The 288358-nt window shown below is 41.6% G+C and overlaps 3 protein-coding genes across 4 annotated transcripts; 1 reads left to right on the forward strand and 2 right to left on the reverse strand.

The window, feature by feature from the left end:
• The first annotated feature begins 8223 nt into the window (after positions 1 to 8223).
• Positions 8224 to 121158, forward strand: VGLL4 (vestigial like family member 4). 2 transcript variants are annotated; one of them, XM_056863194.1, is made up of 6 exons: positions 8224 to 8251; positions 16294 to 16370; positions 81076 to 81265; positions 112141 to 112363; positions 119156 to 119279; positions 120693 to 121158. In XM_056863194.1, exons 2-6 carry the CDS (start codon positions 16307 to 16309, stop codon positions 120959 to 120961), a joined length of 870 nt encoding a protein of 289 aa, XP_056719172.1. In that variant the 5' UTR covers positions 8224 to 8251; positions 16294 to 16306; the 3' UTR covers positions 120962 to 121158. The 2 variants fall into 2 exon arrangements, with proteins under 2 accessions (XP_056719172.1, XP_056719163.1); XM_056863185.1 differs by lacking the exons at positions 8224 to 8251; positions 16294 to 16370 and adding an exon at positions 52484 to 52608.
• A 20146-nt stretch (positions 121159 to 141304) lies between these two features.
• ATG7 (autophagy related 7) lies at positions 141305 to 239464 on the reverse strand. The gene is made up of 18 exons (XM_056866520.1): positions 239290 to 239464; positions 234221 to 234275; positions 232920 to 233037; positions 230611 to 230688; positions 229261 to 229377; positions 225992 to 226141; positions 225223 to 225311; positions 224048 to 224169; positions 222564 to 222654; positions 220694 to 220838; positions 219521 to 219679; positions 214939 to 215133; positions 213220 to 213423; positions 212965 to 213080; positions 210194 to 210269; positions 206750 to 206830; positions 187992 to 188114; positions 141305 to 141567 (listed from the first exon to the last, which is right to left on the reverse strand). The coding sequence occupies exons 1-18, from the start codon at positions 239462 to 239464 to the stop codon at positions 141535 to 141537; spliced, it is 2127 nt and encodes a 708-aa protein (XP_056722498.1). The 3' UTR covers positions 141305 to 141534.
• Positions 239465 to 251693: 12229 nt separating this feature from the next.
• Positions 251694 to 253146, reverse strand: HRH1 (histamine receptor H1). The gene has a single exon (XM_056866541.1). It carries the CDS (start codon positions 253137 to 253139, stop codon positions 251694 to 251696), a length of 1446 nt encoding a protein of 481 aa, XP_056722519.1. The 5' UTR covers positions 253140 to 253146.
• Positions 253147 to 288358: the final 35212 nt, after the last annotated feature.

Consider the following 288358-nt stretch of genomic DNA (forward strand, 5'->3'; position numbering starts at 1 on the left):
TTTTGCAGTTGAGCTTCAAGTAAAGTAATTAAATCCTGAATGAAGATTTGATTCCTCTTTCTCCAGACAAGTTACCTCAGCAGGTTCAGGGCTGTTCTTTTACCACACCGAGCTCCTTTCCACAGAACCTACACACATAAGAATGACAGGATGTTTATTTGTCATACTAAAACAAGCTTTCTTCCCCAACCCTAAGAGCCAAATAAAAGCCTAAACTGCTGTTCCTTTCCAGAGAAACAAAATCCCTGTCCGAAGGAGGGGATGGGGGGGGGGGTTCTCTTCACCCCACTTAAGCTGAGACTGGCTCACCCCCTCCCACCTAGTGGAGTTTCGTGGGCTCTGACTGACTGACAATCACTTGGATTTGCATGATGTCTAAATCACAAGGATTGGTTCAGAGCTAGGGAAATAGAAGAAGAGTTGGTTTTTATACCCCCCCCATTTTCTCTGCCTTTGAGGAGTCTCAAAGTGGCTTACAATCACCTTCCCTTTCTCTCCCCATAACAGGCACCTTGTGAGGTAGGTGGGGCTGAGAGAGTTCGGGGAGAACTGTTAACTAGCCAACGTCATCCAGCAGGCTTCATGTGGAGGAGTGGGGAAACAAACCTGATCCACCAGATTAGAATCCACCACTCCTAACTAGGGTTGTGCATATCAATATAACCAAACCGAAAACAAACCCGAAATTGGCTGTTTCGGCAATAAAGCCGAAATACCCCTTTACTGGTATGGGTATTCGGCTTATTCCGGGTTTACCCAAAAACAATTGGGCCCAGTAAGCCTGAAATGTACTGAATTTTTTTTTGCACAACCTTACTAACCACTACACCACACTGGCTCTCTGGAGATTTTGGGGGTGGAGCCTGGGGAGGGACTCATTGGTATATAATGCCTTAGAGCAGGGGTGTCAAACTCCATTGTTATGAGGGCCAGATATGACATAAATGTCACTTGTTCGGGCCAGGCCATGCCTCGCCAGCCCAGATTGAGAGTGGGGGAGTGGCTGCCTTGGCTGTCTCATGGGCCAGGAAAGAGCTCTCAATGGGCCGAATCCGGCCAATGGGCCTTATGTTTGACACCACTGCCTTACAGACCACCCTCCAAAGCAGCCATTTTCTCTAGGGGAACTGATCTTGGTTGTCTGGAGATCAAATGTAACAGCAGGAGACCTCCAGATGCCACCTGGAGGTTGGCAATCCTATTCAGAGCCCTGGAATAGAGGCAGGACCTTTGAGGATAATTGCCACTCTCCACCATTCCCAGAACCTTCTGTTCTGTCTGGCAACAACTGGCCATGGCATAGTGGATTAGCAGCATCATGGGTCGGATGGATCAAACAATTCTTATGTTAATTTTCCATTATATTTGCTGTTTCCATTCAGATATTTCCTAATAATTCGTGACACCTGCCCTTTTCACTGCCTCAGCATACTAAGGTAATGTCTTTTGTTAACAACAAATTCAGAACACATCAGGCAGTCCAAATGTCCCCCAGGTATTAATTCCCCATCACGATACCTGTTGACTGTCAGCCTGACGAATCTTCCTGTTCTGCACAATACAGAGCAACCAGCTCCCTCATTCAAGTCCTTTTTGAAACACCTCGTTTTCTAAGTGGGCAGGGTGGAGGGATAAAGCCATCTGTGACCGAGACTCTTTGAAATGTTTGTCTAGACGTTATGATATACTCATCATAGTGCTATGAGAGCCCAAGTTCATGCTAGGTCAGATCTTTTAAAAACTATCTTCATAATATAATTAGTGTGAGAGGCAGTGAGGTGCACTGGGCAAACTGTTGTGCTTGGGCCACGGGAGCCTAGCTTCGGCTTCAAATCCCTACGAAGCTATGAAACACTGAGTGGCCGCATCTTGTGTCTGCTGTCCTGAGTTGCTAGAAGTTTGTGAGCGATATCTATGATAATAAGCCTTCCTCATTTTCATGAGAACCACTCTTGTGCATGAGTGACTTGTTTTATTTTTAAAAGCTTGCATGATGTCCTAGAATGTGGGACATTTTTGGAGGGAGGCTTATGGTTTCTTTCCCATGAAACTGACAATTGCCCATAAAGAGATCCATTTTAATCTTTACATGTACACTTAATACCACTCTTTTCATGGTTGCCATGACAGTGATAGACATTTATACAACTGCTTCTGTCCGCATGGTTCCTCTAACTGCATACTTACTGTTCTATATCTAAAGAATCATCTTCAATGTGGCAAAATAAGCATGCTGTTAGGAATCACAAGAATGGAAGCTTTACATGGCATGGGAGAAACCACAGTGGTGACAGCCACTTGGGATATATACTCAAAGGGATTGCCTGTTAAACTCATGCATCCACAGACTTGTTAAGCAAGTCTATCAATTCAGTAAAACTTACTTCATAGTGTACATTAAACAGGACTAGTATATTGGATCCAAAAAGACCATGAAATTCATATTCTGCTGATATCATGAGCTTGACTTGGGCTTCGAGTACTTCTCTTTTAACATTATTGGGAACTAGAGGTAAATGTGTTATTCTTTTAACTAACAGGCCACTTTGTGAGGTATTTTTTCATACTAAGTTGCAAAAGGAAGTATTTTGTGGGTAGAAGGAGCATGTAGATAGACTTAGATATAAATCTCCCTGATTTCAGTGACCAGCTTGCACCCTCTAGGCTGAATCTGATGGCACCCTTCCACTAAGCGAGGCCTTTCGCTTAATCAAGGACTCATTGGATCCAAACGATTATTTAAGATTGGTGAATTTTTTTTGCGCCATCAAGTCGCAGCCAACATATAGCGACCCCATAGGGTTTTCAAGGTAAGAGACATTCAGAGGTGGTTTGCCATTGCCTGCCTCCGTGTGGCAACCCTAGACTATGCCCATAGTAAATAAATTTGTAGTCTGATTGAACTCCATATCTTACTATATCAAAAGACTACTTTGTCATGGGATCTGGAGTTATAATAATTATGGCTTGTCTGAACCATACTACCCGTTTAAAATGTTCTCTCTTACATTGATGTTTGAATGTCATATGCATGTGATGGGGTTTTTTAAACATTTTACAAAGGCAACATCTGGATTTTTGTTAAGTCTGCAGGCTTTTTTCATGAAAACAATTATTTGTAATGGCTGGAGCCCAAAAAAGACAAAGAAGAATAGTTGTTTTTTATACCCTACTTTTCTTTACCTTAAGGTGGCTTACAATCATAATCCCTTCCCCTTCCCACAACAAGCACCCAGTGAGGTAGGTGGGGCTGAGAGGGTTCTGAGAGGACTGCGACTGGCCCAAGACCACCCAGCAGGCTTCATGTGGAGCGGGGAATCAAACCCGGTTCTCCAGATTAGAGTCCACCACTCTTAACCACTATACTATGCTGGTTAGTTTAGGCCAGCCCATGGGCTTACAATAACCCAGTGGGATACAACACATCCCCATCACGTGGTAGGATTAACCAGGAAAGCACAACGTTCCTCAGTTTCAAGACTTGGTACATGTATGCAGGGATGCTATTTAAGAAGCAGAAGCTGAACACACACTTTGATGCATGGGACTAGTTGAATGGGTGTTTTGATCTTGTTCAATGCCTAAATATAGATCAAAAATTGCCCTCAGGATGTGAAGACTTGGATAATAAACTTCAACAATATTTCGCTATTCTTTTGCAAATGGCTGCTTCTTTCTTGTTAGTTTATTTATTTGATACTTACATATGGCTTTTCCATATTGCTCACAGGTTACATTCCCTTCCAGGTGTAAGAAGGATCTTCTAATATTACCATGAGAACGGCAAAGGATATCTGATACAAATTAATTACAGCCATTTGTTGTGATAACTATTATTGTTACCAAATATAACAAAGTTTGGGGCATCTTCTCGTCTCTCTGAAATTAGTTCAGTTTGACACAACTTGAAGCTGGCATTACCGAAATCTTTCTGTCAAACAACTTTTGAAAAGTATTCCTAAGTATTCCCATATGGACAACAGTGTCATTACTGAGGAGCATTTCTGATATAGTTTGACTCTATGTTGTCATTTGAGTGTGTCTGGATGTCAGGTTGTGTGAAGTGGGAGCTTTACCACTGAACAATGCTGAAATGTTTGCTCAAATTATTTGCATATGGAGTGAAGTGACTTGTTTTAGATTAAGGTTTCCTTGAAGTACATTTTACAAAGCTGATGTCAGTTGTTAACTGTGACCAATAACTTTATTAAGGCAAGATGTGAATGGAGTTGAAAGTCTCCAAGAATCAACTGCGCTGAGAGAATATTGTAAAAATCCCAGGTGTACTAATGTTGACCTTTACTGACACTAAGCTTACTAAGATTTTGTGATAGCCTGAAAAAAATCTGGTGAGCAGTATAAATTATTATTGATATTTATAGTTACATGTGCCTCTTGAGAGCCAGTTTTGTGTGTTTCTGTTCCAGCATATGCTGGCTATATAAGTTCTCTGGCATCAATATTTTCCAGGAAAACACCCTCTGATGTCATCAGCAGTAGTAAACATGCAATAATATCAGATGGAAGGCTAAAGCCCCTTGAACTTGGACTATGCATCTCAGGCTAGACAGAATACCGATGGATTTATTCTCACATGCTGCGTTATTTTCCCCCCTACATTTCTTTTCAATTAGGATGGTTTTCCACTGGAAAAACGTCCAGGGCAGCTGATTCACTCATCTTATTTTAGCAAACAATTTTATTCATACATCCATTTGTTTGTGCCTGTGCTGTTAACTGATGTGATCCATTTTTCAGCAAAGCAACTGCATCCAAAAAGAAAAACTGCTGATGTCCTAGAAGGATGCCCCTTTAATATGACAACATAGATTTTTAATTTCCCTTTTACCTAGGCATTTCTGCTGGGTTTTCCGGCATAATTCTTGACTTTACCCACTTTCACAAATTTGTGAACAACCTATATCTATAACCATAAGATGCTTACCATGAGGGCAGCATGGATATTATACTTTAGTGGTCTGTTATAATCCTGTCCTTCTCACCATGGGGTATTATCTACTTTAATCTAGGTCAGGTGCTTCTATGTGAACATAAAGCATACCCCGAAATAGAGAGGAAGAGAAAATGGCATTCCATCCAATTGACCGGCATAGTTCTCTAGGAAGTGTATGGTAATCTGACCAAAGATGCATATCTTAAGACAGATATTTCTTAGGAAATAACTATGCATGTCCACTGGATACCTAAATTTGAATTGAAAATGTATATGGTCTTATCATTCTATGTGGCTTTTAATGTCAGCTAAGACAAATGACCACATCAGATGACAACCAGGAGTCCATAAAGACAACAGATAAGAATATGATTGGCGATAGAGATTGAAATAAAGAGAACGACAAGTATAGCTATCCTGCAGAAACCGAGGTTCTAGCAAAGGGCTTCTAATACCCAACCTTCCTGAATCCCCTCTTTTTAAAAGTCCAGTGCAGACCAAACTGGAACCGTGGACTCTCTGGTTCACTGGCCCTGTGCTGCCATGGCATGCAGCAGGTCAAAAGGGGTGGGAGTTGTGGAAAGTGGTGTGAGATCCCCCTGGTTGACAGTCAATGCTGTAGGCATAATTGCCCAGAGTCCTTCTGCTTGCTGTCCCTTTACTGCTAGAGCACAACAGGTACTCTGGCTTAAGGCAGGAACCTAATATCTCAAGAGTAAAACACACAGTATGTGCTAGTAATATGTAGCAGTTTCCTGATGCCTTACTCTAAAACACAAAGCCAATTGGAAAAGGGGAAGTTTAAGGTGAAAAAAGTGGCTGCAGAAGGTGTTTTCACTCACTCTATGCCCCACCTATTATTATCTGCTGCAAAATCCCACTCCCCTTCGAGTTCAAAATACATGGTTGTTTCAAACTCCATGGGAATTTGGGGAGGATGGACAGAACCAGCAGAGAGGAAAATAATTAAGCTACCCTTTCTCCTTGCCACATATCTTCTCTCAATTTCTTTCTTCTGATTATAAAGCACTGGGTTGCTAAAACAAGTACCGGTAGTTGTATTAATATACAGCACAAAAGGGAAAGGGTTAGGGACAAGGAAAATATGCAAACTCAGGATGCCAGAGGGAAATGAGGCCTTTGATTTTAGTGTTGCAATGAGAGAAGGTGTGAGTTTGTGTGCGTGTTCCGGACAGCATTCTGCATTTCAAGGACCAAAGCCCAGCTCAGTCCCCCCGCCCAATTTCAAAGAGGAGGAAAAGGCAAATAAATACATAAATAAAAATTGCTATGCAACATCTGACATGACAGTCTGTTTTCTATTTCTTTCCATTGCTTTCAATTGTAATCATACTTGTTTTATTCATTTTCTCTTATGAACTGGGATGAAATTGTAAGGGACTATACCCCTTCTTACCACATTTCGGACAAGATAGGAAAAAGTTCCTATTTTATAGGCAATTAAAATTATCACTTGTGGGCAGCTGCAGACACTCAGCTCTTCCAGGTATGACACAGATAGCTGCATTCTGCACTACCAGAAGTTTCAAGGGCAGCCCCACTAGGAGTACATGAGAGTGATAAAGCATGGAAGTTAACAGTAGCGTGGATTAACGTAACAAGACTGGATTATGTAGACGATATGAGAGCCTAGACACAAAAGGAACTCCTAGCAACATCCAACATGTTTTCAGAAGTAGACTCGGGTCCAGGAGCACCCCAAGGCATTAGTTCCAGAGACAGACAGCCACTCCTGGGTGCTTAATGAGGGAGAGCTGGGCGTATTCAGTATATTGATGGCACCCAACCCTGAAGCTATAGATTATCTCACTCAGCACTTCCATGCAGATGTTAAAGCAACACTAGCAATAGCACTTACCTCTGTGGCGCGCCATATGACGGATGCTGACTGCAGCATCCCTGCTGACAATTCTTTGATTCTTATCAGACAAAAAGACCATAACCTTTAGAGAACCCATTTCAAGCCGCATTCCAGTGTAACGTTTGCATAGAAATGTTCACAACGGAATCATCAACTATCAAAAGCTACAAAAACGTTCAACAGACTGAGCATGGAGGAAAACTCCTTGCTACTAGGCAGCCGAAGACCATCCGCTGGGGTCATTAGTGCCACAGTCAGGCCTTAAAGCAGACTGCAAGGGTCCGGAAGAGATATCTCAGTCTATAGGTGTAGGTCAACCTTTTCAAAGGGTATTTTTTGGGCCTCGGGAGCTTTTACTGGTGGCTTGTCCAAAGGCTTATGCTTTTGTTAGGTGTCAGGGCTTCCCATGGAAATCCCTCCTGCGTGTAAGTGCAAGCCTTTGAAATCCTGAGCGCATTAACAGCGTATCACAGCATAGTAAGTAACAGACCCCTCGTCCTCTTCCTGAGAACGTGTACCGGCACCCAAAACAAGAAAGCAGCAAAACCGAGGAACAGTACTGTACAGAAACCAGTCAGCTATTTTACTTTGTCCCTCGGTCATGATGCACCTCCCCCCAAAACACACACACTCCACATGCAGGAGAGTATGGCCTGAAACCGGCTGCAACACAGGCGTCCAGGAGACGGGAGGCTTCACCTATCGTCAAAACAAAAGTAGACTGGACTGGACTGGCCCAGCCCGACCCGGCCCGGCCCCTTTGCTCCCCGGAACCCCAACGTGTTCTCCCGAGAACCCCGCTGGGACCAGCTCCACGTTCCCCAACAAGCCAGCCTGCTTTGCAGCAAAGCCCCAGTTAGAAGGGGCGCGCTGCTAGCTGCCACCCAGCTCGGTGGAGAAGGGACCTAAGGTCAGCTCAGCCGAGTGAGACCTTCCTCTTCTTGGCGCCTCCCTCCCACCTCTGCGGTAGAGGTATTTATGCCCACCCCGTGCAATTTCTACCTGCTGAGGCTGTGATGTCAGGGCCCCATTAGGCTAATGTATGCTGATCTCATGGGCCGCGCAGCCAATGGGGCGGCCGGGCTCTCCCCACCTGCTAGGAAGCGAATTCCGTCATTCCTGGGATTCTTCCCTCGGCCGGTGCACGGCGGCGCCGCGCGCGGGGGGTTTTCGAGCGCCGCTGCTGGCTCGGCGAGGCTCGCATTGTTTGGGGACCAGACGAGCGGCCAGCCAATCACCGAGCAGGGCGCTCCCCGGCCAGAGAGCCCGCGCAGCCCAGCCCAGCCCGGCCGCCGGAGCGGGCGAGCGGCACTTGCTGCAGCGGCGGCGGCGGGGAGCGCGTTGTTCGCCGCCTCCCTCCCGGCCCGGCCCCGCAGGAGGGGAGCGACCCTGCAGCGGGGAGCTCCTGCAAACTGGTAAGCGAGGGGGGGGGGGCAGAGGGACGCACCGGGAGCCTTTGGGGAGGAAAAAGCGGCGTGGTGGTGGTGGGGGGGGACGGCGGAAACGCGGTGCAACTTGGTCGGAGGGAGTTGGGAGCGCGGGGCGGGCGGGCAGGCCGGTGCCTCTCGCTCCCCGGATGCTGAGGAGCGGCGGGGCGGCCCCCTGCAGGAGCGCAGGGAGAATGGGGGACGGGGCCCGCCCGGCCTGGCCTCGTTTCAGGCTGGGGTTAGGGCGAGGGCGGCTGCCCCTCCCCCACCCCCGGTCTAACGGATGCCCTGATCGTGTCAGAACCGGACCCAGTCTGTGGCAGTCCTCTCTGGCTCTGAATGAAGTTCTCTGGACCTTTACCTCGAACCTTTAAACCTTTACCTCGAACTGGCTCCTTTATATAGTGATAATTCCCAGTGGGTCGCCGTGTTAGTCTGTCTGCAGGAGTAGAAAAGGGCCAGAGTCCAGGAGCACCTTAAAGACTTAACAAAAATATTTTCTGGCAGGGTCTGAGCTTTCGGGAGCCACAGCTCACTTCTTCAGATACAGCTAAAAAGTGAATCCATCTGTCTTTAAGTAGCAAAGCCCTTTAAATCCATCTGTCTTGTCTGAATTCACTCTCCTCTACTTAAAGACAGATGGATTCACATTCTAAGCTGTATCTGAAGAAGTGAGCTGTGGCTCACGAAAGCTCCGACCCCGCCAGAAAATATTTTTGTGAGTCTTTAAGGTGCTACTGGGCTCTTGCCCTTTTCGACTACTTTATATAGTGTTGTGATCTAAATGCTCCCATGCCTGCAGAGAGGGAGACGATAAGGGGGTGAGCTACGCTGTCGAGCGTGGCCCGCTCTTCAGACATGTCCTGTTCTGAGGGTTTACCTTATCTTTTACTTGAGGATATTCTAGACCCAAAGAAGTCCGGAGGGGAGTATGTGATGAAACCAGCTCTGACTCACGAATCTCTCTCATTCTGAGGGAACCTGCTGGAGCCAGGTTTTATGATTTAGACAGCCCTCCTGCATAATTTTCTAAGGATGAAAGGTTGCCTGGTTTCCATGTGATGTGCGCTCTTGCTTTCTCAAGCAGAGTCCTCAGCTTTCTCCTTTACAGTGCCTCGCCCACTTTTGCGGCAGACTACCTCTACTTATCGAGCGTGAGCACATTGGCACGTTAGACGAGGCTGAAGTTGGTTCCCTGTTCCTTATTTGGCTTGTCGCCAAGAACCCTGTACTACAAAGATGATTTGAATCAGGAACTGGAAGGGCTGCATGCCCCTTGCACCCCAAAACAAGGTTGGGACCGCCACATATCATACACCCCCACGTTCAGGGGACTCTACTTTCCAAGGGGACATATGCTGTTTCCTGGTCCAAAGCTCATTTCTTGTGCCAGCTGCTCCAAAGTGGGGTGCCCCCTGGACAAATGGACATGCAGGCACTGAGGGGAAGCTGCACTCCAAAACAATCTTTGGACCACCCCGAATCACAAGTCCACACTTGCAGATACTGTCCCCTGCAAGAAGACATACAGCTTTGCCTAATCCAAACACTGGTTCTGGCACCACAAACTTCTATTTGGGTTTCCACCAAGAAGCCTGTATTATGAAGAAGATTTGAATAAGGAACTGGAATGGTTGCACTCCCTCTGCACCCCAGAATAAGGTTTGGACCACTACATATAATATAGCCCCACATTCGGATTACTCTTCCCTGCAAGGAGGTTTCCTACTCCAAAGTCCAGTTCTTGTACCAACTGTTCCAAAGTGGGGTGCCCCCTGCCGCTACATACCTGAAATGTGTCGGGGCCAAGTACAGCTTCTGGTACCAACGGCTCATATCAGAACCACCTTGATCCATACTTTTTCTTGCCCTAGGTATCCTTGGTCCAGCCTCTCAATCATAATTACATGAAATTTATATATTCTATGCAAAACCCTCTGCTACTTGGAAACCTATTTGTCTATTTTATTTATTTACAGTTTTCTGTGATGCCTAACCAATCTCATCTTTATGTAGCAAAGGATAGTATTCTATGAATTCACTTATGATTTTTACCTCAAAGGCAGGATCATAGTGACTGGTTTTCCAAGGCATTTAGTAAGATTAAAAGGATGACAGAATGATGTGAAGAGCTAACTCCACATATGTGAAGATGCACATTTACTAAACTGCTGACATAGCTTTGAAAATGTAATCCTAGTACGACTAACAGTGCAATCCTATGCAGAGTTACTCAAGTCTGAGCCCATTGAAATGAATTGTTAGTTTTTGAGACTCAAAGTATCCCATGGAGACTTGCACAAGTCACATGGGGGTAACTACCCAATCATAGCTCATTTTGTGCACAATATAACATTAACTTTTTTAAAAATGAAAAGGGCTTAGAATCATAACTTTCAAGATAGCAGAGGGTTTTGCAAAGTCCAATACATAATTGTAATATTATGCAGAAGGATGTAAGCCACAGGAATAGACAGTTTTAAAAGAGGGTTAGATTCATTGATGATAGGTCTAGCAGTAGTTGCTAGCCATGGTGACTGAAGGAACTTCCACGTTTAGAGACAGTGAACCTCTGAATACCAGTGCCAGGAGGCAACATCAGGGGCATGCTTTAGCCACTATGCCCTATTGTTGGACCTCCAGAGCATCTTGTTGGCTACTATGTGAGACAGGATGCTGAACTAGATAGACCACTGCTCTGATTCTGCAGGGCTTTTCTTTTGTTCTCATGTAGAATGCAGAAGTAAAACATCCCAACCTGGTTGTACAAAACAGACATCTTATGAGGAGAGGTGAGGAGATAGTAAAAGAGTGGGATTGGGAGAGGACAAAGTGGCAGAAGTGGTGCAGACAAGTGAATTTCTGTATTGTTTCTGCCATCACTTTCCTTCCACCACTCCTACTCTATGTGCCTAAACTTGCCACATGCCCTTAGACCTAAAGATTGGCAGAACTCTCTGGTCCACAGGTTTCTGTAATGGGTAAAGTCTGGCTTGCTAGATCTTGTAGCGACAGCTTGATAGTTTTACCTCTGTTCCTGGATTGTGCATTCCTTGTGGTCCTTTCTGACTCTTCAAGTCCAGAACAGCTTCTGCTGTTAATGAGCTGTTTGCTTTACCCACTGCTTGGCTGCTTTTCTTTTTATAGTTTCACACCAACGAGAGCCTTTTCAATAAGTTGCCACCTTTTGACTAGTTGGAAACGAACAAACGGGCGTCTTCTAGGTTGGTTTGGTTCCTTAACAATTGATGTAGTAATGCTGCCTGCACCCCCATGGATGCTGTTTGTGCTGTTCTTAGGTACATCATTCCTCAACAGTTGTGATGTCACTTGGTTTACATTCAGGACACATTCAGACTGACGAGGCATGGGGAAGCTTCTTAAAGCAAAATGTCATCTGAGTTGCAAGTCAATAAGGATAGCAGCTGAAGTGTTGCTTTTCTTGCTCAGTCTAAAACTTCCTCTTCATGTTTTCCCACACAAAGCAATTTCAGCAGACTCCTCCAACAGGGTGAGTTGGCAACTTGATGGAATGTTGCGTCCTCAGGAAAGAAAACTAAAATAACCGGCTTAGTTTTGAAACTGAATCACTGTGGATTTTTTTTTCCAGGACAGTTAACAACTGCCGCTAGTTTACAGTCACAGTTAAGTAGTTTTGTAGAAGCGGAAGTACCTTTAACTTTCCCACAGGAACATAGCCCATTCTAATTAACCTTTCAAACACATTAGCCACATTTAATAGCAAATTTTAACTTGCTATTCTAATTAAGACAGAGTTATAACGAAACCAAATGGTGATTCCTGTTATGTATGGTTCCATATGGGGCTTTTTTCTGGGACAGGGTGAAAACGCTTGCTAAAAAGCCCAATTTGTTGTTAAAATATGCCTTTTAATTATACTTGCTATTAGTAGTTATAAAACCTGAAATCCTTCTAGTCTGCCTCCTTCCCCTGAGGCAGGATCTTCTCCTATCAAACCACTCTAGCAGATCATATCTAAATTATAGCTTGGTATAATCTAAGAGCAGGTGAGACTAAGATGCTGGAAGAACTTGTGAGGTAGCTCTAATGCAGATTTTTACATGCACTTCATTGAACGTCTTCTATAATTTTAAACTTCTGCTCTTCTCTGCTTGCTGCGGTTCTGTTGAGACTATTGAGGCTGTGAAAATGTGTGTAAAGCATTGGCTGAAGTGACAAGGAGCTGTTATCGTTGTTGTTTTTTTAAAAAAAGATTTTATTTATATAATTGAAGGGGTACAGGAAAAAAAGCGGGAGGGATAAAACGTTATAAATATAAAAACAATACAATATTGGAAAATAAGTTCATTTATATAATGTGAAACATTTTGTACACAAAAAAAATTATTACAAGGTGTCATTCAATTATTCTACTTATATTGATTTTCTATTATATGAAAGTCTAGAGTTTACTTAACAGTTAGTTAAAACAAGTTAAATAGTACATAGCCAGCATAATTCATTCAGTTAGCTGCAGTTCATATAGGTATAGAATGACGCCCACTTATCGTCAAATTGCTCTATAGATTCACTGGATTTTAAGTTTATCTCGAAAGTCATCTTGGCCATACTGGCATATTCCAACAGTTTTTCTTTCCAGTCTTCTATTTCGGGTATGTGAGTTTGTTTCCAAGTTCTTGCCAGAACCGTTCTGGCTGCGGTTGTTGCATATTTAAAAACGTCCTGAAGTTTCAAAGGCAAGTTTGGTGGCACTATACTAAGTAAGTAAAATTTAGGATCAAATGTTAACTTAGTATTTAACATCAACTGAAGTTCTTGATGAATTCTTTTCCAATATGTTTGTAACTTTGGACATGTCCACCAAACATGAAAATAGGAACCGTCCGTATCTTGACATTTCCAACAGGCGCCTCTTTTTCCGGGAGTAGTCATCTGGGAAAGCATATTAGGAGTCAAATACCATCTATAAAATGTTTTATACCAATTTTCTTTCACTTCTTGGGACACAGTATATTTCATTTCAGAGGTACAAAGTTTTTCCCATAAATCCATATTAATAATTTCTCCAAAGTTTTGCATCCATTTTATCATATTGATTTTCGCTTGTTCCTCTTATGTTTCGTATTTCAAGAGGAGCTTGTTATCGTTTTTTGTAGAAAAAAGGGATGCAGCCTTTTTTGCAAGCAGAGTCAGCAGAGGTTCTTGAGCAATGCCAGTTTATGACTCTTTCTGTCGAACACTCTTTGGCTAGTCACATTTCAGTTCGGATTAGACTAGAATGGTGGGTAGGTGGGGGGAGGTCAGGCTTTTAAAAACAGCCCTTGTGGTTTGTTTCAGGTCTCCAATTGATATTTTATGAACTGATAAGGCAGGAAGATAAAGGACCTCTCCTGAATTGGAAGGAATGATCCTTTCCCAAACCCATAGGCTGCATTCTGACATTATGAGCATGAATCTGGTTTTGTTCCTGGACTCACGTGCTCCTTCACTCTCCTGTCCTCACACAAAGGTCCAAGCTTGAAGGCTTCTTGTTTTCCATCTAATTCTAGTTTATTGTGATGTCCAAATGTGAGAGCTAGCTTGGTGTAGTTAAGAGCGATGGTTTGGAGCGGTGGACTCTGATCTGGAGAACCAGGTTTGAGTCCCCACTCCTCCACATGAGCGGTGTATGCTAATCGGGTGAACTGGATTTGTTTCCCTACTCCTACACATGAAGCCAGCTGGGTGATCTTGGGCTAGTCACACTCTCTCAGCCCCACCTACCACACAGGGTGTCTGTTGTGGGGAGGGGAAGGTAGGTGATTGTAAGCCGGTTTGGTTCTTCCTTAAGTGGTAGAGAAAGTTGGCATATAAAAACCAACTCTTCTTCTTCTGTTACTTTCTGAATACTGGGTGATGTAAATCACAGTTTAATTCTGGTTTAGACTCCTGGTTATTTGGAAAGAAACATTCTCCAGTTTGTGAAAAACACCCATGTTTGGAAGTCATAACAAACTGGAGTTGGATCAAAGACCAAGATCTCAAACAAGGAAGATTGAAATCACAGCTTTACGTACAAGAGGAGGAGAAAAAGGAAGGGAGTGTGCAAGCCCAAGAATATGGGGGCATGTGCTCACTGTGAATGAACTCTGATTTGTTTGTGATGTGTGAAGAGAGCCATAAATTTTAGTCATGTAGAGGCAGGCAGACACAGCAGTAGTCCAAGCCGATGTGGTCCATATTGGAGCTGCAAGTGGGCTGGGAATGAATGAGTCAGTCTGCCATCCTGCTGTGGAACCTGGCAGGCAGCCAACACCAAGGTCAGAAGGTAAGCAGCAGGGCTAGTAGTAAGGCCATGGATGTGAGTTAAGCTGTTGTGTCTGAGCAGATTTGCCTAGGTGTCTATAAAGTTCCTAAAGAGCTGACAAATCTATTTGGCATTAGCATTAGCTTTGCTTTTTTTAACCATGTTTTGTGCCTGTCTCTCTTTTATCTTTGTTTTATTATTGGTCTCTGTATAGTTGTAAAAAAAAAAAGAGAGAGAGTGATGGATTTTTATGTGCTCTTGGAAGCACTGGGAACATGTTTCAAATTCCTAGGCACTAGTACCACATTTTAAGGCAACCAGGACTTTTCCAGGGTTGTTTCATGGATTTTAAACTAAATGTTCTGGATTGTGCGTTGCATAGCAATGATGGCGTGGCTTGTTAGGCATGCAGTGCTCTGGGAATGCCAGTTGTCTTACAAAATAATAAATGGAGAGATTTCCCTTCTGTCCTGTTTAGCGTAATGAAAGCAGTGGATAGGTGGGCAGGGTAACCAAGACAATCTGTATACATGCAGCAATCCTATAGACCCTGTGGGTAACTGAAAAATGAGCAAGGGATGTTGAATGGGTTGGGGGGCTGAACTCCCACCCCATGGACATCCCTTTCTTCTCTGAGTTGGAAAACACACCCATCATTTTTCTTCATGTTTAACTGGCACCTTCCATTGTTTGTAGAAAAAAAGCAAGACAGGATGGCAGGTTGGGATCTTCCCATATTCTGGGTTCTTAGAGGGGCAGAGCAAATCTGAGTGGGGGGGGGGTAGATAGACCATGGCCAGGGATGGCACAGCCATGCCACCTCCTGAGAGGCTTCCCAGCCAAATAAATAAATAAATGATTTTAAAAAAAAGCACAGTGAAACTCCTCCATGGGGTTTCATGGGGCTTCGCACCTGTTTTGCAGGTGTAACTCTACTCCTCAAAGTGGTGCATTCCAGGGGTGAAAGGGCTTTGGAAACTGCCTAAAGGCAGCTCTGCTCCCAGGAACGCCCCCCTGGATGCTGGTGTGGGCACTTGTGCCAGAAAAATGCCACCAAGGAGTCAGTGCCGGTGCATGAGGCTCACACTGCTGTGTCGCTCCCCAGAGTCGCCCTGCACTGGCGTATGTGCCACTTTGCATGGTGCAAGTGGCATGGATGCCGGCGGTGGGGTCACACCGGCCTGAGCAGCTCCAGGCTCCCCTTCAGGCTTGCACAGTTAGTCATCCAGCACAACCATCATGATAAATGCTTTTTAAGTTCCCTTTTCATAAGAGGTTTTTAAACTCACTTTGGCTTCTGAAGGCAAAATGATTAAAAAAAAAAAAGGTTCACACACCTTAAGGGTAAAACATTGTCCTCCTGCAGTTAATGAAGCCTTTATCTGGATTTTTCCAAAACTTGTTTTGATATTTTTTGGCACACTTCATCTTCTAGGTGTGTGAAACCTTAAAAAATCCTTTACCTGTAGAAGCCATGGATTTAAAAAGCCCATATGAAAGACCTTAAGTCTGATGTTGGCATTAGTTAACCATGGGGAAGCTTATCTGCACATCATACTTACTTGATTTGGTAAAAATTAGTTAAAGTTGGACTTAAAACAATTTTGTGCCAAATACTATGTGATGTATTTTTTCAAGGCTTTACTAACGAAGCCCCTATATTACAATTATCTACTGGTTATTGGATGGAAGAGGCATTTCTCTCTTTTTTGTTGTTGTTAATTCTTCAGACAGTAATATTATATTATCCTCTTCCATTCAGGATCCTGCCAGGAATGGAGACTCCATTGGATGTTTTGTCGAGAGCAGCATCCCTAGTGCATGCTGATGATGAAAAACGTAAGTCTGAAATAGAACCGTTGGCTTCACTATGAGTCTTGGTATAGTACAGGCACTACATACTTGGCTTAAATTCTGCCCTGTCAGCCTTCCAGTTCCTGGATAAATGAAAAATGGTTTAAGAATTATTTTAGTGTATAAGTGACTTCTAAATGGATTCACTCTGTGCTGTATACTATGTATATACTATGGTCTTTCTCATAGAGTTTTGCATGCATGTGACAGAGAATAATTGTGGACATTCTGTTAATTTAAAAAGCATTATGCAGGGTTTTTTTGCCTTTAAGTCACAGCTGACTTATGGTGACCCTGTGGGGTTTTCAAGGTAAGAGACGTTCAGAGGTGGTTTGCCATTGCCTGCCTCTGCGTCATAACCCTGTACATCCTTGGAGGTCTCCAATCCAGATACTAGCCAGCTTAGCTTCCGAGATCTGATGAGATCAGGCTCACCTGGGCTATCCAGGTCAGGGCATTGTATAGGTTCCAAGGTAAAATTATTAATAATTCCTCCAAAGTAGATCAGTTGTAAACTAAGTGATAATGATACCAATGAAGATTCAGAAAACTAGCATTTGTATTTTCAGGATGAAGTGAAAACACCAGCAACGGCCATTGCCTATCGTTCTTCTGTTAAAATCCCATTTTGAGATTACCCCTGCCTTTTCATAGCCCGTTGACATTAGACGCACATAAGACCCACACCTTTGCTACTGCATTGTCAAAAGATACTATAATTTAATGTAAGTCCTGGTGCAAAGGTCAGAATTGCAATATTGGTATGAGGGGTTAATCAAGGGTTATAGCAAGGAGGTGATTGGATCACCTGCCATTATTAGTTGAAGATTAGGGGTGATTTTTAAAGTTATTTTCCTAGGTTCTGTTTTGGGATGCATCCAGTTGCAGTGTATAAACTATACCACCACAAACTTTGCTAAATGCTAGTGAAAAAGAAACTATGTGCCAAAAAAAGTGAAGCTGGAAGAATTCCCATATAAACTATTTCAAACACTGCTGTTGACACTGACTGTGATTGTTTGTTTCTAACACTCAGTGGGCACTGTACAAATAATTGCCAACCCATAGCGATGGTTATTTGCCTATTTTGTTGACTTAGGTTATTCAGCACTTGATTAATCAATATTCTTATGTGTGAACTGAACAGTTTTGTAATTCTTCTGTAGGCTTTACGCTGTGTACCCTAAGCCTGTTTTGTATTTTATAATTCTTCTGTGGGCTTTGCCCTCTGTTCCCATCTATGTACTTTATATGAAGAATCTGCATAAAGCATTTGATAAATAGTATATGTGCACTGACAATGTGCTATTGCTGCATCTCCATTAGTGCATGTGTGTACATGTGTTTTAGGTAGGCCTTGTACATGCATTTTTTTGTGCATTTTTAAAAACGTGATCATGTATGGAATTGCAACAGCCTTCTTTCTGGGTAATGCAAAGGTCCTGGCTTGTCAAGTCATATACTAGGGTGGATCCTAATATTCCCCATTCATTTGAAAAATATAAAGAATTTTGTATTCTTTTCTTAAAAACAGGAAATGTGAGCATCTTCTCTTTTGAGAGCCAGTGTGGTGTAGTGGTTAGGAGCGATGGACTCTAATCTGGAGAACTGGGTTTGATTCCCCACTCCTCCACATGAGCGGCGGACCCTAATCTGGCGAACCAGGTTGGTTTCCCCACTCCTACACATGTAGCCTGCTGGGTGACCTTGGGCTAGTCACCATTCTCTTAGAGCTCTCTCAGCCCCACCTACCTCACAAGGTGTTTGTTGTGGGGAGAGAAAGGGAAGGAGATTGTAAGCTGGTTTGATTCTCCTTAAAAGGTAGAGAAAATTGGCATGTTAAAAAGAAGAGTTGGTTTTTATAAGAAAAGAAATAGACTGTTAGGGGAATGGAGAGAAAGGCATGGCTTACTTGTGGATGGTGCCCCATTTAAATCCTGATTTATTATTGTTTTTGTGCTCTAATTCCTCACACTTTGGGTTGTGGCAGTTCTCCTGGTCTACAGGATCAGAATCTCTGAAAAAGCTCCTTTTGCCTTCCTTAGTGGAAAAAAACCTCATTTAGACTTTCTTCACTGTATCAAACACATGAAAAAAATTCAAATGAAAAAATGTTTGACTAGAAATGTAACATCTGGCTTGTAGTTGGTACATAATCACTGCTACAGCTTGCTTGGTGGGAGCACATAAAGCAGCTTAGTGGAATAGTGGTTTAGTTTTTTTCCAGGAATTCAAATGGATTTAGAAAGAAAGGACAATAACAATAACTTGCTCAGGAAGAACCAAGAGTATAGCTGGGAAGGTATGATTTGCCAAGGTGGGGGAGAAATCTAGGTCTACGTATTTAGTCTGTTTACTCTTCCCAGTTACAATAGAGACCAAGCTTATAAACCCTATTCTACAAAAGAATGCCATAGAAAATGCAAATACGTTTTTATATGTTACTACTTCATGCACAGCTGCCTATGTTTCATCACAAAAATGTTAAATAGTTAACAATTGTGTCACAACCTCAAAGTAGATTAACTTCTACAAATAATCTTCGAATATCAGACAGATTTTGTTATTTACAGTTGTTCTAACAGTATGACACAGAAAGACTGAAAACAGACTTTCTTTTCTATGAACAACAGGAACTGTAAACTGCCACACTGCTGAATTGGTATGGTTAAGACAGGAAAACTTGGTATCCTTAAAAAAGCAGTGTCTTCACAAGTCAGTTGAACCTCTTATGAGCATCTTTCAAAACAAATGTGAAAAATGTTTCTCCATCTCTCACCGTTTATGAAAATTATACATCAACTAGTGATTGTGCTAATGAGCACCGAGCTGCATAATATACATCAACTAGTGATTGTGCTAATGAGCACCAAGCTGCATAGTAATGCTTTTAAAAGCCAAGCACCAAAGCAGACAATTACTCCATTTTCCAGTCTATTTAACAAGTTGAAAACTGTCTATATAAACTTCCTTGCAACCACATAACGCCATACTGTTAACACACCTGCCTTTCCTGGAAAAAAGAGTAGGAATAAGAGTTTGCACAGCTCAAATTAAATATTGTGTGTGTGTGTGTATAAAGTGCTGTAAAGTCGCAGCCGACTTATGGCGACCCCTTTTGGGGTTTTCATGGCAAGAGACTAACAGAGGTGGTTTGCCAGTGCCTTCCTCTGCACAGCAACCTTGGTATTCCTTGGTGGTCTCCCATCCCAATACTACCAGGGCTGACCCTGCTTAGCTTCTGAGATCTGACGAAATCAGGCTAGCCTGGACCATACAGGTCAGGGCAAATTGAATATTACTGCCAAAAAATTTAAAATAAATTTCTAGATTCTTCATTTTAATAAAAATCTGGATAGTGGACTAACTTTTTCCCAGCCATTACATTTAATAGTAACCCCCGAACAGCTTAACCACTGTGGTTACTTCCATGCAGTCTTAAATGATACGTAATTTCACTGAGCTTCAAAGAATTGCAGTTTCAAAAGTCTGATTGCCATATTGGACCAGCCACAGCCTTGTGCAGTTCCCTCCACTGTATAGACCTTGCACAAACAGAGAGACCTAGTGTGGTGATTAGATCTGAGAAGGTCTAGGAGAGAGCACAAACAATAGGGTACCCGAGACAGTGGGAAGAGCATAAGTTACTCCATGGTCTAAGAGATGCAATGTTTTATTTTATTATATAACATGCAAATTTAGGGCATGTCTCCTACACACCTTCATGCCTGTTGGATTCTGTGATAATTTGGTCAAGCCTCCCACATCTGATTGCCCAACTAACCCCTCCCTTAACCTTCCCCATCCCTTGCATGCTCATCAAATGGTTGTTTGTTTTTGAGCCCAGTTCCAAGGTGCTGGTTATGACTGTTGAAAGTCCTTTATAGCCTAGGACCCGCATACCTAATGGATCATCTCTTCCCATATATCCCTGTGTGCCATCTATGGTCCTTAGGCTGCCACTTCAGGTAACCTATCTGGACCAACCAGAGCCCCTGCCTTCTCCATGGTAGCTCCTACTTTGTGGAGCAGACTTCCTGAGGAGGTGAGAGAGGGCACCATCTTTAGATATTTTCTAGAGACATTGCAAGGCTATCTTATTTGCCAGGGCTTTTAATGGGTATAGACTGCAAGAATCTTTTTTTTGGGGGGGGGGGAGTTTCTGGGTTTTTATTTGGTATTGTTTAAATTACGATGTTTTCCATTGTGATTTGTAAGCTGTTTTTAGCCAGGAGGAAAGGTGGGTTTATTTATTTTCATAAATAAAATATTGGCCTCCTGTTTTTTTGCTAAACACCCAATAATACTTCTGCCATGTTCCAATTTAAAATTGTCTACTCTTAACAAATGGATAGCAGAAATCACTTCAGAATTGTTGGCTGCATGCTGATTGGATCATAGTGATATCCTTTGATTGTTGTCTTGTCAAGTTAAATAAAGCTCTTTAGGGTACAGTTGATGAGCAGAAGATGAGCCTTCATCCTTGGCATAGTTGCTCCTGCATTTAGGAGATTCTCTGCTTATAATAGAACAGTCACTTGATTTAGCTACTAGTATCTTATTTTATTCTTTGCCACCTTAAAATAGACCTTAAATGGTTAGCATTTGCTTAGGTCACAGTGGCAGCACTGAGAAATACAAATGTATTCTGTCCATGTATCTGTTCCTGTTTCATGGTTTTCATGATGTGATTATTAAGCAAATATGCTTAGCGGACATGCCTTGATAACAAATAGTATTTTTCTTTTCAGCATAGCACTGGTAAACTAGCTGCGCATATCAAATGTAATCATAAAAGGATATCCACTTGAAAGAGGGACAAGCAAAGCACAGTGCAAACATATATCTGCAAAGTTCAAATCTGTTGGCATCTAAAATGTAAATTTTGTTTAGGGAAATGGAAAACGGATTTGGGGAGTGTAACCAACTAGATCTGTGTTGGTGAACCCATGGCACGTGTGCCAGAGTGGGCACTCAGAGCCCTCTCTGTGGGGACGCGCAGGTAACTTGAGGAGCTGTCGTGTCTGCCTTGGTTTGGAGAATGAAGTGGCTCCAATGCTCCCCCAATGGCCAGCCTCTTCCTGGCCTCTGCGCTCCCGCGGGCTTATCTGGGCCAGGCCCCTCCCAGCTCCGCCCCCTCCTGAGCCTCCTATCCTGCACTTCTGGGGCTCCAAAAGGCCTCCCCGGTCGGCATCTGGGCCTTTCCCTCTCTCTGCTGAGCTGCGGCCGCGGCTCAGCTGTTCGTCGGCTCCCGCTCGCCTCTCGCCTCTCCACCTCAGACGGGTGAGGCTGTGGCCGAGAGCCTTGCCGGGGCGCGGTCCCTGGCGGCGGCGTCTCTCGGGCTCCGCCGCCCCTGTGCCGGGTTGCCGCCGCCCCTGTGCCGGGTTGCGTCTGGCTCTTCCCTTCCTGGCCGTGACGTCAGGTCCTCCTGGGCTGCCGCGGTCGGCGGGGCATTCGGCTTTGTCCCTTTGGCCAGTGAGAGGACAGGTGTCCCCCCCCCCCAGCGACCAGCTGGAGATGGCAGGGTAGGGTTGCCAGATCCAGGTTGGGAAACTCCTGGAGACAACACAAAATGCTACAGCACTGTTTCCCTTCCATCTCCTTCATAGCTATCTACTACATTTTTATGCCATCCTTCCTCCAAAGGTATTAGGGCGGCATTCATTGTTCTCCCTTTTTATCCTCGTAAACAACCCTGTGGGGCAGGAGAGGCTGAGAAAAAAGTAATCGGTCCCAAAGTCACCTAGCAAGTTTTCATAGATGAGGGGGGATTTGAACTCAGGTGTCAGTCTAAGATCAAGGAGACTCAGACCTCTATACAACACTGCCATGTATCCAACCAGCCAGGCAGGGACATTTCTCCATGTTCTTCTCTGTTCCTGCATCCCCTTTCGACCCCTGGAATGATCATTCCTCGGGTCACAGGATCCATGCAGAGGAACAACCATGCACCTTAGATGGGACGGAGGAACAAGGGGAACAAATTGACCCCAGAGTGCAGAAGAGGAAGGAGGAATAATTTCACCCCTCTTTTTTCATTCTTAACTCCAGCCACCTAAAACTGTATCTTGCTCCTGTGGGTCCTGCAGCTCTGGGATTGATTTTTCTGGGGGAACAGAAAGGGCTGCAGTAACAGAGAGGACTGCTGGAAACTACCACCTGTGCACCATTTACTCTTATTATGACTGCTGCCTATCCAGGCATTAAATGTTCCTGAATGTATGGCAGCAGCTAGTCCATAAAGAGTATGACTAGTAAGAATGATTGTGTGAGTAAATGTTCTATTTAATATTCTTTAGCAATAAGTAGTGAGTGAAGTAGATTCCTTTGAAATGTGGTGTTGGAGGAGAGTGCTATGGATACCGTGGAATGCCAAAAAAAACAAACCAGTGGGTTATAGATCAAATCAAGACTGAACTGACCTCAGTTTCCAAGATCTGAGCAAGGCTGTCAAAAATAGGACATTTTGGAGGACTTTGATTCATAAGTTGATTTTTCTAAACTAAAACCTCAGTATTCAGGTTAAATTGCCGTGTTGGCACTTTGCGATAAATAAGTGGGTTTTGGGTTGCAGTTTGGGCTCTCGGTCTCTAAAAGGTTCGCCATCACTGAACTAGCTGCAGGGAGGGACTTTTTCAAATGAAGTTATTATAAAGATTCTATATTCTGTTTCAGGTGGAAACAGTAGAATATGTGTGGGTATATAGTGGAGGTGTTAACTGTCAAAAGCATAAAGGGACTTTGTAACAGTGAAAACCAGAGATTCTTCAGTGTTGCATTGGACAGGTTAGTCTCTTCATCATAGCACTCTTGCATGAAGATAATAACTAGCCAGGATTTTGTGGTGGAAAGATTCAATCACAATTATATGGCTGTAATAGCATGCATGGTAGTGTCAGCCAGTTATATGGTGTGTTGAGAGGCAGAAGGCCACTGTCGGGAAACAGAAATGTGTTCTGTCCTGCAGGAGACTCAAGGTATTAATGGAAGTAGATGGGGGCCTGGAGTCAGCAATGTGCTGCTGTTGACAGACCACGAGTCAGTCTGCAGTAGGCACTAACATTATGGCTTCCCTACTTCCTCTGCAGCTGTACCTCTTTGGCTGGAAAGTCCTCTACAGCTGAACAGCAGCTGCTGTTCAGCTGTAGAGGACTCTTCCTGCTTCCCAACGTCAGAACTCATTGACCGCTGCCAAGTTATGGTATTGTCCTGAATGTTGGCAGACCTGAAGGTCAGAGGCAGGTAGTGTAGTCAAATAGCAGTCCAAGGATCAATACCGGGCTGTTCCAGGTCTGGGTCCAAAGTCAGTATTACAAGCAAAGTCCACGTCCATTCCAAAGTCCAAGCCTTGAGAGTCTTAGTGTCAGAACCAAAGTCAAGGCCACCAGAGCATTCAGCAATATCAGAGTCCAAAGAGCACATTGGGTGGTAGTAACAAGTTGTTCCCACACTGGCCAAGATGCAAGTGCCTGCTTAAATAGGCCTAGGGTGAACCAGCTGTTGCTTGTTTCTCTGACTCAGCATTCCTTGCTGGGTGCAGCTCATTAGCCTCATCACAGTCTGCAGGGAGTGCTCTTAGCTGGGCCTACAGTCTAGCACTCATCCTACGCTCGTGTAGGATTGCTCTGAACCTTTGGCTCCTCTGTTCCAGTGGCTTCGGGGGGCTCTCTGGTGACACTGCCTGCGGCTGGCCCTCTGACAGGCCCTGCTCTGGACGGTTGTACCCATGGGGGGGGGGAACTCATCTGTCTGTGACTGCTCAGCCTGCTGCTGTTTCTCCCACTGCTGCTTCAAGGTCCTCCTCATCTGAGGAAGCCTCAGCAGGCTGCCCCATGACAGGTATTCGGTTTCATTCTGTGCTTAGATACCCCTTAATAAAAACTTGTAACAACAGAACATACTGTTTGTTATTCTCTCAAACACCCTGCATTTATTATACTAGCACATAATAGAACTTAAATGCAATAAATTTATGTGTATCTTTATGTATGTTTTACCTATTTGTTTCTTTGGTCCCTTTTTTGTATCAAACAGATTTTATTGTTGTTGCCCACCTTGGTGGCTTATCCAGCTATAGACTGAGAGATGTCCTAAGAAGTTGACAGACATTTTAGATTCTAGATAAAACCTTTGTCCTTCAATATTGCTTTAGATGTCTAGCCATGTGGTGAAAGTACAGTAATGGATAGCTGATTGTTGCATAAGTAAACAACAACAAAAAACAGTAATTAGAGGCAATTCATAAATGTAGCTCAGACTTTACTAATGTTAGCTCAGGGGTAATTAACTGATTGTATACACTGAACTGTGATTTGCAGCTATAAATATGCCCAGGTCTCTAGTAAGATTCCACGAGCTTTGAGCCGGCAGAAATTCTTTCACAGGTTCATTTCAAAAGAGCCAGCTGTTAGTGAGCAATCATTATCCTTGTCATCCAGGTTAATCAATGCAATATTTTAAATGCTTGTAAGTGAAACATAGTTATTGGGTGTGCTTAACACTGCCTTGAATAAAATACAAAATTGATCTACTGGTTTGCTTGTGTTTGCTGCTCAATTTTTTTGAATCCAGAAGCCTGATAATCTTAGTAATTTGTAAATTCATTAGTGGAGGCCATCTAGTCAATCTTTTTTTAAATAAAATTTTTATATATAGGGGTACAGAAAACAAGGGGGAAAAGAATGGGGGGAAATCGAAAAAATATATATATCTGTGCCCAAGCTTCAATATAATAGTACACACATGCACCCTTCATCAACTTTAAACTTAAATTATTGGTTTCTTATCCTAGTTAATAATTTGTCGTTCTTCTAGATTACGCAATGAAGAGCAAAAAATTGGAAGCACTTAATTAGTAATGATCAAGTAATTGCTATTACGATAGAAGATAGTCAATCTTAAAAGATTGTATAAGAAAGTACAACTGAGAAGGCTCTAGGAAGTATGGTTCTTTGTTAGTTATGTATTCATTTAAATATTATATCCCAACTCTCCAAAGGAGCACAATGGCTCAGTGTAGTTTACAACAGGCAATTAAAAATCAAACAGTTAATTAAAATACACCAACTGTTACCTCACACTTAACTAATATGTGCACTATTCTTTATCTGTCAAACGCTTGCCTGAAAATGACAGCCTTGCATTTAACATGTTATATTTCTATTTCTGATTAGATAACCCCTTGGCGCATGTTATATGAGGTGGTATGGCAGCATTCAAGCCTCAGTAGTGTGTCTGTTAAACATATAAATATATTTGAAGCAGGATGGTGTACTTCCCTAGTAACTGCACGAACCCCCAAAAGGCCTTGTTCAAGTAGTTGATTGTAGCAACTCTCTACACATTGCTTTGATTGTGTGTGTAGCTCTGGACAAGCCTCACTGACACTGCAGCAATGATAACTGTTGAACTATTTACCTCACAGAAAAGGGTAATGGCTGTTTATAAACATGTCTTAGGAAATGCATGCAGGCTGAGCTAAGTTCTTCTTTATTTGCCTTACGGTTTCTTGGTCTCGAGTCTACGAAACTAAATTCCAGCAATAGAAATGTAGATGTTCTGAAATTGGGAACAACAACAGCGTTTCGTGGCATTTTCAAGCCTAACAAATTCATTGTTGTGAGCTAGACTCTATATACCTGTATCTGCCCAAGTTTTTTTTGAGGTTGTTCCAATTTTGCTAGCTCTGCTGTATGAAGCCAGCTGGGTAACCTCAGGTTAGTCACACTCTCTCAGCCCCACCTACCTCACAGGGTGTCTGTTGTGGGGAGGGGAAGGGAACGCGAATGTAAGCCAGTTTGATTCTTCCTTAAGTAGTAGAAAAAGTTGACATATAAAAACTGACTCTTCTATAAAAATGTGTTTTTCCCTCTTAGACAACAGTTCACAATGAAGGACATAAATTCTTACTCCAGGAAGTAATTTATGCTATTGTGAACATGTATGCTGTATTTAAGTTTAATTGTCTGACATAAACAATGAGGTTAAACATTAGATAAGTCTTCATAATTCTCCTTATTGTTTGCACACTAGTCTGCATCCTGCTCAAATTGCAAGGATAACGAAATCTTCCTGTAGCGTTTTCTTCATCTCTCCCCACCCCCCGGTTTTGAACGAATTCTTATCGAAGTCTGCACAAATGTTACTTTTGAAATACAAGGTGGATCAGGTGCATGCAGGAAAAATCCTTCTGTAGCCCTGATTTCTTCAATCTGCAAATGTAATATGTTTTGTAAAGATGGCATAGCTTAGGCAAGAAACAATAAGACATGTGAAGTGCAGTTGTTACTGGTTGGGATCTGGAAGTCCTATGGGCATACATTCTTGTGCATCAGGATTCTCCCCCCCCCACCCCCCCACCCCCGAATACAGCTTTGTGTGCAGCATAAGATGCTGTTCAAAAGTTTCCTATGATTTTAGACACTGGCTTAGCTACTTCTAGAAGGGGATTTTTTGGTTTATATTATTTATAGTCCACCTCTCTCCAAAACTGTATGCGAGGACTCCTCAGAAGCGCCACTTGGTGTTCTCCAGTCCTCCCCACCGTAGCGCTGTTGCCACTGTGTTCTCCTTGCCCTGATCACCACTGTCACCGCTGAGGCTCCAGGAAGGAGCCTTGGCATACATTGTGGTCAAGGTTGCCAGGTCTTCCATTGTGGCAGGAGACCTCCTGCCAGCAATCTGATCTGAGTGGTGGTGGGGGGGAAAATACACACACACACACCAAATTCCCAGTTTGGCCACAGTTGGTTTTACCATAGAGTTTCCAGCAATTCCTAGAGTGGAGTAACATCACTTCTGAGTTTTCCCTGGAAGTGATGTCGTGCCATTACTGACAGTGCTCCCATGTACTCCCTCTGAAATTCTGCCAGTTGCAACCCAAATAGTGGTTGTTACAGCACCCCAGAGTGGTAACCAAGCTCTTACCAAGATGTTTTAAAAAATGTTTACAACTGGGTAGAAAGCATAGCAAAAATCCTTTTTTTGGGGGGGGGTTTCCCCCCCACAATTTTAGTTTCAGCAATTTACACACACACACACACACACACACACACACACACACGTGATTTGGAGGTAAACCAGATGTTGGGTGTTTCTATTCAGACAAATTTAACTGTTTGGGGAACATGTATTTGTTAAAGTTACAGAGAGTTTTGTGTGTGTGCAAGAAACAACTACATTTTTCAATCTAGCAAGAATAATGGCTTATACAGTATCTTTTGGTAATACAAAAGAGTAGGGTTAGCTGCAGAAAACTACAGCTAGCAAGGGGGATATAAATAAATAAACAAACCTGTCAGTTCTGGTGAACTTTCCATGACTCTCTTGGATGTTTTGCTTTTCAAGGTCAATTTAACATGCCTTTCCTTTAAGTGGCATGTCATAGTAGTTAAAAATTTGGATGTAACTGTTCAACATCAGAAACATATTTTTAAACTAATGATTTACCCACTTGCAACACATCTGAGTGTGTTTATAAAAAAACAGAACTTTTACCTGTAAGGAGTCCTCACTTTTATGCAGTTTCTCAAGCATGTTACTATGGAGTTCAGTGATATTCAGTGATTACATTTGCATGTAAATTCCTCCATAAAGTTGGAAACTGTATTTCAAATGTAGGGCTTGTTCAGCCTTCTCATGCAACATGAACATCTTTGCACCTGCAGGAAGGGTTTTAATGGCAGAACCGAAAGGACAGAATAAACGGTGATAGATTAAAAGTAACGTTAAAACAAAAATGACCAGTAAGATTTAAAAATATGTCCATACTAGTTACAGTTTGTACAAGATAGCTTCAGACATTGTAACTGTACAAATCTCTTTTTCCCTGCTAGGTAAATGTATAGCAAACTGAATTGCTAGTTTTTCATTTTTAATTATTTTGTGTGAGGCTTGTATAGGCTAGGACATCTATGGTTAAACAGTAATGAAGTTATGGTTTTATAGAATGATACTGACTGAATGATGTTTACATACAACAGAAGTCGGGTTAAAATATTTTAATCTGGTAAGATTATTTGACAATAGACTTTTTCTACTTGTAAACAACATGTCATTGTATTTGTGTGAGGTGCTCTACTGACCTAAATGCAAACAAGATGACATCTGCTATGAACTGTATTAAATAAAATTTCAAATCTGATGCTATGCTGATGCATCTTTCTGTTTAGAGACGGGCTTACTTTGCTATTAGTTTCTGCTTGGTTCTGTTGTGAAATGAGCAGCTGCTATTCTTCATAGAAGCAAAACATCCTTGCAGTGTGATTATTTGTTGGTGATGTTAATACTATTATTGAGAACATAGAATAAAATCTCAAGGGTTCATCTGAAGAAACCCAAGCCCTTTATCCAAAGTTGGAGTTCTACATACGTTAGGGCTCCACATGGAAATTTAATAAATGTAATCAAAACTGTTAACGTGACAAACAATTCTAGTAATAGAACCCAGTCACAAGGAGCAGCTTTCAGATGATGTGCAAAGGACAGGGACAGGTAGGAAAGATATGTTCGGCTATTAGAATCTGCCCTTGTTTCAGTGCAGCCTTTTAGGCTGCATTTAGTTTAGTGGGTTGCAACTTGTCTGGGCCTGTCAGGCTGTATTTAAGAAGAAGTAGAAGAGTTGGTTTTTATACCTTGCTTTTCTCTACCTTTAAGAAGTCTCAAACAGTTTACAATCACATTCCCTCCCCCTCCCCACAACAGATTCCCTGTGAGGTATGGGGCTGAGAAAGCTCGAAGAGACCTGTGAGTAGCCCAAGGTCACCCAGTAGGCTTCGTGTGGGGAAACCAACCTGGTCCACCAGATTAGAGTCCACAGCTCTTAACCACTACCCACAGCAATAAATCTGCATTGAAGAGTGCTTGAACATGGCACACTGCTTTTTGAAATGCCTATGAGAAGACAAGTGTCAATGAAAAAGACAATGCTTTGAAAAACTGAAGGCAGCAGGAAAAGAGGAAGATGGATTGACTCAATCGAGGAAGCCACAGCTCTCAGTTTGCAAGACCTGAGCAAGGCTGTTAATGATAGGACTCTTGGGAGGTCATTAATTCATAGGGTCACCTTGAATTGACTGCACTTAACACACACACCTCAGACTTTAGTCATGTGTTAGCACAGCTATATGTGTGTGTGTTTCTGGGCTTCTGAATATAACTTGGATAGCATAACATGTTATCTAAAATTATTAGGTTTAAGAAGGGGAAAGTGAGCAAAGTTCAAGTGTTAAGCTACTTGGTTTATATTTTGCTATAGTAAATTGAATAAAGGGGAGGTTTAAAAGAAGAATTTAAAGTGAATGGCTTCCAGATTAAAAGTGTGATTTATATGATGGAATAAATTTCAAAAACGTGTTGAATTCCTGCAGATCTCTATCAGTTAGCTTTGAATGGGTTGTCCCAGTTTTTTAAAAAGTTCAGTAGTAGGAATAGACTCTAAAGGCAACTTCTTCTTGCAGATTACTTGCAGTTGCTTTGAATTATTCATGCATTTTTATAGCCACCTGTTGCTTTTCATCAGGTACTAAGATTATAAGATATATGGAAGAGGAATTGATTTTTGGTGTAATTACAAATGAATTACAAGTATTTGTATATCCTACCAAGGAAAGGGAGGTATGAAGTTCTAGAAAATGATAGCACAATTAAAGTGGCAGCATTAGCTTCGATGTTTGATTTTATTCATCAGTTACTTAAAATTTTGATAACTATTTTAGAAACAATAGAGTTGTGGTGGACCACTTAGTGTCCTTTATTTTTCACCAAAATATTTATATAGCCCTTTTTAGTGTTCAAAAAACTTAGCATACTACATTTCTGCAATTCTTGAAACTGAGTCCTTCCCCAAAAGTACTGGCTTTGTTCTCTGGCTGAACAGTATTAATAATTATCTGGTGGTTTGGAGAAGCCCACTAAACAAAGCTGGAAAAATAAGAGACAAGTTTGAAATTGTTGCTGATTCTTAGGGAGAGTTGGAAATAGGCATGCCCCTCGCCATGTCAATTGACTATTAAGTGGTAAAACTATATGCTATTTTAGAACATTCAGGCAGATGATTATACTAAATGGTTGCATATGGGTAGCTCTATCTAATGCTGAGGCAAAACAAATCCCTACTCATCAGCAATTTTGCCTTGCAGCAGTTCATGTTTCTGCAGAGAAAAAAGATGGAAATTAATGCTGCTTTATTTGCCTCGTTCTTTTTTGATTTCCCCCCCCTGATGCTGGTTTTGTTAATGCACTATAATAGTTTGCACTATAATAGTTTACACGAGGAGGTATGTCAGTGAAGGTGCATTTTTTACTTTTAAATATATTTGATAGTGGTGTTGATGCATTTAACTGTTGTCCAATGCGACACAAGTCCAGTAATGGTTTGATTTACGTCCTCAGTTCAGAATTGCGTGACCTGAAATACTGTCCTGTGTGACCTGTTAGTGGAAACAAAAATAGTAATATCTAGTGTCCAGAGCACCTCTGCTCCTCCCTGCACTTACTGAACCAAGAGAAGGTGTGGCGAGCCTTCCCTCACCTTTCTTCACCTGTGGGCAGTGACGATTGACCCCGACAGGAAAGGGAACCCTTGGGGAGCCCGATGGAACAAGTGGCGGCAGTGGAGGGGCCAATGGAACAAGTGGTGGCAGCAGAGAAGTGGCCAAGCACAGTCTGAGACCTGCCTAATGACCCACCAAGAAAAAGGAACCCTGGCAGGCCTCAGAACCCACCAAACGCTGACAGTCTGGGGAGTTTTCATGATGGAAACTAGATAAGAGCTTCGGTTTCAGTGCTCCGTACGTTCTGACTCCCCCCCCCCACTGCTGTTATCCAGCTGGCTCAGTTGATGAATACTGGAGTTTTACCGCCTTATAATAGCAGCTTTGAAGATAAAGTGGGTCAAGGTTGGTAAATTCCATGGATTGGAAGGGTTTAAAATCTCACTGAGTTCAAATGGGAGCTGCAAAACGGCCACGGGACTTGGGGGAAGCAATTTCTCCCCCGGCTAGCAAACAGATGAAAATAGCCGACACCTATGGGAATGCTTGGATTGGGGAGAGGGAATGGGCAGTGCAGGCATTAAGATTGTGGGGAAGCTGCAGCTGCCTGTTTTTAGAAATACACCCAGTTTTTAAATGGGGTTCCCCCCCACCACCACCTATTTTTCACCAAGTAGTGAAGGGAGGCATGGGTGGTGAGGCTACTGCTCCCAGGGAAATGGAATGGTTATCCCCTCCCCAGCTGGCCCTGTCCAGTGGGGGTCATTCTGTAATTATGTGTGATGATATGTCATGACGTTCAGAACTGCATCAAAGCCCCACATGGAAGTTTGGTGCAGTAGAGCTCTTAACGAGAAACTCCAAATTCTTTGGCTGGGCAAATTAGACCTTCTTGGTGGTTGCTGGGACCTGAACACTCACAGTGGCCCCACTGCAAACACTGCATCTGGGAGCTTGAATTGTACCCATTTACTTGCCCCTTTCATTTTTGTGGTCTGCGTCCTCCTTTGGCTTGCTCTACTGACTTATAGTTCAATCCCTACTGACCAGTGGCATACCAGAACCCCTTGTGGAATGCATGGGAATGGGTCAGAGACCCTGGCTCTTGGGTAGGTTCCTTTTTAAACACCTTCTCATCAATCATTCAACAGCTGGGCAACCACTTGGCCAGGCAGCACGTGCCAAACTGAGGCAAGGAGGGGGGACAGGCACAGGCACATTTGAAACTGACATAAGCAGCAACTAGCGACTGCTGTACCATGTGTCAGTCTCTTCCTCAGGAAACATAGGAATTCAGGGGAAGGAGAAACAAAACTAGCCACTCTTGTCAACTCCCAAGGCTGCCTGATAAATCCTGATATTTCTGATTGTCTCTGGAGACCACATTAGCGCCCTCCATAGAACTGCCAGATATATTCGGGTCTGCAGCAATTATGTGGAGAACAACTCCCAGGTGTTTCCCCCAAACAGGTCTGGTGGGTCCTCAACCAAACACGCTTGCTTCACACTAACAGAGAAACAGTTCTGGTGCAAAACAAAACTTTATTGATTGGCAAATGGGAGAAGGGGCTGAGGACTCCAGAGGTCATCTGTGACGAGCCACAGGGAAACGGACTGTTACTTTCCTGGGGTGAGGCAAGTATCCAGGTGGGGCAGAGCTGCAGATGGAGCAGCAGACTGACAACAGCAGTCAACTTCAGAAGGCAGGCTGGGACAACAGCCTGAGCAGTGTGTGTGTGTGTTTGGGGGGGTACTGGCCTGTGCCAGATTTTGCCCTGTTGGACCATCACCTGAAGAAAAGCAAAACAGACATGTGAAGTGACAGGTCGCAGCCATGTTCATTGAGGCCCACCAGGGACTTCATTCTTTGGCCCATGGGGCAGGACTCTGTCGCAAAGTGCCTTGCCACTCACTCTAACTCTGCACATCAAGGAGTTGTCAGAGTCCTGAGCTTTCGCACCTTACCACTTGAGTTTTTGAGTGACCATGGTAGAGAAATCTCCTCTCTTTCCCTGGCTCCATTTTGCAGTTTTTGATCCACGCTCGATGTCCTGGTTTGTAATTAGATATATGCTATATTGCTGTAGTGTCCTAACACTATAGTGATATGTGTACTACTGATACAAAACAAAAGGCAAAGAGCTCACTAATGGGCATGAGAAAATCGCACAGAAGCAAATGCTTCATTGCTGCTACGAATGCCTCTGCTTTCAATGAGAGCGGAACTGGGAATTATCTCTGTGTAGTGGCAACACAAGACCAAAGTGAACTGATTTTTATCTGGATTATACTTGCTGACTTACATTTTAATATTTTTGGATGGTATTTACACATTACTTTCAAATATAATTGTTTATGAATCCAAAATAATTGAATTTTGGAAGGCTTAGGAACAAATAATTAATTTCCTCTAAAGATATATTTGTCTTCAGTGCAACAGGATTCAACCAGGAAAGCTAGAACTGGCTATGGTTTATATAAATATGACTGTCATAGATAAAAGGTTACATTTGGCCTTTGATTTGTGTCATTGGGTCCTGAATCATTGTTTAAAAATCAACATACACAAATTGAAAGTCCCACACCTATATTTATTTAAGAATAAATTGGTGCCAATTTTTTTAAAAAAAGGATTTGCTAACTTATGATAATAGCAGCTGTCAGACCATTTGTGTTCACTTAATACTGAAGACGTAAAAGGGAAGAGAAGTGATACTTTGTTTTTGGTTATAGGAAGGAATTTTCTGCCCTTCCTCACCTACCATACACTGAGAGAATGGTTGAGAATCAACTTTTTTCAGTCTCTGACCTGAAAAAGAAGCTGCTATAATTTCTTGTGGTGTCCTCACCAGTAATCAGCTGATGCAGCCTTCTGTGACCCTCCAGTGACTCTAAGGTGGGGTAACCTCCCAGAGTCCTGTTACAGAAAAAGGAATATGGTAGTAGAGAATTGCATAGTAGAGAATGTCCCTATTAAAAATGTGTCTGTTAGGGCATATTAGTGCTTTACATATAGTTTGCCTCAGAGTATTGACTGCATAACACACTAGTTTTCTTTCAGTTTTGAGCCACTGATAAAAGAGAATGTGGTCATGGTAACCGATCTCTGACACAGGCTGTTACCGCACTTGTATTCCCAGCGATGTATTAAGAGTTTGAAAAGTTATAAAAAATACTGTTCGCACTTTGTTTGGCCCCTTTAGCTGTGAAGATGTCTTCCAACCATTTATAAGCCGTGGTATCCAAAAACCCTTTTAAAGCGATGTTTTTAATAACATTTTCAAACTCTTAATACATCGCTGGGAATACAAAGTGCAGTAACCCCCACATGCTCCTAATGTATTCATCCACAGAGTTCACATGGGTAATGGGGTGCGGGGAGACAAACAGTTGGGTAGCATTACTTGCTGTTTCACAAATCTCTCAAGTTCAATGTTCTTTTTAGGGGTGTGTGCCATTTTGTTTGTATTTCTTGGGTTTGGGTTTATTAAACATAAACATTTTTGGGGAAATATGGGTTTTTGGTTAATTAACCAAAACCCAAAAAATATCCAAACTCGAAAACGGGATCTTTCAGATCCATGTCCCCCACTTCTCTGGAAGAAATCCGTGCCGCCTACCTTCTCCAGAGAATCCATGCCGCCTGCCTTCTCCAGGTGCAGATCTGCGACACATCTACACCGCCTGCCTTCTCCAGACTCCGGAGAAGAGGGGCAGTGTGGATCTGCAGCCTGGCACTTAGCTCTTCCTCCCCTGTGTCAGTGCAACCTTACGTTCTCTCCCCCCCCCTGCCAAACGCCATGTGGTGTTTGGCTGGGATGGGGATGAAAACCTGAGGATTGCTAGGAGACAGTGCAATCTTCAGGTTTTCATTCCCACCACAGCCAAACTCCACATGAAGATCGCCGGGAGACAGTGTGATCTTCAGTTCAATTCGACATTATTCAGGGATCTGCTTTTAGGCTCCCTTTCATTGCTGGCATTTTTGTACTGGTAACCCCCCACCCCAAAATACTGAAAAGGTATTTTCCAGTTTTTTTCCGGTTTGTCATATTGATATGCACACCCCTAGTTCTTATCAGTAAAGATTTGCAACTTTGCAAAGTACAATACTGAGTTCAACACACACACTTATTCCATCTGTCGCCCTCTGTGAATACAACAGTATCACCCTTGAGATCAGTAAGTCAGACATACAAACTGTACTGAAATGCTGCAGGTGTATGCATGTCGTGACTTGGCCCCAAAGTGTGCATCTGCACTGAAATGAAATACATAGAAATTGTAAAAGACATAGTCTGATAACTTGCTTGTAGCAGATGTTCTGGTATGTGCTGTCTGAATGAAATTTTTTAAGAGACTGCATTTTTAGTAAGGGAGTGAAATATGAGAATGCTTGATCTCTCACCACAAGGATTTATCTAGTCTAGTACAGAAAAATGTACATTCTGACTCATGACTAAAAGGTTTCTACTGTGAAAGCCATGTGTGCCACAGATGGGTTTTCTAGCTCTATTCCTACTATTTTATTGATATGTCCAACTATGTTGAAGCCAGCAGAATTACTCAGTGGAAAAGTATGCAAAAGGGAGGAATAGTTATTTCTGCTTGTGGGTATATTTGAACATGACAGGTGTACAAGACTTTAAAATATGGCGGCCATTACTCTTCATCATTGAATTTACTTTGTTTGAAATATGGACAACAGTAGGAAAACCTTCTGAGGTAGCAGTTAACAATCTGATCATTATTGGTGAGCTGGCATTATGGTAATTTCCAGAGGTGTTATCTCTCTGACATGGAACTACTGCATTTGTACCTTGTGTGAAGGCACAATGATCACTTTGCTACTTCATGGGAAGGGTTTGCAGAGAAGTGGACAACGGCACTATAAGGATATAAGAAAAAAAAACTGTGCTGAAAGCGGATTAGGAACAAACTGATCTTAGGTACAAATGATACTATTGCTTAAATGACAGATTTAAGCTCTAACATATTAACCTACATTTTTATTACCAAAAAACTAGGATTATAAGGGACTTTTCAAGTTGTCCATTTAGTCTAGCATCCTGTTTCACACAGCAGCCAGTTAGTTGACCTGGAGGGCCAACAAACAGGGCAACACTATCATTTTGCTGTCCTTCATTTTCTGTGATGCAAAAGAAATACAAGAAAAACACAACCCTCAGTATCTTTATTCTGTTCAGTATCTGTAATTTATGCAGAATATGTTAGCATTGTGGTAGGCTGTGAAAAAAAATCCCATTAAGTAGTACTGTGCTTGTAGGTTGGGTACTGAAGTATTCCACTTGTTTAAAAGCCGAAGAGTCTCATAATCCTGCAGTTTTACAGTACTAAAAGTAACAGTTGAAATGTTAGGTGTTAAATCTGTCATGTAAGCAGTGTTCTTATTCATACCTAAATTCAGTGAGTTCCTAATCTACCCTCCCTTCTCAGAAAAAACACCACCACCAAGCATTGCTTGCAGGTCTACAGAGGTTGTATGGAAGACATCTGCATGCTGAGCTGACCTATCTTTAAATTACCCAGTTTGACGTATTTGTCCCCAGAGAGTTTTATAGAGATGCTTGTTGTTGTTCCATCTCCAGAGCTAAACAGTTCTGGGCTTGGCTAGGACTACGATGGGCAATCTTGTGAGGCGTTTAAGTAGTGTTGTATATTGTTATGAACATGACATACACACTTTAATATTAGAAAAAAGCAAGAGTCCAGTAGCACCTTAAAGACTAACAAAATTTCTGGCAGAGTATGAGCTTTCGTGAGCCACAGCTCACTTCTTCGTGAAAGCTCATACCTTGCTAGAAATTTTGTTAGTCTTTAAAGTGCTACTGGACTCTTGCTTTTTTATACTGCTAGTGACAGACTAACACAGCTACCCATCGTGATCTATCTCCGTGGAAGGCACCACACTTTAATATTGGGGCCCAAAATATCAGTGGAGAGAGAAATCAGTTGAAAATACAGGTACATACATGTGAAACTTGTTATTCGTCTTCGGTCTTCTGTGCAGTCCCACATTGGGACTGCGCACGCGCAGGCCAGCCATCGGAAGATTCTCATAGCTTCTTAGGTCAACGATAGGGGGCGCCGACCGCTCCGCGCATGCGCACGCTTTCCCGCCAAAGCGACGCCACGTCGGAGGTCGGCGCCCCCTATCCCTCAGTTCTTTCTTTGCCGCCTGTAAGGAAGGTTCTTCAAAGCTTCGCTCTTCATTTCATTACCTAGTGAAATCGTGAGTCTTTTCGACTTTAATTATTCTTGCCGCGGCTGCGGTAATGGCGCAAACCGCCTTGTTTAAGAGATGCTCTCAATGCAACTCAAAGATGTCTAAGACTGATGACCATACCCTGTGTGTCCTGTGTCTGGGGGAAGGACACAAGGTGGGCTCCTGCAAGATTTGCGTGCAGTTCACACCAACGGCTCGTTCAAATAGAGCGGCACGTCTGCAGGCTGCATTGTATAAAAAAGCCCTTACCTGCTCTGATTTGCCGGCTACGCCTCAATCGGCCGCGCGAGAGCACTCAGCCAGGACCGAGTCGGTCGGTTCCGTCCGTTCGGTTCCGACCTCGGGCTCGAAGAGGAAATCGTCTCGGTCCCCTGAAGCTAAGCAGAAGAGGTCGGCATCGGAACCGACACATAAGAAGGCTTCATCGGAACCGGTGCATAAAAAAGCAACAGCTAAGACCAAGCACTTGGAAGGTCATAGCGGGGAGGGACGCGGTCCCAAGATTTCCCAATCCTCGGCTCCGAAGTCCTCGGTTTCGACAATGGCTGCATCGGTTTTGATGGAAGGACTCGCGACGCCTCCGCCTCCTCGGACACCCTCGCCCATCGTGGGGCTCGATTCCGAGTCGGAACTAGACCTCCCAGACCTCTCCATTGGAGACGCCCTTCAAATCGGGGGGACAGATCCTCTGGCTCCGACGCAAGTGGCATCAGCTTCGGTTCCGGGTCCTTCGGTCCCGACGCAACAACCTCCACAGCCTTGGTGGCCTCCACAATGGCCGTCTCAACAACCCCAGTGGCCTGCTGCGGTATCACAGCAACAGTGGCCGACTTATGGGATGTACCCGCAGTGGTTCCCTCCTCAGTATCCGGCGGGCCCATGGCCTCCAGCGCCTACCCAGCCCCCTGCTCAGCCCTCTGCTCCTCGGAGAGAGCCGCAGTTTTCAGGTCACGACAGTGACACCGACTCAGAGCAAGGATCGAGGTCATATTACTCGGAGTTAGGCTCTGACACTTACTCCAGTCATTCCCCGCTAGATGATATGGTGGGAGAGGCCTCTACATCCTCACCCACGGATGATGCCCGGTCATTCTCTGACCAGATGCTGAGAATGGCTAATGCGCTGGAGATCACTATCCGCCCTTCCATTCCCAAGCCAAAGGAGAAGATCCTCTCGGCATTGTATTCGGAGTCCCCTACAACAGTTGCTTTTCCGATACTCTCGGACTTCATGGATATGGCGAAAAAGATCTGGGAAAAGCCGTCATCCATTCCGTGTACTGCTCGCAAGGTGGAGAACCTATATAGGGTTCAGCCTGAGAACTGTGAGTTTTTGTTTTCTCACCCTGCACCTTCCTCCTTGATTACAGCAGAGGTGCAATCCAAACACCGTCAGGGAGGGCAATCATCACCTGTCGACAAGGATAGTCGTAAGATCGATGCTCTCAGCAGGAAGGCTTACTCGGCCGATGCCTTAATTTTTCGAATCAGCAACTACCAAGCGGTGATGGCTGCTTACCATCTTTTTCTGTGGAACAGGATGTGTACTTTCATTGATCACTTACCTGAAGAAGAGAAATCTTTAGCGAGGATAGTGGCGTCGGAAGGGTCCAAACTTGCCAAACACCAGATGAATGCTGGAAGGCACACTGCAGATTGCTCGGCAAGGAGTATGGCAGCGTCGATTGCCCTTCGGCGTTTCTCCTGGCTGCGCTCCACGAATTTAGCTCCTGACACAAGGAATAGAATCGAGGACTTACCATTTGACGGGTTAACTCTCTTCTCCACTGCCACTGATGAAACCTTAGAGAATCTGAAGAAGCAAAAACAAACGGCAAGGTACATGGGTGTAACTGCTCCTCCCTCTGTGCCTTATTACAGACAGCGCTTCCCTTATAGGGATAATTTTCGCCGTAACCGCTTCCAGAGGCAAGCTCCCGCGGGGTCTTACGGCCAGCAGCAGCACCAACAACAGGGTCGCACCTACCAGGGATACCAACATGCCAATAGGCGCAGGTCTGGCAGGAATCGGGCCTATCAACAGCGCTCACAATCACCGCAGAAACAGGGCCCTAAGCCAGCTTTCTGACTGAGGGAGAATGACCAGGCTAATGTGGTTAGGTTCGGGGATAGGTTGGTCCCTTACTTACTTGCCTGGGAGAGTATTACCACTGATACATGGGTCCTCTCCATTATTCAGTACGGTTATCGCTTAGAGTTTAGGTTCATTCCCAGTTTAGGTCCTCCCCCTAGAACATCTGCGTCGGTACACCCCAGTTTGGTTTCGTCACTCACCGACCTGGTCCAGAAGGGTGCGGTTGATCGGTTCCCCATGGACACTGTTGGACCTGGTTTCTACTCTAGACTTTTTGCAATCCCCAAGAAGGATGGTGGTCTTAGACCTATTTTAGACCTCCGTCAGTTAAATAAGTTCCTAGTTAAACAAAAGTTCCGCATGCTTACCCTTGTTAATGTATTAACCTTATTAAAACCTGGTTGGTGTTTTATTGTTATTGATCTCAAGGATGCTTATTTTCACTTATCAATTTACCCTGAGCATAGAAAGTTCCTTCGTTTTGTGGCCGGAGATGCGGTTTATCAATACCGAGTCCTCCCGTTTGGGTTATCCACAGCCCCTAGGGTGTTCACCAAATGCATGGCGGTGGTGGTATCTTACCTCCGTACCCAGGGCTGTACCGTGTTTCCTTATCTGGATGACTGGCTCCTTACTGCCCCTACGGAGGAAGAGCTGGTAAGGAACAGGGACCTAACTCTCAGCCTTTTGGTGAGTCTGGGGTTGATGTTAAATGTGCAGAAATCAGTCTTAACCCCCTCTTATTCGGTCCAGTTTATTGGAATGCGGTTACATTCCCGGCAAGGTAAGGCTTTTTTGCCGGACGATCGGCTAATACAACTCAGGTGCTTGGTAACTGCAGCACAATCAAAACGTTTGCGTTCTGCCCATTTTATCCAGACACTCTTGGGCAAGATGGCTTCTACGACTGCAGTGGTACCCTTTGCCAAATTGAACATGAGACCCCTTCAGAATTGGTTTGTGCGGGTATTCGACCCCCGAGCTGACTCTCAGTTTATGAAGTTGTCTATACCAAGGTCTCTGTTACGATCCCTCAATTGGTGGGATTCACGACATAATCTGAGTCAGGGCATGCCCTTTGGAATTCCCTCACACACTAAGGTGGTAACAACTGATGCATCTAATTCGGGTTGGGGGGCCCATTGTGACGGCACTTCCGCACAAGGAGTCTGGTCCTCTGCTGAAACGTCTTTCCATATTAATTTGTTGGAACTGAGGGCAATTCGCTATGCTCTTATGTCATTTGCAGATCTGCTCCGCAACGAAAGTGTGCTTGTACAGACAGACAACACAACTGCAATGCACTACTTGAACAGGCAGGGAGGCACGGTCTCTGTGTCTCTCTGCCGGGAAGCAGCCAGAGTATGGAAATGGGCTATAGCCAACAAGGTGTCTCTTCGGGCTATTCACATAGCAGGCGTCTGCAACTCTCTGGCCGATACGTTGAGCAGGGTTTTCGTACCACGGTACGAGTGGTCCCTCAATTGGACGTACCTGCATCCAATTTTTCAACAGTGGGGTTTTCCTGTGCTAGACTTATTCGCAACATCGGACAATGCCAAAGCCCCTCTTTTCTGTTCAAGAGCGGGGATCGATCCCGCCTCTCTGGGGGATGCTTTCCTACTTCCTTGGGACAAGGGCCTTCACTACGCTTTCCCGCCACTACCTTTGATGGTGAAGGTCCTGGACAAAATACAAAAGTCTCAGACCCACTGCATCCTTATTGCCCCGTTTTGGCCAAGACAAGTCTGGTTCTCCCTATTGTATCGGATGTCGGAGGGCAGGATGGTCCAATTACCGCCTGCCAAGGACCTATTGCTAGCCGGGATGGTTCCTCACCCAGAACCACACAGAATGTGCCTGACAGCTTGGCTCCTGTTCCCCCCGAGTTAAGTCTGTCTGATAGAGTACTGGCAGTGGTCCTGAATTGTAGGAAACCATCCACTAGGGCCTCCTACTCTTCTAAGTGGGAGCGTTTCTCCAAATGGTCCCTAGATAAGGGTTTTTCACCTCACTCATGTCCTTTGCCTACTGTTTTGGAATATTTACTTTCGCTGAAGGATGATGGCCTCAGCGTATCCTCTGTTAAGGTTCATTTGGCGGCCTTATCGGCCTTTCACGTCTGGATTGATGGTGTCTCTTTGTTTTCACATCATACATCCAAGATGTTTATGAAGGGGTTATGTAATTTATTTCCCCCTGTAGTTAGGCCTGTGTCTCAATGGTCCTTATCCCTTGTTTTGTCCCAGTTAATGTTACCCCCGTTTGAGCCCTTGCATTCTGCATCTTTGGCTCATTTATCACAGAAGGTGTGTTTTCTAGTTGCAATCACGTCTGCTAGAAGGGTGGGGGAACTGGCAGCGTTGAGTTCAGTGCCTCCATTTTTACAGTTTTACCCAAATAGAGTGGTCCTTAGACCTAGTTTGAGCTTTAAGCCTAAGGTGGTGTCCAAGTTTCACTTGTCCCAGTCTGTTTCCTTACCTGTGTTTTTTCCTAACCCAATCTCTGAGGCTGAGAGAGCCCTCCACTCCTTGGATTTAAAGAGAGCTCTTCTTTATTATTTACAACGTACAAAAGAAATTAGGAAGTGTAAAGCTTTATTTATTTGTTTCGCTGGACCCAAGGTGGGTCTACAGGTTTCTTCTCAGTCTATTTCCAGATGGATTGTCCAGACGATTAAAGGTTGTTACCGTCAGGCCGGAGTCCGTTGTCCTGGTTCCCTTCGTGCCCACTCTACCAGAGCGCATTCAACTTCGACGGCGCTTCGAGGAGGTGTCCCCTTGTCTGACATCTGTAAAGCTGCGACGTGGTCGTCACCGGACACGTTCATCCGTCATTATGCGGTGGATGCTGAATCTAGAAAAGATGCAGATGTGGGGAGAGCGGTCTTACATTCCTTGTTTGACTAGTAGCTCATACCCTCCTCCATAACAGTGAGTAGCTAATCAGTCTCCCAATGTGGGACTGCACAGAAGACCGAAGACGAAAACAAGGTTTCACTTACCTGTAACCTTTGTTCGTCGAGTTGTCTTCTGTGCAGGCACACATCCCACCCTCCTGCCCCGCTATGAGCTTTTTAATGTGTTCTGTCTTTTCCCTTTAGAAGTTCATGCGGCTGGCAAATTTCAAGAACTGAGGGATAGGGGGCGCCGACCTCCGACGTGGCGTCGCTTTGGCGGGAAAGCGTGCGCATGCGCGGAGCGGTCGGCGCCCCCTATCGTTGACCTAAGAAGCTATGAGAATCTTCCGATGGCTGGCCTGCGCGTGCGCAGTCCCAATGTGTGCCTGCACAGAAGACAACTCGACGAACAAAGGTTACAGGTAAGTGAAACCTTGTTTAAAGTTTTTGAAATAATCTCATTCTATATCTACATCCTAGTTAGCCCCAACAAGAATTCTGACTTGGCAACTTCCTTGTGGGAGGAGTTACTTCCATAAAGCTTTCCCCATGTCCACCCAAATGCCTTAGGCTGCTAAGTCAGAACCCGGTTATATCTTATTATTATTTCTGATGGACATTTTCACCCTGCCACTTTATTTCTGCAAGCTGCATCTGCAAATTCAGGCACAATTTGCTGTGCAGTAGGAGAGCAAAGGAGGGGAATATAATTGGGGGAAGCACTTGCCTGCTCTTGCATCTCAGTAGCACCGCCTTTAATTACGTAGACAGACATGTAGTAACACCGTTGTAAAGGTGTACTCAACTCAATGTCTTTAGGCTTTTTCACTTCATAGTAGTTCAACAGGTCTGACAGGTTCTGTGTGAAAGCGCTCCAGAATGACTAAACAACGTTAAATGGAGAGGGTGCGGTATTGAGCAAAAGATGATGCGCTAGGAAATGGCTTCCTCAGGCCATTCATAGTGATTATATTTCCTCACTTTACCATCTGCAGAACAGGTAGTATTGTGAATGATAATGCTATGCTAGATATTGCACACACAAAATGCAAGTAGTATTCTAATGTTGGCAATAGTTTTGATTTTTCTGACAAAGTCTCCTATTATAGGATGTTTCTGTCATATTCTGGTTTTTCTAATGATTTCTGACTGTGAATCTTTCATTGGGGTGTATCAATATACCAAAACTTCATATCTCAACCTCTAGCTCTGCATCTCAGGTAAATGATCCAGTCTATAGATCAGTAATAACCTGAGCCTACCACTTCAGTGTATTATTAGCCTTCCTTTTATGCGGCCATAGAACAAACTGGAAAATGCGTAGTAGCTACAATAAGAAGGCTATTCCTTTCTTTTCAATTATGCAGAACCCAGCTTGTTAATTTAAAAGACTTAAGAAAACCACGGCTATGGTGTTTTCCTGGATTTTGCATCAGAACCTACATAGTCCTCAAAATATGGTCTTAACACAGGGATCCCCAGCCTTTTTGAGCCTGTGGGCACCTTTAGAATTCTGGCACAGCGTGGTGGGTACAGCCACAAAATGCCTGCCAAAAATGGCTGCCTCAGCAGGTGGAGCCAGCCACAAAATGGCTACTGCAGCTTACTTTCAGTCACACAGTGAAGATCTTTCTGCTGTGGTGGCAGCTACCGCCAAAGCAACATGCTTAAAAATGGAGAGTTTGTCTGTATCAAAGAGGAGAAAAGGGTTGGAGGCAGCTGTTCTCATGATGACTTTCTAGAAGGAAAGAGGTAGAAAGCAATAGATTTTGCTGGAGAGGAACTCATTATGTATTCTCTGGTTATAATTTGCTGGGATTTTAATCTGTGGTAGAAGACATGCCATTATTCAGGTATCCCCAGTCTTTTTGAGCCTGCAGACACCTTTGGAATTTTGAGAGGGGATGTTGAGTGCCACCCCAAATGGCTGCTGCAGGAGGTAGAGCCAAATGCAATACCTAATTAGGGTTGCCAGGTGCTCACTGGCAACCGGTGTGGGGGAGGATTTACCTGGGATTTACCATGAGCAAAAAGAGGCCTAGGCAGCAACATCACTTCTGGCACTCACTAGAAATGACGTCATCACCCTGCTGCAGGGACGTAGTACTTGGGCAAAAACTCTATGGTAGAAGTTGTTCTTTATGTGTGTGTGTGTAAAGTGCCTTCAAGTCGCAGCCGACTTATGGCGATCCCTTTTGGGGTTTTCCTGGCAAGAGACTAACAGAGGTGGTTAGAAGTTCTTTACCATAGAGTTTTGTCCAAATACCAGAGCATCCCTGTGTCAGCAGCTACATGATGATGTCACTTCTGGTGCATGCTGGAAGTGATGTTGCTGTGTTGCCGGTAATGCTGGTGTAGGCCTGCTTGTGTTTCTGGTAAAACCCCCCCCCCTTGGCCAACTGATTGGCATTGAGGGGGAGGGGCCCCAGGGGCAGGGGTTCCCCATCCCTGTCGGGTGCCTGACAACCCTAAATACCTTTCTCTTCTCAGAATTGCATGGTAACCACATAGAACACATGAAGCTGCCTTATTCAGAGTCTATTCTGTCAAGGTTAGTATTATCTTTACTTTGGATTGAATCATGGTCGAGACACTGGGAGCATAGCAAACCTGGACAAGGAAGGGGCGGGTTCTACTCCTGAACGCCTCGTGTAACAGCCCAGTTCCCTAGACTAAGACTAGAACAGAGCTCCCTCTCTGCTTTGCAAAACAAACCATCGGCAACAGTTGGTCAGGCTGGAAGGAAGAACAGAATCGCACTAAGGAAAACCTGGGGGCTTTCTAGTCCTCCAGGGGCTGTCGCTGCTATTACAGCTGTGGAAATCCCTCTCATTTGAATGAGGGTAGCCAGTGCCAAGCCCTCCCTTACAACGGTGCTGCCCACTTTCTGAAAAGCTCGTTCTTGAACCCGGGTGTAAACTTTATTTTAAGTGTGGGGAGGTAGAAGGCTACGATTGCCTAGCGTGAATGGGAAATACCCTTGATTGATCTTGGACGAGTCACTTATTGTTCTACCTAAACGGGAAATAAAATAGAACCTGTATCCTCTAAATGGTATAAATAAAATATAGTACATTGAATTTTTATACCAGTTAGAAAATATTGGTTCCATTTTACTCAGAAACTAACGTGCTGTGTAGCTTGTGGCCTGCCTTACTGATTTTGCCATCTGTTGTATACACTTTTATTTCCTGCTTCTGGCACAATTTAATCTGTATTTGCCTTTCAGGCTGCCAGGCTTTGTTCCTAGTTCTATCCATGCACACACAGGAGTATCCCTATTTTCATCTGTGAAGTGATTCACTATGATTCAGCAGTTTTGTGAAACTGAAGAATGTGCAGTTTTCACATTTGCATGTAGGGGACAGTGTTGTGCTAAAAATATATCTGAAAAAAATTGTTGGGTAATTCCTAGTAGCATGTGTTTGTTGCAGCAAAAATATCTTGTGGTACCTTAAAGACTGTAGCATAAGCTACAATGCCAGTTAAAGCTAACTAGTTAGCATGAGAAGAGCAAGAGAAGTGACATGTGACTCACAAAAACTCATACCCTGCCAATTTTGTTAGTCTTTAAGGTGCTACTGGACTCTTGCTCTTTTTTTTACTGCTACAAACAGACTTAACACGGCTATCCATCGCGATCTAGCTAACTTGAGAGAGAGATTCTCTGCTTCGGAACTGAATAGACTCTGTGTATGTCTACTAAAAGGTGTACCCAAACACCTCTTTGCCTAATATTATTAGTTGCCTTTTATTGATTATACTGTGCATCTGATGAAACAAGTTAATGCTATGGTAAATCTATTAGTCTTTAAGGTGCCACAACATGTAAAATGTTGGAAATGGTGCAGTAGTACAAAATCCCATAGGAAAATACCATATGAAGTATTCAATGATGCCTAATATGAATGAATGTTAAGGCTTAGTTTAGCAGAAGGCGATGCTTGCCTTTGTCACATATAGGGCATTTTCTGTGATGGCACTTTCTTAGGCTTGGCAGGTCTCCTCCAACAACCCATGCTTCCTGCCACCATTCCTTCAAGCCGCAGGAGAAAAATAAAAAGATTGCTCTGGCTGTTGCATGGGACATCACTTCCAGGGAAAACATGGACATGATATCATGTCTCTCTAGGAATTGTTCGAGACTCTATGATAAAAGAATAGAGTTTCCAGCAATTTCTAGAGTGATATGACATCTGGTCCCCCCTGAAAGTGACTTCACGTTGTGTACAGTGGTGGTGACTCCCCCCGAAATGTCTCACTGAGTTAAATGTATACATTCCTACTAAATCGTTTTATAAGACCAGTGAGAATTTATTATTTGGAAAATTAAGTACTTTTTCATAATTTAAAGTATAGCTCTTGGAGGGAATTTATAACTTCTTTGCAATAACATTTATTGGTGTTCGTATGTGTGTTCTCACATGTGCCCATGAATGGTGGTGGGTAAGTCACTGTGTTACTTATGTCTTTCAATACTATTTCAGTTTGAATAAAAGTTTACAAAGTACATCAAAAGTGACTAGTTTTATCAATTACCTTGATGTAGTTCTGTCGTAGAGGTGGGGGGAAAATGTTTGAGGTACTTATTAAAATACACAACAAAACATTGAAAACAAAAAATGTTGGCAGTTAGAAAGAAAGCAGTTTTTTAAAAGACAGTGTTCATTCTTTTATTGTATTAATTCCTGAGAAAGTTGCAACATTAACATTTTTGGGAGTATATGATACAAATGTCTTGAATAAATAATAGTCCTTTTATGCTCAGATGCCAAGTGATTTGGTTGAATGAATAGGTGTTTAAAATGTGTGTTCTGGAGTTATGCCTGCTAGATGGTTAGATTTGTACTAAGTTTTGTAGGTTGGTGGAATGAGAAGAGCTGCCAGAGTTGCCTTGGGTGACAATGGTGTTTTATGCATGGTCGTTTAACCCTCCTTTATTCCCTGTTTCAGCCAGGTTCATTTTTTTTGGAATGCATGTTACCTCATTCCTTGGAAGCTCAACGCTGCTTCAACGCAAAATGAACCTGGCTTTTCCCATTCCTCTTCTTGCCCGAGTCAAATAATCTTTCCTGGCTCATATCAGATTCAAAGGGCGAGCATACACCTTCCTCGTGTTGAGCTTCCTCCCCCCCCCTTTCCAAATCCCTCTTCTGTTCTGTTTGCTGATAGCCATACAGGGGAAACACCGAAGATTGGCTTCTCTCACAGCCAATCACGAAGAAGTGTGTAAAGAGGCAGGGATTCAAGTGCTTCCTGCTTTCTGGGAGCTCTTTCTGAGAGAAATAAAGGCTTTTTTAAAACGAGGCTTCGATTTCACCCCCCCCCTTCTTTCAAATGGCTCCATTTTTTGTTTTTTTGTTCTTAAAATGCTTTTTTATGCGGCAGTTGGGTCTGGGGGGAAGGAAATGTTCTCTCATGAGGTGAGCCAATCACAGAGCAGCAATTAAAGGGGTGGGACTTGATTTGAACTTGGGAGACTTCTTTTCTGTATTCATGCCCCAGATTTGCAGACAGTTTATTCCCTGATCATTCAAGCCAATGCATACAGTTTTCCCCAACCCAGGTTGCTTTGATCCTGGCTGAAACGGGGAATAAAGAAGGGTAAAGTGAGCATGTATAAAACACCAATGTATCCCTAATACCAGCAAGATAAAGACATCATAAGGAAAAAACTGGAGGGTTGGGTGTAGTACATGGAGGAGTGAAACATGGTTCAAATCCTATGTTTGATCAAGGAACGCTTCCAGGCCCCAATGACAGTGTAATGTTATGCCTGCCAAACATTGGCACCAGTCAAAAAACCTTTCCACCTGAGTCTATGAAAAGTGTTTTTCCCACCTCTTCCCCATCGGTCTCCACAACCACATCTGAGGACAGGATGGGGTAACTCAGGAATCAGTCTGCTGGCACAGCATGAGCAATGCACAGGCTCCAAGGGGGGCACATGCAAAGACATTTAGAAGGGGAGGGATATTTCTGTATTGTCTTTATGGCTGCAAAACAGAGTATTCAAGTGGGAATTTGGGTGATAGGCACGTCCCTTTAAAATATATTGCTTTGTACAAACTGCAACAGCAACAAAAAATAGGACTGGCAGATGAATGAACCTCATCTTCTCTCAGACTCCTTTATAAGTGCTCTGTCGTAACAGGAAGACCATAGCCAGGGTCTATAGCGGCAGTAGTAACAATCAACAGCTGTTTCTATGTTTGGTTGCTAATTTTTTCTTCCTTGGGATTCTGTGCCCTGCAAAAGTATATGGTAGATGAGAATGTAACAGGTGCAGAAGTGCAAAGTATGGGTGGCAGCTACACCTGGTACTCTCTGTCAAACAGCTTTCAGAGAAACAGGGACCTTCATGAATACAAGTTTGGCATCTTCATGTTTCTGTGATGCTGTCAGGGCTCAATACAACAATAATACTGTTCTCCAAAAGCTGCAGCAGATACCAGTACACCAATTAAGTGTATTGTTATGAACATTGTGTGGGATCTATTGAAGATTTGAACCCTTGTCCTGTGGGGGATCTGTGGCTATGTGTTTGGCATTCAGGCTTCCTGTCTATTAGTCTGTGGGATGGGCTAATAGTTCTTTCTTTCCTGTTACATTCTGGTTCAGTCCCTGGCAGATGGGTTGTTTTCAGGCTCCTGTTAGCCTAATTTGGGCTGTGATTTTAGCCCATGCATGGAGGCATCACTGATTGCTGTGATTAGAGAAGTGTCTGTTGCCTTTGTTCCCATAACTAGTGGGCCATGGAGGCTTCTGAGAAGGGAGTTGCTACAGACTTTCTGGCAGTGTCCCTGTGTGTGTGTGGGGGGGGGAGAGATTGTGGGATTGATTCCCTGGTGTCATGATGTAACATGCATTGTTCTTCACTGATTGATGCCTTCCCTTCATAGGTGCTATGAAGGTGTCTCTTCAGTGATCAGTCTTGTGATTGACGCATCTGAGAGGAGTTGCCAGGGACACTGTGGGAGTAGCTTTCTACCAGCATTGCTTCATGTAGGGACTGCATAGTCTTAACATGACACTAGTGTAGCCCCAATACAGCAGGCCCTAGCATGGCCAGTTCAATAGTACTATATGTGTGTGTGTGTGTGTGTGTGTGTGTGTGTGTGTATGCCCTTGAAGTTAAAGGGGGGGAGTATAGGTCGTGATCAAATGGAAGACTTATCACCACCAATAGGCATCTAAAAACAGAAAAATGATGTAAAATTAGGAAATTTAAAAGCAGCATTGTGTGTGTGTGTGTGGGGGGGGATTCTATTCTGAGAAAGAAGAAAAAGCCAGGTGTTTATGCACTGTAAGTTTATTCTTGTAAATTTCTACCTCTTTGAAAAATGATAAATGTTATTGTATCTTCATGTAACACTTTTCATCCAGGATCAAAGCCTTACCATTGCTCAGAAGATTGTCTGTTTCAAGCCTCTAGACACAATACCATCTCCTGCAGGTTCTTGTCAAGTGTCCTCCAAAAAAATAAAACACTTCAAGGGAAGGATATTACAGCTATCTAAGAACTTGTTTTATTGCTGAATTGTTTCTTACAATTAGCAAGCATTCCCTGATATTCAAACTAAACTTACATTGCTTCATCTAGAGCAGTGGTTCCCAAAGTGGGCAGTACCACCCCCTGAGGGGCGGTGGGATTACCTAGAGGGGCACTAAGAGGCAAGAGGGCAGCAGGGGGGCGCTAGAGGTGGGCCCCTTCAACTGTGTTGTTCTCTAATTTACAATAGATCAAGCTATGGCTCCGTGCTGGTAATTTTGGTGGAAACTATCAGAGTTTTTTTCCAGACTTTGAAGAGCTGGTACCACTGGATCAAGTTCACCAGTTTCGTTGGATAAATTTCAACTGAAAAGTTTTAATTTGATTTTGAATAGATGTGCAATTAATTGTTACTGTTTTGAAATTCTATTATTATCTTTAGTGAGTCATGCAAACCCCTATTTTGAATAATGCTTTTTATAGGATAGGATAGGGGGCACTGGGGTTGAATTTTCTGGAACCAAGGGGGCAGTGGCCCAAAAAGTTTGGGAACCACTGATCTAGAGCATTACTTCTTGTCCTTCTCTCAAGGGCCCTGATAACTAGCTGTTCTCTCTCTTCTTTTATGCCTTTTCAAACTGTCGTTATATCCCTTCTTAATCTCTTCTCCAACTCTGTGATTGTTAACAGTGTCATACATAGTTTGTGCCACCCCCAGACAGGCATCTCTGTGGATTTTTTGTTTTTTTTTTACAAATCAACCATCAGTGCTACATAGCATAGCCAAAACTCTCCAATGCTTTAATGCAACTGAAACAAGGACTCTAGGTTTCCCCTAGTGATTTAGTATCAGTCAGTACTAGTGGGCATGGTTGGAAGTCATGAAATTGTCCATATCAGAACCTGATAGAGAGGGAACTGAACAAGTGAAGTGAAACACTCTGCTTTCTAAGCCACTCAGAAGGTGCATGAACACAAACTGAGCCAGGAAAGCACTCATGTCTCCTTCCTCCAAGCGAATGCTCCCAGTTCCTATTTTATGTTTTACTCTGATATTCCAGGTGCTAATGTGATAGGATACTAGAAGGTAGTCATCTTCACCATTTTACATGTGTGTACTTGATTTCTAGGTCCAGTCTAGTTTTCTCATTTATAAATTAAACGAATCTACACATCCATTTTTCTCCTCAAAGGATCCCCCCTCCACGGCCCCATGGCACCCCAGGTAAAAGAGGAGGTGGCAGTTTGAGTGTTCTGTGGGGGAAGAAGCCTTCTTGGAGAAACTCAGAAATTGGGTGGGCCAGTGAGAGGCAGAAATGGCAATAGGGTAGGGGGACTGCAGCTGGGGGTAGCAGCCTCAGCAGCACCCCTTGTTTAGCTATTGAATCGCTTACACTTAATGACTGTGACGCTCACGTAAAACATTTCGTTGTAAGTTCTGTCTGACAGAGCATTTAAAATAGAAAGGAAATTATTGCCAAACTATTAGATCTCTTGAGTTCCTGGCTTTCCCTCCTTCCCCTACTACATTTACGTTTAGTAAAGCAAATTGGGTTTTAGGCAATGATTTTCCACAGGGGAGCAACAGATTGATTTCCATTGACCCAAGATTCATATAATGGCACCGATTGCAGATGTTCCACCTCTTGGGGATGATTCACATGCATCTGTATAAACAAGCAAGAACATTTTGGAACAAGATTTGATGTGCAGTAAAACAAGCCACATCCTGAAATGAGAATAGTGGACGGATAAATCCCCTTTGTTTCTCTCAAGATGGAGAAGGCTTAAACAGTAAAATTTCCAGGTAGTAAAATGCCACTTTTATAGCTTTTTTCCAACGATTAAGGCCCTATAAATATTTCAAATGTACTAATTTACTGATTAAACTATAAAACAATGATTTGCTGTCTCTCTACTTCAGACAATTATAGTGGCTAGCTCTTGTATAAAAAGCATTACTTTAGTTAACTAATAAATCTTTTTCTTTGTTTCTGTTGTTTTAAGGAAATACAAACAAATAAAAATACGCTTTTTTAACATATTGCTTGAAGTGCTATTAACTTGGAGTTACAAACAGCTTGGAAAACAGAAGGATTTCTATGGTGTATAAAAACAAGCAAGTGGGGAACTTTTTAAGCGAAAAACTGACAAAATTCCTTCGGGGGGGGGGAACCCCTCTGTAAATATAGTTTGCTAACGTGTTACCCAGAGTTTCTCCTCCCTTCTCCCCCCCCCCCCCCCGTCCTATTTCTGCAGTGGCAACTGTGCTTCCTGTAAGGGCAGAATCTGACATGGCCTCTTCTGAATAGTCTTCAACTCCTCCTCCTCTTTCCTCTGATTTGCTTTCAAACTCTCAATGCATTTAGAGCCTGATCTTGTGCAGAAAATATCCCTGACATTTGAAGCGCTCCAGGGATTCACTGGGCATGCTCAGTCATCACTGTCTGCTAGAAAGAGGAAGCTAGTTTACATAGGAGTCATACCAAGCATAGCCTGCATGTCAGTGCAGTTAACTTGCAGCGGGCTGTGAGGAGAATTAGCATGTCTTTGTGCTAGGAAATCGCTGCCGATCTTTTTTTTTTCTTTTCCCTCTTTCTCTCCCCCTTTTCCCTCCCAGCTTGGAAACAGAACTAGATGCAATTTTTGTTTGTCATTGGGGACGCGATACATTTCGAACTCTCCGTCTCCGATTCTAAAACCCTCTAAGGCGATTTTCAGCTCCCCTTGAACTCGCTTCTAATATACTTTGTTTTGGTTAGTCGGAGGCTGGGCCTTGAGCTTTGGGGGACTGGGGAAAGGGGGCCGGGAGCTCCTCGCCAGCGTCTGCCCGCGTTCTTGTGGCTGCTTTGGGAGGGACGGTGGGAGGGAGGGCGGAAGCAAGCAAGCTGGTCTTCTTTGCTAGCCCGCTCAATGCTATTTATGAAGATGGACCTGTTGAACTACCAGTACTTGGACAAGATGAACAACAATATTGGCATTCTCTGCCAGTATGAAGGTAAACTTGGACTCATGGTCGCGGCGCGGTTCTCGGCTTTTGTTTCAGGGTCGCCGTTTCGCTGTTGCCTTAACAGCGTTGTGCCTTTGTACGTGGAAACGTTTCGTAAATGGTTTTTTTTTTTAAAAAGAGAAAGAAAAAAAGAGCATGCGATCCCCGTTGTTTTCTGTTTGGAATGTGGACATCTCCCTCCTCCTCCTCGGTGCTCGTGCCTTATGCAAGTGAAATCGTTGCTCACAATTCATGTAGTTGTGCGAGGGGGAGCCTTGTTTAATGCTTTTTCTAGCCGATGAAAGCTTTTCGTGCGCGGCTGGCTTTTATCTCTTAAAATAGGCCTCCATTCGCACACGGAGCGTAGGGCTCATTGTCTCAGCGGCTGGATCGCAGGATGGGGGATATTTTGTGCGACTTCCTGGGGCCGCTTTTGTGCTTTGAGGGTGCAATGAAGAGTTTGTACTCCTCGGCTCCGGCGATTGAAGGGTGCCTGCACTACAGAATACAGAGTGGCCCTTTGTTTGACTTCTCGTTTCCTGTACGGCTCTGACACTGAGAGCTGCCTCCCCTTCTCTTCTCCTCCTCAAATCCCACATCTCCTCCCTCAGGCACCTCCTCACCAGCCTGTCCCAAGCAGAAAGAACTACGCAGCCACTAGAAACCATAGCTTTATGGTCATCTTCTGGGTGGTTCCTCTTCGCTTTTCCCCTTCCCACCTCCAAATTTGTGCTCTTGGTAACATAGGCTTGTTTGTTCTGAATACACCAGTTTTACAGTAGCAAGGTTGTGTTTTATTTTCTTTCAAGTACTGTCAGGAGGAGTGGTGGAACTGCTGCTTTTTAACTGGTTAACTTTTCATGTACATGCAGTTTGAAATCGTTATAATGGCTTGGCTCAGCAAGCAGGCAAAGAAAAGGCAGGGTTGAGCTAACTCTAATTGGGAGTAGGGCTCTTTCTGGTATTTGTTCTGTCTCTTTCTCTCTCCCCTTCCCCCATATCTCTCTTTTCCATGCTCAAGTAAATTTTACTGTGGTGGTCAGCGATGAATGTGTAAAGAGTACCTGAACATGTAACAGTTAAGGTTGGAGGAATAGAGGCGACTAGGCCTCAGGCCAGAACAGGCACTGTTGCAAACATGTCGGTTCATGGTCCTGGGGGGAAATACTGACTTACGGGGTTACCACACTTTGTATTCCCAGGGATGTATTAAGAGTTTGAAAATGTTATAAAAAACATCGCTTTAAAAGAGTTTTTGGATACCATGGCTTATAAATGGTTGGAAGACGTCTTCACAGCTAAAGGGGCCAAACAAAGTGCGAACAGTATTTTTTATAACATTTTCAAACTCTTAATACATCGCTGGGAATACAAGTGCGGCAACAGCCTTAAATAAGGCTTTAAGAGGGGAGTGAACATGTTCATGGAGGATAGGGCTATCCTTGGCGATTTGCCATGATGCATACTTATTCTCTCCATATACTAGGTGTCATGGAACACAGGCAGGATGCTGCTGCAGTGGTCTTATTTGGGGGCTTCCTAGAGGCACCTGGTTGGCCACTGTGTGAACAGACTGCTGGACTTGATGGGCCTTGGTCTGATCCAGCATGCCTGTTCTTATGTATCTGTTTGTACATTTGGAGTGGAGGGGAAATAGCAGAGATCAGTGTGACACATTAATACCTTATCCGGGATATTTTCAAAGGTTGCTGAATTTCCCACAAGTTTCCCATTTTTTCTTTTCGTCAGATTTTGTTGTTTTGAAAGAATTTGTTTGTAGCAGTAAAGTCCTTTAAAGAGCCTTTGTTGTTGCCATTATCACAATTTACTCTTTAACAGTTCTTGCTTTTTCCTTTTCTCTGAAAAGCGAACAAATTTGGAAGACTTTTATATAATAATACTTATGCTCTCATGGTTCGAAAAACTCATACACAGTAATATTGGGTATTTGCCACTGTGATCTTTTTTCCTTTCAACAAGGTTTCAACAAGGATGAGTTACTTTGCACACCATTGATCTACTTCTAAATCCCACTGACTGTTAATAAAGGAGTGCCAAACTCATGTAGAACTTCAAAGGGACTTTTCCCCCTTAGAACAATGTTGCATAGAATATACATTGGGATGAATGCCTTTTCTTCATAGAACTAATTAGTTTTTATTGAGAATTATACCTGGACCTACATATTCTGCACACAAAAAATACATTGAAGATGCAAGTTTAAACTGATAATAGAATTGGAAAGAGATGTAAAGAATTTTGGGGTACTTACTTAGTTAACTTTGTTCATGTTCATATGAACAGCTAATGGGCTGGATCCAGCTGTTTTTTTCTAGTGGTGAAAATGCGAGGAAGGGGTTTTCTTTTACCACCAATGTTTGACTATGTTTGGGATCATGGGATCTGTGTGGACAAAAGCCATATTGGGTGGGGCGGGGCTGTAATAAGGAGGGGAATTGACTACGACTGAGCAGTAAAGGCTGGCCGGCTCCAATCCAAAATCAGTTTTAACAAGGCCCTGATGCTTGCATTTTTCTCTGTAAAAGAGTAATACAGATATTCTTGAACTTTATTCCTGAAGTCATGTGAGAATATTCTACTTGCACCTTTAAAAGAATCTTCATAATAAGGGGGACCTTTGTTTTCTAGAAAGCTGAACAGTGGAGAACTGGAATATCCTCACATGACTTCACTGAACAAAATTTTCCTTGCAGAAAATATATTTGGATATATAAGAAACGTATGAGCTCTGTATCCACCAGTATTAGGAGTTGAGTTCTTAAGGGACTTGCCAAGTAATCTAATCTTTAAAATTTTATATATATGTAGCTTCTTTGAAGTATGCATCCAGATGTCTTCTTTCAGGTACCACATCTGTTGCAGGGATATTGCAGTTTCCCAGCTATCAAACAGCAAATTGTTACTTGGGGAAAATGTTAATACAAAATTTCAAAAAACATTAGTAATATGACTTTATCTTTTTCGAATTTTGTTGGGCCTTGACTGGAGACCTACAGTGGTGTGGTAGTTGATATGTTTGAACCCCCACTCTGCCATGGAGGCTTGCTGAGTGAGTGACATTGGGTCAGTCACACACTTTGTACAACCTATCTTGCAGAGCTGGTAAGAGGATAAAGTGGAGGAGAGGTGAACAGTGTAACTGCTTTGGGCCCCTGTTTGGAAGATAGATGGGATATAATTGATGTAAATAAATAGATTCAGATCCAGTGGACTCAGACATGTGTTTGGACAAGTTGCTATGTTTCATCCTGAGTTCCCAATCCATAATAGGAATACCATTGTGGGAGCTTGTTATGAGGACATAATAGGGTCCATCCCAAGAGATTTATCCAAAACCCTTGAAGAGAATGAGGCCATTAAAGAGCACTAGTGCTCTTGCACAAATCTCATTCATTTCCGTGGGGTGTGGGTAGGGAATTTTTCTGCTGGATTGCATCCTAAAAGTGGTCTATAACTCGACAAACACTTGAAAAGTCATGTGGGGAGGGGGAGACAAGCACTGTGCTGTGGGCCCACTCAGGATTTGGCCTCTTAGCATTTTAAAATGGCCATTGCATTTAGTTTGGCTGTCATATAGTAAATTTTAAGTCTCCATGCAGGTGTAAGGCTTAAATTAAGTTTCAAATTGTGTATCCAGTTCATCAGGAAAAAAACTTAACAAAACAACTATGTATTAGTGTTGTGCTTTTTAAAAATTTTGTCACACAATTTTGAAATTGCTTTATGTTGGCTTCTAAAATATTAGTTAAATGAAATATAATATAATTCTGCTTGTACACTGCTTAGAGCACAACTTGTAAACTTGAATGAGGCTATAAAAAAGCAACTTATTTTCTTCGTTATATATGACTTTGATATGGTTTTTGGCTCCTCTACAAAGGCATTTGACTGCAAAGCCTGTAGGCTTAATCTAAAATCAGGTTCTTCTGTCTGGGACTGGAATGTGGCTTCCTGTCACTGGTGACAAAAGAAAACTGATAACCTGGTGTTTTTGTTGATAGGAATAGATGGGATCCTGCTTCCCGTTGGAGGAAGTTTCTACTTGAACAGGAAAGTGGTGCAGGGAAATGTTGGCTGTTGGCTTGTTTGTGTAAATTAGGCTTTAAACTGGTTGAGGATGCTCATTCAAGAGTGTGCAGTGGTGTTATGTAGACAAACTGTCAGGGATATCTTTTATCTCCTTGCCTGTTGTGGCTTCCTCGTGATGCCCAGTGTCATAAGGAGTGATGAAAACTCTACAGTGAAAAAAAGATGGGTAGCTTTGAATCTGCATTCCTGCATAAAATATGGCTTTATTTATTTGGGGGGATGGGTAGAGGTATTGGGTGAACAATGTTCAGTTATGCTTAGTTGCATAAGAAGAAGAGTTGGTTTTTATATGCCGACTTACTCTACCACTTAAGGAAGAATCAAACCGGCTTACAATCACCTTCCCTTCCCCTCCCCACAACAGACGCCCTGTGAGGTAGGTGGGGCTGAGAGAGTGTAACTGGCCCAAGATCACCCAGCTGGCTTCATGAGTAGGAGTGGGGAAACAAATCCAGTTCACCACATTAGTGTCTGCCGCTCATGTGTAGGAGTGGGGAATCAAACCCGGTTCTCCAGATTAGAGTCCACCGCTCCAAACCACTGCTCTTAACCACTACACCATGCTGGCATTAATGTTATAGTTACAGATCAGAAGACTAAACTGACAGACAACCTCGTTAGTGTGCGGAAAGGAGAATATAAGACATTTTCTGCTTCAAAAACTTGCAAGAAGAAGAAGTAGACAGACAAAAGGGAAGCCGAAGCTTGTTGGGGCAAACAAAGAGTAGAATAATTTGTATCAGCAGTATTGGTTATGTTGGTGTGTATGGACTTAAACATTTTTGTAAAACTGAAGGGACTGATATACTACTTATCTTTTATTCAACATAGACCTTGAATATACCTCCTGTGAAAAAACTATTAAATTATAATGCATATTAACTGATCCAAGCATTGAATGAGATGGCCCTTTGATTTGATCCACCAGGGCAGTTCTTATGTCCTGGAAAATGTTACAAATTTGTCATTCTTACATGTCACATTTTCTCCCTTTAACTTAATGGTCACATCATCAGACTTGCATAGCGTTACAGATTTCATAGTGATTTATAAACACTTTTAGATTGGATTATTTGAATTTTGTAATGCATTGGGAGGCATTTTCAAACACTACAGTTCCATGTGGAAACCACCAAAACTAAATCCACATGACTGCACTTTATGAGAGGAGCTGTGGTTCAGTGGTGGTCTACGTGCTCAACATACCAAGCAACCCTTGTTCAGTCCTATCTCTTTCTTTAGCTGAAAAATCTCAGGAAGCAAGTGTTGGGGAAGGACCTTCCTAAAACTGGACATTGGTGAGCTGTTGCTAGGCAAAGATCTTTCTCTGTTTGATGGGTTGTTGGTAGCTGGAGTAGACATTACTGATTTAAATGTTTGATTTTAGTATAAGAGCGTTGTATGTTTATATCTAACCATCAAAAATGTGTAGTTCTGGCATGTAGGCTGTCTGTGTTATCAGGCTGGGTGTACTTCTCTGAGGTGCCTGTTTTCGCAGCCTGGACCAACCCCAGGTTCAGATAAACCGTGCGAAGACTCGATGGAAATGTAGTTTGTGAGAAAATAAAATGGAGAAAAGGGGAGTGATGTAAGTTACTTTGAGCCCCCTTTGGGGAGAAATGTGGTATATAAATGAAGAAAATAAATTTGTGGGGAATTTTTACATCGCTAACTGCAAATTGTATTGTTAGAGCAACTAGGGGAAAGGTGGTAAGATTAGCAGGCTCCATGCACAGGTTCTGATATCTTGCAGATGTTTGCAAAATGTTGGTAAGGCGAAATTCTCCAAATGTGGAATTGTGCTGTTAGGCTGGCTTCCCAGGGCATGCAGATGCTTCTGTGATCAAGGAGGATATGCCTCTCCCCTTTCCCAGTTGTAGAATTCTTGGGGCTTCAGCTGGGCAAAAAAACGCAATAAGTTGCAGAGAATTCCCTTAGGCATGTTATGAGGCTTGCAATAGTCTTTCTTCTACATTTTATATGGACAGCCTAGAAGACTGCATTTTATAACAAAGGAAATTATACCCATATGTGAAGATCAGAACCACTTATTTTTTGTCCCAGCTTTGCATGTCAGTTTGTATTAGTTAGTTGCATATTACATAATTACTTCACTTACTTCCTGTAACAGTGAAACATGACTTGGCTGAGAGTAATGTTTGGCAGTGTAGTGTAGCACAAACATTTTGTGTATCTTTCCCAAAGCAGCTTAGTGCGCGCATATTTTTAGTATAAAAATGCAGGCCCTGGAATCTACTTTCTAAACTTCAGTTCTGCACCAGTAAGCAATTTGCTTAAAGCCTGTGACTTGCTAACTTGCAAGTCAAATTTGTTACAGTGCCTAGCTTCTTTGTATGCAAATCCAGGAACTTTGTGAAGTATCTGACCAAGCTAAAATTTATCTAAAGTCCACACAATGTGTTGTATTGTACAAAATGTCTTCTGCACAGCAGCTCAAAGCTTAAACAAGTCTGCATTTTGTGGCACCTAAACTGTGTGTGAAAGAATGAATATTTGTATTTTTCAAAAGGTCTGATTTGCATTAAATGTTTTCTTACTAGTTCCTTTTTGAATGATTTTAATACGGACACAGAGCTTTTCCTTTTTTCCCCTTTTAGCTGAGTAGGTGTTGGAAGGAAGCATGCTGCATGCAGAATGTGTGCCAAGCAATTTAGCGTTTTTCCAAGCAGTCATCCAGAAGGACAGAGCACATAATCATTCATATATAGTGGCATGAGGGAGCAGTGAACACAAGTTTATATTATTTTCATTCAAACTTGGAAGACGTTCTGCAGACTGCATTGTCAACCTGTGTGTTAACATAAAATTGTTGCTTGATTCAGAGATACTTTGTTTTCTTTCCCTTTTCAGTGAAAGCCCATGCACTTCAAAGTAAATTAATTGCGTTACAAAGTTTATAAATTGTGTTTATGCAAGCACATAATCTTGAAGTGTGTCGTAGAATCCAAATTTATTTTGGTGTTTCATTAATAATTACATTCAGTAGTAAGATTGTTTACTGTGTGAAAATAATCTCCTCTTCTAAAGGTGTACTTTGTTTACTTCCACAAGTAAAATTTAGACATAGGGCAGTCCTAAAACTTTCCTTTAATCTTACATTGGTTTTATGAAACCACCTTTTTTAGTTTTTTTGAGTGGTCATCCTCAACAGGACCAAGAACAACACAAAAGTTTCCCTTATAGCCTATTGTAGTAAGAGTGTACTTAGAGTGTACCTATTGTACTTAGAGTGTAATTCCAAGCAGAGGTATTCCAGTTTAAGACATTAATCTCAACTGTGTATAGGATTGTGCTGTTAGTCACACATTTATGGAAGCTACTATAAAAATGGTGCTACCAATAAGGATCATTTTTCAATATGCCATAAAACAAGCAGTAGAAATTTTTAACCTGTAGAGTGATAAATTATAGAGTTCTTTGGAATCTTAGAGATGGTTCTTTTATTTTTGGTGGTATTTCATAAATTTGCATTTAGAATCCTAATTTTCTTAGTAACTAAGATAACTAAAGGTCAGTGTACTAACAGGCTGTTTGCTATAAGCACCATGCAAGCCAAATCAACAATTGCCTGTACACATGCTTTCTCTGGCTCCCATCTTTGGGAATGGCCTTCTCTAGCAGGTCAGGAGAGCTCCTACTCTCTTGGCTTCCCATAAACTCTGCAAAACTGAACTATTCAAGAGGGCTTCTGCACAGGTAATCAGGTTGCACTACACAAAATGGTTTTACAAAATTGCTTGGATAAATGATTATAGTCTATGGTCTGTACTGCTATGTATAGCTTTTGTAAGCAGGATCCTATTTATGACATTTCTGTACTGCTTAAAGTGGCATGGGAATACTTATGCTGTTTCATTTCTTTCTGGTGGTTCCAGACTTCTAAAATCATAATGCATTGGTTATTGAATGTCTCATTTTGTCGAGTGTACTGACTCACTATGTGTAATCCACCTTAAGTCCCTGCAAGAAAGGTGGATTATAAATAACATAAATAAAATAAAAATAAATAATATCTCTTGCATTATTTCTCTTCCTTGTTTTGTTCTTTGCAGAATGTAATTGGTCTTTGTTGATGTGGAGGACTTGTAGATTTCTTCATTTTAAAATGTATTAATTGAGCGTGTTTTTAAATAAAATATTTATTTTAATTATATTGCTTTCTTAAAAGGAGTAGTGTGCAGAGTTGCATGTAATTTGATTTTTAAACATTTGCTAATCTTTTTATGTACGGGCAGACTGCATTGTCAACCTGAGTGTTAACATAAAATTGTTGCTTGATACAGAGATACTTTGTTTTCCTTCCCTTTTCAGTGAAAGCCCACGCACTTCAAAGTAAATTAATTAACAAAGAGATCCCACTCGAATTCTGATCTTATTTTGAGTTAGTATTATCATCTTGATTTACAGCCTGCCTTTCTCACTGAGACTCAAGATAGATGACAAAATTGTCTGAGGATTGACATACTGTAATGGAGGAAGGGTTACAAAGGTTGAAGAATTTCATTGCAGTGAAAAGGAATGACATATACACTAAACATGGCAATAGATTCTAATACAGAGGTCCCCAATCTTTTTGAGCCTGCGGGCACATTTGGAAAGACATGGTAAAAAATGGCTGCCACAAAATCGCTGCCTCAGGAGTTACAGCTAGCCACAAAATTAGTGCCACAACTTAACACAGTGCAGACCTTTGTGCTGTGGTGGAAGCGGCTGCCAAAGTAACATTTTAAAAAAATCTGCACAGCCAGTCAAATCTCCCAATAGTCAAATCAGAAGTCTTGCTGGGCAAAAGCTCTACCTGGCCCCACCCAGTTTCTGAAAACCTTTGGTATGCACCAGAAAAGATGTCAGCGGGCGCCATGGTTCTCATGGACACTGTGTTGGAGACCCTTGCTCTAATACTACCCTTATAGTATAGTTCTGATTCCTTTATAAAAATGCCCTCCTGAACATTTCTGTTGTGGTAGTATGAGTCCTGTTTGCTTTGTAGCAAGCAACACCAGTTCCTCAAGTTAACTGAGTATGCAAGCTTTAAAACACATAGCAGTCTTTATCAGGAAGATAAGAAGAATTATAATCCCGCATGCTCTGATCAGAGATTATCTTTTAATTACTTTGTTCCAGGGTGAACATGACAAAACCTATCTCTAACACATCATCTTTCCTTTTATATTAACCATGAAAATTCTTATGCTATCATTCCAGTGTTTGGTAGGCTACTTGTTCCTTTTTCTCCCCCCTCCCCTAACTGTTCTATCCCACGTGGAGTTTTTTGTATTTTAAATACAATTCTTATATATGAATTTGTCAGGGCATGGAATCAATCCGGAAAAGGGATTTTTTTCAGATAAAAAAACGTGGGGCTTGCCTGTCAGGCCATCAGCATTAGTCTCTCTCCTTCCCTCTCGGCTGACACCAGCTCCAGCTTGAGCTCTCCTCGGCCTCCTTCCTGGCTCCACTGTGAGGCTCACATGGGGGCCCCATCTACCTGCCTCACCCTGCCCCTAAACCACCAATCAGCTGGGGACTCAGCTGATCAGCGGCAGGGGCGGCTTTAAATGCAGCTTCACCCTTCTCCCTGGCTTGAAGAGGAGTGTTCGGTGGCTGCCCTTCTCCCTGGCTTGAAGAGGAGTGTTCGGTGGCTGCCAGCCATCCTCGGCTGGGAAGGGGTTGCCTCTTGTTGCCTTGTGTTGCTCTTGGTCTTTCCTGTAGCCTGGCAGACTGGAGCGGGTGGCTTCTGGGTTAGTGCTGGCTCCTGGTCGCGCCAAGGGGTTGCTGGGCTCTTGCTGTACTCCTTGTCCCAGGGGCAGTCCGGCTCAAAAAACTCTTGGATTTTGTGCATTCCAGATTTTAGGATTTCCGAATAAGGGATACTCAACTTGTATTCCATTGGAAAGAACGGTAGGTGCCTATAATAGCTACTTTTCAAACCTATGCAGTTACTTCTGGCCACGTATGCTTTGAATGGGATTAGACTGGAGTAACCTAGGCTAGCCAAATCTCATCATATCTGGGAAGCTAAGCAGGGATCGGCCCTTGTTAGTATTTGGGTTGGGGACTTCCAAGGAATACCAGGGTCGCTATGCAGAGGCAGCCAATGGCAAACCACCTCTGAATGTCTCTTGCCTTGAAAATCCTATGTGGTCACCATAAATTGGCTGCAGTTTGACTGGAAAAAAAACGAGTAATTCTGAGTAGGATTGCATTTCTAGACTTGGAATAGCACTATAAATGTGTTATTCCTTCCTCACCCCCTTTTTTATTGAGTTGGAGCAGAAGGGGTGAATGAGTGTTGATAGGATGAAACAAGGGAGTATTCTTTTGTCTTAAATTGTAATACAGAAAGCAACCCTTTAGAGTTGAAGTAAACTGAACTGCATGGTCCTTCTGAAATGTACCAGTATTGCTTTGATTTACCATGAAGGTCAGAGGGATTGCTAATCCAGCATTATCCTCTGATAGGTATATTGTTGCCTAGATTTATAGAATATAATGTGGGTGTTTAAATGTAGGTTACCTATCCATATGATCAGTGATGGATAGGTAATAGACTATACTCCAGAACTGGATCTTCAGTCCATGTTTTAAGGATTACCGATCTCCTGTTTCATGGAGGTCACTTGTGTGGCTTGGGAAGAGATCAGGTTGCTGTTGTCATGAGGTATTGTGCCTTGAAAATTTCCTTGCCTGCTCTAATCTAGAAATTGAATTCCATGGGTATGCAATATGTAGGAGGAAGAATACAGTTTCCAGTTGTGTAATGAAGGGGTAAAAGGGGCGGTGCCACGATTTTTACAAACTTGAGTTAAGACTATTGGTTCTTGGATTACATGCAAATATTTCTAGCATGGCATTGAGATTCTTTCATGTATGCTAGAATTTAATAATTCAGATGTTTGTGCTGACATCTGGTATGCATTGCTGTTGTTCAATCCTCCCCTTCCCCCACTCCTCTGGCTTGTATGGTGTGGCATCTTAGAAAGCTATCACAGTCATTCTGTGGCTGGCTTAAATTAAATCACATGGAGCCAGCTAGAAGAATGCTGACATACACAGTTTTCATGCTGAACCACACTGAAACCACAGGCTAGATTTAAAGAACTCCTTAACTGTTTTGAGTCTAGACAGCAGACTATAATTTGGATGAAAAATGTCCACAACACAGAGATTTAATTATGAAAAACTGATAAAACTCTGACTTTCAAATCTGAAACGTTTTGCTGTAAACCTAAAACTTTCATGATCCTAAAAGTGGCTGTAAGTAAAATCATTTTTGCTGCACTTCTGACATGAGCTTTGGATGTAATAAGTATGCATAACCTCCTTTTGCCACTAATTATTGTTAAACATTTAAGATGTTTGGTCCTTAATTCTTCACAAAACTGTTTGAACATGAATGATTAATCTCAAAATATATAATACTGAGTGTGCTGAACAAATATTTTTTAAAGAAAATATCTTTCTGGCTATACATAATTAAGATTTCAAAAACTCTTGTGAATAAACAACATGGGCTGCTTCCATGTGGCAATAATTCCCTGTGTCATTCTTAATGTTGCTGCAAATGCAGAGGTATTTGCAACATCCAAACAGCAGTTTTCTCGTTCTTTCATTGCCTCAGCCTCTTCTGACTTCAGCCTCTTCTGACTTCCACCCCCTCCACCATAGGGTTTTGAAAAAATGGAAATTGCTAGATCTCATTCGTGTTATAATTATCAGTTGCCACTGTCTTCTAAGTCCCAAGGTTCTTCTTTTTTTAAAAAAAAGGTCCAAGTCTGCCTTTTCATTGCAGAGTTATAAGGGGAAAGTGCAGCCCATAAGGAAGCCATTGTAAACTAAAATATGTGTGGAAACAGTAATGATCAAGACTGTTGATCTGCTTGTAGAATCCTGAATTTCTTGTCCACAGTTACTTCGGCATTTGCTTTGCTTAGCCATGGCTAGACATGCAGCTGACCTGCATTTTAGAAGTATTAGCAAGAATCTTGGCTTACTAAATATAGTCATGTTTCTTGTGACTAGACTTTTTGCCTTTTAAAAGTACCTTCTAAAAGTAAAAACAAATGTCTGGAAAAAAAGGAACTTGACTTAATATCCGTGAGTCAAGATGCTTACTAATATTTCTAAAAGCCAGATTTGTTATCCAGCAATTCTCAGTTTATAGAACTTCATGAAGGAAGCTTAATCTGAGTTTCCTAATTTAATTACAGAATCTTCTTTCACAAATCTGAATTGCAACAGATTGTGAGAAATTGATTACATCATCGAATAATTTAGAATGGGCACCTGCAGTTGCACCAGTACAGTAATTCTATCCATGACATTGTGATGCCCTTACAGGTCTGGGTTAGAAGTGATACTGGCTGTACAAAAGGAACATACCTTTGGGAAAAGGTTATATGCAGCTAGTGCAGTGTGTCACCAGTTCCTGCATGTGTAGTGTTAACAGGATTCTGTGGCTCATGTGTACACTGAGTTTGTGTGCCACTGATGAACATGTAGGAATTGGTGATATACCTTAAACTTGGCATTGGTCTTGTGTAACGCCAAACAGATGATTGTACATGAGTACCTTGCTAGTAGCTGCATAGGCAGCATGGTATAGCCTGATTCTTGTCAGATCTTGGAAGCTAAGCAGGGTTGATACTTGGAAAAGAGACCACCAAAGAAGACTGTGCAGAGGAAGGCAAAGGCAGACCACCTCTGCTTCTTGCTTGCCTTGAAAGCCCTTTGCTGGCTCTCCATGTGACTTCATGGTTCTTTACACATACACAGTAGCTGCATAGCTGTGACTTCATGGTTCTTTACACATACACAGTAGCTGCATAGCTGAGATGTTACAGATATGCTGTAAAAATAATTCCTAAATCTGCATTGAAGTTAGAAAATATTTTACATTCTTAGGTGACATATTTTTAGGAGTATGGGCTGCCTGAGTTTTTAAGGGTTAGATTTGGGGTAATTTAAAAATTTAGGAATGAGCATTTTGCTCTCAGTCTCATGCTCATCAGAATGGAGAAAGACACTCACTGTGGTGGCAGGTGAACAAATTTATATACCTCTACTAGGGTGCTGTAATATGTTTTTGTCTATGCCCATATTTTCATGAGTGATTAACAAAGCATCTTTCCCTGCATCCGCACCTAATAGTAATTTGATTAGGAATTGCTTTATTCTTCTTCACAACTCAATCCTAACTGCTTCTTTGAGACTGTTGCTAAATTTTTATTTATTTTATTTTATTAAATTTATATCCTGCCCTCCCCTGTCTTTGAGACAGTTACTAAATTTTTATTTAATTTTTATTTTATTGAATTTATTTCCCTTCCTCCCCAGCAAATTTATATCCCTTCTTCCCCAGCAAAGGTATTTAAAAACATTTCATAATTAAAACATTCCTAAATAAAAATTTGCCCCATAAAAACACATTTTGGCACACTTTGTGGCGTAAACTACCACAGAGGTAACTAGCTAGCATCCCCCCCAATGATGGTCTACAGAAGGAAAAAAGGGGCGTTTGGGAGGATGGCGATTGATGGAAAGACCATAGTTGACCTCAACCATAAGCCTGGCAGACATAAATCAGTTTGCAGTAGCCATAGGAAAACAGCATAATCTGAAGTTTTCTAGAGAGGTTACCTTTGTACAAGGAATTTTGCTGAGGGGCAGGAAGAGCTTCTTTGTTCATGCTCTTTCCTCTGTTAAGAGTTGTAGCTTTATTTTCTGGCATCTCCCCATGTTTTACAATTGTCTATAATCCAAGCAAATGCTTCCTGTTTCTTATAGTACACGCAGAGATTATCTAGAAAAGGACAGACAATGAAAGTTGTCGTAGCTAAGTGACTAAGGCATTTGATAAAATCCTGAGCATACCAATCCTGAGCATGCCAGTTAAAAGAAAGTAAAGTGGCAGTGGAAAAATTCTAAACTCATGACAGGAGGACATACCATAAAGTAGCGGTTTCCAACTTTTTGATATGGTGACCCACAAGTCTAAATTTACTTGGCATGGTGAACCACTTAACAAAAAAACAACAGATTATGCACAAATCAATAAAACAGCAAAAGTCTGGGACCCACTTTCACTGCCTTTGTGACCCACAAGTTGGGAAATGCTGCTGTAAGGAACCTTACTTACCAGGCTCTTTTCCATTATAGCTAGGACTGAGACAATGGCTATCAGTCAGGCAGAGAGTTTATTTTCATTCTTGTACTGAATTTTTAGGGACTTTCAGAGCTATTCCCTAGTCATATAATTCAGCAGTTTTCTTAATGACATATTGAGAATTGTAACTCATTTTTTTTCCTCTTGTGCATCCCAGATGTGAAAACTGATTTTCCTGTGTCCTTACGAAGGTTTTTCTACATCATTTATTTTTTGCCTGAAATTTGTCAGTGTGAGGAGTCTTTTTGTTCAGTTCCCCTGATTTCAGAAGTAGTCTTTTCTGTTATTCCAGGCTCCATGTTGGCCTGCTCTCTCTAGGATTGTGTTGTTATCAAAATGTACCTTCAAAACAAGCAGAGTATTCCTTGTCCTGTCATCCCATATCCAGACTTATCTGAAAACTGGACCCTTCAAGCCAGCATGCAGGCAGATCCGGCTGCCAGCTATCCATGTTTCCTTCTCACCTAAAAAATAAAATACAGTGTACACTGTCAATCTTGAATATACCTTTTGACATGATCAACTATATCCAGTGGAATAAAAAAATTTGGCCTCATTATTCACTGGTCTGCTAGATGCTTGAAACTGCAGCTCCACAGAGACTTCTTCATGGCAAGTCTTTATGTTTTATGCCATTCAAGTTACATGCTACCCCATCTTATTCTTTGTTTTTCGGCACAGTAACCACATGGTAGAAATGGCTGCAGCCATGGGTGTGCATGTCAATATGAAGAGAATACATTGTGAAGGACAATCCACATTGGTAATTTTCTAAGCAGTTGCCACGTGTTTGATAACATATGTGAATGGGAATATTTGTGAACATAAATTTCTTCTCCAACATGGCAATATAAATTGTCTCTTCTTTTCAAGCTGTTTTTAAAATCTCCTTGCTTCAAAAGGTTCTGTTGATAGAGTCCTGGAGTTGAGAGGTAGCATGCTGTGTAGTATCCAGGTCATACAGTAATAATTATCACTCTTGAATATATCCACCAGGAATCCAAATCTTTGGTTTAAAAAAAAAAGGATATGCTATCTTTCGCATGAATTTGCATAGCATGAATTTGCGTTGGTAAGAAGGAGTTCAGATATATCCCAGAGTCTGGACAGCAGGCATCATCCCTTTATTCTGTTGGTTATCACAATGATCTTGCTTTAAAAGCTCTTCCCTTTCCCCCTTTTTCTCTCACCTTTCTCCCCAGTGGGAACCTAAGATGTTTCACATAAGTCTTCTCTATTTTAACCTCACAATAACCTCGAGTGTGTGTGACTGGCCCAAGGTCACTCAGTGAGCTTACATGGCAGAGTGAGGATTCAGTCTTGGGTATCCCAGATCCTCGGCCAGCACTTTAAGCACTACACCATGCTGGCTCACATTCTAGCACTTCCATTCTTGTAGCACTAGCGTGCATAGTAAATATGATGGGTATGCCCTGCAACCCATGTCTCTGGGCACCCATAATCTGTACCCTTCCCTGAGGCTCCTGGCTGGAACACCATGGTTACCAGTGGTGATCACAGGGCCTCGGCTCTACTGAGAGGCACTGATTTTCCTTGAAGCCAAGCAGCCTTTGTGAGATATTTCCCCTCTCTTTGGGTGGTGGTGGCCGTCAGGATTCTGCTTCTCAGCTAATAGAAAGGTAGTGTTCAGAAACATCCTACCTAGGGATTTTTTGTTGCACTTATGGCCATGTCACACATTATGCAGAGGCAAACCCAAATTAGCTGTTGAGTCTCTCTGAGCCACCTCTTCTAGTTCACTCTGTTCCTGTTCTCCCTTTTGGCTTCCTGATCCAGCTGGGAAAGAGTTGTGACCTGCTCTTGGGTACTGACTCACAATTTGAGAACCACTGGCTTAGACCATGATCAGTTACTAATTTAAAAGACCTTGTTGTGGTTTGGGTTTTTCTTAGCTACGCCGTTTGCTGTAAAATATTTAATGAGTAAAATTGTTCTTTGTAGATTGAGAATCTAATCTGAAGATCCAATCAGTTCCATGTGCTTTATGGTGGATGCAAAGAATAGAATTTGTTCTGGAACTTATTTTCATGCCCTTTGTATTCCAGAAGTTACCTTTCAAAATATCATCCAAAATACCATCCTGTTGCAGTATAACTGTGGTGTTGTCTGTTACTAAATGCAGTATTAACTTAACCAACATTTTAACCCCCCTTTCCAATCTGGTCATAGATGGCATTGCAAATATGTCTGGATACCACTAGCCTATTAAGATGCTGCTATTAACACAAGAGCTAACTCCCTTTTCCTGTTGTAGCCATACTCTTACAAAAATTTGCTTTTGAAGTGTAAGGGTAGCATTAAGCCTTGATCATTTTCACTTAATGACAGAGGCACCTTTGATCAGCTCAGTTTTCCTGTGTCTTGTGTTTCAAACAAATCACTTTACTGGATAATAGCAAAAGACTGATATTCTGTGATGCTATGCCTTAGGAAGCAGGGGTAATTTGAACTCCATATCTAATGTATTGCATACTGAAGCGAAAAATTGTGTGTGTCCATTGAAAACTCTTTTTATCATAGAAGTCTTGTTAGGCAGACATTAAGATCAGTTTTGAAGACAAATTTAGAAGTCTTTTGGAGTCTCCAATTTTGCAAAAAATACTAATCTATAGAGTAAGCTACTATATGCACAAAATGACTGCAGATCTTGTTCTTGTTTCTAAATGTTGGAAGCAGAGAATTCTCAGCAATCAAAACATTACATTTCTTAAAATTATATTTGCTTGAAACTGAAGCAGTGGATTTTAGTTCCATTCTGTAAAGATTAATTTGAATGATACCTTACCTAATTTATTGGGGAGTTTCCACATGACTGACTGTGCTCTTCCTGAGCATGACTTATGGGGCTCCCAGGATTTTCCCTTTTAAGCTGCAGCAAAGAAAAATCTCCTTCATTCCAATTTAAAAGGGACACAGAATTGTGAAAGCTCTGCCTGCAGCAGTCCTTAAAGGGGGCTTCACTTAGTGCTGCTTTCAGAATGGAGGCTCTAAACTCCAGCATTTCCCTTGTAGTTGTTGAGCTGTTTTTTTTTTTTTAAACTGTTAATCTGTTGGAGAGAGGAGGGATTGTTGGGCTGTGGAAGTATCGGACAAGAAGAGTTGGTTTTTATATGCCGACTTTCTCTACCACTTAAGGAAGAATTAAACTGGCTTACAATCACCTTCCCCTCCCCACAACAGACACCCTGTGAGGTAGGTGGGGCTGAGAGAGGGACTAGTCCAAGGTCACCCAGCTGGCTTCATGTGTAGGAGTGGGGAAGCCAACCCTGTTCACCAGATTAGAGTCCGCCACTCATGTGGAGGAGGGGGGAATCAAACCCGGTTCTCCAGATTAGAGTCCACAGCTCCTAACCACTGCTCTTAACCACTACACCACACTGGCTCTCTCATCACGTTGGCACTTCTGGAGAGGGTTAGGGTAAAATTTGGCTACTTGAATGGTTACCTTCCGAGAGGAGTCTGCTAAGAGAAGGGAAACCTTAGCTTCTTCCGATCTCCCAGGAAAGGCTGACAATATGGGGAGAATGTACTGCAATCTTATGTTGTTGTAGAAGGGAGTCTGCTTACTTAAAGAGAACCACAGAAGCCTAAATGGTAGACATTGCACAGAAAACACATTTTTATATGGACTAATCATTAGTACTGCCAAAAAAAAAACAAATCAGTGGGTTATAGATCAAATCAAGCCTGAACTGATCCTAGAAGCTAAAATGACTAAACTGAGGCTATCGTATTTTGGTCACATTATGAGAAGGCAAGAGTCACTAGAAAAAACAGTCATGCTAGGAGAAGTTGAGAGCAGGAAAAGAGGAAGACCCAACAAGAGATGGGTTGACTCCATCAAGGAAGCCACAGCCCTCAATTTGCAAGACCTGAGCAAGGCTGTCAAGGATAGGACATTTTGGAGGACATTGATTCATAGTGTCACCATGAGTCGGAAGCGGCTTGACGGCACTTAACACACACACACACACACACACACACACACACAATCATTAGTAACGCAGCTTTGATTTGCTGTAGAAAAAAATACAGGTCAATACAGGTTTCTAAGACGGAATTGATGAGTCTTGTGCGTATATTTATTAAGTGTATATTGTTGGAGGCTGCAATATGTTGAGCTACCCTTTCTACCAGGAGCAAAGATAATCTTCAGTGATCAAGGAAATCTTGCATGCTTGACTTAAATATTCTGCCAGGTAATTCATTTTAAAAAAGAAATTAAATCTAAGAGAATCGGTTTGAAGCATAGAGACAAGGAATAGTTATTGGCAGACTGTTTATATTATAATTCAGAGTGCCGATTCTTACCTCTTAAGTCTCTAATGGCTTTGACCAGGGTACTTGAATTATTGCCTCCTTCTATATTGTTCAGCCCACCAGTTCAGATCTGCCTGCCACGCTCTGCTCTCCGTGGCTCTCTTCCTATCTTCAAAGTTGACATGGGTGGCAATTAGAGACAGGGTATTTTCAGTAGAGGCATCTCACCTTTTTCCCTTGAGACTCATTTGGCACCTACTATAGTGTATTTTAGGTGCCAGGTAAAACACACCTTTTAACCTAGGCTTTTAACTCTTTTAAAAATCTTGTTAGCTTTTTTTATAGTCTGCTTCTGGTTTGATGTCTAGGTTAGAGACATTGTTGTTGTATTGACCAGTTTTTATGCTGCTGGCTTGCTTTGTAATGGCTTGTTTTGTTTTTGTATTGATAATCATTGGTATACATAAGTAATAAACATTTATTGCATATGGCCAAAGGCTGGTAAATCTTAAATTAAGAATACACAGAAGACAGAGGTTGACAAAAGAAAAAAATAACCCACACACAGCAATAAAATTTTGATTGGTTTTTGTGATCATCAAAAATCAGTGCTTGTTGTGGTATTGTTTTTATTTGTAAGCTGCTTCAAGCAGGAGTCTAGAGAGGTGGCATATAAATTCCCCAACTAAATAAATATTTTAGAATACTCAGTTTATACATTTCCATGCATTTATTTGTGTATGTGCCACTTTTTTTCCCTAATAGGAACTTAAAGCAGTTTAGAACATTATTCTCCCTTCCCCCATTTCTTCACAACAATGAGAATGTGATTGGCCCCAGGTTGTTAGTGAACTTCCGTGGTAGAAATGGGAAGCTGAACCTGGGTCTCCTCCGCTCTATCCATGACATCCTGCCAGCTAGTATGGTTACAGTGGGCTGGGCCCAGGAGACCTCGGTTCAAAACACCACTCTGCCATGATGCCCACAAGTTGATCACAAGGTTATTGTGAAGATAGGATTAGCTGGGGTAGGGATTCAGACCAGGTATGCTATCATGAGTACCTTGAAGAAGAGATGGCTGAAAACATAATACACGTTTTCTTGGAACCTTGTGAGACTAAATACTGTAAATTTCCGTATGTGACATGAGAATGACAATTTGGAAACAAATAATAGCTGCATTTTGTCTAATGTGATGCCTTATGGAAAGCTGAAAATATTAAAGAATAAAATGCATACAGTGGTTGGCTTTTTTGGTTACTTATGAAAGAGCTGAACTAGAATGACAGTGTAGTACCATAATAAAAAACCAAACTGCAATCCTATACAGAGTTACTCCTGTCCAAGCCTGTTGATTTCACTGGACTAGAGTAACTCTTTTTAGGATTGCACTGTTAAGGATATTTGAGTTTGCTAATGATTAACATATTTATGTGGTATGACAAAAATGAAGTCTTGTGAAATAGCATAGCACCATATCTTACTCTCCAGGGAAAATTAATTGCTTTTGATGTGTTCAAAAATAAAAGCAAGATTTTTCTTTAACCCACTTGGCTTGCAACTTTTTGCAAAATACCCTGACCTAACTTTAATCCTTTTGACCAATTATAGAACATTTTATGGACTTTGTTAATATATAAGCCATTTTAAGCAGAATAATTACAAGCCATTTTAAGCAAAATAATTACATTAGTCCAATGTCTCTCCTTGAGCTTTCTAAGCTTTTATTTTGTGTGCTATTTCATATTAAAGTATTGCAGCTTTAGGGTGAATTCACATGTATGTTTTGATCAGGTACAGTCTGTGTATGAATTTGACCTCATCTAACTACAGGGATGTGTTCTTGTAAAAAAAAAATTTGTTTAAAAGATTTATATTCTGTACTTTTCAGTATCTGCCTGAGGCAGCCACCTATATGCAAATAAAGGGAACAAAAAGTGTTGAATTCTGGAGTTGTTAACATGTCATATAAATTTTTTCACCATGAATTGCTAAATTAAGCATGTGAGGAACTAGCCTTAAAAATTCAAACTAGTAACTGGGTTTTAGTTTTAAAAACAAAGCTTTTCATTTCATGACGGCGACTGCATGTATAGACATGCAGGTGAACAGAGCTAAGAATGAGAAGTCATGGTTGGTTCTGGCTATGGAGGTAAACCTGTTACTTGGTGCTGTACTAGAGTATAGATGATCAAATGCTCTTACATGCATTTCCCACATGCATTTAGAAAACTAGAACTTCAGGAAAATGTCTAGGCTAACATAAGAAAAGCCATGCTGGATCAGACCAAGGCCCATAGTTCAATTATGTGAGCCCCCAACTGAGTGGTACAGTCTGGCACCAGGCTGACTACAGTGAAATCAATTATGTTTATGCTTCACATGTCTATCATGTACTTCTAAAAGAAGGATAGTGATTTACTTTTGATGGGAAAATACATGAGTAAGCGAGTCCTTCATGAGCTTTCCATGCTCCATTGTTCGAAGCACTTTTCTTTAGAGACTTTTCTTTAGAGACCTTACATTGGCCAGGCTTGGAATCCTAAACTTGGAAAATGTGGGGGTAAAGTGTCGGAAGGCTCACCTTCCTAATTCATGTGTACTTTTTGTTGTAAAGATGTAGGCTCTCCCTCCTCCATTTTAGATGTGAATGGTGGACATGCAAATGCCATCTGTAAATAAAGTCTACTTTAGTCCATAATCTGGGCAGGGTGTGAGATGAATAGCAGGCAATAGCATGTACATCTTTTTCATCTGTTGACTTTAAACAAACACTCCTTCCAGCACATGTATTAAGGCAGTTTCATGGGCCTTGTAAAAATGTTTTGAATTTATGTGGAGGAGAGGAAGATTGTGGTGACATGATAGAGGTCTATAAAATTATGCATGGTTTGGAGAGAGTGGACAGGGAGATGTTTTTCTCCCTCTCCCATAATACTAGAACATGGGGTCATCTGCTAAAGCTGGAGGGTGAGAGATTCAAAACAGATAAGAGGAAGTATTTTTTCACACAACGCATAGTTAAATTGTAGAACTCCCTGCCCCAGGATGTGGTGATGGCTGCCAGCTTGGAGGGCTTTAAGAGGGGAGTGGACATGTTCATGGAGGAGAGGGGTATTCATGGCTATTAGTTAGAATGGATACTAGTCATGCTGCATACCTATTCTCTCTAGTATCAGAGGAGCATGCCTATTGTTTTGGGTGCTGTGGAACACAGGCAGGATGGTGCTGCTGCACTCGTCTTGTTAGTGGCTTCCTAGAGGCACCTGGTTGGCCACTGTGTGAACAGACTGCTGGACTTGATGGGCCTTGGTCTGATCCAGCAGGGCCTTTCTTATGTTCTTATGAGACTGTATTAAGGCGCAGTTTAGGTAAAGGTAAAGGTCCCCTGTGCAAGCACCGGGTCATTCCTGACCCATGGGGTGACGTCACATCCCGACGTTTCCAAGGCAGACTTTGTTTGCGGGGTGGTTTGCCAGTGCCTTCCCCAGTCATCTTCCCTTTACCCCCAGCAAGCTGGGTACTCATTTCACCGACCTCGGAAGGATGGAAGGCTGAGTCAACCTTGAGCCGGCTACCTGAAAACTACCTCTGTTGGGATCGAACTCAGGTCGTGAGCAGAGCTTTTGACTGCAGTACTGCAGCTTAACACTCTGCGCCATGGGGCTCCTTTCTTATGTTCTTATGAGACTGTATTAAGGTGCAGTTTATCCACAGATTAAAAATTTAGTGTGTGATGGGGAGGTGAGAAACCTTCAAGGTATTCTGACTTCAGACAAAATGAACGTATTCATATGATTTCGCCTCAAATGCATAGTTCGGTCACGTCAGACAAAGAAAAGAAATGCAGGGTTTTAAATGTGTTAATTTAAAACTTGCTATATCTGAATTACATGGACTTTATTCAGTGAACTTGTAAGTGTACTGCTGTGCTGATCTGGTACTATTACTATACTCAGACAATACGTCACATGGGTTATCTCTGGTTATCTTGTTTATACTTCATCATGTTGCCTAACATTCCAGATCTTTGAAGGTGGGGGGGGGGAAGCTGATGAATAGAGCTATAAGCCGAGCTATTTGAGAGATGCAGATATGCTGTGCCTCAGCCCAGCTGCTTGCTGAAACAAAGAGAGGCATTCTGAGTGGTGCAATGAATATGCATTCGCTATGTGTGTGATTCTGTTGTAGGCCAGACACAGGCCTGTACAGTAATGAATTTGGAAGACTTCGGGTATGGCCCTGGGGATTTTTTTAAAAATTACATTTGTTTTATCAGTGGGTTACCTTGCCAATGGGATGATGTCAGTCTGGTTACCATAGAATGTGGTCAGACAGAGAGAGACAAATGCAGTGTGTGAAATAGTATTTTGTTTTGGTAGTCTGAGCTGTGGTTTTTCTATCCCTTTCTGAAACTCAGTTGCTGCGAAGAGTGAAAGGCTTGAAAAGCTGCATGTGTGAGAGAATTAAATACACGTGCTGGGTTACCATGTTTTGTTCTGCATGTGAAGGTTGCCCTCAGTCTCTTTGCCTTGGGAGGGTTTTTCATATATTAGTGAAATTAACAGTCAAATGTGCAATCACTTCTGCATTGAAATGTTGGAGAGGAAACATGCATTGGCTGTATTTGTATCTGCAGCCTGAACAAGCTCACCGTTGAATGTTAGTAGAATTCTGCCACACAAATGTAAAAGTGGTTGCATATTCAGCTGGCTGTGGTTTAGTAGCAAAATCCAAAGCAGCTTTGAGTGTTTATGCTCTGTGAACACAAATTCAGATATTTTTGGGGATATAGGTAGTAGCTGTTAACTGTTTGGCAGTGCTGCCTAGCATTTAATTGACTGACAAACTGACTGAAAGTAGGTGATGGGAAAGAAGACCTCTGCCTGAGACCCTGGAGAGCCGCTGCCGGTCTGAGTAGACAGTACTGACTTTGATGGACCAAGGGTTTGATTCACTATAAGGCAGCCTCATGTGTTCATGTGACAGTTCGGGCGTGGCAGAGATTCTGTTCCATGGCCCTAGTCCCAATTTAATTTCTGTTGTTGAAAAGTCAGCAGTGTCTAAATTGGATAATGGGAATTCCTATTATATTGTTTTTATTCAAGTATCAGAAGACTTCAAAGGAGACCTTCAGCATTAGAAGTAGGATGAAAGTGATGTAGGAAATATCAAACTACTTCAAGTGATCAAGACTTAATCTTTTGAAGTTGGTGCCAGTTGGTCTCTCAAAGTATATAATAACATTATAATATTGAAGGAACAGCCTCTTACAGTTTGAGAATAACTGATTGCATCAGATCTACTAAACTAAAATCACTGTGTTGTAGTTTTATAATACACTTGGAGAGATATATGAGCTGCAAAATTTAAAAACCCTCTTTATTAAGCCCTCTTAACTTTTTGTGTGGAGTTATGTGAGATTTTGAATTGCTGAGAACTTCTCCAAACTTTCCTCGTGTTTGTATGTGACTCTTAGCTTTGTGTATGTTCTGTATAACTTGATTTTCATATTTCAGTGCTAATCATGAAGATTAACTTCAACTGGAAAGCATTAAAGATTGATAAGAAACACGGCTGTCAATTCTACAGATTTGTAACTTTAAGTTTTATAAATATCCAAGAATGGGAAGAAGGTGGGGGAGAAGTAGTCCATCAGAGTTATTCATAATTTGTGGGTTAACACAGCAGGATGTCTGAATGTTTGACTTCAGAGTGCGTGGGTGACTGTGGAGCACACACCTTTTGCTTTGAGTGTTCAGGTGGAAAGTTACAGTTTCGCTTTAGTGCCAGGGTCCTGAAGAGAAGTCATGGCTTGCGGTGTGTTTATAGGCCACAGTATATTTGCTAGTTCATATCTTGCCTACTAAATTAACAAATGTTTATTTTTTACTTGTAAACATAGTGATGATGAGTCCCTAGTGGTTCCTTTCATAACAAAATAGTATTTGTTGCTTATAGTAAACAGATCTGTTTTTTAAATAATATGTCAGCTAGGATATGAAAATACATGGCAGTAAACACAATAATTTTCTTATGTATGATATGCAACTGATATACTTTCCTTGTGCATTTTTCTAGTTTCAAGTAATTAAAAGGGGAAGAAAAGAAAAATCTTTAAATCTGAAGAATGATAGCTATGTATGTGCCTCATGAAACTTGGATAAGGGTCTGGTTTCATTGGCTAATTATTTAGTTAAAGAAGCTTAGTGGCATAATTGATTTGAACGTGAGTTTTGTAGCCTAACTTCATAAGAAGAGCCCTGCTGGATCAGATCAGTAGTCTTATCTAGTCCAGCATCCTCTTTCACACCCAGGCTAACTAACTGACCTGGAGGGCCAACAAACGGAGCATAAAGGCCAATGCCTTCTCCTGATCTTGAACAACAGCGCTAGGAGGCAGTTTTCTCCCTCTCTATATGTAGATTCCTTTTGTTTGTAATGGCCAGTAGCCATTTATGGATCTATCCTCTGTGGACCTGTCTAACCCCCAACTAACTCTTGTGCTATCATTAGGGCCAGTGGCAGTGAATTTCACAATCAAATCACTCATTGATTAAGGAAGTATTTTATTTTCTCCATCCTGAATCTGTTCCCCATCAACTTAATTGGCTGCCCCTGTGTTCTAGCTTTTTGGGAGAGGAAATCCTTCTCCCTGTGAATTGAGTTTGTGAGAATTTTGGAGACTTTCAAGCCTATGTGTCTGAATATGAAAGAAGGGAGAGCTGTTGTTGCCTTCTAGGTCAAATAAAAGTGGGTTTCTCTTGCCCTGGTGTAATTATTCTGGGGAAAGCCAATCAGGTGATACAGTTTGGTTCTTTAGGGGATGCTGTTGGCTTGAGGTGACCTATATCTTTATTTGTCTTGGAAGTACTTTTAAGAGGCCAGCCTACAAGTTTTGGTGTCATGGCCAAATATCAATACTCCCTTTGGGATCGCATAGCCCCTCACATTTCCATCCTTCCTGATGACCAGCATCCTTCAGCGGTAGCCATTCAGTCAGAAGGCATGTCTTTAGCAAGACAGCAGCTCACGGCGACACGCCACATGGCGGATTCGTCCAGTAAAGCCATTGCGTCCGCCATAGTTATTCGCAGACACGCTTGGCTACGTCAATCTGCGCTCCCCTATGATACTAGATCACGTATCGAGGACCTTCCATTTGAAGGGATGTCCTTATTCAGCGACCAAACGGATACCTTCCTGGATCGCTTGAAAAAGAATAAAACAAATGCAAAGTCCCTAGGGATTACCCCTCAGGCGCCCGACTTTAAGCGGTGTTACTTTGGCCGGCAAACCAACCAGCCTTCCCGCCCATACCGTTTTCAGGGTTCTTTTGCACAACCGTCATTTCGCCCATCCTTTCCTCACCCTCAAAACGAAAGGAAGTTCCAAAACAAACCTAGGGTCTGCAAAGGCCCCAGAGGGTCTCCGGCCCGTTTTAACAAGCCAAAACAGGCATGACTAGACGTGTCCGTTTGTTTTCTTGATCGCCTGTCTGCTTTCTACCATGCTTGGTTTTCGATTACCAACGATGTTTGGGTTTTGAAAATAATAAATGTCGGTTACTTCATAGAGTCTGATATGTTACCTCCATATAGACGGGCCGCTCTCCAACACTGGCCCCTAACCTACTTGTACAAGAGGTTGACAGTCTCCTCTCCAAGGGGGCTATTGCAGAGGTTCCATCTTCCGACTAGAACCGCGGGTTTTACTCCCGCTTTTTTCTTGTAGATAAAAAGGGGGGGAAGCGCCCTATCCTGGATCTCCAGCACCTTAATGCCTTTATTAGGACCAGAAAATTCCGTATGCTTTCGCTCCCGGAAGTGCTTCCCCTCTTGGACAGGCATATGTGGTTTGTAGTGTTAGATCTCTGCGATGCTTACTTCCACATCGTGATTCACACAGAGTGTCGCCAATACCTGAGATTTGAATGTAACGGAAAATGTTACCAGTACAATGTGTTACCATTTGTGTTGTCTACGGCTCCCAGGACCTTTACAAAGTGCCTTGCGGTTGTGGTAGCTCACCTTGCCCTGAAGGGTTGTGTAATATTTCCCTACCTCGACGATTGGTTAATCGTGGGTCCATCTCAGTCATAGTTGGCCACACAAGTCAATTTAGTCCTTTCAGTCCTTAACAATCTGGGTCTTTTAGTTAATTTTTCCAAGTCCAAACTTGTCCCTGCACAAGTGCAGACCTTCATTGGAGCGCGTTTGGATGCTGAGCAAGCCAGGGACTTCCTCCCTGTACAAAGAGGTCGCGCCATTCAAAAACTGGAGGCTAGATTCACTATGAAACGTTTTCAAACAGCCTATCATATACAACAGTTGTTAGGCCTCATGGCCTCTACCACGACTGTGGTAGAGTATGCACGCCTCCGTATGCGCCCGCTCCAAAATTGGTTCCTCCGGGCGTTTAGGCTCAATGTAGATCCCCAGCACAAATGCCTATCTATCCCCAGATACATCATTTCTTCCCTACAATGGTGGGCACATGATGTCAATATCCTCTCAGGTGTCCCCTTTCATTGTCCTTCCCCTGAGAGGCACCTGTTCACAGATGCTTCCCTTTCTGGATGGGGGGCTCATTGTGGTAACCTTACATCACGGGGTACATGGTCGCACCTAGAATCCCGGTTGCACATAAATTTATTAGAACTTCATGCCATCCGTCTCGCTCTGTCTTCATACATAGGGCACCTTGACAGACATCACATTCAGATCGCTACAGACAGCTCTACTGCCCAGTATTATATAAACAAGCAGGGTGGCACAGGGTCAGTTTCGCTCTCCAAAGAAGTCAGCGACATTTGGGAATGGGCCATAACTCACCACACTACTCTCGTAGCGATTCCCATCGCAGGCAAGAGCAACACGTTAGACGCTCTGAATCGCCTTCCCAATCAAACGCACGAGCTCACCTTAAGCAACGACTGTCTCCACCAAATATTCCGACAGTGGGGTTACCCTCAAGTAGACCTAAAGACCATGCATTTACCTGGACTGAATAAAGACCTTGCATTCATGGCTCATTACCAATGCTGATTTCTCCACACCCATCTCTCCCCTGGACATCACAGACTCTTCTGCATACCACACCTAATTCCATCACGCCTGCTATTCACATTTACATACTGTTAACATTTACATACTAATGCTTGTCTGAATTCACTCTCCTCTACTTAAAGACAGATGGAGTCACATTCTAGCTGTATCTGACGAAGTGAGCTGTGGCTCACGAAAGCTCATACCCTGCCAGAAAATATTTTTGTTAGTCTTTAAGGTGCTACTGGACTCTTGCTCTTTTCTACTACTGCAGACAGACTAACACGGCTACCCACTGTAAATTATGCTCAAACTGTTAAGTTACTGAATGACCAAGATTGTTTGCAGTTTAATGGGAATTACATTGTTCAAGATACATTTTTTTTAAATGCTCTCTTTCAAGCACATCTGTTGTGTTCCCAATATTGGGTTGAGCTGATAGAGAATGAACAAGAACAATGAGAAACCAAAACATATTAAGTTGAGCACTAAGTTGTTTGAAGCTGATGAAAAATAGAATGTCTGCCAATAAAAATGTTGTTAAAATTGTATGACAGTTTAGTACTTAAGGGCACCTGAGGTGAGTCAACTGTTCTTCCCCATCCTTTTTACTAAACTTCCGTTGTATTCCAATTATTTGTCTTTTGACATGCATTTGGATTGTAATAGTCATGACTTATTTTAAGAAAATGAATGTTCCGCTTCTAACCACATTTTAAAATGTCTCAAAGCAGGCACGACAAGGTTTCCTGTTGCTATTTTGAACAATTGTTTTAAGGACTTCATAGGATATCTATTTTTGCTTTTATCCCTCTTTAAAAAAATACATTTTACCTCTCCTACACCCTTTAGGTGAAGCTGCTCTAAGAGGGGAAACCAGGATGCAATCGCTCCCAGTATCCAGTGCTGTAATCAACCATAGGACAGGGCCACCCCCTATCAGTCCTTGCAAGAGGAAGTTCAGCATGGATCAAGGAGATGATGACCTAGACTGTGAAAATGAACATGTCTCGAAAATGAGTCGAATGTTCAGTCCCCATCTGTAAGTCTTCTGTTTTCCTTTGGATGTTTTTGGCTTTTGTGTCAGCTAATTAATGTTTGTTTTTATTTAACAGTGCCTAATTTGTTTAGTTTTATTCCTTAAAATTTATTAAGATTTTGAAGAAATAATCATTTGCCATGTGTTGTAGGTCTGTAACATACTAGGTGCACTCTTCACGTAACAGAAGACCTGAGAAGACCCACCAAAATGGCTTCCACTTGTCAAATTCTCCCCCTTTAATGTGTAGTAATTACCAAATTCTCTGGGTCCTTCTCTTGCCTCAGTTTTCAAAGATGTGGCAAGGGGAAAATGTTCAGTGACATAATGCTGCCTTGTGCCTAAATGCTGCCACAGATAAGCTGGGAGGAGGGTAATTTGACACAGGGATTCTGTTTTGAGTGGTAGCACTGTGACTTCTGTGATGTCTAGTTGCCATGTGTGGCCTATCAGGATATATGTTGCACACAAAAGTGGGTGTGACTTTCTGATGTTGTGTTATGACCAGTTTTAGTTCAAATGTTTATATGTCAAGTGTTGAAAATAATGCATGCTTAAATCATTACCTGGGACAGGGTCTGCTTCTTTCATTCTTCACAAAGGTAAAAAACGTCCCAAAAAGAACGTGGTACTCTAAAACCATGTTTTCCTCTACAGCTTGGCTTCCGCTGACAGGAAATACTTAGGTATATTTAAAAATGCCATTCCTATTCGCTTCAACTTTCCCCCTCAGTAATCTCCTATGCCTTAAGTCTCCCTGCCCTGGGAGGAAAAAATGCTTCACCATTTTTTTTTTGAGGCCAGGAAATTTAGGAACAGCTGCTTAGTAGACTATATACTGACAGCTGGTCAGTCTACAAACTCTAAACACTAGCTATGTGCTTTCATTTTCACTTGGCAACAGGGTATTTTTGCGATTCAGGTAAAATATGGGTTGCTGGAAAGGAGGGAACTGGTTTCCATCCATTTTGTGTTATCATTCCTAGGAATGCTGTTGTGGTTGGCATGAAGTAGAAACGGAGAGGATTCCTTTCATTCTTGACTGTGCAGTGTTTCAGTAATTGCTGTGGTTCCGTCAGAGCCAGCTTGATAACTGTGTGCTGTTCTCTGCTGCCTCAGCTCAAGGAGCACTCCACATTCCACACATTCCACTCAGCTTTGGATTGTTGTGTTCAGCCATAAGATGTGGACTGGGGCTCTTTATCCTTAAATAAATCACAGCAGTGTTAGCCAGAAGCTTGCAGACTACAGTCCTGGGGATTTATTACAAATAAGGGTTCTAGTACCAAAGCAATAAAAATTCTCAGAATGGGAAAGGTGGAGCTTGAGTTTGTGTGTGTGTGTTTTACATGCAGTGTTTACTTTGAGTTAGCAGTTTCTAATCACTCCTTATACTGATAATTGGGGTACTTGTGAGGGAAAAGGTGAAGTACTGAGTTTGTGAAATAAAAGCTACAAAACAGTAGACAGGAAAATAAGCATCAATTTTGGGGAGAAAAGAAAAAATGATTACTTCAAGATTCACATAAATAATAGCAATAAAATGCACTTTTAACAAAAATTCAGTTTTATGTATCATAGGCTATACAACATTTGAAGTTTGAATTTCCAGAAGAGGATGAAAGTTTAAATTCACTTATCTGGAGACCATGGTGTAATCGCCACAATAATTTCCAAAAATCAATCTTTCAGCTTTGGGTTGTTGAAGTTTAAATTCATTAAGAAGAGCAAATATGTACAAAAATAGAAATTATTTTATCATGGATGGAATAAGGGGAGATCCAGAAAGAGGCAGAGGCTTGATTTTTCCATTTTTCTGGGTTTGTTTTATACTGTTCCCTTTCCAAGTAATGTAGAGCTCCGGCAAACTATTAGTTAAACCCAACTTTTTTAGTGATCAAAAAATTCAAGATAATTCACAAAAAATTCAAAGTACAGTAAATGTGAGAAACGAAGTTGTGTTACATTTGGATGCAATTTAGCTGTATATAATATTTATTTTCATTTTTTTATGTTTCTTGGGTGATGTGGAAAAGTTTTAGGCATTGTTTAATGACATCACTGGTAAGGTTGATGATTTTTAAAACCAAAATGTCTTGGGTAAAAAGGGTAAAAAGGATTCCTATGTTTTTAAATTATAGTACTTATCAAAGAGGAGCCCCGTGGCGCAGAGTGGTAAAGCTGCAGTACTGCAGTCGAAGCTCTGCTCACGACCTGAGTTCGATCCCAACGGAAGTCAGTTTCAGGTAGCCGGCTCAAGGTTGACTCAGCCTTCCATCCTTCCGAGGTCGGTAAAATGAGTACCCAGCTCGCTGGGGGTAAAGGGAAGATGACTGGGGAAGGCACTGGCAAACCACCCCGCAAAACAAAGTCTGCCTAGAAAACGTCGGGATGTGACGTCGCCCCATGGGTCAGGAATGACCCGGTGCTTGCACAGGGGACCTTTACCTTTTTACTTATCAAAGGGACACCCCAGTATCATGGATGTCCAGCTGAGTCGTTATTACAACAGTCCCTGCAGAGTCAAAGGAACATTAGTGGCTAGCTCACTAGAGAAGGTAACTGTTCTCTTTGAACAGTTTGGTAGCTCATCAACAATTGGGAGAGGTCTGCTCTGATTTTTTTTTTTAAACTTTTAAAACTGGATTTATATCTACTAGTCCTCTGCATAGCAATGTAACCACATCTGTCTATTGGGTTGCTGGGCCTTTTGTAATCATCAACTGCCCACCCTTCTGTTTATAGGAATTCTGCTAATAAAGTGTAACATTCACATACCTGGTGAAATGCACTCTAGCTTGCACAGCTTGTGCAATAATATACTTGCTAGTTTTTAAGATTATTTGTGGATTAGCCATCCAAAACTTAAATCACCCTTTTGAGTTGCCTATATAAACTTTGGCTAGTGCAGGAAGTAGGAATTCTCATTGTGTAGTAATCTGTCCTCTTCAAATGAAATACCTAAATTCATATGTTGAACAAGTGAAGGGACCATCCTTTTCACTCACTTTTTCTGAACAAAACAGAACATTTGAGGGCTCGTTATTATTAGAATACTTTGCCCCTGTGTAGTCTGTGTTTCATACTACCTTCAAGGGTGCATTTCAAACAATACTGTATTATGTTAACCCACACTTACACATATAAACATTCCTGAATAAACATTCAGCAGTAAAATCTTGTCGAAGGCTTTCACGGTCAGAGTTCATCGGTTCTTGTAGGTTATCCGGGCTGTTTGACCGTGGTCTTGGTATTTTCTTTCCTGATGTTTCGCCAGCAGCTGTGGCAGGCATCTTCAGAGGAGACAGGGTCTTATTCCAAGACACTGAAATACTGGACAATTCTACCAACTATTTTGTCAGATTGCACAGAGAAGCCATTGAAATTCATAAACATCAGCACAACTTTAACAGAAAAGAAGAGAGTTTAAGAATGAATAAGGCTTGGCTTCCTGTCCTAAAAACCTCCAGACTGACAAAGATTACAGTCCACAATAGCCATGCGGATTAGTTTTGGATTCCACATGTTAACAGATCACTTCGGATACAATGTTCCACATTAACATACCACACCCTCATTAGCACATTATCTTGATACTTACAGGACAATGATTAGCACATTACCTTTAATGCTTTGCAGGACAATGACTCAGCTCAAACCCAACCCCTTCTGACTATATATTACTCTTCCTACACACTTGACACTGAGAGACACTGTCCTTCAGTGTTGCTCCTCTGAAGATGCCTGCCACAGCTGCTGGCGAAACATCAGGAAAGAAAATACCAAGACCACGGTCACACAGCCCGGATAACCTACAAGAACCGACTCAGCAGTAAGTTGCTCACTGGTAATGTTTATTCAGCTTCAACATAGATCTCCTGAAGCAGACTGTGTCAGTGAACTTTAGAGGAGAAGAAAATTACCTTGCAACTCCTGAGCAAAGTAAGTTGGATAAAAATGGATTGGAACAACACGTTTTTTGTTTGATGTAGGTTGGAAAACAAATTATTTAAATGTCCCAAGTACAGGTTTATCAATACGGGAAATGTTTGGTGTGAGATTCTGGAAATACCATTCATTTATCCCCAATTGTTATTATTTATGGATTTTGGTTTCTGTATGATACGCAGATGTGGATATTTTAATGAGCAGTGGGGAGGACATATACACACAGCCACTGTTGCCTTAATTTTGGGGGTGGTTTTGTACACTTTAAAAGTTTACACTTGATCAGATTCTGATTAATGTTGAAAATGTATTCATGTTGCAGTGTAAGTGTAACACTAAAGAAGTGTTGTCCCTTTAAACAGAGGTCTCAGGCCTGACCTATGTTGTGTGGGTTTCTTGTTTGTCAGGCTGGAGGTATTTTCTCATTTTCACAGTTCAGCTGAAAACAAAGGCCTCCTTATCCTTCCAGGGAGCTCTTAAGAGCTGACATCAGCCTTTTCCCAGCAGGCATCATTTCTGCCTTAAGAGTCCTTGCACAGGGCTGAAAGGCTTGGTAATTTCTCCTTAGGTCATTTACTTTGCCAAGTAACAAATAAAATGAGCAAACTCTAAGAGTACCAAAGAGTTACGAAAGTAGAAGAAAAAAAGTACTAGCTTGCTTTTGCTTTTTTGACTTACCTTAATAGCTTGTAGAAATGAAGTCTTTTTTTTTTTTTTTACATTTTCTGTAAGATGTGTGGCTAGCTTTTACGCAGTGTTTTGTACATTTTTAGAAGTTTGGGGCTCAAAATGTTTTGTGGGTTCAGGAACTTTATGGTTTAATCAGCATGCCTGTGCAAAAATTGATTATATACATGTTTGAGATTCTATCTTAAGAGTTTTCTGAGCCTTTAGTATATTTATTGGTAAAGTTATATGTACAGTTTTTAGTGCATTCAAAATAAATAATTGGCAATGTGCTACACTTTTAGGAGTCACATTAGTCATTCATTACAACGAGAATTCAAGAGTGGTCCAACCTTGACTGCATTCCTGTGTTAACCTTTCTTTGACTACATGCCATACTTGTAACTTTTATGCTGCCTGTAATGTTTCCCCCCTTCCTTTTGTACTGGGTGAATGAATGTAGATGTGAGAGCCAGTGTGGTTTAGTGATTAAGAGCGGCGGGACTCTAATCTGGAGAACTGGCTTTGATTCCCCACTTTTCCACATAAGCCTGCTGGGTGACCTTGGGCCAGTCACAGTTCTCTCATAACTCTCTCAGCCCACGTGGAGGCAGGCAATGACAAACCACCTCCGAACGTCTCTTGCCTTGAAAACTTTGCGGGGTCTTTATAAGTCGGCTGTGACTTGATGGCATACACACACACACACACACACACACACACACACACACACACACAATGTAGATGTAGTAGAGTGGGTGCTTCAGAAGGACCACACCATGAACTTTTAGCAAGGTGGGCAACAAATAATTATCCCATTTTGCTATTTTTTTTAGCTTTCCCTGCTCACTTCTTAAGTTACTGAGCCAGAAATGTGATTTTATTAAGATGGATTTTTGTTCGTTGAGTTTGGTATGATGGAATGTATGGCAAACCATTTTGGTTGAGTGGTATCATTTTTTTATAAAAAATCGTAGAGAGAATGATATGCCAAGCCTTCAGATATTTTGTTTATGGTTGAATTGTTTTAAGGACATATCAGTATTGGACTAACGTTAACAGAAATCAGCTTGTGTAAGGGTGCTCTGGAAATTAAATTAGAAATTGTAAAAATCCCAAGTTTTTCACCATATGCTTAAGTCTATCCTTGTTCAGGAAGACAGCTAAACTATGGTTAACCAGCATATTTTTAATTATTTCCTTGACCTAAGAGTCAAGCTTTCAGTAGCTTTTGATGATTCACATGAGTTTATGGCAGAACTGGCACATTTATTTTTATCCCCAAATACTTCCTTAAAGTAAGACATTGATTGAATTGCTGGATTGGGGCAGACAAGGCATTTATTATCATAATAAGGAAAGCAAATGCAAAGTTCATGGCTTCTTCTGACTCTCATTTCTCTTTGACTTGGGAATTGTAGACTTCCACATTCCCAGTGAATCCTTAATTGATCTGTGTGAATCCTACAAAGTCACAACAATGGTTTGCCCTTTTGCCTCTGTGTGTGTGTGTGTGTGTGTGTGTGTGTGTGTGTAAAGTGCAGTCAAGTCGCAGCCGACTTATGGCGACCCCTTTATGGGGTTTTCAAGGCAAGAGACTAACAGAAGTGGTTTGCCACTGCCTTCCTCTGTATAGCAGCCCTGGACTTCCTTGGTGGTCTCCCATCAAAGTACTAACCAGGGTTGACCCTGCTTAGCTTCTGAGATCTCTGCCACCCTGTCTACAGCACATAGATGTGCATCTCTGATTTTAAAATGAGCAGATCTGTACCAAATGAAAAGCCACCAGTGTATTTGATTGATGGTACATAGCTAGCAATAACTGTAGTCAGTATCAATACATCCATTTTATTAGTAGAGATCCTTTATGTTCATATTCATATATGAAGCAACTTAATGTTATTTCTGTTTTATGGACCTGAAGGTTTAAGATGGAAGAAGGGAATAAAGGATTTGCTGAAGTTGATTAAAAATTGGCTTAGTTGGGGTCAAATAATGTTTGCACACAGCAGACCAACCTCTCATACAGAAAAGCAGAGAAGTTTTCTTCCTTCTTAAAATGCACTGAAGTATGACAACAAGGTTTATGTGACACTCTGTGAATCATCTTTGTGCTCTAGTTACTGTATTATTCTGTTGTGGAGTAAAGTTTTTCTTTCTGTGTGTTTCTTCTTGTGTTGCTGCAGTGCTTTGTCACTGTTTCCTAGTTATTTATTTAGTAAAGGAGAAGGTATATTCTTTTTTGAGCCTGTGGACATCTTTGAAATTCTGACAGGGTGGTTGACATAACCATAAAATGGCTGACACAAGAGGCAGAGCCAACCGTAAAATGTCAGGGAGTGAGGCAATGGTAAACTCCAATGGTAATGTTGATTTCAAGCAGAAGCTCTGTTTAATATGTTGCCTTTTAAAATGAACATACTGTTTTAAAATATTTTCTTGCATAGAAGAAGAACAGTTGGTTTTTATACCCTGCTTTTCTCAACCTTTAAGGAGTCTCAAACCGGCTTACAATCACCTTTCCCTCCCCACGACAGACACCATGTGAGGTAGGTGGGGCTGAGAGAGTTCGGAGAGAACTGTGACTAGCCCAAGGTCACCCAGCAGGCTTCATTTGTGGGAGTGGGGGAACCAACCCTGTTCACCAATTTAGAGTCCGCTGCTCATGTGGAGGAGTGGGGGATCAAACCCAGTTATCCAGATTAGAGTCCACCACTCTTAACCACTACAGCACTACATATGCAGCGAAGATCCTTTTGCTGTGGTAGAAGCTGCTACCAAAGCTACATTTTTAAAAATCTGCACCGCCAATCAGATCTCCAGTGACCAGTCAGAAGCCCTGCTGGGCAAAAGCCCTATCTGGCCCCACCCACTTTTTAAAAACACTTGGACACCAGGAAAGGTCTTGGTGTGTCATGGTACCCAGAGGAACCAGGTTGGGGACCCTTGGTATACTCTGATTTCACAGTGTTAACAGTTAATTCATACTGATAATAGTGTTTGCATTGGGTGGGTTTACAAGAATCCCCTATTGCACACAGTTAGCCTTTAAAAAGAATTATATACAGTTTATGGGTGCTTCTGGACTGATCAGTATCCCTGAATCAGTAAGTGAGAGAGATGACTAGGAGTTTCTTTTACCAGCTTAGCCTGTTTTGCCTACTGTGATTAATCCTTGAAGAAGACCTACTACGAGATAGCGCAAAATAAACAACAGAACATTACTGGTGGCCACATACAGCTCACAGCTCAAATGATGCAGTGCATCATTAATGATCTACAAACCTATGCTTGGTAATGATATTCCTTGCTCACAGGCACTGGGAGGCAGATCTTTTCTTGCCAACAGACAGCCTCTTAATCTTAAACAACTTCTGCATTACAGTAATGCACTACCTTACATGGACATGGATTCTTGGAACTGGGGTCTCTAATAAACCAAGATGCCAACGATGTCCCCTTATCACTGGACCTAACAGCAACAGGCATAGCTTCTCATGTTCATTCACTTGCTCATCCTCCAACGTTATATATGCCATCAAGTGTCACCAGCACTCTTCTACTCTGCATCAGACAAACAGGCCAGTTCCTTTGGGAAAAAACATAAGTGAACATAAATCGGACATTAAAATGACATTACTTAGAAACTAGCGGAAGAACATTTTAATATTCCAAGACATTCCATTACTGACCTAAGAGTGGCAGTGTAGGTAAAATGTTGTTGGAAGCATTGTAGAGACTCCGCCAAACAGAGCTTACATAGGATCAGCATAGGGTTGCCAGCTACAGGTTGGGAAATACGGGGAGATTTTGAGGGTGGAGCCTGTGGCAGGTGGAGTTTGGGAAGTAGAGAGACTTCAGTGGGGTATAGTGTCATAGAATCCCCCTTCCAAACTGGCCATTTTCTCCAGGTGAACCGATGTCTGTCACCTGGAGAGCAATTGTAATAGCGGGAGATCTCCAGCCACCACCTGGAGGTTAGCAACTCTGGATCAGCAAATGCATATCTCTGCAGTATTTTAGTGACTCCTATGTACATGTTCACTGCACAAGGCCACAGTCAAGGAAAATCCCAACCTCTTTAACATAGTACTCTAGATTGTACAGTGTAAGCTAATGGAGAAAAAGTTATAAACTTGCTATTTTTTGTTCAACCATTTTCCCAGATGTTTCCTGCAGCTTGACAGATGTACCATTTACTAGAAAGTTGAACTCTTGAGAGTTAGAATGTTATGGACACAGTTGCTATACACAATGGCTGTAAAGTCAGGATTTGGAATAAAACCTTATGTTTACTTCTGGTTAAATAAGAATATTTTTTCCCTAGACTCAAAATGATGGCCTTGACAATATCCTTTCATTTTCCTTTATACTGTAATCTGCTACCAGGGGAAAAAAAAACAATTTTCCAAACTGGCATTAACTATATCTAAGACTGCCAAATGTTAACACTCACAGGAGGGGAACTCTGTAGTGCTAAAAGGAGGTTTTTTTGGAGTTTTACTTGAATTTTCAAGCCAATTAAGGTACTTGCATTCAATTTTTGACAGTGATTAATCTTTTCATCATTACCACCTCTTTATTGGCCAGTCTAAAACTATGTCTGAAGAGGCTATAAGGTAGGCAGATGTGCTGAAATGTGAAGAGAAGACTGAGGGGCAATTGGTAGGATATTGTTGATCTGTCAATGGGGGGGGGGAAACCCCACATCTTTTTAATCAGTTAAAAATAAGGCCTGTGTATTCAAAGCAATTCCATGTGCACATAGTAGGAATTGCCAACTTTCTCATCTGTAATGTAACTCTAAAGGTTTCCTGATTTTTTGAAGTCGTCAAAAAGGGCAAGAGTCCAGTAGCACCTTAAAGACTAACAAAAATATTTTCTGGTAGGGTATGAGCTTTCGTGAGCCACAGCTCACTTCTTCAGATTATCTGATTTTTTGAGATCAGCTTTTTAAGGGGCATAAGAAGTTATGGCAGAACAGGCTAGCTACATATCCTCTCATGTATATGCAAAATAGTGTTAAATAGTTTTATTTTTGAAATAATCTTTATGGGAATAAATGCTTCATGCATCGAGACAGAGAGAGGTCATTTTCTTCTCAGATTCCTTCAACATTAAGCATTGTTTCACTGGAGGCAGAATGATTACAGAGCTGCACATTTGTACTATGGTTTATTAATTGATTTGCCAGTAAAACAGATTCACTTCAGTCCTTTTATTTAATTTTTGTATTTTGGTGCTTGTGAAAGAATGCACTGCAGCACGCCAAAAGAAATCTTCGCAGTGTAAAATTATTAGTGCATTTCCTAACTTAAGTTTCTATGTAACTTTTAAAAAGTGACAACAAAATAGGGCAGAAGCACTAGGTCAAGTACCACCTTAAAGACTAACAAAAAATTTTCATAGTATCTGGCATAATTAACTTTGACTTACGAAAAGCTAATACCCTGGAAATATTTGTTGGCCTCTAAGTGGCTACTGGACGAATTTTGTTCTTCTACTACAGACTAACGTGACTACCCACCTGAAATTAGATAAATATTTAGTTTAGTTTGATTGATTGATTCAGATCTATTTCATACCCCACTCAGTCAGTGGGCTCCAAAGAAGCTGCATGCTGGTTGATCTCAAATTCTGGGCAGGTATTACATGAAGATAATTTGTACTGAGCCTGGAAACAAATTGGTAGCTAGTGGTGTTGATTGGCAAAACATATTCACACTGGAAGTCAGTATGAGGTAGACATGTACACTGCATACAACCTGTGGTTGCCAACAAAAAATCCTTTTCTCTGCCAGAGGCCCGTTTGCTAGGAAGTAACGCTTTAACAAAAATATGCAACTTGTCACTTAAATCCACCTTCCTTTTAGAGAATTGTAAGTTAATAGATGTAATACCATTTTTTAAAAAAAAGGATCCAGAAGAGATCCAGGAACTACAGGCCAGTTAAGCTTAACATCTGTTCTAGAGAAATTGGTGGAAACCGGTATAAAAAGAGGGTTTATCAAGCACATAGAGGAATGAACACTACTAAGGAAGAATCACATGGCTTCTGTAAGGGCAAGTTCTGTCTTAGGCTGTTACCGCACTAGGTATTAAGAGTTTGAAAATGTTATAAAAAATACTGTTCGCACTTTCTATGTATTCCCACCGATGTATTAAGAGTTTGAACCTGTTATAAAAAATACTGTTCGCACTTTGTTTGGCCCCTTTAGCTGTGAAGACGTCTTCCAACCATTTTTTAGCCATGGCATCCAAAAACCCTTTTAAAGCGATGTTTTTTATAACATTTTCAAACTCTTAATACATCGCTGGGAATACCTAGTGCGGTAACAGCCTTACACAAGGTTAACAGACATATTGAGAAGGATGATCTGGTAGACACTGGACATGTGACTTTCCAAGAGTTGCTTCCCTCAAAGGCTAATTAGTTTGTGGGATTTACTGTCACAAGATGGCAGTGATAGGCTTTAAATGGGCATTAGACAAATTCATGGTGTAGGAGAGATCTATCGATGGCTATTAGCCATGATGATCAAATGGAATCTCCATATTCAGAGGCAGTTAACACTTTGTATACCAGTAATGATAGCCAACAATAAAGGCAAGTTTTGTCCTCTGTGCCTTGCTTATAGGCCTTCTGGGTGCATCTGATGGGCCATTGTGTAACACAGAAAGTTGAACTAAGATGGTCCATTTGTCTGATCCAACACAGCTGTTCTTAAATTCTTAAATATCTTTATTGCATACACCAGTCCCAAGCATTTATTATGCTAGCATGTCAGCAACAGCTGCCTCTAGAACTATTTTAATTATTTAATTATTACTTTTATACTACTTTTAAAATATCCAAAGCAGTATGGTATGTTGGCATAACAGTACTGCATATACCTACACTATAGATGCACAGGGAAGACTCTTTTTAAAATTTTATTCTCCATTCTGTTGTAGGGCAGGGTTGTTCGGCAGTAACCATGGAGATGACACATGCAAATTAGCTGTTAAATATTCTGTTCAGCAACTTCGTAAGGCAGAATCATTTCCTTGTTATAGACTAGGGGTCTAGGATTTAGAGAGTTGGATCACAGAGAATTGGACAGAAATTGGACTTACTACTTAATCACTGTGCTATACTACCCTACACACCTTACTGGAGAGCTGGAATAGCGGTTGGAGTGATGGACTAGGGTCTGGGAAATGTGGGTTGAAATGTTCACTCTGCCATGAAGCTCGCTTGGCGATCTTGACCGAGGCATTCTCTCTGAGCCTTGCCTATCTGGCAGGTTAGTTTCAAGGATAAAATGGAGGATTCGATAATATACCGTATATACCCATGTATAAGCCGACCCGCGTATAAGCCGAGGTGCCTAATTTCTCCCCCAAAATGGGGAAAAATTAGGCACCCGCGTATAAGCCGAGGGTCGGCTTATAACCCCTCCCCCCCCGCAGGCTTACCTTACAGGGCTCTCCAGCGGCGAGGGTGCGGCGGCGGCGCGGCCCGGGGGGGGCGGGGCAGCCTTCCTGCAATTGCAGGAGGCTGCCCCAGGCCGCTCCCGGTGGGGAGAAGCAGCGGCGCCGCCCGGGGGGGGGTGGGGCAGCCTTCCTGCAGTTGCAGGAGGCTGCCCCAGGCCGCTCCCGGCGGGGAGAAGCGGCGCTGCCGCCCGGGGGGGCCGGGGCAGTCTTCCTGCAATTGCAGGAGGCTGCCCCAGGCCGCTCCCGGAGGCAGAAAGCGGCGGTGCGGCCCGGGGGGCCCGGGGCAGCCTTCCTGCAGTTGCAGGAGGCTGCCCAAGGCCGCTCCCGGCGTGGAGAAGCGGCGGCGGCGCCCGGGGGGCCCCGGGGCAGCCTTCCTGCAGTTGCAGGAGGCTGCCCCAGGCCGCTCCCGGCAGCAGGAAGCGGCACGGCACGGCGGCGGCGGTAAGTTTCCCCCCTTCCTCCCTCCCCTTTCCTCCCTCCCCCCGTATTGACCCACGTATAAGCCGAGGCCGGCTTTTTCAGCCCATTTTTTGGGCTGAAAAACCCGGCTTATATGCAAGTATATACGGTATGTTCTCTTGCACAGTTTTCACTGTGTTAAGTTGCTCTGCCTGGAAGTGAACTGTTACTATTAGGACCTGAACCTACCCAGCCCCAGCCTCCCTTATATAATGTAACTGTTGATCAGATTTTTTTTGGAGTGGAGGCTCAGCAGGGATTGAAATCTCTTGAGGAGCAAGAAGCTGACCATTGCATTGCACATGCATCCAAACCTATAAATCATACTGATATAGGGGCACTCTCTTATTCCTGGTTGCCAGGATTTCTGCCCCAAACTTTCCTTCTGACGGTTGATTCTTTTAAGGAACATTTCAGCATTGCCTTACAGACAGAGTTACAAGCAGAATAGTTAATAGCCAAGGAGTAAAACCACTAGCCTGACTTGATTTAACTAGTAGTGATGCTTCTAAAAAACTGCTGGCTGGAGAACCCCAAAATTGCCAGGTGGCCACCCCTAGACAGTGTGCAGCAAATTGCAGTGTAATGATCTTCCAGTGGTTAGTTGATTAGCAGTTCAGTGGGGCAGGCGCATGAGTCTCATTGGTTTATTACTTCCTTGTATGTATTGTCGAAGGCTTTCACGGTCAGAGTTCATCGATTCTTGTAGGTTATCTGGGTTGTGTGGCCGTGGTCTTGGTATTTTCTTTCCTGACGTTTCGCCCACAGCTGTGGCAGGCATCTTCAGAGGAGTAATACTGAAGGACAGATTTTTCCGGAAGATATAACAGCCTTATTTCACCATTGTTTGACAACAAGTTATTTTATATGGGATAAAGAATTTTATGAACAGATTGATGGAGTAGCTATGGGAAGTCCTCTCAGTCCAGTAATAGCAAACTTTTACATGGAATATTTTGAAAAGACAGCATTAGAATCGGCACCTTACAAACCTACAGTCTGGTTCAGGTTCGCGGATGATAAATTTAGTATTTGGAGCCATGGTGAAGAAAAATTAATGGACTTCCTAAACCATCTCAGTAATATCCATCCAAACATTCAGTTTACCATGGAAAAAGAAATAGAGGGTAAACTCCCATTTCTTGATACACTTGTCATCTGCAGAACAAACTTTCAGTTAGGTCACAAGGTCTACCGGAAACCAACTCACACAGATCGCTACTTACACAAAAACTCCAACCACCACCCCCGACAGAAAAGAGGAATAATCAAAACATTAATGGATCGTGCAAGACGGATCTGTGAACCATAGTTTCTCAAGGAAGAAATTAATCATCTAAATCACGCACTGCTAGCAAACGGCTATTCCAGAAATGAAATCAGAAGAGCCATTAAACCAAACAAAAATCAGAAAACTCAGAAAAAACAGTCTCCCATAGGAAAGGTATTATTGCCATTTATTAAAGGAGTCATTGATAGGATGGAGAAACTTTTGAAAAAACATAACCTACAGTGTTTAAACCCACCAAGAAAATACAACAGATGCTACGATCAGCTACGATCAGCAAAAGACAAAAGAGACCCCCTCTCCTCTGCAGGAGTATATCGTATACCTTGCAGTTGTGGACAAGTTTACATTGGGACCACAAAACGCAGCATACAAACAAGGATAAAAGAACATGAAAGATACTGCAGACTTGGCCAACCTGAGAAATCAGCAGTGGCTGAACATTGACTGACACAAACAGGACACAGGGTCTTATTCCAAGACTGGACAAATCTACCAACTATATTGTCAGATTGCGCAGAGAAGCCATTGAAATTCATAAACATCAGCACAACTTTAACAGAAAAGAAGAGAATTCACAGTGGGTAGCCGTGTTAGTCTGTCTGCAGTAGTAGAAAAGAGCAAGAGCCCAGTAGCACCTTAAAGACTAACAAAAATATTTTCTGGCAGGGTATGAGCTTTCGTGAGCCACAGCTCACTTCTTTAGATACAGGTATACAGGTATCTGAAGAAGTGAGCTGCGGCTCACGAAAGCTCATACTCTGCCAGAAAATATTTTTGTTAGTCTTTAAGGTGCTACTGGACTCTTGCTCTTTTCTACTAGAAAAGAAGAGAGTTTAAGAATGAATAAGGCTTGGCTTCCTGTCCTGAAAACCTCCAGACTAACAAAGTCTACAGTCCACAATAGCCATGCGGATTAGCTTTGGATTCCACATGTTAACAGATCACTTCAGGATACAATGGTTCCACATTAACATACCACACCCTCATTAGCACATTATCTTGATACTTACAGGACAATGATTAGCCCATTACCTTCAATACTTTACAGGACAATGACTCAGCTCAAACCCAACCCCCTTCTGACTATATATTGCCCTTCCTACACACTTGACACTGAGCGACACTGTCCTTCAGTGTTACTCCTCTGAAGATTCCTTGTATGTGTTTCTATCCCTGGGACCTTTCAGCAAGCTTTGGAAGGTATCTTTTTGCTTGCCTCTCTTCCATTTCTTTTGAATTCTGAGACACCACCTGGTCTAATCTGCCTCCTTGGAGATATTTGGACCCATTTCTTCCTCTTTCAGGTGCTTTAAGAGGGATTCATTATGATTTTGAAAACCTTTTGCACTGGAGTGAACAGACTTTTTCACAGAAAGTGTGTGTTTAATGAGTATAGAAGAAATCCACCCTGGTTGCTTTGTGAGTACAGCTTTCCTAAGAGGAAGGACTCTTATTGTGACACAGCTTCTGCCTGCTGAGCTTTTTGAGCTGAAGGGTGCTTGCCAAGTTTGTGAGGCCCAAGGCTTTCTTGTGGGAGGACGCAGGGCTGTCTTCATGCTCTTTGGCAATGATTAAAGTGAGGTTAGTACAAAAAAAAAAAGGTGGGGGGAAGAGGGAGAGCTTTCATTTGATTCCCTTATCCTTGCTTTTTCAAACCAGATGGCAAGCCCATATTTTCAGCTGTAATTAATTTGAACTGTAAGTGCAGAACAGAGAAGAGTATGAGTGGATCAGTAGCTGTGCTCTGGAGAGTTAGTAGTGATTTTCTTCCCAAGCATGCATCAGTTTCATAGTACTAACACCTTAGCTCTCCTCTTATCTCCCCCCCCCCAAAAAAAACACACACACACATACACACACACCAAAGAAAAGACCAGGACAGTCTATAACTGTTGCTCAACAGCCCACTCCATACTGCAGGAGTTAATCAAAGGTAGCTCCCCCCCCCCAATTGTAAATAGACAGTGGTATGTAGGAATGAAATGCTGTTACTGTTGTGTGATGGTCTGCAAAATGTAGTGGGAGTATTTTTAAAGCTAAGATGAGGAGTTGTGTGTGAATCTCTATTGAGCCATTCGCATATGACTGTTCCTACACAGAGATCATCTCTGAAGTTGAAGACTGCAGCCACTCCCCCCTCCCCCAATGCAGTACTTGGACATTCAATGCAAGCAGCTGTCCAAGGCGAAAGCTCATCTTCCCCATAACCACTACACTTAACACAGGGCAGTGCACTTGTGATTTCCTATAAGAAGATTATCTTTGTGCAGAAAATATTAAATGTGTGAAGCAACGCTTACTGGATAGTGTTTCTTTCCAGAATGGAAGATGGGGAAGGGCTGGTATAATTGTGCTCAGTGTTTATCCTTGAATTGCAAGATAAATTAAAAAAAGGACTCACTGAAGTTTCTGACTTCAATTGTTTGACCACTTCCTTTAGTAGAAATTCTGCTGGACTTTCAACTCTTTTGTAGTTTGCACAGTACATAAAACCTAGGAGAAATTGAGCTGTCTCTTTAGATTTTCTGCTTTGTTGCCATACTTCATGGGAACTCTGAACAGCATCCAGATTTTTTTTAATGGCGTATAAGCTGATTTGTAAAGATGATTAAAATTTAGCGTGTGTTCACGAACTTTGCTATGACTTACACTGTACACTAAAAAGCTTCACGTGGTTACAATTGTTTTGCTTGACTGGCTTGGTGCCAGATTATGTACAGAAACGGAATTCCATCTAAAAAATTTTCATCAGTTCATCAGGCAGCTGACTTGCCTGCTGGGGATACAGGGAGTTATATGTGATTAATTATAACCCCAGGAGGCAGGCAACATGTGACCTCTGTTCTGAGTTTTACTTTTGCATGGTTCCTAAGCTCTTGCTAGATATTCGTAGAATTACAGATTTTTAAAAAATCAAAATACCCTAATGTATACAAATTTAGTTCCAGAGCCTACTAAAACAATGACTAATGGTCCATAGTTCCTGTGTGTGTGTGTGTGTGTGTGTGTGTGTGTGAGAGAGAGAGAGAGAGAGAGAGAGTCTCTTTCCGAGAAGGGAATAGGAAGCTTCCCATCCTTTCCTGGTTACAAAGGCTAGGCATCCTCCCAGCAACTGAAGCAAATTGCAAGGTCCTGAAAGCCTGGAAAAAGATGTAATTCTTCTCTCCCCCCCCCCCCCCCATTCCCAAGCTTAAGGCCCTATCAGCATTAGGGAATGACAGTGATTCACTTTCTACGTAGCAGTGTTCTGTAGACGAAGGTGGGGATGAGGGTCCCCCCCCTTCATGTTTCCATGGCTGGAAAATGATATTTCTAAACACTTATGAGTTTGGTAGGTTCGTCCATCTAACCCTAGCCAAACATCTGTGAAAATAAACACCTCGTGCATTGTCTCAAGTATTGTAACACTAATTCAGTGTTTCATTTTGACATTTTGTTTCTTTACTAGATGGAGCTTTTCTGTGTACAGGGAACCCTTGGTGTGCAGAAAGGGGGGCTTATATAGCAGGACTGTCACTCAGGCTTTGGGTTGATTGTGTATGTAATGCTGGCTTTAAAAATTGCCTTATTGTTCTGTTTTTATTATTTATTGAATGACTTCAATAGTTGTTAGGTGGAAGTCTCTTGAGAAGTATTGCTTAGTGGTGTGCGGTCAGTGGAGAAGAACTTGCATGACAAGTGTTGGAAGGGAAAGGACAGACTTTTATATTTAATTATTATAATATGTTTATATGTTACATATATTTGTTATCTGCAACAGAGTAGTTGCACAAGCTTGCTAAAAAAAAAGGGTTCTCCCATGTTTAACCCCCTACTCATATTTTCAATACAACAGTTCTTTATGTTTAAATGTAATAGTTGTGTGGGTCAAATTTCATATGAAAACACATTAAATGCTTCTAGTTCTGAAGACTGGGTTGGATCCAGCTGGCTTTTCAGCTGGTGAAAATGTTATGCTGGGAGTCATGTGATCAGCATTGTGAGCAATCATGTGAGATGGAAGCTGTATTAAGGACGGGAATTGGGCAGGACTGAGTGGAAAAGCTGGTAGACTCCTACCTATTGGCAGATACAAATTAGCAATTCCATGTAAGCTGTATCCGAGGTTGCTTTGGGGGCTCCTGAGTTTCTCTCAGACAGAAGAAATCCCCCCTAGCCTCTGGGTGGGGTTGTGTCTCCCTCTTGTCTGCTCTCTGGCTAGTTTCAGGTGCAGAGGGAGGGAGAGAATCCTGAGAGGGACTGAGGCAGGAATGTTACAATGGATCACCAGCATATTTTTTTAAGCTACAGTTCTCCATAAAGGGGAGGAGTAAGGGGAGCGAGCTGCAACAAGCCAAGTTTGTGCACATTTTTCCTTAATCATGGTTAAATGTGATGTGTGGATGCATAGTTCTTATGAAGTTTTCAGTTTTGCGGTTTTCATTCAGCATTTCATACATATAAAATGTTTCCTGGACTATATTAGACGAAGGTAGGAGCAACCTGCTTATATGTAGCCTGTGGAAAGTTCCGTATTTGTGTATAACCATTTTCAGAGCATAGTAACATTAGAAAAAAACTCAGGAAGCTGATGGGGGGGACGGGACCCTGAACTTTCAACACTGGAGTTGCCTCATATAAGCCATTCCAGATGCCCTGTTATGCTTACTATCCTGCCTGGCCATACATACTTCAGCTATTTGTGGGACATAAATGGCAGGAAAGCAGAATTATCTATATTCCAGTTTACAAAGTGTCTCTCCTTTGTCTCATGGAGGTAATTCTTTCTTGCATCAGCCTACCTGGAAAGAGTGGCTAACTTCAGGTAAGCCTCCTGTTGATACATTATAAGTTCAGCTTAGAGATAGTTTGGTTGAAGTTTTGCATGACACCTTATGACAGTACATCTGCTGTCTGGATGCCATAGGGTTGGGTCCTTCAATTCCCCTTTCACTAAGGGACAAACTTCTTTTGCCAGAGCAAGGTTCCTCACTTAGCAGAAGGGAGTCATAAAATGCAACATACAACAATTAAAGGCAAGCATAATCAAAGGCTGTTACCGCACTAGGTATTCCCAGCGATGTATCAAGAGTTTGAAAATGTTATAAAAAACATCGCTTTAAAAGGGTTTTTGGATGCCATGGCTAAAAAATGGTTGGAAGACGTCTTCACAGCTAAAGGGGCCGAACAAAGTGCGAACAGAATTTTTTATAACATTTCCAAACTTTTTGATAGATTGCTGGGAATACCTAGTGCGGTAACAGCCCCCGTATTGTTTTTAAACATATTTTTTAACCTATCCTGTTACTTAAAAATAACTTTTTGGACAGCTTTACTTTAAATCCTGTACTTTTGGCTTCTACTGTATACTAAAGAAACACTTCCAACAATTAATTGCATGTCATATGCAAAACTGGGCAATCTTGCAAACCTTTTCTGCTTCACCTTTTGTTCTAAGCCTTTCAAGATAGACTTTGGAATTGATTCATCAAAATGAAGAAAAGTTTGGCATGGCTCTCAATCGCTGTAGTTCTTCACAAATAAAATTCTGTTTCAGACTACTACTGGGTTTTTAACTGGGTGGCCTCTTTCAGGACAATTATGTTTGTGTATAAACAAATCAAGTACATCAATTTATTTCCTTTTTTCTTGGCTTGAGTTACATTTCAAGAATACAAAGAGTAAGCTAATCTTTGTTGTTGCTTTTAAAACATGTTTATGTCATCCTGTAACAAGGCCTTGAGCCTGCTCAAAACAATAACAATATAATAAAATGCAATCAATTCTTATCTGTTACTGCTAAGTACAAGATAATTATAATTATTTAAAAAACTGTAGGTTACGGTACTATGTCAGCATAATGGTGGTTGTGATCTCCACTGAGGCTTGGATCCTGTACCTAGTTTCCCCTTGCCTGCCTCTTCATCCACTGCAGGCAAGTCTTCTGGTGTGAAGGGTATTGCTTTCATGCTAGGCACTTCTTGGCTTCTCAAAAAAATTTGGTCTTGTAGTGTCTAGCATCAGAGAAATGTGAGCTCCACAGCAGAGGAGCACAACAGACAAAAGGAATGCAAAAAGAAACAAGGTGTAGGACTAGGAGCCAACCCTGAGTGTATGTTTTCTGCTGATTAAAGTCTTAGCTTTTTGGTAACAGTTTAAGGGTAAAAAATAACCACAACATCACTTTCTTTGCAGCGTGCATATAGAAGTGAAAGTGACTCAACAACATAGTCCTTTTTAGTAATTGCCACTTGCACATTAATAAACATAAGTGGGGGACCCACAAGGACTTAGGGGAGGATCCCATTTCCCCCTTTCCCCACTATTGCACTTTGTTGAAAGCCCCCATAGCCTCTACGAGTTTTTTACAACCTTTATCTGCCTCCCTATCTGCAGCTTTCCTTCTTTCTCTTCCCCAGCAGCCTCTCCCCAGGAAACCTTTGGCCATGTTGGGTAGTGCTGCCTGAACCTGGCTCAGTTGTGCGGTGGGTAACCCACAATGAATTGCAAGTGGCCACCTCATTTCCCTCTGCATCCCCTCACTGCACTGTTTCCTCTTTCCTTCCTCCTGGTAACTTCCATATCCTCACCTTTCCCTGCTCCCTTCTCACCAACCAACCTACCTACCTACCTACCTACCTTTAATTTGCCTCTAATCTTCAGCTATATTAACTATTTTACTTCATTTATATCCCGCTTTTCCCCACAATGGGGAACAAAACAGTTTATATCTTTCACCTCGCCTCCATTTTATCCTCACAACAACAGCCCTGTGAGGTACGCTACACTGAGAGTTTGTGTCTGGCTCAAAGTCACCCAATGTGAGGGTTCCCAACCTCCCTGTGCAAACTCCATAAAATCACTTGCTCAGACGGTCATGCAGAACCAAGGAACTTTATTGGAAGCTTCAGGTTAGTATAGGCCTTACAATGGTAAAGTTGCAAGTGTTAGCAATTTCACAAAGACAGAATTATAACCCCTACAGGGAAGCAGACATCAAATGCATGTTATGGGAATCTACGAGATAATTGTGCATGGTACAGGAACATCAAAGACCTCAGGAAGCTCGTTATTGCTATCTGCACACCAAGGCCACAGCTGGTGAGAGGGAGTCGGAGAGAGCAAGGGAGGTGGACGGTGGGAAGAGACATTCCAACCTGGGGCCTGCTAGACGCAGCGCCTGAACCAAGGAAAGGCAAAAGGCCTGGACTGCTTTTACGAGCCCGGGGGGGGGGGACACACAAAGCAAAAGCTTACAGACCCTTACACCCAGGGAGCTTCCACAGCAGATTGGGGATTTGAACCTGGGTCTCTAAGATCCTAGTCTGAAACTCTAACCACTACAGTGGCTTTTGTTGAGTGACTGCTGTTGAACAGTAGCAAGCAGCCAAGCCTGGGAGAGTCAAGGAACTCTCACGTGGTAACGAGTTGTCCATGGTTGCTGCCAGGCCTGGCTCCTATGAGTCCTCCTTCAAAGGCCAAAAATAGCTCTAGAAACAGCCCCATGCCTTTTCCAGAGGAGCCCCAATTGCTAGGGAAAGGGTAGGATAAAAATACAATGAAATAAATAAGTAGAAACCAAGTCTTGAATATTTGTAGTTGCCTAGCAACAGCCACTGAGGGCATCTCTTTCTTAAAATTGCAGGTGCTCCTTTTATCATTTTGGAGGGGTTTAACCCTCATGTTTTTTTATTTCAGATTTTTCTGCAAAGCTGGGGCTTTTCTCAGTTTTGTAGTAGGATATGTCATGTCTGCCCATGGCCCCAATCTCCAAATTTGTATTAACATTGAGAATTAGATACATTGATTGAACCCCAAATACAACCAATTAAAGTTTCTTCCTGTAAACAGAAAAGTACCCGGGGCATTGAACAGTTCTTCAGAAATCATCTAATTTTGATAAGAACATAAGAAAGGCCCTGCTGGATCAGACCAAGGCCCATCAAGTCCATCAGTCTGTTCACACAGTGGCCAACCAGGTGCCTCTACGAATGATGTTGTGGTGTTCTTCATAACACTATATTACAAAAGTCCCATTTTTAAAAAAAAACTGTTCCAGAGAAGCACTGAAGAGAAGTGTTATACTTGTCCCTAGGTTGGCACAAACAGTGGTCTTCACTGGAGGACTTTCACTTCACCAGCAATAGGTATGTGGTTTTAGTAGAAAAATAGCTTCATGTGATACCAAAAACATTAGTGATTCAGTAATGATAAATGTTTGAAAAGGCTCTTGGTGTTGTCAAACACCACTGACTTCTGCCACCACAACCACCCCTTTTTGGTGACATCTTACTGTGCCAAATTGCTTTAGAATTTGGCTTAGGATGGTGAATAAACCCCAAATAAAAGGTTTGTAGTTTGTCCATGCTTCCCTTAAAGGGTTTAAGTTACAAACATGTCATCTGAAGAGGTTGGTAGATGAGACTTACTGTGTTAGAGCAGTCTATCAGGATGTAGATCATGTGTCATTTTACATACAGCTTATTTGGAATACTAGCTGGATTTTGGGGGCATGCTTAGGCAACTTTCAGTAGCTCTTACAATAAATTTGTTTTTTGCGAGTTAAATCCTTTTTATTATAAAAACATTTCCTTGCATACGTGGGGTATATATCTCAGTATTTAGCCAGGGGTGATTTTACAGATCGAATATTGCTCATTGGCCTTACGTAGGCGTTGTATTACTTGGCATTGAATTACTTTGATGGTAAACTGGTAAAGGAATTACTCACTTCCTCCTTCAGAGTTCTAATCATTTATGTTAGAAACAAACAGTGTAATAAATGGCTCCTTTTCCAAGCTTTTGAGGTTTCTGGATGAAGTCAGCAAAGAGGACTTCTAGTTGGCTTAAAACAAACAACAACAACAACAACAAAAAGACACCTTGTCTCCAGAAGCTTCCTTTCCTGTATACCACATATAGATTTCTGTTTGGTTTCATTCTTGTGTCTATTAAAGTATTTCGTACATTAAAGTTGGACTATCTCCACAGTTGATGCACAAGCTAGGGAAATGTATTTGTCCAGCATGCTAGGTTATACCTAAATCCAAAAAAAATGTCATTTAATTGACCATTGAATAAGCTTCTGGCTTGAACACTCTGGGTGCCTTTTCAACCTGGGGCTGAATATGAAAAAAACCATCTGCTTGTCTCTTTATTAATGTGACAATGGGGGAAGAACTAGATTTTCCCCCAGCCATGGTATGGAAGTTATTGATTGTCCCAAGTTTAGTTGCACATTGTAGTCCTGACAGTGTACATTCTTGTGTGTGCTTGTAATAATAAACAGAACCTGTTTGCTTGACTCTGTAAGAAAGGATGAATGGGTAATGTGATTCCCCCCCCCCATTTTGAGTTGGGTATCTGGTCAGAACAGACCAAATTTCAATTTCCTTGCTAAAACTGGAATGCTTAATGGTTGCTAAAACTTATTTGTTCCCAGAAAAATAAATTCAGTCTGGAAGACATATTTAACTATACATTTTACACAGAGGTCACTGACAAAGATATTGGCCTGCCACAGGCTTTTTGAGAATAATCCTTGAAATAAGTTTTATAGTAAAGCTGGGAATTGGGGGGAGTTAAAGCAGTATATGGAAATAATTACCACATCTCAAAAGGATGGTGTAGGGATGGAGAAGGTGCAAAAATGGGCAACAAACATGATCAAAGACTAAGATTTTTGGAGTCTTTTGGTAGAAAAAAAGATAACAAAGGAAGTGTAATAGAGAATTATAAAATTTGTGGTCTCTGTGCATCACACTGGTGGGATGTGAGTATGGACAAAATAGAGGGGAAAATGACCCAACCTGACAAAGCTGGGTACCCAAAAGGTTGGGTGAAATAAAATGCAATTAACCAATAAATTATATTTATTACAAAGTGCTATGCAGATATTAAAAACAAGCCCTTATGTCAACAAATACAGGGTTAATAATCTAAAACCACATTCCAAACATGATTCAGCCGCCAGGCCTTCTTCAGTGGTCTAGTATATCATATTATGCATACATAAACTTTCATTAACAAATAGAACGATTTTATATCAACCTGGGTGTGTATTATAAGGTGTATTCCAAGTGGACTATGCTACCAGAATGTTTCTAAACTATGTTTTGAATTGTAAAAGTGCACGTCCAGGGAATGTAGTTTGATTATTTCTTTCTGGAACGGGCTGGCATTACATTCAATATGTGCATATTAGTATCAACCAAGAAAGACAGGGATGTGAGTACGCACGGAATTGATTTGGAGAAACTTGCAGAACTAAGCTTCATGTGCTAAGAATTTTATTGTTAGGGGCCAAGGGCTTTAGCCTCTGTGCTCCTGCTGGGGACTTTCTAGGCCAGGGGTGGGGAACCTTTTTCCTGCCAAGGGCCATTTGCACATTTATGACATCATTCAGGGGCCATACCAGGTGTAGATCTCCCGGTGTGTGTGGGGGGGGGAGAGGCTAGGGTTGCCAGGTCTCCAGCCACCACCTGGAGGTTGGCAACCCCAGGGGAGACCACACAGAGCAGGCCTGCACGGCGCCCTGCTCCCCCACTCCCAGGTGGGAGGGCAGCCAGCGGTGGGCCCGAGCAAATGAGGCAAGGCAGGAAGGGAGGAAGGAAAACAGAGAAAGAGGAAAAGGGAGGGAGGAAGAAAGAAATGGAGAGAGGGGGAGAAAGAAAGAAAAGGACAGAGGGAAAGAAAGAAAAGGACGGAGGGAGACAAAGAAAGAGACAGAAAAAGAGGGAGAAAGAGAGGGAAAGGAGAAAGAGTGACAGAAAAAGAGGAAGAAAAGAGAGAAAACTGTCCATCTATCTGAAATTATTACGCTTATGTACCTATCTGAAATCATTACACTTATTAGCCATACAGAAATTGTTTTGCTGTTTTACCGTATATACTCGCGTATAAGCCGAGTTTTTCAGCCCAAAAAAAGGGCTGAAAAAGCCGGCCTCGGCTTATACGCGGGTCAATACGGTAGGGGAGGGGAGGGAGGGGGCAACTTACCGTCGCCGCCGCCACCGCTGCCAGGCCCATGCGGCTTCCCCTGGCCAGGAGCGCCCTGTGAGGGCCTCCTGCGGCCCCTGCTGCCGGGTGTGCCCGGCTCCACCCGCTCTGGAAGCCTCCTGCGGGGGGCCCGCCGCCGCCACCACCGCCTTCGCCTGGAGCCCTGTCAGGTAAGCCTGCGGGGGGGGGAGGGGTTATAAACCGACCCTCGGCTTATACGCGGGTGCCTAATTTTTCCCCATTTTTGGGGAGAAATTAGGCACCTCGGCTTATACGTGGGTCGGCTTATACATGGGTATATACGGTACTTATAATTAAACTCTATTTATGTGTAAGAGAAACAACAATTTTGTTTAAAGGATGCCCGTTTACCTCAAAGCCCCCCATACACTGACCATTCTGTCATTCTACCATATACACCTCAGAACACTAAAAAGAGGTGACTTTACAGAGGTTACACATATAAGGGGTCTCACAGAAAACGTAAAACATTACATAGGCATTTGCTTGGTCATTGTGGGAAATGGGGTTGCTGTACTGGGTGGACCCATTAGTCCAATCCAACTGGGCTGCTTATTTGAAAATGGGCTACTGGAGTTGCAGTAATTTTAAATTAAGAGTAATAATTTAATCTTCTTAGCTTAGTAAAAGTAGAACTTGAATGAGTTTTTAAAAATTGCTGGTAATGTGGTGGGTGGAATCCTGAGGTAGTAGAATGGACAACACAACGTCAGATGGCACCACTTCAAACTTGCTTTTGTCATGGTGTTGAACTAAATGTATAGAGACCAGTTGTAATATTGTTATTTAATTGTTTGTTTGTTTAATTCATTTATACCCTGCCTTTTCCCTCCATTTTAACCTCATAACAACCCTGTGAGGTAGGTTAGGCTGAGAGTGTCACTGCCCCAAAGTCACCCAGTGTGCTTCCATTGCACAAGCAGAGATTCAAACCTGGGTCTTCCAGAGACAAGTCTGACACTCTTAACCATTACACCACACTGGCTCTCTGCATTGGGTCAACATTTATTAGCATAATATATGCATGGTTGAACTTTGATAGTTGTGTTTAAGGGCTATATTCATTTTCTTTGCACATTGGCATTAATTCAAGTTGTCTTCTTTGACTTTGGATTTTACTTCTTATTTTGCATAATTGCTTTAATCAAATAAAGCATGTATCACATGGAAAGGTACAATTAACTTCAGTTGGATTGGGATACTCTGTTTTAAAACAGTTAAAAAAACAAGTTCTGAGTGTTACAGCAATATTAGTACAGGTTTTGAGTCTGTCACCTGGTCCCCTTTGGTGAGCGAGAATAGTCTCCCAGCAGCCAAGTAGTCAGTTCCTTCAAAGTCTGTCTTTTTTTCAAGTTTGCTGATTGAAATAGTTCTGAAATTGTTGGGGTGGGGGGAGTGGTCTCAACCAGCTTGTATGGCAACCCATAGGATTTTCAAGGTAAGAGTCATTCAGAGGTGGTTGGCCATTACCTGCCTCTGCGTAGCAACCTTGGACTTCCAGGGCGGACCTTGCATAGCTTATGAGAATTGAGCTAGCCTGGGCCATCCAGGATTTTAATTGTTAGATTTAATTAGGATTTAAATTGTTAGAAGTGAAATATTCATGATCTTAATGTAGCCAAATTGAATATACACTTTATACTAAAAAAAGACTGTGATGTTAGCTTTTTCTCAGCAGTGCTTTTGGATGCTACTCTGTAAAAGAGCTGGACACTGGAAATGATCTTAAGGGAACAGTCCCTTTCTCTGGGCCTCTCTCCTTTTCCTCTTTCCCCCTTTTCCTTAAACAGTTGGCAAAGCTTTCCTGTTTCTCGAAGATGGGTGTGAATTACCCATTGCTCTGTTCCAGTAAACAGAACAGCAGCATTAACAGTTCTACAACACAAGAACCATTTAAGGACAATGTGTTGTAACCACCACTTGAACCTTTTAATGCACAGGCACAGGACTTTGCTTTCAATTAACAAAGATGAAAATCGGCTGCAGTTCGGTTCTAACAGTCAGGATGTGTGTGGTTTTGGTATGTCGTCCATCTAAGCACATGATGCTCGGGTAAGCAGTGGAGCCTAGTTATGATTCACTGGGGAGAATCATGGAAAACAATGTCTTTTTTAAGCACAGTGAAAATGAAAAGGTTTGAGCAATACATGAGTGTGTGAGAGAGAGCTTCAGCTGTTTCGTACCTAATGGTTTATACCCAGCACTTCTGTTTCATCTATTCAAACAGGAAACTTATGCTTATATTTATGTTTGATATAGAATTACCAAAATCAGGTAATAAGTTGGTCATTTGTAAGACATTCAGAAATCTGGAGCTTTTTCTGAGAGGCAAGTTGGAATTATAAATCCAAGTACTGGAAGGTGACAAAAGTGATTTCAATGAAAGCCCTTTTATTAGGACCTACCAATGTGTGAACTTTTAAGTTACTCAGAACTTTTTCTTGGAAAGGTTAAAATAACAATAAAAAGCAGAGGATGTTTGGTGAAAAGGCATCATTTTCAGCTGTCTGTACTTTATTTCAGTCTTACAATGGTAGTAGAGGAAATTTTTGTATACTTCATTAGGATAGAATCCTGCGTTGTGTTAAGGTTTTCAGGTTACAAAGATATGACAAGGCAAAGAAACAATGGATGAGTTTCCTTTGGAAGTATCAAAGTAGTTGTTAGTTTAAAAGGTAAAGGTCCCCTGTACAAGCACTGGGTCATTCCTGACCCATGGGGTGACATCACATCCTGACGGTTACTAGGCAGTCTTTGTTTACGGGGTGGTTTGCCAGTGCCTTCCCCAGTCATCTTCCCTTTACCACCAGCAAGCTGGGTACTCATTTTACCGACCTCGGAAGGATGGAAGGCTGAGTCAACCTTGAGCCGGCTACCTGAAACCAACTTCCGTTGGGATCAAACTCAGGTCATGAGCAGAGCTTGGACTGCAGTACTGCAGCTTACCACTCTGTGCCACGGGGCTCCTAGTTGTTAGTTTTTTAGTTGTTAGTTACGTCTGTCTTAACCGTGATTCAAACTCACGTCTGTCTTAACCCTGATTCAAACTCACAAGTCCCTTGTAAGGCGAGAACAGATACAATAAAGAAAATCTTCACCTACCTTAGGCTAAAGCTATCGCTAAAGAGTTTCTCAAGAATGCTGATAGTGCCAACTGGCAAGGCTTGGTAGCAGACAGTTTATTCATTGGCAAAACCACAGAACTCATGTATACAGTGTTGAGCTGAGAGGTCGAAGCCAAATCTTTTTGGCATGATACAGGAGCTTTTGGAGTATGTATGTGTTCGTGTGTTTATATATATAAATGGAGAAGGAGCTTAGACACACACACACACACACACATATGTTCCTTTTCCACTTATTTCATGCCTTTATCCATTTAACTAGTTGCAGTGGTGATCTGTGCTACCACTGGATGTCATCTAAAAATATTTCAGGGTACTGTCTCTTCCAGACCAGGCTTATGGGTAGAGAGCAATTAAAATGTTACTCCAGTGGGTTCCTGCTACAGTTATGTAACTATTTCTTTTGTATCGCACATTTTTGGATGATATCTCCATATTATACTGCAATCACTGACTGTATTACAGATGTACTTCAGTTTCTTTGTATATTTTTTGAAGGGGTCAGAACCTGTTCTAATGATGTTGAGAAATGAGTTGGTGTTTTTTTTTTTGTTACTATTGCTTGGATGTAGAGTTCTGACAGTTATTATCAGCAAACAAGTGTTCATGCTTATTTGATGCTACAGCTTATTTGAAGGAGACATCTATTTACAAATAAGTCCCAAATGTGCTGCTAATTTACTAACAACTTTTTTATTCACTGCAGTTACAACACATAATTAGTATTTCAGTGAAAAACCTTTTTTTTATGGAGGTTAGGTTGAGCTGCTGAAATAAATATAACTCTCAAAAGTCTGTATAATACTGGAAAAATATGTCTAACATGTCGCCCTATGGAAATAATGGATTGGCCTTTATCTGGATTCTGTAAGTGGATACTGTACTAAGAGGAATACCCAACAAGAGATGGATTGACTCAATAAAGGAAGCCACAGCCTTCAATTTGCAAGATCTGAGCAAGGCTGTCAAAGATAGGACATTTTGGAGGACTTTCATTCATAGGGTCGCCATGAGTCGGAAGCAACTTGATGGCACTTAACACACACACACAAGTGGATACTACGGAATCCTCCTCACTATTGCACTGGCATTACTGGCTATCTGTGAGCCTCTAATCCTTTCTGCTATACTGTTTTCCGTGGTAGATTTGCCTCTTCATGTTTCTGTTTGTGAGGAATGGTGAGGGAAATGCAGGCATGATACAAATGGCTAGTCTTAACTTGTTGGAGGGCTGTTTTAGATCATGACAGGGTGGTTGAATACGCTCCCGATCCCTCACTAGTTCTCCATTAAACCAAAATGATCTGTAAAGGATCTCCATCATAAAGTATAGTTTGGTAAATGTGGCAAATAGGTGATCTAGAAATATATTCATCATTCAAGTGTGCTAATCAGAAAGTTGGTATTGACTGCAGTTCATGTTGAAAGTACATTCTGTTGCAAACCTACCCAGTGTGTGGACTTGCTACTTAACTCTCCCACTTAGTACAGTATACCCCCATGTTTCATGATCTGCACTATTACCTTTGCCCAGACCATTAACTCAGGGCCCAACAAATCCCAAGTGCCATGGTGCTTAGAAATTTCATTTTGGCACCTAGTGTTTTCAACAGTCATGTATTGTAAGTGAATCTTTGTGATTCTCAGTAGAAATACTAAGCTTACTTAGGTGAGGGATAGAGGTTAGCTTTTTGTCATGGTGATAACCATGGTTACCCCATATTGATTTATATATTACAGTGTTACCCCATATTGATTTATATATTACAGTGCTTTTGTTAATAGCTTTTAAAAAAACGAGGAGCAATGGTGAGATTTAGGATTAGCTTTTGTGGTAGTGATAATTAGCAAGCATGGTCCTTAAAATATAAAACACCGAAGGCTTGGAAAATAAGACTGGCTCCTAAAGTTTTGGGGTGGCTCTTAAAGCCAAAGAAAATTTGTCAAACTCTGCATTTTGTTTTGACATTGTGTCCATTGCTGGCATAGAGAAACCTAGGGAAGAGTCTACCATCTTTTAGTGCCGATTATACCTGGTTATTATGTAATCATTATGTATGTTATCTAACAGTTAGTACCTGTGTGTTTGTTTTTCTCTTCCATTTTTGTGTATTTCCCCTTTTTCTGTCAGGTGTACTATTATACTATAGGCAATTATTTTGAAATGCAATCTGCCTTGAATGTGCAGGGGCAGAAAATGAGGTATTTAAATGTAAGAAATAAGCCATCCTTTCTCTAGATCTTTCTACTGGTTAATGTTTCCACTGACTAATGTTTCCACAAAGCAATAGTAAGGAGGGCTTATGGCAGCTCTCTGGTATAGCACTTCTTTCCCTTTCCTCCCTCTTAGCCCACAGTTGTTGTAAAACAAGTACTTCAATCCCCTCCTCCTTCGCCTACCAGGACACATGCTGGCTTAGGCTCCCAGCCTTCTCACACTCAATGAAAGTGCCTTATTCGAATAGGGGATGGAAAGCAGTAGATTTTATGGTGTTCTCAGAGGGAGGCTTTCTGTTCTTAACAAAACACGAATCAAGCATAGTTTAAAGTTTCATGCACTTTGATTGCATCAGTCAGGTAAAATGAGTCTATGGCAGTAGATGGCACGAGCCAGAAATAATTTCTTCAGAACATTTTCATGGGGTGAGGTGTTGGATGTGCACGATGTGGACAATGTATTCCTCTATTTCTTTGTGTATTTCCAAAAAGGTTACTTGAACTTAACAAATATCTTTATTCCTTTTTCTTTCTTTTTTTAAAGATTGTTCCTGTAGTGCCAGTTTAGCAGGTGAATGATTGTGTGTGCGTTCACTTGCTTGATTAATATCAACATATGAACAAAAGGCATGCTGAAATATTTCTTCTGACTGGACTCCCTAAAAAAAATGTTTGATGACCTGCTTGTTTTCTCATAGAATGAAGACTGCCAATGGGGATTACCGGAAAGAGCACAGAGAAAGAAGTCGCAGTCCAATTGACCGGGCCGCTGCACCAACAGTGAGCATTCATGCTAATCACATGTATGCCTCAATCCCAAGCTTAACTATGGATCAACCTCTAGCACTGACCAAAAACAACATGGATGCTACCCGGTCTATGAGCATCACTTCAACAATGACGTCGGTGGAACGGCAGCAGGTACTTGGCATCTTGATTGCTACGATGTGCATTCTGCTGAGGGTCTATCATGCATATATTTAATATGTAGTTTTCCTGGAAAATATTATGTGCATAGTTGTGCAGGTAATTCTGACTTCTGGAACGTAGTTATGTTTCCTAGCTTCTCCCTGGTTGTAACTTCACACGCACATTAATGTAGTTTGCAGTTTTTTCAAAGGTTTAAATCAGTTGCAGACTGTATCTCTGAGAAATCTGGTTCAGGCTTTCCTAAGGAGCAGCGCAGCCTGATAGTGACTAGAAAACGATTCGTTTCTGTCTTCACACAGTACATGGTAGTCCATTGCTTGGTTGCCCAATCTTCCAAGGCAGAAGAGGCCTCCTGTAGCTTTCCCTCTGCTCTGTGAGAGGGGAAAGGAGCAGGATCTGCCGCTGCCCCACACCAGCTCCCTCAGCAGCTGTAGCTGTCTTGGGAAAGCATCGATTCCTTGTATATGAGTGAATTCCCCTGAGCAGGGGAACAAGGAACTGCTGCTTTCAAAAGACTCCCCTGTTTTTATGCAAACAACAGATAAGATGGTTCACAGACTTCACAGCTTCATTTTGCAAATGGGAGTATGATTAAAATGTTCCCAATATTTAAAAAAATAAAAACCCTCCCTTTACATGTCGGAAAATATATTCTTACAAAGCAGAACAATGTTGACTCTTGCTCTTTTTCCTCCCCTCTCAGACAGGGCAGAGGTAGATCAGTTTCTAGGAACTTTTTTGAGCCAGGAGATTAGTGCAAAGGTGATGCCTCCCTTCTTCAGAGTTGCAGACATCTGGCTAAGGGACCCATCTATATGTCTGAGGGATAGTTTGAACTTGGATTTTTTTTGGTGGGGGGTGCGTTATCTCACCATTGACTTTTCAAAAGACCGATGTTCTGTGAAAAATGTTTATGGTTTTGGGAAATCATTGTTTGTTGAGATGTGAGACAGAGACCTATGAGAGGTTAAGGGAGAAGTTTGAACTTGTCTTTGGGCCAAAGGTCTGGCATGACCTGCTGCTCTTAAACCTGGGAAGATACAGATCGCTGAAATCCTGTTTGCCGTGTGTCACTTGCGCAGAGAGCCAGTGACACTATTTTTACCTACCTTGTGCTGATGACTGATAAAGAACCATCTTTCCTAATTCCTATTTGGAGTCCCTTCCCCCCCCCCATATTTCCTGTGTTATAGGTGGAAGTAAGCCAGGGTAGGTGGTACAGACTTTTTCGTGCAGGCTTTAATTGACTGTGTGTGTGTGTGTGTGTGTGTGTGTGTTAAGGGCTGTCAAGTTGCTTCTGACTCATGGCAGCCCTATGAATCAATGTCCTCCAAAACATCCTATCATTAACTGCCTTGCTCAGATCTTGCAAACTGTGGGCCATGGCTTCCTTTATAGAGGCAATCCATCTCATATCGGGTCTTCCTCTTTTCTGTTGATTAGTCAGGCTTATATTATGGATAGCAATTTTTTTTGCTTCTTTTTGGGAAAATTCCTACAGATGTTTATAAAAGCTGCTTTCCTCACCCACTATGATTTTTTTTCTTTTTATAGTACTGTTTGCCCAGAACTGTTACTTCCACTCTGCTACTCCTCCGCTGTTTACTCTCAGCAGGGTGGGGAAGAAACTTCATACGTTTACTGTGACTTACTGCAAATATCAACATACAAGCATACCTCTTGGAAATTAGGATAATTTTTCATGAGTTTGGAAGAGAATTCACCATTTAATCACTTAGCACTTGATAGTGTTTCTGTTTGTGCTTGACACTTGAGGGGTATTTCATGCGTTCTTTCCCCCCCGCAGTATGCATGCTTGAGTCACGATTATTTTGTGTGACCCAGTGTATGAACCCAAGTGCTGCAGTTCTGCATACACCGCCCCCTTTCCTGCCTCTCCGTCATCAGCTCAGTGATGACAGATGAGGAAGGGAGAGGCTTCCATTGACGACATTAGGACTCTTTGCGAAGTCTTGCTATTGTTTCTCAGCTTGGCAGCCACAGCTCCCACACTTGTAAGAGCCCCTCAGAAGCTGTTTTTACTGGACTGTACCTGGGAGATTAGGGCCAGATTTTTTTTGAATGACTGGAGCATGGCTGTGGATGCTGTCTCAAATAAGATGCTGCAGTGAAACATGCTATTCATATTTAAAACTAAACTATGCTTTTAGGGGAGACTTTGATGGACCAAGGGTTTGATTCAGTATAAGGCAGCTTCATATGTTCCTTTTTGTTTTGCTGTCAAGTCACAGCTGACTTAGGGTAACTCTGTAAGGTTTTCAAGGCAAGAGATGTTCAGAGGTGCTTTGCCATTGCCTATCTCCGCATCATGGCCCTGAACTTCCTTGGTGGTCTCCCTTCCAAATACTGACCAGTGCTGACCCTGCTTGGCTCCCGAGATCTGGCAAGATCAGCATGAACTGTTGAGGTCAGGGAAAAACTATGTGGTTCATAATTGTACAGCCCTTGTTCTTTTCAGTGGGGCTTCTGTGAAAGGAGAATGCCCACATCGGTAAAGGCTTGATTAGCATATGATCAAAACATTGTAGGAACAGCTTGCATTTGGTCTAGTCACTTGTAGATTCAGAAGCCGCATGAGTTGGGTGCTTCCCACATCTTCTGGGCATTCTGCTGTTGGCATTGGGAATGGCCATGTTGTTATCCCATCCCCAGGCCTGTAGCTACAAGTAGTATATGGCACCAGTACCCCTTTGGAAATATGCCATCCCCCCTCCTTGAATTCCCAGCTTTCTTTCTTTTTTTAAAGAAGTACACGTAGTAATGTGGAGACCTAGCAGGTCTTATCTGGATTGCCTTGGGAAGAATGGGGGCTGAGAAGCTGCAAGATGGCTAGAACAGAGTCAGTTAATCTGATCAGTTCAGCCCCTGTGATGTTCCTGGGGTCCACTGACCCACGGGGGCACTACTGTGGAAGGCATAGATGACTGCAGCAGCTGGGGGAGGGGTTACCATTTATGCAGTTCAGCTCTTGCTTTGAAGGAGCCAAGCCATAGAATCCGGGCAGTCTTTAAACCCCTTTAAATCTCTCACAAAAGAAAACTCAGGTCTTTGGTGGGTCTAATTAAATATGAGCCAAGAATAATCTGATCACAAATACTCTACACATGTTCACTACACAGAACTACACACATCATGGAATTGTAGAACAGAATCATAGAGTTGGAAGGCCATCTAGTCCAACCCTCTGCTCAATGCAGGATCAGCCCAAAGCATCCCTGATAAGTGATTGTCCAGCTGCTGCATAAGGACTGCCAGTGAGGGGGAGCTCACAACCTCCCTAAGGCAGCAACTTCCATTGTTGAACTACTCTTACTGTAAAACATTTCCCCCTAATATCCAGCTGGTACCTTTCCACCTGTCATTTAAACCCATTATTGTGGGTCCTGTCCTCTGCTGCCAATGGGAAAATCTCCCTGCCCTCCTTTCAGCCCTCCTGACAGCCTTTCAAATGCTTAAAGAGAGCAAGCATGCCCCCTTGAACCTCCTCTTCTCCAGACAGAACATTGCCAAATCCCTCAGCCTTTCCTCATAGGCTTGGCCTTCAGGACCCTGATCATCCTCGTACTCTCTTCTGCACCCACTCAATTCTGTTCACATCCTTTTTGAAGTGAGGCCTCCAGCATTGGACACAGTACTTCAGGTATGACCTGACCAATGTGGTATACAGGGAGACTTGTGACATCTTTTGATTTGCATGTTGTGCCTCTGTTGATATACCTCAAGACTGCATCACGCTGGCAGCTCATATTTAGCGTACAGTCCACCTGTACCCCAAGTTCTTGTTCACATACACTTCATTACATACACCTACATACAAGGTAGTAGGGGATAATTTCAGGGCAGTATACCATTTCAGCAGTTGAAGCGCTGATTAATTGCTATTTCCTCCATTCCTCAGCTTTCCTAACACAGTTTTGAATGTTACCACCTGGCAGAGAAGAGTATAGGCACCCTCAGTAAAGGACTTATGATTATAAGCAAAACATTTTTATCTGGATAACTAAGGATATGTTATGTTACAAATATTGGGCTCCTTTTTAAGACTTCTATGCATGCCTGCTTGGGATCACTACTGTAGATGTAAATTGGAGATGGAAAGTGATAATCTGGCACTAACCGTTTCATAGCACATGGTAAATGTCCATGTTTGGTTTAGTCTACTAGTTAACCCACGTCTTCAGAGTCATGTGATTGTGCCTGCATGTAGATACCTAGTGATGTGTAGATGTACTACTGTTACTGGCACTATTTCAGTGTGATAACATCAGGCCCCTCCCAGTGAGTCTCTGCATTTGGAATATCGGGGACCTGGCAAGCCTACTCCCCCCACCTTCATATACTCATGCTCCCTCACCATAAAATGTCCTGCTTACAGGCCTGTGCATCCCACCTATCTCACGTTTACATGTGTGACCAGGCCATGTGGACATTGCTCCTATGACTCAACATGTTAAGGTATGACACCATATCCAGTCTTGAAAGAATTCAAAAGAACAAATGAATGGGTCTTAAACAAAGGAGAGGCAAGAACAGTTAAGTTAATCTTCATTGGTTCAGGAAGATGCAAATGATATTGTTCCCCCTGGAAGCAGGCCAAGCAGAAAGCTGACACTTCTTAGACTCCTGAAATCTGAATTGAGAAACTTTGATCTGGCTGTAAAATATCTCTTCTCAGGCTGTTTTGTTTGATAGGGATTGTGTTAAACTGTGCTGTCTCCTCTTTGCTGCTTTGTTTTATTAGTACAAATTTGTGGCTGAGGAACAGGCTGGATGATGAAAGCCTGTAGCTCTGTTTGTACTTCTCTGAATTCTGAGCAGACGGGTCTTTGTGAGGCAGACCATTCCGGCAGGTAGAGTCTTGAACTTGGATCAGGGTTCAAGTGTCACCTCATGGCTCCATTCCATAGCCTTAGAAAAGGCACTCAAGCCCTGCTTTACACCTGTAATAAACAGGAGTGTCCGTATTTATTTCACTGTCTTGTTAGGAAGATAAAGAATAGCATGAGGTACTCTGAAAAAATTATTAATAATTATACTTTTATTAGGGATTCTAGATAATTAAGCTCTTTTGGTGCTGTAAATATACTTCTTGGTCTCTGTTATCTATACTGTGGAAATCTTACTGTCAACACACAGCAGCTAATCAGAGAAGCTTTGCTGATTACTGCTTCTCTGAGGTGTGATGGCCAGAAAAACAGGACACACATTGCACTAGAGTTGGGTTCACCTACTGTGGTGCAGTGCAAGCGTTAAATCTTCATCCCCAAATTTGATGGTCTAGAACAGAGGTCACCAGCCTACTCTTTAATGGGAACTAATTCAGAAAAATGAAGCGTTCTGCGCTACTCTTCCCACTCCACCATTGTTACCATGTTTTGTTCTCTTGTAAAAACAGAACATTGACTAGGAGGAGCACCAGAAATAAAGCTGTCTGCTAAGCAGCACAGAGAACCATCCCATGAAATAATAAGCTTTTTGTAAAAATAAAAGCGTAGAGCAGATCTTTTCATGTGTTTTCGGGGATGCACAAGATACTCTGAAGTGGCCAGTTAGCTATTGGTATTTCTCGAGCTACCTCTTGTAGACCACTCATCTAGAAGTTCGGCATGTGATGTTGTTATGGGGGCTACTTGATGTAGTACCCCAAAGATTTTTCATGCTGTTCTTGCACTAAGAATAGAACTGCACTTTTCAACAACTGTGGGGCTGCCACCAAAACCAGCAGCCTATTGGTAAATTCCAATCCCCTTGCCCTTTGTAACCTACTTCTGCTCATTCCGTGTCTTTTAATTTTGCCTTTAAGGATGGTTTTTAAGTTTCAGGAGTGGTTCCCTGGTGTCTGTCCTAGGCTATTATGGTGGTAATCTGGATTGGGCATTCATATGTGTGTGGTAATGAGAGCAGAAGACGAAGTGGTGAGCAGCTGATGCAAACCCAAACCCCATTTCCAGAGAGGAAATGCAACAGACTCATTGATACAGAAAGATGTAGTATGAGCATGGATATTTCTAGTAGCCGTTTTCATGAACCCCAGTCTTCATTTCATGGAATCACAGAGTTGGAAGGGACCACCAGGGTCATCTACTCCAACCCCCTGCACAATGCAGGAAATTCCAAACTACCTCCCCCCCCACACCCCCAGTGACCCATACTCCATGCCCAGAAGATTTAGTGGTATTACTTCATCAGCAGCTGAAAGTAATCTGCGACCACCCAGTTCACACATTGTTTTCGTACATGTGATTGTATCAAAAAAGCTCACATTGAAATAAATATTATTAGTCTTTGAAGTTCCACTGCGCTTATATTTTGTATAGCCACAAACAGTCAGAACTATATGGATGACGTGCGCGTTGTATGAACCAGTTTTTCGAAACCAGTTAGAGCAATGTGATGCTGTTTCATTACTAAAGCGCTGGTGAAGTCCCTGGATCATATTCTGTTGATGCTTCAACCCAATGCCTGTCCATTTTGCTGAAATCATTAATAGCGATTCCCCTCCCCCACTGATATGAAGAACTTGCAGAAAAGACATTCTTTGATTTCTGAATGCTGTAAAAACTGCCTGCCTAAACACTGCTTACTATATCAAGTAGAAAGCTGCTCTTATTCCCAGATAGTTTGGCGTTCTTCTGTTGTGAATGCTCATGAGCCAAGCCGTTGGTTATCGTGCATTTTATTCTGTTGTGAGCTGAACAACTGTTTGCTTTACTTGAGGCAGCGTCTGTGCTGATTGACTGTTCTTTTCTCTGCCCTCTCCAGAACCGTCCATCTGTAATCACATGTGCCTCTGCAAGCAATCGCAACTGTAATCTCTCTCATTGTCCAATTGCGCACAGTGGATGTGGCGCTGCCATGCCAGCGAGTTACCGGAGACCATCTAGCAGTAAGTCATTCTTCATTTCTAGTGTTTTTCCTGACCCTAGAAAGCTTATACATAGGGTCATCATATACATATAACATAAGTAATGAATCAAGCGGTACAGTGAGATTTGGGGAGGGAGGTATGCTAGGGTCAAACAAAATGTGTAATCGTGTCCTGCAATAGAACTTTTATTGGGATCATCCTTCACTGTTGTTGGCGGCTGAAAGCTTGGTTCATGCCAGAATTTCTGAGCAAACTCTGTAGGATGGAAAAAGGTATTGTCCCCAATAAAATGTGTTTTTTCTTATTCTTTGTACTTGGAATCCCTAAACCTATAGTACTTCAGTCTTGCTTTGCTCGTATTTTTTGGGTCAGATCAATATCCGTCCTTTGCTGTCTTCTATAATATTACAGACATATAATGTGGCATGGAGCAGAATTGCCGTGTTGGGTCCAAATTATTAGAAGAATGTACTCTGATGCCAACCCGATCTTCCTAAACTGTAGGCAGGGAGATTATCCAATTCCCCTAGAGTATCAAACTATTTAGCAGTGTCAATAGTATGCAGGACAAGGTACAAATTATGGATTGAGGAGACAATATGCAAATGATTTCCTAATAGTTATTCTGGAAGAAGGGAAATAAGCCAAAAAGAAGAAACATCCAAAGGAAAGGACTAGGCTACAAAAAGGCAGGACCTGATCTCTATTCATGAATTTTCATGAAACCACATACCTGATTTTGGGAACAATCCTTTAAAACTAATTGATATTTTTTTCTTTCCAGGTTGCTTACTTTCTGCAACAATAGCATTGTGTACACTCAATAATTGTGTACACAGTAATTCTTTCATGTCAGCAAATATACAGATTAAATACACATTCTAGTAGTAGCTGGGGCAGTTTGCCATGAGGGAGCTTGTGGAAATAAATCTTGTCACTTCACTGACTTAAAAAAAAACTTAAAATACCAAATTTTATTTTTCTTACTGTTCCTTGTAGCAAATAATTTATTTCTCGAATGCATTTGGTTTTTAGAAAGTAAACATAACAGAAAATAGTGTCAGAGACCCAATCCAAATTGTTGCAAAGGAAACTGGAAAAATTAATTCTCTTTCCCTCTATTTCTAGTTATAAAATTGCAGATTATTACTTCTTTTCCTGTGGAATCTGCTGTTCCCCCTAGAAAAGTGTGTGATCATATATAAATGACTTATGTGGAATATTATAAACACTCTTCAACTTAAATTAGAATTTTTAAATCAGTGCAGTCTTAGCAAGGCTATTACATTTTTCTTTGAATTGTTAACAAAATGGTAGTATTTTGTCATTAGAGCAGCAGCTGCAAAGAAAGTTATAAGCATTTTTATTCACATCAGTAATTGGTTTTTTGGTGGTGCTTACTGGTCCCTCTCATTTTTTTCTCCCATGAAGCTACCACTGCATGTGATCCAGTGGTAGAGGAGCACTTCCGTAGAAGCCTTGGCAAGAATTACAAGGAGCCAGAGCCGGTGACAAACTCTGTATCCATTACGGGATCAGTTGATGACCACTTCGCCAAAGCACTTGGAGATACATGGCTTCAGCTCAAAGCTGCGAAGGATGGAGTGTCCAGCAGTCCTGAATCTGCCTCCAGGAGGGGCCAGTCATCTTCTCCTTCCCATCTGGTCAACCATAATCATTCACCTTCCGTAGTCTCGTGAAGAGAGGACCACAAGTTTCTTCATCGGAACATGAATTTGCATGGTTTGACTGAGCATGGAAGAGTGCTCAAACAGTAATAGTGCTTGGGAGGGAGGAAAGGAGGTGAGATAAGTTGTGAACAACACACATTTTTATGTATTTGCTTGGTTTTTATACAAGTGTGCCCTTAAAACATAGCAGGAACTATTTGATTGAAGAACAAATTCTATGATGTAGCACTCTTTTTTTTCCTGCCTCAATTACCAAAGAAACCTCTCATGCAAGTCTGCTGCCCCCCTTTTTTTATAACACATGCAGAAGCAAGTTAATGGGCAAAAAAAAAGCCATTCTGTACAGTTGGTTGACCCAAATACTGTGTGCTTTGATTAGCTTCTTGAGACTAGAAATTTGTCTGGTTTTTTTTGCTTCCATTGCTTTCTTCTCTCTTTGTGAAGTAACTTTGTATGTATATACTTGAAAAGAACTGTCGTGTATGATTTGCACTATTGGAGGAAGTCTAAAGTTGCGTAGCAACTTCACGCACGATGCTTATATTCTGAGGGCAAACTGCTTGGGGAAAAAAAGTCTAAGGGTGACATTTCTGTCTCTTTAAAGCAAGAAAGCAAAATTGCTTAGGAAGGGGAAGTCTCATACAGGTTATAGGTCTTTCTCTCTTTAGCTGTCAGGTGCTTAGTGCTTGCAACTGGACTGCATAATTGACCGATCGTGGGCATTTAAATTTTTTCTTAACACTGCAGTTTGTTAGAATAGAGCTGAAGTCCGAGGGTTCAATAGTGCTTAAAGATGCATGTTTATGGAAAAAAAATAGCTGGTATCTATTAATGTATAGACAGTAAAAAAAACATAATACTTATTAGCCTTTGAGAACTAGTTTATTTTATTATTATTTTTCAGTAACAGCCCTAGGTAGACGTACTGCTGGTACAGTTGTACTCTGATATTTGTATCTGATATTCATCTTTAGTAGCAGCCAGCAGACATGGGCAGCCTCATGTTGGCCACATAAGAAGCAGTTTTTAATACCATAGTGAATGTTGTGAAGCACAGGATGTTTTTGCTCCACTCACTACTCCGTCTGCAGCATCATCTGTTTAACAAAAAATTTGCTTACTAAAAAGTTTAGAAATGTGTAAGCCAATTAGTTGCAAAAAGCTATCTTTTCAAATATCTTGGCTAACCGACAGATTGTGAAATAACAATCTTTAGTTAATTGAGGCTGCTTTTAAATCTAGGCCAATGCACCATACATTCCTCCATTTAAAAAAACCTTTTATACAGATGTTATTTGCATTTATTTCATTTTTTGTATTAATAGCCAGTAACTAGGTAAATAGAGGCAGGCATAACGAACAGATCTGTGTTAGTCGCAATGAGCTCTCAGCTTGGTTAAAGGCAGCAACTTGCCCCTTCTTTTCCTCCTCCCACACATTCCATCATCCCCTAGTAAAGTTACATCTTGTGGGTTTTTAGTATACTGGGTTACCTGAAAAGACTGGCTCCATTTTTGAGAGAGATAGAGAGGTTAGGATGCGATGTATTCTGGACAATGTTACATTGTTGGGTCCATAACTGGCTTTTACATTTTTCCCCAATGTTAAAGCTATTAATAAGAAAGACATAGGGTAAGAGACCAGAACATGACCTGTTTTTTTTATTATTATTTTTGTTTTCTCTTGAGTGTGGCTGCCTAATTTTAGAAGCAAGAAAAGGCCAACAGAAGCTCCTCCCTCATCATCCTGGGTAGTCAATGACCATCTGCTTTGGCATTCATTACCCATGTCCCTGTAAGAAAATTTCAGAAAAAAACAACACTTTTTTTATATAGGTGACTTTAAGACCATCATTACGCTGTGCGTAAAGAATGTACAGAGAAATTTGTAGGTATTTTTTGAGGAACAATTAATTTGTTAATGATATGTAGCTATTTAATTTTTCCCTTTCCTTTATTGTAATCATTTTTTTTTTTTTTGTCTGGAGAAAAAAAGTTGATCTTTTTTTGTTTGTAGATGTGTCTGTAATACAGTAAAAGTGCAGGAACACAGTTATTCTATGAGAACACTGCATTAGCAATTAATAGCCACTAGTGTGTTATTGCTACAGGCTACTGAGCGGTCTAACAGGAAAGTACTAATGACTGTAGATGGGCTCTGTGAGAATATGTAACTCCTCTGACATCTCTTTGAAGCACAATAGAACAATGTCAGGTTTACTTATCTGGGATAGGTAAATGCAGTTGTAGTGGGCAGAGATCGGCATCCATCCACACAACACTCAGAAATTATTTGTACTGATTTTGATGGAACCTATGTTAAAGTAAAGGTGCTTAGGGTTAAAGGTTTGATGTGAGGTGTTCCATGTTTAATCACTGGGGAGGGGGATAATTTCCATGGAAATCATTATTTTGTGAAAGCCAAACGGGGTTTGGGGTGGGTAGGAGGAGGATATCACCCTCACTGTTACATGATGTTTTATCACAGAGCCACAGTGTCTACAGTTCAGCTTGAACAATGCTCTCCATGTTTGTAAATCTGTAATATATCATTCTTTTATGGCCTCGTTTCACCTAGAGATTTTTAAAAAAGGTTTGGCAGGCCATCTTTTTTTGTACTTAAAGTAGCCTTAATGAACAATAAAGTGCTCTTAAAATCTCAGATGTGAGTATATGTGTGTCTTAATTTTAATTAATGCATTTTTTAAAACTTGCATTTCACAAAGCAAGATATTTGCGAAAGATGTACGCACAATACATCAACTGCCGCAGCGCTGGTCCCCATGTTTCTACAACACCCTAATAAATGCCAGAGTGTCTTGAGTAGAAATGTTGTTGTTTCTTCCACAGGCAAAGTTTTCAGAGTAAAGCATACTCCCAGTATCAGGCTTTGTGCTATAGTTGCTATCCTTGTTTTAACAGAGAGAACAGCTCCATTGTGCAATTGTTCAGTGTAATTTTTTTTAAAAATCATTGTACCTTTATTCTCATGCAACAAAGCAGCTTCTCTGCAATTCCAGTAAAAGAAGCCCAATTAGTGGTGGTGGGCACAGTTAATCAATCTTATCTGTAAACTTTGGCTACACAGCTCACGTTTCTACTGGAGGCAAGGGGGTGGGAAGAGGTAAAGAAAACCTTGCTCTGTGCACTGCCAGTCTGATCTTACTGGATAATTAATAATACCATTGAACAGCTCAGCCAACATTGAGTTCTTTTTCCAGCTATGCGAAGACCTATTCATGTAAGTGCACCCTGTACTATGTGATATCACTTATTTGTCCCTGGGGCACCTCTAGAACTGCCATAACAATCACACTGGATATGTATATGTGGAACACTGGCTCACATAACACTTTTCTACATGCTGTCCCTAACCAAGTAGTAGTCCTTAGAGTCCAAATGCAGGAAAAAATAACACTACATGTACTTCAGCCGCCAAGTATGTATAAATGACCCATGAGAGAAATTGTTTCTGATAAAATTAATAGCCCAAGAACACTGTAAATCTTGACACCACATCACACTTTACAGCTACCTCACTACTGCCCCAAACCACATGTATTTTGCTGATGATTTCATAAAAGCAAGAACATCTGTTATATGATATTACTCGTAAGTAATTCAAAAATATCAACTGTACATACTTCGTGGACTATCAGCATCTCCCATCTTGAAACTAGTCATTTTAGATGTTTACAGTAAGCATGTTTGTCTCAAAGTAAACTCATCCTAAGTCTCTCCCTAACTTCCAGCTTCCAATAGCTGCTCCCTAGCATTCTCAGGGCCAATAAGAAGAGTACATTTTTATACCCTGCTTTTCTCTACCTTAAGGAGTCTCAAAGTGGCTTGCAATGGAATCCCATCCTCTCCCCACAACAGTCACCTTGTGAGGTAGGTGGGGCTGAGAAAGTTCTGAGAGAACTATGACTGGCCCAATGTCACCCAGCAGGCTTCATGCGGAGGAGTGGGGAAACCAACCCGTTCACCAGATTAGAGTGTGCTGTTCTTAACCACTATAGAAGAAGAGTTGGTTTTTATATGCCGACTTTCTCTACCAGTTAAGGAAGAATCAAACCGGCTTACAATCATCTTCCCTTCCCCACAACAGATTCCCTATGAGGTAGGTAGAGCTGAGAGAGCTCTAAGAGAACTGTGACTAGCCCAAGTGGCCCAACTAGCTCAACTGTGACTAGCCCAATGCTTCATGTGGAGGAGTGGGGAAACCAACATGGTTCACCAGATTAGTGTCCGCTGCTCATGTGGAGGAGTGGGTAATCAAACCCGGTTCTCCAGATTAGAGTCCACTGCTCTTAACCACTGCACCACGCTGGCTATACCATGCTGGCTTGGAATAGCTCTCAGTTTCTTCTCTTTTTGCTATTATATATTTCATCCTGCAGTCTACTTTATGCATATATTTCTTTAAAAAACAACTAGTAAGCCCATGACGGGGAATGTGCAGTTTCAGAAAGATATTTGTAAATGATGTACACTGAATACATTTACCACTGCAACACTTGTTCCCATGCTGTTTCTATAAAAACCCTCATGAAGTGTCGTCTTAATAAATAGAAATAATTGCATTTTTCCACAGGCAAAGTTTAGGAGAAACCAGTGTCTTGGTACTCCCAGGACCAGCCCAGCACCAGGCTTTCAACTGAGCTTACTACAAGGCGTCCATGCAAACACCACTCTTGATGAAATGGCAGCATTCTCACTTTTGGTTGGCAGTGAATATAGTAAATGGAAGTGTACCCTCAGTGCCAATCTTATACTGGCACTCAATGGCTTACAGAGAACAGAATGCTGCTAAAGCACTTTCAACTCTTGAAAAACCACACAGACGGGTGGCAATGATTGATGATCACAATTCATCTAGGTGTCTCATCTCCCTAACAGCCTGCACCAAGCATTTGTTTCAAGGAGGCTAATACTGTATCAGGTGTGATTCTGACTTCTCTGCTCCAAGCCAACCTTCCAAGAAGTTTTATTTCTAAGAATCAAAGTGACCAAAAAAAACTTGGCTGTTGCCCTTGTTGGATCAGACAATACTCAGTCTGAGTTGCATGCAAATATAACAATAAAAGTTTTCAGGATGAGCCTCACAATCATTCTCTCAGATGTGGCTTGGTAGTTAAAGATTTACTTTTTTAATATTAAATCACAGCTGATTTTACAGCAACCCGAAGGGGGTTTTCAAGGCAAGGGACATTCAGAGGTGATTTACCATTGCCTGGCTCCATGTCCCGACCCTGGTATTCATTGGAGGTCTCCCATCCAAATACTAGCCAGGGCTGACCCTGCATAGCTTCTGAGATCTGACTAGATCAGGCTAGCCTTGGGAAGACTTACCTAGCCAACCATAATTTTTTGTTACGCAATTAAGATGCAACAAACTATCATTGGTTGAGAATGCAAAAGTCATCAGTTTTATAGCCATAGATGAGCCTACCCTTCCTCTAAGGGGCTTGGGGTAGCATACGTTGTTCTCCCTGCCTCCATTTTATCCTTATGAAGTCCATGCAAACAAGGTTAGGCAGAAAGTGACCTGCAATCACCAAATGCATGTCATGGCTGAGTGGGGCTTTGAACTCAAGTCTTCTCCTGGCCTTTACCAACCTACCACACTTGTTCGCTAGAGCCTGAGGACTTCCATGGCTTACTTCTATAAGACAAAACTTAGTTTATTATAGCTCTGTCAGTTTAGAACTAGCCATTGTGAGACAGCCCCTCCAAGAAGGAGTTGGGAAAAGGGAAAGACTCTACTGCTATACGGGTAAGCTTAGCTTAGGATCATGTTTGACAACTAGGAAACCACAGACTCAAGCTAGCTGAATATCCATCCTTTCTTCGGGTTTTCTCTAGGCTTAGTTCTCTTAAACAGCACAAGACATCACAAAGTTGTTTCTGGATTGCACTAAAGACAACAAAGATGAGGGCTCATACTGCTGAGTGGTTTCCATACCAAGAAGTTCCCAGGAAAATAAAAAGCAACCCACTCATCCACCAAAGGATCCAACCCACTATATTTAAAGGCTACAGTAATTTATATGTACTCAGTTCAGAAGTATCCAATCAACTAATGGAACATCATGATTTCTCCCCCTTAATTTGAAAGGCTGCTTTCCTCACACTTTTGTGACTCTTTTCTTCCCTATCTTTACTCAGCAGGAAACTTGTATTTCTCTCCCCCACTCCGATTAGCCCACTAATACAATTAGTTGCTTACCTAAGACTGTAGGACCTTTACTTGCTTAAATCCTGACTGTTCCTGCCTATACTTTTGAGTGGTTAATTGTCTAACCCTAAAATTTGCTATATGCAAGTATATAAATATTTAGAATGATGTATAACAGCTCCACCACTGCATGTCTCAAAGGAAGATGTCTCAGTGTAATTTAATTTTGCGTAACTGAGTCACCAGTGCTGGGAAGGATTAGTTACTTTTGCAGTTCAGCCTTTCAACCTTTTTATGACAATCAAAAGGCCAATTCATAACACAATACACTAATAGTATTTCATAATTTGCTAACTGCTATATCATTTCACCCGAGTATTTATATCCAGCTGACAGACTTCTCTGTTTGCTGCAAGTGGCGTGGGAGGCATCCAAACTGACATTCTCGTGCTCATATACAACAGAGGTAGAAAAATACCATTTCTCCTACAATAGGCTACTTTTAATTTATGACAAAGCTATCAGTCAGTTCAAGCAAGAGTACACTCTATTCCATTGACACAAAACTATTTAAGCTTCTCTCATGTGACGAGTGACTGGCCTTACTGTCCATTGTTGGTCTGCCACTTCCGATGTCACATTGGTTTTGTTAGAAAGTAGCTATAATAACAAGGCACGTCATCTCATTTTTTCCATGCATTTTCTCTTGAAGTTATTTTCATGTATTCATACTTAAATATTCTTCTTCTCTAATTTCACAGAAGCCTTCTCTATGAATGTCCCCGTCATGCAATTAATGTCTTTTGCATCATGACATCAACCATCCAGCATGGAAATGGAGCCATTTAAGACTGCTGTTCTCAAATCTGATCAGCCAGAGGACCGCCCACTCCATTTTGATTTAACGTGTTCCACTGACCCCTACCACATACCAGGATAGCCCCTTTCAAAAGGTGCTCCACAAGCTGCATATATCATGTGGCCTCTAGCCTCTTGTGACCTAGAAAAAATGTAGTGAGAACCACATTAGCTACACCAGTGGTATTCACTCAGCAGCTTATGGAGAGCTACATTCGCAATTATCACCCACCAAAAGAGCCACATGACTACTGTATGTCCTATGTGCCATCCTCCAAGCACCTTTTTTTTTTTGCTGCCAAGTCACAGCTGACTTATGGTGACCCTGTAGGGTTTTCAAGGCAAGAAACGCAAGAAACATTCAAAGGTAATTTGCAGTTGCCTGCCTCCATGTCATGCAGGTCTCCCATCCAAATACTTGCCAGGGTCAAGGCTGAGAGTGTATGACTGGCCCAGGTCACCCACCAAGCTTCCATGGCAGAGTGGAGATTCGAACCTGGGTTTCCAAGATCCTCGCCCGACACCATAACCACTACACCACGCTGGCTCTCTTCTACAAACATACACATACAAAAGGTATAACTATTAATATTTAAATACATCATCACACCCTTTTTAATTAACAGAGGACCTCTGCACATGTAAGATGGACTATCCCCACCATTATTGAACCTTGGCCAGCCCCAGTGTATCTGGAATGAGGGGAAGGGCTTCCCACTCTGTCATCAGCATGAAGTACAGCAGCTTACGCAACAGAGTCAGATTGCTAAGGTGCCCAGCAGAGATCAAGCTGGCTGTAGATAAAGGGGAGTAAAATCAACCCCACCGCCCCACTGAGGCCAGTTTGCTCTTTGCCCGGCCAATTCCAGGAGAGTTGAAGGGGGCAGTACCTGGAGAAGGTGGAGTTTCAGGAGATGTGATGTCACATCTTCCATGACGCTCAAGAATATCCCCAGTCTCTATGGTCTTTACTGCAGACATTGGGGAAATTCCCATAGCATCTCCATTGATGCGATTACCCGCCCCCTTTCCACTCCCACTCCTCAATTAATCAAGTGACTAATATTGCCTGCTGTCACCAGGCAATGGCAAGCCTAGCTAAAGGGAAAGATTTTGGAATGTAAAGAATAATTCAGTTGCTTGGTAGAGAGGGACCTGCTCTTCCAAGCACAGGGAACAATATGGAAAGAGACACAGATAGCAGTGAGAAGAAGCAGGCTCAGGCCTCAATGGCAATGATTGACAAGAGCAGAAAACAGGTTTAGCCCCATCCTTGGGCACCTTTAGTTTCACCCATAAAAGAAAATGGGGGCCAAAGCACCACACTGGGAGACACCACTGCAATGAACCAAATTTTGTCCTCTAGCTCTGTCACTGGGTGGACCAGGACCCATTAACAAGGGTCTCGTGAGGTCACACACAGTCACAGGCATTTTGCTAATATTGATGGCTTTGGTGAATTCCGATCACATCTGACATTTTTAAGCATCTAGGGTAGTGTTTTTTTTGCCATCAAGTCACAGCCGACTTATGGCAACCCCATGGGCTTTTCAAAACAAGAGACATTCAGAGGTGATTTGCCATTGCCTGCCTCTGCATTGCAACCCTGGACTTCCTTTGTGGTCCCCCATCCAAATACTAACCAGGGCTTACCCTGCTTAGCTTCTGAGATTTGAAGAGAACAGGCTAGCCTGGGTTATCCAGGTCAGAGCAAGCATCTAGTTATTTAGGGCTATTTCCCATCATAGTAGTAAGATTGGCAACTGCTATCATTCCATAAAGCAGCTAAATTCAGCGACAGCTCTTGGCACCAGTGCTGGAACTTCAGTAACAAGCCACAGAGACAAACTGCCTTTGTACACAGTATTGTATCACAGGATGGTGTTTGTTCCCCTCCTTCCCTGCCCACCCCGCTCCCCCTCATGAGCCAGTAGTTAAGTCTTTTGAACACAATCACAATGGGAGCTTATTATACTCCCAGTCAGCAAAAAAACAGTCAAGACTAAAGTTTTCAATGGATTCTCTCTCTCCAAATACGAGCCGCACCGTTAATTTTGTTCTAAATTTTCAAACCATCCTATTTGCTTACAAAATGTTGATACTGTTAAAAGGGTATGTTCCAGACATAAACCTGAATAAAATGCTTGCAGTAGTCCACTTAAGATTTGTGTTCTGGAATGTATTTCATGTACTATTCCACATGAATGAAAAACAGGCACTCTGGCCTCCATGTGCCACTCCGATCAAGAACTCGTAACATATGAAGAGCTGCAGACACTTCACCTAATGACTCGAAAATGAAGTACCAAGACAGAAAGTCTATTTTTTCAGTAAGGATACATGGATCTCTTCTATTCTTAAAGGCCTTTCATTTCATTTCATTTTTTGAATGGGTGCCATCCATAAGTACCTATATTTTTATACATCTAATTCAATTACAAAAATACAAGTGGCTTGATGAAAAATAAACTGGCAGTCACCTCCTTTGTAAAATCCTTTTGCCTGCTAAGACACACAAATTTTTGCATGCTGCTAAGGCATTTCTAGATCTCTTCTCTACAACCTCAATCAGTTGCATGGCACCTCCAGTTTGACAAACAAGCCACAGTTCTTATAACTTTCATGTTCTTATTTCTTCTTCCACCATTTTGGAAGTCAACGCCTGATGGCTTTGTCAGATGATGATACTGTTATTACTGTTCTTGAGTCCCACTGAAGTCTGTGCTCACCAAACATGGATGTACTCAAGGAACATAACCCCGGGCACCAAAGTTAAGCTTTCCTATGTGGCCAGCTCTAGAAACTCAGTTGCTAATGGCCAGCAAATGCTGCTTGGTGAGCAAGCTGCTCTACTCTAGTCCATGCCAGTCATTCTTCTTTGCAGCCCTCATGCTCATCTATATATCTGGAAGCTTCATTTAACCATTCTTTTTCTTCTAATATTAGGGAAATGTATCTGAAAATCAGAATACTTTCTATCAATGAACAGGTTTTTACTTCTATTCCTATCTTGCTTTTTAAAAAAATAAACCACACGCACACACAAAATGACTAAACATAACTTTTTCAGGACTTGCTGAAATAATCACATCTGAAAAAGAGCTGCTGTACCTTGGGCCTGAATGTGAAAACTATCAAATCATGAGCCAAAGGTTAATCTTCAAAAAGGGTGAGTTGGCTTTGGAACTCCTATTGCTGTCCTATTAGGCATGTTTCCACTAGCTGGTCTTAATTTGCTTCTCCACGCCCACAGCTAGACCATACTGGTTTGATTTGGAAAGGAGAGCAATTCTAGCAGTCGGAAGCCTCCCTGGACTCAGATAGCATCAACCGGCATCTTATAGCAACAACCTGACAGTGCCAGCAGAGCGTAAACTGACATTCATTATGACAATTAACAGATGATGGAGAAAACGGGGAAAGAGGAGAAGAAAGTTTTCTGTTCAAGTTCGTACAAAGAAGGGGCGTGTCTGCACGGCAATTAAAAACCAGTTCTAATTTGGCGAGGCTGCCATCACTCCTGCCTTTGGGATTCTGGGCATTGTACTTCTGTAACAGAACTGGGCCTTTAACGTTCCCAGTTCAAAAATGTTAAAATTGACAGCACCTTTACAAAAATATGGAGAAAGAACACAAAAACCTTTTCTTAGTTTATAAGAAAACCTGATTAATAAGAAAGCCATCTTGAAATAAAATCACCTATAAATAACTACAGATTTTAACTAAAGGAAATGACACATGAAACAAAATGAACCAAAGAAAGTGGATTAGCGCTTGCTGTAGTTCACTTTTAAGGACATATGGGTAGTACTAAAGCCAGGCTAGGTTCAAGCTAGTGGTTTGTTGATAAAGCTAAGCTGGCCAGCCTTCACCCATGTAGCATCCACCATACTTCAAACTTCCAACAGTTAACTTAAATAAATTTTACTATGAAATGTCCTTTATTTATTGTGCCTCATTCTCCAAGGCACTCAGCACAACTTACATAAGATTCCCAGGCTGTTTCTCATCAGGGCAGTTTATAAGCCAGAATGCTTTAACTTTAGCTGTACAACTTGCCTTTATGTCCTAGAATTTATTCTATTTTATGGGGTTGAGATTTGTGGCATCTGGTTTGAGCTGCATCTGATCTGCCCACACCAGGTTAGACTTTAGCTCATTTCCAAAAATACATTTGTGGTTTGGATCAGCTACGTTCACAAACCATGCAAGGCAGTACTTGTACCACACTTCACTTTGAACTGCCAGATAAAACATCCTCATTCCCACTGCTTCAAATAGAAAGAGCAAACCTATCACTTCATATCCATCCTGCTGAAGAACTATATAGGGAATCCGTGGCTCCTTCATTCTTCACAGAACCCCAGATTCAGGGACTGGGTAGAAAAATGAGGGAGAATTTACTTGAAAGATGTGAGATCATGGTGGCATGCTTGGGGTATGTGCTTTCTACTTCACTGATCATTTTATGCCTCAGTGGCTAATTTAGGAAGGGAGTTACAAGAGAGAAATGCCACTTTAACTTAGTCAAAAGTGTTCTTGTTACAAGCTGAGTCTGTGTTGAAAAAACACACACAAAATGAAGTAAATATCAGGAAAGACACAGAGGGTTTGATAGCAGTTGTCTATTGAATGGCTGTCAGAAAATCCCCCTTGTTTGTTCTCTGATGCCCCTTGAGAAATCACTTGGAAGAAGCAAAGACAACCTTGATTTGACCACTGACAAAGAACGAAAACCTAAGCAATTTCCACCACCACCCCTCCAAAAAAACCAAAACCCAGTGGGAGTATGAGACAGTGAAATTGTCCTACAAATATAATCAATAATGGAAGTGAAGAAATGGTTTATATGCAGACCCCAGTACTACTATGAAAATATCACAATGCTACATTTTTGGTACGTATATAGATAGTAACCAATAGTAACGTATACAGATAGTAACTTTCTAAGGATCAGTTTTATATGATAAGAAAGTAAGGAAAATGCCCTGAATGCTATTAAAGTTTTTTTCGTGTGTATGTGAGGAGTGTTTCACATTGCAACAGTAAATGTATTACAACAGAAGTCTGTGTGAAGTTAAGGGAGTAAGCTGGAAAGCCCCACTTCACATCTCTCACGAGCCATGAATTGATCAGGAAGCCACTATCTACCAGCCTCCCTCCAACTCCTGGAGAGACCCTGGAGAGCCGCTGCCGGTCTGAGTAGACAATACAGACTTTGATGGACCAAGGGTCTGATTCAGTGTAAGGCAGCTTCATGTGTTCATGTGTTCCACCAGTAAGATGGAGATAATAACAGTGCAATCCTAAGGGGGGGGTAGTTGCGAGGTGCCCAGGGACAGCGCATCTGCCCTGCCTCCTGAGTGGCTTGCTGGTCTAGAGCAGCAAGCCAAAAATGCACTTTCCCCCAACCCCATGAAACTGCACCATGCAGTTTCACGGGGCTACACCACTTTTGTGCATGTGCAAGTTCGCGTTGGCAAAAGGGGAGGTTCCCAGGGCGACAGGGCTCAGGGAGCTGACTATAGTCATCCCTGCCCCCAGGAACGCCCCCTTTGGTGCTAGCATGAGCCCCTGCAATGGAGAGACGCTGTCACTGAGGTTGCACCAGAGCCTTACACAGCACTGCCGGGCTACACCCTGGTGCCAGTGTAAGTGGCCCTGAGCCGGTGTTTGTGCCCATTAGAATGGTGCAAGTGAGGTTAATGCCGGTGCAGGGTTCATGCTGACTCCTAAAGCCATTCGGATTGCACTGTACCTAGCTTACATTGTTGTTGTAAGGATTACAGTGATCATGTATGTGAAGTGTTTTGAACTCTCAAAAGCTGCTGTATCAATGCTAAGGGTGGTGATGATGTGAGAAGACAGCTATTTTAAAATTATTCTGTCATTACATGACACTTGTAATGACGGAATAACTAGCTAGCTTCTACAAGTTAATTTTTGCCCAGAATGACTCGTGCAACTTTACTAGCATTCATTTTCAGTAGATCTGAGTAATATTATTTGTGTACTGGTTCACCCTTTGTTCTTCATAAGTTATTTGGCTGTGAGATTGCCTTTGGGTTTGCCCAAAGCAGTAATGTCCACCTACTATGCGCCCATGTACTTCACATGCATTAAAAGCTAATTTAGATTAAGTGTTGAGTGTGTCAGAACTGACTCATCTGTTACAGCCTGAATCCATTGCCATGAGGCTAGCAATCCTGATGAACAAGGAAAAGAAAAAATGTTTTGCAAAAAGTTCTTATGATTCTGGAAAAGTCAATTAAAGCAAATTACTACAGGAGAAAGCAGTTTGAGCAATTGAGTTATTTTTTTTCCCTTCAGGAATGCTTAAGATGGTCATTGTGTGTGTGTAAAGTACCGTCAAGTCGCAGCCGACTTATGGGGACCCCTTTTGGGGGTTTTCATGGCAAGAGACTAACAGAGGTGGTTCATTAGTTCCCTATTTTTTCCTTAAAAGAAAGTCTGAGATGGAATAGTAAAGCAAAATGAAAAATATGTTTCTTGCAACAAGCAAGTCCAATTTTAAGGTTACCTGCCTCATGTTCTTCTGAATGGCAGTAGAGGCAATCACAGTGGCCCCAGTTTCTCCTAGCTGTCTATCCTCAGACACATTGTCTATTGGATCAATACACCTCTGGCTGCCTACATCTTACCAAATATACAATTTCCATGGTCAGCACCAACTCAAACAAATAAGTGCATAGGGATCTATAGATTAATGCCAACCACCACCAATGCTATGAGCAGAATTCATAGCTCCTCACAGTCATTCTTTCATATTCTGAATCTGATCCAGAAAAATAATTGATGCCAAGGACATTACTTCATGGATCACCTTTGCTGGACAGCAGACAACATTTCTTTCTTTCTTTTTCTTTCTTGCACAAATACAACTGGTATTGTGAGAGAACAACACAGCTGGCACTTGAAAAGGGAGAGTCCATACTCTGTGGCAAAAAAACAGGGTTGCACTTACTGGCAACTGGTGTTCAAGTGGTAACCAGTGCAGTCACACATGGATACCGTGCGTATACAGGCATGCTGAGAATGCAAAGGTCCTAAATACATGAAGTCCACCCTCCCCTATGCTGGCTTCCCATCTTTTTTCAGCATGAAAAGGGGGAAGGGGAGCACCTCTCCCTCAATTCCTCAAGGCTGCCACTAGAGAGAGTAGGCCAGATAATAGACAAAAAACAACAGAGCTCACATTAGAGCTGGAGGGAGGGATGTCTGACTGCACAAGTGACCACTCAATAAACACCACTTACCAGTAAGTGCAAGCCTGTTTTCATTATCATGGTCACGATGCAGTCCCACATGGGAGAATACTGACTTACCATGGTAAGAACGAAGGCAGGTATGGACTCTAGCTGAATTAAGGCTGTAGTACTGCCTTTCCAACTTGTGCTTCTTTTGCAGTGTGGATAGCCATGGAATAGTGCTTAGCAAAGGAATAGGAAGAAGACCAGATAGCTGCTCTGCAAACTGTGTTGATGGACAATTCACAATGAAAGGCTGAAGCTCACTTATGCTCTAGTGCAGGGGTCAGCAAACTCATTAGTCAAAAGAGCCAAAAATCAACAGTACAACGATTGAGATTTCTTTTGAGAGCCAAATTTCTTAAACTATATAGGTAGGTACACTGTTTATTAACTTAATAAACTAATTAAAGTTTTAAGACTTAATTAAACTATAGGTACGCTGAATAAAACTTGATATCATACTTAATAGTGATCTTATTTATTGATAAAAATTAAATTGTAAGTCCCTGCCATTTCCCCCTCCCCATCTGGGGTCCTGGTCTGGAGTCCTGGTGTACTGCCATAAAAGCCTATTGGGAGACTTGGCCTCCGGCTGAGTCCCATTGGGAAGCCAGGTCTACCCATTGGCTTTCTTGGCAGTAGACCTGGCCTCTGGAGGCCCATAGAAGCCAACTGGTAGACCTGGCCTCTGAAGGGGGACTTTTTCCCCTCCTCGGAGTCCAGGTCTACCGCCAAGAAAGCCAGTGGATAGACATGGCCTCCCAATGGGACTCAGCCGGAGGCCAGGTCTACCAAAGGAAGCCCGCCCCGCCAAACAGCTGATAGGCGGGCGGGGGGCAGGAACCGCCGAGCCGCCCACCCAGCAATCACGCGGCTAGAGGGGAGGGGAGGCTTTAGCCTCCCAACCATTGAGGGAAAGGGAAAGGGGGACTTGGCCATTCTCCACGGCGGATGGGGGGGGAGAGACAGCGCGCCCGCTCGCCTGCTCTCTCTCTCTCTCTCTCTCAGGTGCGCCAGCTCCGCAGCCCAGCTGCCAGCGCGATCGGGCGCGAGAGCAGAGGCTCCAAACCAAGTTCGGAGAGCCGCACTCAACGGGCCAAAGAGCCGCATGCGGCTCGGGAGCCGCAGTTTGCAGACCCCTGCTCTTGTGGAGACTGAGTGCACAGAGATCTATAAGGGACAGTCAACACGGCCAAAGTTGTCTTTGTTCACCCAGAAGAACAGGGATGGGATAATTGCCTGGGGATACTGAGCCTCTTGGACTGTCAGTGTGAAAGGGGACTAAACTGACAGATACCTCAGAGCTGGAGAGGTCATGTGTAACTTTGCATAAGGGACCACAACAGTGGTGGAGGCTAAGAGACCTAGCAATCTTTTAATGAGTAAGGCTAGTTGTAATCTGACACACCAAATGGCTTATTGTACTCCCAGTCAGCAAAAAACAACAACAGTCAAGTCTGAAGATTTCAATGGATTCTTTCTCTCCAAACACAATTCACACCGTTTATTTTGTTCTAAGTTTTTAAATATCCTGTTTGCTTGCAAAATGCACCAATCCTCTCCTGAGGGGGAAAGTCTTTGGGCTGGGAGGAGTCTAAACCTGGGCCTATGAAGTAGATTCTCTGAATTGGTATTAGTCTGGATTTTTCAAAGTTGAGTTGGAATTGAAGCCCTTTGAGAGTGCAAAGAATAAGTTGGGAAAGTGAACAGCGTGTCTTACGAACTAGCTATTGTAAGCCAGTTGTTGAGTTAAGGAAAAATGTTGCATCCCAATGGTCTTAGATGAGCTACAACTACAGCCATAATTTTTGCAAAGACCCTGGGGGCCATATCGAGGCCAAAGGGTAGAACTACAAATTGGAAAGAGTTAGGACTGCATTTGAAGCAGAGGTATTTTCTGAACTTCTAGGGTCATGAACCAGATGTCAGAGTGCAAAAGAGGAAGCACACCTGATAGAGAAATCATTGTGAACTTTTTTTATTAGAAGAAATATATTTAAATTTCTGAAGTCCAAGATAGCCCTCCCCCTTTTCCACTAGGAAGTCCAGGTACGCCATGTTCTTCCCTGAGCAGTAAGCAGAGGACATGGGCTACAAGACCTTTGAGATGCAGCCCATTTACTTTCTGAAGAGCGCTCTTTGACTTATTCTGAGCCATAAAGCATGGGCAGAAAGACACCCCCCCCCATTCTTTGGAGGACACCACAAGAGAAAAAAAGGGCAAATTCTCGAAGAGTCCGATGAAAAATGCACTGTAACTCCAACAGTACAGAGGCTTTGGAGCCAAAAGAGGGGGGAAGTACAGTGTTCGTGTTTTTAATTTTTTATCATAAAATGAAGAAAACACCTTTATACAAAAACAGACGTATCAGAAAACACAACCCCTTTCTGTGGTGACAAAAAGAGAACTGAGGAAGAGGAGCTCCCCCTTCCCCTTTTCATGCTGAAAAAAGGAGGGAAGCTGCCATGGGAGAAGGTGAACTTCACATGATTAGGAGCTTTTGCATCCTCCATGGCAGACCTGTGCACACACTGCACCCATGTAGGACAGCACAGTGACCATGGCGATGAACAGAGGTCTGGCATGTGGAAGGTCCCAGACTCAGTTCCTATCCTCTCCCCTATAAAAAGGCATCTGAGTAAGGCTGAGAACACACCTTTGAGAGTCACAGATAGTTTTAGGCTTGATAGACCACCAGGCAGACTAAGGTGGCTTCATCTGGGAAAAGGAATTAAGGCTACCTTGGACTCCAAGATGGGCAGGATTGATTTTTGGAGCTAATAATGCCAGCAATATATTTGGTCCCAATACAGAAGGCATACAAGTGGCAAAGTTATATTGCACTACTTTTACAAATTACCACATTCTCAAACCATTAAAGCAGCCCCAACTGAAGCTAGATATGACACCCTTTTATTTTCACTAGAGAGGTGCCCCAAGTATCATGACTATGATTGGTTTTCTAGAGGCTGTTCAGTTCAATTTTATTTCATGAGGCCAAAGGCCATTACAAAGAATCGACAATAAAAAGTAAAATACCAAAAAAACTGGATTAAGGCACTGTTAAAAGTTACATTTTAAAAACAGTTTAAAACTCATTTCATTAGAGAGAGAGAGAGAGAGAGAGAGAGAGAGAGAGAGAGAGAGAGAGGGAGGGAGGGAGGGAGGGAGGGAGGGAGGGAGGGAGGGGGTCCCATATGTGTCTATCAGATGAGTAACAGAAATGAGGACTTTGACCTGTGCAGACACTATTGTGGTCCGGATTTTCTTTGCAACTAGAGCAAAAAGGGCAATCTTGTGAATGTTTTCTAGAAGAATTTTGCCCTCTTTTTAATCTTGAGATGTCATGTCAGCAAAAATACCCGAGTTCAACCCACACCCATTCTATCTCCAAAACTCAACATTCAACTTCCCCCATTAGACAGCTACAACAGCAGATGAGAGGATGATTGCCAGAAGCCTGCTGTCTGCATATACAAGGCAGAGAGCAAAAATGCTTGGAAGTTCTTTTAATATATGTTTCATTCATTTGAATAAAAGCTTTCATTATGTCCCTCTCAATACGTGCTTTAAAACATTTTACAAAAAGAAAATTATTTTAGAAGCAAGCAAGCAACAGCGCCATTGTCAGGGAAGAGGAAAAAACAATAAAAGTTAAACAACAGAAGGTTTTCCAAATCACACTGGAGCCACTTCTGCACAACATGGACATCTGGGAAGCATATGTACAGGAAGCAAGCTCAGTCTTATACAACCCTAGGTTACTGGAATTACTAAGCAAGGAAACATCATATTACTCTGTGCTTAAATGTCATATATGGCTAAAGCTCAATGACAAAAAACATAGTTGACAAATTCAGTCTTGATAATTCAACTGTCAAGGTAGACACTCTTCCTGGGAAATACCAAGATGTTTGTGACCCTCAGCTAATCAAGGCTGTAGGACTTCAGAACAGAGTTTCCTGTTTCACTATCTACAAATGACGTCTATGATGGCAACTCAGAGTAAGCTGTAGAGTACTATTTTTCCCCAGTGTGACTTCTAGTCTGTCATCAGAGGAACTGAATTTCCTCAGAAAAGGAAGTCTGAAAGTCATTATGCAATTTATTTCATTAGTTTAAATTGCAAGATTTCTTTTGCATACAAATGAGATCTGGACGTTCCATTTCAGCTTTGGTGTCCACTACATGCTTATCATTCTGAAATCTATATTTATTTAATGACAGAGAATTTGGCACATTCGCCTCCTGAAGTATAGTTTTTGAGACAGGGTAAGTACTCTACAGTTACTTGGTAGCAAACATAAGATTAAATAAGCAAACTTTTCCATAATAGTAAGAAGAAAACAAAACAAGGACAGAGTTCACCAAGCACAGGAAGGTGGCCGTGGCAAGTGGTAGTGCAGCTGCTTGGCATGCAGAAGGTCCCAGGTTCATTCCTTGGCATCTCCAGTTAAAAGGATCAGATAGTAGATGATATGAAAGACCTCTGCCTGAGACCCTGGAGAGCTGCTGCCAGTCTGAGTAGACAATACTGACTTCGATGGACCAACAGTCTGATTTGGTATAAGGCAGGTTCACGCATACAATATGCAACATCAGTCATATGCCATGACCTGGCTAATCTGAGCTCCCTTTCAGGGTTTTGTACAATTCATACATGACTTGGGGAAGTGTTTTAATCTTGGTAGGCAGGCCTGAACATTTTGCTCAGCTTCTTATCATTTGGGTGATGAAGGGAGAGGTTGTGGGAATAGTGCTATTAAAATAATAAATAAATAAATAATAAAACATATTTCCTTACAACATGTACAAGTATCATATTTAAGATTTTAAAGGGTGAATCATCCTTTTGGTAATCCATAAAATTATTTAAGAAAACAGAATCTGGGCATTATTTGGCTGGTATCCAAAGGCCTGCATTAAATACATCCAGGGCTTGAATGTGCCCCCATAAACTTTTTTTACCACTGAGCAACAGAACCTCCCTGCCATATCCAAAACTACTGTTTAAATTGACCAAGTACTGAAAATAAATGCTTCCCATGTAGTATTAGGTGACAGGGGAGTATTTCTGTTTGCAATATCTATCCGATGTTCCTTAGGGAACATTGACCAAGCTGTGTTCTTTGGATCCGGATCCATGAAAATATTTTGTCTTATGATCAATGAATTATACATTTCCTATGTTGATCACAGACTTGCTTGCTTACAATTGTTCAGATTTCTGTTACCCATCAGCCTTAGAGCTGGGAAGCTTTCAGATGGGAACCAGTTTGCAAATACACATAGGAATAGAAGTCAAAAAGGGCAAGAGTCCAGTAGCACCTTAAAGACTAACAAAAATATTTTCTGGTAGGGTATGAGCTTTCGTGAGCCACAGCTCACTTCTTTAGTATCTGAAGAAGTGAGCTGTGGCTCACAAAAGCTCATACCCTACCAGAAAATATTTTTGTTAGTCTTTAAGGTGCTACTGGATTCTTGCCCTTTTTGACTACTGCAAACAGACTAACACGGCTACCCACTGTGAATTATAGGAATAGAAGGATGGTTGCTGCCAGCTAACTGATATGGTGTCTTGTCCTCCTTACTGCATGCACAGTATGAAACATATCAGTATCGAAATGAGGTCACATTCTATCCACATGACCCCAGACTGCATCACTGACTTCAGTAGAGGCCTAATTCCACCTCTATTCTTACAGGTCTAAAAATCTGAAAATAAATCTCTGCACAGCTGGCAAAACAATACAAAATCAATGTGGATTACAGAAGAGCTAAGCTATTTTGTTATCTCTTTGATGCTTTAAACATCCAGGCCTCTTAAATTTGTTTTTTGCCTCCAAAAACTGTGGCTAAATTCTGATCGTCCAACTCAGTAACAACTACACAACTGTCCTGACCTGGTGTTTCAAAGGCCCCAAATAGTTCAGAATGTACACTTACAAAGAAAATTCATACTGGAGAAAATAAGAACAACAACATTTACATAAGAGACATTTTAAATATAAGATATATTTGGAAACTGAAAAAAATACAAAGAATTTTAATTGTCACAGATAAGATGTATAAGCACATAATAAAAATAAGAGTTACACTCACAGTGGAACTGCTTAGTGAAACTGAGATACTGTCCCATCCTGATGACAGGTGTGAGTTAATGTATATTTCTGCAACAGTCAGAGTAAGTAAGCAATCATTAACTCATCAAATGACTGATAAAAAGACACCAATGCAACCTAAGGGCGGCTGTCATTCACTTCATTTGAGGATCTTCAGAGTGTTTCATCATCACTCATGTCCCAGATCTGTAATGAAAAAGAAGGAAAAATGCCATTCACTATCTCAGACCTACTTTGATAGCTTTTACACCCCTGATGGTTTAATGTTAATTGTAGAACACATTCTGCTCCTCCTGAATCAAGCAGCAGAAGAAGCTCAAAGGTGGTATTTCGAAGGAGGGGGGGAATTCCCCCCCATAAAACATTCCTTTCAAATGTTTACTGATACAGAACCAAACAAACAATTTAAACAAATAAACCTTTCAGTACCAACACACATATGACATTAGGAACATATTCACAACTCTGGAGAATGATATTACCTAAGCTTAAACAACAAGAAATTCAAAAGCAAAACAGTGATAAAAAGTCTAAAGGAAGTCTATTGGGAAAAGGCATTATTCCGAAGATGCAAGCCTAGCCAGTGCAAATGAGCGTGTGTTAAGTGCCGTCAAGTCGCTTCCAACTCATGGCAACCCTATGAGTCAATATCCTCCAAAACGTCCTATCCTTAACAGCCTTGTTCAGGTTTTGCAAATTGAGGGTCGTGGCTTCCTTTGTAGGGTCAATCCATCTCTTGTTGGGTCTTCCTCTTTTCCTGCTGCCTTCAACTTTTCCTAGTATGATTGTCTTTTCCAGTGACCAAAGTACAACAGCCTCAGTTTAGTCATTTTAGCTTCTAGGGTCAGTTCAGGCTTGATTGGATCTATAACCCACTGATTTGTTTTTTTGGCAGTCCACGGAATCCGTAACACTCTCCTCCAACACCACATTTCAAAGGAATCTACTTTTTTCCTATCAGCTTTCTTCATTGTCCAGCTTTCAAACCCATACATAGTAATAGGGAATAGGATGGCATGAATTAACTTGATCTTGGTTGCTAGTGCAAGTACAAGTGGCTAAATCAGGATCAAGGATGTGGAAATAAATGCAGACATTATCTGTAACTAGAACCTGATGAAAGAGGCCTCTTTTGGCTATGTTTAGTTTTACTATAAACTCTTTTTAACAGACACTGAATTTGAAACTCGTCCTCTGTTTTCCACGGTATGGCAAATACAACACAAAGGAGTATGGACTTGCCTGTTGTTATTTCAAGCAAGCACTTTGAGTCAAGATGTTAGACTCAAGACTCTACAAATTAGACATTTCTTATCTACAGCCCAGACATGTCAGGTAGGAACAGATTCCCCACAGGGTTTAGACAGCGTGAATTCATTTCTCTGCTGAGGAGGCTGAAAAGCTGACGGATTTCACACATCTTTGGTTTGGGCAGTGCTTTAGCAATTATGTTTGTTGGACTGGAAATTTTATTGGGGGGGGGAAGGAAATTTTGTCAATAGAGAGAACTACAGCTTGTTTCATCTGATCTTCCAGACACATGCCTGGGTGAAAGTGCCAAGTTGCCACCCTTTTCTTAGATGAAATTGTATTAGATGAAGACTGATCTCATGATAGACTTCATTCTACTTTACCCCACGGAACACACAGAGAGCTGGAAAAATTAAGCAAGTCAGAAGGGAACGGGAAGAGAAGATAATACATTCTTCATGCTTAATACTTTACTTCTAAGCTTTTCTATGCTGTAGACAGATACATGAATCGTGATCAGTCTGTATACAAGGCTATGCTCTCTGCAGTAATATAAGTACAGAAATATTATTACAGGATCTTAAAAACATTTAAAGAGGTAGAAGAGGCAGAGACTCTGTTGATAGTAATTTTGACCTCTCTATATTTTCGTATAACATTTGTGTACTACATCCATACCAAAATAAATTAACAAAGGGGCCTCTACTACTATCACTCACATTTGCTTCTCTCCAGCACACTAGAGCTAGGGGCATTACACATCTATAACATCTGGAACATATTCACCACTTTAACCACTTAATCCTTACATTTCCTACAAGAGCAAAGGGTTGACTGGACTTCAGCATTATTGATGCTTAATATGCCATTACATCACATTACTGTTACACCACTGCATGTATATCACCAGCATGAGTACTTACAATTGAGTGGATTTTAATGGCTTAAAATGTATGCCATTTTTAAGGAAAGCTGATTAAAATAATAGAAATCAATGACACATGAAATTTAGTAAATAATATACTCTGTAAACTAAAATTTACAGACATCTAATAATGTTTGTAACAAAAATAAGATTTTATCTTCCAAGGTTTTATACTAAATAATTTAAAACCAGTCACAAAGGAATTTCATAGTCATGTGCAACAAATTTACCTGGCTGATCCTGCAGCTTCATCAGAACACTATCAGCCTAATTGGTTCCATAATGATGCAAAACCAATGCTTGGAAAGATTTTAGTGAAATGAGCATGAAGTCATACAAGATTCTTTAAGGTTATATATATATTAATAATGCATTTCCTTCCACCAATGGTGAATTTATAATTCTGGCAGGAGACACCATTAACTTATCTTGAATGATTTTAACAGCCAGGATGGGCAAAGATCTAGATGATCTTCACAAACACAAGAATATAATCAAATCAGTCAGGAAGATCAATCTAAAACTATCCATGGATTCATGATGTGGGTGTTTCTGAAACCTCTGACAGACTTCTAAATCAGACCAGATTAGAGAACCTTTATCATCAAAGAATCTAGTAAAATCATCACAGCACTGAACCAAAGTATTGTCCATTGTACTTCATAAACCACCTTAAACAACTAAACTAGAAAAAAAGGAGTCCCTGGCTAGGAGGGAGAGGAAATCCATCCACTACAATATTAAGGCAGGGTCCTCTAATTACAGAGGGAATTTTCCTAGGCACCTTTGAGGCCAAGTAGCCTGACTGCCGGAATGCAGAGAACATTAACCAAGGCTCCTTTGACCCTCCAGAGCTCCTCACACACATGGCCATAAGCAATGACTCATAGGCTCTCAGGGTTTACCTCTACTATGGTGATTCAATCCCAAACCCAGTCACCTCCTGGCCTTTATTAATCATGTCTGCCACTTAGGAAATTCAACCATCCCACCTAGATCTTCCCCACATTGCCTCACCTAGTCACATCCTCCTCTCGTCACCCTTATGACCATTTGTGGATATTTCTGCCTATCTTTATAAAAAGCCAAATCCACCAAAAGAAAGCTGGATCTTGTACTTTTGATCCACTGACTCGTTTTGCACTGAAATTCACTAATCAGGATCCTCCATTGGAGTCCAGGTAAATTTAGGTGGACAAGAAGGGCATCTCAATGATCTATGAGATCCAATGTAGTTGATTCAGGTGACAGAGGCTATCCTGTCTTTTTCTGCCTTTACATCAACACTGGTTTAACATAACTATGGCTAAAATCCTACACATGCTTGCTTGTATGGTTACATTTAAATCAATGAAACCTATAGAGATCTGCAGTGCAAGTATGTGAATGCACTACTACTCTGCAGTCTGGTTCACATATGCAAGGGGATAAAATGAAAATAATATGTCAGAGACCCAAATCTGAAAACAGATCTGAAGGAAACAGAATGAGTTGTACCAATTCAGACTGCAGATGATGGACCTTGTAAGATCATACTTTGGAGTGCTTCCCTCTGTTCAAATTAAAATTTATTTGCAGTCAAAGACCAGCAGCAGTTGATATAGTACCAGCCATGTTAAAACTATTGGATACCACCATTACAATAATGCAGTACATCTCTAATCCAAGGTGATAAATCCCTAATCTAAATACATAACTACTGTACTTCTACGCCATTTTACAGAAAAAGACATATCAGCATCATATTTATTTAGTGATTTATAGCCAGCTCTCCCCAGCCGAAGCCAGCTCAGTGTTTAAAATTTAAGCTACCTTCTTCTGTCTTATTGAGCATACCAGTACACAAAATCATACACACCTATACACAACTTGTTAATATGCAACATTAGCAAAGGCTACATTTAAAACACCTAAATCTCTATACGTTAACTATAATTAATAAAAGTGTTTAAAATTTAAGCTACCTTCTTATGTCTTATTAAGCATGCCAGTACTTAAAATTTTGCCATCTTAAGGGTGGTTTCATTGAAACTATCGGCAAGAAGAAGGTCAGTATAAAAGGAATATGGTCTACCATTACAAAGATGTCAACCCAGTGTGCGGCTGCTGTACAAAAGGCAAATTCTATGCTGGCCATAATTAGATGAGGAATAGAGAATAAAACTGCTGATTTCGTACTGCCCTTGTACAAATCTATGGTGAGACCACACTTGGAATACTGGGTACAGTTCTGGTCACCACACCTAAAAAAGGATATTACAGAGCTTGAGAAGGTGCAGAAAACAGCAACCAAAATGATTAGGGGACCAGAGCAACTGTCCTATGGGGAGCGGTTAAGACACTTAGGGCTGTTTAGCTTGGAAAGAAGGCGGCTAAGGGGAGACATGATAGAGGTCGATAAAATTACGCATGGTTTGAAGGGAGTGGACAGGGAGATGTTTTTCTCCCTCTCCCATAATACTAGAACACTAGGTCATCTGTTGAAGCTGGAGGGTGAGAGATTCAAAACAGATAAAAGGAAGTATTTTTTCACACAACGCATAATTGTGGAACTCCCTGCCCCAGGATGTGGTGATGGCTGCCAACTTGGAAGGCTTTAAGAGGGGAGTGGACATATTCATGGAGGAAAAAGGGGTATTCATGGCTATTAGTTAAAATGGATACTAGTCATGCTGCATACTTATTCTCTCTAGTATCAGAGGAGCATGCCTATTCTATTAGGTGCTATGGAACATAGGCAGGATGGTGCTGCTGCAGTCGTGTTGTTTGTGGCTTCCTAGAGGCACCTAGTTGGCTACTGTGTGAACGGACTGCTGGACTTGATGGGCCTTGGTCTGATCCAGCAGGGCCTTTCTTATGTTCTTATGTTACCTGGATATTTGTGAAGTACTGGGCTAATAAAACTAGATCTAATCTCCTGATAAAAGCAACAAACCAGTAAGACATGTTCAATAATTTCTATCTTGCACGACTGACAGGGACAAAATCACTGAGTGTATGGGATACGTTCATATCTCCCCTTAACAAGGACAGATGGAAGTGTATTAAATTGGGCTAAGGTAAAAGCTCTTCTCAACTTAGGGATTTCTAAAAAATAGAGATAGTTTGAAGGAACAAAAATTTTATTACGGTCTTTCCCTGCTGGTAGAAAGGGAGCCCGTGATCTGTCAACTTGAAGAGCAGTGTTCCACAGCCTTTGCTTGATTAATGATTTGGCTCTTTGGTAACCTAGTTGTAGTAGTGCTATGCTGCTATAGCCAAGGTGGTGAAATTGGTCCTCTATAGCTCTTATCCACCTTGAGAGAAGCTTCCCTCTGTTAAAAACTTCCTGCCAACAGAAAACCAGCATAGCAAGCAAATGTACTACTACTGTATTATTTTTCTAATGTAGGGCATTTTTATGCAAAGAAACACTCAGAGCTGGAATCTTCCAACTGCATTCTCAAGTGGTCCAGTCCATTCTACCATCTCAGAGTTCTTCCACCTCATTCTCTTGCATGTGTGAACCAGGCCTGAAGCTGAAATTTTATCTATAATTAATTTTAAGTCAGAGAGAAGGATTTTGAAATGAACTATGGACATGATCCAGGTGCAAGACTACTGATGAAGTCTGTTCACAGTTTCAGGCTGCAAAAATCAGTTGGATGTCACTTTTTATAGTCAAGCCCAATCTACTTCACATTATTGTGAGGATAAATAGAGAAAAGAAGGGCCCAGGCACGCCAACCTGAGCTCCATGGAGGAAAGCCAGAATAAAAATTTAATACAATGAAAGAACTCAACAAATAGAGTAAATATTCTGAATTTAAAGAATGTGACATTTTGTCACTGATATTCACTGAAGCAGAGTAACCCACATGCTTTCTTTAGTACCACAGTTAACAGATATTATGGTACTACAAGATATTCTACAGAGAAGTCAGCAATGCAGAGAATGCTACAGATATGAGTCAGTACCGTCAAGGCTTCCAGTTGCTTACAAGCCAAACAGCTTGTTTTGGCTCTCAACAGGCTCTCCCCATATGGGACCAACTTTGATCTTTTAAAGCTATTATACAAATGCAATTACATCCATTTTATTGGATCAACAGGGACTAGAGAAAGAGCACACTAATCCCAGTGTGAGTGATGGTGTGAGAAACTACTTTTGTGTAATCTGAATATAGGGCTGCAAACATCTTTAGTGTGTCCCTGACACGTGGCCCTGCAGCAAAGCTGCAAAATGAATTTTCGCTAAGAAACATTTCAACACAGCCAGCAGATAAATAGCACGAAGTAATATTCGTGGCTCATGGAATGGTTTCTTAATTTACCCTGAACTGTTACAAAAAGAAGGAACCTGTATTCATAACAATAATTTATTACTTCATAACTGTTTAGCATATTAATATCACCTGAAAAATATATTTTCTAAGAGCTGAGTTAAGTTTACTTATCTGACCACAAAAGCAAGAAAACAGAAGCTAATTCAGTCAATACTGTTTGTGGAAGTTGCACAATATGATGTATGACTGATTTATGTGTGGAGCCACCCTTTGGAAAGCTACCAACTCAACTGTAAATGTCTCATAGTACTGAAAACCGGAGAGTTTACATAGCTAAAGTTTTTGAAGTCACACTCCATAACTTTGCAAATGCAATTACTACTTATTGCTGAAGCAAACAGCACAATGCTAAGTCACTTTGGAGCTTCTGTACACAAGTTTGGGCTGGCCTTGGTAAGCAGTACAAATCTGTGCTCACCTTGCCCCTGCTCTAATGAGGTAGGATCTAATCTCTGCTATCATGCTGATCTTTGGAGGCAAGAGCCTCTGAAGCACAGTGTGAAATCGGGGGGGGGGGGAGTCCTGTCTTCAGATACAAGTTTAGGAAAAGGAGAGAGGACCATCCATGTTATGCTGCCTATGGAAGGCAGGGTGCTGAAAGAGGTTACAATAAGCCAGTGTAACCTGTGGTTTCTGCAACAAACTCCTGGTTTGTGTGTAAACCCGTTTATTGGCTTCTGGCCTCTCTCCCACGTGCCAGCAGGGTCAACATCCTCCTTACAGCATCATCTGTGGTTTGTAACTTGCTACATCACAACAAACCGTTCTGTGTGAGCCATGGTTAATATAGGATCATAATTAATGCCTGAAATGTTAGGTAATTTTCACCACTTTGTTCCTTTTTATACATTATATTGCAATACTGTTCCCCTAATTGTTCAGGAAGCCCTTTTTATTAACGGAATGGGGTCACAGTTAATAGGTTGGATCCAACCAGCTTTTTCAAAGAATTTCACCCAATTCCCCTTCTTACTACAGTCTCCTTTTCACATGGCTTTTGTGCATGTAGGTCAATGACCCACAGCGTTCCCTTCTTGGGGGTTCAAAGAGGACTTATTTTTTCATTGGCAGAAAAGCTGGTTGGATCCAACCCAATGTCTTTAAAAGTTTAGGCAGTTTTCATTGCTTTGTTCTCCTATACACCATCCTGTTGCACTGTTTATCTAATTTTTTGTAATTTTTAATGGACACATCACAATATATTTTCATTCGGTTTTAGGAGTTAATCTAAGCAATCCTACATACGTGCCATCAAGTTGTGATTGACTTATGGAGACCCCAGCAAGGAGCTTTCAAGGCAAGCGAGAAGTAAAGCTGGTTTGCCATTGTCTTCCTCTGAAGAGGTTTCCTTGGTGGTCTCCCATCCAAGTATCAGCCTTTCCAAGATTTGGCTATACCATGCTGCCTTCCCCTCCCAAGCAATCCTATCTTTCTTCAAACTGCCTATCATTTCAAATGAACAGTGTCTTCAACTATTAGGATGTAGGTTCAACTAACATCACCTGAACTCATGCAAAATGTATTTCTGATCAGGCTGTCAACTGTTTTTAAAAGAAAAAAAGCAATATTACTTGTATTTGAGATAAAAAAACTTAAATATCTCTCACTAGTAAAAAATTTTTTGAAAGATTTATGGTTATATATCACTAAGAGAAACATAAGAAACTGACATACACTAGTACACAAAAGTATCTGCATAGTAATTTAAAAACTTTTATACATATAAATTTAATAACTCAAACATTACTATTAAACATATATTTTTGGAAGGTGGGTGCTACATTGCTTTTGAAATAACTAAAAAGTAAATTCTCTTTGGCAGGGCAGTACTGTGATGTCGCTTGTTTACTATACTCAAAGGGGATAAGAACATCAGAATAGCCCTGTCGGATCAGACCAGTACTCCATCTAGTCCCGCAAAGGGCAGTTTTGAAGAAGCGATGTGAATGTGCTGGGTTTCAGGCAGGGAGGCACAACATTGCACTGCACAGTTATCATGCAAGGCCTTGGGCTGGCAAATGCTTCCATCCAAAGTAAACAGACTACAAGAACAGCACTGATCATCTCTCTCTTTACTTTGGCAGCATTTAACTCAGCTCCCTAAATATAGATCTTGTTTTATGTAAATTGGCTAGTTCTTGCTACAGTGTCCATTAAAAAGCCATAGTCTGATGTTCAACTTCAATAAGATCATCTGATTCTTAACCCTTCCCAACTAAGCACCAATAATTTATGTAAGAGATCGATCATTTTTATCTCTACTGAAGTTTTAAAAGCAAGCTTTTAAAAATGTTTCAGAATGGAAACCACGATGTTTAAAGTAGATTTTTAAAATGAAATACAGCAAAAATGAAAATGCACTGCTGCCTTTATATTAAGTTACACAAGTTATAGGTTGAACCCCATTAAATGCAGATTCATTGGAATCTGAGGCATAATCATCCTCCTTGGTATAAGAAGACAAAGCGAAGGTGTCTTGCTCTTGCTGTCTTGAAAGGGATCAGCCAGTCCACCAGCTGTAACTGATAAGAACCACTCTTGGTTATATCCACCAAAGCTGGATCCAGGAATCCATTCCAAAGTAACATATGACAAGAATATCTATCTCTAAATTACATGGACCCCCCCACACCCATCTTTCTCTTCCTTGCATTAATCCAGATTCAGTTGTCCTTAGGAAAGCAAAAAAGAACGCTGCCATAGAGATCAACAAGAATAAATCCCAAGCTTTCTTTTTATAGTATTAGATAGTTTTGGGGGGTTTTTTGGCCGTCAAGTCACAGCTGACTTATGGTGACCCTGTGGAGTTTTCAAGGCAAGAGATGTTCGGAGGTGGCCTTCATGCCACACCCTTAGTATTCATTGGAGGTCTCCCATCCAAATACTAGCCAGGGTCAGGGCTGAGAGTCTGTGACTGGCCCAAGGTCACCCAGCAAACTTCCACAACACAGGTGGGGATTTGAACCTGGGTTTCCCAGGTTGCAGTCCGACACCTTAACCACAACACCATGCTGGTTCTCTGCTAAATAGCATACCCAGATAAATATTACCTCAATACACTCTAGGTTAAACTAGAATTATCTAGGTGTCTAAGCAGATGGTAGTTTATTCTGATGTTTATTCCGTGCCAAATGTTAACATCTGATTTCTGTTATAAAATATAGCAGTTTGTTTTGGTACTCAGTGTAAATAGTCAGCAAACTCAACTGAGCTTAGAGGAGACCTTCCCTTAAGGAAAGGCCTACTTTGGCTATACCAATTTAGTGCACCCTAAAAGTATAAAATGTATTTATTTATATTATTTATAGTCTACCTTTCTCACTGGGACTCAAGGCGGATTATACAGAGTAAGTCAACAGGATGGGACACCCAAACAATGCAATATAATTTGTACTGTAGAAATCTAGAACCAACCCGAAATCTGAAAGCAGAATTGAAGCAAAGCATAAGTATTACTTTAACATAACATGTCAAATGATGCAAAAATTACATAGTAGGATCCAACTTACAGGAACAGGCAGCTTGAACTGTACACAGTAGTACAGACAGACCACACAAATTTTAAACAAATACAGAGAAAAGAGCTTAGAACAGGCTCTGGCTCGCACAAGGTCCTACTCACATAATGAAGTTTCACAGCCATCTTAATTATTCAGGGTAGACAAAATGTGTTCAGTCATGTCTGGTAAGGTGGGAAGGATGTTGCAACATATCCGTATACTGCCTTTCCACACAGATCAATTGCATAGGAGGGATTTTAAATAGCTACCCTCCAGCCTAAGTGCATACATTTAAACAGGAATCCCTTACTCACATATCTCTTATATAAGAATTTAGAAATGGAAATGTTAATTATACCATGTGAAAAAAAAATGATTTCATATAAACTCAACATATACAATGAGGAGTTTGTGACAAAAATGACTTCCCTAAGATTGCAAAAGTCAATTTTGAGCTCTGTTCACATCATTGCCCCTTGCCCTATTTTTATTTGAACCTTGTGGATCTTATCCCTCTTCACTGCTGAGCTTTCTGGAGATCTAAACACATTAACATTGCAAGAATAAAGTGGCAAAAAGCAGCAAAATAAAGGACAAATAATAGAGATGCTGTGGGGGATGTCTCATCCTTCCTGTGTATTTTGCATTACTTGGAATTACTTATCAGAAACATTTACATTTCTGCAAATGATATTAATTCTATATAATAGATGACTATTGCTTTAATCAATTCAATGGACTTATGTACCAGGTAAGCATTCCAAAAAGGCACAAAAACAAAATCCAGATTATATGTTGGCTAAAGTGTTTGGAACCAGAACTCCCACAATTTTTGCCTATGAACCAGAAACAAAACACGACATTTTCTGTATCCATTTACTCCAGAATATTATGGAGGAGACATCTCTGTTGGCGATGCCCAAATGATTAAAATCAGGAGACAGCAGTCTGAAATAACGCTGCTGATTTAAATACCAGCATAAAAACTTCCGCAGCCAAGAGCATTTAACTTCTATATTAAAAAAGTTACGCCAGCTCACTTATCAGTGCTGAAACTATCACAAAAATCTATAGTAGACCCTTGCAATTTGTGACACTGTGATTTGCCATTTCACTTATTTGCAGTCCGATCAAGTGATGTAGTCTCCAGCCTGTTTTTACTTCTATTGCACTATCATTGTAATCACTGCATCATTAAACTTTGAAAGAAATTTAGGGTGTTTTTGGTACTGGGAGGCAACAGAACCCAGCTTCCCAGCACAACCCAGCATTTACAGTGATCTTGGGAATGGATTTCCTGCAAATGGCTACGGTCTACTGTATTTGACACTGCAACTTTTGGGAAGAGTTTTTAGCCAAAGGCTTTGTGTGATATTGGCTGCGTACATCCACCGAGAAAATACAGTTCCTTTATGGTAGAATGGAAATCAATTTCTGAGCACATTTTTCTCAGAGCACCCAGCGACCTGGAGAGGCCCATTGTCAAAACAGAGTACACCTTGGGAATTGTTGTTCTGCTCCAAGTACTGAAATATCAGTTCTGTGCGATCATCTAGTGTACTGTAATATGAGTCAGCCCTCTTATGAAACTTAATGACACACAAAAACATTTCTGATTAATTGTTATGTTTTATATCTGTATATATTTTTGCAGCAAAACCCAGAAACCATATTTTAAAGGCAACCATGCTGCTTACCCAACAATCCTACTGGAACCTGGGGAATTAAAGTTCTAATGCAAAACACATTTATGAAGTAAATATGCCCCACTTAAAAAGGAAAGTAACCTATTTCCTGGAACAGGTGCTAAATACTGAACATCATAAAGAATAGAACTGATACAACCTATGCACAACTTTACAACCCATGCACAACTTTACTTTTCACAAAGGATTTGAAACACCCAAAACTGGAGTCATAATGTAGATTATGCAAGTTTTTTCAAATTGTGCTGTGTGAGAAGGATCCCATCTTTACCTATCTTGATGGTTGTTGTTTTTTTCATTTTTTGCGGATGGGTTTCTGAAAGGGGTGTGCATTAAAAGAAATTGCTATTTTTCAGATTCAGATTTGCTGGGGCTGAAAAATATTAGTGTTCCCGATATCCCTGAATTCCAATACTGTTATGATATTTGGATTTGGATTTTATTTGGGAATATAAATTTATTCTGCACCATTAGAGCCAATGGGAAAGTTATCTGGGGGTCTGGGGGCTGTTTTAAGCTAGAGTCACCAAATTTGCAGCAGAGGTGGTGGCCTGCCCACAGAAGAACCCCCTCACCCCAAGTTTCAAAAAGATTGGGTCAGAGGAACCAATTCTATGGGCCCCCAAAGAAGATGAACACATCCATCCTCAATTGTTTCCAATTGGGGGGGGGGCAGCCTTTTTTTCTCCAGGGCAAAAGCAAAGAGGCATGCCCTGCAGCAACCACTGCTCAATACCTCCCATGCCAAGAACCAACACAAGCCCAACAGAACCAATGCAGAGCTCAGGAATCCCAGCAGAACCAATGTGGCAAGCCCAGCAGAACCAATGTCAAACTAGAGAATTCCAAAAGAACAAAATGGGGGGGGGCACTTTGGCAAGGCCAACAGAACCAATGTGTAACAGACAAGCACAGCAGAACATAGAGCCAATGTGGCAGTGCAAGCCCAACATAACCAATCTCAAACCAGAGAATCCCAGCCCTAATGTTTGAGCTGCCATTGCCATATGAAGGCCAACGAGATGTCCCTGTCTACTCACCCCACTAACTGTTTCTCGATGATGGCAGAGATGTGGTCTGCTGAGTATGTCTTGCATTCCCAAATAAGCCCCAATAAACCCCATTTTTTTCAGATTTTTCCAGGATCACCATAACTGGCCAGGACTTGGAGATTCTCAAATGTGTATTTGGCTGAAAAACACTGGTAAGGTATTTTGGGGTACTTTTTTGCACATCCCTAGTTTCTGATGTAAGTACCCTAAATTTAGTTTAAAAGAATACATTATTTCAATCATAGTGGGATTTTGGGAATTTGGCTGCACTTGCCAGCCATGACCAAGAACACAAACTGGTCTCCTGAGATTCTGAAGACAGAACATCTTACTTTCAGCCAGATTCAAGCAGGCATTTAATTTGGTCCTTGGCACTGTAACTAGTTGAAAGGTATTTTAGAGCCCCGTTCGTTGAGCACCGAAGCTGTACAGCCACCATTCATTTCAACATGTATTCTGTATTCAGCCCACAGCAGTGAATGGGTCTTGCAAGCAAACAGGTCTTACCATATTACAAACAGTGTCCCATTATGATAACCTAACTAAAGAAGAACACTATCACTACACTGTCTTCGAGCAAATATGAAAATTCTTGTGCAGTCTTTGATTTGATTTCTGAAGGATTGGTGTAATATTAAAAACTCAAAATAAATTTGAGAAGGATAGGGAGAAGGATAAAAGAACCAGCTGGGCAATAATAATTGCTATATTCCAGTACTTTCTTCAGCTACATTTCCTATGGTTGCAGCTGTTCCTCTTAAGGCAGGAGAACAAGATACAGGTGCAAGGTTTTTTAAAGTTGAATAATTAAAAACTGGAGACTCCCCCCCCTCCTGCCCATACATTTCTCCAGTGACTCGCTGTCACTTCATAACTGTCTGCAGATGGAAGTATATCACAACTTCAATATTTTGGAACTTAAAAAGAGCATTGTTAGATATTTATGTACATTTTCCCAATATTGCTGATATTAATAAGTGAACATTAAAACACACACACACACACACACACACACACACACACACACACACTGGAAGAATGGTTGAGCAGATTTCTAATTAGGTGACAAGCAGTGGGAGCCAAACTGAACAATTACAGGAAGAGCAACCATTGTCATTATGATAAAGAGTTGCTTCAGAGTTCCTTACTGAAGTCATACTCCCAAAGGCTGTGTAGTGGGAATTCCAATCTACTTCTGAACGTAGCCCTTTAATATTGCTGTGACTGTTTTGGCCTTAGGCTGCGTATTAGAAATGATAAAAGAAGTGCTTTCATACCCAGTTTTAAAATCAGAGCAGTTGCGCTGCCAGTATCAACACAACAAAATGCTTTTGGCTAAAAAGAGAGGGGGAGAGAGGGGGAGAGCGCGCGCTGTGGTAAGTACCAGACAAGTGTGAACAGAAACTTCCCTAGCCAATCAAAGCACAGCCTTATCTCACTGCACAATGTTTTTTACCTTTTTATATTTCAGCTGCATTTAGTAACTGTTGCTTTGGCAGTAATTACAGAACAAGTTCAGCACAATTATCCTATCATCAGAAGGTGACATTCTGTTTTCAAGGCTCCCCCCTCCTCCATCTGTTCCTTGCCAGTGTAACCAAGGCACTTCCTCTGTAGCATGTGAAAGGAAGTTTCGCAACAAGGGCACACCATCAATAATGTTTCCTTAGGATGGGAAAATGAAACATTTTTGTTTTACTGAGAGTAAAAAAGCACGGTGCTCTGTTTTCCTGTTGAAATAATCTGAAATGGCTTTCAAGAGTTGAGGATTAAGATAAACCTCCTTGCTCTATTAAAAGGCAGGCAATGAAATAATTCCACAGAATAACACTACAGGAGGACCCACCAGAGTGCATTTCCTTCCTCAGGATGAAGAGACTGGATTAGATCAGGGCAAGCAACTTGTTCAGCAGCAGAAGTCAAAACACACACGCATCGGGAGCACATTTTAGTTGCTATTAACAGAATCTACATGGCACTTTTATGAACACAGAAGAGGGCAAGCTGATAGATGCTCTGCATTTGTTGTACAGCGTTTTAGTATGAAATTAGTGCCCTTAGGCATGAAAATCTAGTCCAAACCTAAGGAAGAAAAATATCTCTGTAATTCTGAAAATTTGGAGAAAACAAACTACGTATGCCATGCTATTTGGATTCAACACAACAAGGAACTAAGATGTTGTTCAAGTAAAGACTGAATGTTGATTGTGGCCTTAAGTACTCCTGCAAGAAGGTCAGGATGCAAGCTCTCTGGATCAGATCATTAGCTCTTAATGCACTATGGCTGGTAGTATCTGTGAGTGATCCAATGGGGCTGGAATGTTTTTGTGCCTTATGGGGTTTGCGTGGTTTACTGGGTAGGCACCTAAAGGGCAGCAGCTCATTCTGTAGCAGAGGGGTCAGAGCGCAAATCTGAGGATGGAAGCAGGGCTGTTCCCCAGGGTGAAGAAGCTGACCCAGTCTCCCAGGGCACCTCTGGGAGATCCAAGTGGGCTCATGTTTTCTGAGAAGCTCCATTTTGAGATTGTTCCAGGACTTCAGCCTGCTCCTCATCAAAGTCTTTAGATCTTTAACCAGTGAGGAGGAGATGGTGCCCTGGTCTATGACAATTACTGAACCAGAGAACAGCAGTTTCTGCCTACATTTCCCTTATAAGTTAATGGTACTGCTGCAAATAGGGCAGAATGGTCGAGATCCAAAGAACAATGAGACTAGTAACATGAGGTTTAAACTATCTTTCATCAAATGGCATTTGCTATTTGCATGGTAAGCTGCTTTTTAAACCCAAAGAGAATTCAAAAGTAATTTGAGACGTGAATAGGGTGGTCAATAAGTTTAAAGAAAATAGTAAAAAAAAAAAATTAACTAGGCTATTGCAGGTTCTTTGCATGATTCTAATTAGCTCTTGGAATACTGACTAATGGATATAACAAAATACTTTAAGCCTATTTCAGTTAGGACTACAGATTTTAATTTTAAAATATATACATTGCCTCTCCATTAACTGTGCAATCCTGAAGGGGGGGGGAGCTCCATAGGACCTGGCGTGACACTGTGCTGGTGGAAGAGCCAATTTAACCTGGGATAACGAGCACTTATGCTGTCCTGGGTGGCACACATGCCAGAGCCTGGGAGTTGCAGAGCTGTGTCGGGCTTCGTCACCAGCGCAGCTTCTCAGGGAGCAAAATCCCGGAAGAGGCAGCAAGCGCGGTGCACAGGGGCATTCCTGAGGGGCCTGCCCTGGGACCGCCCCCTCGAGCTGCGATGTGGCTGTGCCACCTTTTGGGGTGGCACGGCTTTTGCAATGGAGCATTTCCCACTTCTTTCCATTTTTCTCTGTCACAGCTAGGAGGCCTCTGAGGAGGTGGCATGGATGCACCGCTCCTGGCCGGCGATCGACCCCCCCCCCCATAATGGGCTGCCCATACACCAAACATGATGTTTAAAGATAAGGAAAAAACAGCATACTGTATATGTCATTTCAAATTGTGTTATACAGTGTCGATCAACAGATCAGCAAAATGGAGCTGGGGGGATTTCTCTACAAATATGAAGAAAGTTCCATGTTTGCAGAAAAAGTTTGAAATCTAAAAAAAAAAAAAAGGACTGGGGGATTAAAACTCCCCAAACAAATAGAAACAATGCCTGTAATTTTAACAAAGAATGCCCAATGTAATTTTAACAAAAAATGCTCAGATGCCAGTTTGGACATTGCTAAGTAATCACATGGGAGGGAAAGCCCCTGCAAGTCCTTGGGGGTATCCCACTAGTATTATTCTATTGCCTAATAGCATGAACAAGAATTTCAAGGAAAACTCAAAAATCTTTACATTTATAGATAATCTCTTACCATCATTTTGAATGACTGCTTTATGCTGAAATGAACTGGTAACAACTGTACAACATCCAAATTTAGTCCCTAACATTTTAAATGTAATATATAACATCAACATGCACATGACAAGAAACAAACAGGCAAGCCATGAACATCTGACAATCATTTTTGAAGTAGCTAGCACACTACTCTGCATTTACGTTAATTTTTCTCTGGCTCTGTGTCAGTACTTTGAAAAGTTTCCCGAAGCCAATTTTGACAGTTTTGCCCTGGTACTTGCCTCTCCACTCCCCCTTGCCTGTTTCCCAGTTCGGGCATGTGGCTCCAGCAGATTTGAGGCATCTTGGAGTTGGATTACTGAACTGCCAGAACTAAAGAGATGCCAGAAAAAGAAATTATTCTACTCATAATTCATATGCCAAGAATGAGCTACAGCAAAAACTAAACCATACATAAGCTCAGAAGTCTGTACTTTCTGCTATGGCAAGAGGGAGGGGGAGAGATATGAGGTTTAACTGAAAATGTTTTTATCTATTATTGTAAGCTGCCTTGAACCACAAGGAAAGGTGGGGTATAAATGTTGTAGTAAATAAAAGGTTGTTGCTGAACAGCAGCAGTACAAATCTCTGGGCTGTGCCATATTCCAACTTCCAGGTATGCCTAAAATTTTGGTCAAATTTGTGTTAAAAACATAAAGGTTAATGTAGTATAGTTTATAACATCCTCTACTCACCAGCAACTAGTTTGTGCCTTAAACAAAAACACAGATAGTGGCTCATGAATAGCAATGAAGCATGTACTCTAGTATGTTCTCTAGCTTTCATGTATTCATGGCAGATGTTTTGGTGGGTGTGGGTCAGTCTGGAACGTTTAGTGTTCTTAAAAGTCTTGCTGGAACATGTTTGTGGGGAATTATAGTTATAATCTCTCTCTCTCTCTCTCTCTCTCTCTCTGATCTCAATGACTGAATGATTTGTGTTATTTAATTTGCCAAGCTTTTGATTTCCATCATCTTAGATGAGATCACAGCATTCTAAGCACAGCACTTGTTAGCTCCACTTGTTTGAGAAAAAACCTGCAATAGTTACACTGACAATACATGCTGCCTTTGAAAGAGAAGTTTCAATGTAGAAACTATTTTGCTCTATGCAACATTCAGTACTACATTTCATATGGATGCCGTTTGAAATGGGTTCCTGAAGTACAAAGCTAAGAAGCTGACCAGTGAAGGAGATAGCAAAGTATTTAAAACAAAGTCAATAAAATGAAAATGACACGAACATCTATGGTCTCCATTTGAGAAATCGCTTCCTCTCAAATCTAAACCCATTTTGAATACCAATTAATGCAATGGGATCCAAATCCAACTGTGAAATTTTGGGATAAACACTGAAAATGGTGGATTGGATCCCCTGCTTAAGTAACATTGTGGATTTTCAAAAGCAATTCACATGCACAATCTTGGGAATGTTTAAAATAGCCCTGTAAGCTGGGCTGGTATCATCAACTCCACAGTGCCTTGCTCCTCCTCCTCTTCTTACATGGAGAATCCCATTAGAAATTAAGTCCTGCTAGTGCTGTTATTGGAGCCCCGTGGCACAGAGTGTTAAGCTGCAGTACTGCAGTCTAAGCTCTGCTCACGACTTGAGTTCAATTACAGCGGAAGTTGGTTTCAGGTAACCGGCTCAAGGATGACTCAGTCTTCCATCCTTCTGAGACCAGTAAAATGAGTACCCAGCTTGCTGGGGGTAAAGGGAAGATGACTGGGGAAGGCACTGGCAAACCACACTGCAAACAAAGTCTGCCTAGTAAACGTCAGGATGGGATGTCACCCCATGGGTCAGGAATGACCCGGTGCTTGCACAGGGGACCTTTACCTTTAGTGCTGTTATCTGTGACAGACAAGTGTGGATGCACTGGATAACAGGAAGTAGTGCTCCCCTCCCCCCATTCTAAGTCTGGATTAAACTCTGGTTTAGAATTGTGTTTCATGGGGAAGAAAACTAACTGCAACTGCAATTAATCCATGTGGTACATATCACTGATAGCCAGTTAGTTATTAACAATGATTCTCTGCATGAGAAGAGAGGAGCAAGGCTTGAGCATGACAACATGCTGGGCTCATGAAAATTCTGACTTAATGCCAGCTTGTTGCCACAACTGAGTGCAGCTAAGAAGAGAGAAAAAACAAGCTGCCCAAAGGGAACTTTTCAAAGAACCAGGGGAATTATGAAAAATGCTCTGTTCTGCACCATAGAAAATCCCATCTACTACACAAAAGAAACCTGGGACATATTTCTTTATTTTATTTATATCCTATTTTACTCGCCAGTGGGGAGTAGTTACAACATCTTCCCCTTCTCTGTTTTATCTTCACATCATAAGGGGGGGGTTAGGTTGAGTGCGCGTGACCGGCTAGGACTGCCAAGGCCCTGATGCCAGGGATCCCTGCTCCAGGTCCCACCCCACAAAAAATATGCAGTACCAGAAGTTCTTACTGGAAGTTACAAAGGGCAGCTCTAGGAATTGCTGGTAAAGCCATAGAGTTTCCAATAATTTGTAGACCTACCCATTTCTGGGTTGATGCTTTTTTTTTTTTTTACTGCAAGTGAGGTAGTGCCGCAAGTGACGTTGCACCCCACCATGGCCCTGCCCATAATCCTCCCAATAATTGCCAGGCACTGCCTGGCAACTTTATGACTAGCCTAAGCTCACCCAGCAAGCTTCCATGGCAGAGTGGGGCTTTGAACCTTGGTCTCTTAGATCCTAGCCTGACAATCTAACCACTATATCATGCTGGATCTCCAGAACCCTTAGTAATTATTTTAGCGTGGGGTCACGTAGAGAGAAGCAATTTCAGAGATACAAAGGGCCAATGCCATGAAGGATTTCTAAGGTAAAAAAGAGCACCACTTGTACATTGTATCCTTACCCTTCTTGATTGCTGAAATCATGGAAAGACTATATCAACGAAACCCTGGAACACATCAAAAACCAATGACTGACCTAGGGATCATTCTTCAGATCATTAAAACAGGCAGTCATTTGCCGCCTACTGAAAAAGGCCATCATAAGAGAAAAATGATGTGGCTTTGTCTCTAATCCCCCTTCCTGGGCAAGATGAACAAGAGAACGGTAGCAGCATAACTCCAAGCCTTCCTATATAATTTATCTGTGTAGCTTCAGACTATGCTATGGAATGGAGACAAAGGCCATGTCTCTCTGTAGCTCTTATTCGATCTATCAGCAGCCTCTGACTCTGTGAATCATGCCATCTTATTGAGGTGCTTGTAAAATGAAGTTGAGATTAATGGATGCCCCTGGGACTGGCTTAAGTTGTTCCTTACTGGTAGGACTCAGAGGGTCATTTTTGGAGAACAGCTGTCACTGGGTATGGGACGTGCCTTGTGAGGTTCCATAAGGCTCAGTCTTATCCCCCATGTTATTCAATTTCTGTGTAAAGATTCAGTTAAGAGCCTGGGGGTTATACTGGACCCAGCATAACTACTGGAGAAGACATTCAGTGCAGCTGAAAAAAAATTTTTTTTTAATCAGCTTCACCTAGTCTGGTAGTTGAACCCCCTACCTTGACTTGGCCAATCTGGTCACGTGGATCCATGCTATGGTTATCTCAAGGCTAGACTGCTCTAATGCACTCTACATAGGTCTTCCCATTAAGTCAACTTGGAAACTCCAGTTGGTACAGATGGTGGCAGCTTGGTTAACAGTGAGTGCCCGTCAGAACATGCATGTCATACCCATCCTGCGGCTGCTCCATTGGCTACCAATCAGTTATCAGGTTCAATTCAAGGTACTGGTCATCTCCTACAAGACCATTCATAGTCTAGATCCCATATACCTGTGGTACCGCCTCTCCTACTATTCTCTTTAGGGCCTTATGTAGAGGTCTCCCACAGTCCTATTTCCTGAGATCCCTTTCAACACTGAACAGGTACTTCTGCCTATAACATATCATCAACAATTACTTCCTTAGAAAGGCTACTTAAGAATACCACTTGAAATCTGCCTGCTTCAAATTTTTTAAAAAGTCAGCTTTCAACAAAGACACCTAAAACCGGCATATGTGTATTTGTTAGCACATACACACACATTTGCATTGGCTGGAATGCAAGAATCACATGACTATTCCCATGACCCCAAGAGTTGTTTGTGCTTGCATTTTTTGCATAAATCTGCTTCTGAAACCAAGGGAAGTTCAATAGCAGCTTGTAGTCTGCTATGGAAGGCAAGTAACAACAACAATAAAGCAAAAATCTACCTGGGCAGTACTGAGCCTTTACGTTTCACATCTTTTTTTTTTAAAGCAAGCACCAGTATACTTTACTGGTTAGGGTGTTAGGCTAGGATCTGGAATACCCAAGGTTCAAATTCCCACTCATTCACGAATCTTGGTGTGACTTTCCTATACAATCCTATACAGAGTTATTTTAGTCTATTTCATTTATTATAATGAGCTTAGACTGGACTGACTCTGCATAGGATTACACTTGATTTCAGATGTCATCCTCTCTCAACCTGATCCATTTCATAAGGTTGTTGTGACGATAAGCTGTAAGAAGGGACAACCATGTATGCTGCCCCGAACGTCTTGGAGGAAGGGTGGGACAAAAATATGACAGATAAAGTAGCTCTTTGAATCCCAGTTGTGTGTGGTTTTTTTAAACTGAATTCTTAAGGAAGCCCCCCAAGAGGATTAGTGGCATAACTGAATCACTTAAAAATTTCAACACGATTTTTGTCTCAATTTACAATTGCACAAATAACAAAGGATATGTGTTAATATAAAAGCTAGGCATAACTAGCATCATGTTACACAAGAGAGATATGATCTTGGGTGCATCGCCTGGAAATGAGTGACTTTTTGTTACTGGGCTGCCACTTATAAACTGCAGAAGTAAATGAAGCCATAATTTAGAACCATAGATGTCTTGCAACAGAGATTTCAACAAGAACACTAATTAGACATGATCCAATGCAACCATTATAAACATGAAGCAAGGGTTGTCGAAGGCTTTCACGGTCAGAGTTCATTGGTTCTTGTAGGTTATCCGGGCTGTGTAACCGTGGTCTTGGAATTCCAAGACCACGGTTACACAGCCCGGATAAACTACAAGAACCAATGAAGCAAGGGATTTATTAGGCTTTCCAACTATTGTTCCCTTAGCTGAAGCATGATTCCCTTACATGCATGCAAAAAGACACCCATGTCTGAAAACCACTGCCAAGCATAACAGTCACAGGCAAAATGCTGGAAAATTAAATTTAGTTCATAGTCATGGCCAATTGTGCTTCAATGGCTCAGGGAATATGGCAGTGAAACAAGTTCAGCTTTAGTGCTGTGTAGGCTTATTATATAAATGGAAAATCCATTGCAATCTTTTTTAAAATTAGGAAGTAGCCGGTAAATTTAGTGTGTTTATATGTGTATGTGTGTATGTATATATATATCCATATATATTCTAGCCAATGAAATAACATTCAATAATGAACAATCATTTGCCATGTCCATTTTGACTTGATCAGTATGAGTTATAACATAAAAGATGGCATATATTCAGTATGGAGTCAGGAACATTAATAGTTGTTAGGAATCTGTCATAGCTACTAAATATCACTACCATCAAAAAGGTAACCATACAAAATTTAAAAACATACTTGAAAATGCCCCGAACAGTAAAAGGAACTAAACATTTTTGAATGGCAACAGCTCTGCTGGGAAAAAAGAAGCAAAACTTCAGTGGCGATTGCAACAAACTGTCTTTACCTGAAAAGAAAGTAAAACTTCAGAAAGTATAGAAGTTGTTCCTAAATGAAAGTGTCATAATACATACTTTCAATGGTGACAGCTGCTGCTGAAGCAACATTTTAAAAAATCTGCACAGCCAATCATATCTCCACTGGCCAATTAAAAGCCTTGCTGGGCAAAAGTTCCACCTGGTCCTGCCTACTTTCTAAAAACATTTGGTGGGCATCAGAAAAGTTGTTGGTGGGTGCCAACATGTTGGGGATCCCTGCTTTAAACAGCTGAACTGGGCATGAACTAGCAACCACAATGGTAACAACAAAGTAGGATTTCTTTGCACAATCACTGCAACCTCACAGGTTTTACAATGAGTTCTATAGCACTCTCAGATTCATTACATTTTTATGCTAATGATGTTGAAGGCATCGTTCAAGACTTTAAACAGTATGCTTAAAAGTTACACTTTGCTGATATTGATTCTAATTAGAAGTTGTATCGCAGTACAACCACTCCAAGATTTGATTAATCTGTAAATAGAACAAGAAGGGAGACACTGTAATAAAGAGAGAAATAATTTACAGGTATAAACTGTTTCTGTTTCCAAGGAAAATTAAATCACAGCCACAGCCTGAAAGGTTATTTAATTTAATTACAATGAAGGCCAAACAGTGTGAACATAAACTTGTAAATTCAATAGCAAAAGGTTTTCCTTTAAGCAGGGGGAAAGAAACTGGTTTCAAAGCCAAGAGAAATGTGAATTTCTGGTCCAAATGTCAACGACATCCAACATATTTAATTAGGAACCTCTGCATAAAAGGAAGCTTCCAAGTAAGAAAAACTCTCCAGATTCTTAGCTTTCCTTCTATTTAAGACAACTTAAAAGTATTGTGCGCTCTGCCCAAAGCCTGAAAACAAGATTTGTTGAGAACTTGCATTTAATTCTCTTTTAATAAAACATCGTTACTACACTGACTTCTGATGCAAGGAACTCCAACAAAAAAACCCTAAGAAATCTTATAAGACTTAGGAAAATTCTGTCATTTATTAGTCTTACAATTTAGGCATGGGGCCAGCCTGTTTGTCCTATAGGAATGTTTACATGCACATTTGGAGATATGTGAACCTTCTTACACAAAATGACAAGCTTGAAAATCAAATAAGGAAATACTGGAAACAGAGTGGACACTTGCATATAAAAAAAGATGGGAGTAGAACAAGGCAACTATTAAGTGGAATCTACAGAGCAAAAAAGCAATGTGAAGAAAGGCCAAGTTGCCATAGGAACACATAATATAAACTAAACCCAAACTTCCTGAGGGACATTTACTATAGCTAAGATAGTGGTAGGATGTGATGCAAAAAGCAAAAAAAAAAAAAAGGTGATGATAAAAAGAATGAAGTATACCTTATTCCCTCGGTTGTACAAGTGTTGATCTTTACTTTACAGTCATGAGTTAAATTGAGTGCTATCTGCTTTGAGCATGTAATGTACAATTTATATGTAAGGTACAGATATCTGTATATAAGCTAGGAAACTGTGGGAAATCATAGAAGAGTTTGGCACACAAATATGTTCTCCTGCTCTAGGATTCTCTAAGATTTTTGGGGGGTTTGAACTGGCTGATTTATCGTCCCCTTTTTTCCTCCAACTTAAGTTGGTCTTAAGAGTCGTCCTTCTTTGGAGTGTTTTCACTTCTCATCAGGCTGTTATTTTCATTTTGGTTAATTTACAGAGTTGTATATTCCTGCAAGCCCAAAGAGCCTCCCAAGTATGTAGACACCTCAGCTTTGTCTGTGGGGGAGGTTTAGTTAAGAGATATTTGTCAAACAACAAAATAAGCACATATCTATTACTGCAAAAAAACTTGTTTCATTTCCAGTTACGTCCCACTGATCTGATTGTAAAGGCTCGTGATAAATGCATAAGAGTGAGAATTAAGGAATCAACAGCAATGACAGAAATCAAGCCACATCTGAAATTGAAATGAAAACATGACAATGACAGAAGATTAAATAAACAATAATCCAGAAACATGGATGTAGGTGATGACTCAGTACAGTTAACTACACAGTAATGTTTGAAGCAGTATCAATTACTCCATCTTCAGTATATGGAAGACATCCAACTATATATATCCAATTCCTCTGACCTGACAGTACAGCTGAAAAACTCATCAGAAGTCAACAACACCAGGGGCTTGGATGGAAAGCTAGCTAAGTGAGGCTTAATCCAGAATAGAGGTTTGCAATAAAACGTCTAAATTGGAAATAAGTAATGGTTATTTGGGATAATTTTCATTGAAAAATGCAGGAACAACCCCTCTATACAGACAGGCTTGTGATCTATTAGTCTTTTCAGTTCTCCTATGCAGAAGCTATCATATCTATTTAGTGTATTTTTATTACAGTCTTCCTCCAAGGAGTGCAGAGTGGCAAACGTGGTTCTCCCCTCTATTCTATTCTATTCTATTCTATTCTATTCTATTCTATTCTATTCTATTCTATTCTATTCTATTCTATTCTTACAACCACTCTGGATGAGAGAGAATACTGGCCCAGTACGTTTCATGGCAAACACTGATTTCAAACTGAGGCTTGCTGGTCCTAATTCAACACTTTAACCACTATACCACACCGTAGCCAAAAATGCTCCCCTCCCCCTCCATCTATGGCTGACTAGATAAACCATCTTTTAAGTAAAGATTTCTCCTTATTTTTCATGCTTGTGTAGATTCTTTCCAGTGAAATCAGTTTGCAAATGAATCTAGATCCAGACATGTTGATTCAACCCTATGTTCCAAGGGTGGAACAGTTTCAGTCTTGCCTCGGCATCTATTTTAAATTGCCACACTGATATAGGCACCATATGAATGCACAGCATTCAAAGCAATATTTACTTAAGTGTCATTCTGTGGTACTCCGAAAATTTGTGTGCCAAGTAATTGATCCATGTATGCTTTCACATGCTAAGGCAACGCCTGCATGCTGGTTATTACAGGGATGTGAAAAGGCAAAGACTACTGGTTCTTGTAGGTTATCCGGGCTGTGTGACCGTGGTCTTGGTATTTTCTTTCCTGACGTTTCACCAGCAGCTGTGGCAGGCATCTTCAGGGGAGTAACACTGAAGTGTCTCTCAGTGTCAAGTGTGTAGGAAGAGTAATATATAGTCAGAAAGGGGTTGGGTTTGAGCTGAATCATTGGAAGGGGTTCATGAGAGTTCTAAGAATGGTTATTTTTTAAGTTATTTCCTTCTGTGCTCACGGAAAATATAGTTTAACCAGAACATGGTAGAGAATGAACTAATATAAACTACCGTATATACCCGTGTATAAGCCGACCCATGTATAAGCCGAGGGTCGGCTTATAACCCCTCCCCCCGCAGCAGGCTTACCTTTTCCAGGTGCACAGGCAGGCGGCGGTGGCCCTCCCCCCCGCGGCCCAGGAGACCCCGCAGGCTGCTCCTAGGCCGCTCCAGGCCCGGCGAAGGCGGCGGGGCCCCTCCGCAGCCCAGGAGGCCCCCCCAGGGCGCTCCTGGCCGGGGGACCAGGGCGCGCCCAGCGGCAGCGGAGGTGCGGCCTTCCTGCGGCCGCAGGAGGCCCTTCCAAGCCAGGCCAGGCCAGGGGGAGCCGGGCGCGCCCGGCGGCGGACATGTGGCCTTCCCGCGGCCGCAGGAGGCCCTTCCAAGCCGGTCCAGGCCAGGGGGAGCCGGGCGCGCCCGGCGGCGGCGGCGGAGGCGCGGCCTTCCCGCGGCCGCAGGAGGCCCTTCCAGGCCGGTCCAGGCCAGGGGGAGCCGCGCGCGGGTGGCGGAGGCCCGGCCTTCGCGCAGCCGCAGGAGGCCCCCCCAGGGCGCTCCTGGCCGGGGGAAGCCGCGCAGGCCCGGCGGCGATGGCGGAGGTAAGTTTCCCCCTCCCTCCTCCCCCCTCTACCGTATTGACCAGCGCATAAGCCGAGGGCGGCTTTTTCAGCCCTTTTTTGGGCTGAAAAACTCGGCTTAAAAACGGTCTTTGGGGGGGCTGGAAACCTCACTGTGTTTTGCTATTGACTTGATATATTTCTACGTATGTGATTTTTTTAAAATTACACACAGTAAGCCAATTGTGTATTATACAGCAGTACCATAAGACTCATTCTGTAAGGCAACCTGCTGTGAAGGGGCGCTTGTGGAGTTCCACTAGATGAGCTTTGAATAATAACTTTTCTGGTTTTTTCCAGAAGAGGAACTGATAAACATCTAGTCTTTGGAAATGATTCTGTGGTTCTTGAATTTTTTTTCTACTTTCATGGGCATGCATACACACATGCTGTGTTGCATTATCACATGACGCTTTACTTGTCCAAGAATAACCAAATAAAATGAAGGGAAAAAAACCCAGCCTTCATGACTACGAACTCTTGTATCGTATAAGTCAGTTATTTGGCAATCTCTAATAAGATCATTTAAAAATCTTAATTGTTTACTGAAGGCAAAAGATTATTTAATAAACGTTTTTTCTTTAAACTGCCAAGTCTTTTGCAAAAATAATTTCAAAACCTACTATAGTTCTTTTTATTTAGCATGGGCCAAAGTCATTTCACATATGTGAGCAGAAAATTGGCATGGATTACATGTGAAATAAACTCTTGGCAGGGAAAATATAATCACATGCCATTTAAAAGATTGGATTTGGAAGAAATGCCTTTTACTTTCCCCAAAACCAAAAACTTACCAAAAAAAGGAAGAGGTTTTTTTTCCAGGTAATGCTTTGTTGCAAGGTTACGTAAATCACCCTGAAAGCCTCATGCACTTAACTACACTCTAAACATCAAGTTGCAAGAGATACTATGCCAACTTAAATACAAAGATGGGAAATCAAAGAGCATTGCTCTCACTCGTATGATGTCTGCAGATGGAAAGTTGCCTTTTTCATTTGTCAGTAAAAACAGTTATTCACAACATGCCATCACCACGGCCAATCATATTATACGTTGTAAAGGTTTCTGAACATATTTTTTGTAGGGCCATGCCATGACTACATATGTGAGGAAACCACTAGCTTTTGACCAGCAGAGATACAAGCCAGAGCCACTGCCCTAAGGAAGTTTTTCTGACAGTGAAATGTTAAGAATGCTTTCTTGGAAACACTGGTTGCACTGAACAGGCGTGAGTAAGACTCTGAGTAGACCTGCTGAGTAAGGCATTGTGAGTGGCTTTTACATTATGATCTCCCTTTAAATGGCTAATAATAATAATAATTCACCTTTCTCGCTCAGGCACAATGATAGCGGAGCTGCAGTTCATCCCCGATAGATGAAGCTGGCCCAAGGTTATTGATTTTTGTTTTTATGGAATTGAAAACATAGGCATTTCTCCTTTCACACTAAAACTTTTAGAGACCTGTTCAAGTACAATGCAGTATATTCAGTCCACTCTTAATTCTACTTTATGTTACTTTAAAATTTAATTCTACATTTTGGACAGCTTTAGAGCATTATTATCCTGGCCTTGTCCACTGAGAAACATGGGGGAAATGGGAAGTACGTGCCTTCTGTCTTTCCACTTTTTCCTTGCTCTCTCATGATTATGTCTCAGTCTCATATGCAGGACTCTGGAAATATGGGGGTTAAGCAGCGAAAGCATTAGCACTGAAAGCATTAGCACTGAAATCATAATGCACATCATAAGGCACAACACAGCACAGGATTCTTACAAGTTTTGATGATTAGCCAAATCTAGCTAAAAGTAACAATAAAATTACCTCTAACAGTACAATGGTAGGCAGTGGTATACACTACACACAGGTAAGTAGTTCAGCAGTTACTGTTTGTCATAGCAACCAAAGCAATAATGCATGCACAGACCTGTGCATCTTACTTTTTCTTTGTTTGCTCATTGTTTTCATTAACTTTTAAAGTTACTAGCATAACATCAGGCAGATGTTTCCATTTTGCACTGCTCTTTCGGCACCAGCCATACAACGCAGAACAGTTCAACTACAATTTTCAGTGTTTCATTATTATTTTTTATACATTTAAAGGGCAAAGCACGTAAAAGCTAGTAAGAGCAGGGCTACTTTCATCCTAAATATGTATTTACTAAATGTTCATTCTTATGTATATTTATTTTTGTTGCTACTTGCTTTACAGCCACGGTTTGCTTCACTGAAAAGAAAGCATGCTTGGTGAAACATAAAAGCCTCAATGGACCACCCATTAAAGTCTTAAAGTGGTAAAGAGTTGGGAGAAACCGTCTTACTTCCTTTTTTCTCCACACAGTTCCTCCTAACCACCCTCAGATATCGGATATCACCCAAAAATGTGATGTGTGAACCAGCTATTCAGATACTGCTGAAATTTCAGTGTCTTGAAATGTTCAGGAAGGGAAAAAAGATTTAGCTGAACACTGCTCTCAGGTGATCCTGGCAAACTGAAGAAAAATAGTATGTGTTAATAAAGTTACTAGGCTGTTCCATCAGGGGAAAATGGCCTAAGTCTTCATATTGAGGGCAAGAGGAGCAGAACTCTGGGAAATTACAGTTGGGGATTGGTGGGGACTAGTAGATTGGGTTCTATAGGGGTCAATTCAAACTAACTCCCATCCCAAGTTAAGAATGGGCATCCCACCTCTCCTGTGTTTACACTCATGGATTCTAGAACATATTGAACTTCAACAGATAGAGCGTGGATTGCTTTAAAGTAGGAATTTATTGAATGTACATGCTGGCTTTTCCCCTTGTAAATCTGACACTAAATTTGCCAGTGCTTGGCTAAAAGCCTAGTGTTTGAATGAATCCAAGAGGAGGTGAAGGTTGGTATTGTGAAAAGGAAAGTAGGAAAAAAGAAAAACCTGGGAAGAGGTTGCAAACAGGGAGGCAGGTTCAGCCCACACAGAAGCTGTCTAGGGCAAATGGGGTTTCCTTTGTCATATTTCTTCTCCTAGAAAACAACTTCTAGTGCTAAAAGTTGAAGCTCCCCTGGAGGCTCTAAATTACTCTATCAACTGTATCCCTTAACACAGACCAAGGAATAACTTCTTACACAATACAAACTTGCAATACACTCCTTTACATCCCCCTCCTGAGTTATAATACCAACTGTTAAATCATGAAATAAATATTTCCATTTTATTGCTGAAATGACAAATAGACTATACCATAGTACTAGAACTGAAGCTTGGAACACTTTCCATGGACCTGGTAAAGTGCACCCCCACCCCATGCTTGGGCCCCATTCTTTTTTTAAAAAAAGTATAGTAAAGAAGAAAGGTTATTTCCATGGTCTTGTAAAGTAAAAGTAAATAACTTACTCACATACCAGTTGCTATTCTCTTTTATTGGACCGAGAATCCAAAACTCTCCTGTGTCTATATTTTAGAAACATTGAACTTCACATCATTGCGATATGAACTAACACATACCGTAGTTTTATTTCCTCTAACACCTATACTGTGACATGCTTTCAAGTTGTACTCTTTGAGTAAAAAGATAGGCATAAATCTGGAGACTATGTGATGAACTGGGATACAGCCCAATTTCAGAGGCATTTGGCAAAATGCTTTTTTAATGCAAAGAGTTTTGCCATGTATTCAAGATTGAAAGGATTACTCCTGAAAGAAGCTTGTCTCAAAAAAGAATACCAAAATCATGATAAAAAACTTTTCTTCATGTGGAACATCTGATTTTCATTTAAAGCTAGAATTTGTCAAAATAATTAATATACTGGAGTAAGATTTCATATGTATTGTAAAATAAGCTAAAGTTCAACAATTCCTTTTTTCCTCCTCAAAAGGAAGTTTAGCTAGGGCTATAGTTACATTCGTCCATTTCATTTACCAGCATTATAACTTATAAACCTGTGACCTGTCTCTGGAAACATGAAATAAATGGATTCATAAACAGAAATTGAGAAGATTCTGATGATCACATCTTAGAGAAATAGTAGTTCCCATATGAGAAACACCACATAAAAAGAACAGCTCAATTGGCAGCTAATTTTACTATTCATACAAATAAATCTGGCCAGCCAAGTTAAGTCTCTGAATTTTCTAGAAGCCTGAATATTAATCTGTGAATGCAGAAAATACTTGCCATATCATATGTTAATACCTCATTCAATTTACAGATTAAATAAATGTTGAAAAGACCTTATATTATGGGTAAGAGTGCCTTTTACCAGCTTTGACTGGTTAGACAGCTGCGACCTTTCCTGAGCAGAAAAGATCTGGCCGCTGTGGTAATGTCTAGATTACATACCTGTAATGCACTCTAAGGCTGCCTTTGAAAAATGTTCAGAAACTTCCATTGGTACAGAATGCTGCAGCCAGGATGTTGACTGGAGTGAGTCGTAGGGACCATATCACCCCAGTCTTGGCTTACTTACATTGGCTTCCAATTTGTTTCCAGGCACAATTCAAGGTGCTGGTCTTGACCTTCAAAGCCCTATATGGTTTGGGACCAACATACCTGAAGGACCACCTTATGAACCTGCCTGACAGTTACAGTCATCTTTTGAGGCCCTGCTTTGGGTGCCCCTTCCTTCTGAGTTTAGGTGGTTAACAACATGGGAGAGGGACTTCTCAGTCATGGCACAAAAGCTCTGGAAGTCTCTCCCCAGGGAGATTCGTCTGTCCCCTTCTGTTGCTGTCTTCCGCCATCAGGTGAAGTCTTTTTTGTTTCATTTGGCATTCCCTCAATGATTGTTCCTAACTAATGTTTGTATGTATTTTAACTGTTTTATACGTATTTTAAAACTCTTTTTAAAGTTGTTTTAATGAGGCATGTTTGGGAGAAGGGGTTATTTTAATGGTTTTATAATATATTTTATCGTGTATGTTTTAAATTGATAGCCACTTTGGCAGCCCTTGTAAGGGCAGAAAGGTGGGATATAAATTTTGTAAATAAACAAACCCCTATTTCTTGCCTGATGGTATATAGAGCAAACCGTTTAAAACTGAACATATCAAATGATATGTTAGTGAACAACTTTACAAAATGGGAATAACTCTGGCATATCTCCCTGGGTTGTGTTGAAGATCAATAATGTTAACATTGTTGCACTTCAGTCACCAGGATAAAATGTTCAATAGTCCTCCCCCCCCATCCAAATCCTTGAGCCCTGTGAGAAGATTTCCTAAGTGAAGCTTTTTCTTCCACAGAGTGCGAACTGATAATATTATTTCACTAAGCTATTGGCATTTCCATAAAAACAACATTCAAAACAACTCAGGCAACAAGGGAAGGGTGGGTTGGCATTACTGTAACTTACCCTACTGCTCGATTAGCATCTTCTAAAATAAAGGATATTAGCATTGTATAAAACACTTGTGGTCATTTGGCTTAACTTGGAAACATATTGGATCACAAATGACTATCTTACTTCCTACTCCAGGAAAATGTGAATGCCATTTTAATGGTTTTCAGCCAACAAAACGAAACTGAATCTGAGAGTTTATCTGCAGGCAACAGCATGTTCTGGTCAGCGAACATGCTTAACTTTCAAGCAAACCACTACGGATCTTAATAGAGCACTTATCTTTGCACGTTGGAACTTGCTGTGGGCTCGTATACACTGGGGGGGGGGGAAAGCCTCCTATACGTGAAAGCGTGCATGCTGTCATACATCGGAGGCTTTTTTCTTAACGTAACAGTCCACAGCAAGCTCCAGCATGCAAAGATAATTGCTCTAAGTTACCTTTTCTACTTCTAACAGATTTCAAAGGAAAGTACCAAATCCTCTCTTTCCAGCTTCTTCCAGCCAGAAAAAAAGAACTCTCGGCCTATCTCATATCTTCAAATATAGGAAAGGTGGCTGTGGTATCTTTTCTAACCCAGAGGTCAAAACAAGGAGATGGCTCAGAAATAGCACTTGGAAACCTGTGGGGCTTTCAGATCTGGTCCCTAAAGAGATGCCACTCATTTAGGAAAAAAGGAGGCTATGATTAATCTTATTTTTAGATGAAACTTCCAGATTCTTGTTTTCCTTCAGTATTTGATATTCTGCATGTGACATCTAAAGAACGAGACTGCAGACTTGCCCACCTGCCACATACGAAAGTGCCATTTGATTTATGCCTGTAAATACAATTCCGCTATAATAATGTGGATGCAATCAAATAAGAAAATCCACCTGCCGCTATGGCATTAACAAATAAAAGTTAGCATAAAGTCAAGAAATTGATGCATCATTTACAATGGTCAAAATAAGAACAACTACAGGCTTTATACTCAACTTTCCATTATTAAAACAAAAATTATAAAGTGCCAAGAGAAAAAGGACCTTGTAGGCAATATTGCCATCTCCTTTTGTCATTCTAAAGCTATCAAACTACAGAAATCTCTTGAAGATGGTCTCATATAGCTACCCCTTCTGTAGCTAAACTCACCATTTCTTAAATTGGATTATTTATTTATTTAGACTTATAGCCCTCCCTCCCAGGAAAAACCCAAACTAAGAAGTGGTTCACATAAATGACAGTTGAAAATTTTGTATTTGCAGTAAGAACCATGAGAATCATGGTCTCCCCCTCCCTATTTGCAAACAAGGTAATGTATAACCCAGAACACACTCACAGATGGAGGGGAGCACGTATGGCACGTATAGAGTTTTCACCTGGTAACTGTGTTAACTAGCCCTAAAGGGTAGTTTGCCACTTCTAAAAATGGAACTACCCTCACATTGTTTACATTAACATGAACTCTCAAAGGAATTATTGTACAAAGTAAATGTACACACTGTGGTAATAAATAGATGGTAACAATTAAAACACTCTAAAATGTTGTCTTTAAGGCTTTAAATGTAGAAAAAAAGTCCTAAAACATTCAAGTATTTTGAGCGCTACAAGGTGGTATTCATGCAGAATACAGTAATTTCACTGGCATTCAAATATTCAACAGTTTACTAGATGCAGACTTGCCTCAAGAAATTCACAGCACCTTTGGGTAAAGCAACAACACTACGTGTTTATTGAAATCTACATCTGGAAGTAATTTGTACAACCACAACCGAGTTTTTCTCTCTCCAAGTCCAAAGACCTACGAGGGCTATATACTGGGCAAGTGTTCATTTGTATGCAGACATAACATGTTATAATTTATGTTCTTAATTACAGCAAAAGGTTTAATATGTTGCAATGTTTTCTTCTTCATATGAGAACAGAAAGTATTTTAAATAACACAATATATTGAAAAAGAATAGAGTGAAATAGTTGCTTTGAAAAACTCAAACTCTTCACAGAGCAAAACATTTTAAGCAATCTTTTGCAGTGAACCCTAAGTGTTATCTTTTAAAACAACTTTGTCTTACATCCTGAAAGGATTGTCCGTACATACAACAAATAGGCCAAGTTCTTCAGCACTGTACACATCTTAATATGGTCCTAGATGTGGATCCATAAATCCACAGATTAGAACCATGAGCAGACAAAACAGATCTTCCTACAAATCTGAAAAAAGCCCCACAAAAATCAGAAATCTTTTTTAAAAAATTAAAGATTGGGAGTTAAACTTTCAAATAATAAAAGCAGCACCTGTAGCTTTAAAACATGAATGTCCTCCAATATATCACTGGCCACTTGCTCATGACCTGTTGGTCCGTGAGCACAAAGAATAGAAATAAAGGAATACAACACTGGCCACTTTGGGATTGCTAAAAAAAAAAAAAAGGTAAAGGTCCCCTGCACAAGCACCAGGTCATTACTGACCCATGGGGTGACATCACATCGTGATGTTTACTAGGCAGACTTTGTTTATGGGGTGCTTTGCCATTGCCTTCCCCAGTCATCTTCCCTTTACCCCCAGCAAGCTGGGTGTTCATTTTACCGACCTCGGAAGGATGGAAGGCTGAGTCGACCTTGAGTCAGCTACCTGAAACCAGCTTCCGTTGGGATCGAACTCAGGTCATGGGTAGAGATTGGACTGCAGTACTGCAGCTTACCACACTGCACCACAGGGCTCCTTGGGATTGCTAGGCAATCACAATAATTTTGCCAGCCTTCAAGGTTTGGTTTCAGTCAGTAAAAGGTAGGGGGAGGGGGGAGGACCCTTTCCAGGGCTGCTTGAGCCTCCCAGCCCACTGTTGCTCTCCTCCCTCCAATCCAAAAGGAGGCATCATTGGGACCAGGCCCAGCAGCAACCACTAGTCTTTTCCCAGGGAGTGGCTGTCGGGGAAGAAAAGGAAGGAAAGCTGGGAGCCATTGTGCTGTAGCAATTATTGTCAAACTAGGATCTGGGGAACTTAGGTTTGAATCCCCACTCTGCCATGGAAGCATGTTGTGGGGCCAGTCACTCTGCCCGAGCCCAAACTACCTCACAGGGCTGTTGTGCGGACAGAATAGGAGAGAGGAGAACAAAGTAAGCTGCTTTGGGTCCCCACTGGGGAGAAAAACAGTGCACAAATGAAGTAAATAAATCAAAGCTGAAATATGGGACAGATAAGAGGCAGGTTTGTGAGTGGGTAGGAAGGAGAGGAAGAAGGAAGGATTAGTGTAGGAAAGATACAAGGGTGGAAATGAGGCCCATCTGCATCTAAGACTGCACACAGATTCCTGAGTCAAAACCCAGGAGCCAAACTGCCCAGACATTCCCATTTCAAAATGCCCCATACAAATCTTTCAGCTCATACTGCACCCAGGACATGTTTCTCCCCCCCCTCCCCAATTCGGCATGCTGACAGCATGCGGGCCTGCCCAAACCTCCCGGACGGGACCTGGCAACCTGCTATGAAGGCACTTGACTACAGTGCTGGCCGCGTGCCTGCCCCAAATGCTACGGGACGGTCACTGTGCGCTCCGTTGTTACGGACTCGGCCGCTCCCGTGAGCGCCGTGCAGTTAGCAGCCAGGAAGCAGATGCAGGAGCAGCCTCCGGTGAACCTGAGGGAAGCCATGTTCCTGTACAGATTCTGTTCCAGCCGCAGCCATGTCAAGAGAAGCAGAGTGTCACGTAGTCAGTGCCAAACACCCCCCCCTTGCAACATCCATCGCTTAATGGGCAGTCAGCAGCAATCCAGATATCAAGATGAGTCGCTCCTCCAGCTCCGCAGCAGCGATCCCAGGACGTTTGCACAGATCGCGCTCATTGTTCCAGTATGTTAATCTCGTCAGCAGAGAATTTCCAGTTCATCACGGGTTGCAAAAGCCATCGGAATTAGAACAGATTTCCAAATTCTCACTTCCCCACCCCCACAGCTTAATCCGTTGTCACCTTTTTGCCACCTGGGAACCTAGGAGGGGTGAAACCCCTCTCCCCGCCCCCAGAGAAACAGTATATCTGGGGTGCCCCCAGCCCATATCGCTCTCTCTTGGATCTCAACCTTAGGTCTTTCCTGGCACCTTTGCCGTTACTCTGTTGGTTTGGTTTTGCGCAGCCTAGCCACGCTCCCTCCCGTCTTGCTGGTCAAGTCTACGGGATCCCCTGCCCCCATCTCGGCTTTTACTTTTCAATCTGTTTTAGTCTACGTGAATTTGGACAACACCTCATCTAGATACGGTAATATACCCAATCAACGATCTCCCGCCACGTTGGCAACTGTGCTTGTACTCCTCTCTTGATATTCTTAGACTCTGTATGTTTGTGTGCATCACTGAATTGAATGAGAAAAACATAAACATTATTTAATTTGGAATCCATTGTCTGTCTTTATTCAAGGTCTCATTAAACGGATTCTGGTATAGCTGAGTGCAACCCCGCTATAAAAATACATAGTTACCGATTGCTCGGCTAATTTCCCCATATAAGGGAGCAATTCGGCTAACAATGCATTGAGGGCCACAAGGAAAAGGGGGGGAACTTCATATGGTATGGACTATAGAGTTACTACTGGTCATGCTCACGGCAGTCAATTTCCTTCTAGGCTCCACAGCAAATGTTAGTATGGGCTTGAATGTGAAATCTTCAAATGCCTAAATATAATAGCTCACATTATAATCTAGGGTTATTCTATATAATGTGAACTAGTACAAATACCTACAGATAGCATTTTTCTTCAAGTGGAGTGAAATAATGGTGATGCTCAGAGAAGAGAGGGTTCTGCTATGTTCACTCTTACTACTGTGCAGTCATTGAGAATATCGCACACTTCTGTAAGGTGCCCTGATTATGGTGTGATACAATCACCGAACGTAGTTATGGAAATGAACTACTATGCACCAAATACAATATTTTATCAATTTCAAAGATTTTATAGTACTTTATTACTATATAGAACTGTACTATTTTATAGTACTATTACTGCAAACTGGCTTGGAGTTACTGAATTACAATGGAAAGCACTGTTTAATTTCTCTGATTTAATAAATGTTTAATAGAACGCTATTCTATACAATGAAAATAATCAATTTCAATTTTATTTCCATCTTAAAATGTAAAGGAGTTGTGATATTATTGCTTCATGCTTCCTGTGGCATCATATCACTGTAATGTTGCAATTTAGTTCTCCAGTGACAAGCTGCAGCTACATTAGCTCAAATATTATTGTTAAAGCTTATGTTTCATTCTGCGTACAAGATTATTGTTCTGACCAATTGCCCCCATGTGATTAGTTAGCTGTTTTATATCTCAGACGTGTGGTTATGTGTCTGGTATACAAGTGACCTGGGAGGAAGGCAGACAGGAAATACAATTAACAGCGTTGCATGGTGGTTTGAGACTGTACAAAGGAGTTTCAGGTTCTCCATGTCCATTGTTTGTTTATTCCACAAGGGCCAATTTCCTGAAAATGAACCCACAACATACATCATTCCTATGGAAGTTTTAAAACAGTTTAAAAATGTATTTTGTTACTTCACAACCACAGTACATATGAAGTTACCAGAACTTAAGACTCAATTTTTATACACTTGAAGACAATCCTGCAAAAACCTACTTGTCAGAGTATAACCTTTTCACCGCCAATCACTGTGATAGGGACAAGAGGCGGTTTTTATAATTTGGTGGTAAGAAATAGTTCAGAACATTTTCTACATGAAAAGTGAGAAAGTGCCTATGTCCACCTGCCTTGAAATGAAAGTACCAATAGCATACACCAGGCAAGTAAAAATCATGAGCCACGATGGACTCTTAAAAATTTTGTGGTGGTTTCGGATAATATGATTGGAGGTAAGTCCCCTCCTCCACCCCAGAAAATTAGACTTGCCGCTCATGGACTGCATTTCATATTTGCCTCTAGGAAACAGCAAATGTCTTCAAATAGCTGCAAAACCTGTCTGGTGAGAAAACAAAACAGTGGAACAAAAGAAAGGCAGACACCACAAGTAGTGATGCCTACCATCAACCCTTGTAAAACAGTCATCTATCCTCAGCAGGGACACAACCATATAAACTCTGGGGGCTCAAGACAGACAAGTTTCTTAGGACTGAACTGAGAAAACGAGAGGCGGTGGGGTGAGAGGCTGTATTGCTATTGGAGAGAAAAGTGGCAGCAGGAACCTGTTTGGATGGGAAGGGCAGCTGGTAGTGAGTGCTGCACGTTTGTGTCTTCATGAAATGAGAACCTAGGCTTTCCCAAGTCGCAGAAATTTGGATGGGCCCTGGCATGTAGGTTAACCACTCTTTTGTAAGTAAGATTGTAAGCCACTTTTCCTAGAGGCCAAAATACTGACAGAGGTTAAAATTATGTTCCCGTAAAACACTTCACAACAAAGAACAGAATTGCAAGGAATTTTACAGATCTTAAATGTAACATTTATTACTGCTTCACTTTTTATTTGCAGGGCTGGAAGGAGTATACCACAACTGGCAAACACACTCAATGCATCTCAGTTTATATGAGGTGTCCCATATAACATCTGTATGTTATATAACAGGCATAATTTGTGTGTGCTGTGAATGTTGTATAAAAACCCAGCCCCTAGCTGGCATAAATAGCCTACATACTTCATGTGTATTGCTTTTATTCAGCTTGTTGCAACTCTCTTTAAGACAATTGCTCTGTACCTTTTGTTGCTGTTAATAAAAAGGCTCAAAAGCAGCAGTAACATTGAAAGCAATAACAATTTAAAAGAACTTTGTATTTACATGGCACTCTTCTGAATGTTCAAAGCTCTTCATATATTGTCTTTCATTGTCTGTAGTACTACAACTCTTTCAAACACTTCATATTTTAATTATGAGGGTAAGCAGCATTATATGTTATAATTAAGAAGAACAATGAATCACTCTTGCTTTAAAGGATACAAATTCATGGAGAACTGGGCTATCAATGCCTGCTAATCATGATGGATATCTACTTCCTCTAGTACCAGAGGCAGTTTGCCTCTTTAAATCAGATTACTACAGATAATCTGTCACTACAGATAATCTTCACTAATAACAAATCAAAAGGCAAAGGTCCCCTGTGCAAGCACCTGGTCATTCCTGACCCATGGGGTGACGTCACATCCCAACGTTTACTAGGCAGACTTTGTTTATGGGATGGTTTGTCAGTGCCTTCCCCAGTCATCTTCTCTTTACCCCCAGCAAGCTGGGTACTCATTTTACCGAACTCGAAAGGGTGGAAGGCTGAGTCAACCTTGAGCCAGCTACCTTAAACCAACTTCCGCTGGGATCAAACTCAGGTCGTGAGCAGAGCTTGGATTGCAGTACTGCAGCTTACCACTCTGTGCCACGGGGCTCTCACGTAATACAGATTTAAAATATACCAGATATATCACAAGCAAAACAGCCCAATGCAGCTGCAGAAGGAAAGAGGAATCAGCTGAAATCTGATTATAAATTTGTGAAAAGAGAATAAGAAGTTCTGCAAGAATGAGGGTGAGAAATTTTCCCCCTTTCCCCTTGACTGCAGCCCGCTCAACAGTGGCTTCAGAGTTGCAGGCTGGCAGCTGCACTGGGATAAAGAAAGCAGTGGCATAACCTTCTGTAAACTCTTTCGATTCATTGATGGGTTGGATTTAAACCATAAGTTTTTAATGTAAAGGAAACAATCAAAGCACTTCTGAGTTATGCTACTACAACAAGCTGCCCTTGCAATTTATGAAAATTCCTAAGTGAACAGAACTTTGCTATATGAGATGTTGAGCAGACAAAAAAAAGAGCACTGTATTTATGTAGTACATTTTTATACCACCATCCCCCTCAAGGAGTTCAGGCTAACATACATGGTTCTCTTAGCAAACCTGCAAAGTAGGCTGAATGAGAAAGAATGGCCTAAGTTCATCCACAAAGTTTTATAGCAAGCAGGGATCTGAACCCATGTTGTCTTGGTTCTAGCCCAACCACTATACCACACTGGCTCACTATAATAGGGCAAACTATGACAGCCCAGAATTAAAGCAATACAAATGCATGATGCAGCACTGGGCTTGGTATAGCTAATAAAAAGAAGAGTTGGTTTTTATATGCCAACTTTCTATATCACTTAAGGAAGACTCAAACTGGTTTACAATCCCATTCCCTTCCCCTCCCCACAACCGACACCCTGTGAGGTAGGTGGCGAGAGAGTGTGACTAGCCCAAAGTCACCCAGCTAGCTTCATGTGGAGGAGTGGGAAACAAATCCAGTTTACCAGATTAGTGTCTGCCGCTCATGTGGAGGAATGAGGAATCAAACCCGGTTCTCCAGATCAGAGTCCACTGCTCTTAACCACTACACCATGCTGGCTTGAATGGACTGCCCTTGAATAGTTGGGGGTGGGATGGAAAACTTTACCTTCTGAACTGCAACACTCTTGAAATCTTACTCTGGATTTGATTGCAAAGGCTTGGATTCAAACATCCCCATGGCAAGCAGAAAGGCGCAGATAATACTGAAAATTTTAACCCTTCTATGTTGGAGCTAAATTGTATTCCCTCCAAGATAATTGCAATAGTTTTGAGTTTGCTCTGTCTTCATTGGCTGTTACCGCACTAGGTATTCCCAGTGATGTATTAAGAGTTTGAAAATGTTATAAAAATAAAAATGTTATAACTGTTCGCACTTTCTATGTATTCCCAGTGATGTATTAAGAGTTTGAAACTGTCATAAAAAATACTGTTCGCACTTTGTTTGGCCCCTTTAGCTGTGAAGACGTCTTCCAACCATTTTTTAGCCGTGGCATCCAAAAACCCTTTTAAAGCGATGTTTTTTATAACATTTTCAAACTCTTAATACATCGCTGGGAATACCTAGTGCGGTAACAGCCATTGTTTACTTGTAGAACAAGTGAAATGCTTCACTGCAAGCTATAGGGTAGATTCAAATATCCCACTATGTAAGCTTGCACATGGCAGGGTGGAGGAAAGATGGCCAATTTCCTCCATGTTTATTGAAAAGCTATATCATATAGAACTCTCAACATAAGTTTGTGAGTGTGACTGAGACAGAGTAACGTGGACACCCTTTCCCAATCTATAAGCAGAAGTGATATTTGGACTCAACTCATGCTTTGCAGTGAAGTGTATCATTTACTGCAGAAGTAAACAATATCGTGGTATACAGAACTAAAAACTATTACAGTATCTTGGAGAAATTAAGATGGTTTCTGGCTTAATCTTGGCAGCAACTCCAGCAACATTTATTGTAATATTTCAGAACACAGCAAACTGATTAGCATTTGCAACATCTCCAGATGCTGAAAACAAAGGCGATTCTGAAAAAGGAGAAAGGATATGAAAATAATTTTGAATAAAAAGACAAAGGATAGCAAAAAAAGCCCCACAAGGGCTTTCAAATCAGCTTGCTTCCCACCATTAAAATACATTAACTATTCCCTTGCTATTTGTCAATGCCGTATCTGCTGTAAAAGATTAAATAAGCTACCAAAGTTCAGAATTTTGCACCTGAAATTTAAGCTTTTTACTGCTCTCATATTACATAAGGGCTTTGGGAGGGGGGAGGCATAGAACAAACAGAGTTTACACACCTAGAAAGCAGATTTACCCTTCTAGAATCATTTTCCTGCCTGCTAAAGAGTTGAGACTCAACACGCATTTGGGACTTTTTTTCTCCCTTTTTGTTGTATATCTTTTAGTACCACCACTCTAAATAATTCCACAACAGCAATCCAACTGAGGTCCATACTATTAATTCTTATTAATGTCTAGAAGGATCCTTTATTTGTGATTGAATCTCACAAACCAACATGAATCCCTTGGGAAGAACAATCACAGCAAGGAAATTAGAATTGTTAATTTAACAATTCAGAGTAGACAATCCAAACAAAGATGCATAAGAATAGGATGAGTTTAGTGTCAGCAGGGCTGAGAGTGTGTGACTGGCCCAAGGTCACGCAGCAAGCTTCCATGGCATGAGTGGGGATTTGAATCTGGGTTTCCGAGGTCTAATCCAACACTGCTTAACCACTAAATCATGCTGGCTCTCCCATTTTCGCTACTCAGAAACTATATTAAGCTGAGAGGCAGTGACTTAGCAGAGCTAGTCACTGAGCACAGCAGGGATTAGAACCACAGTCCAAAGCCCCACATGTTATGTACTTTATCACATTGGCTCTAATGAAGTCCTGTAATGATGGAGTGAATACTGGAATATGATATGCAATTTTATTTACTTCATTTATACCGTATATACTCGAGTATAAGCCGACCCAAGTATAAGCCGAGGCACCAAATTTTGCCTCAGAAAAGGGAAAACTGTACTGACCCGAGTATAAGCCGAGGGTCAATACTGCAGCACTCTAACATGTGGCGGCCGCCATTTTACAGCAGGAGGACGATCTCGCCCCTGCCCCAGGTCGCCCTCCCGCCCGGGCTCCCAGACCCTCAAGACCCACCCCGACCCCAGCGCCATCCTACGGGGGGAGGGGGAAGAGCCCCTACTCACCAGGAGAGGGGATGTGAAGCAGGCCCGCTGATCAGCTGGCGAGCGGGAGGACCGGCCCTGGCCCCCGGGCTGGCCAGCCAGACGGGGCCGCGGGGAAAGGTGGGACAGCACGGTGGGGGGGAGAAACCGCCGCCGCTGCCACCACGCAGAAGGCACGCTGGGGTGGGGGGGAAGAAACCGCCACCGCGCAGAAGGCACGCTGGGGTGGGGGATTAAGAAATCGCCGCCGTGCAGAAGGCGCGCTGGGGTGTGTGGGGGGGAAGAAACCGCCGTACGGAAGGCGCGCGAGCAGGCGGCGGCCCCCTCCCTGAGCGCAGGAGGCCCCGCAGGCTGGGGCCGCCCGGCCTCTCCAATGCGGTGTGCAGCACTCATTGTGCGCAGCCCGGACGGGCCAGGGCGAGTCGCCCAAGGTTGCCGAGGGTACAATAGGCAGGGGGGCACGTTGCAAGCAATGCACGCGGGGGGAGGGAGGCTGGGGCTGCCCGGCCTCCCTCCCCGCCTCCCTCCCTCCTTCCTTCCTCCCTTCCTCCCTTCCCCGCTGGGCTGGCCGCCGCGGCCAGGCTGCCCGCGGGCCCAGATGGCAGCGGACGTGCCCCAGGCCAAGAAGCCCCACAGGGAGGCCGCCGAGCTGCCGCCCAGGTACTGGCCGGAGGCGCACGCCTGCAGCTGTCCCCAAGGGGCCGGAAGCTTGGGGAGCCGCAGGGGGGCTGGGACGCCGCCCCCTGGGACCCACAGACCGCCGTCGCCTCCTCGCCGGAGGCTCCCAGGCCGTGCACTCCCCTCCCTCCCTCTCCAGGACTGCGCCTGGCTGCATCCCCGCGCTTGGAGAGGGGTCCAGGGAAGGACCGGCACGCGTCCCAGCCCGGGGTCCCACCGGCTCGGCCTTTGCCGGGGGCTAGGGAGGGCAGGCGCGCTCCACGTGGCTGGGCTGGAGCGGGCTGGCTGGAAGACCCCCACCCCCCCCAGGGAAGGTGTGCAGGCAGGCGGCAGCGCCTCCCTCCCTGAGCGCAGGAGGCCCCGCAGGCCACTCCTAGGCCGCACGGAAGGCGCGCGGACAGGCGGTGGCAGCGGCGGCGGTAAGTCCCCCCCTCCCTCCACCTACTGTATTGACCCGCGTACAAGCCAAGTTGGGCTTTTTCAGCCCTTTTTTTGGGCTTAAAAACTCAGCTTATACGCGAGTATATATGGTACCCCACTTTTCTCCCCAATGGGAGAAAAGCCAAAGTGGCTTACAAAATTCTCCCCTTCTCAATTTTGAGATTGTTGAACTCCATTTTGGTTTAGGTTTCCATTTTCTCAACTGGATGGACTATAGAGTATAGACTATCAAAGCTTCTTCTGGGGTAACCATAATTCATAATTCAAATATAATGTCGATCCATCATTTAGATTTGCGCTTCTTAAAAATGTGATGAAATCTTTCCTAATTTTGATGCAATAAACGGTGTAATTTGTTGCAAGAAAGAAAGGGAATTAAAGCACATCAGGAGAAAAGGGAAAAGTCATAAAGGCTCACATAACATGAGCTTGTATGTACTGCAATACAACAGTAAATTCCCACACCCTCAAAAACCACAAGTTATTTCATAGCTCTACACAATTGCATAAAGGATCAAACAATTTAGACAATTTTAATCATATTGCTCAGTTAAAAGACACTAGAACTTTAAATTACAAATTAGCTATCTTCTGAAAATTATTTTTGAGCTTTGAAGGAAGGATGAAAGGGAGAGGTGAAACAGCCATGGATGAGGTTTGTTTTTAGATTCTGTTTGCCTCTGTTTTACAAACAAGAACAAACCCACTTGAGCCACAAATCTGGATCTTAAAGTCACTGACCATCCCTAACAAAGAAGATATTTATAGTATCAGGGATCTCAAATGGAAGACATTTTCTTATAATATTGTCTGACAACAGCACTCAGCTGGCCTGTTCATGAGGGGAAAAGATTGGAGCCAAAGAACTGCAAGTTGAGTGAAATCTGCCAATTCCCCCTTCCCTTTGCAGCTCCTAGAAAGGAACACTCCTGACAGTTGGGGTGGGGACCGCTGGAATGAAGAGGGGTGAAAAGGAATGGCATTTGGCTTTCCCCCTAACACTTGTGAGAGCTTTCACATAAGAGTGGAGAAGGATGATTTCGACACTGGGGAAGCTGGCCCAATGGGCAAATGGGGCTGTGGCCCACAGACTGAGCTGTCCTCAGCCTTCTCGTACCTACCTCCTGCTTCATTTAAAATATTTTAAAGCTGCCATTCCACCCAACTTACAGCGTATTTGGGGGTGTGTGCTCAGGGAGCTGACCAGCCATTAGAACAGTATGTCTTGGAGATATACTGGAGCAGTGTCCCACTGCTGCTGTGCTTCAGCTGCATGCCTGTGAATTAACACCATGGTCCTCCACAAGAGCACTGCTGGTGCAACCTTCTGTGCAGGCAGGGAAAGGGAGGGTCAAGGGGCATGACAGGAGTTAGCCAGCTCCCTAAGCTGCCCAGCCTGGGAATGCCCCCAGTGCTGGTGTAAAGTTATGTAATCAAAGCCCCCGATTTAGCCTGTATGTGGCCATACAGATGATGAAGGCCTTAACATGTCACTGATGTGTCAGAGCATGCATGTGAGTAGCCTTGCAATTGGATTTTTCTCTGCTCACCCCAGGAAATAAATGTCCTCCTAGGACAAAAAAAAGCTCTCAACTGTTAGGTATATGTTTGGCACTGCAAGACAGCACAAGATGAATCGGTGCTACAAAGTGGTAATGTTGTGTGCTACCAAATGTAAATAGCAGTGTGTGAACTGGCCCAAGGGTGTACAGCAATGTAAATTTGTGAGACACACCTGAACATCTTTTTTTTTTTTTTGCATTTCCCTATATGGGGTCTTTTGAGTGTTGCTAGGTTGATTTAAGATTCTAAAAAAGAGTTACATGGCTCTGTGCCAGATACACCCGCTGTAGTTACTTCAGAATTTCTACGACACTATTATAGTTTCTTCCAAAGGAAACCTATGAACCTCTCCCAGCTGCAAAAACAGCTATGCTATTTATACTAGTAACAATGAAAGTCTCTAAACTCTCTCAGAATTAACAACATAAACAACAATTCATTGTTTTATATGATACAATACATTTAAGGTATACTTTATTTGAAAAAGAAAAGGAAATGAATTCAAAGCTGCCATTCCAGATACAAATGTATTCAAATGTCAGATTACACAGAGAAGCCATTGAAATTCATAAACATCAGCACAACTTTAACAGAAAAGAGGAGAGTTTAAGAATGAATAAGGCTTGGCTTCCTGCCCTGAAAAACCTCCAGACAAAGACAACATTCAACAATAGCCATACAGATTAGTTTTGGATTACACACATTAACAGATCACTTCAGGATACAATGGTTCCATATTAACATACCATACCCTCATTAGCACATTATCTTGATACTTACAGGACAATACTTTTGCAGGACAATACTCAGCTCAAACCCAACCCCTTTCTGACTATATATTACTCTTCCTACACCCTTGACACTGAGAGACACTGTCCTTCAGTGTTACTACTCTGAAGATGCCTGCCACAGTTGCTGGCGAAACGTCAGGAAAGAAAATTCCAAGACCACGGTTACACAGCCCGGATAACCTACAAGAACCAATGAACTCTGACTATGAAAGCCTTCGACAATATTTTAAATGTATTCAAAGTTTGGAACCTTAGTTTCCAGGAAAAGCACAAACCATGGTTTGTTCAGTTCAGATATAACAATCAACTATGGTTTGCCACACAAAAAAGGTAACTTTAACACTAATGTTTGAGAAAAGAGGGAGGAGGGAGCATGCGGGGCTGCTTGGTAAAAACAAATGATAGTCTGCAAAGAATAGTGAGGTAAAACAGTAGTCTTCTGTACAACAAATTTTAAGAAACATACATCAGAGAAACACATTTGACCTCTGAATTACCCAACCTGGTCAGAAACTGCACATGACTAAACACCTTAGAATGCGTTGTCCATGCAGGCAGAAGACACTATTTAGCTATACATGCATAGTATAAGACATTACAAGTTGTGACTGTGTAAAGAAGCCCTCAGTGTGTGAGGCAACAGATGCAGTTGCCACTTTGGTCTCATACTTGGTGCACATCACCAAGCAGGCGGTAAATCAAAAGGCTTTCTTCCACAGACACATGAAAAGGCAATCCAGCTTTGCACAAACAACCACCGTCACCTGCCCCTTGCACACAAACAGAAACAACCTATTGGTTCTTGTAGGTTAAGCCTTCGACAATATTTAGAAACAACCTAGTCTGGTTTTTAGCTTTTAAAAAAATAATGTCTGTACACCTTGCATATTTAATTTTTCATAACCTGCATCTTTATGATCTGGTCTAAGGAAAAACATCCTTCTATTACTACATATATTCTGATGCAGGCAAATAGTTAAATAAATCTTTTGTTGTTGTTAAGAGTGAGTTAAATGAAGTTAAAGAGTAATATGAGTTTATCTTTCACCATCTTTAGTGTTTAACGCACATTACCTCAGCTGCTTGGGTTTCCTGATGCAACAAAGTCAGACCTGTGAGATCTTCCAAGAAAGAGTGCGATGAATTAAAAACCTTTGCTAGGAAAGTAAAGCCTTCTCTTTCATACTGGTCAAGGACCTACACATAAAAAACAAAAACAAAGAACAGTGTCAGTGCTTCTTTATTGTTCTAGAATCAAATCTATTCAATAAAATTGTTCATATTACAAGACAAGGAGACTATATTTTAAAAAAACCTTACAACAAACACATAAATTATATCCTCCCAATTGAAACTTATGGGAAATATGGATATATTTTACTTATGCTGAAAGAGAACCATGAAAGTAATTTTAAGCTAAGATTCTCAAGACATATTCCCACAACGCAGTCTTTCAAAGGCAAGTGGTTAGTATGTGAATTGCTAACCAATTTAGCCACAGCCACCTGTGCAATCCAACAGAGTCCTTTGCAACCAATGCAATTCATTATCCCAGGTAACAGCTGTTTATTTGTTACAATCTATCTCAATGAGTCGTTTATTACAGGCTTCATTATAAACAAAATAGAAATATCCAATGTTCTTGTAATGTGTACAATTAAAAAGAAGCTTCAGCAATTTAAATGAATTAATATACATGGTTAGGGTACAGACTGAATCTTAATATCAATTAGCACTATGACCAAAGTGAATGCAATGTTGAAGATGCATGATCCGATCTCCTCTCTCTCAACATCCAAGACGACAAAATATTGTTGAAGGCTTTCACAGTCAGAGTTCATCAGTTCTTGTAGGTTATCCAGGCTGTGATACCAAGACCACGGTTACACAGCCCGGATCACCTACAAGAACTGATCCAAGAGGACGTTCAATTTGGATCAGGACTGTGGGGCTGGAATGGGGCAGGGCTATGCCCTTTTTCAGATGTAAAACTTTGGCCTTTGAGATGATATTTGCATATGCTTCTCCTGCAGGGACAAATTGTTCACCTAGGGGTCTGATTTATATCAGAAAAAGAACACTGGAGGAAAAAGCAAACCCTGTTCTTCACCCAGTGCCACAGCATCCATGACTGTGACTTATTTAGAATAATCATTACATGAGAGACTTCGTCATATTAGATGGGTGCAAACTCCAATGTGATGTACATGTAGTTTGGTACCAACAATCACAACTTTGCTTACTCTGTCTTCTTAAAGCACTACCAGCTCAGCAAGGCTTACATTGCTATAACCAAGAAACTAAGGTGAATGTTTCTCAACTGAACCTTTGTATTTGCAAATCTGCAGGAAAACAGTCCTTCCATGTACACTCCCACTTCAGGCACATTGCCTGAGGAATGTTAATAGTTTTTAGATGACAGTACTGAATAGCTGATTACTCAAGGAGTCTGGGATCTTGAGTCCAACCCAATGGCCAGTGCTGGATTTAGATTAAGAGAGGCCCTAGGCTATACCACTTGTGAGGCCCCTCTCAATCCCCCATCCTCAAGGCTAGAGGAAGATGGAAGAATGTTTTAAACAAAATTCAGTGAAGCCGAGGATGATGATGGGTGTTTAAAATTTTGCAATTCACAATTCCTCCTCTAAAGGACATAAGATGTTATTATTAAATACTGTCATGACGGGGAAAAACATAAATGTTAAAATTAACACTGAAAAACGTTTGCAGTAACCGAACTTTATAAACATTTTGGAGAATAAGCAGGAATTAAAAAAAATTGTAAGTTTACTGTTATATTCTTTAAAATACATATATTCTTTTAAAATACATATTAAGGGCTAAAGAAACTACAATAATCAATTATACTAAGACTAAAAAAAGTTTTTTTATAGCCTTTCTCATAGCAAAATCTTCCAAAAGTTCATCAAAATTTGCTTGTCTAAGTTTGTCACTTTCAGTGCACAGAATGCTCAGTGCGGACAAACCTCTCATGAGACACTGTGGTCCTTAATTCATCAGAGGTGAGACATGTAAAAAAATATAGTCAAATTCAAAGAATTAAGTAACCCTGAATAGGTTACTTGAGAAGCACGAAACACGAGTTTTGAGTTGCACTACCACCAAAACCCTTCCTTCAAAGAATCTTAAAGGGAGAAATGTTAATAATGGCATTAAAAAATGCTTGGTATCATCAGTTCTATCGCAAAGTTAAGCAGACCTGGATTTACATGCTGACTAGATGTAAAGATATTCCAAAACTTGTTGGAGCAGAAAAGCATTTGTGCAAAAGAAAAAAAAGTACCATATATAAACTGATCAGAATGAGGAAGAAACTATGAATAGTTAATACTGCTACATTTAATTATTTATTTTAAGTATTTATATCCTGCCTTCCCACAATGTCCAAGGCAATTTACAAAATATAACCATACATAGCCCTGACCTGGATGGCCCAGGTTAGCCTGATCTCGTCAGATCTCAGAAGCTAAGCAGGGTCAGCCCTGGTTAGTATTTGGATGGGAGACCACCAAGGAAAACCAGGGTTGCTGTGCAGAGGAAGGCACTGGCAAACCACCTCCGTTAGTCTCTTGCCATGAAAACCCCCAAAAGGGGTTTGCCATAAGTTGGCTGCAACTTGATGGCACTTTACACACATTACTACCTAATATTTGTATAGTACCAACAGGTTCAACTAAAATGACTAAACTGAGGCTATCGTATTTTAGTCACATCATGAGATGATAAGAGTCACTGGAAAAGACAGCCATGCTAGGAAAAGTTGAGGGCAGCAGAAAAAGAGGAAGACACAACAAGAGATGGATTGACTCAATAAAAGAAGCCACAGCCTTCAATTTGCATGATCTGAGCAAGGCTGACAAAGATAGGACATTTTGGAGGACTTTCATTCATAGGGTCGCCATGAGTCGGAAGCGACTTGACCGCACTTAACACACACATGCACCAACAGGTACTACTCCAAACACAATATTGATACTATCCTTGCACAGGCAAGACAAAGAGATGGAGGAACCAGGAACTGAAAATAGAAAACTGGGGTTAAGCGCAGGAGGGAGGTGAAGAAAGAACGATGTAAACTGAGGCTTAGGAAAAGCTTCAAGGAAGATGGTCTTAAGAAGGGACTGAAAGGAAGAAACAAAGAGACTTCACACATACCAGAGGAACAGCCAGTTTCAGTGTGGGGAAAAGAATGGATGAAAGCTTGAAGAGGAGAGTAAATGCCCATAGAAGCTATTAATAGTAATGCATTGCAAAAATAAGGGCTATTAAAAACATTACATAAAAGACCAAGGAAACTGGTGATGCTGAAGAATGTTCTGTCTTCCTGGATTAGTTACATGAAGTTCATGAAAAACTAATTCTTGCTACTTCCTTGTTACACTAGACTAGAAGAACTCTCATAGCATACTTTTTAAGAAATTTGACAGGCAAGTAAAACCAAAAGGATCACGAGTGCTACCACACCGAAAAAATGTAATGGTCTAGCAAGAGATGTTCTTACGGTACAGGCGCTGGGTATTTTAAACATGCAATTCTGATTTGCTTCTCTTAACATTATTTTGGTGCATACAGCAAAACAAATTAATTCTGCTCTTGGAGAGTTAAGATGATTTTAACATTCTTACTGTATTCCAAGAAATTATTTAACAACCCAACCAGATGTGCAGAAATTTCTTGCAGCTGTCTCTTTATGATATGCTGTATATGGAAGTCAATGTATACACTTGGATTGTGTTCAGTAATGTGACTATATCCATCTTTGCCAGTTTCCCAGTCACCAATGGGGAAAAAGTCAGGTACTTTTGCAGCAGCGTTGCTGTTTTATTGTGTTTTGTAATGGCAGGCTCTGTTTTTGATGGTAAAATCAAAACTGAGAATATAATTTTTAAATGACAATGATTAACATACTATAGAATGCCAAGATGCTTCACGCATAGTACTATGAAAAACAATGATAGCATTCATGCCCTAAGGTTAGTGAATGTAAAAGATTTTTTTAATAACTGTACAATACAGGGATGGAAAACATTTTTTTTAATGGCTCATCACAAACTCCCACATTAAGAGACCACACAAGCATTCTCTGTCGGTAGTAAGTATTAAAGCCACCCAAAACACAATGCATAATTCTAAATAAAGATTCCTTGATTAAATATATACCCATTTTGTAAACACGCAAGCCTACCACTAAGATATCTCACACACAATTAAAGTTCATCAACATTTCTATAGTTGTACAAGTCTCCCAAATAACATAAAGCATTTTCATGTAGTATATATGCAGAAAATATACACATGCACACATCCCTCTATTCAATGTATATGAACTTGAGAGAGGTGGGCTTAAGTAGCACCTCTGCCATTAATTCATAGTGTGACTTTTTTCCATTTGTGACTATTTCACATGGGTGGTTGTGAGAATAAAAAAACGATTCAGCATTTCACTTTCCAGAGAGTGTTATAAAGAACAATATTCCATATTCCATTTCTTATATACCCCAATTACACGAATCCACTACACCTATATATAAATCAGTTTCAGAGGACTGCCATGATGGTCTTTGGCAAAACCACTAGGCGTGAGTCCAATAGCATCTCAGAGACCAGCAAGATTTTCGGGGTAGGAACTTCTGAAAGTCAAAGCTCCCTTGGTCAGATACGAAGGGAGCTTTTGACTCTCAAAAGCTTACGTCCCCAAAATCCTGTGGATCTTTAAGGTGCTGTTGGACTTGAACCTAGCAATATATAAAACAAATTGGGATAATTCTCTTCAGCTGTGGAAGGGGTGGAGTGAGGCAAGTAAGAAATCTTTTAGCAGATCTGTATTGGAACTATTAAAATCTATTTTATCTATTGTGTGACACTTGACATCTATTTATTGGTCTGGCTGAAAGGCAGGTAGACGGATCAAAGTGTAAGATCTAGAAGAGACCTGTTTTATGATCAGTTTAAGTATTTGCATTATGACAGACTTCAGTGCCATGAAATATTAAAGGATGCCAGTGATCGAGACAGCTTACAGCCTTACAAGCCAGGAAGAGACCAGCGCTGAAGAATGACAGGGACAAAAAGTTGCTCTCTCCATCAAGATGATGACATAGAAGAGGCCTAAAGGCCAGACCAATCTCGGTGGACCATGCCTCCTCACCTCAGAAGTCACAATAAAATATTCATGTGAATCACACATGGATTGATTTTGTGAATATATGTGCATAAATGAAATTACAAAACATCGGTATTACAATTACCATATTGTCCGGCGTATAAGACGACTTTTTAACCCAGGAAAATCTTCTCAAAAGTTGGGGGTTGTCTTATACGCCGGGTGTCGTCTTATAGGGCGGGTGCTGAAACTTCCGAGCCGGACTGGAGAATCTGCCTGGGGAGCCACCTCCGCTCTGTCCATGTCCGCCGGAGGAGGGAGGGGAAGCGAGCCCGGCGAGGGTGCTCGCTGCCCGGCTGGGAGTCGGAGCCAGGCGCGCCGGGGCGCACGGAGGGAAGCGCTTGGCCGCGCTCCGGCGGCAGCGCTCCAGCCCAGACTGAGGGTGGTTCGGGGCTGAGCGAATGCGGGCTGCGAGCTCCTCCTCCTCCCCCCCTGCCTCCCTCCCTCCCCGCCTGAGCGTTGGTGCGTCTGGCTCCGCTCTTGCAGCGCGGCCAAGAATGTGACCAACTCCCCAGGCGGGGCTCTTCCAGGAACAGGCGCCGCCTCCCCCCGGCCGGCTCCCGGCCCTTGTGCAAAAGGCGAGCGAAGGGGGGCGGCAGGGGAGCGCGCGAGGGGCGGGCCTCGGCTGCGGAGGAGTATATCCCAAACTCTATATTTTAACTGGAAAAGTTGGGGGTCGTCTTATACGCCCAGTCGTCTTATACGCCGGACAATACGGTATATATGTGCAATCACTATATAGCTTTATGACTGTGATAAAAAAATAAAACCTGTGCATCCTGAAGGTCAGGTGCAAACAGGAAGAGTGAGAAAACATCTCTGTTGAGCCACCAATGACATCATTTTGGGCTGCATTTCCCAAATTGTGGATGCATAGTTTTCTCTTTATTTCCCCGAAATTACTATGTTAAACAAGCAGCATGTGGAAACAGTATATCCATGGGTGATACAAGTATAAACATTTCCTGTTATGAATTCATCCATACAAAACAGTGCAGCTTTCATTTGGATAGGGAGATCTGCAATGGTATTAACTGGTCTATTTCCCATTGGTTGTGAGAGTAGTTACAAAATATCAATGTTGAAATGTTACACAGATTGTTTTGTGTTGCTACTGATGGCAAGCATAAACTTTTACCTACTGTATGGCATGTCCAGAGAAGTATCCTACCAAGCAATCTCCAGAAGTATACAACAAGCAGACAATCGCTCTATATTAACAACCAATTACCAATGATATTTTACCATGATGTGCATACAACTAGTGACTTGCCAAGTGAGAAGGAAGCAGAGGCATGCACACCTAAAATGAAAGAGCCTCCCCCTTGATATTAGTTGTGTGACTCTCTTCTATTTACCTGTCCCCAAACCTACTAAGCAAGATGACTAAGAAGAGGTGGTTTCAAAATGGATTTGAGGAGGGAGATCAAAGGATGGGCGCAGCTTAACAAATAGGGATCGGCCAGGCAGGGAGAAAAAGGGGGCACAGTGACTGAAAAGAATGAAAGGATGCCAAGATGGAAAAATTCCACTGCAAGGTTTTCAGATACTGGATGTATGTTGCCAGCCACCTATTTATCAGGGGACAACAGTCACAAGAGAGCAACTAACTTCTCCCTTCAGTTAGGAATTAAATACAGTTTTTGCTTCGACAAGAAAACCCTAAAATGTTGCATAAACACTGGCATTTGCCAATGTCCAAATATACGGTTTGGCAAGACCTTCCTGTTTAAGTTTGCCTTTGGCATTGAAAGCTGTTTGAAAAGGCTAGGAAAATTTCACTGAAACAGATGAGAATCAGGGGAGGGAAGTTTGCTTTGGGTACCTACTCAGAGGGATAGCAAGGCTATGAAACTCAATAAAATAAAGACCTATAGATTCAATGATTAAATAACTGTAATAAAATAGAATGCAGCACCATAAGAATGTCTCCTACCATATGATAAAAACTCAGCTTTATAAGCGCTGGAAAGAACTACTAAAGAAGTCTTTAAAAAAAAAAGACTTCTCGAACTTGTCAGAAGTTGAGGGATTAGTGTCATCACAAAGCTGTCCAGTAATTTCTGCTCCCTCATTTTATGCCTATGTTTCAAAGGCGTTGGGAACCAGTTATTTTTTATGTTAGTAAAAAGCAAGGTTTCAAAAGTTTCTAAGTTATTTGGAAAACACTCTGTAGAGAAATGACAAAGCAGGAAGCCAGCCTTACAGCAATCCAAAGAATCATTACAAACATGCTGTGCTCTGATTCAAAAGATATCAAGGGTTATATGGTGCTTGACTGACTTCTCAGAGCAAGACTTCAACACAACATAGGGGACATGGACTTCAGACAAAAATTTATTCTGTTCTACAATTACATACACTGTTCCACAAATTTTTTTTTAAAGGAATACTTTCCAGAGACAGCTTATGTGAAGCAGTTTGATTATTTGAAATGCACTGGATGAAAGCCAAGTATTACTAATAGATATTATTTCTGTTTATTTCCTATGTCTTTAGCGAATTTCAAGTAAGTGTCAAATTTTTAATAAGGCCAGTAAAGCCCAAGATTTTCCTGTTCCCCAGGATCATTCTTGGGGGATATAATGGATTTCATATACCCCGCAAATCTGTAGATTCACAATTAAAATACCCCACTTTAAATACAAAAAACAAAACCTGACAATTCCCAGGTTTTTTAAAAAAATCCAATATTCTATAGCTCGTTCTATGTCACAGAGACTAGTAGTTGTACAGACTCCTTCCCATATCCGATTCAAAACTTTTAATTAAAAATAGATTTAATGGGTATCTCTGGATGCCTGAAATGAATCCTCTCACAAGATCGAAGTCCAAGGAAGCACACTCACACTGGAAAAATGCTGCTATGAACTACTTATTGTAATTACCGTTACCTATACATCACCAGAGGGCAAGCAAAGTAAATCTCAGCTGCCTCTCTGATAGCCAAGAATAGCCTTCTGATAGCCTTCTATCTCTGATAGCCTTCTGGGCCTACCTTCAGATTTACAGAGGGAAAAGTCTTCTGGATGCCAGGTACAAGTCAGGTGAGGAAAGCTGTTTCAGACTCAAAGGAAAGGAAAAGTGTCAATTGTCTAGACTCTGATCTGTAGTCACTGTAGTCCCTTGAAAAAGCAGATGGCAGTAAGGTCTGCTCTTGGATGCTGCCCACTAACATTCCCTGCCTCTTCAGCCCCACCCACCCATTTCAGGCTGCCCCTTCCATGCCACATGCCACCTTGCTCAACTCACCCATTCTCTGTTTAAAGTGTGCCGGCCAAGTTAGACTACCATCTGGCCTCTGTAGGACCTGTGCCATCTCCTGGCAAAATGCATTGCTCTGATACCTACTGGAAAGAAACTGAGACCTGGAAAACTTAGAACTTACTATACCCCTCTTAGAACAGATATCTCCCCATATCCTCTCAAAGTCAGAGAGAAGAAAAAGCAGAGCATTATTTCACACTGGGGAAAAAATCCTGAAGGAGGTAGGTAGGCAGGGTGGATATTTTTGTCATGTTGTATCATATTCTAAGGCCAATGTTATATTTGGATCTCTACCTATCAGCAAAAAGGGGACTATTTTGTTATGGGGGCAGGAATTCTTGCCAATATGGGGGTGATCCATTTATCTCGGTGGCGTTTAAAGAAGGGGCATTCCATCATTTTATCAGATAATGTGTCAATTTTCTTTGAATTGCATGAGCAAAGTCTGTCAGAGTATGGTAGATTTCCATATCTTCCATTTAATACTGCTGAGAGTGCAGCATTTAAACAGGCGAGCATAAAGGCTCTACGGAAGGAAGGGACTGTCAGGTTGTAAAAGAATTTGCAAAGGGGGAGGCATGCCAAAGAATTGAGTTGAGGTTTTAAGTATCAATTATACAGTATGACATTTTCATTTTTTGAATTTATGGTTGTTAGCCGCCCTGAGCCTAACTGGAGCCAGGGAGGAGCAGGATATAAATTAAATAATAATAATAATAATAATAATAATAATAATAATAATAATAAAAAACAGGGGTAAAGAAAATTGTGATTTTCTCCTTCAAAGCTCTTATAAGAAAGCTCTGAAACAAATGCCCATCAAATTTGAACCATGGAACCCACAGGAACCAAATTCTCAATCCCAGGTCTCTGCCTTTCTAATCTCTATCTCTGTACTTTTACCAACCACATCACCTATTCCATCTGATTTATTTATCTGGAAGCTCTTAAAATTCTCAAAAGAGCAAAAAAAATTACTAATAATCTTATTTTAATTCTGTAGGACAAATTATGTTTACTGGTTTTGCTTCTATCACCACCACACTTCACACATCATTTCCAAGTGCAAACTTTATTTATTTACATTATTTATAGTCCGCCTTTCTCACTGAGAGTCAATCAGAGCTACTTGTTCTTCAAAGTGACTCTTTTTTTCTTAGCTTACTATCCTCACATGAACACATGAAGCTGCCTTATACTGAATCAGACCCTTGGTCCATCAAAGTCAGTATTGTCTACTCAGACTGGCAGCGGCTATCCAGGGTCTCAGGCAGAGGTCTTTCACATCACCTACTTGCCTAGTCCCTTTAACTGGAGATGCGTGGATTGAACCTGCATGCCAAGCAGATGCTCTGCCACTGAGCCACAGCCCCTCCTCCTCAGGTATGTGTTGGGACAAGAACAAGTGGCAGCAACTTTTTGTTACTATAGCTGAGGTAGGCTAGAAGGCAGCTCACAGCGATAATACTAATACAATATATCCTTTGTGTATTTGTTTTTACATTCTTCATACAAACTTCATTGTTGCAAGAGAAAGGCAGTCGAAAGTGCAAATGCAAGGTCCATCCCATTAATTTCTCAGAGGCTTGAAACTGTCCCCAGAAGCCCCAATCCAGAGGAAGTTAACCATACTTGTGGCATTAAAATCAATAGCCCAAGTAAGTTGCAGGGCATGGTTTGAAACTAAGCAGCTCTAGATTTGGCCTGTGCCTTTATAGTGAAAAGTGAAAAGTGCCTTGAGTCCCCAGTGATAGAAAGATAGACTAAAGATGTAATAGTGAGCACATTTCAGTGGGAATTAATCATATCTCTGGATCAGGGTTGAACTGTTTGAAGATAAAAGACACATGACAACATTGCTTCATTAAATATCTAAGTAAGATTAGTTTTGTCAGTACATGAGATCTCCCACATAAGCCATGCGGTCATTCCCAGAGGAATAACAGGGTATTTACTTTTCAGTGATGGTGACATTCATATATAGTGTTGAAAACTTTACAATAAACCTGGAGCAACTCAGGTAAACACTGCTGCAAAACTTGCTTGAGGTGGCTCATTTCCTGGTCTTACCCCATCTGTTTGAATGTTGATTCTTTCATGCAGCTGGGAATGGTATTTTAGCAACTGTGACAAATACTAGATATATTTCTACTTCTCGTGCAAATCTGGGTGTAAAATATATGAAGATCTGTCTCTTTCAAAGTCACATTGAAAGCTCATCTCTTCAAGTTGTTCTAGATGACTCTAGTCAGGCCTGATTCAGCTATAGGCATGCACTTTAGAAGGCTTATATCAGATCATTCACCATGTACAAAAAGCTATCCCTCAACAACATTTTTAATTTGCTTTGGTATAGTGCATAAATAAAAACATTATTAAATAATCTTGCCTCCATTTTGTCTTTCTAAAAAAAAATAAAGGTCCCCTGTGCAAGCACCGGGTCATTCCTGACCCATGGGGTGACATCACATCCCGACGTTTTCTAGGCAGACTTTGTGTACAGGGTGGTTTGCCATTGCCTTCCCCAGTCATCTTCCCTTTACCCCTAGCAAGCTGGGTACTCATTTTACCGACCTCGGAAGGTTGGAAGGCTGAGTCAGCCTTGAGCCGGCTACCTGAAACCAACTTCTGTCGGGATCAAACTCAGGTCGTGAGCAGAGCTTAGACTGCAGTACTGCAGCTTACCACTCTGCGCCACGGGGCTCCTTTGTCTTTCTACTAACAAATAATTATTTACATTTTTAAGATTTATATGATTATACCATTTGACTTGTATTCACTAAACTATTTGAGCCTATTCATTATTTCTTACCAACAGTAAGGAATGTCTTCTAAGAAAACGCTCCAGATCGCTTCATTTCCCCATATTTATAGGTTTTTAAATCATCTCCCAATGATAGCTAGGTGTCCCACATGACGGGGCTCACATTCTTGGCTAACTAACTATATTATAGTTTTAAGCACTATACAAAGTTATCCATATTCAAACATCTTCTTAAAATACAGAAAAGCTGTGTTAGTTCATTCGCGTTATGTTTTAACATAACAAAAAATATAAAAAATAGGGATTACAAGTTTCTCGTGCATATGACTATTTGCTGGCTCTGAACCAATACATACATCTTTGAACTATATCTTCATTTCTATATTTAGTTATGCAATAATGCCATTCTCAGACACTTCTTGCACCCGGGCCCAGACACATATCCTATTTATTGCTATTAATTATACTATTAATACATGAAAGGCTATGTTGGTCTGCAGTAGAACAGCTAGATTCAAATCCAGTAGGACCTTAGAGACCAACAATATCTTCCGGGTATGAGCTTTCAAGAGTCAAAGCTCCCTTCTTCAGATACTTTGAGATACTCTGCTTTTTGATGCTTTGCTAGCCACAATAAAAGGCAGCTTGTTTTTGTTTGTTGGAACTGGTTGGCCCCTGTGTGAGATATGATGCTAGACTAGATGGACCACTGGTCTGATCCAGCAGGTCTCTTCTTATGTTGTTCACATTCTCCAATTTTGTGATCCTACTCCTATTGCACTGTTCATTCTTTCTACAGTTTATATCCTGTAATCTGCCTTGAGTCTCAGCAAGAAAGATGGACTATAACTAAAATGAAATAAATTAAAAATTGTGACAATCTGGGATTCTGCCTGGAAGCAGGCAGCAGACTAGCTGGGGTCTGATATTTATTTTTGGTAAACCAACTAGAATGTGCAACAAACCATGGTTTATTTTCCTATGACTTTTGCCTATTCTTATTGAAGGCAGTAATAGTATATACTGTAACTGTCTATGGAGAACAGTTTTCAGAAGTACATGAGCTATGAAAATTGTGAACTCAGATTAGAATGTTAGTGTGCTGTAGACCAAATACTGTTGATCTAGAAATCAACAGAATTTTCAGCTGAACACAGACTTTACAGAAACATTGGTTCTTGTAGGTTATTCGGGCTGTGTAACCGTGGTCTTGGTATTTTCTTTCCTGACAGAAACACATTAAAGAACATTAAAAATACCAAGACCACGGTCACACAGCCCGGATAACCTACAAGAACCAATGAACTCTGACCGTGAAAGTCTTCGACAATTCATTAAAGAACATTGTTTTAAAATCTCACAAATTATGTGGACAACACCCAAACAAACTATAGGCTGGCTGTTGCCTCTGAGTAATCTGTCTTATGAAAAACAACCTTCTTCTACCAGCCTGACTTGAAGTGACATCACTTATTTTAGATGGAGGTCAAGGACTGGAGAACTAAATAGTAATTGAAGCCAAGAGGGCTGGGAGGGCTTCCCCCACTAGATGGTTAGCACCATTATGGAAAAACCAGAGTTCCTTTGCTAAGAGGTATTTATTTTCTTTGTGGTTGCTATATATGTCTGCCCCACTTGGCAAACAACTCAGGAGTCATGCGTTGATTTCTACAAGCATGTCATGTAATTTTTGAACATTTGTTTTCATATTGACTTAGATCCAATAGAAAAGGAAGTAAAATATCAATGGAGTATCTTCTGCATTTCAATTAAAACAACAACAACTGGGAATGAGGAGAAATGTGTTCAGAAAGCATTTCTTCCATGTAGTCATTTTAAAAGAGCCCTGCTTTACACAAACAGGTTTGATGATTTAATAAAATCTGACTTGGATTTTAACAGCTGTGCTATTCCCATAGTGATCTTGTTTCATGTGGTGAGAATATTAAATTACTTCTGTACTGAAAAGGTTGCTTTATAGGTCTTATACTGGAAACCTAACATTTACATGCCCAACTCCATTTCAGTGTTAGAATATGTTACCTCATCATATCTAGAAATCTAATCCCAATGGCAAAGCCGATTACATGTTTACCTTGACTTTGTTTGGGTTTTTAGTATGCTAAGTAATAATTTCATTCCCTATACTCTAACCTAAAAATATCTGTCTGAACGCTTTTGAAAAATCTTAATATTGTAATTAATTTTCTTTCACCTTGCTTCTATTTTTTAAATGTAGCTATGCAACATAGGTCGTGCAGAAAAACATACACACACATCTAAATATTTACACAGCAATTATACACTTCTTGAGCTCCATAAAAATTAGTTCTTATTTCTGATTTTCATGTGTATCAGAGAGAAACTCTATGTTTTAGTCATAAAGAGAGCCAGTCATTCACACTTCAAACCAATCTTTAGGCAGAGCTATTCCAAACCAGCTGTATGCCTTACATATTTTTAGCTTCTTGAGGGAGCTATTGAGAAATTTTGGGATGGCCACTGTGAGAAATCAACTTTTAAAATTTTGGCCTAAATATACCTTTTATAACCTCCATCCTTATTAGCTGTACACATGTTATGATTAGAACTGCAGGTAACTGCTTTCTAGATGAGTAGATTCAGCCCAGATTGCTTGACAATTGTTTAAAAACACACACACAAAAACAGAGGAGTAAGTATACTGGAGTCTCATAAGCATGATCACTGAGACAGAACTCCAGATTTTCTGGCTGTGTTTAATCGGGAATAACTGCAGTCCTGCACTTAAGCTACTGTACATCCTTTATCTCTGTAGGCTAACTAAATCTATTTCAACCCTTTAAAAATAGACCCTGATTTGACTAACAGGTTTATTGGGAGATCTAGTTTAGAAAATTGTGGCTTAACTCATGATACACAAGTCAGAGAATCAACAAGAATAATCTATTTTGTAAAGAGATTTTTTGCCTCAAAGCTTTTAGTAAAGTATTGCCGGCTTTCAGTGAGTAGACATATGAAGTCAGTGTAGTTAACACATCATGCTTTCAGCAAGTACAGTAGAGCTACATTTTTCTAAGTCCATCGGCGTCAAGGGGGTTAGAAGAGAACACTGTACTTAGAATGGTACTGTTTGGCTATCAAAAGGTTTAATAACTTTAAAAGATGTACTGAAGACACACTGAGGATATTAATACTGTTCAGCAGGAAAGAGGCTAACACCAATATTGTGTACAGTTTGAGATAATGAACCCATGAACCGGCCTTATCCTGGCTCAGACCATTGGTCCATCAAGGTCTGTATTGCTAACGCAGACTAGCAGCAGCTCTCCAGGTTATTAGGTAGAGGTCTTTCACATCACCTACTACCTGATCCTTTCAATCCGAGATGCTGGGGATTGAACCTGGGGCCTTTTGCACACAAATCAGATGTTCTACCACTGAGCCATGGCCCCTCCCAAAATACAGGGCAGTTCCTTCCTTAGAAACTTATTGGGAGAGAGGAAATAGAGGAGAAGATGGCTAAAAGACAAATTGTCTGCCATTTCTAATTTACTTACTGTCATGGGAAAAGCATAACTCAACCTTCTTGGATAGCACCATGAGCAAACAGTATCCCTCCAAATCTACAATGCACAGAAGTTCCTTAGCAGATAAGTCACTGAGGAAAGAAGTTTCCCTGAGGGCATAAATTTTGAAACCCACTGCTTTAGGCCTTAGGCTATTCAAAACATCACATAAAGTTTATTTTAAATATATATATTTATTTAAAACACATATAGGCCACCTTTCCACCAAATAAGACTCCCAAAGGCAATGAACATCAGACATTAAAACATTAAAATAACATTTAAAATGTATATAAAATATTTAATTAACACAATAAAAACATATAAAGATACAAACACACACGTAAACTATCAGGGAGAAGGGCCAATAAGAGTTTACTGGGGATACACCAAATCCAACAGAAAAGTCTTCATTTGCTGGCGGAAGACAATGACAGAGGGAGAAAGATTAATCTCCTTGGGGAGGGTGTTCCCAAGTTTCAGCACCATGACTGAAAAGGTCCTGCCTCGGGTTGCCACCAGTTTAGCCTCAGGGTGGGGACACCCGAAGCAAGGCCTCTGAAGCTGACCAGAGGGGACAGGCAGGAAAATAATTTGATCTTGTATTAAGACATGTTAGAATCATTAAAAGGTATCAAGGAAGAAGCTAAAGCTGCAACAAATAATGGCTTTGTTTAAGGGCTCCTAGAAAGTTCATGAAATGAGACTGGTTTGAGCAAGGTGGGGAGAGGTACTCCCTGGCTCACTGCTTATATACTTAGCTATTACAGCCCAAAGGATTTAAAACGAATGTCAAGCTATCATCTCACCCATCCCCTACCACAAGCCCCAATGTTTTTAGGAATGAACACCTAACAAAATACAAAAAAGTCACATGGGAGGTTGAGGGGGAGGCGGAAATGAAGTGGGTGCAAATATAGCTTCATTACTTGAACTTTACAAGTCTTAACTAAAGATAGTTTACCTTCCCAACATGATACACTTAGTTACATGCATTGTAAATTCTAGAATAAAACCACTGGGGGCTGCAAAACTCACAGGAAGAATCCCCCCCCCATTGCTGAGCCTGCCAAGGCCGCGCCCCCCAGTCCCAATCTTGGCTGGCAAGCTTGCTGTGGGCTCACCAGTTGAGGCAGCAACCCCCCCCCATCTTGATCTCAGCTGGGGAGCCTGCTGGAGGCTCATCAACTGAGGCAGCAACTACCTCCCGCAGTCCCGATCTCTAGGCGGGTGTCAGTGTCCCGCTGGTACAGAGTTTTAGATTTTTTCTGCAGACCCAGGGGGTCCCCTGAGACTGCAGGAAAACCTTAGGGGGTCAGTCTGCCCCCTAGGTGCGGATTTAAGTAGGCAGGGGGCAGACTTGGGAATTAGATATATAGATGTGAAGATTCTTGCACTCCTAATGAAACATACCAGTTATATTAGCAAAACTTATCAGTATTCCATTACAACAGCCAAGTTTCTAGGAAGAAAATGTTCATGTTCTCATAAGGACTACATTATTCTTCACTCTTGCCCCCTTCCAGTGATCTTGGAGGTCCTGTAATATATATTTACAGCGCAATCCTATGCCAAGTTACTTTAGTCTAAACTCATTGGGTTCACTGGGCTTAGACTGGTGTAATTTTTCACAGGACTGCATTGTTAAGAGTATGAAGGATATATATTGTACAGAAAGTGAATAGAAAATGTCTGCAGTGAATCCCTCACATCACAGAATTAATAGCACTTACACACAAGCCAAATTATGAGTCACACCTACTTGGCATTCACAGCAGGAGCTCTCAATCAAGATGATTCCTTGAACATGGACTGATACACCTAAGGAAAAACTGAAGAACCTAAGAACTCAGAGAGTCTTGCATAAGCTGTGAAACAGTGTGTGTGTATAAATAAACTCTGAGCCGTGAAATGCTGCGTTTGCCAATAAGTTTTTCAGGTAAAAGAAATCCCAGCATTGTAACCTCAGTTAACCATGCGAAGAAATCTTTTCTTAGATGGGGCAGGAGTAAGGATAGCTGTATTTTGTGCTAAACAAACTTCTGATGAGACGGTAAACTATTCCCGGAGAATAAGTACACAAATGTACATCAATTCAGTTTAACTTTGCCAATATGTTCAGGTTGGGAAAATCACATTTTTGGGTTTTAATTATTTTCAATATGAAGATGTTACATTTTTTTCCCTTTTTGCTACGGTCTGACAATGTTAACACCAAGCAAGAGGAGAAAGAATAGGCTTGTGGGGATGGTAGAGAGAGTGGTAGGCCAAAATGGGAGCAGAATGGGAGCTGTAAGAATGGTAGCAGTAAGGAACGTCTAGGAAGAACATCAAAACTATTTCCCAAGCACTAAACTAAATGTTTAAGGGCTTCCTTACTTTTAGAAAGTTAAATGTGCGGTGCCATTCTAGAAATATGGCTACTTAGTGGGATATCAGTCCTGCTGATCGATTGGTGCAACAGGGTTATAAAAGACAGACAGCTGTAACAGGAACAGTGGAAGTTAAAGCAGCAAAGAGAAAGGCACTTGAGAGGGATTAGTACAAGGAGCCAGGAAGAAGAAAAGGCAAAGCCAAGGCTAGGGAATATCAGCAGTCTCAGACTGATAAGTCAGACAGGAAGAGACCTGGAAAAACTAGAAGAGAGCTGCTCCCCAAATTCAATTTAAATTAAGATTATTTCAACCCTTATTTCCCCAGACCTTACCTGGAAACGTAACCCCCTAATGGGGCCCCAAGTCATTACATCTCAAAAGCTGAATGAGGTTCTGTCAAACCCCATCTGGTGACAACTCAGATTGGCACCACAGTATATCAATGTCTACGTTCGCAAAAGGCCACGCATTTAGAGATTCTCTCACCAAGAGTTAATTGAAGTTACCCAGGAATATAACAGAAGTTTCAATTCTGCCATGGTGGAAACTCAATGATTAAAAAAAATGAAACTGTCCTTGTACAACACAAAATGAAGGCAATCAGCTGGAAGTTATCATTCTTATCCTTAGTCTGGAGTTGAGCAAGTCTGTGACTTTGTTACACAAGTAGTAAACCAATTACAGGTCCCTTCTGTTTCGATATTACTTTAGTGGCATGGGAGCTACTGAAATACCCGGATTCCTCATGCTTCTCCAACAACATCAGAAATTCAAGTTCATCTGAGAGGAGCCCTTAGCACAGATAAGGATAGGGTAAGGCAGTGGAGGTAGGAGCATCTGATTATACCTCTAAAAGGAGGCCAACTCCATATTTTGGGAACATAATATTCTTAATATTAAGTATTGGGAGACCCAAAAAAGAAAATTACCTCAATTCAACTCAAATATACTACTGAACACTGTGTACTATACATAATCATCTTGTAATTTTTATCCTGACAACTGAATCTCTCTCTCAAAAAAAAAAAAAAAAAACCTTAGACAACTGACTTGGCAGCCAATATTTAAAGGAAGCTAGAAAATTATCTAAAATTATACAGCCAAAGAATTTATTCTGTAATAATACTTCATAGAGTACCGTATTTTTTGCTCCATAGGACGTACCTGACCATAAGACGCACCTAGTTTTTAGATCTTGTTTTAAATCTTGTTTTCCTCCTCTAAAAACGTGTCTTATGGAGTGAATGCCGGCTAGGCACGTGTGCGTCGGGACGGCACAAGCCGGCGTTCCCCGCCCCGACGGCCAGCTGGGAGGCAGGCGGGCCGCACAGAGCCGGCTGGGCGTCAAGGCGGGGAACCCCGGCTCGCGCCGTCCGGACGCACACGCGCCCAGCCGGCTCTGTGCACCCCGCCCACCTCCCAGCTGGCCGTCGGGGCAGGGAACGCCAGCTTGCGCCGTCCCAACGCGCACGCGCCCAGCCGGCATTCACTCCATAAGACGCACAGACATTTCCCCTCACTTTTGAGGAGGAAAAAAGTGCGTCTTATGGAGCGAAAAATACGGTATGTACATGAAACGAGAGGAAAATCTCTTGTAATAAACCAAGTTATAGATACCATGAGAGCTGTATGCAAAACAATATATACAGGAAAATCATTCTTATTCTGTGTAGCCAAAGAAGCTTCAAACTTACTTTGGGAGAACAGGCGGTACACTTGTCAAAAGCCAGACTGACAGGAAGGACATTATCAAACCTTGATAAAAAACCTCGAATCTGAAAAGAAAAGAGACTAAGATCACCATCATGCGACTAATAGTAGTGTGTTATCAAAGTTAGTGTGTTATCAAAGTTTTTGAAAAAAGCACCAACCGACATGTATGATTCTGGACAGCAAGAATCCCATCAATGCTAGCATGACTTTCTGCTGAAACCGATTTTACATGCGACATGTTTTGGTCATATAGGCAGTACTATCAACATGTAGCATTATTTCACTCAAGACAGACACCCTGCTCCACCTAGAGTTTAAACTCCCTCACTGCAACAAGTGACAACTGAAGAAGAAAAAAACATGAACACAACATGCAAATGGCAGGAAAAACACTATTAAGTGTACTGCCTGGGTTCTTGCTGTACACCAGTTGTCAAGAAGAAAGGGTACACACAGCTCCTTTTCCAACTGTTTGAAGCTAAATTTCTGTGTATTACAGAAGTGTTTGAGACTAGAATATTTCCAACCATCAGCTTTAATAAGCACTTTGGGAGAGGCAAAATAGGTAATGTGATACGACGGGCCTATAAAAGGGATCAGCTTTCTTAGTCTGTCTTTCATTTCCAGTGTTCAAAACAGCAATATCGTTCAAGCAAGTGCTTTGTGGCCAGCACATGTTCTCTTTTATTTTACAAAACGTGTTGGTACAAAACCACTAGAACACCATGCAACGTATTACAAGGCCTCATACGAAACTAAGTTTGCATTAGTTCCTCACTTTACTAAATCAAATCTGAATACAGTCTGCACAGATCTTATCCTTGTGACTTTGTTCCAGTGCTTGGAGCTAGAGTGCCAAAACAAACCAATGTATTTCCTTGCAACCATTTAACAGCATTGTAACAGCACTGTCCAAACTGTCCAATACCTGCTACTATATGCTAGTGTCTACATGTCCATTATTATCGCTAGCTGTGGCATCCCTGGCAGCCTCTCACTGAAGATTTTCTGAAGTTGAGATAATAGCCTGGATCCAGTAGAGGCTTCCCATGAAAAGGAAAGGGGGGCGATCTGTGTTGATTCCCCCCACCTGTTGAAAACCTCTGATCATCCCCCAACTTCATGTTGTTCCCGGAGGTCCCCTGTCTCCCTAGGAGCAGCATTTCAGAGGGCAGTTTTAGCAGGAAAGCAAGGAAAAACCCTCAGCAGAAATTACTAACAGATCCAAAATAAAAGTTAAGTGGCAGCTTAAAAAATAACAATATTGCAATGTAAGACAGAGCTTGCTATTTTAAAATATGCAGAAATTGTTTTTAGAATGCTTACAGGGAAAATTATGGCGGGGGGAGGAGTTGAGGCAGAGAGATTTAGTATGACTGCCATATACACATTTCAAATGTAATTCTCCATGTAAGGAACTGAAACAGAAGTAGTTCTTAAACATAATGTACATATGTTTGTTTTTAATTTATTTATTGCCTGCAGTTCTCACTGAGGCTCAAGGCGGATTACGCAGTTTAAATCAACGAAATCCATAGGATGAGATATGATAAGCAATATAATAGGACTGGGATTACAGCAATCTGAAACAAAGCACAGAGTAATAGACACGATATGTTGAACAATGTGGGCAATAGTGTTACGTAAGTAGGATGATACATACAACAAACATACTACACATCGTAATATGGGTCACAGTTCCAAAACCTTTATAAAAGCACTTTCCTGTGCCGTTATGTTACAATATGGTCCTTGGCTTTATAAAAATGCCCTCCTGAACAATTCTGTTTTAAACAGTTTGAGGAATGACAGAAACGTGGGAGCCTTCCTGACCACTAAGGACAGGGGAGAGAGAACGACGCCAGCCTAAGGCAGCAGAGTTCCAGCCAAGCCAGCCAGAGTTTCCAAAACGGCAGAGGGAATACACCAGCTTGAAAAATGCCTCCTGGTTTGCAATTAAAAAAAATGGGCTGTTGTACTGAGTGTTTGTTTCAAATGGACACCAGCCAACTTGGCAGCCCAGGTGCCAGCTGCCTGTGCCAAAAATGCCCAGACAGAAACTTCTGAGTATGTCACATGAAACGCCTATGAACGAACACATGGGAGTAAGGAAAATGAAGGAGATTGAAACAGAATTTTTTTTGGGGGGGGGTCAGGGAGTAGGAGGAGAGTTTACACAGTTCTGCCAATCCTGCAACACGATTGGGGAAGCCCCTGCATAAGGGGCTTCCCCAAAAAGTAATCACAAAGATTACCTTACAAAACCTGCCAGTGATAGGGGTGCCCTTCAAGCACATGGCCTGCAATGTCCGAGGACCATTTCCCAAACTTATTTAGAGGGAAAATAAATATCTGTTGATGTTATACATATCCTGAAAAGCTGGATACCATATGCAAAATGTGAGCCATGAGCCATATTTTAAGACACATGGACTATTTTAACATAAAGCTACACAGAATAATATACATTAATATTATTAATTAATAATTAATTAATATTATTAATTATTAATATTATACAATAATATATATATATTTACCTTGCACAACGTTTGTGTATATGTCCAGATGTGTATTGTAAAATTGTGTATGTATGACCATTGAGGAAGGCCTCTAAAAGGCCAAAACACGTCTGGTCAGATTTTGGTTATTTTATGTACTAACACCAACTATTACTTGTTGGTAGTATTTGTAACTATGTTTATGCTTTCTAGGAAGCCTGTATTTTAGGCCCTGAGTTTTTAAATACAATTGTGCACAATATATAATAAAAATAGATTTATTTGTTGTTATATTTGAGAGTGTTTAGCCCAACCCCTTTGGTTTTCCCAATGCGATTTTTATTCACTTGGTGCTATCTAGTTTTCACAATGGGGAAAGCACCTTAGCTAAGATCAATCTATTTCTTTGTGTAAAAGAACAAAAAGGTATCAGGGGATGTGTCCTGAACTGGTTCAAATAATTTGTCGTGGTTCTGCCTGTCAACACCTCCTTGGATGAGGAAAGGATGAAGCTGGCCCCAGCCCGTGGAGGCCACAGGAAGACCCACCAGAGAAAGCAGAGACTTCGTCTGGTGCAGAAGGGGGGTCTTGGGCCAAAATCAGCATGCCACACCCTCAGTCTCACAGCCCGGGTTCTGAGGTGGAAACAGAAGCACTGCAGCCGCCAGCCTCACCTCCAGGGACGCCAGACCCTTCGGATCACTGGAGAAGGCCAGCTTGGAAGGAGGCACAGGAGCTGGTGATTGGCAGCCCAGCACTGGTCAACTTCGGCCTGTGAGCTTGAGACACCACAGGTTGCCTGTACTGACTCATTATGTGTAATCCGCCTTGAGTCTCTGTGAGACAGGTGGACTAAAAATAATGTAAATTAAAAAATAAAAATAAATAAAATAACACACCTTTATTCATTCTTAGTTTACTAACCTGGTGAGGCACAAGCCCGAGAGAGGTGGGAGGTTCATTCATTCTGTCATCACTACTGCTAGCAACAGCATAACCACTTTAAAAGAGAGAGATAAAGATGACGATCTGCCCTGAAGAGTCTGTAATCCCAGTTTTAAAGAAGTCAGAATGACCTCTTCAATGAAGTGAAGCTTATTACACGCCTCCATCTCTTCGTAGAAGAGGGAACTGAAATACAATTGCGTTGATACTTCTCCAAAGGTAAAGAAACCATATCTCGCCCCATTTTTAGTGGCTCCATCCTGAATGGACTTAGCATGGCAACCAATCCTTACGCCAGTAGCAACTGTCAGTTTTTGGACAGATGCATTTGCCCCTCTCATAGGCACACAGTGGTTAGGACTGTTGCTCCTGTGACTCTGCAGTTCACTGGTGCAGCTTGCAGAGGCACAAGAGAACTGACAGCTCCATTCATCTGACTTGCTTTCAGCGATTCTGACGCTCTTGAATAAATTTGTGGAGTTCTACACAGACGTACCTGTTCGATCAGTGTTTGGCAGATTAGGCTTTGTTCCCGCTCCCTGGTCATTACCAACCTCAGCTGTCTCCAGTATGCTCTAAGAGGAGACAGTCCAATGGACTGCCCTTGAAAGAGGCAGGATCCCAAAGTACTACGCTCACCCACACCACCCCTAGCATGCAATGAGCCATGTAGTGGAGTGCAGATGCACAGAGAGCTGATGTTGCTGGGACAACCAGGAGATGGGGGGAGATTCTGCCTCCTGGTGGACAGTCAATTGGGGCTTGCTGGGCAAAATGATGGGTGTATGGGTCAGCCAATCAGTATGAGAAGCTCATGCCACGTGAGTCTGTTGTCAGGACACAATCTCAACGGTGATTGGTGCTCTGTCCCAACTTCCCTTTATTCGGGATTTGAACACATCTGGGGCTTTAGCTGCTATCCTTGTGCTTTCCACTGCACCATACTTTTCTCTGGTCTTCCCAGTTCTGTTCTGTATGGCTGGTAATGACGGCAAAATGTCTGGGAGGTGCTGAATACCCCATGCTGTATCTTGCCCCCATGCACCCAAGATGGATGAGTGGTTGGAGAAGTGCTCCTGAGAGAGAGGTATGGGTTCTAGCCCAGTCACTCCCTACTATTTTGTGGCTGATCACCTGTTGCTGGGCAAAAGGTAAACTTCACCCTCTTTCCTGTATTCCCTTTAGTGGGAACCACACCTGTCCCTCCTGTCTGCCACACAGATGCCTGTCCCCAGTGAGCTACCAGTGGGCTGATACAATTGCCTTTTGGTAGAAGTGCAATTGTGTGTTCCCATCTTGCTGCCCTTATGTCTGCATTTCTCTTGCCCAACGAAAGGCTGGGGCTCCCCTGCCCGGGACCCAAACCACTGTGTGAGAGATCTTGGGTGTTTTATTAGGGTTTCCTCTGCTGAGTGAACTACAGAAGTGTGACAGTGCCAAGTTTCCTTCCCTAGAGTGCACCTGGCCAAGGGGAACTTTGTGGCTGGCAAGGGCTCAGTCCCATATCTGCAAAGCTCCCTTGTCTGTAGAGCTCACTCCAAGGTTCCTTCCAGTTGCACCACAGTGCCCCTTCCAGGAAAGAGAACTGTCTTCCTTTCGTTCCCTCCCTTGGTGTACTCCACATATGGACACAGGTTATCTGACATCTGGGGAACCTTGACCAGACAGGTCTGCATTGGTTGGCAGTCTCCATCTGCCTGCCACAGAGACATCAGCAATATGCTGTTCCATAACTGATGGATAACAGAGAGGTTGTATTGGACTTTGGTGCAATCACTACACTTTATGTGCCTTGGTGAGGGGTATTTGTCAATTATTTCTTCCCTGTAGAACAAACTAATGCTCTTGGCACATGTTTGGCACCCATAAAACAGCTAGTATGGATTTGGACAAGTTAAAAATGATCACTAGCACGAATACTTTCATTTTTAACTTCATTCTGGAATCTTTTTTTATTTTAACAGTACTACTTAGAAATTATATAATGCTTTCACATTCAAAGCAATTCACACACATTATCTTTTAAATACAGATTTGTCTGTAAAGTCTGTCAGTATAATTCCCATACTGCAGATGGCAGACTGGGAAAGAGTGATTTGCCTAAGACTGCAGCAGCAGCAAGACTTAAACTGGCAACTGCATAGATCACAGCTTGTTCTGAGCCAATACATGACCCCAGCTCCTTTTATCATATCAGTGTTGTAGTTACTGCTTTAATATTTAAATATGAAAAAGGAATCTCTCCAATTGTCCAAAGACCCTCAGCCAGAATATACTGATGAACACATGAAGCTGTCAGTATTGCTACTCAGACCGGCAGCAGCTCTCCAGGGTCTCATGCAGGGGTCTTTCACATCACCTACTTGCCTAGTCCCTTTAACTGGAGATGCCAGGGATTGAACCTGGGACCCTCTGCATGCCAAGCAGATGCTCTACCACTGAGCCACAGCCCCTCCCCTAACAGTGTAATAAGTGAAATTAAGGATTTCCAAAATCACATTCAAGCAGTGCTGCATTTTCAGACTATATGGTATCTATCTAATATTTTGTAACATGAGAATTGCTAGATTAACTTCTGTTCAGCCAAATATAGATATGTTTCATTTAATCAATACCTTTCATTTAAATAATTCTCCTCCCCTTTGGCATCTGGTTCAGAATTCGGAAAAAAATGTGTTCCGAATTTTATGCATGCAAAGCTGAATGATTTCATGAAAACTCAAAATATTTTCCCCACAAATACAACTTACCCTTCTGGATGTTGCAATATTGATACCATTAATTCTACCGCAAGGGCTCCTGCTATCATGGCTAACCCCGGCCGACTGACTGTGCATTGCTGATCTAACGTCCGATCCCTGGTGGACTACAAAGAAATGTGGTTTTCAGTGTTATACCTCCTATCTGCACAAATCGTTTAAAATCCTTTTAAAAAATAAACCAGGATAGTAATGATCAAATAGAGATGTTTCCAAAGAAAAGTAGTGAATATGAAGTCTACTTACATCACCTGGTGCTACAACATCATTGCAGAAATAGCAACCGAGTTTATAGCCTGGAATATTTGAAAATAGTGATGATCCTAAAAGATCCGCTGATCCAGCAGGGTTATTGCAAGGAGAATCGCCCACCTCTTGATGCTTGGGTTTCTTTAGCCCATGTCTCATCACCACAAAGGTGTCAAATCCCAACGCAGCATTGATGACCAACTTCATAAAAATATTCATAAGAAAACAAAGTGAAAATAAGGCAAATGCAGAAAAAAGTGAAACTATTAATAAACACCAGGTTGGGTCAAAAAATGCCGTTGTGCCTGAAGAATGGCAATTCTGTTGGCAGAAGAGACATTTTTTGTGAATTCCCTCTTCCCACTGCAAACAGCCACTGTTTTCCTTGATCCCCCTCCATGGCAGCAGAATGGGCAGGGGGTCCAGTTGCCTGCAGCACAAGATGGGAATGAGAAAGTTTCCATTCTGCAACCTTTCCTCCACTTGCAGTGGTTTGGATCCAACCAATTTTTAAAAATCTTTTTAAAATCTTTTTAATTTTCATTTTTGGCTCCAAGTTACATTGACAAACCTACTAGTGTTTTGCTTAAATTTGAGTTTGTGAAAAGAGCTAGAAAATCTATCAGATACAGCAAATATGTTCACAACTCACATGTTGAGCAATCTTTCCTGACTTTTCTGGTATCAACAAATCTTTGGATAAAAAAGTTGCCCGTAATTCTTTCATTGTTAGTAAATTAAATGGCTTATTCAAGAGACAGCACAGAGGCTCCCCGCAAACTGCATGCAACAATGCACCAGTTCCAACAATAATCACACAGTCCATATTTCTACCACCATTTAAAAAGCAGTTAGTAGACTGAAGTGGGAGAAACTGCTGCAATATAAAATAGGGGAATAGGTGCACAACAGGTATATTTATACACTTCCAGATAGCATACAACGTTGCCAGTATCTTTAGTTATCAACAGGCTACAGGGATCCCCAGGCTATACACAAAGTACATTTTATATAATTAAATCCACTTTATACATTGCCAGGAAAGGATGCAGAGATATGCTCCTGGAGATTTGGTTCAGATTTTTCATCCTTACCACAGTCCCTCCTCCCCTTAGACACCATGAGCCAATTTGTTACTTCCTCTTTAGAGCTAGCCATACTTGTCAATATACCCAATCAGGAAAATTATGGTTTGTACCGCCTTACAAGTCAGATTGCAAGCCACAGTTTGTTTTCACTTGCAATTCTGATTTGAATGCAAGCACAAACTATAGTTTGATGAATCTGATGTAACTGCAAACTATGGTTTTGCAGCAAAACATGATCTAACTAATTCGCCTGGCACTGAAGGGGAGCAAAGGGGGATGAATCACACAAGCAAGCCCAGAGGCCCTCAGAAGCTCATTTACACAGCACCAAACAAAAGTATGGCATTACACCTGAAGTAAAGCAGTTTCTCATCATAAAAAGTCAAGCCAGAAATGCTTTTCAAAACAGCTTCTAAACATCTAACATATCAGTGGTTCTGAACTGATGGCTGCCTCTTTCAGATATTACTAACATAACTGTGATGTATTAAGTGCAATTGAAAAGGCTGATTTATGGTTTAATCAACAACCATAAATATCTATCAAATGCTTTCAAACAGCCTACGCAAACTGTGATGTGCTGCTTACGGTATGCCTCTAGGGTACTAACAGTGTTCGTATACAGTACCTTCCTTTTGCTAGCCGCAATTACAGCTGGAAGCCATCTGCTTTCACGAGTATCCATTAATAAAAATATGATATCGTGCATTTCAATGAGATTTTCCAGCTGTGCCACATCCTTGCAAGCCTGCTCCATGGTGACCTCAGAAAAATTCACTGGGTGGCCCGGCATTGGGATGCTCATGTTAAAACCTTCAGCATTCTAAAAGGGGAGAAGACAGAAAAGGGGCATTTAAACACAAGGTAATACTCTCATATAATGTGTTATTTAAGACATACGACTTTTCAAGATAGTGGCAAAAAACTATGGGTTAGATCCAACTGGGGTTTTTTTCCCTCACAATTGAGGCTTCTTCCACTGGAGGAAGGCTCTCTGTTCATTAGAAAGGTACACTGGTATACAATCCTGTTTTTATGACTTATGAAAATCCACATGCCAAACCAAGTAATTAAGCCCTATCCTAAAGGCTCTGTTCAGCTTGCAATATTTAGAAAATATATTATTTTAAATAAAGTAAATATTAAATACTGTATTTAGTAGTAACCATAAGGTGATAGTGCTGGTTCCTGTGATCCTGTGTTCCAGGTGCAATTAAGTTGTACTCAAAAAATGACAAAACCAATGACTCCCGCAAGCAGACAAAATGCCAAACGGAACAGGTGTCAGCCCACTGGAAGAGCAGACAGGCAAGTAACGCATAAAGGCTCACAAAAATAAAGTGCACTTAAAGCAACCATTTCATAAATATCCTTGTTACTGGACAGCTGCATTAGAAAACAACTAAATGTATAGGTGTCAGAGCCCTCTCACATAAACTATATACACTAAGCGAGGAACACCAGGAGCCTTCCCAGACGCTATCGTTTTTTCCTGACAGATGGGGCAGCTGTCACTAATCTGCCCAGACAATGCTGACCCACTAATCACCACTGTTTTCAGGGTATCATTGTTTCCTAGCAGTCAATACGCGAACCAGCTGCTGGGAAACTGAGATCCTTGCACAAACGTTAACTGTTGAGCATGCTGGATTGTGAGAGGTGGAAGTTACATAATGTATTTAATATTATTTTTAAGCCTGCTTTTCTTCCAACATAGTTGAGACCCAAGGCAACCACCTAAAAATACAAGCAACTGATTGAAGCAATACAGTGCAATAACATCAGTGAATTAAAACACACACAGCCAGGTAATTACTGGCCTGACAACAGTGCAGAAAAACAAAGGACATGGCCCACAGTCCACATATCATCCTTAACAGGTCCCCGAAACCCTCCAGTTTCACAGTCTGTTTGAGAGGCCAGCAAGGTGGACCACCTCTTATCTTCTCCAAGAAGCTGTTCTAAAGAAGAGAGGCAGTGACTGAAAACACCCACGTCCAGACAATATACTCCGTGTGGGGGGTAGGAAAGAAGACATCAATATTACAATATTACAAGCAGAGCTGCTAGAGGGGTACATATAAGGAGAGCCGGCCCTTCAGTCATGTAGGTCATGAAGGGCTTTAAAGGTAAGCACCAGCACTTTGAATCGGCCCAGGGAAAAAAATTGGTAGGTAGTGAAGAGATCTCAAAACGGGAGATATCACACTCCCGGGGCAGCCCACCACAGATAGCAAATGGACTGCTGAACTTTGCACCAAGCAATCTTCAAGTGAATACTGATGTAGAGAATGTTGCAATAATCGAGCCTTGAAGTTACGGGAACATGGATCAACGGGTCAGTTGTTAACCAAAATAGGGAGTCAGTTTCCACACCACATGCAGCCAAAAGAAAGCATTCTTCTCTGCCATATTGACCTGCTTCTTCCATGGGAGAAACTGACCCAGAAGGACTCTTAAGCTCTTCACAGAGTCCTCCTAAGAAAGGTGGACTCCATCAATAATAGGAAGAACCAGCCCCATCTACAGCAACAGGCTTCCCAATCAACATAACATCCATCTTGTGTGGGTTAGAAAAGAAACAGCAGCAGCTGTGATTTTATTTAATGTGATGTATAGTTTGATATCATCAGCACATTGATGACCCCTTACCCTCTTACCCTTATTCCTTTTATCCCCTTCCTCTCCTTGGCCCTTCTTTCCTCCCTTTTTCCTAGCTGTGTCCTTCCTATCCCCATATTAGTCCATCTCCACCCTTTTCTTCCTGAACCCCCATCAGAATGAATGATATCGAACGGTAGGCACTATTGCACAGCTACCTTATAACATCCTCCTGAGGTGGGTAGTTCTGGATGCCATCAAACAAAGGTTTACTAAATTGTGACATTTAGATTGTTTTAACTCATATTTATATTATTGTATATCTGCTTGTTGTTAGCCACCCTGAGCCCAGTTTGCTGGGGGAAGGCGGGTATAAATAATATTTATTATTTGTTGAAGGCTGTCACGGTCAGAGTTCATTGGTTCTTGTAGGTTATCCGGGCTGTGTGACCGTGGTCTTGGTATTTTCTTTCCTGATGTTTCGCCAGCAGCTGTGGCAGGCATCTTCAGAGGAGTAACACTGTCCTTCAGTGTTACTCCTCTGAAGATGCCTGCCACAGCTGCTGGCAAAACGTCAGGAAAGAAAATACCAAGACCATGGTCACACAGCCCGGATAACCTACAAGAACCAATATTTATTATTGTTATTACCTCACAGGGTTGCTGTTGTGAGGATAAAACAGGCAAATGTAACAAAGTAAACTGCTTTGGGGGAAAGGTGGGGGTATAAACGAATGAAAAAAATAAAACGACAGTTTAATATACAGCTCTTAAAGTCTTAATTTGTAGCATAGTTTAATGTAATGGCCAGCAGATGGCACAAAATATTTTCCATTACAAATTCAGTTTGTGTAATTATGGAATTATCCATGATATAACTGGATCTTACACATAGCAAGGACATACACTTGACATTCAAATTGGTACATTTTTTATTTTGAGCTAAGGTTAATACACTTTGCATTTGCAAAAGAGACTTTAGTGTGATATATCAATGGAAAATATAAACATCAGTCACCTTAGTTATACAATGAAACTCTTGCAAACAGACCAACCACATTCATAATCAATACTACAAGAAAAGCAATTAGATCATTTGAATTTCTTTGATAATACTCGGGTATTTTGGGTTTTTCTAGACAGCAAGTTTACTAGTTCAATTTTTCCAGAGCTTCTTTTTCTCAGAGCAAGTGATATAGCAAACATTTTTATTAGGACTATTTTACCAGACAGAAAATAGCTTCTAATGCTAATAAGCAATGCTCCTCAGCAACCCTAGTTTTCTTATTCATATAAGGAATTAGCAGTCAGCAAGTGGCTGTGAGTGGCAGATACCCATTCAAGATAAAATGGCTAATCAAACATACTATTCCAGATAGCAGCAAATTAAAACCAGGACTGGTGACTGACAGCGCTACAGTACTGTGAGGATAGAAAAAAGGTCTTTCTGACTAATCACAGCTCAATGAAGGAAAGGATCCTGAGGCTATGATTCCAGACTGCCTAAGCCCCTACACCACTTAACTATGCAATAATTAGAAAACTGGGGGGTGGGAGCAATCACAATACACTGGTAAGAAAATTATCTCTCCCCAGACTACCACATTCAGGCCGCTCATACCCCCTTCCAAGGTTCTCAGTTTTCCAAAGAAGCCAGCACTCCTGATTTTAACTTCCTTTCACCAAGACTCCATGTAGTAGTTTATGCAGCAGCCAGATATATAAATTATTCATATGATTGCTAGGCCGCAGCTGGCAACTATGGGAGCATTTAAGGGGCAGGGACTGACACAGTGGCATCACATCAGCACACTGATACCACTTACAGTGAAAATCGGAAGGGCCATCATGGGATGTTCTAGGATTTACCAAAATGTTATGGTAAAGACATAGAGGAGTGTTTTTTTGCAAATCCTAGAGTGTCCCATGACATCACTTCTTGGTTTTCAATGTAAATGGGGCATGCTGGCACACTTTCCCCCCTCTGCTTTAATTAAGCTGATTACAGTGTGCATTGTACCTTTGCATCCCGGGTCCCTTCTTTGCAACACGCCTGCCACCTTCTGACTGGGTTATAAGGGCTCTGGGATCTCCATTCCTACGTGTATCTGACTAAGGGAGCTTTCAAAAGCTTATACCTCAAAAATCTTGTTGGTCCCTAAGGTGCTAATGGACTCAAATCTAGCTGTTCTACTGCAGACCAACCCAGCTACTCTCTGAATCTTCGTGCTAAATAACACACAAATGCATAAGCCTTCCCTTTTATTTAACATCTCTCTTGATTAAGAGTTCAAAGCCCTTAAACTGTGTTGTGTTTAGTATTTCTACAATAAATCTATGTCGTTTGTTTATTCTTGTTTTTAAAACTTGATTGCTTCAGTAAATTTAATTTCAGCTGCCCTCACACACACACAAACAGAAAAAGGGAAAAAGGGGAAAAAAGAAAAGAGAAAAGAAAAACTTTCAAAGCTATCAGTCAGTTCTCTATTAAGGTTATTTCCTCGTGCTCAGTTCTCTTGTGAAGAAAGAGCATACAAAAAAAATCATAGGCTGTAATTTAAACCCTTAAGTATTTTGAAGATTAAACCAGATTAAAATATTTTACTTACCACTCCAGGGAATATTTTTTGAAGCCTGTCTGCTGCTGCAGGTGCCTTGGACTTCCCACCCCCAAGACAGTCTTCAAACTCATAGAGTGGCTGCCGTACAGGGTTTGAATAAGAGATTTTTGCATTATCCACAAATGTGATCTTCCTGACTCCCCATCCCTGAGTGGAAAAATCAAAGAAGCATAAGAGCTGCTGTACAAATAACGAAAAAGAGAAGCGCATAGGTTTAATACAGACCTTGCATTCATTCTGTCCCTAGCACTAGCACTCAGAACAAGAGACCACCACAGGTACCCATTTCATATTGATAAGAAGGAAAAATGTGTTGACATGCTTGCCCCCTCATCCCGTAAAATGTTCACTTCAGTATGATTCTACATGTTCATTCCTGGACTTCATGGTGCTCTGGTAACATCTGAAAGGCGGAATTATGTGGGTATAATGAGTCAGATAGGTTAATCTACTGGGTCTGTTGATATATGAGTCCATAACACTCACATTACCCTGCTGACTCCATATGATTCCACCTTTCAAATGTCACAAGAACAGCACGGGACTCAGTCATGGCAAAGAAACAACCATACCACTCTAGCAACTTCTGAACTGGGCCAGAGAGGTTCACTAAGAGAGGTCAGGGGTCACCCCTTAGAATAAGGGAAGTCACTTCATGCTATGAAAACCATTATACTAAACACTCCCCACTAACAAGTAAAATAAAATTGTGCAGTAATGGTAGATAATTTTCTTGTTACTTCAAGATGTTCTTCAAAACGCACACTGGCATTTTCTTTGTCAAGCCAACCTTTTATTTTAGAAATAAAACATCACAAAAATTCAGTATTGTAAAAAAACCTTTTCCCTCCAAAAGATTATTAATCTCAATTTGAAGCTATTTGTAATCTTAATTGTTATTGTATAATGCATAATTATTTACATTTGAACATCAACCTGTGAAAGGCATAATGCAATTTTCTCCTTATGTGCCTGCAGCATGCATACAAGCACAGCCAGAAGGAGGGGTGCCCAAGAGCAGAGCCGTACACTGTAAATAAGGAGGAGGAAACAGCAAAGGAGACAATGGTTCAATCTGTGAAAATTCTTATCAGTTCAGCATAACTGACTCTGGTGCAAAATAATAAAATGACATTTGGGGAGAATAGCATCAGTACTTGCCATCAATGTTCTGGCTACACTACAACCCAGCGTACCAGCTCCTAGAAGAAGACACTTTGCAGACACAACTTTCTCCAGGTCAAGAGTAGGCACTAGCCGCCAGCACATCAATTTAAGATTAAGATCCACTGATGATTCTGCTAACCTATGCAATAAATAAGAAATATATTCAACATACCTAAGTATTTTATTCCTCCATAGAAACAAACTGAGTACATAACAGATTCTTGTAATCACTCTTTTATTAATGTATTTTCTATACTTCACTTTTTTCCTTTTTAAAAAAATAAAGCATGTATTTTATTCACTATTAATTTTTGTGCTTCCCCCCCCCTTTTTTTGTTACCCAGTGTTTGAAACACTGAACATCATCTCAGGAAAAGCAAGTTCCAAAGTAGAAACTACAGGTGCCAACCAAAGGACCACGGACAAAGCAAACCCTGGATTATGAGATCTTTACAATTTGCTCATCTCAAAAGATTATGGTGTCACTTCTTTAGCTCTCATGAGTTCACCACACTCTAGAAACACAAAACTGGTGGGGGGGGGGAAAGCCTACTACTACATGTTCACTCACATAGGAACTACAGGAAAAGCATTTACCATTAGAAATCAAATAATGAAAGATTCCAAAAACAAGCAAGAACATCCCCAAACATAATTATAAACAAGTACTTGGCAAAAGATTGCTCCTGCATTACACATTACTACTGGAAGAACCTTGTAAGAATTTAAATTACTATCCAATTTGTATTTTTAGCATTTTGCATTAATATAGTATTTTTCAAACAAATACTAAATCAAATATAAAATATGTATGTAAGAAAAGATTAATGAACGCTGCTCTATTTAAAAACTTAAATGACAAATTATAAATAGCAGTTTTATCTAGACAGAATCTAAAATATAATCTTCCTGTGACATTATCTGACAATGGCGGAATGAAAGAAATTACTAAACATCCCAAGATCTATGAATGCTTATTTTAAATATTGGTTTTTAAAAAAGTACTAGCCAGATGGCCTGTGCTTTATAGCTGGCTACAAAATATATGGTGCCATATATCAGCAACCCCTTTACATGTTAAGATGACACCCTTCAATATCATAGAGTTGGAAGGGAACACCAGGGTCATCTAGTCCAACCCTAGTTATTTAACGGTAGAATTGAGTTTCATTTTAAATTTGGAAACAGAACCTTGTCTTGGAACTCCTGCAAATGTTATGGAAAAAGTGGAGGAAAAACTAGTTGGGTCACCTAGCTTCTACCTTCTCTAAAGCACTAATCCTCGTCTTACATGCATGTTACTACATTTAAGCCTTCCCTGCAATGTGAGTAGAACTGACACCGATGGGTTAGAGGGAAACAGAAACAGACCAGTTTACATTGTCAGTTCACTCCAGAACAGGGATGGCCTTCATGCAATTCCTCTGGTACCAACCCGGTCTGCAAAGTCACATCGCGTTTGTAAAAACCTAATTGTCTATTAAAATGAAAACAGTCTTCTGCCTCCACTGATTTGGATTCTGCAGAAAATACTGCTAGAGGAGTTGGCAGAGTGGATCCTCTGCTATCGTTCTTCAGCAGCCTGCTGTTTGTCCCAAAATCCTCTGCAGGTTTTACACAAAACACTCCATAAAATAAGCAGCTACAGCAAGGAAGAGAAAATTGAAACTGTATCCTCTTCCTGATAGCTTGCACTGGCTGAGCGGGTTGGAGGAGGTGGTAACCACCTCCCATTTATTTCTCATACAAGACTAAATATTTTAAATATGTGCAATATTTGCCTGAGGCAACAACTTCCAGTAGGTAGATACATACTTCTAGGGTCCACTTGGATGAGTTCACTAAGACTTCTAATAATGCATACCTTTTGGGATCCATACACTCACTCAGATTGACCATTCTTGGGCCCATACTTCCTTTTTGATTTTTCTCCCATCCAACAGCTTTTGGACAATCTTCATTACCAGCCAAAAGAAGAACCAAAACATTGCATTAAATAACACAAATTCACACTGTAAACCCAAACAATTTAGGAGGAGTACATTTTAAGTTAATAATGTAAACGCTACAGAATTATTGCAGTTATCCAAGTTTAACATGGAATTCTCAAATACAACTTCTTTGCAATCTTCGAATGTTTTGAATAAGCCAGTTAATAACAGCTAGCCCTGAACTCAAAGCATTCTATTGGGTTGGATCCAGCACAGCATTTCAAGGTAGTGCAAGGATTTGTATCCGCACATTGCAAATTTCACAACAACCCAGAATACTCCCTGAAATCCTTCTCCTGGGGGAAAAAAGACCTCTAGGACCAGAATTGGGGTGGGGGGCACCTTTGGGCTGCTGCTGACGGCAGAACTGTGGAACTGTGCTCTGTGGGAAGGAAGTCCATGTACTCAAGGAAACACTGTGCCAGTTCCAACCCATTCACTAGGACTCACTGCAGCAAAAAGCCCTGAGAAAGTACAGGAGAAAGGGAGTTTTTTTCCTGTACGGTTTGTGATTTTATTGCACAAATATCTAGTCTACATAAATTCTAGAATTTTCTCCATTCTTATATTCACACAGAAAAGCTCTGCTAAACATATTTTATGCTCTGCTAAATATATTTTATTATGTAGTATTGTCATTATTGCTGGTATCACTGGAACTTTAAGCATTGCATTACCTTAATTTCTCAGCCTGTTAATGTTGCCCATGTGGAATGAGTTAAGGTATGCATTATATTCGAATCTGTGCTGTCACTAAATTCCTTGAGCAGGCCAAAATAATTCTATTATTAGAGAACGAAACAGAGATAAGGTACTATGTACATTAAAAATGATTAATAATGATTCACTCATGTCTCAGAAGCCAGAAATAATAAGGGCCCCAGAGTATCACTGATGGGTTCAAGAGGTTGTGGTTTAATGGGAAATTACTTTTTAGAGAATGCAGCCGAACAAGGGGGTTTAACTGCTAGGTCAAATATTCGAGTCCATAATGAATTAAACATTCTAATGGCTGCTCCCTGCCAATATTATCTGGCAATAAATCCTATAGAAACTAGGCTATCTCATCCTTCACTGTTGAGAGGCTTATTGAGAAAAGCAGCATTAGGAATGGACAAAACACAATGAGAGAAAACTCAGAGGATATTCTCTTTTGTGCTTGCAATCAATCAAAATTCACATACTTTTTTTGATAAGGTTGTTTTGCTGAATAGTCCTTAACAGCTCTTAACATACACAGAGAGCAGATCTGAGCTTCTTTCACAGGCTTCATGGAAAGATAAAAACTCCTAATGCAACATCAGTATTAACATCAGTACACTGAACATTCAGTCCTACCCTTTGACATATTGATTACCTAAACTCAGTGTCACTTGAGGAAACTTTATTTCAAAAATTGTGCTGTGTGAAATGTCTCTTGCTCCTTGCATGGTCCTGTCCTTGAAGCAGATCACTTCAACTGTACGGAGATGGTTGCCCCTGTCAGTAACAAGACCTCTGAGTTAGCAGAAGTAGAGCAAAAAGATGAAATGGTGCTTAATTATGAATGTCAGTTTAACAGGTAAGTCTTTGAAAAAGATGGAAGCATAATAATATCAAAACCATTTGTTAGAAATTAAGTTAATCAATAGAGCTAATTTTCAACATGGTCCCATCTGTGGATATCTAAATCCCAACACTGGAGCCATAAACAGGTAAAATAGATCTTTCTACAAACTTGAGAAAAGCTCCAGGTCTGCAGAAAAATCTGAAACCTAAACAAACTGCACAGTGAGAGAGTTAACCCCACAAAATAGAACCAGCACTTGTACCTTTAAGAAAGGAGATTTTAAAGGCCATTGAGAGGGTAGCCAGGCAACCAAGTATTGTCAACCTTCAAACCTTTGGTTTCTGTCAGTAGAAGGGGGGGGGCTATTTGGGCCTCCCAGTCCACTACCATTTACCTCCCTCCTGTCCTGGAAGGATTCATTGGAGCCAACCCCAGCAGAAACCACCAGGCAACTTGCTACCACATAGTCTGTGAAGCTCACCCAGGTGCAGCAATGGCTATGACCTGATACTACACAACTCACCTGAGCCCAGCAGAAGCCCCTACACAACTTGCATGACTTGTTATTGGATCTGGCAGTGGCCATTGTAAGGCCGCTGTCCTCTCCTCAGTTGACACACCCCAATTTGATCCCCTATCTCCTCTTAGTTGTTTTGAAGGACACCCCCTTGAAAGCTTAAATGCAATGAGGATCCTTGGAATAATTTGAACCCAGATCTCTCCAAGCCTTATCAGACTAAACACAATACCACACTTGCTTTAAAAAGACTGGATAACTCTTTAAATGTCCTGTTAAAGTATTAACAACAGCTAACCATGCAGTTCAAGAAAGAAGTTACCAAAGAAAAAATTAAAGACTTACATCCCAATTCTACATGTTTACTCAGAAGCAAGCAAGTTCAATGGATCTTACTTCCTAGTAAATGTACCTACAGGTGGGACATTTAACAAGTCTCAGTGAATGAGCATTTAAAAATAAATACCATTGATGTGTTGCAAGGACCAGTAAATTTCTCAGTGGCCATCCTGGATACTGGGCAAAGTTACAAGGGTCATAAACAGCAAGTGTCATCTGAAGAGAAATCGCTCACATTAACACAATGTAAGAAATAAGAAACTTAGCATTTACTGAGTGCTATTTATCCTTATTGTAAATACTCCACACTAACATCTATATTGCATCAACAGGCAGAAGAAGCATACTTAAAAGTATACAATTGCTAGATCACAACAGCAAATACTGTTCCCTGGAGCTTACAGATTAATGTATTTATCAATTTGCAAGCAAACAACATTAAGGTGACTTAAGAAAGAAGGTTCCAAACAACTGTACAATTAGTTCTACAAACCCTTCCTTGGACTGAGGGATCATTTTGTAGGAAAGGGCTAAAATCTATGGTGTGATGCAGCAAGATGGAGACCTTCCCCAGGTTGTGGTAAAGTAAGCTAAAGTAAGGTACAGGTACAATTACTCCAGTCAACGTCATTATGTGTTACCTGGACTCTGAACCAGGATGTGCGGGTTTTAATCTGAGCCCCAAATATACCTTGATCTCTTTTGAAAGGTCCTTTTTTTACGGACAGACAGCTAGCCTAACAGTGTTTGCTCTTTTTTTCCCACGCACCAGCTGAAACCTGTAATTTACAGGCCTACATGCAACATAAGCCAGCACAAATAAATAGAATCATATATATGAATTATTATTCCAACAAATTTCAGCCATAGAAACTTATGATAGTCCCATTACTTACTTTTTGCTTTGGATCCGGGAAGAAATCATCCCAGCTTTTAAGCAAGGACAGAAGAACTGAATCCTCATGGTACTTGACTAAAAAATAAGACAACGCTGTGAGCCCTTCTTTCTGGCAAAGTTCATCATATGCACTTTGAAGGGATTGAATCTGAAAGAAAAGCAGATCAATTCACAGTACTTTCTGTTTACTGAATACTGAGTGTAGTCTATCCGTAACTTTAGTAATTTTAAAAAGTATTTCAGTGGAAACTTTGAAGAGCTAAAATGCAAACAGTGCAAATTTTCTATATACCTCCTTAGCATCATAAGCCAGTATATGATTCTGTATAATGGGTTTGCTTTTATGATGTGATGATGGCTGACAACTTGGAAGGCTTTAAGAGGGGAGTGGACATGTTCATGGAGGAGAGGACCATTCATGGCTACTAGTAAAAATGGATGCTAGTCATGATGCATACCAATTCTCTCCCTAGAGGAACCTCGTTGGCCACTGTGTGAACAGACTGCTGGACTTAATGGACCTTGGTCTGATCCAGCATGGCTTTTCTTATGTTCTTAGGACTAGTTTAAAATACTACTGAGGTTTTTGTTTTACTTTTAAAAGAAAAATCATCAATGATCAATGAATCATCAATGATTCAGAGAATCTTATATTAAAATACAGAACACCCTTTGTCTTATTTGACAAAATGAAAATGGTCTGGGCAGATATGCATACAAATCAGAAATCTAGTTTCCTGAATGTAGCCCCTTCACTACCTAGGTATTCATAGAACTTAACTTCAAGATGTTGTTGAGAGTTCCCTGCTCCTGGCCACATTAACGCAGAAATGAATCCCATTGATTTCAACAGAACAACACTTTTAAGGGGAGTCTCAAAAATATGGTGTGATGTTGGATGTCAAAAAGCTTAGAATACAAGAAGGCTCTCTGCACATGATTTACATGGAGTCTTGTGGTCCCCAAGCTCAGCCTCAAGAAATTCTCCAACTATAGTGAACTAGCTAGATTGTGCCCAACAAGTACAGACTTAAATAAATAAATAAATAAAAATTAGTTCTAAGGAATTCTTCAGCATTGTATTTCCTTTCTGAAATATTGTATTTGCTTTTCTGAAAATAACAGGTTCAATATCACTGATTTCACATATAGCTATGAACTGATACTAAGTGATTGCTGTAATTGTCAAATTAACAGAAAACCTCTTTTATATTTTTCATAAATGGTCCAATTTAAACATTTCAATCAATGCTGTTCCCAAAGAGTATGATTAGTTTCTCAGTATTATTTCTGAGACTTCTAGCCTGGAGTGACTCATCAAATCAGAAACAGTGAACTGCATACCTCAAAGATGAGAGCACACACATATACACAAAGGGTAAGATGTGTGGACACAATCCATAATAGCCAACTGATCCCTACTGTGGGCAATGATAAGAGACATCTTGGGTTCAGATTTGTACACATTTCATAGACATGTTGGGAGGGACTGAATTCTAAGACTTTCGGGCTTCAGCTACACTAAGTGCAGTAGAAAGACAGCATCTCAGCTAAACTACTTAAGACCTCAGACCACTCACATGACGATATACTGAAGAAAAAACAACAACGCTTGTACCCATAATAAACTAGTATGCTAGGAAAATGGCTAGGCTTCACCCTAGGGGGGAGGAGCACGGAGGGTTGTGCAGGAGGGGCTCTTCAAATGCCTGCATTTAAAAGGGCTTGCCATGACATACCCATTGGCTGACCACCAGCATTAAATGGCATCTTTAAATTATCAAACATATTTGGTATACTTGGAGAATTTCAAAAGGATGCAGAGGACAAATGCGAACTGGAATTCAAACGGCACTAGGCTCCTTATGGAAGCTCTGCCGTCAAAACCCTACAATGTCATTTTTATTCATTCAACCTTTTCCTAAAATTTGTCTCAATTTCTCTGAATATACAGCACTAAGAACCCAATCCTCATGGGGGGTGGTGGAAGGGGTTTGGAGCTGGTGTGACCACAGTGCCAGCGTCAGTGCTGCTTGTGCTGGCTAAAGTGGCACCAACGCCGAAGCACTAATGGTAGCTTTGGGGAGCTATGTGGCAGTGCGAGCCTCGCTGGCAGCATATTCCCAGCGAAGAAGCTCGTGCTGGCACCAAAGGGGGTGTTCCTGGGGGCGGAGCTGACATTAGACAGCTCCCAAAGCCCTTTCGGCCCAGGAACACCCCTTTCTGCGGGCGCCAAGTTACGCCTGCAAAAAGGCAGATGCAGCCCCATGGAACTTTATGGAGAGTTCCACAGGATTTACTTGAGAAGGGGTATTTTCGGCTTGCTGCGCTTGGCATCAAGTCGCTTAGGAGACAGCACGGCTGCACTATTCCCAAGTCATGGGTAAGTACCCACTGGTTAGGATTGGGCTGTAAACATTTTCCATCATAATGGCCTGTAGACAACATACCTCAGACACAACTTCATTCCTCACGTTCCCATCTAGCTATGCTATTTTTTAAATAGCAGCCAATAGCTCTTGTTTACCACCTACATTATCCAAGGCCTTGAGTTGTTAACTGAAACCAGGGACCTTTCTAGTGTTAATGCACACTATCTTACAGTAAGAGACAGCAATGCCCTGCAGAATCATGTCTTTTGGAAACACATTACACAAAAGAATTGAAGAGCAGGTCAAGATCATCTTTATTTGGATTCACTAGCAGGGTGAAAACCCTATCTTCCACAGACCGAAAATACTTAAAAACCTTTTATATGTTTTGCATCCACTGAAAATCAACCGTCCAAAACATCATTACCCTTGTGATTCTATTACACTGATGCACACAGCTGCTACGTGAATAAGGCAAAACTTTCTCAAGTTCAAAATAAAACATTTACAAATATGAGGTATAAACTGAGTTTAAACAAGAACTCCAATACAGTGATACACAGGACTCCCATGAGTGCAAGATCCTACTTCCTTAGATGCCAGGAACAACTACACACAGACCGAATGCATACATACAGCTGCCCACCAACTGGAGGGGGAAGCGAGAGGAGGAGACAGCTCTTGTGCATTTGGGAGTTCTCTGGACGCTCAAGGGCTCCAGCATCAAAATAGGCTTGCTGGATTTGGGCATTTCTAAATATCAAGAACCAAATGAATTCAGGAACTAGTCCTTTTGCTTATCATGTTGTTACACAAATAAGAAATCCTTTCAATTTTATAATGAATGACAATGATGAGCACTAACAAAATTTTACCTTAGTATTTGTTTATGTACCTGAATTGGAGAGAACCTTGCAGCAAGGCACACAGGCTGCTGAATCAAAGGGATTCCTTCCGGGAGACAAAGTGCAGGGTAACAAAACCAGTAATAGAAACGATATCTCTTCAAATCCTGAGGGAGGAAATTGTGTATATATGTACACATCAGTTAGAAAAATTATTTTACAATATATTTCCATATATTGGAATATTTTGCATATACTTAATGAGATACCTTGGAGATGGGACCCAAATTCATTTATGTTTAATAATTTCACATACACTCAGCCATCAGAAAGCAACGGTGTAACTATCTCACCAGAATACTTGTATCAGCTGTTAAACAAAAGCAATAACAAACAACGGCATGTTTTCAGTTTCTACCTACAATGCATGTACACGGTATTTTATTTTTTTAGGTGAGAGAAAACATTGAAAGCAGGCAGCACGGACCTGCCTGCATGCCTGTAGAAATACTTGTGGCCAATGCGATGATTGTTGGGCAAACCCAGGTCATCTTAAGATCATTAGGTCACAACAGCTCTGGGTCTTGCCTCTGGAAGGATCCTGGTCAAAGTCCTCTTCTTCAATACTAATCACATATGTCACATAGTACTGTAAATGATTAAGTGCTTGCCAAGCTCATCTTTCTGTTTACGAGAGAATGTTTTCCCAAACGCTGATGTAAGAATGGAATGTTGCATTGTCTTGTCATTCATTAATTTTGGTTCTGATTGTCTGCTGCTTAATAAAACTGGGAGGTCGCTCGGGGACGATAGAGTTGATCTCTCACAATCAAGACACAGGTTTTGTGTGTGCCTTCCCTCAAGGCACTTTGTATGCACCTTCCCTTCACATGCTAACTCAAAGGGTCCAGTTTTTGGATCAGTCCGGATATGGGATGTCCGGATAAGAGATATTCTACCTGTATCTATTTATATATTTCTAATAGTATAACCAAATCAGTAATTTTTGATATAATTGTAAAACGAATCTGAAACGTTATTATTCTAAAAATGAGATTTGGTTGCAAACATTAAGATTATACCAGCAAGAATGAGTCTTTATGTAGAAAACCATGTTTTAAATCTAGTCTTACTGACTAGGGATTTCAAACATGATTTAAATCAAATCCACCCTTATTACAACTGATACAGGATGATGTTGAAGGAAGTTACTTGCAATACAGAAGATTCCAGACCCTACACGAGTGTTCAGCTATATATTCAGCTATATAACTGAGTGTTCAGTTATATCCATGATCTATTAAGATGACTATCAAGATTACCAAGACTATCACAACATAAATTTTTTATACAAATATGAAACATTTAGAATTGTTTATTTTACATTACTTTATACTCACTGCAAATGTCAGTAGCAGAAATCTGTTTAGCAAGACAGGATTTTCAATGGCCTCACCTGATTTTATTGAATCCCATATCTAAGAGTGAGAAACAGAAATCAATGTCAGGTACTATTAACTTACCTCTGGGTTTCCAACAGATTAAAATAAATACTTCAGGAAGATTCCTGTATCTTTCAGTACCTGCCTGTATATCATACACTTACATTATGCAGCTCACTCTCCTAGAATGGTTTCTATAAAAATGAGGAGTGGCTGTAATAAAGGAAACACCCATAACCAAGCAGAACATAACACATCTGCATGCATAAGATGCCATGTTAAATCCCCGTAGTCTTACATAAACACGGAGTTGCTTTATACTAACTCAGACCATTGGTCAATCAAGGTCAGTATTGTTTAGCCTGACTGGGTTCTCCAGTAGGGGTCTTTAACCTTATCCTTTAAAAAAAAAAACAGAGATGATGGGGATTAAACCTAAGATCTTTTGCATGCAAAAGAGATGTTCTGCCACTAAACCACTGCTCCTCCCTTGAGTGCCCAATTAAAAGATCTCAAAAAGTATAACAGGCTTTTGCTAGACTTTGTAGAGCTGCCGCCACTCAGAATAGACAATAGATGGACCTATGGTCTGACTTTAAATGAGGCAGCCTTATGTGTCATGCTTATCACAAGCAATCATCCTTCTACGCCCACTGACTTCAGATTAAAAAATGTAAAGGTAAAGGTCCCCTGTGCAAGCACCGGGTCATTCCTCACCCATGGGGTGACGTCACATCCCAACGTTTACTAGGCAGACTTTTTGTTTACGGGGTGGTTTGCCAGTGCCTTCCCCAGTCATCTTCCCTTTACCCCCAAGCAAGCTGGGTCCTCATTTGACCGACCTCGTAAGGATGGAAGGCTGAATCAACCTTGAGCCGGCTACCTGAAACAGACTTCCGTCGGGATCGAACTCAGGTTGTGAGCAGAGCTTGGACTGCAGCTTACCATTCTGCTCCAATGGCTCCTTCAGATTTAGAAGGCTATAATTCTGCTTAGGACTGCACTGTTAGTCTTACTTACTGTCAACTTGCCCATGCGGTTAGAATCAAGCAGTAGGTCACAAGTGTTTCACAAAGTGAGATAAGGAGTTCTATTTCATCTGATATTGATTGTGGACATATGTTATATCAAACATGTAAGAGAAAGGGCAAAGGAAGGCTGCACTCAGTCCTTTGTTTGTTTATTTTTTATCTGAACTGACCTTTGCTACAAAAATGTAGAACGTTCTCAACCTGGGCTGCATCAATTATTCAAAAAGCAAAGACCTAGACCGATCAGAAATTGCTCCTATAAGCCCAGTATACATACAAAGACTGTATTGTGTTAGAGATATGTGTGGTATGCTAAAAAAAGCTAATTTCAATTGTATCATAAGATAGGTCAACATAAAAGGCATGTCTACAGTACACACTTTATCAGCTTTTAATTGTCAAAGCTTCATCCCAAAATTTGTCAGTGAATTCTCAAAAGCTTCCATGATACAAGCCTCAAAGGTGCTTCCGAAAACCTTGGCAGCTAAAACCAGTTAAAGCAGGGGTCCCCAACTTGGTGCCCGTGGATGCCGTGGCACTTGCCAACACCTTTCCTGGTGCCCACCAAATGTTTTCAGGTAGTAGGTGGGGCCAAGTAGGGCTTCTGCCCAGCTAGGCTTCTGATTGCCTGTGCAGATTTTTTTTAATGTTGCTTTGGCAGCAGCTGCCTTCAGAGCACAAGGATCTGCAGTGTGTTACTGAAGTTAAGCTGTGGTAATCATTTTGTGGCTGGCTCCACCTCCTGTGGTAGCCGTTTTGTGGCGGCCATTTTGTTGCTGCACCCACCATGCTGTTTCAGAACTCCAAATGTGTCTGCAAGCTCAAAAAGGATGGGGATCCCTAAGTTAAAGCAATGGGCACTGTGCCAATATAAACTCCATCGACAGAATGTTTAAATACATGTTTTCTTCTTCTTTTTAAAGGGCATGAAGGTGCAATATGCCTAACACATGCAGACAGCACTAAATCATTACATATAGACTTAATTATCATGATGGGTAGCTGTGTTAGTCTGTCTGAGGCAGTAGAAAAGAGCAAGAGTCCAGTAGCACCTTAAAGACTAAGAAAATTTCTGGCAGGTATGAGCTGTTGTGAGTCATAGCTCACTTCTTCAGATACCAGAAGCTCAAGCAAGAACTCAACGGACATTGCCACCATCTCAAACAATTTTTCAAAACTATCTGAAATTCTTACCGTAATTTCAGGAAATTCAGGAGTGTGGCATTGTTAGCTCACCTCATTTGCTGCTTGCTCAAGAAGAAACTTCTTATCACACAATTTGAAGGATTCCATAGTATTGGTATTATACAGTGTTCCAACCGCAGGGCAGCAATGTGCTGGAGTTGGGGCATTCCTGAGGAATAGAAAGTACTCTTGGAACTACAGGACAATATTTGTCACCATCTTACTAATAAATTGGCACTTTTGGTGCTCTGGACACATACACACAAAACAGAATGCTGAAAATAAGTTACGAAATACTAGAATTTGGCTCAGTTCTGGAAACTGTGGGTTTTGTTGGTACAATTCATTTTTTAAAAACGTTTCCCACACAAACCTGGGTTGTAGAAGGCAAAGGACTGGCTGTAGAATTATGGCTGCTGAGGAAGGGTCAGGAAAGAGAATGAGGCCACATCCCAAACAGAAGCAGAGCCACCTTAGCACCAACTATTTAGCACCAACTTAGCACCCGAGTCATGTAGTGGTTAGAATGTCGAATTAGGATCTGGCAACCCCAAGTTCGAATCCCTGCTCTGCCATGGAAGCTCTCTGGGTTACTTTGGGCCAGTCACACACACTCAGCTGAATCTACCTCACAGGATTGTTGTGAGGATAAAATGGAGGAGAGGAGAATGACATAAGCTGCTTTTGGTCTCCATTGGGGATAAGGGAGGGGTATAAATGAATGGAAAAGACAGTCATGCTAGGAAAAGTTGAGGGCAGCAGGAAAAGAGGAAGACCCACAAGAGATGGACTGACTCAATAAAGGAAGCCACAGCCCTCAATTTGCAAGATCTGAGCAAGGCTGTCAAAGGACATTTTGGAGGACTTTCATTCACAGGGTCGCCATGAGTCGGAAGCGACTTGACAGCACTTAACACACACACACACACACATAAATGAAGTAAATTAGTTTCATGGCAAAAATCTTTTCTCATCAAAATTAAAGATGTAGCCATAGTGATGATCAGGCCAAGTATAACTTCAATATTTAACACCTGTCACACTGATTTTCTCTAAGTTCTATAAACAGCCTTGCAATCTGCCTCTCACTTGTATGCCTGGAACAAACAGACTCAATAGACCTGCCTATACATCTGCATTCAGTCAGTATAATATTTGTGCTATGCTGAGAGGAAGGCTGATATATGAATGTTTCACCTCCTAGAGTTAAAGTGCTAGTAGCCCCTCAATGCTATGAAGAACTCCACACACCGTTTTATATCATAGTACGATGACATAGTGTGTGGGGGGGGGGGGAGAGATAGCAGGTCTAATTACTTTACACATTTGACATGAACTAAAAAGTTACTTACACATCAAAAGCACTGAATTCCAGTGTTAAACGAGCTGGCATACCAGCAGGGTCTCCTGGACAAAAATAAAAGGATCATTAGGTAGCTAAAAGACTAATGGAATTTTCCCCATTAAGAAGCATCACTGTCCCTCATAGTAATATATAGGCATATATATTTTTCAGCTGCTGCAGAACTATTTAGCAATCCAGACACCCTTGACCAGTATGGTGACTTCATAACTTGATCCCATTTCTTTACACTGTATAAATGTTAGTAAACTGAAAAACTATAAAATTTTATTATCTCGCCTGTTCAGTTTTGTTTAAGACCAGGAACAAGGAATAAAGAACATCACACTCAATTTCACCAATGAAGCGAAGCACAAAGTTTACTCCTAACCTCTACCTGCTCCTTTAACCTACAGGTTCTCTAGTTTTGTTTTGTTTTTTTAAACAATTTTTATTATTTTTTCCATAACATTATAAACAAAACATTTCAACTATGTGTACAGTTTATCGATAGGAAAAAAAAATTACATTATTGTTGAAAATATATCTTTGTTATTAAACAAATATAAAAAACTTCCCCTTCATCTTCCTCCATCTTTTCATAAAACCATTTGCTCTTTTGTATTAAAAATTCTAATCCTAATATTGTTTTGTATAACTAAATATGGTTTCTTTACTCGATATCAATTAAATTTTAATTATTAAGTATTGTATGTAGTAATAAAGAAATTATTTAAAATTAAGAACCAAATTAATTTATCACATTTCTTCAACAATATCTTTGAAAAATGGATTAGATCAATGAGTAACCTTTAAGTTTCTCCAGTTGAAGTTCAGTTTCACAGTAAACCCTCCATGCCTCCCTTTCACCCATGAATTGTACATTGTCTTTTTGATTTATCAAAGCAGTAAGTTTTGCCATTTCCGCCATTTCTAACATCTTTTGTATCCAGTCTTTTTTGTCTGGAATTTCCATGGTCTTCCATTTAGCTGCATAAACTGGTCTCGCAGCTTTGGTGGCATATATAAAAAATGATCTCTGAGATAAAATAGAGTCTGGTATCATACTTAGTAACATCATTTCAGGTGTTTTAGGTACATTATTTTGTATAATTAACCTTATTTCATTGTAAATCATGTCCCAAAAGTTTTTTGCTTTATCATAAGTCCACCACATATGATGAAATGAGCCTATTTTGTTGTTACACTTCCAGCACTTCGGGGACATCGATTTGTAAGTCATTGCCAGTTTTTTAGGTGTCAAATACCATCTATACATCATTTTATAGATATTTTCCCTTATGATTGAGAAAGTATGAGTTTCATATCTTGTGACCAAAGTCTTTCCCATTTATTTAATAGTAGATCATGGCCCAGCATCTGTGCCCAGCTAATCATAGTGGGTTTTACTTGGACTTGTTCACAATAAAGCTCCAACGATAACTTGTACATTTTGAATATTAAATTATCATTTGTATCCAGTAAGAGTTTTTGGAAAATTGATTTCTTTTTTAAAAATCCTGTTTTCAAATCCTGAACAAAGACGGAATTTATCTGATGATATTGAAACCAGGTCAGATACTCCTTGACTTCATCATAGTCTTTTAGCGAGCATTTGTTGCAATTCCACTTTAAGAGGTCATGATATGTAATAAATTGAGCTGGCCTCAGTGGTAGTAATGTCAACATTTCTTGCGATGTATTTGGTTCTAAAAGATGTTTATATTTTTGCCAGGTTTTAAATAAAGAAGATTTAACCATCTGTTGTTGAAATGATGTATGTGTCTTAATTTTATCGTAAGAACATAAGAAAGGCCCTGCTGGATAAGACCAAGGCCCATCAAGTCCAGCAGTCTGTTCACACAGTGGCCAACCAGGTGCCTCTAGGAAGGCCACAAACAAGACGACTGCAGCAGCACCCTCGTACTACAGATATCCGTGCCAACCGCTTCTGTTGTCAAAACCTTCTAAATCCAGTAGTCGTGCAGGTTCTCCAGTTTTGTACACAGAAAATAATGGGCCAACAACTGACTGAGAGACTCCCAAAGACCTGATGTGGGGATTGCTACTGGTGTGGTTAAAATTCAGATTTTGAGCTACATACCTTTTTTTAAAAAGCAATTTAAATTAGACAAACACCCCACTATCAGGCCACTTTCTTATATTGCAATAGCCAAGTTGGTCAAATCTGAGGATGCTTAAATCCTGTGACTGGAGTTGTGATTGGGCAAAACAGATCCTTCTACAAACTCCTGAAAAATGCCCCAGGTTTGCAGAAATAATCTGAAATTTTAAAACACACATGGGGGGGTTAGACCCCCCCAAAATGATAAAAGTACCTGTAGCTTTAAGAAAAAAGACTCCAGTGGCTGTTGCTAGGCAACCATAGCATTCCAGGGGTTTCAGTGAGTAAAAGGCAGGTGGAGGGGTTACAGTCCTTTCCAGGGCTGTTTAGGCCTTTAAGAGAGGACTCATTGGAGCCAGGCCTGGCTAGGTTTGCCAGCTCCAGGTTGGGAAATTCCTGGAAATTTTGGGGTGGAGTCTGAGGAGGGTTTGGGAAAGGGAGGGACATCAGCTGGATATAATGTCACATAGTCCACCCTTCAAAGCAACCATTTTCTTCAGGGGAAAAGATCTCTGTTGTCTGTAGTTCAATTATCATTCTGAGAGATCTCCAAGTCTCACCTGAAGGTTGGCAACCCTAGGTGTGGCAGCAACCATTCAGTGACTTGATAACACCTGATTTGCATGACTCAACTAGGCCTATATGCTTGCTACTGTTCAACATCAGCCACCCTATGAAAGTCAGTGTGGTGTAGCAGTTAAGAGCTTCAGAGTAGGGTCTCAGAGATCCAGGTTCAAATTCCCATCTTGTTGTGGAAGCTCACTGGGGGATTTTAGGTTAGTCACTTTCAGTCTAACCTACCTCACAGGGTTGTTGCACAGATAAAAAGGATGAGAGGAGAATAATGTAAGCTACTTTGGTCCCCACTGTGGAGAAAGGTGGGGTATAAATGAAGTAAATAAATGATAAGTGTAGCTGAAAATGGGAGGCAGATAAAAGGTAGGTTGGTGAATGGCTGAGGAGGAGAGAATGTGGGGGAGAGGGAAAGCTGAAGACAGAAAGGCAGATAAATGTAGGCTAGCTGTTGGATCGGAAGGAGAGAAAAAACAGGAAAAGCGGAGAGGCTATAACAACATAAGAAAAGCCATGCTGGATCAGACCAAGGCCCATCAAGTCCAGCAGTCTGTTCACACAGTGGCCAACCAGATGACTCTAGGATAGGGGTGGGGAACCTTTTTTCTGCCAAGGGCCATTTGGATATTTATAATATCATTCAGGGGCCATACAAAATTATTAACTTAAAAATTAGCCTGCTATATTTGGTCAAACATTTAGCCAAGAGGCAGGACCGGAGACAGCTCCGAGTGTCTGCCAAATAGAGTGACTCGCTTTTGAGCTCTGCTGTACCCAGCTGGGCCCAAGAGATTCAGGCAGGGCAGCATCCTTCTGCGCTAGATATCTGCCAGGACTCATGAAGGGCCAGACCAAATGATTTTGCGGGCCTTATACAGCCCCCGGGCCTGACGTTCCCCACCCCTGCTCTAGGAAGCCCACAAACAAGATGTCTGCAACAGTATTATCCTGCCTGTGTTCCACAGCACCTAATATAATGGGCATGCTCTTCTGATACTGGAGGGAATAGGCATGCATCATGACTAGTATTCATTTTGACTAGTAGTCATGAATAGTCCTATCCTCCATGAACATGTCCACTCCCCTCTTAAAGCCTTCCAAGTTGACAGCCATCACCACATCCTTGGGTAGGAAGTTTCACAATTCAACTATGCATTGTGTGAAGAAATACTTCCTTTTATCTATTTTGAACCTCTCACCCTCCAGCTTCATCTACATCTATGGAAACTTTCAGGAAAGGGAAAGAGGAAATAATGGAGGGTTGGGGGTGCATCTCAAGTTCTTGCAGGTTCCTGCTTGTATTTCCTTTAATCTCTCACTACTTAGAACTGATTCTAGAATTAAACATGTCTATGTATTGATGGCACTTAACACACACATGTATTAAGTGTCATCAAGTCACTTCTGTGAATTAATGACCTCCAAAACCTCCAATCGTTAATATCCTTGCTCAGGCCTTGCAAACTGAGGGCTGTGGCTTCCTTTATTGAGTCGAGTTAAGCAAATCCAGAGTTTACCATCCAGAAAGACAAGTACAATATTTGCCAGTTTTGTCTGTACAATTTTCTGTACAAGTTTGTACAGTTCTGTCTGTACAAGTACAACCACCACCCTCCGGCAACTGAAGCCTGAAGCTGATGGAGTGGAGTTAAAGTGGGTCTGCACTGAGAAAAACCACATAGCACCCTGCCTTGCAGAAGTAGAGAAGAAGTAGAAAAGGGCAAGAGTCCAGTAGCACCTTAAAGACTCACAAAAATATTTTCTGGTAGGGTATGAGCTTTCGTGAGCCACAGCTCACTTCTTCAGATACCCAGAAGTAAGCCCACTAACTTTAGAAGTCACAGAGTTAGTTTGCACACCTGTGTCCACCTACCCACTGAACTCCGCGCGGCTTGCTATCGATTCAGGCTCCACACCAAATTCAGAAGCGAGCACACACTGCGACCAGGCTCAATCTATGTCACAAGCCCCCTTTCCAAATTATGTACACCGGTCCTTACTTTATAACACTGGTTCCCAACCGGGGGTCCGTGGACCCCCAGGGGTCCGTGAGAACTAAATTAAGGCCCGCGAAACAAAGCCATAAACCCATCATAAATTAATATTTTCAATTAAAAGTTCTCTATTATAAATATATATATATCCAAACATTATTCTAAGTTTAATGCTTAACTAACAGTCGTGATTAAAGTTTATTTTCAAATTCTCGGCATTTTTATTTTGAACCTTGGGGGTCCCTGCTCCGAACCAAAAAGTCCTAGTGGTCCCTGGTCAAAAGAAAAGGTGGGGAGCCACTGCTTCACAAGGATCCAAACCTGTTGCCTGTGCACGCCCGTACTAGAACGAGAGCCCGGAAAGCAACACGTCCACCCCATGCTTACCATTATAGTAGTATCCCTTGATCGTTTGGGGAGCCTCATCCAGTTTGTACTCGTTGAGCTTCTTCTGGGTCAGCTCGTGCCAAAAGCCTGCGTCTAAGGCGCTGCTGAAAGGGACAAACTGCAGCTTGGGGAGCTCCGCCGCCGGCGGGCTCGCTCTCCCCGCAGCCTGCGCCATCGGTCCCTCCGGCAGCCCCGCGCGCGGTCGAAAAGCGCCGCGCGGCGCAACAGCTGCCCCCGAGGCGCCAAAGACCACCTCCCTCTCGGCTGCCTTTCCCAGCCCACTCGCGAGACCGGAAACAGCTTCGCGAGAGCCGTCCGGGTTGCCGCGCGCGCAGGACCTGACGCGCGCGCGCGCGTCGACGGAGGTTTGCAAACGACAGAGAGGCGGAGCGAAGGAGAAACTGCGGTTCCCATTTGGACACCGCTGCGGAAGGGGAAGGGTGCGAGTGCCGAATAGGGGAACGATCTTGGCTTTCTCGTGTTTGCGTTACGTCTTTTCTGCTTTGTAGGGGTTGCTCAGCAGCTAACTGGAAGTGGGAATAGTAGAAAAGGGCAAGAGTCCAGTAGCACCTTAAAGACTCACAAAAATATTTTCTGGTAGGGTAGGAGCGTTCTGAAGAAGTGAGCTGTGGCTCACGAAAGCTCCTACCCTACCAGAAAATATTTTTGCATTTAGAGAGCTGTGGATCCCGAAAGCTCCTTCCCTGCCAGAAAATATTCTTGTGAGTAAATACTGTCGAAGGCTTTCACGGTCAGAGTTCATTGGTTCTGTCTCCTTCAGTGTTACTCCTCTGAAGATGCCTGCCGCAGTTGCTGGCGAAACGTCAGGAAAGAAAATTCCAAGACCACGGTCACACAGCCCGGATAACCTACAAGAACCAATTCTTGTTAGTCTTTAAGGTGCTCCTGGACTCTTGCCCTTTTCTACTACTGCAGACAGACTAACACGGCCACCCACTGGGAATCATCTAGAAGTATTGCTATGGTCTGCGTAGTCAATTTACATTGCGATAAATATATTAGTCTCTGAAGGGCCCCTGGACTCTTGTTTCATTTTGTCATTGGCTAATAAGACCACCTGTCTGTCATTATAGTGTTATTGGGCTTGCGACTCCAGCTACAGTCTGTACAGCGGACTGGGGAAAGGCTCGTCTTTGTCCTGGAGCTGGGGGGGGGGGGGGAAGCCGACGTATGTTTCTTATCTCCGCAGGTCCAAAGGCCGGATCTTCCCGAGGTGTCGAAAGGGTTACCTTGCTGGTAACGCCAAGTAGACGCTACTTTCAAAACCCCGCCTGTAAGCCGCCTTTCTCCCCGTCTTCTGCTTCCAAGGAGCTTGGCGAGGGCCGTAGCCGAGACAGCGCCACCTGCTGGCGATCTGAGCTAGGGCGCTCCATTCTCCCCCCCCCCCCCCCCGGCATCCTTCGCTCCCCCTCCTGCAGCCCTTTGGCGTCCTGGCGGCGGCGTTTTTGAACGGCGGAGGAGGGATCGCGTCGGCATGTTCCGTGGCCGCTTTCTGCTTCGGGCTGTCTTTCTTTTCGGGCCTCCACCGATGCGTCCTCCGAAAGCTTTGCTGTTCGGGGTTGGCCCGGGCGGCCGCAGCAGGCCCAGCAAAAGCAGCTCTGCAGTACCTGCCTGCGCCACCGCCGCTAATTTATCTAGCGCAGTGGTTCCCAACCTTTTTTTGACCAGGGACCACTAGGACTTTTTTGTTCGGTGCAGGGACCCCAAGGTTCAAAATAAAAATTCCGGGAATTTGAAAATAAACTTTAATCATAACTGTTAGTTAAACATTAAACTTAGAATTATATTTGAATATATATATATTTTATAATAGAGAACTTTTAATTGAAAATATTAATTTATTATGGGTTTATAACTTTGTTTCGCGGACCTTAATTTAGTTCTCGCGGACCCCTGGGGGTCCATGGACCCCTGGTTGGGAACCAGTGATCTAGCGGGTCAGCTTTCGGGGACTTGTCGTGAGTCCGCCCGGAAGGCTTCAATTGACAAGCAGAGTCGAATGAGAGGGGGGAGTTGCTGGAGCCGGAATACCTGTTCCGAGCAGTCAGTCGCTGACTCACAGCTAGCTGCACAGCCTTGAACACCTGAAGCTGCCTTCTGCTGAATCAGACCCTGGGTCCATCAAAGTCAGTATTGTCTACTCAAACCGGCAGTGGCTCTCCAGGGTCTCAGGGGCCTTTCACATCACCTACTCGCCTAGTCCCTTTAACTGGAGATGCCAGGGATTGAACCTGGGACCTTCTGCATGCAAAGCAGAGGCTCTACCACTGAGCCGCAGCCCTTGGTGTCTGAAATCTGCCAGTTCTACTGACCCTTGCCTTGAATATTGCATCTGCATTTGGGGCAATGCAGTGCTGTATTTTATTTTATTTTTTAAAAACGGGAACGTTTCTATGCATATAGGTAGGGCAGCTGCTCACAATGTGCTATTTACTTCCCTGCTATTCTAGAGTGGAGGTGACCTAGAGTTTGCCAGCTCTGTGTTAGGAAATACATGGAGATTTTGGGGGTGGAGGCTGAGGAAGGGGAGGTTTGAGGAGAGGGGCCTCAGCAGTGTATAATGCCATAGAGTTCATTCTCCAAACTTGCCATTTTCTCCAGGGGAACTGATCTGTGTAGCCTGGAGATGTAATTTTGGGAGATCTCCAGCCACCACCTGGAGATTGGCAACTCTTAGGGTTGAACTCTATGTGCAATGCTACTGTCATCTGAGGATGCCTACATAATCAGGTCCTATGTCAGTCTGAAAAATAGGATTCCCAGCTCACTCTTCTTAAATTTTGTAATATTCACCCAATAAAGAGTTCCGATGAGCTCGAAAGTTTGCAGAATGTTTTCCGCTGATTTGGTTGGCCCAAATGAAAGGTGTTATATGAATTCTTTTCTGGCTCTGAGGACCATGCTTGCATTTTTGCAAACACAAGAGGGCAGCATTGAGATGATTATGAGCTGGAAGCAATGAGTTTTTTCACTCATTATTTTTCAATTTGCTGTTTCTACACCGTCTTGTATGTATGTTTTTATTTACTCCATTTCTAAACTGCCTTTCTCACTGAGACTCAAGCCCATCTCTGAGCATTACCACTGGTATCTCTGAGCCATTTGCTGGGTTAACACTTCCTCCTTGTCACCTCCATCCAACATAACAGACTCCCTTCCTCATGCACCCTGTTCTCATCACATCTGTTATACTCTTCCAATTTCCCACTCACAGGTCTCTGACCTGCTATTTGTCATGTATTCCTCTGTCTTTTTCTACAGCCTACCAAACCTTTTGCACTATTTTCTCTCCTTCCTAAAGACCCTCCAGGGATATTACAAGCCTGTTAGAAAAGAAAAGGCTTACTCTATTTTCAAAAAGGTAGTATAGTCTCTTGTCAGGTCTCTGCAGGAAGGGAGTTCCACTAAGTTGGAGTGACTAGGAACAGAAATGCAGTGAACAAGATCTTACATATCAGAGATTATGCCCCTATCCTGGCTGTTTAGAAGCTTTAAAGGTCAAAATTGTGTGAGGAAACAAACTGGTAAACAGTGAAGTTGTTGGAACACTGAGGACATGGCCTTATTAGAGTTTCCAGGTCCTTCTTTGCCACCGGCGGGAGGTTTTTGGGGTGGAGCCTGAGGAGGGCGTGATTTGGGGAGGGACTTCAATGCCATACAGTCCAATTGCCAAAGCAGCCATTTCCTCCAGATGAACTGATCTCTATCGGAGATCAGTTGTAATAGCAGGAGATCTCCAGCTTCTACCTGGAGGTTGGCAACCCTAGTCCTTATGCCCACTCCCAACAATAAACTGGCTTCTACTAATTGGTTTAGTTTGAACCAATTGAAGTTTTGAACAGACTTGTGTTACCACTTTGTCTACAAAAACAGCACCTTAATAAAACAAAAAGGGGCACAGAAATTATTGCAGCATTTCAGCCTTAACCCACTCCCATCTCAAAGAAGGAACATAACAGAGGTAACTATATTCCCTTCTTTGTTTTGATCATTATTCTTCTTGCTTTATTAGCAAACAAGCAAATGAGTTTATTTGTATAGCCATGGGCCATTACAAAGTATCCTAAAATATTTACAAAATTCTAAACAGTGATTAAAATTTGTTACAAGATAAAAAGTAAGACAATAGTTATCACATGATCACAAATCTATTATCATACAATAAAAGAAAAAAATCCATTAAAACTAAAAGTGCTCTCATTTGGGATACCTAGACAAGTTCCTTCTTTGCAGCCTCGAGGGCTCTTATATTCTTAGCAGCCAGGGCAAATTGAGACATTCTATAAGACACTTGTGCGTCAGAGTCTGATAGTAAAAAAATCAGTTTTTCAGATTCAGAACAGAAGTTTACTCCTTTCAATATCCCATCCAGAAATTTAGATCTGGGCTCCTTATACATTGGGCATAATAAGAGATAATGAAATATATCCTCCGGAGATGGGATTCCACAGATGCATATATGATGTTCCTTTGGCGTTTGACTATACCGCCCTAACAAGAAGGCTGAAGGCATGCTGGATCTTTTTTCTTCAGTTTTAAACATTTGTTGCAGATGGTATGCTCTTCCCTTTCCAGTGCACATCTCTTCTTTATGCTATCTCAACGGTGTGTATGCTTCATGGTTAAATATATGTTGTACATGTTTAAAACAACCCTTTAACGTTTTCTGCAAACTGCAGCCTACCTAATTTTCACCACATTGGTTTATTTTAGTATCCGTGTGACATGTTAATTTGTGTGTGTTTGTCTTTTTTCTTTTTTTTTAACTATTGGCTGGGTCTTGTCTTTTTTTAAATCTTGTGTTTGAAACCCTTTTTTGAAACCTGTGGTTGTTGACCAAAAATGTTTTGTGCATCAGCTGTACTGGAAACGTATACACAACTGCTTGAAATGTTCTAGTTTCTCGCTGGTGTTGTATGTTGAATGTAGTACAACAACATGGATGTCAGAATGTTCTGAATGTCTGAAAAGTAAGTTTCTTAAGATTTACCTCTCTGTGTAATTAAAAAGGCAAAGCTCTACAAGACATTTCTCTTATCTGTCCCCTGTGTGGACTGGTGATAGGACTAAGAGGGAAAAACACAAATGTAAAAAAAAAAAAAAGCAACAGCTTCTACTGTGCTTTGTGAATACTATAGACAAGCCATTGTATGGCTAACATCGGCAGCATCCTCTCTGTTATCATCAGTTCCATAGCTTATTTAACATCTGTTGGTGTCTTATAGTGTCATCGGAGCTGCTGTTATTACCATTCAGATAAGTCTCCATACCAGTTCAAATACCAGAGAGAAGTCCTCACATCTCAGGCTTAACTTTTTCCATGAGACTTCATCAGATTACTTTGCTATTTTTAAATTTTTCCTTTTAAATACAATTGGCTCTCTGGGAAAGCAACCAGGAGGCATGCTTTAATGGTACAGCTTTTATTTCCTGTAGAAGCTAAGTGAAACTGGAAACTCTATAAACAATATTTCTTGATGCTTGGCTCTGGTGTGCTTTTTAGGTTTTTACCTTCTAAAAATTAAAAAACACCACCACCAAGCTTGGGGTGGGGAGGAGAAACTTATAGCTTCATTCATAGCCCTTTCCCAGATATATAATGTCAAGAATACAAACTAGGTACCATTTTAAAGTGGCTTATTTTGTGGAAAAATTATAACTAGAGTCATCACCTAGCTAGGAGAAGCATTCATGGGACAGTAAAATATCTGAGCAAAACTTTCTGAAGGTGCAACCCTGCAAATGTTTAAGATCAGCATCTGTCAATTCATACACATTCTCTGTTGTGGTTGCCACCTGCAGCTTGACTGAGGAAGTTAGGTGAGGTGGCCTCCATACCTCTGTCATTTCACAGAATAGAAATGTTCATGAGGACATTCTTATGAAATAACTAAAACTTAATTACTATGGATGTTTCCTCATGGGCATGGTATAATTGTTAGTAAATGGACAGCTGATGGCTCTGTTGAAGCATGCACCAGAGTTTGGAGGAGGTGACGCCCCCATCTATAGGGACAGGGCATGTGTGCATGTGCCTATGTGGAGAAACAACTGTTTTGAGTTTTGGAAGAACAGAGAAAGAAGCAAACAGACATAAGTTCTACATACACATACAGAAGCTACAGAGTTATCAGTTATCTCTTTGTTTCTTTCAAACAGAAATTCTTGTGAAGAAAGCATTACATTCACTTTACAGCAAACACTTCGGAGGCATACAAAGTGTGATGACATGACATAACTGAAGGAATTCTTACCCATTCAGAACAAAGGACTGCTACCTCCGTGGCTTTCTATGGTATTGTTTCCCTTGCATATGTATATAGTAAGCAGCTGCAAATTGTTTCATTCCAAGCATTAGTAGACTTCTGCTGAGAATACCTGGCCTTCAACACAAACTTTTCTGCAGGCTATAACCTAATTCTTGTTATGCTCCCCCAAGGTTCCTCTTGTCCCTGGAGACAATTGCTTTGGTAAATACATTAAATTTCAGAAAGTCCTCCTCCTGCTGATTGTTCTCTTACTTGAAAATTCCCATTCTAGTTAGGAGCAGGATATCCTGCTCCACCATTGTCTGCAGACTGGGCCTTTACTGGGTAAAGTTTTCTTCAGTACCAGATAGACTCTACTATGACCTCTCTTATGTGTCCACTGTCCAGTTGTTTTTTGATCATCTGCTTATAGCACATTTCATTTATTTCCATTCCTGCTGAACCCTTTCCTTATTGAAAATGTTTTGATTTTGAAGTCTTGGGGTTTGTTTTTATGTCCTTACTTCAGGGAGGATGCTAAAGAGAGTTATTTCAAAGTGTCTTAGCATTCCTGATTAGAACAAAATTTCTGCTTTAGCCAGTTTGTCCTCAGATCAAGTAAACCCAGAGGGGAAACTCAAATAAATATAACCCTTAGGGTTTTTTTTTTTTTAAAACTGCTCTTGCTTTTGTCTGTGAAAGCTCTGGCTTCAGTCTCTAAAATGAATGAGACTTCTTTAACCATTGGTTCATAACACCTGCTGTCAAACATTGTTTATCAACATTGTGGCTGCTAAGAAGTTTATAACAACTGTCAGCACACTAGGGGCCAAGTCATATTGGGCTATTCAGGAAGGAAGAAGCTACAGTAGTTGAACAATTTTGTGAGATGAAGTGTTCAAATATTTAGGTGGTGATGTTTTTCCCTGTGGAAAAGATAATGTGGCCCAGCAGGGGACCCACAAAGAGTTAATTAATTAAATACTTATACCCCATCTTTCCTTATGGCTCAAAGTTGTGGGAGTCACATTATTTTCTCCTCTATCCCCTTCCCCATTATTTCCTTTTCCCCTTCCCTGGCAACCCCCACAGCCTCTCCCCCCTTCCTGCTTCCTTCACCCCTTCCCACCCATCAGCCAACCATTTTCAGTTTTCCCTCCCTCTGTTGCTCATCCTTGCCTTGAGTGGCACGAAAATGAAGAGTAAAGCAAATAACACCAAAAAGTACATTTCTTCTCCGTGACAAGCACAGTATTCAAAGATTGAAACCACATGACAGCAAATCATTGAATTTCTTTTGTGTTACATTGTAAATTGATGCACACATTGTCAGACCATATTGTGTACCTGCCAGATTCCATTGTTTGACATGGCCATGTGCCTTTTTTTACAACTATGCTGTACAATACATGGAGTTAAAAGAAGTTGTACATTTTATCCTTCCAACAAAAACAAAGATTTCATAGAACATTTTGTAGAGAAGGGGCAGGAAAGGGAGAAAGATATAATAGGAATAACTCATATGATATCTTAATACAAATTGTCATTTACAAAGGCCTGTTTTGGAACTGCTGAAGGCCACTTTTGGAAGTATCTGAAAAAAAGACATTTTGAATTGTAACACAAGCACTGAAATGTGGTAAGCCCAAAGGTATCACCATTAACACCAATAATATTTCATCCTAATTTCAATGGTAATCAGAGTTTGGTAATTTCACACAAAGGACTAGTCATAGATTTTCCAGATCTTTTTAACAAATCTTTCCCAGATCTTTTTAACAAATGCCATGTATTATCCTAATTCATGTACAGAAATGGGCAAAATGATCAGCTATTTTACCAATGCTTGCAAAGAAAACACCACTTGCACCTAATGTAAGAAAAATAACGGTGATGCCTCTTGCAACTAGAAATAGTTTATAAATAACAATATATGACAGAGAGCTTACTAAAGTGGTTTCAGTTTAGAACTATGAACAACATTCTGTATGTAACAGAAATAATTATGAAAAATGGCTAACAGTGCCATCCTAAGCAGAGTAACACCATTTTAAGCCCATTGACTTCAATAGAAAAGTACAACTCTGCTTAGGGTAGGGTTGCCAACCTTCAGGTGGTGGCTGGGGATATCCTAGTGTTACAACTGATCTTCAGGCAACAGAGATCAGTTCCCCTGGAAAAAATGGCCTCTTTGGCAATTGGACTCTATGGCACTGAAGTCCCTCCCCTCTCCAAACCCCTCCCCTCAAGATCCACCCCCAAAACCTCCAGGTATTTTCCAATCAGGAGCTGGCCACCCTAGCCTAGGGTGGCATGGCAAAACAGCTTACCAGAAAATTATAATAATTCAGGACTGAAAATTGTTAACGGTAGTAATACATAAAAATAACTTAGAGATGCCCAGTGGCCTGGGGAAGCATTTTTCCCCTTCAACACTCTGACAGCAAACTCCAACAAAAATCACAAATTACTTTTCAAAAGTACCTCAGTTTCAAAAGTAGTTCTCTGTGTGGCTACTGTTTGAAAACCACAAACCCAGATCACCTGGAAGTATATGGAACTAGCTCATGTGGCTCTTTGATATCCTGGCCACAGAAAAATGGGAAGAGAATCAGGATATCAGGAACAGATTACTTAAATATGTCAGAGAAGCTTTATAGATTGATGTGTAGATGGCATTAATACTTTGTAAAATAAATCATGTTTACCAAACTAATGGTATTGAGAGTTACAAAACACAGATTAGTCACTGTTGGTGTTCATTTAAAAGACTTACAAATTTCTAGAGGAAAGTCTTGGAACAATAACAAGTGCAACTGATGTAGCTAGTATTTCTATGTAAGGCTGTCCCCCACTTGCTATATGGTATCAAAGTGTGGGAATGGAAAGAACGTTTTAGTCTGGAAACTATTCAAAATTAGAAGGGGTCCCCTGCGACCCTGATTAGAGCCAGCATTCCCTCTCTTACAGCTCGCGTTCATCTAGTCATTTTAAAACTTTGGAAGAAAAAGAAAAATGCTAATACAAATTTGTTTAGTGAACAATCCTTTAATCTTTTGCTGAGCAAGGATTCAACTCGCCTCTGTATCATTAATAATATTCTTTTTCGTTATTCTATCCTGGATGACCAGCTGGGTGCTTCAGCAGATAGCTCTATGCTCCATGACTGGGTATACAAGGGTGGTGCTCTGATTGATAGATCATTAATTCTTCAATCTAAATCTTCTCCATGGTTTAAATTAATTTTAAAAAGACCATTTCAGAACCAAATATCTAGTTAATGTCTTAATCCAAAAGCTCAGAATGGCTTTCACATCTTTTACATTTTCAAACAATGCAAACTGCAATATTGGATGGCTGATATAATAAAGTACCATTAGTGCAATGCATTCATGTCTGTAGCTCTGCTATAGAGGATTTACACCATTATACTTTAGCTTGTCCTCTTTACGTAATACCTAGGGAAAAATTCCTTCGTACGATATTAACTGGGTTAAACTTGCTTCCTGATTCCAATAAATTAGTATTTTTGTTGTCAGACACTGACTCATTTATCACTTATAGGCTGTCACTTTTTACTTTAGCAGCTAAAAAGATAAGAACTAAACTGGTGCCAAAGAATGTAACCAGCTAGAACTGATGGCCAGCTAGGATATACTCCAATTATACTGTATTTTATCATAATTTATATGGCATTTTGCATTTTATATTGATTGTATAATTTTCTTGTTTCATCGTTTAATTTATTTTGTAAAGGACTTTGGCTACCTACAAATAAATATAACTTACTTACCCTTCCTAAAAAAATGATGTAGCTAGATATATCATTCAGCTCAACCCAAAGATAGAATTGTTAGGTTGTTTGATGGTAAAAGGAAGCAGATTATAATAAATTAGTATAAAATATATTAGTTGTAGTCTGAATATACCGTATATACCCATGTATAAGCCGACCCGCATATAAGCCGAGGTGCCTAATTTCTCCCCAAAAATGGGGAAAAATTAGGCACCCCCGTATAAGCCGAGGGTCGGCTTATAACCCCTCCCCCCCCCCGCAGGCTTACCTGACAGGGCTCTCCAGCGGCGAGGGTCCGGCGGCGGCGCGGCCCGGGGGGGCCTGGGCAGCCTTCCTGCGGCTGCAGGAGGCTGCCCCAGGCAGCTCCCGGCGGGAGGAAGCGGCGGCGAGGCCCAGGGGGACCCGGAGCAGCCATCCTGCGGCTGCAGGAGGCTGCCCAAGGCCCCTCCCGCCTGGGAAAAATGGCGGGGGGGGCGGGAAGGGCCAGGGCAGCCATCCTGCAGCTGCAGGAGACTGCCCAAGGCCCCTCCCGCCTGGGAAAAATGGCAGGGGGGGCGGGAAGGGCCGGGGCAGCCTTCCTGCAGCTGCAGGAGGCTGCCCAAGGCCCCTCCCGGCCAGGAAAAATGGGGGGGGCGGGAGGGGCCGGGGCAGCCTTCCTGCGGCTGCAGGAGGCTGCCCAAGGCCCCTCCCAGCCAGGAAAAATGGCGGGGGGGCAGGGGGGGCGGGGCAGCCTTCCTGCGGCTGCAGGAGGCTGCCCAAGGCCGCTCCTGGCGGCAGGAAGCGGCACGGGCCCGGCGGCGGCAGCGACGGCGGTAAGTTTCCCCCCTCCCTCCTTCCCCCCGTATTGACCCGCGTATAAGCCGAGGCCGGCTTTTTCAGCCCATTTTTGGGGCTGAAAAACTCGGCTTATACGCGAGTATATACGGTAAGTAGCTTCTAGATGGGAAACTCCTGTAATACCATTAAAAATATGGGAAATAATATAAAATGACATACTGAAATTTTGGGAAGTGATCTTGATTTCTTATAGCAAATAGAATGTGTTCAGTATTGAAATCAATGCATGGAACAAAATGTATCATTAAAGTTTTAACTGTTTCATGAACCTGTATTATCTGTAAAAATATATACAGTATTTCAATGTTCCATAAACTGACACAAGATGTTTAGCAGCTTCAAATGTTACACTTTCAAGCTATATGCACAGTTGTGTGAACTGGCCCTAAAAAGGGCAGTTGAATATAACAAGTAGGTTATTTTCCATCGCTTTAGCATAATATATTAGCTACATTAAACAGAACATTTTCAGGAGATGATTGTTTCACTCTCTTCTGATTAAAAAAAAATGTAATGACCAGAAGGGTACAAGCCACAGAAGTAGAGCATGAATTGTACACTATTAGGATGGGCAGCCAAATCCTGAGGAGGGGGCGGTAGTTAGGTGATGGCCCGAAACGGGCCACCTCCTAGAATCATACCATCATCGATTCCATAATCATAACTTGACACCTGCAAAAAGGGGTGTTCCCAAGGTGAAAGGGAACACCTCTGGAATGCTCCCCTGGACACTGGTGCCTGAAAAATGCTGCTGGGGAGGCTGCGCCAGCACCCAAGGCTCACACTTCCGTGTTGCTCCCCGGAGCCGGCATAATTCACCCTGTGCCAGTGTCATTGCCACTTTGGATGGCGCAAGTGGCACAGGCTCTGGGGTCATGCCAGCTTCTAAGCAGCTCTGCCCCCCTTTCAGGATTGCATGGTTAGAAAGGATTCAGGATTCTGGATTCTGCCCTTTTAAAGGGTAAGAAAGCGTCCGTCTCTCTCTCTTTCTGAATTGCACTCAAGGAAACTGATTGTGACATGTTATCTAAATGTACATTTCATTCAAGCAGAACACATAAACTGAAGAAGGGCCTGATGCCAAACTAAGCACTGAACTGCATGTGGAAGTATACATTTTTACATCAAAAGCAAGATTAAGTACCAGCATATTTCATTCTCTCTCTCCAATTTTGTTCCAAATAATGGAACTTAAAAATTAACAAAAACCAGTGTAAAATATTTACAGAACAGTAACAAACCTGAGGCTGAAGCCTTAGTTTTTTTGAGTCCTAGTGAGCATGGGTTCTTCTTTAAATAGAATTCACAGTTTAAAGATACTTTTATCTAGGACAAACAACATGTTTCCCACTTTTGCATCTATTTCTGTTTTCATCAATGATCTTTTAAAATCTTCTGCCTTGTTTGCAATGTTTATTGTAATACAGAAAAGTCTATTTTCTTTCTTTTTTTGCCACTGCACTCCCCCCCCGACTCCCGAATACAACTATCACCAAGAAAGATTAGCTTTTAATATGAAGAATCTTTTTGAAAGTTTTCTTGAAGTTTTCATTACAAAGCGGGTATATAAATGGATTTAATGTAGAATTCACATAGCCAAGCCAGATGGTAAACATATGAACGTGATAATTGTAATATTCTTCACAATATGCCATGACCATAAATAATACAAAGTATGGAATCCAGCACAGCATAAAGGCCGCCATTATACAGCCTAGCTGTTTAGCTGCCTTTCTTTCTCTGTTCACACGCAGCCCTTGGTTATGGTTCAGAGAGTGAGCACGCAGCCGCCTCCACGTCTTTTTCAAAGAATGAAGGCTTGTGCTGTCTTTGCTGTTTTTATGCTGAGGAAAGTGCCTCTTGATATGAAAATTTTGCTCCAGAGTAGGATCTGAATGTTGTCTACAAGAAGGTCTCTCTGCAAAGGTATGGTCGTATAATGTTTTGCTTATTTCATATTCTTGGGGGCAAGGCTTCTCCATATTCTGAATGCTTTCATTGGCACAGGTGTACTTCCTATCAATATTGCCCACCACAATGTCATTTTGTGCAATAGTTAGAGGAAAGCAGCTGTGCCTTCCTCCTGCATGAGCACTTCCTTTATGAAATACTTGTGATTCCTCAATAAAGCTTCCTGGTGGAGGTTGGGCTTCCATTCTGTCATTCTGACTGTCATGTTCATGACAGTAAAATCCTATATTTTTACTTTCACTTAGTGAACACATCTCTTGTATTTCTCGCAGCTTACAATTGGGTGGAATTGTTTTTTCTGAGGCAGATCTAAACGATCCATTAATGAGCTCCCTGTGCTGATAATGCCTCTGGACAGCTGTGTATATTTTTGCATAGAAAAACAACATCATCAGTGATGGAATGTAGAAGTTGGCTATAGCTGTCAAGACCTTAAACCAGGTGACTCTGCAGAAATCTGTTTCACATACTTTATCCCCGTCACCTATCCTGTTATCACGAGTAAAGTTGCGCCAGCCAAAAATTGGGACTACCCACATAAAAGAGAGCAGCCAAGCTCCGGAAATCATGATAGATGCTCTAGTTTTTGTCCGGTACTTGAGATATTTTAGTGGCTGCTGGACAGAACGGTAACGATCTATGCAGAGTATGAGGAGGCTGAATATGGAAGCTGTGCTGGCCACATAATCCATTGACAGCCAAAACAGGCAAGCTTGTCTACCTAACAGCCACTCATTCTTCAAAAGATATAAAATGTTCAGTGGCATGACGGCTGCACCAACAACAAGGTCTGCACAGGACAGGCTCACGATGTAAAGATTGCCGACAGTGTGAAGTTTCTTTTCCATTTTCACTGCATATAGGACCAAAATATTCATGACAACTGTGGTCAATGAGATGCCTCCCAAGATCACTCCTAGAGGAACTGAATATGCCTCTGTTAAATTCTTGTTTGTTGTTCTGTTAATCACACACATCTTTTGCCTAAAGGTTTACGACAAAATAATGAAGTATTATCATTTCAGGCTTCTTTTCTGAGTGGTCAGGGGGCTTCTTTCCAGTTTTCTTAGTGCATCTGCAAGAGAAAAGGAATATGTTTCAACCCTACATTCAGCTTCAGAAAAAATGTGTACTTTTCAAATTGTAAACAGTGTTAATGGATGAGTCGATGAAGTGAACTGAAGAGATATTACAAAGAACATCCACGTATGAAACGTAGAACAGCATTCAGATATCCTGTGGTCAATTATTCAGTGTTTTTTTCATGTAATGATGTAATGAAACACTAGCATTTATTTCCACCCACAAAGAGGTATTCAGAACAACCAACTTTGCCACTTCAAGCATTGTCTCCCTGTGCCCCCTCCAGTCAGATCCCAGAAGAGATCCAACCCATCCCAGATCAGAGTGGAGGTGGCCCAAGGCCAAGAAGGGGCACATCTCTTCCTGTCCCAGCCCCATTGGCTGCAACAATGCCTTTCATGCTGTCCTGGCCTTGGGCAGTGGCATATAAAGGTGTGAAAGGAAGCACCTCCTCTCATACATGCTCTGTCAGATCTCAAATGGGCTCCATCCACTAATATTTTATTACATGCACACATAGAATCATAGAGTTGGAAGATACCACCAGGGTAATTTAGTCTAACCCCCTACACAATGCAGGAATTCACAACTGCCTTCCCCCCCCACACACACACACCCAGTGACCCCCTACTCCATGCCCAGAAGATGGCAACAAAAACCCTCTAGGATCCCTGGCCAATCTGGAATGGAAGAAAATTGCTTCCTGACCCCAAAGTGTCAATCAGCGTTACCCTGTGCTTGTAACAAAGGGTCACAAGAGCCAAACACTGACACATCCCTTCCTGCCCTCCCTCTCATGATCTGCCTAAGTTCACAGAATCAGCATTGCTGTCAGATGGCCATCCAACCTCTGCTTAAAAACCTCCAAAGAAGGAGAGCTCACCACTTCCTGTGGAAGCCTGTTCCACTGAGGAGCCGCCTTACTGTCAGAAAGTTCTTCCTAATGTTTAGCCAGAAACTCTTTTGATTTAATTTCAACCCATTGGTTCTGGTCCGACCTTCTGGGGCAACAGAAAACAACTCCACACCACCCTCTATATGACTGCCCTTCAAGTACTTGAAGATGGTTATCATATCACCTCTCAGTCGTCTTCTCTCCAGGCTAAACATACCAAGCTCCTTCAGTCTTTCCTCATTCGACTTGGTCTCCAAACCCCTCTCCATTTTCATTGCCCTCCTCTTGACATGTTCCAGCTTGTCTACATCCTTTTTAAATTGTGGTGCCCAAAACTGAACACAATACTTTAGGTGATATTACAAAGAACATCCAAGTATGTGTCTTGCCTCTGTCATCTATCCTATTTGCAATTTAGTATTATTGCAAATTTAATAAGCATCCCCTGTACTGATTCATCCAAATCATTTATAAAGATGTTGAACAACACAGGGCCAAGGACAGATTCCTGAGGCACCTCACTTGTCACTCCTCTCCAAGAGGATGAGGAATTATTAACAAGCACTCTTTGGGTGCGATCTGCCAATCAGTTACAAATCCACCTAACAATAATAGGATTCAAACCACATTTTACCAACTTGTCAACAAGAATATTATGTGGAACCTTATCAAAGGTCTTACTGAAATCAAGAAAAACTATGTCTCCAGCATTCCCCTGCTCCAGTAAGGCAGTTAGTAACTTTCTCAAAAAAGGATATAAGTTTAGTCTAACATGACTTGTTCTTGAGAAACCCATGCTGGCTCATACTAATCACAGCCATCCTTTCTAAATGCTCAAGAATTGACTGATTATTTGTTCTAAAACTTTTCCAGGTATAGAGGTCAAGCCGTTGGGTTGGTAGTTACCCGGATCCACCACAGACAGAAACTGGGAACCTAAGCACTGAAAACAGGTAGCATTGAGCTATGGGTTCTTTATAGTCTGAAAAGATTCTGCAGTCCATCCTATGATCTAGGACATGGGTCGCAAAAGTGCGGCTCCCGAGCCGCAGGCGGCTCTTTGAGCCCTTGAGTGCGGCTCTTTCCATGTGCGGGCCAGGCTGAGTAGCAAAAGGGGGGGGCGGGAGAGAGTCTGCGCAGGAGGTGCTTGGGTTACGTCGGAGCAACCACGTTCCGCTGCTGCTGGCGGGCCTGCTGTGGGGAGAGAGTCTGCGCAGGAGGCGCTCGAATTACAAAGGGGCGACCACGTGCTGCTGCTGCTGGCTGGCCTGCTGTGGGGATTGGGGGTTTCTTAAGCAGCGGAGGGAGCGGCCGCCGCTTAGATATTTGCACGGTAAGCCCGCTCGCTGCCTCCTGGCTTCTGCTGTCAGCTCCTCGAGTCCCTCTTCAGAAAGGCTCGAGAGAAATTCTCATTGCTTTGGACGCGCTTCGCCCGGAGGAGGAAGCCCTGTGCGGCGCCTTTCTCACTGGAGGCCGCCCGCAGCCCGGACGGGAGGGGGAGGCAGAGAGCGAGCTGCCCGGCGGCTGCCACCTCTTCCTTCCCTGCCGCGCAGGCCTCTCTTTCGGTATGGCCGCTCTCGTCCCCTCGCCCCCAGGGCTGCAGAGCGAGCCCAAGACCGTGCTCAGGCTGCCCCTGGGAGGGGGCTGGCGCCATGGCCTCGAGGGAGGGAGGGAGGGGCAGTTGGGGGACTCTCCTTTCTTCCCCCCCGTGGAAGCTGCCTGGGCGCGCGGCCCTGCCTGCCTGCCCCCCCCAGCCAAGGGGGGGGGCTCCTCCAGCCAAGCTACTTTGCTCGGGCGTCTGCCTGCCCTGAATCTGGAGCCCGTAGGTCCCAGTAGGGTAGGGGGGTTAGCACCTGCCCCTCCCTCTGGCCAGGAGGGAACTGGCATGTCCTTGGTGGGGGGGGGAGGATGGATGGACTGTGCATCTCCCTCTCTCCGGGGAGGGAGGAAGGGGCCGTTGGGGGACTCTCCTTTCTCCCCCTCCCCCCGTGGAAGCCGCCTGGACACGAGGGCCTGCCTGCCTGCCTGCCCCTCCAGCCGAGGGAGGGGGGCCTCCTCCAGCCAAGCCACCTTGCTCGGGCATCTGCCTGCCCTGAATCTGGAGCCCGTCAGTCTCAGTATGGTAGGTGGGGTGAGCACCTGCCCCTCCCTCTGGCCAGGAGGGAACTGGCATGTCCTTGGGTGGGGGGGGGGGAGGATGGATGGACTGTGCATCTCCACCTTGTTTGTTTGCATGGAACACACACAGACCGGGGACCTGCTGGCCTCTTCCTCTGTGCCTGGGATCCCTGGACGTCTGGACCCTCGCTGGGTGATGGTGGGGGGGGGGAAGAAAACAGTGGGCCTTTTTGTCTGGCAATTGTTAGCCCTCCCCTGGCCTATTACTACAGGTTTCCCCTCTTCCTGCTACTTTGTGCCTCTTTCAAAAGGAACGGGGGGGTTACACTCTCCCCACAGCCATTCAGCACCCCACTGTGCAGTAGGTGCTCTCCTGGTTTCTACTCCTGCTTCTTTTCTTTTCTGTTACCCAGATGGAAAACTCGGCACTTATCCTTGTTGAATTGTATCCTGTTCACATCTGCCCACTTTTCCAGTGTGTTCAGATCTCATTGAATGCTTTCTCTATCTTCTGGTTACCTGGTGTGTTCGCTGCTCCTCCCAATTTGGTGTCATCTGGAGTAGTACCTCTCTTGCCCTCTTCCAGATCATTATTAAAAATAATGAAAAGTACCAGGCCCAGAACTGATCCCTGTGCCCCCCCCCCACTGGACACCTCTCTCCATTCAGATGAAATGCCTGCTCCTGCTGCTTTCTTCTCCCCCCCCCCCGGGGGGGATTTAATATATTTATGTTGCGTCCCCCTCTAAGCCACCTTTACTCTGATCTGAGAAGCACCAAATGCGTTTGTTTTTTCTCTCACGTGGGAGCTGCTGTGAATCATGTCCCTTGCAAACTATGCCTTCCCACCCAGCCCTGGAGAGCCCGTTCTCTTTTCTAGGTCGGCTGCCCTCAATAGTCGTTTGGGGTCATTTAGTCCAGGATCAGAGGAGCAGGCCTGTTAGGTTCTTTGGGGCACAGGCAGGACAGTACTGCTGCTGCAGTTATTGTCATGATTTAATGTTATGGATACCTTACTTACAAGTTAATTTTTATCAATAAATAAGATCATTATTAATTTTTATGTCAAGTTTTATTCAGTGTACCTATAGTTTAATTAAGACTTAAAACTTTAATTAAAGTTTATTAAGTCAATAAACAGTGTACCTACCTATATAGTTTGAGTTTAAAAAATTTGGCTCTCAAAAGAAATCTCAATCGTTGTACTGTTGACATTTGGCTCTCTTGACTAATGAGTTTGGCGACCCCTGACCTAGGAGGTGAAAAATGGAGCAAGCCATGCCTGTCGACTTTTCCCATTTGATACCCTCTGATGATCTGGTGTTTCAAATGGCCACCTATGGCAGTGAAATAACTCTGTAACAAGGAAACAAACTATATTCCACAAAATGTGCAAAATAGAAATGTTTAGGAAGGCATTCTAGATCTGCAGTGGGACAGAATGGTCTAGAGGGGAGGGCACCTTCACATGGGAGTGAGGAGCAGAACCTGCATTCCCTTGTACCTTTGTAATCCTTCATCCATTGCTTGCACTACGCCAGCCTGGACAATTGCTGTTCACATGGTCATTTAATTTTATATTCCTACTCCTATTGCACTGGTATTGGCACTCAGTTTTGTATTTCTGGTTCTATTTATTGTTCACTTGCATTGTTCACTATATATCTTATATTCTATGTCCACATTGTTGGTCATGTTGTCATTCAATTTTGTACTCCTAGTATTGCATTTTTCATGTGCTATTGTATACTGCATGATTACATCCCCCCTTTCTGAACTGTGACTTGAGTCTCAGTGAGGAAGACAGGATATAAATAAGCTAAATAACAATTTCAAAATGCCTAGCTGCCTGCATTCAGAGATCAATGCAAATTAGAGTCTGATTCAAGGCTTCTAAATCAGAAATCATTGAAATCATGTGAGAGGAGGAAGGTGGGAGAGGGTAAGCATATAAAATAAGCCAGGTCCGTGCCTGTCAAAACAAGCAGAGGTTTGTTGTGATATCGTTTGAATGTAGTTTTTGAAATGCAAAATTGGTCACAGTAATGAAAAAAACAATCCAATAGGCATGAAATCTGCTAACATAAATCAATGACTCCAGTCATTATTTTTCAATTTTATTTTAGCCCCATGTCTAAAATAAGAAGTTTTATATAACATCTTTAAAGCACTATTGCTGCATCCAGATTTTATGAATGAGCTTCATTTCTAAACCACAACTGAATCCTGGTTTACAGCCCTAGTTTGCAGGCAAGAAAACAAGCCAGTGTTTATTATTTTGCCTGATTCAGATATTAGGATAAACTATAGTTTATTCAAAACTGACTTTTTTTTGTAACTGCAACTTGAGATGGAAGTATAGAACCCTTTTCAAAAACCTCAGTTTATTTTATTTTTTTCAAAACCTGCAAGCAATTTTTTCCAAAAATTAAGGTAACCTCTATTCTTTCCAAAAGAAGAAGAAAAAAATACTTTTGAGATCACCACTGATTCACGGTAACTGCAGCCAGAGGGTGTTCCTAGGGTTGCCAACTCTAGGTTGGAAAATTCCTGGAAATTTGGGGGTAGAGAGGTCAGGGTTTGGGGATAGGAGGGACCTCAGTGTGCTATAATGCCATAGAGTTCACCCTCCAAAGCAGTCATTTTCTCCAGGGGAACTTATCTCTGTTGTCTGGAGATAATTGTAATTCCAGAATTGCCTGGAGGTTGGCAACCTTTGGTGTTTCAGCCAAGAGACAAGCAGAGGTGGTTTGCTACTGCCTTACTCCACAGACTTTCTGAAAACTTTACTTCAGTTTTTTTTGAAGACTATAAAAACGGTCAGCCTAAACCCTATTTTCTTTAAACCACCTGGCTTCCACTGTTTTGACACCCAGATCAGACTAATAATTTTTTAAAAGTAAGCCCATGCTACAATTATATTTTCAAAAACCACCCGGCTTCTTCTTATTTTGGAAACCTAACAAAATCCTAATTATACTGTCTGGAGAACACTGAACCCTAAGACAAAATTTATTTTGTGTTTCATAACATACCTAAACCCTTATCTATGGTTAGCTGTTGTTAAAACCTAACCAGAAATTTCCTTCAGAATAATTATTTTTTTCAAAACAGGCACATACCAAAAATCCACTAAACCACTCACCCAAAAAACACAACACAAAAAGATCTTTAAACCAACTGTGTGTGGGTGCCGCCAAATCACAGCTGACTCATGGCGACCCTGTAGGGTTTTCAAGACAAGAAAAAAATTAATAAAAAATATTTATAAAAAAAAGACAAGAGATGTACAGAGGTGATTTGCCTTTGCCTGCCTCTGCGTGGGTTGATAGAGTTCTGAGAGAACTGTGACTGGCCCAAGGTCACCCAGCAGACTTCATGTGGAGAAGTGTAGAATCAAACCCGGTTCCCCAGATTAGAGTCTGCTACTCTTAACTACTACACCACGTTGGCTCTCAAACCACCTATAGAACAACTCTAAAACCAGAACAATGCCAAAAAACAAACTTTTAAAAACAGCAACAACCTGGAGTCCTGCCCAGTACACAACCCTTACAAATTAAAGTGCAAAGCAGTTAAAATTAAGTCTAAAACAACCTAAGATACCTCAACAAAACAGCATAACCCTTTTAAGCCCCAAAACATAACCAAAGAAAACTTTTTTAAAAGAACCAGCAAGAAAACAAAGGTCCCCCCTCACTATAACCCACCAGGAAAAAAAAACATAGAAAAACTTACAAAGGGATTTCAAAGGGAAATTAGAGAGTCTGCTGAATTACAACTAATAATGAAGCTCAAGACAATGCATTCTCCAGGATTGAATAGGGACCAGAGATTCCTGTCTCATTACCAATGCTGATATTGCTGAGAATCTCTAATATTGATCCAGAAACCAACCCCCCCCCCCAATCAATAAGGTATCTTCCCCAGTATATATTAGGAGTGGATATATATGAGTTCAAATGCCTACTCTCTCCCCCACCATCCATGCCTTTAACTTAATAAAATAATGAGAGGATCTTGCCATCCCATTAATATGAGAAATTATTATTTTTTTATGACTCAATCATTTCGGGTTTTCTATGTTTCTTTTCTTTTTGCCAATTACCAGCAGTGATTCAGAATTCTGGATGAAGTAAAAGGTTGTGGTTCTCTTCAGGGAATAATTTTTTATGTTGAAAAAGCTACGGTGGTTCCTTAGATAGGCCTTTTTCGTGTATATTTATAAGAATTACTGGATTATTAGCTCTTGAAATTAAATATCCACAAACCAAAGCTTCATAAAATTATGACAGAATCTTCCCTGCTTCTCTTAGCCCCAAAGTATTTGAGATGGCTATTTGGTTAATAATTATTTGGTTTCCTTAATTGTTATTTGATTTCTACAGCTCAATCAAACAGACTCTTGAACGGGTACCATACTAGCAGATGCGTGTCTCACAGCTTTCAAGTGCTCATTGTTGCTAGGACAACCACTAAGAAGTGGCATCCATCAGGATGAAGAGGTGTTTGTCATTCATGCCTTGAATCCTTGGGGAAAATACTAAAAAAGGCAACAAAAATTGTGGCAACTCAGCAATGCCTGTTCTAAGTGACATGTCACTATAGCTATCTTGGAGCTTAATACCTGCACTTTCAAAAATTGTGGAAAATATTAATAGCTCCTTTATATAATAAAGATGTTCACACAGTAGTTTATTTTTTAAGTGAAATGTTTTATATCGACTTTCCTGACTTCCTCAGGCAGCTCATTCCACAAGGAGGAAGCCACAGCAGAGAATTCAAGGGTACAGGTAGCTATTGATCTTACACACATGCATGGCTGCACCTTCAAAAGGCTTTGCTCAGATGAGTGAATTTATTGTGTGGAGCATAGTAGCAGAAGATACATGGATTCGTGTCTTAGGTAGCCAGTGGAGTAAGGAGGTGTGTATAGTATGCATACCCTACCTAGCTTCTGAAAGTAACCAAGCAGCAGCATTCTGTATCAACTGGAGTTCCCAAGTTGACTTCAAAGGCAGACCAGTGTAGAGTGTGTTATAATAATCTATCCTTGAGGTCACTGTGGAATGGCTCCATGTAGGCAGATCAGCGGAGGGAGCCATCTTCTGGGCTAAATGGACATGGTAGAAAGCAATTGTTGCTGCTAGGTTAACTTGCTTCTCCAGTAATTCAGCTGGGTCCAGAATAGCTCCTAACAGTTAGCAAGGGCCAGTTGAATCTCATCAAATGTAGGAAGCTCACAGCGGAGTCCTGGGGAGCTGATCTACTGCTATGCTGGCATATCTCAGTAATACAGTGGCATATTTTGGCTATCTCAGGGGTGTGACAGGCGTTAGACAGCTCCCTAAGCCACCCCAGTCTGGGAATGGCACCCCAGAATGCTATCAAAAACCACAGCAGTACCTATAAGGCGCCAATGCAACAGAAAAGGAAATCACTCCCCAGAGGCACAGTCCTGCCCAGAAACTGCAGTGTCGCATAAGATGCAGACTATGATCACAGTCAATCACACATCCCCACTGGTGGCCAAACCTCCTCCACTCACCCAGTCACAGCCCTCCCCATACTACATAAACTTGAGCCAAGATGGCCCGTAGCTCAGACAATAGGATGGGCGGCATGAGACTCTCTCTCTCTCTGAGGTTTCCAAACTGCACAGAGTGCACAGTGTTTCACCTTAGAGGTGGGAAATGCACAGAGAGGGCCCTTAGCGCTTCCACCCAAGGGGGAAAGCAAATCGCCTTGCTGTGTGACTAACATGTCTCATTTCTGAACTCTTACTAGTACCCTATCTCTGCAGATGCATACCAAAGGAGCAGCCATGCACTGACAGATGAGCAGAGATGGGGATCCAGCAGGATCAGCCCAGGAGTCTGCACCCGCCTCCCTCTTCTCCCTCACTTGCATCCTGGGTACCACCTCAACAATGCAGGCTCCTACAGCCAATGTTGTCTATGGGGGCAACTCAAAGCAGCTGCACCCAGCAGGATGCCCAATTTCATCTGGGGCATACCTAAGGAAAGTGTACCTAGGATGCAGGCCATAATGCTGGGTGTGTGTGGGTGTGATATGGCAGTCATGCTGGGATCCCCATACCAGGCTGTTGGAATGGTCACTTGCCAAGATACTCCCAGGTGCAGGAGGGAGGCACAAGTAGAGGTTGAAAGGTGTCTGGCAGCTGCCACACTGTGCCCTGTGGATTTGCTGGCCACACACTCTTGGCACCTATTGTCTTGCAGGATCGGAGCCCTATGCAGCAGAGGCAGAAGCAGTAGATACAGTTGAGGTACAACCCACACAGTGGATGAATAAGTGTTGTTTTGATGGCTGTGATCTGAGCTGCAGGTCTGGTGTCCCAACAAATGGAGCCCTCCTCTATGAGCCACAAATCCTACTGGGGCCCCACCAGCATGGCTGGAGTAGTCAAGATCACTGTGCTGTTCATCATCATTGCATATATCTTTGTTTGGTGTCCTTGCATGTGGTGATTTAATAGGGAGGAGACCTGATGTGGTATGAGCTGGCAGCAGTGAGAGGTGTGGATCCTGCCACTCTGCTAAGGGTTGTGCCATCCCACTGGTTCCAGCCCAGCCCCTGCTGCATCTTGACTTAGGCGACCATCTCTCCAGCACATCCACCCTGTTCATATGCAAGCTGTGACAGCATGGGTTCCTGAAGCAGGGGCTGTACTGGGTACCACATTACTATTTCCCTGCTGCTGTTCAGCCGTGTGCGTGCAAGTGACGTCAAGTCACAGCTGACATATGGCAGCCCAGTTTTTGTAAACTCTGAGCTTGAGAGGCAGTGGTGTGAGTACTGGTTTTTTTCAAAGCAAGAGACTAACGGGTGGTTTGCCATTGCCTTCCTCTGCATAGTGACCCTGGTATTCCTTGGTGGTTTCCCACCCAAGTACTAGCCAGGACTGACCCTGCTTAGCTTCTGAGATCTGACGAGATTGGGCTAGCCTGGGCCATCCAGGTGAGGGCTCTCTTCCCATAGCCACTTGTTTATCTAGTCTCAGACTTGCTGTCCACTAACAAAGGCAATCAGTTCAATTCAATCAGCACTTACACCACTCCCTCTCAAGCTCAGAGTTTACAAAAATCAGCCTTCCATACTAATCTAGGGCTGTTGAAAAAACTTTTTTGGTAAAATTCGGATTCGGCAAAATTTGGCCCATTTTGATTCGGGAAATGCCGAAGTCCGAACTCCCCCAATTTGGATCCGTGCAATTCGACGCGAGAGTCAGAGTTTGGGGGGAAATTCGGCCGTTTAAAGCCATTAAAAACACATTCGAGCCTTTCCACGGCTCTGGGGGGACATGTTTGGAGGTAGAGGTCCCAAACATTCAGCGTAGCTTGAGGTGACCCTTCTTGCAAGAACCCCCAAGCTTTGTGAAGATTGGGTCAGGGCCCCCTGAGATATGGGGCCTGGAAGGGGTCCCCCCAATCTGCACATTGCAATAAAGCCATTACAAACACATTTGCGGCTTTCCGCGGCTCTGGGGGGGGGCTTTTTGGAAGTAGAGGTCCCAAACGTTCAGCGTAGCTTGAGGGGACCCTTCTTGCAAGAACCCCCAAGTTTGGTGACGATTGGGGCAGGGGTTCCCGAGTTATGGGGCCCGGAAGGGGTCCCCCCTCAGCCCATTGAAATAAATAGACCGTTTGGACTCGGAGTTTGCAAAACCATGCAAAGATACACGTGACGTGACCTTGGGAGTTTGCAAACCATGGAAAGGGACAGAGGCGCGCTAGCTATGCATAAGGAGCAGGTGGAGTGGAATTTCCCCTTTTGCGTTGGACTCGGGAGTCGGGTCCGGGCAAATGCATTCTTTAAGTCACAATTTGAAAACCAGTTTTGAGCAAGCATCAGACCATGCAAAAATGCCCCCAGAGTATTTTCTGCCCTGCTCCTTTTGTCATGGTGGAGGGAAGCCCCCCTTACGCAAATGGCCCTTCCAAATGTGAGAAAAGTTCTGCACCCCCCCCTCTCAAACCAGTACGGCTCGGCTCCAAATGGGGAAAAAACCGACGAGGAGGAGGCGTGGGTGCCGAGCGGCGCCGGGGAGAGACGCAACCCGCACCATCGCACTCAACCCCAGGCTAGGGGCAAAAAACAAAAGCAGAGCACAGCACACACTCCCGCAGAGGCGACCGGGCACACACCCTCTGCAGAATGGGCAAAGCCCCCCCTCAAACCAGTACGGCTCGGCTCAACCCCAAACGGGAAAAAAACCAAGGAGGAGGAGGCGCGGCCCGGGTGCCAAGCGGAGAGAGACTCGCTAGCCGCCGCACAGACTCAACTTTAAACTTTAAAAGCAGAACACACACTCCCACAGAGGCGAGCAGGCACACCCCTCTCGGCAGAATGGGTGAAAGCCCCCTTTGGCTTCCCCACCCACCCACAGAAACTGCTCCCCCCACACACAGACTCTGCTTTCCCCCACACACACACACACACAGGAGAAAAGGTATCGAGAAAAACCCCCAAAATCAAATTATGTGGATGTCTTCCAGCAGGAGCACGGAGGGAAGTAAATCCAATCCTATTCCGGTAAGCACCGGCAGCTCGGCCCAGTCAGGAATCGGATCTCTCAGCAGCACTGCCACCAAACTGGAAGGCAATGAATACAGTTGGGATGGGAAAGGAGGGACGGGAGTTTTTAGACTCTTCTGGCCATTTCAAAAGTGAGATTGGCCAGGAGAAGACCCAGCTTGGCCACCATTGGCCGTGGGAGAATGCTGCTTACTAACTGACGGTTATGCTGCTGATTCTGAGCCCCCAAATTTGCCGAATTTATTCAGCACGCCCCGAATTCGCCGAATTTGGCTCGTTGTTTTCCCGCCTTTTTTTTGAATTCTGTTCCATCTGAACTGAAAACCGCCGAATTGGGGGAAATTCGGCTATTTTTCGGTTCGGGACAAACCGAATCGACAGCCCTATACTAATCTCCATACCTAGGCTACTCCCATATTAACAGAAAATTAGCTTTAAAGCAGTTGTAAGTGTGTGGAGAATGGGTAACAATAATAATAATTTGGAGCAGATAGAGAATAAACATATAATTGTAAGCTAGAGAAAATTTAATATTGAGAACTGCAATTTCTCCATGGGTTCTTTATTCATATTGCTGCCTTTTGAAAGCATGGGGTGAGTTGATACTAAGCCAGACAGTAGGGCTGGCAGAGTTATGAATGCAAAAATTACAATCATTACAGAAATAGCATCAGGACTATAGAATTGTAAAAACAGAAAGAGACTGAAAATACTCTAATCAAAAACTGTTAAGTACATAATAGGCTCAAGAACTATTTCGCTGAAAATGAAGGCTTTGGTCAGTTTTTTTAAGGAACATGATCCAAATGCTGGACATTAGTATAGTTACCTCCACAATTTGTTTTTAAAAATAGAAAGTGAACAAATTGTGTCATTACAGACAAGATAGATACACTGACTGCACAATAAAATTGTATGCACTGGGGGGGGGGGAATCCAACATAAAATTGTGTATCTATCCCCATTACAATTTTGCTAAATGAAAATCTTATCTTCCATTTTTCTCCTGCCTTTCTTCCAAGAAGTTCAAGGTGGCATACATGGTACTCCTCTCCTCCACCCCCACCACAACAACCCTATGAGGAAAGTTAGACTGAAAGTCAAATCACTGGCACAAGGTCATCCAGTGAGCTTCACTTTAAAATACTAATGAGGGGGGTTTATTTATTCTGATTTTAATGTACTAACTTGTTTCTTCAAAATCTCAAATTAATTAAAATTATTGTTTTATTTTATGTCACTGCATCAGGCAGATTGTGGATACTGTGGAACCGAAAGCTTCTAAAAATAGATTGTTTAGTGGAGATTTGAACACAGGTGCCCCAGGTCCTGGTCCAACACAACATAGCATTGGCTCAAAAAAAGAAAAGAAAAAAGAAAAAGAAAGCCAGGGTTATCAAGAAAGGGGAAAAAAACTGAAAATATTAATTTCAATTACCGTGTTGATGTCGCAAACAAACAGCCCATTCCTGAGTCCAGCAGTGCCCAGGGACAGCGTGGCCAGAGTGTCGCAGCAGCGCCTCCAAAGAGGTTTGGAGGCTGCCACAAGCAGGAAAAAGGGCCATTTAACCATCAAAAATAAAAATTGGGGGGGGGAAGCCCTATAGACTAAAGCAATGCTGCAAAGTTGCTGCAAAGTGGATGGGGAAATTTGTGAGGTTTCTTTGAGGTCCTTAATTTGCAACTGGTGAGAATATGTTCCAAAGTTTGGATCTAAACAGTTATTTTAGACAGGCTGAGGCTCAATAATAATATAGTATCTATTTTGCATGCAGAAGGCCCCAGGTTCTATCCCCCAGCATCTTCAGTTATAAGGATCAGGTAGCAGACTTCCATGTGAGACCCTACAGAATTAACTCTACATACACAACTAGAAATAAAGTACCAAGAGACTGCCTGCTTCACCTTTTCTCCAGGAGTCATCGTGATCTTATCCTAAACATCCATTACAAGATGCCACTTAAAGTTGAAGATGAATCTCTGAGATTGATGAAGGAAATACCTGCAAGGTTGCTGAGGAAAAGGAAAGATTTCATGGAGATTGTGGAACATCTAAGACTCAATGGAATACAATTTAGATGGGAATTTCCACAGGGCATTTCTTTCACCTTCAAGGCTAAAAGGTTTAAGTTTACAGATGTGGATAAGGCCCAACAGTTTTTGCGAAGATATGATGCAGAACTCTTTAAACCAACCAAGCCGACTAAACAACCTACAGGCAGTGAGTCTATGGAAGAAGAAAAGGCGTCTGAAGCAACTGGTGGTGGAGGCTTACCAATAGACTCAGCAGAAGAGTCTCCGACTGATGATAAGGAAGGCTGAACAGAGAAAAAATTAATTTTATGAGGGAGGGAGGGAGAAGGGGACAGGTTATGGGATATGGATGATAATTTTGGCTTTGAAAGGAGATAATGGCTCTAACTGAATTTTAATATGTTACAGGTTCTTTCTTGGAACGTCAATGGTCTGAATTCTCCCAACAAAAGGAAGAAAATATTTTACCATTTACAAAAGTCTAAAGCTAATATTATTTGCTTACAGGAGACGCATATACTCCCAAAAGATGTATTTAGATTGGAACACTTAAGGTTGGGTAAACTTTTCACGTCATGTAATGAAAAGAAAAAAATGAATGGAATAGCTATGTATTTACCTTTGTCATTAGAACCGAAAATTATTTATCAAGATGTAGAAGGAAGAATGTTGTTGGTGGAAATACTTTGTGGGTTCCAGAAGATATTATTGGTTGGAGTATATGCGCCTAACAACAATCAAAAAATGGTTTACGATAACTAGCAATAATATTAGCTGAACATGCTACAGAAAAAATTATATGGGTGGGGGACTTTAATGGAGTAATGGTACCTAAATTAGATAGATCTGGTAAAAAGAAAAAGGCAAAAAATGAAGGCAAATTGCCTGGAACTTTTAACGATCTTACAGATCAATGGGATATGTTTGATGTTTGGAGATTGACAAATGGTAATAAGAAGGGATATACCTTTTTTTCATTAAGACATCTTACACATTCCAGGATAGATATGTTATGGCTTTCGAAAGGGTTGATAAACAGATCAGAGAATCTGGAGATTTTACCTAAGGTATTATCAGATCATAATGCGGTAACAGTAAAAATTAACGTAGGACATAGAAGACAGAAACCTTGGATAATAAATGAAGTTCTTCTAAAAAATACTAAAATAGTGGATAAATTGAAGGTGGATGTACAGAATTATTTTAATGAAAATATAGATAAAGGTATTCGGGAGGATATAGTTTGGGATGCCAGCAAGGCGGTGATTAGAGGAGTATTAATTCAACAGAATACAAGATGGTTCAAGGAAAGGGAGGCAAAGAAAAAACATATTTTGGATGAAATAAGACAAGGGGAACGACAGCTTAGAAAATCTCAAGATAAAATATCTAAACACGAACAGCTTGACAAGATTAGAACATGGCAACATCAGTATCAATTTTTAATAGCGGATGAAATTGAACGGAAAATCATCTTTAATAAACAAAGATTCTTTGAACATGCTAATAAGCCGGGTAAAATGTTAGCTTGGCAACTCAGGCATAAAGAGAAAAAAGTACCAATAACCCAAATTAAAAGGAAGGGTAAGATAACACGAGATAAAGGTGAGATAATAGAAACTTTTGTGGAATATTACACAAATCTGTATAGAAAGAATCCAGTTTTAGAGAAAGATATGGAATCATATTTCACTAAATTTAATTGGGGAAAAATAACTCAAGAAAATAAAGAATTACTGGATTCTCCAATAACTAAAGCAGAACTAGAAGAGGTAATAAGTAAAAGTAAACTAAATAAATCACCAGGACCAGATGGATTTACCGCATTTTACTATAAAGTATTTAGAGACCAGCTAATCCCTTATCTATTAGATGTGATGAACTTATGTTTGATAAACGGTACTATTCCTCAAACATGGAAACAAGCAAATATAACATTAATACCTAAGGTGAACTCGGATATATCGGAAGTCAAAAATTACAGACCGATTTCATTATTAAATAATGATTATAAATTATTTGTTGCAATTTTAGCTATGAGATTGAAAAGGGTATTAAATCAAATAATACATGAAGATCAAGCAGGGCTTTTGCCAGGGAGATTAATCAGTCAGAATGTAAGGGTGGTAATAGATCTTTTAGAATACGTGGAACAAGATACAACCCCGACAGCTATGATATTTTTAGATGCGGAAAAAGTATTTGACAACGTGAATTGGCAGTTTATGAGTAAAATATTAGAATTTATGGATTTTGGTGAGAATTTGAGGACTGCCATTAAAAGTATATATACCCATCAAATTGCTAATTTGCTGATAAACGGAATGCTATCACCGAAGATGGAGATTCAAAAGGGAACAAGACAAGGATGTCCTCTTTCCCCTTTGCTGTTCATTTTGGTATTAGAATTGTTATTGAAAAATTTAAGACAAAACGATGAAGTTGTTGGAGTAAGAATTGGGAGAAATCAATATAAAGTTAAAGCATATGCAGATGACTTAGTATGTTTTTTGATTGATCCAATTGAACAAATTGATAATTGGAATAAAATTTTGGAGGTTTATGGACAGCTTTCAGGTTTTAAAGTTAATAAAAACAAAACTAAGATATTGGTTAAAATATGACTCTTTCACAACAGCAATTACTGACTAAAAGACAGGATTTAGTATTGAACATAAAGTTAAATATTTAGGTATATGGATATCAAATACTAATCTTATTTATTTCAAAATAATTATGTAACTCAATGGCAACAAATAGCAAAAGATTTAAAAAGTTGGAAAAATACCATTATCATTGTGGGGACGAATTTCAGTAATTAAAATGATGGTATTACCTAAAATGCTTTTTTTGTTTCAAAACCTACCAATAGTGAAAGGCGCACACATATTTAAAAACTGGAAGAAAGATATTTTAATTTTTCTTTGGGGTAAAGAAAGACATAGGATAGCGTATAATCATTTAGTGGAATTGAAAGAAACAGGTTGCGAAGAGGGACCTGGCAACCCTAGGAATCAAACATGGTTTTCCAGATTAGAGTCCACTGCTCTTAACCACTACACCATGTTGGCTCCCCATCAGGGATCCTTAATTAAAGACAGACTTCAGCTGAGTATAAATTGACTTTTAAATAAAACGTCTGACAAATTAATTTTGACTTTGAGCCATATTATAAGGCAAGCAATGCCTTATATTACGGTTGTGATAAAAAAAGAGATGGAATTCCTTACTGCAGGCACCAGATGAAATCCTTTTCTTCCCGTTGTTTCCTTCTACCAAAAGCTCTCAGGGGACAAAAACTAGTTGCAAAGCAATACTTTAAGCAATGGCAATATTTGGAAGTGTAGCATTCCGAGTGCTCCATCCTGAGATGTTTGCCTTTTCTCATAACAAATCACAGTGGAACTTTAAAGCAAGCAATGCACTTGAAACAGCAGCTTTATATTCTTATAATTACGCTTATTCCGATCACAGGAACAAAGCAGCCTAACATCAGTAGAACCAACAACATTCAAGAGTTTTAAATTCAACCAATGTTTCTAAATTTATTCTGCCTTTTTTGCTATTCCTCATAACCTAGGATTTTCATTATTGACTTACAAGGAACTGTTCTGATTACTGATCCTATGAAATACAATGGTGCAGAAACCTCACTGTCGGTGATTTAGCTGGCAATCCTTTACAACCCCAATAGGGCCACAGCCAATCTTTATATATCAATATTAAAGAAAGATCAATTTAAAAGAATATTCTCATGAGCCGATGGTGCCTTACCCAACACAAATCAAGCATAATTAAAAGAATGTGATTAAATGTTCAACTGGAAGAAATGCAGTGGAGAAAGACTTTATTTGCCAGTGGTGAGATTGTCTTAAAACCTAGAGGCTGGTCAAGGGTTTTACAATACAGAAAGGACACTGCAAGGTACATACTGCATATAGATCCATTTGTTATTTGTTAAGCTACACAGAAGATTTAGGCTGACCTAAGCCACATGAAAATGTTATACTTCTAATTTCTGAGGCAAAAATACAGATAGAAATGTTTTGATTGATCCAAAGATGGTTTCCAAGAGCAAGGGATATAATTTACAAATTAATAACTCACACAGTTGAAATGTCGATTGTATTAATAATATTTTTGGCAACACAGAGGCCTGACTAAAAAGATAGCCAAGTATCTGTTCTTGAGGTGCTTATAACACATTATTCGCTATAATCTGGCAAAACAAAACAAAAAGTACAAATCTATTGAATCTTTTCATACTGCTATTGAAGATCAGATATTGAATCTTTTCATACTGGTATAAACCACATAAAAGTTTTATTCCAGTATGATGTCAATGGATTTACAGTAAAGTATTCTACATAGGCTTGCCCTACTGAAGTGTTAGAAATGCTAAGGTATCAAGAGAGAGAAACCACCTAAATAGGAGAAGATTTCATTTTAGTTTTCTATGGGTATAGGTGCTTGGGAAGGGGGTGAGATACAAGGGGAATGCTATTGTTACAAAAAATGACACACTGCTTTTCTTTTTGAAAGCCATTAAGCCATGATTTTGTTAATCTATATCCAGGTTGGACCTAAAGCTACTTTAGTCAAATGAACTTACCCACTGAATTTCAACTGTTAGTGTTCTCTAATGGGGAGCTTGTAGAAGGAATAGATTTTATTTTCAGCTAACTAGAATTGTTGGGGGTTGGTGAGGAGAGAGCAGCCCCTTGCCCACCTCTCCTCCTCTCATTAAGATATGTGAAGGCAGGTGAGCTCTGGTGTTCATGAATACAAAATACATTAATATTGTAGATCTTTCAAAATTGTCCTCTGATAGAAGAGAAAAATGCAATAAAACAAAACTGGTTTAACTATCTAAGGCATGGATTTAAAAGCTTTTTTTAAAAAAAATTTTTTTTACTTTTTCCATTAATAAAAGAAAACAATATCTCTAGCAGTGTTTGCCGTTGGTCACCAAATGCATGTATTAGAAAGATGAAGTAGTCAACTGAGGCCTCCTTTTAGTCAATACATAAATGGTGCACAAGGAACCGTTCCAGTTGCCTATTGTAGGTTCAAGACATAGCCAAGTGTCTTTATCACACTTTCATAATCTTTAGTCATAACTAGGGTTGCCAACCTCCAGGTGGTGGCTGGAGATCTCCTACCAATATAGATCTGTTCCCCTGGAGAAAATGGCCACTTTGGCCATTGGACTGTATGGCATTGAAGTCCCTCCCCTCTCCAAACCCCACCCACCTCAGGCTCCACCCCCCAAAATCTCCAGGTATTTCACAATCCGGAGCTGGCAACCCTAGTCTTAACTTTTATTTTACAAATAATTCTGAAAGTGACCAAGAAAACTTTCACATAACAATATCAAGTGCCACAAAATCACAGCCTATATTGCTTTTAACTGTTAGTGGAAATGGAATGACTCATTCCTGAGAGATCAGCAGGAAAAACAGTTGGTGTGAAAGTTGTTTTGTGAAGTAACACCAAAATGCAACTGCTGTGGCTGACTAGCAGGTGAGAATATTGATTCACTATAATATTTTCATTCAGAGCTTTTCATTTGGATGATTAAAAATAAAGGGTAGAAGGTGAAAGAGTGAGCATTACACTAGCAGTATTGTATAGATAAAGTGATGTCAGTGATTGATTCACACTTTGAAGAAACCACAGGAGCAGCAGTAACAGTAGGTAGCCCTGCGTATTTACCAATCAATGCGACAATGCTAGTAAAATGTAGACTTAAAAATAAGTCTGTCCTTCCATTGAAGATCCTCAATCCACACAAATAATCAGTGCAGTCCTAAGCACAGTTACACCCTGAGACCAATGGGTTTAGAAAGGTGTAACTTTGCTTAGGATCAATGGGTTAGACTAGTCACATCTGTAGAACAAGTAGCTGTCAGGGGCATTTTGGAGTCAAAGTCAAGGAACAGTTTTCAACACAATATGGATGTGCTGGATCAAAAAATATTGGTTTCCAAGCTGAATTGCTAGATTTCTACTTTCTATTTATAGAATAAAAATGGCTGATAAAGTATTAATTTTGTGCTTTATGGAATATATTAGGAATTACAAATCAAACAGGAAACCCCATGGTCTCAGCTGGTGTCTTGTTTGCTTAATTTTGCACCTGAATACTGCAAAGAATGACATGAGACTTGAAGTAGAAAAGATCAAGAGACCAGTAGCACCTTAAAGACTAACAAAATTTCTGGCAAGGTATGAGCTTTCATGAGTCACAGCTCACTTCTTCAGAAAGCTCACAACCTGACAGAAATTCTGTTAGTCTTTAAGGTGCTACTGGACTCTTGCTCTTTTCTACTGCTAGTGACAGACTAACACTGCTACCCATTGTTATCTATCTCCATGAGAACTGGAAGAGTTGCTGATGAGGAGAAACCTAAACAGATTGCAGAATTTATACTGTCAATCAAACAAGTTCAGATTACAAAACTGTTCTCAGAGTATGAGGTGTAGAAATCAGAAAAAAATGTAAGTTCATATTATGTTGACAATATAGTAAGATGGTCAGCACACTCTTTAACATTTACTTGCAGTCATTCAGTCATATGTGGTACAACTATTACAAGTACACCATGTGAAGTCCTGTTACAGTGAGCCGACTCTCTGAACTTGTGTTATCAGAGAATGAAAGAGGCAGTTCTCTTGTCAAACAAGCACAGCATAAATTCAATCAGGCAAATGCATATCAAGCACAGGAATGACAAACAGCACAGGCAACTCAGGTGTTCTAATTGTGGGCATTACAAAGATGGACCATCCTCTATAACCCAAGGCCTCATATTTAGGGTTGCCAACCTCCAGGTACTAGCTGAGATCTCCTGCTATTACAACTGATCTCCATCTGGTAGAGATCAGTTCCCCTGGAGAAAATGTCTGCTTTGGCAATTGGACTCTATGGCATTGAAGTAGGCTTACCAGGTCCCTCTTCACCACCAGCTGGAGATTTTGGGGGCAGAGCCTGAGGAGAGTGGGGTTTGGGGAGGGGAGGGGATTCAATGCCATAGAGTCCAATGGCCAAAGCGGCCATTTTCTCCAGGTGAACTGATCTCTATTGGCTGGAGATCAATTGTAATAGCAGGAGATTTCCAGCTAGCACCTGGAGGTTGGCAACCCTACATTGAAGTCCCTCCCCTCCCCAAACCCTGCCCTCCTCAGGCTCTGCCCCAAAAAACTCCCACCGGTGGCGAAGAGGGACCTGGCAACCCTACTCATATTGCAACACAAACACATTTGGTTTTCTGGTTATATCCTGATGACACTTGTCTTCACAAAAGCGTGCAACAATTTGACAGCAGAGATGAAGATTAATTTATTACAACCTTTTAAAGGTTTATTGTGTTTTCATATGATGCTTAGCTGTTTTGCTACAAAACATTGTCATGAAAGACCTTGCCACAGAAGAAATAGAAAATCCATTACTAAGTGCTCTCCTGATAAGTGGATATATTTGTACAAGAATGTTTGTTTGTTTGAGGAAGCTGTTTGGAAACAAGAGGACATTCCAGATTTGGAAAAGTGGCAATAGAAAATGGAAGAATTTGCGGTGAAGGCCAGGTTAACCAACATGATGAAAGAAAAGCCGATGGAAGAAACACGGAAGAAATGGCAATGTTATTTTGAATATGTTAAATGGAAAGAATAGACTAAAATTTGATAAATAGTGATAATATAGATAATGTTTAGATTATATAGCTACAGGATTTATTAAGTTTATTGTATAACACTGAAATAATCTTATTAGAGGTATTATATGTAAGAAGGAATCTACCGGTATTCCCCGAAGAATTAGAATCTGTATGATTGTAATGTATGTATGTTCTTTTTTCTTTTCCTTTTTAAAAAATTAATAAAATATATTGGGGGGAAAAACAATGTTTGTTTACAACTGAGCCAGGTTGCAAGACAAAACTATTCATCTATAATCAAGTACTGAATAATAATGCTCCTACATTCAGTAAACTATATGCTTAAGTAATACACGGTAGAGAAAAGTGGTCTGGTCAGGATAGCATTTACATTGAAATCTAAGAATTGAATACAAAAGATGCAAATTATGTTATAAGTATATTTGAGTTTAAAATACATACAGAAGAATACTTCAAGAAAAAGTTGTGGAATGCTTCTGTAGTGTGAGACTGCTTATATGGGCAAGAAAAGTGATTGCTGATTCACTGTTGATATTATATTTAGAGGACTCTGACCAAATACATCTCTGTGATTCACACTCAATGTTTTTTCCTTAGTGAAAAAAAGATGCAATTTAGAAGTGTCTGAAATAGTTCATGCTTGTAGATTGCTTTGAACTTTCACAGTCAGGACACTTAACAGGTCAATCAGATTATCAGGCCTGGTATTCTCTAACATACCAACTACCAAGAAAGACTATTTGATCAGCAAGGGAAAAGAGAAGAAGGAAAACGGAGATACAAGTATCAATCTAAAAACCAGATTTCAGCAGGTACAGTGACATGTACAAATTAGTTTCTATACTTTTTTGAAATGAAAAAGCTGCTGAATGAAATATAAAAATGAGCTGCATTTAAGTCACATCTGGTAATCTAACTCTTAGGAAAAAATATTTTATTTTAACTGTGGTTCAATCAGATTTGAAATTCATATTTGATTTGAGAATTTTGTAACATTATCTTCAGAATATTTTGAACAGTTTACGTACAACTCAGTTATAACATACAATGTTCTAAATCACTACTTTTCACTTTGTAATTATCCTGAATTATAGTATGAATTATGAACAACTTCAAATGTTAAAAATACAAGCTCCCAAAAATGTATTGTGACCTACATAAGAAGTCCTCAAAGGAAACTGGAAAACTCTTCTTCAGTGGACATCCAGAAGCCCTGTTTGTTCCTGGGATATTCACTGGGTTGTACTGGATAAGAATAAAAGTCCAGCGGGGTCAATGCACCTTGCAAAGATCCTCACACCAGCCAGCTAATGGCCTTTTACAAGTCAGGCAGGCACTGACAGCTAGCCCTTTGACAGCCAGCTGTCTGATCATTCACCCTGGGGGCAGGAAAGAGAAAGGCATAAATTGCTCAGAAGGCACTATTAGCTCCTCACAGACTTGGTCATAGCACCATAAGTCTTCTGGGTACAGGGAGGGCATGCCCCAGGCCTTGCTAGGGCCTCTACAGGTTTTGAGAGAGTATGTCAGTGAGGGCAAGCCAGGTCTGGCTTCCAGCTTAGAAGGCAGTAGAGCTAGAGAAGAGGAGGTGGTGTTCAAACCCTGCCCCTCTCTGTCTGAGGCCAAGAGCAGACAATTTGTTTGAAACAAACCATAGATGGCTGGTAGGGATACCATCCTCCAAGTGGGCCCTATGCATCACCTGGAATTACAACTGATCTTCAGAGATCAATTCCTCTGGAGAAAATGGCTGCTTTGGAGGGTGGACTCTATTGCATTATACACCACCGAGGTCCTCCCCAGGCTCCATCCCCAAATTTCCAGGAATTTTCCAAGCCAGAGTTGGTAAACCTATTGGCTAGGTGAACACTCTGTCAGCTCCTTTTGTGAGTTTTTTCTATGTGATCTAACTTAAATCATTTAGAACAGTGGCTTGAGAAAAAAGCTGTAGTGTTTGAAATGTATTTTGTGTAATGCTTATTTAACTCATTTGATCCAGTGGTAGGTAATGAGCAATAATACAGTGATTTGCTCCTACTGTTTCAGCCACCAGAATTCAACTTAAGTAACAAGATTGTTCAGGAATTTGAAAAATAGAATAGGATTTAGATATCACTATCCATAGCATTTAGATATCATTATCTAATTAGTTAGAATATTACTTATCCAAGCTATTTTTAGTTGTATCTACAAAAAAAATCATTTATTTAGATTTAGGAGGCAGTGCATGTGATTACCAAATGGTTTCCAATGTCTTTTCCAAACCATTCATAATTTCCTTTCAAATAATTCTCTGCTTCTACAACAGGATAAATGGTTTGAAAATGGATCAAATTTCTATCAAGCCCTTATTGACAGAGATGCTTGCCAGGACAGTAATGAATAAGAATTGATTACTGTTTTTCTCTGAATTATTGTTACGGATCTCCTTTTGTTTTTAATTATCTTTTTCTCACCAACCACCACGATCACTCCTGAGATTTAGAATTTGTCTCTTGTTGTTTTTCTGTCCCACACGTTTGATGAATGAGGGATCCGCCAAAAACTCTTTATGTAAGTTAAAATATGGCACAAAAGAGGCTTAATGAAATATGAACAAAAATGTTTTATTTGTCTCTTTTGGGGACATAGTGAAGTCAGGTTTGCAGGGTAGTTTCATAAAATAAACTTGGCAGGTTAAACAGTAACAGGAATGAGGAAACTTAAAATATTTATAAACAATAGATATTTTATAAGCAGGATGTATCTGATGCATTTTACCGACAGATGTTGATACTTTTTATATATATGGAGATAGAGTTCCCTTGGAAGTTACTGTTTAGTCAAACAAATTTAAGCTTCTTGAAACAATATTTCCAAAGTTGGTGGAGTCAGGAACAAAACACACAAATTTTCCAGTTTTCTTCCTTAAAACTGGTTAAGGATCAACCCCATTACTTAGGAGCTATTTCCCTTAGGGAAGGACACTCAAATCATGCCCTTCACATACAGGATCCTTCTTGATCCTACGCAGCTTTGTTCTTCTCACTCCAGCTGTCAGCTTCAACAGTCAGTTTTCAACTGTCAGTTTCCCCGATGGTCACTCTGAACAGCCAACTGTAGAATTCTCCATTTTTTCCCCTTTTGAATCTCCTGTCCCTCAAGATTCCATGACTGGGACAACTCATCATTATGCAGCTGTCCGTCACAGATGAACACCACCAAAGCAATAAAACCTTATGTGGTGTAGTGGTTAAGAGCGGTGGTTTGGTGATCTGGAGAACCGGGTTTGATTCCCTTCTCCTCCACATGAGCGGCGGAGGATAATCTGGTGAACTGGATTTGTTTTCCTACTCCTACACACAAAGCCAGCTGGGTGACCTTGGGCAAATTACAGCTCTATTAGAGCTCTCTCAGCCCCACCTACCTCACAGGGTGTCTGTTGTGGGGAGGGGAAGGGAAGGTAACTTTAAGCCGGTTTAAGTCTCCCTTATATGGTAGAGAAAGTCGACATAAAAACCAACTCTTCTTCTTCATGAAATTTCATAGGAGCAACTCACTCTTGCTAAAAAGCTTTTCCTGCTTTATCAACAATGAGTTTTTATGGGAGAGCAACATGACCTTGCTTATTTTTTCCTTTCCTCATTGCCACGATTAAACTCTATAATGGATATTACAGTATCTAGTTCATGGGTCTGCTGTCTTTCCCAATCAGAGGTGGTTTCAATCAGTTCTGCATACTTTACACATAGTGAGAGCTTCTTGAGAGTGTCTTATTTGGGAATTGTATGAGCAATGAATTCCAATGAGTGAAGGCCAAGAACAGCTAAGACATTTTCACAACTAGGTTTTCCATTTTTATAAAGCTATATAAGTGGAAACCTCTTTAATCCTCACATGGAACATGTACTTAGACTTATCTGGACACACTGAAATGCATCAACTGTAAAATCTCCAAATAAAACATGGAAAAGTAATTATTTCTATAGGCAAAGAGTGAATAAATTTGAAAAAAGATGAGTAATTGCTAGAAACCTGTAATTTGAAAAAATGAGTAATTGCTAGAAACCTATGCTTAAATGCAGGTTAATAGTACTTTTGTTAACTGTAGAGTTCACTATTAAAATGATGGGTTGTATCCTACCAGCTTCTTTGTGAATTTTGTCGATTTGTGGCCCACAATTTCCAACACAGCATTTTTGTTACTTAAAAGCAGTCCCCACATCCCTCTTTCACCAGAGAAAAAGCTGATAGGATAGCCAGTATATATGAAATACTATAACTTTGTTCAAATGCTTTCTTAAATAATTAAACTGAAACTAGAATGATCTTTCCTAGAATTTACCATTGTGTTCCTTGATCTACACATGTAAGAATTGTCTTACTGGATCAGGCCAAGGTCTTTATCTAATCCTACTTTCTATTTCCATCTGTGGATGATCTTCATAGAGCTCTTCTTCACAGTCTGTTCAAGTTTTTATTACCCTGAACAATTTGGTATGATCTGCAGACCTGCCTACATCATTTCTCACCCTTGACTCCATATAACATTTATTAATGTTAAATAGCATCAATTCCAATACAAGGCCCTGGGAGATTTACTAATTACATCCCTTACTCTGAAACCTGTCCATTATTTGATAGTTTACTGACTCCCCCCACCAAATCACCTATCATCTTATCCCAAGACTGTTGTTTTTTCCACACAGGGGTCTTTAATAAGAAACATCAGACTGAGCTAAAAGTTACAGTAGCTATTCTATGGTAACTGTTCAGAAGTACCATAGTCAATGGTATCAAAAACCACTGAGAGGACCAGGAGAATCAATAGATGTGCACTCCCTTTGTTCCTGGAGCTGATTATCCACCAGGACAACCAAGGCAGTTTTAGTCCCATAAGCAGGCCTGAAGCCAGATTGTGTGTGTAAAATGCAGCCAACTTATGGTGCCTCATAGGGTTTTCAAGGCAAATGAGTAAGCAGAGGAGGTTTGCCATTGCCTTTCTCTGAAATAGTTCCTTGGTGGTCTCCCATCCAAGTACCAACCCTGCTTAGCTTCTGATATCTGACAAAATCAGGTTATACCATACCATTCCACATCCCTGAAACCAGATTAGAAAGGATCTAAACAATGTGCTTGTGATGCCTCTTCTCCACTCACACAGACTGCCTACCACCCTCTACATCTCACTCTCTTACAGGTTCAGGATTACAAGTAGCTCAGGCCATCAGATATTGCTACCCTTCTCACCCGTTGAAATCTCTAGAGCCATGATCATTTAACTTATCAGGTCCTCTCTCTTATCCACATGGACATCAGAAGACAGGGTAGCCCAGCCCCTTTTATTAGCAGGCCCTCACTCAAACACTTCACTAATTTATTGGGGTTGGAGGCTCATACACTGTTCCATTCACATGCTGCCACCATTTATTCACATTCTTAAATGCTGTTTCACACATCATTGAATGATTATGTTTTGCCAGCATCCATAAAAAGAAAACTTACTTATTTATTCACAGCCTCTGCCAAAGGTTGAGATGGGTTAACTATTTTATGCAGACAACAAAAATTGAAAGTAGAACCATGCAAAAGGCTTCCAGCATTTCTTAAGATGCATGGGTGGCAGATGCTTCTTTCTGGGTGTGCTAAGAAACAGTAATTTTCTGTTTTGATTTATTTTGAACTTCACTTGGCCTTTTTCAGGCTTGCGATTGAAATGCCATTAAATATAAGTATGTATTTTTAAAAGCTGCTGCCATGGTTTTTGTTGTTGTTGTACTGGGAAGTACCCATAACGAGTGGGATAATGGCTTACCATGTTTTTCTGATAGCTACATAAACTTCTGATGATACCCCACACCTATCTATTTCTGGGCACTTTGACAACTAATGATCACCAAAACAGAAGAAACAAGAATACCATTGCAGGGACATTCTGTAGTGACCCATGCATCTAGCAAAATTTTCTGCCTTTCAGATGCTTCTCTTCCTATGGATTGGGGACAGCATTTTTTCAGTACCTATATGCCTTCTTCTGAAAAGCTAGCTAAGGACAGACAATACAATTTAAAGTAATTTTTCTTTGTCTTCCATTGCTGATAAATCTATATGTGATTGAAAAATTTGCAAAAGAAGAGTGACTTGTTATAGCTGAGTTTTTTTGCCTGAAAATATCAGAACTAGTTTCTGTACTCACACCTAACTAAGCAAATAATCTTCAGCATTAAGATTAGGAAAACACAGATGTTTCTTTAAAGGAAAAACTCTGAATGATCACAACACTCCAGTCTGGTTTCCATTTTCCAGTGCTATCTGTAGTGTAGATTTTGCACTATCTGTTTAAGATAAAGAAGAAATGAGCAGCTACTAAAGTGGTGTTTTTTCTTAACAAATGCATAGTGTGTGTGTATACACACACACACATATTTTGGGTATGAGTTTCTGTCCATGTGACTATCCTGATACCACACTTTTCTTCCATGCAAACAACATCTGTTTCCTTGAGAGGTACACTGCTTGCATAACATGTAACCACTGTATCAGGATAAAACTCATGGATGGAATCCTTTGCATGTATTTGAACTAGTATAGGACTAGCATAGCTGCAGCAGTCCCTACAGTGGTAAAGGCCTAGATCTAGTAATATTGATCACCAAGCATCTAATTTGGTGGGCTAGGGATTCCCAAATTTTGCATAGTTGCAATACCATAAGACTTAACAGCTAATGAAAAAAATAGCTACAGATAAGGAAGAAAAAAGTTTGTTGCTCTATCTGGCAGCATTCTTAGGCTGCCTTGGTAGATAAGGATAACATTATTTTTCTTTTTCCATCTAGGTGTCCCTAGCCAACACTATCACCTATTTGGAAATGCTGCCCCCATCGCAGATAATTCCATTCTCAGCCAAGTATCCTTCTAACATTTTGTGATTGCCCCACATGGCAGCCATTTTGTGACTAGTCCTCCCTCACATGGTATCCATTTTGTGGTGGCACTCACTACACTATGTCATAACTCCAAAAGCATTCACTGGCTCAACAAGTGTGGGCACCTCAGGTATGTATAATCTAGATTACAAGAGTATACTGCAAAGAGCCTAGGTACCCTTTCCTTAACAGTTAGTTATCAGGTCTCGTACAAGAAAGCACTATCATATTTCAACTACAACCTACATGAGATGCACTAGAAATGCTTCCTGTCTTTATCATACCAAACTCACGTCCAGTCCTGTGCAACTACATATCCCTGTCACGTCTAAAATCAATGGCAAGAATCTTTATGCATTGGTCCAGATGTAGTTATTGGATTCTGCAGTACCAATATAGCTTCTGCACAAATAAAAACTGATATGAACTGGTGTTGTGGTTTATTTTTTTTGTGTGCAACCACCCACATACATTTATTGCTCAACCTAGTCACAGGAGGGCTAAATGGCTACCAAGAGAATAAATGGCCAGAGTTGAAAGAGAAAGTACAATTATATTTGTTTTGGAGGGTGATTTGGATCTAATCTGAATGAAGCCCTGGAAGTAATTAGTACATTTGCTTCACATTTTAGCTATCTTCCAAGCTGAATTTGGAACAAATATATAATATGTGGTTGAAATGTTTGAAGAAAGCTCAGGAGCGTTGCACAGTGCACAGTGTTCTGGTAAAACCTAAAAGATCTGAGCTGAAATTCCACATCTGCTACAGTCCTTTGATAGCCATGTCATTATACTGCAATTCTACACCTCTAAACTGAGAATGGTATGGATCATAAACACTAATTATCTACATATCTATTCAAAAGTCAGTCCCTAGCATTTGCTCCCATTCTAGATAGACCAAGAAACAGAATCTAAGACATATATAAAGGTTTGGGGTGGGGCTATGGAGATAAGCACATTATTGATTCTCAGTGGCTGCATCATTATTGGGCCAATTTTATATCCACTCCAGTGGGGTCTTCAAGTACATCCATTTAAGTGAATGATTGTAATTCAATTTTATGAGGAAAGTAAAGGTTCACTGTTACAGTTAGGGCTAAATCTGCCCTTAATTTCCACTACTGTATGATCAGTTCATACTGGCCTCACAGGAAGGTATTCTTTCTCCTTCTCTCTAATGGATAGGATGGGCATTTTTTAAAAGTTGTACTGTCATTACCTCACTGTAAACTTCCAATGTGAAAGGCCCAATGGGGCCAGTGGACCCTCAAAGCCCATAGATATAGTTATAATATCAGAAATAATGCTAATTAAGGTGTCATTCAAAGTATTTTGGAAAACTTCACCTATTATAAAATATACATTGTCACAAACAACTGCCTGTATAATACCGGTGGTTACATCTTCTTTAGGTATGCTGTTAAAAAAATGGTTACAATAGTGGAAACTTCTCATTATATGCAGGGATTTATTGTGACAGGTAAGAAGCTGTTATACCTGCATACCCAAAATGACGACTTCTTTCTCCCTTCTTCTTCAGTATGTAACACATTCCAAAGCCATCATATCTCTGGGAAATTCCCAGCTACTGTTTACTGTTTTCTCTGACGCAAAGCAGTGGAAGGTGTGGCAGCGGCTGTGGTGGTGAAATTCACAGCCCCCCCCAAAAAAAGGCCCAAAAAGGGCAAGCTGCTTCAACCTTTTCCTTCTCCCTGTTTATCGTTGTCAACCTCCATCTATACCCATATCTGCTCTTCCCCCAGCAGAGTCCAGGCCCATGTTTCTGACATTTCCTTGGGGAAAACAGCCAATGACATGATTCTGCTGCTGATTATTTTCTGAACAAACACAATTAGCTTTTGCGTGATTTAGAAATGCACCAGGTAATTATTCTTATTCACAAGTAATTATCATGACTTCCTCTGTGCTGAATTGTCATTGCAAAATTAAATTTTTTGCATGAAATAAACATATCAAACAATTCAGAACCATTTTCTCTTCTTCCTGTTATTTTTGAGCAAGTTGGGTTTAGACTGTGACAGAAAGTTCAAGTTTAGATTTAGAACTTCAACCCTTCTGCAGAGGTAAATTAGTAATAAATCCAAGCATCAACAGTGGATAAATTGGTAAATTTAATTATCCACAGTGATAAATCAGTATGCGGAAAACATCTAACTTTTCTACAACTGATCCATTTCTCTACTGTGATACACTTTTTATGCTTGCTCTCCGAGACTAGAAAGGAAATATTGCTCATGGCCATCCTCTTTCTCAGAGCTACTTCTCACAAAACTGGGGCATGTGTCCAGTTTCACATTAGCCTTGATTCTGCTGCGCCTGTGATGAACAAGCTATTTGTATACTATGGGCAAGACTGCAATTCATCATTACATCTCAAACAAAATGGACTGAGCAACAGCTTACTAAAATGGGTTGTACAATGTCAAGCTAAATTGCAGTTCATAATGCCCATTACAGAAATATTTGCACAGCTGCCTTTCTATGACCATACTAGTATCAGGGTTGGTGAACAACTTTACAGACTATAAACTCCCTGCCATATAACCAAGGCTTGTATCAGTCAGCATATGCTTCCCAAGGTAAGTTTTGTACAGGTAAGTTTTGTACTTTTCTCAGCAGTTGTGTGGCAAATGGATAATTTTGTGACAAATTATGGGAATAAGATTCTTAACCATCACTGTGTTTGTCTAGGTGTGAGGTATTCTAAGCACATAATCTCAAATCTCAATGTTTCGCTAACCCACAAACCTGTAATGTCCCAGAACATGGTCAGAGGGCTCATGATACAGCACGAAAGATCCAGCAAGACAGCATGGCATAGCGGTGAGAATGTCAGACTATGACCTGAGGCAAACTGGTTTGAATTCTTGCTGTGCTATGGAAACTTCTGGGTGACAATCACACTCTCTCAGCCTAACCTACTTTGCAGGGTTGTTGTGAGGTTAAGGTGTAGGAAGGGAGAAGGATTATGATAAATTGCTTGGGGTCCCTACTAAGCAGAAAATAGGCTATAATAAATAAATATCTTACTGCAGCTCATCAAGTTTGGATCTGGTCAATACCTGGATGTGAGGATAAGGTAGCAACATTTCATAGATCTGCATCCTTGGACCTCTCTGCTTGTCAAATCCAGCTCTAGTCTCTTGCTGTGCCAGAAAACATCCGACTTAAAGTTAACTCGAGATATTGTCGAAGGCTTTCACGGTCAGTGTTCATCAGTTCTTGTAGGTTATCCTCAGAGGAGTAACACTGACGATGCCTGCCACAGCTGCTGGCGAAACGTCAGGAAAGAAAATGCCAAGACCACGGTCACACAGCCCGGATAACCTACAAGAACTGATTAACTCGAGATGATTATCTGTCCTCACAAGTCCTCTGCAGAAGACAGGTCTGCTGAATAAAGCCATGTCAGGGGCCTGGGTTACTGTCTGAGGACCAGATTGTGTCCTCAGCTGAGCTGAGGTTCACCCTGGCTCTGCCCCACTCACCTAGCGCGTTCCTGCAGCTCTTCAGGAATCCTTTGGTCCTCCCAGGGTGAAAACGCTGTAGCCTCCTTTATTCCCTGTTTCAGCCAGGATCGAACGCAGGTTCGGCGAAACGCCTGCGTTCGATCCTGGCTGAAACAGGGAATAAAGGAGGCTAAAGCGACCCTGCGTTTTCTCCCCCAAGCTCCTGAAGCAGGGGCAGATGGGCCAGTAAGGTGAGTCCTGGAGGACCCATGGCCTGCCCCCCTAGCACCACTGGGGCCACACAGCCTGGGGGGCCACCACCTCTGCAGGAGCACCCCCAGCCCCAAAAGACGCCGCAGGAAGAGAGGAGGCTGCCCAGCCCGGCCTGGCTTCTCCCGCGTCCGCCCCGCCTCCCCCGCCTCAGCCACACACCTCCTGCTCCTGGCTGGCTGGGCAGGCGCTCCCTCCCGCCTTTGGGGCACGGGGTCGGCGGGGGGCCCTTTTCCAGGGCTGTCCCCTCCCCCCCCCGCGCCAGCCAGTCTCACCGCGTCCCCCCGAAGCTCCCCAGGCCGTTTCCTCAAAGGCAATGAGGCAGAGTCGCGCGCCACAGCAACCCTCCCCCGGCGGGAACAGATCTCGGATAGGGATCCCCAGCTCGCGTTACACTCACCCGCCGAGGACCGAGGCAAGCCCGAGAGGGGAGAAAGTTTGTGCCTCGCCGCCCGAAAAGGGCCGGAGACGGGAAACTTGCCGAGGTTTGGTGGAGCGGAGGCGAGGAGCGCGGGGAACCACTTGTGGGCCGCGCAGCTTTCTGGCGAGGAGGCAGGCAAGGCAAGGCAGGAGGCAGGCACGCGCGGGGTGTTGGCGCGCGAGCCGCCGCCCGGCAGCGCCCGGCGGCTCCGCCCGGGCTGCCCCAAGGCGCTCCTCCGGGCTCGCGCCGCGCGTTTCGAGGGCTGCAGCCGCGCGCCTCGCGCGGGGAAGAACTTTCCGCCGACGGGCAGGAGTGCTCCGCTCGGGCTTCGCCTCGGCAGCCGCGCTCTGCTCGCGACTCTTGGCGCCGGGCCGCCGACGGAGGGCTGCGCGAACCCGCCAGCAGCAGCAGCAGCAGCCCGGGGCGGGAGAAAAGCGCTCGCTCCCTTGTCCCTGTCGCCGGCACAGACTCCTACGCTCGGGTGCTCTGCTCGCTCCCTGCCAAACCGCCCACCCCCTCCCCCCGACGTAAATGGCTGGCCCTCTGGGAATCCCGCATTCGTAGTTCTCTCTCTGCTCACCCCCCCCCCCCACACACACACGCACTTTGTTCCTGGGGATGAGCGCATCTGGATTGACCACAAGCAAACAGGTGCGATCGGACTCCTGGACGTCCGATGGCAGATTTTTTTGCCCTAAATTTCTGAAGAGGGGACTCAATGAAATTGCTTTTTTGCAAGTTACTCCCCCGGGGGGGATTTACGTATACGCTAAACAAGCTATAGCTTAGGGCCCCACTCTCTTGCCCCCCACCAAAAAAAACTTTAAAGGGAAAAAAAACCTGGATGTACATTTCCAAAATATAAGATAAAAAAACAAATAAAATAAAACCTACATACAGCAACAGTGTTTTGTGTTGTGTAGGCTCCTATGATGTAAGTAATCGGCCCCGCCTGCTCGCCTGCTCCCTAAAATATCACTGGTTTGCACATTTCTATATATAAATTACCATATAGCATATATTCAACACAAAAAAAACAGCGACAATTTGTTGTTGACAAAGGACAGCTGGACATATAAAGGGCCTCAGTACCTTCAATAGTTTAGGGCCTCATCAAACCTAAATCCGGCCCTGCTCCCACCTCCCCCCCACCACATGCATTTTCATGCCTGATTCCAACACCTTAGAAAGAGCGGGTCATCACCGTTTGCTCTGACCTGATCAGAAATATTAAAGAAATGACTTTGTCCCTAAATTGGGGTGCCAAGGGGTTGGTTTTACCTGTTCAGAGGAACAATGATAAAATGAAAGGATGGTGTAGGCTAAAGAAGGTGGATACGTGCCGCCGTTTAATCTGGAAGAAATATTTATTTAACACAGTTTTGATACTCCATTCCACCCAGTTTAGGGTCCCCAAGAGGACAAACAACAAAAACAAAAAGAATAAAAACGCACATATAAAAATGAAAACTGAGCACATAAACCAATAAAAGAATGAATAGGAGGAAGGGTCAATGCGAATCAGTGACAGAATGCCAGACAAAAAAGAAAAGTCTTTACCTGCTGGTGGAAGACAGTTATAGAAGGGGACAGACAAATTTCCCTGGGGAGGGTATTCCATAATTTTGATGCAACAACCAATAAGATCCTTTCTCGGGGTTGCCACCCATCTAGCCTCAGATGGTATGGGCACCCCAAACAAGGCCTCCAAAGATTATCATAGTGGTCAGGTAGATTCTTATGGCGGTAGGCAGTCCTGAAGGGATGCAGCCCCCAAGCCATCTAGGGCTTTAAAGGTTAATATCAGCACCTTGAAATGGGCCCAGAAGCAAACTGGGAGCCAGTGTAGGTGGAACAAGACTGGAGTAATATGATTCTCATGACTTGCTCCAACCAGAATTCTGGCTGCAGCATTCTGTACCACTTTTAGCGTCTGGACACTCTTCAAGGGCAGCCCCATGAAACTGCAGTAGTCTACTGTAGATATTAAGAGAGCATGCATCGTTGTATCAAATTCTTTTTTTGCTCAGCAAAGGCCACAGCTGGATCACTAGCTGAAGCTGCTGAAAGGCATAGTTGGCCACTGCTGCCATCTGTTTTTCCAGCAAGAGGCCCAGGTCCATCAGGTTTAATAAACCTTTCTTTCTTTCTTTCTTTCTTTCTTTCTTTCTTTCTTTCTTTCTTTCTTTCTTTCTTTTTCTTTCTTTCTTTTTCTTTCTTTCTTTTTCTTTCTTTCTTTCTTTCTTTCTTTCTTTCTTTCTTTCTTTGATTTGGTTTTTGGTTTTTTCAAAAAAATCCAGGTTTATTAAACTCAAACCCAAAAAATACTGGGAAAAAGGTGCCCAGCCGTACCACTGAGTATTAAATCCAGGGTTGCCTACCGTCTGGTTGGGTCCATGACGAATTGTTCAAGGGCACAGTCATTGAGGATGTCTAGAAATTTTAAGTCTTTGGCTTGACTGATGCATGCATTTATCCAGGCAAGTCTATCATGATTACTACTTTATTACCTTTGGATGCTTCCCTGATTTCATTCTCCATCTCTGATCACCCTGGTCAGGGGGCGGATAGATTGTCCGCAGTACTAAATTACCTTTGGGTCCCAGTCTTGTTGCCCACAAGGATTCTGTGGATGAGTCTGCCCTTTTTATGGTTTCTAGTTTATTAGAAACTATGCCCTCCTTGATGTTAATAGGAAACCCCCTCCAATACGCCCTTCTCTGTCATTTCTACAGAGTTCGTATCCAGGGATTACCATA

Source organism: Euleptes europaea, chromosome 1, assembly GCF_029931775.1.
Source record: "Euleptes europaea isolate rEulEur1 chromosome 1, rEulEur1.hap1, whole genome shotgun sequence".
Taxonomy (NCBI): Eukaryota; Metazoa; Chordata; class Lepidosauria; order Squamata; family Sphaerodactylidae; genus Euleptes; species Euleptes europaea.

Coding starts and splice junctions, on each gene's coding strand:
- VGLL4 (XM_056863185.1), top strand. CDS start 52,524: ATGCTATTTATGAAGATGGACCTGTTGAACTACCAGTACTTGGACAAG. Junction 81,266..112,140: donor CGAATGTTCAGTCCCCATCT/GTAAGTCTTCTG, acceptor GTTTTCTCATAG/AATGAAGACTGCCAATGGGG. Junction 119,280..120,692: donor TTACCGGAGACCATCTAGCA/GTAAGTCATTCT, acceptor TCTCCCATGAAG/CTACCACTGCATGTGATCCA.
- ATG7 (XM_056866520.1), bottom strand. CDS start 239,464: ATGGCGCAGGCTGCGGGGAGAGCGAGCCCGCCGGCGGCGGAGCTCCCC. Junction 229,378..230,610: donor TTCTGCTACTGACATTTGCA/GTGAGTATAAAG, acceptor TTCCTCCCTCAG/GATTTGAAGAGATATCGTTT. Junction 219,680..220,693: donor GTGTAGCCAGAACATTGATG/GCAAGTACTGAT, acceptor TTTTCCACTCAG/GGATGGGGAGTCAGGAAGAT.
- HRH1 (XM_056866541.1), bottom strand. CDS start 253,139: ATGTGTGTGATTAACAGAACAACAAACAAGAATTTAACAGAGGCATAT.